This window comes from Haliotis asinina, chromosome 3, assembly GCF_037392515.1.
Source record: "Haliotis asinina isolate JCU_RB_2024 chromosome 3, JCU_Hal_asi_v2, whole genome shotgun sequence".
Classification (NCBI taxonomy): domain Eukaryota; kingdom Metazoa; phylum Mollusca; class Gastropoda; order Lepetellida; family Haliotidae; genus Haliotis; species Haliotis asinina.
In genome coordinates, this window is record NC_090282.1 from 34,376,549 (window position 1) to 34,664,906 (window position 288,358).

The following is a 288,358-nucleotide window of genomic DNA, read 5'->3' on the forward strand; positions in this document are numbered from 1 at the left end:
GATTCAGTAGAATAAAAAAAAACACGTGTTGGTATATTCTACCAGATTTACCAGACATAAATATTTGCATGTAGAGAATATGATATTGGGCCGTTTTGTCTGACTGATTTAACCAGCCATACACGACACCCTATGACCGCTCCCAACATTTAAACTTATAACCAGCTAAACCAGTCTCAACACACCTAGCAGCTGGCGCTTCAATGAAAGCTGCCAAACATGTTTATAATTGTCAAGAACATGCCACAACCTTCAGACCTCTGGATGACCCCTTAAACCGATCGCCCAAACGGAGCCTTGTCGGTTTGTAGTTAAGGCAGTTGTGAATGTCTGCTTGGCCTTGATCTCCAGCGTGTGTATGGCAGGGTCGATCAGCGACCTGCTAGCCGCTGGAGGCGGCACAATCGGCCAGCTGCCCTGGACACAACATGACTAGGCTCCGTCTAGGGAATTAAAATATCCGACAGGGTTAGAACTGAAACAGGAGAACCAGTTTGGAGGAAAGCTATTCGACTAGATCAAGGTCGCTGGCTTGGAAAGCAGGATTGAAGAGGCAAGGCCAATTTATGCTTGAGTGAAAGGTTTTTATGGAATGTGAATAGCTCCAACCCTGGGAGGGCTAAGCATCCAGATCGAAACCATGACTAATGCTCCTCCCTGTAAAGCACCCACCCCCAGCTGTACACGTACACTGGAACTGGTGATCACCTTACAGAGACCTTTATGTACGAAGAGATAAAGTAGAGTGTTTTCTGAAAAAAAGAATCCATATATCACTAAAATGACATACCGACATTCATAAAAACACACACCTTACGGATGCAATTGGTGAAGTTAACATGGTATTTGGCTAAAAGTACATGTTTGTGGTTTACGTTGGTATATATTGTACATATTAAGTTCAGACGTGTTGTAATTTCTAGAATGGCTGCTCCATTTGACACATGTATTGACACATTCCTCATTGATAAGGCAATATGAAGGTCATCTGAGATACTGACAACTCATCGCTGATAATAAACAAGGGCGTTCCTCTTTTAAGAAGGAAGCCATTTTCTAGATCAAGTTAATAACGTGACCCGTTGACGTTAATCTTGCTGATGTTGTTAGGTCCCTTCAATCAACTGACACAGTTTTGATGTTTTGAAAGGACATCAAATATGTCACAACCGTTGTAAAGAAAAGACAAGAGTAGACAAAGCTTCATGTAGGTGTTGAGTGCAATATTATATGTACGGCTGTTCTTGCAATTTTCTCCTGATGTGAGCAAGATATGCCAGGATATGATGATATGCTGAACATCTTGATTAGTTGCTTATCATATATTAAAAACATCGATCTTTCATGATGATATTCCAGTAAACTGGGTTGAGATTTTACAATGTTAAAATATATTGACACACTGTTCCCAGAAAAGCTTCAGTTTTGAAAATCACTGATAAGAGTTGGTACTAAAACACATTACCGGGCCTGTCATGCAGAACTAGGAATATGTCCAATACTAGTACCAATCAACGAAAAGATGATTAATTACATGATCCATATAGATAACACAACAAATATAATACTTAAAGATGCATTGGAAGCAAATATAAATCTTTGTGATCACAATATTGGCTGGCTTCATAAATTTGATAAAATAAGAAGTACTTTTGAACAAGACTAAATGTAATGTGTCTACCATGAATATACTCCAGTCCAAATGTGAAGACATGTTTAGGGACTGATTCAATCATTCTCCCCCATCAACTTACGAATTACGAACACATAGATTGGTCGAATCATCAATAAAATTTGAGAATTAGTTATTTCATTGTAATAACAAAGCTCATAGGTCACATTTTTCAAAACTACGGTTAAGTAATGATAAAGTAAAAATTGAAACTCGAAGATATACAAAACCTGCCACTCCTCTATGGTCTGTTTGCAGTGAAAACGTACCGATGAATTTCCCTTTAAGCAAAAAGGAATATCAAATAAAATGATATTAAGCATATATTACATACCAATAATAGCTCAATGAAACTATAATCGCCTGTTAAACTACTTTTATCCTAAGTTGAATAAATTTCTCAGATTTAAATGTTCAACTGGCAAGGTAGAATTATGAGGATTCACAATCTTAATTTCACTTTATTTGATTTACTGTTTTTGTTTAAAGCGAAATTCATTGGTACGTTTTCACTGCAAACAGACTACAGAACAACGTCTCTGTGAAATGTGCAATGTCTTAGAAGATTACAACACTAAATGCCTTTTGTATTAAGTATAGCAAGGAAAGGGAATCACTTCTACAAAGATTGCTTTTTCCTGATCAACAATTTGCTACACTCTATGAAAAAGAACACTTTTTAACAATAATTTCAAATTGAAGTCCTGAAACTATTTCTAAAATATGTCATGACATTTACAATTTTAAATGAATTTTGTGTACTACCATAGTCTCCTTATATTGTTTCCACATGATTATACTCCATGCGCTTTGTAGAATTCTTGTAATGTACATCTTTCATGTATCTGTATTTCTTTTCGTCTTTTCTTTTCTTAGTCATGTAGGATGTCTCACAGTCCTTAAACTACATTATTTCCCTAGCCCTCTCGGCAATGTTTATGTCGTAAATGAAGCAAGTCTAGATTTCCTCAAATTCCGAATCTCTGGTCTCCCTTGGTCTCCTTTTCAATTCAAATGGTTGTTTGTTATCATTAAAATTCTATATATTGGACGACTAAGCATAGTGTAATACGCCATGATGAAAGGTCATCTTGCGGGAGATTACTAGTTGTAGTTATAATTGTAGTCTCACCTGTGTGCATTTTATAATTATCAAACATATCAAGTCGATGAAAGTTTACAATAATGAGCCTATGAATGTTGGTTTCATGTCAAAAGTTACATTGATGAGATTCAGACAAATTATATTTCCACATCTTTCCTTATTATGGAAGTCAGTAGTGTATAACTGGTGGCTGTCAGATACCTCCGAGACCACGTCCATGGTGCAGCGGATAGTGCGCCTACCTGGCTAGAAGTCTGATGCCCATTCGTGTCATATCAAATTGTGTTTGACATTATACACATAGAACAAGGACTGGTCGGCTTTGGGACAGTAAAACTTTCCGTGTTAAGAGATCCGTGTTAAACTGCGGCATTTCACAACATTTACCGTCGTAAGTGGTCAGTACTAATAGAGACACGCACAAATGCACGCAAACACACACGCACTAACACACGCGAGCGACGTCACTATTTAAGTGCAATATTCTTAAACGCGACGTTAAACTTAGTTTCACCTCCTCGGCTCCACAAAACGTTCTTCATAGAACAACTGTAGTTTTATGATAGATGTTTGCTGACTAACCGTCGTATAACCCAGCGATAACCCGAAATCATCCCCCCCCCCCCCCCCCCCAACTTAAGTGGTAGTCAATTAGTGTCAATTGTACTTCCCATCGTTTCGTTCAGACAATCGGATTCTGTCGGTGAGTGCGTACACTTCTGTCATCTGGTAGGAACCGATCGCTGAGTTTTCGTAATGACAGTACACATTGCGTGTTCCTAGATATCACGTGTGACCTGTTGGAAATGTTTTGTGAGGAGTGAGTGATATTAAGTTTTACGTCGCAAAGGCAGTGTTTCATCCATAAAGCGACAACTCTCCACATACGCACATTTATTTCACAATGTTTTAACGCGTTTCTTAAAGGTCACATGCAACCAAAAAATCAAACATAATTAAAACACAATTTTCACTTATTCATGGCACATAATATACATTGCTGATTGTAAAAAAAACAAATAAACAAATTATAAAATTATTACAATCGCGATTCAAAAGTGCAATATTTTGTACTTGGGCTTACTTCCCCCGAAACGAAGCCCTCGGGAGACAACCCAGTCATAGCGGGTGGGAGTGCACTCAAGTGTAACGACGGCCTCCGACTGGCTGGTTCATTCGCTGATACGCTGAGGGCTCATTTTGTGTACCGAAAGATGATCTGTTTGATGGGCATTTTAGAAGTATGGCGAGTCACAAGAAAGTGAGATTCATTATGGATAACAACTTCTTTAATTGTACTCGTTTCAGTATGGATTCATATACAAACAAAATCAACAATATGTCAAACAAAATCATATACGCAAGAAGAAGTTGTTATCCATGAAGAATGTATATAGAGACGTTAGGTTTTGTTATTACACACTCTCTGAATTTGTGCTCGTTCCAATCGAAAATCATCTCAGTAGAGATGGTGAGCTACTGAGTGGCTAGAAGCTGTCATTCGTCCAAGTACAAAGCAGGACTTACAACTGACAGGACAGACAACAGTCTGCAACAGTTTCCGTCAGATCCCGTCATCCCAGAAAAAAAGGATCTAGTTTGTTTGCAACCCACAGACATAAAAACATGTCACGTGTACAAGTATCACACTTGCCTAATTACATAATGTGGCAGAGATAGGACTCGGGTGCACGAGTCATAAATTAATTTACTTTGTTTATGGCGTATATAGCCTAATTGGTGTTAGGTTCATATTGCATGCGGTCAATGATTGAAGCGGTCTATTGCATATTGTCTTTAGGCACAGGCACAGACAGGCAGACATATAGGTGTCAATAAACCAGACATTGAGCTTTCCCTGTTACAGACGTTGCTTACCAAAATCAACAATATTTTTTTCATGAACGAGTAGATTATTTACTTGTTGGTGTACACAACCAAGATTAGACTACTGCTCACGATCTCATACTCGGGGCGTGCGTACTGTTTCATGCTCCGCGAACCTATTCACTACGCATGCGTTTTGGCGCAGCGCACCACAGATGTTGAAACCAGTTTTTTCCCCAGCGCTTAGGGAAATTTAGTGAATCGTTTGAACTTCGATTTCGCGGGCTTTTTCATCGCGTTTTTTAACTTTATAGGTTGAATTGGCATTTTTGATGATTTGTTTCGGTAAGTGAATACCGAAAGGTATTAGAATCTGCAAAGTTGTGTTTTACGTTGCATGTGACCTTTAAATTAAGATACACAATTACACTATTATCCACAAAAAGAAAATGTCATGGCGCCGAATTTGAAAACAAGCAGTTTGTTTCTCACATTAAACAGTTACAGTGTATATGATATAGATCAATCTCTCTCAAGTAGTTCACAGCCAGGTATCTGTGAATAGAAATGGTATAGTTATCTAGCTTTTATACATATGTAATGTTACACGGGTATGTTATGAATGAGTTTGGTTTACGCCGCTTTTAGCAATATTCCAGCGATATCACGGCGGGGGACACCAGAAAATGGGCCTCACACATTGTACCCATGTGGGGAGTCGAACTCAGGTCTTCGGCGTGACGAGTGAACGCTTTAACCACTAGGCTACCCCACCGCCCCGGTATGTTATGATAATCCGGTAATGTCTGGTAATCCGGTCCAAACAACAGTCAAAACAAGGGGAGTATTTGACATCACATCTGTCACATCACCGTCAGCTGGAAATATAACTAGTTACGTACGTCTCCACGTTCTTGAATTGTGTCCAAAAGGCCAAACGATAAATGGAGCATATTAGACAACACATCTGAGGCAATTACGGGATGAAATTAAATCTAAGAGACGTGGGAAGCTGGGAAACGGTATGGACAATGGGTCGGTGGACAAATCATTGCCATGGCTACAATCAGCAAGTGCAGCTTTGAACTCTTCCAGCCCCAGATCATTCTGCTGATGAGGTTCCGCCAGACTTACAGCTGTTCCAAAGCGTCAAAAAAATAGCCAGAGCCCGTCTAATGTGACGTCATACCACATGACATTTTGGAACAACCATGGGAACGGCGTCCAAGAAGACAGGATAAAACCCATCCATCGTCCCATGACAGGGATTGTCATTTAGACGTCTTTCGGTTACGTGTTTCTGTCACCATTTATGCATGAATGTTGACAAACTGTTGACAAAATAACTCGTTGTGAAATCTTTTAGGGGAGAAAACCAATGACTATGTCGTGAAAGAGATGTATTAGGTTCGAACTATTAACGCTTTGATTATCCAGCCATTCCAGTGCTTCAGAGAAAACTGGTTAATTAGGCATATTATAGACTGGTTATTGTCATCGAACACATTACACTTACCGGTCGATATCCCCATTTTCTGAAATTGTTGCGTTACAGATACTTTACTGTTGATATTCTCAAGAGAAGAGGTACGACATTAACTGTTAACCTGAAATGAGCGTTCATGGTGTTTGTTCACAAAAGTTCAAGCTTCCAGACGAATCCTTCATAGCAGAAGAGAAATGTTTCTATTGAATTGAGCTGAGCAGATACACAAATATGATGTCCCAGAACTATCGTCTGTTCAATGATCTCATCAGTGATGTGCTTCAGGAAATGGCCTCACTAAATGGTCTCCGATACTGACCAACTGACGTAAGTGAAGTAAAGGAAACCTAGTAACGAACAACATACAAACACATAATTTTGACAGTAATAAATAGTAATAAACCCATAATAATGAACCCATTTAAACTGAAAAAGAGCCCCAGTCAGATGGGAAGTTCAGAGCCTGCACCTGCGGGAATCTAGAATTGATTCATTTAGGGCCTTAGCTTTGCATGGGGGCTGGGCAGTGGAGAAAATAATGTGGTTCCGGACAGTGAGACAGTCTAACCGGGTAACAGACAGACTTACGCATAGTCTCTGAGTACATATATTTACTTTAAGGGAAAAAATCATGTTAAATTGTAAAGGAGCCCCAGTGAGGAGGGAGATTTAAGAATAACCTAGAGCTGTTTCATATAACACCTTAGCATCGCAGGGAGACTGGCCAGAGGATAGTCTGTGTCACAGTCCCTCAACCCTATCAGTTTCCCTCCTGCCAAGATTGTCCTGCAATTTTATAGCCTTCGATGAAGCATGTTCAGGTTCAGGTTCAGGGTCTGAATCTCAGGTCTGCCGGGGCTCCTTTTCAATTTATATGGGTTAGTGTGTTACTATCGAAATTATATATCTTCAGAGACTAAGCGTCACTCCAGGCAGAGGAAAAACATAATGGGATTCAGGTACTGTGAGACTGACAATAGGGATACTGCAGACTGGATGTGAAACAAACAATGCTACTTGCTCACAAAAAGCGTCTAAGAGGGAGGATTTAATGCTATGAACTGAATGTTTTAACGACTCCATGAACAATATGCTTTATTTCATGGATAGGGACTGTGAGACTAGGTACCAGACGATGCTGTCATGGGATGTGAGGAGATAAGTGTATCCAGTAGAGACTGTATAGAGACAAGTGGGTGACAACTGAATGTATCTAATGCGTCATATGCCATACGCCATAAGACATATATAATCCGACGTAGAGACATGGTGTGAGAGAATTAATGGCTGTTAGCGTAAGGTCACCATCCTATATATGCTGGACAAAAATAGTTAGGGATATATACAGATTTTGAAATTTTGAATAATGATCTATTTATTCAGTGACACACTGATAAAATACCAATAATAAAAATATCAATATCCCTAACTTATTTTGTCCAGGATACACTGTACGTGGTACAATAGGTACTGAGGGAGGCTCATTACACGTAACCACATATCCATTGTAGCGCATCCTTTGCTTGCTGAGCAAACTATATTACCCCCGGTTACCTCATTCATCCCGCTAGCCCCACCCCGTCAATCCTGTCCCTGTCGCTACCAATAACAACCACGTGTCGGTCCCGAGAGCCCAAATCACCCAAGGTCAATATTATGTTAACTGGTCAGCTCGTGTGATATCGGTCAGTTTGGGTGGATGACCGGTCTCCGGACATGCTTGAATATCACGTCCCATTGGATGTGTTTCCTCGTGGTCTGCCATTGTTGTCACTGTGCAAACAGAAAGTCAGGGGGAAAGGTTTGATCTGAGATCCGTTTTGTGGAAATGTGAAAACTGCATCTTTATTTGTAAAAGGCAAATACCAGATATAGTGAGGGAAACGCACAAGGGAACACAATTTCATCGCAGTATTCCTTTTCACCCACAGTGCAGTACAAAAAAAGGGAAAAAAACTGGCAAATAATAGAGGAGACACTTGTACTTCCATGTGTTCTCTTATTTATTTCCTCAGTATACATACAACATATTTCAACACTTTTCAGTTGTGCTTATCCTTACTTTGCACGTAACACTGTAATCAGAGAATAACCTACCCAGACCGATTATCTGTCGAAATAGATTCAGTCAGTCGTGAAAGGCAGCAGAGTTCTTAAAATTATGAAATGTGGTGACAACTTGTCTGTCTCACATTCTCTGAACCACATTATTTCCACTACTGCCAGGCCCTCTCTGAAATGTTTAAGCCCTAAATAAAGCAAGTCTAGATGCGAAACACAGTTTGTGAAGAAAACTAGGGGAAAAAATAAAGGAACACTTGTCCTTTCATCTGATCCCTTATTTTTTCCCCCAATATATATTCACAAGAAAGGATGTTTGTAAATATATTATTTTGTACGAACGATATGACATGGTACATTCCAACTTCATTATGACATGACTTAATTAAGTATTCGTACCTTTGAGTACTTACTTGTGTAAGCATCAGATAATCAATTACTATTGATTCCATGTAAGATTGGACATGCAGATATTACAAACATTGCAAGTTTGGATTAGTCGTGCACATTTTGAGAGGTTAGCTCACTTAACCCCCAACGTGCTTTTCTAGCACTTGAGTACTAGCGGCATCCTGGAATGTTTAGCACTTGGGTACTAGCGGCATCCTTGAATGTTTGGCACTTGGGTACTAGCGGCATCCTTGAATGTTTGGCACTTGGGTACTAGCGGCATCCTTGAATGTTTGGCACTTGGGTACTAGCGGCATCCTTGAATGTTTGGCACTTGGGTACTAGCGGCATCCTTGAATGTTTGGCACTTGGGTACTAGCGGCATCCTTGAATGTTTGGCACTTGGGTACTAGCGGCATCCTTGAATGTTTGGCACTTGGGTACTAGCGGCATCCTTGAATGTTATTATTAAAGCAATAACCACCAAGAGATTCCAGGTCTCACAAAACAGCTTTTGGCAGAAGGTATCTCGGTCAAACAGATGAGTATATTATGTCCTCCATGTGTGAAACGACTCGTTGACTATTCGGGAATATGTTTGAAAATTCCGAAAATCAACTTCTAAAGATGCCAGTCAGTTTCATGGGCTTAGGTCTGCACGCCATACGGCAACCATACTAGATGGTCGAGATTGGAGAAAGTTCTTGTCTGACTTTCTCCTACAGTTAATGAAAAGGAATGCGTGGGCCTTCAGTAGGTTGAAGGCCGCTTTAAACACAACATCAGTTATGTCTCGGCAGGTTGATTTAATGTGGGGAAAAGTTACCCAGGAGTTCAGATGAGCCTGCACTGAATGATGAGCCCATAGATGTATGCTAATTCCATCCTTCAGGCACGTCTAGATATGGGAAGAGTCTATGAACCTCAGTATGTTAATTATTAGTTTTTTAGAAATGTATTTAAAGTATTAATTTTGTGTAAACTCCTATGTAAACCCTTGACTTATGTGGACAGTGTGTAAACCCTAGACACCTGTAAACCCAAGCTCCATTGGCATCTATAAAGGGACCAAGAATTTTAATGAAGTCTACATTAACAAAGAGCTAGCATAAAACTGAGGAATGCCCTTTTTTCAATGCTACTCAGAACATATTTTTCAAAGGAAAAGAGTTCTCCTCTGATGTCCTTGACCTTTACTAAGTTGTATTGTATAGATAGTGCAAGTTTATGATGATATTGCTCACTGTGTTGCATACGTCAGATTCTTAGTTATTGACAGTTTGTCTCGGGCCTTAATACTATGGACCCCATTTCACAAAGCGACCGCTACGACTGGTCCGTGGCGCCTTTGATATGATTTGAATTTATTCAAAATAAACCTTTAATGCTATCTATTAACATACAGACTTCCTAAAATATCCAGAGAAGGCCTACATGATAATATTCCCACTAATTACCATTCTAAGATCGCGCTGTTGATCACTGGATTGTCTGTCCCCGGCTCGAGCATCTACAGAGCACCGCAGTAAACATGGAAAATTGCTCAGAGTGGCTTTAAACAACAAACACACTAGAATCTACAATAAAGCATATTGTCCATGAATCCTTAAAATATTCAGTTCATGGTATTAAAACCAGCCATGTGGACCCTTTTTTCTGGGTTGGAAAATTGTTTGCAGTCTGTCTCACAGAATCACATTATCTCCCTCACTGTCAACACACACCCACACTCCACCAACACACCCAACCCCACACACCCCACCCCACACACCCACACATACATTCCCTACACACGCCCCACACACAACCTACCCCCACCCCCTGCCCCCTGCAATGCTAGATGAAGAAAGTCTAGATTTACTTGTGTTCAGGTTCTTAACCTCCAATCTCCTGTTAAATTTAAATGAGATTGTTTGTGCTATATATTCAGAGAGTAGTGTTGTTAGTCTAGAATCCCTGTTGCCGGACAAGGTACTCTAGTACTGTACTTTTGAACTGATGCTGTCGGGCACATCCATGTTCCGTTGAGTTACTCATGTGACCAAATGCTTAGTTAGTGTTCGCGACCATGACAAATATCAGCATTAATCTACGTGTACGTAAACATGACTGGGTGGAATCTTATTTCACCCTCTACCCTTTGTATATTACATGGAGCTCAACATGGTGTGGTATGCTGAACATATGCTTGCTTGTTACATGCTCAGGCAGATAGGTGTCAATTACCTCGTGAGAGTGGATAATTAATGTGAGCCATTTGATGTAAACTCTACAGGTGTTCAACAGGAGGCATGATTCGTTCAGTATAGCTTCTACAGACGGTTTGTTGACATATCGGTATACAGATAATTTAGAAAAATAACAACCACGTGTCATGCTCCAGGGAATTCCATATTTACTATCACAAGACTTTGACTGACATTGGCCAGGTAGCAGAAACTGCAGGTTTGAATCAAACACTTTCTGTTCGTCACGTAATGCCTAAAATCCGATAATGATTATAGGTATAATCGTGTTTTATAGAAATTAGACACTTTCCTACTGGGCATAAGTTACGGCATGTTACTACTCACTAAAATGTGACGAGAAAACACAGACATTACCACATGGTCAAAAATATGCTTTCTAAAACAGTTCTAGCAAGTGTAAACTCAGGCTGCTGAAAAGGTCCATGCTGAAATCCAAATATATCCTGAGGCTTGAACTACCCAACAACACAGGGGACAAGCAATGTCTTATACATGCAGAGAGCACATTTTTTTTCAAGGACTGCAAAATGATGCTTCATAACAAGCAAGGAAATGAAATCGCTTTGAACCTTGACCCTGAACGCTAACTGTCTTAATTTCAAACGTTGAAAAACCGTTAATGTTGTTATTCCAACGACGTTATGTGATGACTGTGACCTCTGCCTGTCTATACCACAGACCAAAATAAATTAAGCAGAGCTCAAAGATACTCTGTCCAACGATCGTGACGAGAGTCCATTGTGGAACAGGAACAGCAACCATTGGACCCACGTCCCTCAGACGTGTGTTAATAAATGAATGCAACGCCTCTTTTGAAGGAAGACATTCCGACAAATTATTTCCTTTGAAATTAAGGCATTACTGAACAGCATTAAAGCTATGAATAATCTATTTTAATAACAATGTGGTATCCTTATGCAATGCATCTCTGTGCAGTAGTGTACTTCTTAATGAACAAACCTGCTGAAACATTCCTGCCTGACTGCATAATAACACATTACAACTATATATAACTTGGAAAGACGTCGTTCGTTAACGAAAGCTTGAAAAGTATAAATATCAAGAATGACACGAGAGTAAATACCGGTCCAAAAACGCCCTGCTATGGAGGGAAAATCGACAGATTGAGGAAACATATACATTTGTATATCCTCAGCCACCCTGCTTGTATAGTCCCATACAGTGACCTTCAGTCATTACAAAGCGTTTCCACACCTCCCTGCTCACTGACACTTACTTTAAAGGTTAATTTGGTGATTTGGTTAACAAGGTGACATCAGACCATTGCCTACACCGTCCAGTGACCATGATAACAATCACTGTATTGTCTGATCCAGCGTGGTATGACGGGGTATTGGTGACTGTGGAATTGGGTAGCACACAAAACACTTACGTTTCTAATGTAAATTGTGTAAGTGGTGGATGTTGCCGACAAGCCAGGACACTCTTACAATTTCGATTGTCTGTGACCAAGGTCATCTCTAGATTAACGCTCTGAGTATCTATTATTTTGATAATAACGAATAAACCCATTTAAATTTAATTTGAGTCCGAGTCAGATGGGAAATTCAGAACCTGAACTGAGGGAATCTAGACATGCTTCGTTTAGGGCTTTAGCAGCGCACAGAGGGTTTGGCAGTAGGGACTGTGAGACAGACTTTAACATGCCTACATGTATGCTTTGCCGTTTACACCCGTTCAGGAAGATAATCGAATCTGAATATTTTTGTTTTGACGCTTTGATTTTGACTTTAGTCCTAAACGATCACGTATGCAGGAAATGTAAATAGACTTAAGTAAACGCACAGCCGGAAGAATATCATAACATGCATGTTAAACATATCATATCTTATTTGCCTAACACTGGCGTGAAACTCATATGCACGGATGCACACCATAACGCTAGAAATGTATTATACATGAGGATTTTCGGCTCTTTCATTTTGAGGCTTCGAGAGTACGTGTCTATACTCATCCTTCTACATTACGTATACGTTATTCCTGAGACTATTGTTAATTATAACAAATGCTATGATAATGTATTGTTGTTATAAGTGCAGCTTCAGCATATAAATGCTAATGATGACATGGAACTGGAAAATATATACTTTGGAGTCAGTTTCCTTTAACGGCACATAACATTATCAAGGTGAGACTCATTTCTGAAACAATGCAAACGTCATAAAATACAACTATATTACACTACAAGTCTGAAATGTATCGACATCGAAAATCCAGCTTGTTTCAGGTTAAGCAACATTGTTTGGTAGGTGTATGTTCTTTCGTGCAAGACAGTCTGTTGTCAGGCATAACGCTAAAATTAAATATGTATGATATGTACACTCAGAGACTGTATAATATCATATGATCTCTGGTTACCGGAATGTAACAGTTGCCATAACTGCCATTGTATCTCTTGACTAATAACTCGCTTTCAGGCGCGTGGCCCGATAGGTAGCTGAGCTTTTATAAATTATAGTTAGATGTTTTTATATTGTATTGATGGCTTGCCCAACCTTTTTATCAACAATGAATGTACAAGCGGGACTTTGTTAATTTTTAAATAATGGCAGCTACTCCCTTGACTTTCATTTTGTTCTTCAAACACTTTCTGGTTCTGAATTGTTCAGTATTGGTGTGTAATGACTTTTGTGTGGTCCTCCTTCCTACAAGGTTTCCTTATGTACCAAGCCTGTTATTGTAACACTATTATAGCATCGCTCGTACCACTTCGTCCATGTAATATGCATGTTGCACAATAACGCTGACCAGGTCGAGACGACCTTTCCCAAGGTCATATGACCGCTACACGAACTTCCCGCTGTGTCCATCAGCTTATGTTGGCTGCTGATTAGTGACCAGCTCACAATGACCTCTTAAACACAGTGGGAGGTTTGCTTTATATCCAGCGAAAATTGCTACACAGGCAGAAATAATATGCTATGAAATATATAATGATAACCCGGAATGATGAAAGACTTTCAGTGAAATATCAACAGATGATGATGATGAGAGATCTCAATGAAGCTATCAACTCTTAGTTACAGAATATATCATGATTACTGGGCAGACCTCAGGAATTACTGTGCGTACAGGTAGTGATAGAAAATCGTTCTTTGTGGGGTTTTATAGTTGTCGTTTTTTCAGTCTTGATGTCTACTTATTTCACCAACATAACATACACAGGTGCATTTGATTACTTGGAGATAACAGTCTTCATTTCAAATTGTAATCTATTTCATATATAATTCATAAGAAGCGAGAATCGTCGATAAATATAGACTGTGAAAGCAATAAAGAAATTTCAGTGTTTCAATCCACAGCAGTCTGAGAAATGACTTAAACAAATCATTTGTTTTGGATGTATGAAAAACGTAGCAGCATACTTGTATTCTTTATCACATTGAAAGGGTTGGCACATTGTAAGACACTGCACACCACAGGAACGATATTTGTCATGTGAAGCAAACAAACTTTCTAAGATGTGCCTGTATATCTACTTCAGCAAAACGTTCTTGTGGAGAAACAAAACATCATCAGTGACGAATGTATGTACAGGAAACGTACATGTTTTGTTTGGGGTTTTTTTTGCGAATACAAAAGTAAGTTCGATAATGCTTATATCATATTTTTAAGGACCACATTTAACAATAGTGATATTTACTGTGAATGCACAGTGCCTTTCAGGTACTGGTCAAAGGTTACACATATTATGTTACAGCCTTGAGGTTAATGCTGAAGGCCTAGGCTTGATTCCCATACGGGTACAATGCGTGAAGTCCATTTCTGGTGTCCCTGCCATGATATTGCTGAAATAGTGCTAACTGAGGGGGGAAAAACCCGACTCACTCACTCTCTTCTATGTCACATGACGAAGTGTTACCCCAAAAACAACATATGTTACCAAACATGTACTAGCCAAGAAAATACCAAAATGGTTCTAAAAGATTCTAGGTTCTTTTCCGAAAAGGAGATTAAACATACCAATGTTTGTGTCCTCGTGTTCTCGATATGTCGTTTGTCAGGTTGTTTCCACAAGAGTTTCACATTTTATAAGTAAGGAAAAAGGCGATAGACTTATGTCTTCACAACGATACACATTTATAAAGACATGAAGCTAATGTGTGTTGCCTTGGCAAGTATTTTGCCGTGTGTGAAGTTAGTTAGACAAACAGACGGAAGCATGCGTTCAGTAGTTAACTGACCCATGCAGGACATCTACAGAAAGATATTCAAAAAAGAAATGATGACTTTCTAACCTTTTGCACTTTTTACAAGGTGTTTTTTTTTCTGACTAGCGAATTTCTTAGTCTTTCCATCAGTTGATTAAGGAATGAGAAGTAATGTTATTTTAAGAATAAAAATAGATGTTATTATCCATAAAAAAAACTTGTCATATATTCATGTTCATCCAATTTCCGAATGCCTTTCAACAACTTCTTATCTTTATCGTGCACAGTTTGATGCAATGTGATATATGATAAAAATTCTCATTTAATAATCTATATAGTATATATCATTCTAATTAGTTCCAGTTATCTGCAAAGTGGTCACACATAAGTACTGTATACAGTTACGGAGAGGCATAGATTGCATGCAGATACAACTCGTTATAATTAGTTTCATAGGCGGTATTGTACTGTTGTAATATTACCTGAAGCCTACTGAAACCTATAGAAATGACTTCACAATGTGATGCTGATTATTCCAGCTGTTTATACTCCTCTTTAATGATGTATGTCTACACAGCTGTTCCCATAACCATGGCAACTCAATCAATACCAGCGGAGTATTCATACTGAACAGGTATCTTTGTCACAAGACAGGATGTTCATACAATGTCCAGCATCTGGTGTCATGGCGATATTTCAAATATAAACACCTTTATATGATAAAAGCACGACATCTCTGATAGCCATCATAAACTCTGGGATTTTGTTTTGATGACAAACGTGGAGAAACACCTCCAGCTTTATGTTCACGAACCGCGGCAATGTTTGCCCTCATGCCCGTATCCATGTTTCATATTTACTAATGAGTTGTATTTTACGAAAGATGCCAGAATCAAATAGTCAAAAACAACCTCAAATCTAAACCTACATAATGTTTATACCTATTATAAAACATCGATACCAAAGTGATATCAGTATTGATTATCTGCTGGAGCAGATTCCTGATTAGCACATTCCTGATTTGCACATTCCTGATTGGGTAAAGATGGCTAAATGTTGAAGAAAAGACAAAAAATTAATCACTAAAAAATGAGATATTCTTCATAATACCTGTATCTAAATATAAACATTAGGCTCACTTAGGGAAACGGTAAATTAACTGAACAAAACCATGTCAATTTTGTTACATATATTTTTATTAATCAAAAGTTTAACCGTTCATCTATTTTGTTTTATGATAAACGTATCAGAGGTCGTATTAACAAGACATTTGTTTTGTGAATTGACATTTTAGTCCATGAAGCAAATTCGTAGCAAATACATCACTTTTGATGTGATTTTATTCGAGCTGATAACTTTCCGTTTTTTCGTGACACTCCGCCAGAGTGGCTGAGCTGTAATTTTCGAAATCCATATAATCTCAACGAGGTATTAGAAATAGATTCCACCGAACATTAACCTTCAGACTGACGACAAGAAGCATAGTTTACGTTGTATATGTGATAGAAAATAAAAATCGTCGGCATATCGGGTGACCAGCGATACGAACAACCATGTTGTTGTGACTCTAAATACGATACAGCCTTGGCATTAGAAGTGAACTTGTACAGCGATTATGTCTGTCGATTGGGACAGAGATTTGCTGATCTTGCACTCAGTGGGTTGAAACACAGGTCACAGGTGAACCCACAGGTCAACAGGTAGTCAGTCGACACTATCTGCTGAGGTGTTTGTACTTCATACACACACATAATGTAGAGTGATATTTTTTCCTTAGATCATCTTCCACTAGATAACCATACCCAATAATGTGCCTGTTCGACCATGTGTTGTGAAGATTGAGAAAACAGGAATAGTGTCGAGAAAAAGAAAATTTCGTTAATGGTACGCCAAGGTAAAGGTAAATGGTTGTACATGCATTATTGCTGAAGGACAAACCGTCAGTCAGCTTGCAAAAGCACCACCGGGCAAATGAAAGTTTGCACATGGAAACAAACAATACTTTCAGCTTGTGAGGTCATATAAAACCATTCTTGTTTCTCATTACCGCCCGACCTCAAAATTCGTCAAGACCTCAAGATCGTTTAACTCAAGAGAAAACGTAACTTTCACTCTCAAATGTGAATGAATTCCTAATACGTTTGATTTGTGATTTTCTATCGGAGACAAGTTGTAATTTATACTACTCAATAGTAGTTTACAAATACGTGTTTATGAAATAGTAGGCATAGTGCAATGAACTGAGCCTCTACACCGTATATCACCATACACAGTGATGCCTGCATATACTTACAGTCCTGTTTTGAAACATGTATGAAGCTATTTGTTCGCTCTCCCGTCGTTAAAGGTTAAATAGATTGTGGAGAGAAAAGGCCCATAATCTTTACATATACTAATTTACTGAATAAACTGACTTTGAAAACTTGAACAGTACATATATGCACCACACTCACGCTCACGCGCACACGCACACGCACACGCACACGCACACGCACGCAAGCAACACCAACCGCCAGAGGTTGTTTTCGATGATGCTGGCGGTGTTGTATTGTGTACCCAGCCATCGAGGGCGATTTACTGAAATTTGTTGTGAATCACAACAACAATTCTGGCATAAACGGATTGACAGCCACCATGCCATACCCTTCATACAAGACACAAGTGAGTTCAAGCAGGAAACACCTATTTTGTAGATGCCATTCGTGTATGTCGCATACTTCTGATTATTAAACACCTTATTTCGAAAGGGCTTTTTTTTCTTTTCTGATCCAATCAGTTTTAGGTATCATTTCAAAAACATAGACAGCAGACTTTAAGCAAGCATTCGAAGTTGTTTTTGTACATTTGAAAAACTAACTAATCACAATGATTCAGATGACAACTAGATGAAAGCGATTCCATGCAAAACATTATTTGCATAACGACAGTAAGTTGGTGCTAAAGGCAGACTAGGATTTCATGAGGACGTATTCATAAAAAACTCTAAGGAATTATATTTTTAAAATCTCTAAGTTTAAAAACTCTAAATGTAGCCAATGTATTGCATTAATTTTACTATCAGTATTAGCACACTGCTTAGTATAAAATGTCGTGGTGTGTCGATGGTTGTTGGTAATCAGTCATTTATTTGAACTTGAAGTTTATAAGTCATATTATCGGTCAGCGTTCTACTTACGTTGCGGTGTTACTTAACTCGCTCGCTATTGACCACTGACGTTACATGCCCACACCATTATACTAATGACCGACCAACATTCGAGTAGTTGCCATTTCACTTTCAGGCACGATGTCTGCAGATAATATAGAATGTCAGTACAAAAGAATAACAAACTTGCTAATCACCAAAACGTAGACAGCATTTTGCGCAAAGGGTAAGGCAAACATTATATGAATGGATCTCTTAGAACGGCAACATGGCCAGGTATTCCCGAAAAGGATAAGCATGTCTTATAGTTCAATGGCATATGCCATTCATACAGTTTGCCTTAGGTGTAAATATTTATTGTCTTGTCCCAGAAGAGTACGCTGTTAATCATTTTCTTACATTACTTTACCCATATACACAGGTGGACCAGCTGCCTATGAAATAGCCACTCACAGTGAAAGGATATATTCTTTTGGTATGCAGTGTCCATTAGCCTGATGGTTCAAATCCGAGAGTCCAAACTGCTGCTTTGAATCCAGTATCCAGTAAGCTATCTCTCTCTCTCTCTCTCTCTCTCTCTGTGTGTGTGTGTGTGTGTGTGTGTGTGTGTGTGTGTGTGTGTGTGTGTGTGTGTGTGTGCCGATATAGGCATGGTTCAACAGAGACGAAAATACCCATATGGTTTCAGGAGCGTGAGCTTGTTTTGTTTCTACACTCAGAGACTCAAGTGGGCAGTATTCAGTGTAAATGTCACAGTGTCACACCACCCACAAGGTCACCATATTCATTACACATGTGTCATTACCTTACTTTAATTATATATTTTTCAGATTCGAATTACTTGATGTAAAGTGGCTAGACAGAAAGAAATATACCCAGTAATAAATAATAGAACTCACACATACATACATAGTAATATATCAGTGTCCATCCTACACGTGCCATACTCCACCTCGTTTCACCAAGCGCCACTGCTATCTCATGGTGATTTATAAATTCATGATTAGGATAAAATCGAACTGGTACAATGGACTATGCCTTTAGGAGATATTCCCTGTCAAGATGAAAAAACGTTTTGTCGCTTTTATTGATTGCCGATATTCGAATTACTTCTGTCAAATTCTGTCCGATTCTGTATGAGAGGCATGTTTGTCTACTAAAGTATCCAGTCAAGCCCACAAGAACACTGGTTGGTGTAGAAGGAGGCCTGGATTATAAAACGACTGAATCAAACAAGTACGTACACAAGAGATGTTTGGGTATCTGAGGCATATTATATATGTAAAGGAATCGTTTGTTAATATATATAGAAGTGTGTAGTGTTATTAGTATACTATGTATGTTTGTTTATTAATAGAATAACGTGAAAAAAATTCATTACGATGTAATGTTTCAGTTTACATAACGTAAATCCAGATGTAGAGCATCGCTTCTTTTCATATTGCTGCACATTTGATAGAAAACTGCCTATGAGGTTTTTGAAAAAAGGGGTCACGTCGCGTTTACGGACATTACCGAATGATGGCAAACACTTGCGTAACGTCCTTCGGGTCACAACACCGGCCGATTAAGGACATGACTAAAGGTTCAAGAGTTCATTAAGACAAAACATCTCGCTAGTTCAATACGGAGAGCGTGACCAGCGACCATTCCAGTTTGACAATTTCTTCACAAAGATACTGAGTCCGACCTCCTTGTTATCCCAGTCGTCCGTGTTTCAATAAAACCACAAAGACTGACGACCAGCCTCTTTAGTGTTCTTTTGAAACCTGTAGATATTTGTGTATACCGTTAGAATGTACAAGCCCAAATGGCGCGAGATTGAAATCCCAAGTTCAGGGTCAGCAGAGTTCACGTCTATATATATGCTGGCTCCCTGACCGGCATGACCATTTGGACAGCGGTCAGTGGTCATATGGTGTGAGACAGTCTAAAGGTTGCTCGATATACAGTGGCAGTTGCTCAATAGTCAGTGGTATCCACTGACAGATAATCCGATGACGTCATGGTGGTCAATGTCTGTCATCCAGCAGGCCAGACTGAGAAAGGCAGAGCATGAAGTTGGTCGCAGTTGGTGGTTCACAGACGCCGGAAACTGGTCAGCATCTTCTTAGTGACCACTGGACTCGGCCCGTCGGTAGGTTGACAATGACACTAGACTGAATGTGTTTGTGCTGCACAAAATGTGACACATGAATGTTGCTACTATTTTGGGTACAAATAACATTTGTTTCCTTGAACTTCTAAAAAATAATCTTACAGTTTAATGCTTTAATCAACTTTGTGTGATTTAAATCGTTGTTTAAAACAAAGTTAAATAAAGTTTGGTATGGATAATATTTAAAGTATATTTATTTCTAAAATAGATTAAATCTTTATAATCATGCGTAGGCATACGTAAATATTATAATTAAAACAACGGTGCTTCTAATGTATAATACGTTCAAAACTAGAAGACTTAGCATAAAACGTATCCTTGCCGGCATTCAAAACATTCAAAAACTACATAAATAACATCTACTTCCGTTCTTACAAACCGGTGTTATACACTAAAGTTTACCGTGTTAAAAAGACCCCCTGTTTACATATAACTGCACTCAGTACATAATGCCCACGTATCGGCTGCGTATGCTTGACGCTAGGATGACATGGAACGCGAGCGGTTTGATATGGTCGATAACTGCTGGCACTGTGGCTGGCCTTTCTGCGGTGTCAAAAGTTCACATCATGCTCAAGGTCTGTGGCTCACAACCGATCAGCACTGCACACTGGTCAGCTTGAACAGGACGGACGCAGGCCCTCTGCAGGTAGGGTTCGCTGTAGAAAGTTTGAATATGTAGATTCCATGCAAAACTTTGTTTTTGTAAATGTGGGTTTATTTACAAGATGTTACTATTATTTTCTTTGATTGTTTTTTTCTTTTGCAATGTTATCTTGTCCAAGTTGGTTTTACGTTAATGCGATTGGTAAAAGTACATTTTCTGAAGTATGCACATTTTGCTTTTTACCCAAAGCATGGCCTAAATGGATAGTAATAAGATAATTTTCCTCGCTTATAGATGCATTATGTACGTTTCAGTAAGGTTCAGAAAGAAACCTGTGAAGTAAGATTAGTCGAAAATGAACTTAAAGAAGAGCCAAGGCTTTAAAACGAACAATTAGATAAGAATGTTATGGAAAATAACTGATGCTTTTCACTTTTGGAAATTATTCATAAAACATTATTAAAAACAGAACGGCAAACATTTATCTAAGCATACAACTCATTCCATCGATTATTTTATACAGTTCAAGTAAAAACTGTTAAATGAAAGATTAATCTTCACAAAATTCATCATCACTAAACAAAGCTACCAGTGGTACTCACATACATTGTCAATGGGAAATATTCCATAATTAATTGATTGTCAGAATAGAACGCCTTAATTGGTCATGTCGACTAGCCTCGTTGTGGAGCAATGGACCTCCCCTTCGAAAGGTCGCATAAATTAGCATATGTGCACATTGGTTTTGTGTACGGCTTGCAAAAGAAACACGTATTGAAACACTTACTGAGCTTCCCAAACAAGACTGGCTACATGAAGCGATACATCCGCACCACAACCCAATAACAGGAACCAGGATGTAGGTGCATTCAGACAATGATTCTAATATTAAGTCCTATTAAATCAAATTCACTGGTTCATTCAGTTTTGTTCACCGAGGATTCTATTTTTTAAACAGGAAAATAAAATTCTAACTTAGTGGACTTAGCTATATTTTCCTGAAAATATTTCCGTAATGTACATGGATTTATTTTCAAAAAAATGTTATTTTTTATATTCGTAATTTTAACATCATACCAATGTGTTCAAATGCAGAATCAAATAACGTTATGTTAGACATAGGGTTAAAAGAATGGTCATGGAATTAGTCACATTACATATAACATTTTAACATTATTGTAAAATTTTGTCTAAAGCAGTCATTCTCATTGTGAGACCAATGTTGTCAATGAATCAACATAGCCCGATGCCTGATATCATGTTGGGAACATTCGTCCATGTAATTGACATCAAACAGAGACTGACATGAAAGGGCCACGAGGTGGAAGAAATCCTTGTTTTGTCCATTCCTGTTCAAGCAGCACTGGTCAGTAATCCGGTCATCGAGTCCGGCTTAAGACTCTCATTGTGGTCTGGCTTTCCCCCATCAGAAAATTAAACCAAACTGTTCAAATGGTCACTCAGCAATGCTTGAATTGGTATTCATTAGACTGTGAAATCAAATGCTAAGAAGTAATGGCTGGTTTCAGACATCTTTGTCCATCACTGCAACATGAAATACCCACGGGCATGATAGTACAGGAAATGAGAAGACCGTGAAGACATGATAGGTTTGAATATCAAAATGAAGAGAAGGGTCATCTCATTACAAATCTGTAATTAATTTTAAATTGTGATTAAAAATATAATAGCAGATACATGTAATGGTACATTAATACCATTTGATTAGGACATGTAATCAAATACCTACAGAAACTACAGTAGAATATCGTAATACATAAGTATGGTGTTTTGAAAATTCTTTTAAACGTGTAGGAGTTCCCTGGCTTCTGCTTTCAATATTGTGCTTCAAATAAGCTCTTCTCGACTTTGAATTTCTTATTAAAGACAAATTTCATAAGCGACTGAAATGAATCAACACAAACCGAAAGATGTGCGATTTTCAAAGTTTTGCGGAAATTACCACAAGATAAACGAGATTTAGGTTGTCAGGTGTGAAATATGTCATGTGCTGTGAATGAGCTGGCACTAGAAGCTCAAATTGTATGGTCAATATACTACCATTAAAACATCAAGTTCCCTAAGTCGCAAGCTATTCGGAATCCCGCAATCTTGTAAACACGTGGTGTGAAATCTTAAATTCGTCATTGTCATGTTTCACACATAGCTGTAAGACTCGACGCCAACTTCCTATGTAGCATTCCCCTGTAGTTCAAGGTCAACAGATATCATGTTGCAAAGGACATAGATATTTTAGCATGATAATTTGTTTTATCAGATCAGTAACATAATGACTTTGCAGTTCAATATCTGGACGAATGTCAGCGCATTTCGCTAGCTAAGAGCGGACTTTTTTCTTGAACTCTCCGTGACTCCCGTAAAAGAAAAGGGTCACCGATATTCCAGCCACATTCCATGATATTATATTCCTGTAATTGGTTTGCATGTGTAGTTATCTGATAATTATTCAAAATAGTTGTCGTTGTGGTATATTTTTATGTACATACACCTCCCCCTTACTCAGTGCGGTGTTGTTGTTTTTTTGTTTTTTTGGGTTTTTTTTGGGGGGGGGGGTTGTTGTTGTTTGTTTTTTGTTTTTGTTTTTTTTTGGGGGGGGTTATATAGTTTTATAGGTTTTTTTTCTAAATATCTCTGGAAACAGAGCCGTATTATGTGCAGATATATGAATATATCTGAGCTAATGTCGTCCAAAGTTTGTTAACCACGTGTGGTTGGTAAGCCAATGTGAACATGGGGTCAAGAGTTTACTTATCTTGTTTGTCCAGTAGTGCTTGGACATCTCCAATAGCATTGTGTGATTGTCGATAATGACGTTGTTGCCATACCAAACGTGGAGTTAATCTAAACTTGCATAACATACATCGATAATACACACCAAGATTGGTCATTTTAATCAGCAAGAACGAATGTGCCAATCTCCGTACATGTTCTTGGCGTTACTGAAGGACGGAAACAATTGTATCAAATCAATAGTGGGCAACAGTCATGCTAATTTTCTTAACGTGAGGTTATATTCTCATACATAGTCCTTGTTGAGTCATGTTTGGGGTGTCATGCCATGTAGTGAAATGAGATATCTAATTACCTAGTCTGAAACTTACATAAGCTTGGATTACAGCCTCGTTAAACGTCACAGGAATGGTTTCAGCTACTGACGTCAGTGTCCTTGCGAGCAAATTACGTCATCGCATGACCCCACCCCTCCTTCCCCCTCCCTGTCCCACTGACTGACAGACACATCTCTGTATCCACCCTCCTCCCCACCACTAACCCCCCTTTCCTCCCCCAGCTTTCACCCATCCAGGCTCGGTACGCCACCCTCCGTTGACCCCGGTTAACCCTAGGTCATGACCTCAAGACTTTAGACTTCACCCCAACCCATAGTCCTTTGCGGGGGGAAACAGTTCTAGTTGTCCCACTTCCTCTTTGTCATGGGATCTGCGTTCACGGTAAGTTTAAAACTGTAAATGTTGAAGTGAGAAGTGGCCTGTTTCGCCAAAAATTCTAAATAACCCCGATTTGTGAAAACATAGATGCACTCATAAGATTTTGCAATGTAATTATTCTGTGTAAACCTACATAAAGAATTTAAAGTCATATGGAAATTACGTTTCCTATAATCTGGTTTTAAGAATGTGAGATTTAGATTTAATACGTTGTAATGATTATAATTTAGATTTTAAATCATGACTTTTCGCGTCCGTATACCGTATTACATATTGTTCACATTCAAACATTGTAAATCTGAGCGTGCTTCCGGTTGCGACTGAACCAATATCAAAATTACATTATGAGTTGACATCTTTTTACCTCGAAAGTCACAATAGTAAGATAGAACCATGCTGCATACTTGCACGAACCCTCAAACACCGTACAGTCCTAGAATGCGTGCTACGTCTTGAACATCCAATATGATCAAAGGTCATTGTAAGCAGAGATATTGCAAGCATCAGCCAATCCGACTGCTACATTATATTCCAGCTGATCATTTCACGGCATTTGATTCTGACCATTGTCTGGAGATTCCACACTTTGCATCTTGAACCTTATCGTCATTTCTGTTCTGTATAACCATTCATATGCATGCAGACATCCATTGACCCTCAACCGTTGAAATATTCTCAAAATCCACATGTTTTCCACAAAACTGGGCAGTGCAAACGGTTTTCACCAACAGGTCATTATTCTCGGAAGTGCAGGCCTTTCTTTGTCCAGTCCAGTGACGAAATGAGACACAAAGCGACATTAACTTTAGAGGCTTAGCCAAACATCATCATTACTGTTGCTAAGGGTCATTATTGAGGATAACATTTTCATCAGCGCATCGCCATGGTAACTGCAGGTAATATTGAGGCGAATCAATCTTAGAAATAGTTTGTCAGAAACTTGTTGATAATGGAAAAGAAGAAATGAAGGTATACGGCCTGTTGACTGGCAGTATGAACGGCCATTTCATTTCGAGTGATTTTCAAATGGTTCCATGCGGCTTTTCGTAATACTTCAGCAGTATTAATGTGGAAAAATTTGCAGAAATGATGTCAGCGGTGAACAATTCATTGTGGTTTTCTTGATGCTCGTTCGTATGTGAGACATAGTGTACACCATATTGTGTCCGTATGTTTCAAGTATCACATTTCATGAGGAACAGATCACCAGTTCACCGGTATCTACCTCGCTATGACTTCCGAATGACCGGTCGCTAGAATTGTGACCTTTCTATGACCCTGGCAATTCATTCCTGCAGCGGTTGGTGGAGGCGCAACAAGTCGATGCTTGTAAAATTAGGATTGGTGTTCTCCGGTCGATAATTCAATACAAACGAACAAAGATTAAGAGCTACTGATTATTTCATTCGTTTCCACATCTCTACGAATACACTCGAGAATATTGGCTCGGTGTTTTGTAATCAGTCTCAGGCACTTTATTTTCATGTTAACCACCACACTAACATGTATCGCTATTTAAAAAATAAAATTCATTTGTTTCATTAATAATTTATATACCTATATTTTCCATCACCTTGAAGGTGAAATCAGGCTTTACGCAAAAACGGGGTTACCAAACGTTATCGTACTTTGTAGGTTTTCCTCGTAAATGATATTTTCACTGCCACGATAGGCAGTGTTAGTATTTACACAAGGACTGCCCTTAACAGTATTTACATTGTTCATGTTAAAATGATGCTGAGGTCAAATAGTATAACACATCCGTATTTCTAGTTATCCTGCTGTGAGCTTCCTCTTCCTGACAGCAACAGAGATCCTATTTGGGACTTTAAAAATGCCAATAGATATCTTATCGATTTAAGAACAAGGAAAACAGTCATATATTCACATCCAATATTTTACGATACAATTATATTAACTCGCAACCGAAAACGTTCAACCGACAATGTAGCAAAAGGTACTGTTTCTTTCAGAGACACAACAATGTTAACACGCCAGCTCTGTAATGACATAATTTCTGAACAGAATATGAAGGTAGAAAGACTAAAACAATAAAAGTTACCTTACTTTATTACTCAATGTTTACTCTGCATCCAAAAAATCATTATATTTTTTTTTATTTTGTGTTTAATTTTTTATTGTAATGATAAATCATTTTACAGGTGTATATACGTAGTCATTGCAAGCAGGAAAAATGTTTGATGCAGGAAAGGTGTTTGAAACGCGGATCTCCAATTATCATGTTATCACCGCATTGCAGAAGGAAAGTGTGGGAAATTGTCAAAGTGATTTAGCGATTTAAATGTTGTGGAAAATCACAGTTCAAAGCATACATTCGAGAGCAGCAGTCTGAAAGGTCAGTCATTTTCATACAGATGTGTATACATGGGTTTATATTGACGTAATAATCGTAATCTAATCAGGGTTTTAGTTAGAAATGCAACAGTAAAGTTGTTGCGGTTTCGAGAACTGAGCTTGTATTGTGCGAGATTCTGATAGACACATTTCCGTGATGCACGAACTATACAGATTTTGTTCAAACAATAGATTTTAAACTTCGAGTTTGACATCACATTACACAATCATATGACACTGATTTTAGTTCATTAAAAGTTGGTCATGTTAATCTTTAATTTGTGTAGTAATTCATATTCCCTTTCAAATTCCCTGTGATGAAATTTTGAAACTTAAGTGAATTATATGCAAACACAAAAACATAAACCATCCGTTTTCATATTCATCGACCAGTACATCAACTATTAACCATTAACAGAACCTTTGAGTAAAGAACGATTAGACAGTTCTGATCACAATTCTAAGTCTGCCTTGGATATGGAAACCCAAGAAATCCACCACATCGATTCCGTTTGGTGCTCCGCAAATTATATTATCGCGAAGTTTTCAAAGTTAGAGTAACCTCCCTTTTCTCGCTGGAGCGATTTTTAAATTTCAGGTTCGTTATTTTATTATCTATACGTTGTCTGTTTTGTTAACATGTGAGAATGATAGCGAAAGTTATACTGTTTCTGTTATGATGTGCTTTTAGTTATAGGCATTGCTCGTATCGAACTTCCAAGTAAACAATTTACGAAATACTTGTGACAAAAACATATCATCGCGGGTGCCAAAGTCCGCTGTTATGTTCGAGTGAGTTCCAGTCAAGTGTAAACGTGACGTATATTTCATGAAGTACCGTTACTTTAGGTTACTAAGTCATGAATCTGTGAAACGTTTATCATCAGGTTATGGGTTTACGGGTAAAAACCAGCGTCTTCATTTAACCTTGTGTTTGCTACTTTCGAAAAGTGTGATGTCGCTGACGAAAAGATAATGTCTTGTTTAGTAACGTCATATATTTCAAGGAAGGAAGTGCTAATTTTTATGATACCACGGTACCAGAGAAGGTGTTTAAAAAGAAGCATGTATGAACATCAAATCAGTATATCACACAATATCACTGTTTGAGTCCTTGGAATCCAAAAACCGTTAAAGAGGCCATTCGGTAGAATGATAGATATTTTTTATTATAACAGTGTTAAGGGGGCTCTCATGATTTATAACAAGGGGAGGTGATGATGATTATTATTTTTTCTACTAGGGGAGTGGAGGGGCGGGGGCACCCATTTGATCACATGTACAAAATAAATAACATTCAGGGCTCCAGATAAGTTTTCAGCATGTGGAGTACGTACGCCTTATTTTTCAATACAAGAGAAGTGGAAAATGTTAAGAGTACCGACATTTAGATTGCTGAATGGAATTTAATGGCATGTAAGTAATCTTGTATTTCGTTTCATACACTAGTATGCACCACAACATTTCTAGCCTTTTGTAAGCAGGTCAGTAAATAAGAAAGCATTACTTTTTCAGATAAATACGTCCGTAAATGATTCTGAGACCGTACACCATTGCTGTGCTGCGTATCTGCTGCGTTTTCTGATTTTTTTCGAACCATATCGTGCATGTCTTTTATCCGTACATACGCCGATACGGCCCATATCTAGAGCCCTGAACATAAACATATTGTACATAAACATGTTTTTAAAATTCTTCTGAAAAGGTATAGTGGGAGATTCATTGGTTTTGTACATGACATGCATGGTATGTGTGTTGGGGTGTGCGGGTGTATGGGGTAGGGTCTCACCTACCTTTATACGTACATTTTAGTGTGGGGTTTGGATGAACCGCGAACCTGGTACATACATGTTGAGGGTGGGTGGGGGTGGGAAGGGGTGGGGTGCATTCGCAGTCTACACGGTCCCTAATGTTAGTACGTAAGACTGAGATAATAAGCTAGACTGAGCTATGAGGCAAATTATGCAAAAAATGGAATAGGTTTAGTGGACACCTCCCTCTCTTATTGTTACGAAAACATGTGGATGATGCTTTAAACATAATATTTCTTTGGAAACAACAGTTTGTGGACAGTCACTTACGCATTGGTTTAGTTCGCTGTCTTTCCATTTCGTATTACATAATAAATTATTAAGTCTAAAATATTCGTTCAACTGAGCAAATTCGATGCTGTACTGGCTGTATTTGCAATTTGCCTTTGCTTAACATCAACACTGTGATGGGCAACGAAATTGCCTGATTTCGATCTTTTACGGACGCTTCATATAGTTGACATCGCGTAAAATGATGAACAGCAGGGACTACATTTCCGTATCAGTTTTGTTTTGTAACTGCACTGTGTTTCCACATTTTTAACGGGGTGGAACTGTGAAATGTCCACTCGTTTTCGATGAAAGTGTGACACCACGTAGGCGGGCCCAAAAGGGGACCCACCCCCAATCCGGCCCTTCAAAAACTTTGGTTACTATCACCACGATAATGGTATATGCACGTGTTCAAAGAAAGTCTTTCATTCAGTGTGATTTTCTTTTGGCAGAAATGTTCCAGAGCGAGATGAGAGCACCTTCCGATCTTCAGCACCCACCGTGAGAACTTATGTCGCCATGACGACTTGAAAGTGACGTAACCTTTCAATGATGAAACAGAATATCTCACAACTCTGTTGCTGTAACGACTGATGAGGTATGTATCTATGTACCATGTCGTGTGGTGACTGAAATTAAATTAAAAGCAAAGCTCATCCACTGTCGATCACGACACATCGAAAGCAAATTATGCGCTTGCACCCAACTTTAAGGTATCAGCACTTTAGTCAAAGGGAGATAACTCTGATTGGCTTCGCGGACTCGATAATCAATAGTGAATATTTGTGTAGCTGTTTCAGGACGCAAACCTCATTCTGTTATCTTCACAAATGTGTTTGTGGCACCAGTTAAATATAGACTTGCTATAGGGCAAATCCGGAAATCCTTACACAGTTCATCCTAGATAAAACGTATATGACACGCATCACATTTTGATGATGTGGAGCAGAGAACAAGGACTAATGTCAGTTGAAACCAGAAGAAAGCGTCCATGGTTTTAGCTTTCTTTTGTTTTCTTTGTTGGTTGTGCTGCAGTTTGTTTGAGTGCGTGCGTGTGTGTGTGTATTGGGAATGAAGTTTTTCTAGTTTTTCTTCTTTCTTGTTTTCTTTGTATGTTGTGTGTTTGTTTATATGATATGTTGGTTTAGGGGGATGGGGGACGTGGTGCCATATCAATTGATGGTATATATTCATCAAGTTAATTCCACTTCTTGTACAGTGGCATCGATGCACTAATGTCAAGTAGTACCTGAAACTATGTCATTTCATACAACTGCCAAACATTTGTCATCACGTTTGGTTCAGATTTGAAGTACAAGCCCACATTCTATTCTGAAACTATCAAGATTTTGTAAAAGCAAAACACGGAGACGTTTTCGCCTAAAGTCTATATAATGTGTCAACTGAGGACAGTTAGGGGAATTTTTTTATGCTGCGTGACATAATGTAAAATAATCTGTAGCACTCTGACTTCATCCGAGAGTGTTTGACGAATTTTCACTTGAGGGTTTTCTTTGAATTAGAACCTGATTGCAGATTCACTCATGTATTAAACTGCCATTAACATTCTCTGGACCTTTGAGGCGCCGATAAGATTAGCTGTTGTCCAAATTTGTGTGGAACCTGTTTGAGGTATTTATCAAAGCTGCCTGGTCTTCCACTGGACTCAAGGGGGAGGGATGGGCGAGGGAGGGATGGGGGTACTCTGTTCAACGAATACGTAGTAACATTTCGTCAACATGAGGCTTACATCTTCTATCCGGAACTACTGCATCAAAATAATTTAGAAATCTGGTCCCTTCGTTGCCAATGTGTTAAGAATGGGCTACGAACGTTTTGAGAATAGCTTGCCTGGTTTTCAGTCGGATCAGTTCACCTCTCGTCCTGTCACGTACACAGTCGATTTGACACGGTGACAAGGATCAAACACGTTTCTTAGTCTTCTGTTGGTGAACAGAAATATTCTTTTATATGCTAAATAATTGGACAAATAAACGGGCTTTTATACCACTGTTTACGGCAACGTTAAAACTGCTGACACTGCGATTTCTATGAGGGCATAACCCCTATATCGCCCAAGGAGGTAAAAGATTTGTATGCGGACGCCTGACTAATGGTGCGAAGTTACTTTGGCTCTGCCATAAAGCACTCGCCCTGAACTTCAAGTAATTGTGTTTGAAATGGATTGGCCGTATGTCTTTTATGTTGATAATAGATAGAAGTGTCAAGATATTTCTTTCAAAGCCATATAACCACTGGTCACTTTTGGTCACTAGGTCGGGTCGTAGGGTCAAGGTGTTCATGACTGAAACTTGTTTGTTTTCTGAATTGTGTGACCACGTTTTTCCCTCTTCACTGCATCACGAACTTTGAACTTCCATATGCATTTTTCGCATTCACATTCTGAATGCTCATTGTGACAGTGTTTTAACAACTGAAAAAGCATAGACAGTTGTCTAAATAACACCGACATTATTAATTGGCATTTGCATGCATGTAATAGTTTGTACGGCAAGCAGTTGTCTTAACATACATTGGTTCTGCAGTATGTGTTTGATGGTTTATTAGTAATCCTATAGTATCTGTGGGCGTGTGGTTTTGAGTAGGTTCTAAATCGTCTTAGCCGGGGTATTGCTTTGTAATGCGTCCTATTTATCCCACTTTCCGTATTTGAAACTTTTGTGATGTAATGCATTTTGACGCGATGGAAACTGGAGGGTCTCACTATCCTGTGATGCTTTTAGCTGAAATACTTCACGACACGAGGAACAAGCATATAGTCTCCATGAGGGTCTTCTTGCATTCTGTACGTCTTGCATATCATGCATACCAAAAGTCACATCATGCATATCTTCGAGATATATCAACACGCATTCGCACACACTTGTACTTGAACATATATACATACAGACTTACAACAAAAGCAGATGAAGACATCTGCACATATACGCGCTGCACAAACATGAACTCATTCATACATGCATGTTTACGAACAATACATTGAAACATTTTACTCCAAAGAAAGATACCTGTATTTTTCCATGCAGACTTATCTATGCAGCTTTCAAGAAGGCACAAAACTGTCGAAAATCAATGACATTTCAACATGCACTTTGGACCTGCGTGATATTGGTTCAAATAAACCGACACATATTTTTTTTAAAAAAACACGTTTACACACATGCACACGCGCGCACATACAGAACATATACTCCAACAACACACAAACACATACATGCTCACAATAAAATAAATATTCACACGCGACCTCAGTCACATACTGACACAGAAGCACACACAAACAGAGACATGGACACACGGAGTCGTTATATAATCACATAACAAAGTTAACAGAATCACCAGAACATGTTTTGAGTCCAGTTTTAAGTATTTCTTCAGCCACACATACTACTGACTATATACACCTTGGAGCCGCCTTCCCGACATGAATAAAGACACTGTAGTGGAATAACCTTGCCTGACCCCACAACCACCTACCCGTATTGCTGGGGTAGCATACCCTGACGCGGCGAATGCCCCACCCATGACTCGGCTCACATTACGGCATTTCGTGTGACGGTGATCGATCTTGTTCTGCCGTGGCCCTGAATACACAAAATACTATATCCCATCTCAACGCTGTGTAAACATGGAATCTTAAAATTGTTTGACTAGAATTTGTGGGTAGGAAGGTGGGATCAGATGGGTTACATCACTCCCCAAATGCACTTGCATAACTACTGAACAGTTTTAAATTTAGGCATGGTGAATTTCGTGAATTTCAGAGGTGTCACAATAAAATTTTGCTGTCAAATTACATGTAAATACGTTCTTTCTCATGTAAACGCAAGTGTATGTATAGATACATAAAAAGATCAAACGAATAAGGGGATATGAACGTTTTACCCTTTCTTTTATTAGGATTAAGGTATTCTTAAATTAACAAGAAATTCAGATAAAACATCAACAACAGTTGTTTTAAAATTTTATTCTCTTTACTCATCGATGATGTTCATTGTGCAGTTCTTAATGTGTTGTGTGCATCCTGTTGATATTGTACATATTAGTATATGTCTGACATCCAACAAAATCCTTTTGGAACTGTTGAATCTATCTGTCATATTGGCATCACTTGATATTTTTTCAAATGACCAAGTTATAAAATTGAGGTAAAGCTTTACTGAAATATATGTGATATCAGCCGATTGGCGTAGTAACGAGAGGGTATGATTACAGATTTTAAGAATCAGGGCGTATTTCTTTGCATGAAAGGAGGGTAGCCAAGCAAACAGGAATATATCGCATGGCAGTTATCTTAAGTTTAAGCAGTCAACTCGGGAAATAGCATTTGCATTCAGAGAACCCCGTAATTATCGAGCACAATTACTCGGGACCAATACTGATGAATACAAGCATCCTGGTCAACCATCTGCTCCCAACACCCGCTTTAGAACATGTGGAGGTTTTCTCAGTAGTCCGAGTCTTTGATTTGATTGGTGACTTTTTGTTTTATCTTTTTTCTGTTACTGAATTTACAAACCTACAATTTGTTTGAGAATGTACCGTGGTCCATTACGTTTCAGTGTTTTTTACACAGCCGGTTTTGTTGTTGTTGTTGTTGTTTGTTTGTACTTTGTTTTGTTTTGTTTTTTTGTTGTTGGGGGGGGGGGGGTTGCTTTGTTTTGTTGTTGGTGGTGGGGAGGCTTGTTTTGTTTTAGCGTTTTTTCTCTACCATTTATCAATCCATCGAGTATACAATTTACGTGAAGTCTATGACGTGTGGAAGCACATACGGAGATGTCTTCGTGATGCAATAAATAACGTTGTTGTGCTCAGAAAGGATTTGCAAACAATCTTGGCATATTCAGATAATGCAAGCATGGCATTTGAATATAATTATCTGTTCCTCTTTGTATAATGTACGTGTTAAAGTGACCAACGACTTGGCGAGTCGAAATCATAGAGCATCTGCATGTTTAATTTCAATACTCCGACGCTAGTCATGACCTAGCTGCGATCACAGATAAAACCACTTTCCTTTTTTTTCGAGCGGTGAGTTATCTGGAGGTATGGCTAACTATGCACTGACCTCTATAGAGATGTAAGTATTCTGGGTCTCAAGACGGCAGACGACAGTTTGAAGTGGTCATGTGACTATATCATGTGACTTGGTAAGTTTGAGTCAATAAGCTCCCGGGTCTCCATAGCGACCATTAATAACAATAGGGACGCGAGTATGTTTAAGAATGCTGAAAGTAGTGTCGGAATTTACTAGCGATTTGTGTGATCTGCTTAATGGTTTAGAGCAGATCAGACGAATCCAAATGGCAATAACAGACGTACTTTTCCAAATGAGCGGGTATTGTTACGGGTCGTACCTCGTATGGAAATCGGCTTAAAACTGAACAACTGTTTAAATTAAAACTAGCGACGGACTCTCGCAAAATGTCTCTCACAACGTTTCTCACAAGTCCAAACGAATCAGTGGCCCGTAACCAGGCAATGTATTCATGGATGTCAACAGCGGCCTTTCTGAAAGAACTCCTCCTCGGGGTTACTATCCCTGATCCATACAAACTAGTAATTCGCCAACTCAGTGTATGGAAAACTGTGGCCGGTACAACAAGGATTGTTCAAATACCCCAGCTTTTGTCCTGCTGTGAAAGGACGCCTGCACACCCCGGCTACACCAGTCTTTTGAAAACCCGTACCTGTGCTATTGTCGAGGGGAGGTATTTATAGACGGTCCTATTGTTGCTAGAAGGTCAACCGAGCAGGCCTCATCTGCCTATAAACGGCGGCGTACAGTCCAACAGGGACCTGAAACACTGGTTTTTAAACCTGCGATATGGACAGTCTACTTAAAAACTATTGAAACACAAGGAGAGAATGAGGGGAAAGTTGGGAGATTGGATACGGTGCTTTGAACAACGCTTCATACGAGAATATATCGGATTAGAAGCTTGACTGCCGATCTCGCGCATGCGCCTTAGGGCCACTCCTAATCCATACCCCATTCAAGTTCGATGAATTCGAAACCTTTTCTTCTCCACTGTAGCGGTGAGCCGGCTGTATAAAGGTAGCTAGCTACCCTCTTCAGCATAGCCAGTTGGGCACCGGGACTGTCATGGCATCCAGTGGGCCGAGCGTCCCTCCCAGGAGCAGACGACACGGCAGACGACAGCTACCCGACCCCACCTCGCGTGTTAGGACGTGTTGTGTTAGCCCTCTCTACACACCCGGTGCAGGGCGTTGGGCTCAGATGAGGTGGACAGCGGTTAGCGAGTAGCCGGCCAAGATATACTGTCCTACTTCGACAGTCACTGACAGTCAGAGGAGTTTGTTCGCAACTTCACACGTCTACCACACCTGTCTTGTACACCCGAGGGAACTTTAATCAGTGCAATCTCTCGGGACGACCGAGAAGGAACTGATAACCGGAGAAGAATACTGCCAGTCAAGTGTAATTCTGGCTGACATTGCCTTACCGACGGCGGTGGACTTGCAAATTATTCGTGGGCATTCGTTTTTCGTGAGAGACATTTCGGACGTTAACACTGCGAGACCGACAAGTTAGCTACCCGCTCGTGTGGATGGTTGTGTGTCCAGTCCATGTTACTAGACGTCATGACTAGATCCACACTCATCCACTATGGCGGGAAAATCTACCCGATCGTCTGCTATTGCCACCGTATCGCTCAGAGCGTACTTTTGACCGGATTTCTCTGACATATTTCAGTGATTTTTTTATGTTGGTATTATGATTAGTTTGTGTGGTGTTTTACATTAAGTTCTTCGTGCTAGGCACGACGAGTGTCGTCGAGGTAAGAACGCCATGTCACGTGCATGTATGTCGATTTAAATCCTTTTAACTACGGCCCACAGATTGGGTTTCTCTTTCAAAAACCTATCGTTTTCCTGCCCATTCTATGTACGTACTATAACCAACTTTGTTCTTCTTATTTGGGGGTATATTTTATGAGTATAATGTTAGTTATAAGAAGAAATGAACACTTTTAGCTAGGTGATGTATACATGTATATACAGCCCCTTAAAGGCGAACGTTTATGGTATATTACTGTACCTATATGTATTATGAAACATATTGTGGCTGTAACCATCTCGAGGTCATTAATGATTCGAAATTTAACTTTACTTTTGTCTTTATCTCATTGCGATTCGACCATGTCAGATTAATCCCTGTCTATCTCAGCGACAAGATCGCATGTATACGAGAGAAATATTTGAACAGTAGACGTGGTGATAGGATATAAAACCCAGATTTAATATATGACGTCGGTGTCGTGCAAGTAGACTCAGATGTTTGGACCAATGCTATAGGTTGCTGTCTGACAAGGAGGGGGGGGGGGGCAGGGTCAGCTCTAAATCATGAGCGTGATATGTTCAACTTAAATGTAAATATATCTACATGCAATAGCTAGTATTTTAAGTAGTGCTCTTGAGCGTGCCTCCTCGTGATCTGTGGATGTGGGATTTAACATTCAACCCTACTTGCATGTTATTTCATATCGTTTCTTTCATTTCTGTATCTACAAACTGCTGATGGAAAACGCTTGAAAACTTGACTGTAGGAGTATACTCATTATATGACTGACTTCAAATAGAAGAATCATTAGAAATGCACGTGGCACGGTAGACAGGAGTTATTATATTATAAGCATGTTTGGAGTAAACCGTTTTCCCAATGAAACATTGATGAAAAACTCACGTTGCCATTTTGGGAATTGGTAGTCCGTGTTTCTCTAAGAGGTGTTCTACAAAGATACATGCTTCATGCCCTATCTTTGTTAAAATGTCGGAGAAATATATTTGTTGTTGTTAAAACGTGTTTTACATATAATGTGTCAGGAAAAATGTTTTTGTTCTAAAAAACGTAAATGTGAAATCATGTTTGACCTCCTTTCATAACCAATCAGCAGCAAGGAAATTGTGTTTTGGCCAATCGAAGTGCTGCTTTCGTTCCATTTAAACCAGATATCTTTTCAGGGTGTACTCGTATTACCTGTTCCGTGTTAAGAACTATTCAGGCAGCAAATGCACTGAGGTTTACCCGTGTACATTGAAAAGTTTTGTACATCACAGGATTTGTTGCCGAGGGCATGAACATCGATACGCCATGTCATGTCAGCGCCATAGGCAACACTTATCTGAAAATCTAACGATAACATTTTATGTCTCTATCCTGCATTTATTTCTCCGACATTTCTAGATGAATGTGATGTAATTTATGTTCTTGTGGAATACACTTGTGGTCGAAGTTCGATTTCTCTGTTATAATTGTACTCGTATAATTGCTTCTACTATTAGAATTTAGTAGTGAACTGATGGCAGCGTCACACGTTAATGTTAACTAAGTACTTTGTCTTCCCTGCGCCTAAGTTCGCATTAAGACACCTCTGGGGCCCTGTAGCATCGCGGCAATAAAGCCTGGACTCGCTTGTGTGATCTTTCAGCATGTAATAGCCTTAGGTTTCATCCACTTGTTGTCCACAATGCCCGTCTTACTTTTGTTGGTTAACAAACACGACTGTTCAAAGTTCAACAGCTCACAAAAAACGGGTGGTTTTTTTTTCATTTCCAACTGATTTGACAATTATGTAAGCGTGATAATTATGCATAGTGATACATAATTTTGTTTTAATTTGGTAGTTGCATTTTATAGACAGGGTTCTAAATAATATACATGCATTGTCCTTAGCTAGTTTCGTTGACCGAAAAATGTAGAATTCGCTTTTCCACCAACGCTTGAACTAAACCTAAAAACCACATGAGCGTTATAACGGGGTACACTTTACGATGTATTACGTTCCCACGCGGTTGTATTAATCAGACAACTGAGCTGGCAGTGTATGGCTTGAGCATACATGGCAAATATTTACCCACGGGGCCGCAGGGTAGTAAGCTTCTACCCGCCATTTTGAGGGTGACATACCTCTAATAAATCTGCTGTAGGACTAGGGAGGGCCCATGTGTGCTCTAGTGGGCAACCAAACCTGTTTCAGGAGTAAGGCTGGCCAACGTAACAGGTGTTTTAAACGGGGGTGCGTTATTGGTGCAATATCACCATATAATAAACGCCAACACCTCAATATCTGATAAGGATTTTAAACAGACAACTACTCTGCATGTTTTATTACATACGAGCCAGTTTCATATCTTCTGTTTCATTTCACAGAGCAATACTACTGAGTTTTAAGAGGTTTGAAGTATTTAAAACAACGTTGTGTCGTCTAACAGGCAAGAACATTTTTTGTGTTTTGTGATGCTGGGGGTTTAAGTTCGAGGCAGTTAAGGCCACCCTTGGTAGGGGATCAATTTACACCGCATGACTTGACAGCCAAAACCCGTCAGACTAGTTGCAAGCCACTGTCGAGAAATCTGTACATTCAGACATCACTTCACGCCCCAAAGCTTTCATTATTATGTCTGATTTATTCTGCTTCTTACAAGCCCACAAACATGTTCAGCGACGCGTTTGCTGTAGTTTTCCTTCATGTTCTTCTCAAAGGATACGAGCATTTTGTAAATGTGAATGATAAGAGAGTTGGTCAGCTTCCCTAAAATTCATCTCATGAATATCACTAAAAATAGGAGTTCCTTCATTTTATTTAATTAAACCTATATCTGTTTCAGTCGTATTATTGCAACACATGTATATATAGCTATCTGTAATTAAAACGACAGACAGAAGCATTTCCTTGCATAACCCCTCTCCAAGTACAAACGCCACTTGCAATATTTTACTCTTTGACCTATAAAGCGTAGGTAGATCAATGGAGAATAGCCATTCCCTGGCTTCTGAAGAATGCTCTAAGATCTGATCGTTGTGCAGAGTGAATCATGCGATCGACATTGCCCAAATACCTGGGTTATCTCTTGCTCATAGAGACGGACCCGTTGTTCCACACACCTGGAAAGATCATTTAAACAACACTACAGATTACTTTACACATTGAGTACACATGAACGATATCAGTAAAATCTAATGAGACGCATGTCGATAAAAAAAATTCCTTTTAGAACAACTTTGAAATGAATGTATATTACCATGACTGCATGTGAACATATTTAGGTGGGTAATTATATGTAGAGTCCTTTTGGGCATCTTTTCTCGGTTTCATATTGCAAAAAAGAACGTGACGTTATTTAATATTCAAAACCACAGATATGAATTACTACATTTGGTATAGTTAAGAACCCGTACTTCCTTGATCATATATCGGACCCTTTTCTATGGAGAATGTCGACTATTCAAACAGGCTTCCACATAGTCAGTGTATTTTCCTGTAGAATGTGAAGTCCATTTTGTCCATTTAGAATGTGATTACAATCTTATCGTGTGTGTGCCAGCAGAATTTCGACTGGTTACCATATAGTATAAGTGAAGTCTCCACGCACTTGTAAATAGCGTGCTGTACAGGGGAGTGTCAGTGATATAACTTTCCTCTATGTTTAAGTATCATGTTCTACTACCTGACAGTTGACCTCGTTATAACGTGTAACCTTATTTCAGTATTACATATAACTCGGCTGTTATTGTTAAGCCAAGTATAGCGGATATACGGTTCCAGCTCTGTCGACATGAGCAATCTTATGTGATATGTTTTCAAAATATCAGTTATTACCTTCTCGTTAGATGATTTAAAACCTGGCCTACTCTGTGATTTTAAATATTAGGAAGTATCATACTGGCGGTCGGAGTTCAAAGGTCAGCGATACAGGAGGTTGTAAATTTTGAAGCCCCAATGGTTGTCACTGTATTTGTTCAATGTAGCATTACTTAGAAACCAGATGATCAACCAGTCGGGACGAGCAAGACTTGAGATATCTCTCCCCTAACCTAAGACTGAAATTTAGTACGGATTGTTTGGGACAGTTCGTGTTGAGGACGTATTATAAATGACAAAGGTGACAACGCAGCTTTTGTAGTTACATACCATGTGTTGGTGAAACAAAATACTCGAAATGGGCACATTTTCCTGTTGGGTGACCACACAGTGCAAGTAGATATCTTGTTTTATTATATTCTCCTCATTCGTGTATTCACTTGGCGTGAATTAAAGACGAAGCATACCTCTGGCGTATTACATTTAGGACAGAGTGGACGTGGAAGGATGCAAAGTTAATACGATATTAATTGTGGTCAACCGCCAAAATTCAATATGGCGGACGTGAATGCGTGTTGGACGTGGAGAGCCAGTACAACAGGTCCTACAGCTCGAACACATACGGGACATCTCGTAAATAAGCCTTTGAATATAGAAACCCCGGGTGGGAGATAGAGTGAGTCAGTGGAGAGGAACGGGACAAGAAAAGCTTTTAAAATCACATTTGGTGGCGGTAGGCGTCGGATATTCTTCTATGGCTTCTCGCAACAGTGGGCATGAAAGACCTGCTGTCGAAATGCGATCTGGGCTTTTCAGTCGGTTTACGTCGTGCTATTGTGTCGGCAGTGTCGTCTGCCATTGTCCGCCTTCAGTCATGAGTCACACCTGTAATGGCCAGCACTACCTGACCAACCTGTGTCGCTGCCATCTTGTCGGTCATCCTCTGACACTCTATTAGATGAAAGGTATAAAAGGTTCCAGTGAAATTACAGACTAAGTTTAAAACTGTTCTTAAGATACGTTATGCAGTTTCTGACGTTACCACAGTCACTATGGCAACCTTTTTCGATAGAGTGAAACAGATATGAAATAACTGCTTTATACGTGTGTTGGAATTATTATATTTACTTGGTTTATTATGTATTCTCCATGTTTGTCATGCCTAATGTAGACAACAGGCTACATGTTCGGTGAAACACATTTACAGGTTCACCACACCATTCATTTCAGCATGGAACGCATACACCAATTCCTATTTTAGCAATCGCTGTACATAGCTATTTTACAAGTCCTGGAGTTCATAAAAAAATCATACATGTAGGGATCATTTCGATAGTATGGATGTCCATGACTTCAAACTGACCGTCTACCAAACTACGAGGAAAACACTGTTGGTACACTCCCATATAAATGAGCATGTACATTCAAACATCGTCTCGGAATGCATAGCGTTGCATTACCTTTGTTGCATCTGGCTTGAATCATCCATGAACAAATATCTCAGAGTTATTACAAACGTATGGATTATAACGTTACATTTCCTTTTTCACGTTCCAAAGTCCCAACGAAACACATACATGCTGCTCATGTGTTTGAAAAACGTCTAGACAAGAGAACAGGTTTTCTTTGATAATCTGCACGACAAGTACAGTGGGTGTTGAATAAGAGTGGTATAAGTTATATAAATGAAAAACTGAAATTCAGTGATGACACTGAATTGTTTTCTCAATTATGTTTCGTCACCTACAAACCCCTTATAAAATGTAGACATTCCTCAGCCGTCTATCCAATATCCGACTGTCGACGTTAACGTTTAGACAGCAGTTTCAATCGTCCAGGGTATGTCAAGTGCCTGTTTTACGATATGCACCGATTTTGCACCTGTTTGATAATATCAACCTGCCCATCTAGCCAAGTGGGATAATATAGTTTACAACCTAACCCTCGGTAACCCTTCAGCAATTCCACATGTGAAAGTATTCAGCGTTTCGGAGAGGCTCCTAGAGGGTAGTTAAATGAAAGCAGCGACCCCTCACGGCGAAGTCGTCACCTACCATATCTCCATCAGAAGCCACCATGGCGTTGTCAAAACTGACCCCAAGCTATTGTTAGCTGGAATCCCCACCCCCGGGCTTTAAAGACAGCTTATCTCAACCAGGGGTCATTGTGAACGTGGTCCTATAACAAAGACAGCCTAATGACGTCTCTGCGAGGGTTGTTGCCCGTGGAGCGTTAGCACGATATTTAACACACAATGACTGGGAACAAGGGGCCACGAAGATGTCAATGACTTGTTGCGAGGGGGACCGCGTCAATAGCCCTGCTCCTGATTGATTTGTACATAATACAAATTGTACATAACACAATTCACCGGACGTCTTTATCCCATATCCATTCAATGCGTCGTCGTTTTGATAGCGTTATTGTCACCAGTTATTGCACCTGGTTATGTGACGTGTTTGGGACGCTTAGATTCGTGGATGTTGTTTACGTCCAGAAAAAAATGTCTGCGTGACAAGTAGTCGGCACTTACTGCACCAGTTTGTTGGGCCCTGTTTACAACGTTCTCGTGAGCCATTGGTACCTGAATGTTAATGTATCGGGGGACGAATGCTACGAGAAAAGTTACGAGATCTTAGGCTTACGAGAGCTTTGTGAAACGGGGCCCTGGCTGCCAAATGTGTGTATACCCCATCCGTCAAAGACCAGTCAAATCTTGATGTAGCTAGATTGCGCGAAGAAGACATTTTACCGTTGGTATCGACAGAAGCTGGTATGTTTGTTGTCCCCAACTTCTAAATGCCTCTCAAAGAAGATATAGTGGTATAGTTCTTCAGAAAAAAAAGATCCAAGATACTTACTGATTCCACAAACAAAACTATGAGACTGACTAAGGAAAATATGCATTACACACTAAATAATGATATTTACACAGTTTAAGATAAATGTCCATCAATGAGATAAAGCCTAAAAGCCTAAACAGAATGTAGATCTTCACTGCTGATCATCAACACGACAGTAAATGAGTAGGATAATATGGACCTTATATCTGGGCGATGTCTATTATCCATAAACGATCATACTTGAATGTGTTAATGTGCATACGTGTGTGTTTGTTGGGTTTTTTTTGTGTGTGTGGACGTGGTTCAAAGTTGTGCACCTGTAAGCCCTTCCAATATATAATGAAGATGTACTGGCGACAGTATATAATCAAGACGTATTGGCAGAAAAGTCCCCATTGGTGGAGAGATGTTCAAGATTTGTAAAGATGCAACAGGTACCAGGTGCCTTGAGGACCTGAAGCTACAGCTCTTCAGCTCAACTACAGCCATATAATCAGTTTGTTTATGGAATAAATACACGCTGAGAAGAGCTAATATTTGCCGTGGCAGTAGTCGTCTGCTGTGTGAAAAAGGATTATATTCGTCCTTTGCACAAGTGACCTATTGGAAATGATTCAACAAAAGATTTAAAAGCAAACATCATATGCAAGAAAAACTCAGAGAAATATGTTATAAGAAGTTTTGTCTCTGCAAATGAGTACTTGAAACATTGTGAGGAGTGTGGCCGTGAGGTACAGCATTGATAAAGAACGACACAGTGCATCCTGGTATTTTTGTATGGCCCGAGGAAACCTATCTTGAAACTTGTTCAACAAGCGGCAAAACATTTGGTGGTATTGTCGTACCTGGCAAAACCCTATGTAATGCCTCGGGTGGAAGGCTAATACATACAACAAATTGAATTAAGTACATATTGAATCGTTATTGAACGTCTACAGTGTAGCTAGCAAATTGTTAATCTCGTAAACTGCATCAGTATTTGCATTGTCTTTTTTTCTTAGTGGTGATCTCAAGCATACTTTTGGAAGGGTGAATGTATCACAGGTTTTATGTTTTTGAAATCTGTTTAAAACATAATTTTGAAATTCTTCATAAACAGTGTGTTTGACCAGTGACATTAAACTCCACCTCCATGAACTGTAATCCGAATCTAGTCTCGAATTGTTACGAGACTTTTTGGAATCTTTTCAAGTCTGTCCGACATATAGGGTTGTGTAAACAAGCTTCATAAATCTTTATCTTGTTCAGGGAGATTTCTGTACATTTGCTCGTACTGTTAAGGTCACGACCCTGTGTTTGAAGGGTATCTCTAAAATCAGTGCTACCTACATGCACACAATGGCCACTGACCACTGGACAGTTCCCGGGACGTCTTTCGTGTAATCGGATATTCAATAACTGCTTAATTTCTGGGTGACAACCATTATCCTTCGCCACGTGAAGGCAACCATAACACAACTCCATCGGTGATTATGTTTTCATGAGTAGCTGGCATTCCTTTGAGGTTTGATAGGAAGATGTGATATGGAGGTGTTAAAACGTGTCCCTCTGGCCAAACAAGCAACATAAGGCACAATAGTATCTGCACGGCATTGTTTGCACCTTCAAGGCTTGGTCTTATTTGGCCTTCATCTGTGCCTTCATGGTTTCCTAACAATATTATACTTTTCCACATTTTCTGGGCACCATTTTGAAAATATGTCCTGAAGATGTTTTGTCATTTGTTTCACACTCGAGCAACACTGTTGTGAAAGGAAAAATAAAAATCTCTACATGCCCTTGGTCTTGGCAGCTTCCGGATCTTGGCTCTCCACTGATATCTTGCAGTCTTTCTGTGTGAGATTTTGTAGGCTTCATATGAGACTACAGATCTGAATGCCATAAGTGTTTTAGTATTATAGCATATACAGTGGAAGCTGTCTTACTCGAACCCTAAGTAACTCGGTTTTCTACATAATTCGGACCGAATTGTTGGTCCCGGTAGAAGTTAACTTAGTTAAGATCCATGTTCAGGATTTGATCCTAAGCATGCATCTGTAAGAGACTTGTAACTCAGAAAAGTTTTAAACATTATCAAGGCCGTCGCTGGCCATTGAGAAGCCGAACACAGTGACATCTAACATGTACAAGGAAACAGATCTAGGCTTGAAGCTCACTAATCCTACCCGTTCCCATGGAAAATTCGTTTCAGGGTAGTCTGACATTGGATAACCACAAATAACACCAGCAGTAGGCAGTGGAGCGAAAGAGAGGTCAACCTGCTATGGGATATGGACATGTAGGGTATAGACTTACCTACTAGCCATTGTTGGCGAGCAAGGGAAGTCATGCATGCATCTACAGGAACACTTCATCTACATCTCGTCACATTTGCAGGTCCTGGGGACCATCTGAACGCATTTGAAGAGAACCTATAACGTGACGAAAGCTCTAGTATAGGTTACATAATTTTACACAACCATGTTTTTGTTTCCAAAGTTTTGAGATGACCCCCGTCCCAGCTTTTACATTCGGTAAGGAGGATGGTGTTTACGGTCCGGGGAATTCTGACAATATACGTCTGTGTCTTATGTCTATGAAACAGCTGGATGTTGAATACATATACCTGGAAATATTTTAATATCTTTTCAATGTAACTTTATCGTAGCTTTAACTGTCGTATCACAAATGTCTCCGGGACATAATCACCTTACTCTTATTTCATTCAGCTCCGTATATTATCGTTCTATGTTCATAATGTGCACTTGTTCTGTTGCCTATGCAGGGAAAACATTATATGTTCCCAGAAAAAATCAAATCATATTAAATTTACAAAAATTAAAATATTTCATCCAAACAGGTTTATAATATTTTGTGCCATGTTTTCTTAAGCAGGTTCGTAATGAAAAGTGTGTATTTCGAAAGATACGAATTTGGAACTTTAGAAGCCAAGTATATTGATAATATGAGTCGTGACGTAAACGTGTAATAATTCTTTAGTGATGTATGACTCACTGTCTTCCTCCATTCTTCGTGACCCCACGGGATCATGTAGGGTGGGGGAGTGTTAATGTATGCATCTACATGCACTACCAGGGTAACATGAGCAGACGTCTGACACAAGTGAATCCCTATGTTGTTCTGATTTGCATCGTATTAATACAATCCTGAATTACACAGCATGAAAGTGTCTGAGATCCCCTCGGTGGTCTATTGTATGAAGACTTACAGTGCTCATCCGGATCGGCCCAGCGCCATCTTCTCCCGTCGTCACATATAAAAGAGGCCACCATCACATGGATGCAATTTTGTTGTTAACAGTTTTATATGAACATCCTGGAACACATGAACACCCCGCCACATAACAAGATTCTAAACGCATGACGCTATTTTGTGCCATATGTTTAATTTAGGGGGAGATAACTTGTCCGTTTATGCTATGTGTCACGTAGAAATAACTCTGATGAAAGGCGTGAAGGTTTTTGTAGATTTTGTTTGATTTGATTTAGCAAATCATTGCACATGTATATGACAAATATGGATACATACTTGATGTGAAAATAGGGTGCGGAATGTATTAGCTCAAACAGGTAGTAACGATGCCTAAAGGACACCACATCCCATGAGAATAACGTTATGTAACACACATTAGTCATCTCACTAGTCAACGCTCTGAGAAATGCCGCGATCAGCCATTCATGCAATTATTCACCAGTCCATGAATCCATCTCCACGACTTTAGATTTGACGACGATTATTCCATTGATAAAATAAACGATAAAATGAAATGTGCATTTATGCTTTGATTTATTAAAATATAACTTTCGGTTACACATTTAACATGTGTAATAAGAAGCAGTCTGGCATTCTCAGGCAATGTTGTAAGAATAGTTCAGCTGGTCATGGCGGTAATAGGCAGGCTATTATCTGCCTACTGGACCATTAGTCTGAAGAGACTTTGACATGGGTTTGTTTGAGAAGGTACCCAGCTCAGTAGCGCTTACAGACAATGTGCTTCAGTGAATGCGTGGGCCTAAACGCCGCTTTGGGCAGTAGTTCTGTTATTCCAGTTCATTCCAACTTAATATAGGAGGAAAGCTTGAAACGGACAAATATGTTTAAGGAACAGGGGTCATTTATTTGCATTTGGGATTCGTGGATCCTGGCAATGCTCAAACCTTCACACAAACCTGCACAGACATATAACGTGAATTAGATGTCTGGCCTATAAATAAATGTCTTTAAAGGTTTGAGAGATGTTACCGGGCTTTATCTGTTAGAAGTGCGAGTGCGCATGTGCGTCTGGGTGAGTCAGCAGCGAATATGCCGAGCATGAATAATATCACATACGAGCTATTAAATTCAGATCTTTTGCGATAAATGTTAAATTGTTACATACTGTGTTCATGTAAGGAAGTATCATCCCAATAATGATTAAGTCACTAGTCATATCCTTTTTTTCAAAAGAACACAAGACACGGTAGGGTAAGGTCAGACGCAACGGACTCACATCATGTGATTTCTTAAAGTGAAACTCTGCTTTAGATGTAGAAACGAGCTGCCTTGCATTGTGGAATTCTCTTTACATTTCTCTTGGTAGATGTAGCATCTATTATTAAGTCGCAAAGTGAGCTCGCCCGACCCACTTTCTCGCAGCGTTCTCACGAAATACCCTTTTCTCCTATTTTGGCCTTTGAAATCTCAAATGAAAGATTCTGAATGTCTTTTAGAGGCTTTATTTATGAGAGTAAACCTTGATGGCCCGTCTTGTGTCCTTTACACAATGGACTTTTCTAAAAGGCGACCCTCGCGCCTTTCTTAGTCCTCTCACGTCGAGCTATGAGTGAGCTACCCCCTGAAAGTATTGAAACCCTGCACATCAAAATGAAATAGAAGTTTTACCGCTCGGTAGCTTTTCCATAGAAGTCTTTTCAAAGTACCTGGCAACAACTCAAGCGAGGCTTGTCCAAACACACACCCTTAGAAAACAGCCACTAGGAGAGGAATGTTTGAATAATGTTTGAAATATGAATAGAGAAATAAGGGGAGAGAGCGCAGCCTTGTAAGCAACCCCTTTTCAATGCTGTGATTATGCTTCCACGACTGTGGAATGTGAACATGCACGTGCGGACACGTGTCTGTCCAGGCGTGCTATAGCGTTGGATGCTACTTGTCCACAATGCAGAGGATGTCCATGAATACATATCAAGGGTACCATGGCATCCGACATTTATTGTCAAGCAGACAATAGTGAAGGTTTATGAATATCGCTGCATGCCTTGCTGCACCTTTTTGTTGTCACGCTAACATACAAGAGTGAAAATTACAATTGGAACTCTCAATCTGTATTTTAGGTTTTAGATGCCCAGCTTATTAAGTGCATCTGATTTAACAACGAAATTAATTCCATTTAGATAGTTCAAGGATCATTAAAGTTACCTCCTTCCACCAACAATTGATAACCAGCAGGTGTTTACAAACAATACTTCAACAAATAAGTATAATATATTTTTTTCTGTTTTCAGAATTGTTCTCCTTAATGCCCAAGAAGATTCACTCCAAGGAACGCGATCATCAGTCACACACCAGGTGAATGTTGAAATCCTAGACCTACAAACCCACCCAACCAGATCGATGTTTAAAAGACATTAAACAGTTTTCTCTTTACCACACAACCGAGCATGTGAACCCAATTTCAAGTAGAAAGAAAACTCAATGTTCATACTTTGTTTGTGGAACTGTGATTAACAGGTGACCCGGTGCCAACAATTATTAAACGTTAATGTCACTCCCCCAAACGCCCTTAAACGCCTAAACGCCGCAGACTAGGCTTGTTGACATTCATGAATCATGGATTTTTAAAGGTAAATCAGAGCTCCATCTAACGCCACATCTTAAGTGATATTCTGCACGCATGGTGGATTTTCAGTAAAGGAAGTAAACTAGTCCGCAAAATCAGTTTGAATATCCGAAAGACTTCATATCATTTTAGACTATGCAAACACTTCATGTGAACATGATTTAGTCCTTGGCAGAATTGCAAGAGAATTTGCTGAGTCAGCTATTAACACTTGCGTGGTTATCGCGCGTTATTGGAACGACATCAATGCTACAATGACAGTTCGGCTGTGACGCTTTAGAGGGAGGGGAAGAATGATGGAACGGTACATGGGGGGAAGGGGAAAACTCCGGGGGTTGGGACAGGGGAGCAAGGCGGAGGGGAGGGGTGATTTTGGAGGCAGATTGAAGGGGTGGGGTAAGCTGGTGGAAGGGGGTGCAGGTTTCAATGTGACTACGATTGATGGAAGTACAGCAGTAGAACTGGTTACACGAGTATGTCCGTATGCAAACCTTTGAATGTATAGTTACACACCTGAGCGTCAAATGGATCTCTTGTGCCTTACTATTCTTATGCCCGTCAAGATCGGGTTCCTTACCGCTGACTCGGTAACACAACTGCAATGTTGTACGCATAATTGATTCCATTCATGGTATCAAAGCTGTTGAATTTATAGTGCTTTAATGTGTCTTACATCGGTATTGAACTGTCCAGAGTAATGTTGAGCACTGAGATGCCTCACATTTCTCGCCAAGTGTCATCCAGGAAGAGCGGTATAGGGTAACGATCAAGCCTGAAGTATCTGTAGCAAATGCTTGAAGTAACTTATCACGCTAGTGACTAATATCGGGTGTATGATGTCTTGATACTCCAATTTAGTACAAGTGCAGGCGTACAGCTTAGTTGTCATGACAACATTTCTGGTTATGTGCCCAACTCATTCTTTGATACAGAGAAAGCCCAATACACACAACATGTTTATGATTCTAAACTCCTCTGTAACACCTTGGTCTAAGAATCTTATTACGTTATAACCTGTCCAAGCTCGGATAGACCCAGAGAAGACCCCATTTCCCTATATGCCAGAATCGTTCTGTGACTACAAGAGTCTACGACAAATACGACTGACCTCAAGAGTGGGTGGTAACTTCGTAAAGGCTATAAACGTTCTTTGAATGACCTCATGTAGCATGTAGCATGTGTAAGTGCATAAGCATGATGAAACTAAGCAATAGTGAGTGAGTGAGTTAGTTAGTTAGTTTTACGCCGAACTCAGCAGTAGAACAAAGTAAGAAGACACTTGTATTTAAGTGTTGATTTTTACACCGATTCAAGCAACACATGTCCCATAATGTATAATTAAGACGCATGTTTGAATGTTTGTGCGAGTCACCTGTTTTACGCTGCTTTTAGCAATATTCCAGCAATATGATGGCAGGGTACACCAGAAATAGGGCTGCACACTCTGTACCCATGTGTGGAATCGAAACAGATCTTCCGTGTAGCGATGAACGCTTTAACCACTAGGCTACCCCACCCCGGACATGTTTGAAATTCCTTAAGTGCAAGTGCCGTTGTGGTGAAAGAGCACTCGGGGTGTGGAAGATCGCCATCAACCTGTTTCTCATGTGTATACAGGTCACGGATATATGAACCTCCATCCATCTGAGAAGTTTAGTGTGCAGGGGAGCGGTGTAAATTGAAAAGATGCAGCTTCCTAAATGATTTCAGGTACCCGTTCTGGTGTCTGCATATGTGCACCCAGTTGTGTCATCATACATATATGGGCAGTTATCCGTACCTGAAGTGTATACGCATCAATACCTAATCTCTTAGCTGAACCCCCTACCTGAGGAGTAATCGTATCACTATTCAAACTACTTTTCTGTGACCTTTCCACTGTCTGTATGCGGAATTTCATCTGCACCCGTACCCGTAACAGTCAACGCATCTGTACCCGTATCTTACGTGGGAACGTATCTGAACCCGTACCTTTCATGCGCACGTATATGAACCAGTAGCTTACAATTGGAACGTATCTGTACAGGAAAACGCACCAGCGCTTGAATCTTTGCCAGAGTGTAATAGGGATTTTGCTTTTTTAATCTAATGTTTAAATGTCCCCCAAGAACCGGTACAGACATAGGCTGCTTCTGCTTATTATAGTTATATTTTTGATAATAAAAGAAGAAAACTGACGCCATTTGACGGCATACAAACATTTCCCATGTGTTCGAAAACAGCCCAGCCCGTTACAAGTCACTCGTTATGCTTCATTGCGTAGAATTACAAACCTGTATTCAGTGGAGGTCAGCGATCTTTTAAAGGATGACCAGCCTGTCAGTGTTCAGATCGTACAAAGCTTCATTTGCTTTCCAACAGAATGACAAATACCATTTACCCTGCTTCCAATAAAGCAGTTCTTAAGTTCATACAATTGAGCACTATATTGTTTGGAATTGTCATGCTAGTCTCACATATTATGGACCCATCCTCCGTTTGAGCAACACCTTTAAACCCTAATATGTTTGGATAGCAGTGTTGACATTAGCATTATCAGTTCTAAATAGCTACATGTGCCATATATGGTCACATACCTAGGGTTTACTGAAAATGCTCAAGTTATGTTCATTACAGTGCAGTGGTTGATATTTAAATTCCGATGTGTGGACACAACCATCAGTCTACACCATCTCAAGTAAAGGTCACAGATCAACAAACCTATATTGGAAAGCAAAAGAAACGCAATTTTACACCCCCCCAAAATGAAATCTCATGAAAGTAAATGTTCGTATTTATGTCTTCTATTTATTAAAAAAAACTTTGACAAAACAATCCAGAGTTACGTTTCTTTTGATGTCCAGTATGTTATCCAGAAAGCTTAACTTGAAATTGAAGTTCATGTAACGACGATTCAGTCTGTCAAGTAGGTATGTCATGGGTAATAAGCCCCCCGAATCACCGAGCCACCGCGTCACGGTTAAGAAACCTCGCTGTACAGAGCCCAGACGTTCTCACGACCACGGATAATACGAGCGCCCAGGTGTAGCAATGTTCAGAGTTTGATTTCAAAGAAGACATCACCCGTGTATTATGTTTTGGCTTCTTTATAGCAACTGTACTTGGGGAGGCACTACTTACCGCTTCAAAAGGACCTGTCATGCTATATACCCACAATCAGGGTCAGCTGACACCGGCATTTAGCCCAGACTTAGAATATACAATATGACATATTCACCAGCCACAGTTAATGCATTTTATTACACGCTTCGGTGGGTTTGCTACAGAGAATATCAAATGCATATTGTTGGAAAATTTACGTATGATACATTTTAAATGGGTGTCCGTTTTGTGTCTGCGAGACATGTACCTGCAAGTGAAATATAATGAATTCATGTTTTTGCACATGCGGCCTTCGAAGTTACAATCATGGAATACTTGCTTATTGGTGGGAGGGACAAAAATTTGTTAACTCAGCGTTACACTCAATTTTGATGCATTTTTTTTTTTTTTTTTTTTTAAAATGAATAAATGGTTTGTACTAAGTTACGTTTGAATAAACAGCCTTTGGACGTGGTATGACAAGATATGACTGAACTTGTATCATTTGCGATACAGGAAAATGGCATTCAAAGGGTGCGACTATCCTGTAATAGTGACCAGTTGATTGGTTGAATAGACAGTTATGAAATAGATGAAAAGAATGGATGTGGTCTTTTTGTCATTAGCTATGTTAATTCTTCATAACCCTTAAAGAACAGTTGCCTTTTTGGGCTTAACGAAAGAATGTCAACAAATTTGAACATAAAAATGTCTGCCAAAATCAAAATACGCCATGATTGAAACTAAATATCAAGTAGGAAGATATAATTTTTAAATCCGCTGCTTTTATAGTTACAGTTTATGATGATTTTTGTTTGTATGACCATTATGTGGTTTATGTGGTCTACAGTTTACTGTAAAATACAATGTCAGAGTATGAACTGGATAAAAGAGACTATAGTTTTGATGTAAATATTTGCGGTTCTGCGCTCTAGCAAATGCTTCCTAATGCAGGGGAAATAACTCTAACGATTCTGAATTAAGTGGCAGCTGCCTTCACTTTATTTCTAAAAACTATCATTATTGTAAAATATGTATGGTAAAACAACATATATAATGTTCAAAAGACATTTTTTTCAAAGGAAGTGAAAATAATCAGGTGCAAATGAAAGGTGCTCTTGACAAAAGGCGCCCATGCACGGTGAGTGTATGCTTAGGTTGGTGTAACTGAAAGCATCACCGGGTATACATTCATCCGCGCATGCGTGTCACTATCATCTGATGACGTCATAGTGCAATTTTTATCATGTGCTAAAATCGTGGTTCATAACACCAAATCATATGTCAATCATAGTATATATCAATACAACGTTCATGCCACCGCGATAGATATTTCATTACGTATTCTGTTTCAAATGATCCAGTTATATATAAATGACTCATTTGGCCAACAAAAGGGTATTGTTAAGGGTGGGAAATACACATTGTTTTTATTTATATTTTCAGACGAGGAAGGAATGTGATAGCCCGTCACCCGGATACATCAGCCTTGACCATGTAGTCGGACGGGACGATTTACACACGACATCGGGTGTCACACGACGTCGGGGTATCCTGAACATAGAAAAAATGACGTTCATAATGAAATTATCAGAAATGTGAAGTCCGCGAAAGGAATTAAAATGTTTTTATCAAATACAAATTTTCGTCACCCGGTGATTCGCCATATGCTTATACTGTGAATCACGTGCCATTGTATAATTAAATCGTTTATCATGAGATGTATTTTCTTTTCCTCTGTAAAAATGGAAATCATTTGCACATTGACATATACCCTGAATTTGTATGTGAATTATCTTGATTTGAATAAAACGTACGAATATACCAGTGTGTGTTGTGTCGTATATGATATGCACTCTCGGCGCTCCAGGATCAGCTAACCCTAACAGTTACCTCCCCTACATTGACACCGCCACCACACATTCCACGATAACCTGTCTTTGTAATTTTGTTTACTGTTATTGATAGCATTAGTAAGGCGACATATACATACATAGATGGAAAAAGACAATATCTAAGTGGTATGAATCTTATCACAGTCAAACTTTCTGGGTGGGGTTGTTTTATTATAAACATTATTTTCTATTATCGTCACAGTCATATTTGAATTGGTTTTTTTATTATTGTTAAATGTATATATTTTCTTTTCTTTTTCCCTTACTTTTTCTACAATCACATAATCTCACACTCAAATACAAAGAAAGAGCCCATTTTGATGATTTGCTGGCCAGATATAAATTCCTGCTATATCAGCTAAAAAGTATGAATATTGAGATTTTGAGTATTTATTTTTCATTTACAAAGTTGATATTTGCACTAGGCAAAAAGCGACATTTTTGCTCTGTTGATATTTATCGTCCACAAACAAGTAAAGTTTGACATAACAGAATCAGTGTGTCAAATCGTGATCGAGTTACATATTATATGAAGCGAACTGAAAATCATTGTATATATGCCGTGGGTGCTTCCGATCGCACCATTCTTAACTACTCGCCTCTTTCCGTGACAAGAAGGCATCTGACTTGCCGGAATGACACGAGCAGTTACGAATGCTATCGCACCAGACTTTGATGGGAGTGTCCAGCGTAACATCAAAATATACGTTTCCCATTTTTCAAAAATGGCGTTTATTGCTATCTGTATTTGCCAGCCATTATGAGCTTGCAAGTGTTGTATAGGATATGTATTAGTTGTAGTGTCTATATGGACTTCGTGCTTGAGCTAAGTGCTAAAAGCCCTGAATTGTACATCTTTGAATAACCTTCCATAAACCCGTATAGAACAAACCTACTAAATTAGTAGGGCTAAACCGGGCTAAATTAGTACATATATGTGAAAGAAGCAGTTTTTGTAGGAATTTTCAGCCTTTAATATGCTCTTAGACGTATTAGAACAATATTATTTGAAATATTCACACAGACGCCAATGTGCGCTGTAAGTCATGTCAGACTAATGCATTTTAAGAAACACCAAATTAAACACATTGTTTGTGAAATCTACACGCAGGAATGTGGACTATGATTAGGGTAAATCTGTTTTTGATCACGTGTGAGTGAGTGAATGACTGTGGCCTAACGCCATTACTTAGCACTATTCTAGTAGCATCAAGCGGAGGATACCAGAAATGGGCTTCACACATTGTTCTCATATGGTGAATCGAACGAACTGCCTGCGCCGTGACGAGCCATCGCTTTAACCACTTGGCTACCCCACCAAACCTTTAAATAGTCATGTCAGGGTTATACAAGTGGTTGATAGCACGAACAACGTCCATCGAGAGGTATGACGACAGGCAACCAGCCAAGTCACCTTGCTTGACCACCCACTTAATGCTGTGCCCTTTTATAACCCCCAAGGATGCCATAAAAAGGTTTAGGGAGTGAATTCAAAGAAACAAACACTTGTTTCCAGGGGCCTCGTCACGGAGAGGAGCTGACAAGAAGAGTAACAAAACATTTGGCACATATGGCCAAGTTCATGTTCCCATGCTGTTCAATTATCATAATTTTCAATAAGAACCTACTTTAGAATTTAGCGTCTGAGAAAGGGTAATAAAATTGGACAAGCCTCCGTCGAAACCGCATAAAAATGACACATATGTGGGGGAGATAACATTTATGGCGCTTTCATACATCAATAAAGTCTTCCGGACACTACCTTACTATCGTGACCATAAGACTGCTGCCTGCATGCTGAACAGTGCATGAGCACTGGTTGCTTCTTCAGGAGATACGAATACATTCCTTAAACACTCGCTTACTACCGGTTTACAGAATTCACGCACCTCGTAAGATTTATGCATGTACTTTATTATTACATTTTCATTTATGACATTTAGATGAATGAATGATATGCTGAAGATGATGAAGAGCAACGTCTTTATTGTGAGATGCTGACAAAAAAAATGGTCCGCTTCAAATTTGTAAATGATGTAATGAATATCTTTAAAAAGAATTTCTACAAAAGAAAGAAACACAATCTTTCACATAATTTAAATGGACGGTACATATCACAAACACTTAAATAATTACAGTTGTTAACGTTGTATCTTATATTCGTTAGATCACCATCTGCAGGTTTTAAACAGTCTTGACAACATGCGCCTTATATATTAAGGTACCCGTATATTCTTATTTTCAGAAAGGGTCGGTGGGGTAGCCTTGTGATTAAAAGGCCCGGATTCGATCCCCACATGGGTACAATGTGTGAAGTCCATTTCTGGAATCTTAGAAAAAGCGACATAAAACCATATTCAGTCACTCATTTACAAAAAATGCAGTTATTGTACATATAAACTGTGTGTGCTGTATTTGATATATTTGTTAGGGGGCACCGAAACAATTCTAACGTTTTCATTTTATATACTCGTATACCTTCTCGGGGTATGTGATCGGACAAGTGGAGTCGCGTGTCAAGAACCCGTATATACTGCTATTCAAATATTTTGACATCCATATTTGAGCAACAAAAGCTTGCACACTGTTACCCGTGCTGTAACGATGACGTCATGGTGCCGAGGGCCAGTGAAAGCGTTTCAGGCACGATACAGACAGTTATGTACAAGAAACACGGGTAAGTATTCGATAAAACAAGCTGAAGCATAAATCATTCCAAGTGGAAAACATAGCTCGTACACTGACACGGTAGAAATCGGCTTGAGCAGTCACCATTAGACGCTGGTTTCTAAGAGACAAACAAGGCTGTGTCGTTCTACGTACTTCCATGTAGGGTTTTGATTGGTTTCGCCATAATTACTAGAATTGTTACAAGATTCCGTACAAGATTATTATTTATTTAAAAAATGCTGTATATATTAAAATTTTTAATCCAATTAACCTTTGGTATAATATTCCAGAAAGTACTTCAGCGTTTTACGTTGTGTAATAAATTTATATCAAAGTGCATCCCAATTGTGTTCTTCCACAAACGTATTCATGATTTTTAGAACCTCAGCTAAGAATGGCATTACATTTTGAATAGGAGTCTGTCTTGCGTCTTTGATCATATGTATGTTGTCAATGGCTGGAATGACAGTTTCTTTCAAATGCACATGGTAATGCACATTTCACAGGATAAAACACACCATAGTGGGTACATGAGATGTTACATAACCTTGTCATGTATTCGTGACTCGTTTGCTTCTATCTTTTTGAATACCGATAGGCGTGTTAGCCGTCTCACTATGCTACTACGCACAAACTTAAACCTTTAATTGTTACTGTCATTTAGAGAGGATTCCGAACTTTACTTCTCGTTATATTGCTTGCATATATATTTTATGTTTGTACAGAACCCCATTTGCGTTGATTGATGCGCATGCTGTTTCTTTGATCACACAATTGTCTGGTCTAGAATGGATTATTTACAGACCGCCGTGATATTAGCTTAGAATATTGCTGAGTGCGGCGTATAAAAATAAACTCACGTAGTTATACATACATACTCACGCACTGCATACATGTATAGTGGAACAGCAAAAGAAACACAGCTCTGGCTTCTTGTCAAGGTTTTTAAATACAGAAAATACACATGAGCGCTTATTTGTGTGAGATTTCAGTTATTGAAAAAATGTGACATCTGAAAACGAAAGGTCGTGATTCGAACTCTTACTCTGTCATTATGACTGAGATGAAGACGTGACGAAAACAGTCGAACACAGGTGTAGGGATGACTCAGCTTTCAGTAACGCCCGATCCGTTCTGCTGGGGGTGTCACGTTTCCTCATAAGGGCCTATTTTCCGCGTCGTTGTCAGATGCCGTTTGAAATGGAGCCCCAAGAATGCTACGGAAGCTTCACAACGACAAGGGGTAGGGTCATTTGTTGTAACAGCAAGATGTAGCAGGGGGTATTGTTGCAAGAGCCAAACCGGGCACCTGAATGAAGCGTCTGAGAAATACCCATGGGTTTACAGAGATTTTGTTTCATTCCTGTTTTTTTCTCAGTTTCGAAAATATGTAAGAGTACATTGATTTGTTTTTTAAGTTAGCAGTTAGCCGATGACATAAATAGCATTATTTATCCGCACATGAATTTATCAATAAAGAAATGCATTTGTGAAATGAAATTATTTTTAGAAGAACATTTTTGTTGACTAAAATAGAGATATTAACGATGGTAATTATGAGAGAGAATCTGTAAGACTAATAAAACGGATTGGCTTTTTTTCCTTCTTAATCAATAATAAAACAAATAGATTGTATGAATATATTGCAAATGTATTTCCGTGTTTGGTCTCGCATAGCTGGAATACTTCTACCTTCTCGCTTGTCACGTGAATATGCTCATTTACAAATGTCACTCCCTTGTCAATCGTAGCGGAGTGACACAACTAACGGGTGTAATGTGGCTTCGTCGTCACGTGACCACGGAAGTTGAAAGTCATGACACTTTTCTCAACCAGTTCTCTGACATAAGGAGGCTTTTGAAACATTTCATAGGGAAATCCGTATTATTTTAGTTTGCTCCATACTAATGGTTTCGTTGAGTGCTGGGTGATCTTTAATGCACGAGACAGTGTTTCCGCACCAAACGATAACCTTTGCTAAAAACGATATGGAAATTACGTTAATTACCACAGAGTCAGACAATCAGAGTGTGCAAAAATATATTACACAATTAAATGCAATTTTTAAAAATATACGTATTCATAGTAGAAATAAATTTAGCTGACAAGACAATAGTTCAAAAAAAATGTATCATTGAATCACATGCAGACGTGCAGGAATAGGATTAAAATAGTGGTTGTCTTCTGAATATGGAGACTTTTTAAGAATACATGAATTAAGAATTACTTTGTGGCTGGTGTATATTTGATATATAATCCAAAATAAGCCTTTGCAATTATATATTGCATGTGAGGTACATGTACTTGCGTGAGCGAGTATGATTTTACGCCGTTTGTAAGCAATATTGCAGCAATATCACGGACGGGGACACCAGAATGGACTTCACATTTTGTACTCATATGGAGAAATGAACCCGGGTCTTCACCGCCCTTCATGCACCTGTGTAAACAAGAACGAAAATAATAATGTAATAATAATATTAGGTATAAAAAACTTAGGTGGTCGTTTGTTGTGTTTTAACAAGCCCCCAATTATACATACAAATTTCACTTATTTCGCTTTATTTCAGGAATTTTACGTGAAGAGACGAAACAGGATTTTACTTAAAGAGTGACTGTTGAAAACAACCATGTTATGTCTTAATGAAAAAAGATGAACCCTTGCCTATGATTCTCCATGCTTAACCTATACTCAACGAAAGTTGTTAAGGACTATCCCAATTTTGAATATTAAAGTATTTACAAGTGCGTTTTTGATCTATATAATGCTTAAATATTGAATTTTGGGGTGATCCTTGACTTTTTCTGTTGAGTATACATCGTTTACCCCACAGGATAATTCATCCAGGAACTTTCACACCAGGCATGAGAGATGATAGAACGTATAGTGAAGGTAAATATCAAACACTTTAGTCTGTAGGAGCACACATGACAGCAACAGTGGAGATACGCAGTTCAGTACACTTTTTTAACGTCCGGGTTCAGTTAGCATTTCGTGACGATAGTGTTAGTTTATGGGTGGTGTAGATCGTGTAAAGTCATCGGGACTCAACAGAGATAATAACCCGGATGGTGTTATAAAGGTGATTATGACTTTGATCAACCGCGTGGGTAGGACTCAAGTGATGTGTCCATACATACTCTCACGTTGCCTCTGTCATGTAAATAACCCCGTTTTACCGCTAGTGCGGGTATCATATCATGGGGATGTTATTTCACAGCTGCTTGTACCTGTCATACCAGCTGACTGAACAGACTGGGTGGGGAGATATGGGAACTTAGGTGCACGTCACTGTACCCCTGGAACAGATCACTGGCCTATCTGATACAGACAGCTTTTACTTGCCGCACTCAACATGACCGTATGCACTGATAGACATGATAAATCCAATGATTGATACGATGAATACCACCACAGAACGATGACTCTCAACGATGACTTTGCTAATATCCTGCAACCGCGCTGGAATTCCCAACGACGTCTGCCGTCACCGTTACACCATATACAAATGTTTTAGTTGGGAGTATTTATAGACTAGTGTTAGTTACCTGAGAAAGTTCTTCACAACATTTTATCAACATACATAACATCACTATAAATATGCAACATTTTCGCCCACATCCGTATCAAACGTTTCACGTCATTGTATTGTCTCCAAGTGCCATGTACAAACAAGACATTTCGATTCAACTTTTCTCCTGGTTTCAGAAACACCATATTAGAATCGGTTCTTTATATGCATCGCACTCAACCGTTAAGGTATGGATGCCATTTTCTAAAAAAAGAAAATGTAGCCTAGTATTCATGTATAATACGCTACCCGTTTTACCCCGGTATGCTTAAAGGAAGGACACAATCAGTTCACCAATTACCTTCAATATGTAACATTTCACTAATTATCGTTAACTACCATATTTGATACGGTTTGCAGCTTTGTACTTATTAACCTCATTAAACCCCTGAAGCCCCTACAGTCCGCACAATGCACATGAATCCAGTATCAGTGAAAGCATTGTTGCAGAACGAGGTCAAATATAGACTGCAGGAGAGTGTCAGGTTCTCCAGCTCTCCCTTGTGGGGATGGGGGATGGTGATGGGGAGGGGTGTTCCCCTGTAAGTATATACCTTACAGATCCTGCACTACACCAGTGATTATGTAGCTACTGTTTTTTCTGGACAGCTCTGACCGTTCCGCCTCAGTTGGTCACGTGATGCAGAGGGACATACCGCGTGATTGAGGTGTGTATCACGTTCCTGCCATGCAGTATTGTGTTTATGCGTGGTGCGTGCTTTTCTTGTACATCGTAGCTAAAACCGTCTAAGAAGCTTTCATTTAATAGAGACGTCTCATAAAACCAAAGCACCATTCATATTTTGACTGCAAAGGTCTGTAGTGTATGGTTTTCATTAAGTACCTAAATATGTTACATCAGAGACATATATCTGCTTTCGGCATTACTGATGTAAATTTCGGCATTACGTAGGCATTACTGATGTAGATTTCGGCATTACTGATGTAGATTTCGGTATTATTGAGGTAGATTTCAGCATTATTGATGTAGATTTCGAACACCTCTTGAATTAAACTACTCCTACTAGTGATTGTGTTTATCGTCCTCATCAGCATCACTGTAAGCTCAGATAACGCTATTGTGTAACAATCATTATGGATGACGTCATCATACGTTTATAGACTTTATCGCCTCCAAGGCTTGTTACATTGTTGCGTTGTCATGAAAGTCATCATGATAAAAGTGTTATCGCCTTGTACTCTGGTGAACTTATCGAACATCCGCAGCTGGAATTTTGCAACACTACATAGCAAACGAACAGCGTTGTTTTTCTTCAATGCATAAATAAACATCCTAAATGACTGGGAACCTGGAGCAGAGTGTTTGGGTACATGTATTAGTGGAACCTTTGGAACAGAGTATTAAACCTGGGAACAGGATTTGAGCTCATGTATCAATGGCCACATATAGCACTGGGAATGTGGAGATGGTTTGGGCACATCTGACAGTGGAAACCTGGGGAACAAGGTCTGGGCACACGTATTACTCGGGAACAAGGTTTGGGCACATGTATAACTGGGAACTTGGGGAACATGGTCTGGGCACATGTATCACTGGGGAGCAAGGTTTGGGCACACGTATAATGGGAACTTGGGAAACAAGGTCTGAGCACATGTATTACTCGGGAACAAGGTTTGGGCACATGTATAGCTGGGAACTTGGGGTTGGGGAGAGGGTGGGTGGGTTGGGGTCTGGGGGTTGGGGGAGAGAAGGAGTGGAAGAGACAGGCGGTAAGTTTTGAATTTAACACCTAGCTCATGGAACACAGCCATCTAAACTCTGTATGTTTTATTCCAGTTTAGGTACAGAGCAATAAATCAGCCCCCGACGTGCCCTATTCAAGATATGTGCCCTATTCATGCTATGAAGTGTCCGATCACCTGACAACGCCGGGCCTTCCTGGTGATATTTACATCTGTCACATACAATATATCAGCGCAAGATACACGTAAATGCGTGGCACAGAGCACCTATGTGTAATCCCCGCACTAGCTGAGTGCAAAATGTACAATAGGACCCGCTCTCTGTGCGTGTGCTTACGTCATCTGAGAATGTGTTACATCCACTGGTGGTTGGCATGAGCGTGACGTCATTACGACTCGTGGGCGTGCGAACAATTCCCTCAGGCCGGATTCTTTGAATACACGCGTGCTTACAAACGCCACTTGGAAGCCCTGGTTAGGTTAACAGATGTCAGTATGTGTAATATACAGAACATATCGTATATCAACATGAAATGGACACGGTTCATTCATTTGGCCGCCATGGTGATGGTCAACCATTGAACCATAAGCTTAGATATATAATGGTCCCTTTATGTTACTGTTATCCATCAGGAGTCCTATTCCTTGTTGCTTGGGGAGGTTATCGTCGGAGCGACAAAAAAGAACCACGGGGTCATTTAACATTGGTGTCCAGACTTGCTACGCATGAACTTGCCCTGATATCTCACTGAAGTCTCGTTTAATCACGCACTGCGTATGGATTTACCTTGATATCTCGCTGAACTCTCCTATTACGACGTAGCATACCTTCGTGTGGTCTGGTTGGACTGAGTATATGTTTAAGTCATCTATAAACCCAAGGAGGTATACACCAATGTCGATAGCTGTGTACAAGAAACCAGCATTCGAAGTGGATGCATTTGCTATGGTATCATGTAGTCTTTTTAACCCAAAGCTTCAGCTTCAAGACAGTAACGTCTTGATTACGTTGTAAGTGTGTCGTCGAATCCGAATTTAAATCTTTGTTTTGTCCGATTGTATATTTACTATACTAGGAGCTAGCTGCTAAACGCCCTTGACGACGCGGCTGTCTAACCCGTATCTTTCCGTTGCCAGTAAACACAGGTAATCAAGTGGTCGATAGCACGAGCAACTCAGCCAGGTCACACCATATTGTTAATTATTATGCATAGAAAGCATATATTATTCTTAAGGAGGCTTAACTCCCTTTATACTTTATATTCTAGAGTCGGGGAGACAGACTAGGCGATGGTCTTCGTAGTGAGGATGCTGCCTGGTGTGGTGGAGCTTGAAAGGCAGCGATATGTGCATTGTTCTAACAAAAGCCATGCGTCAGTCACTCCAATAAACCTCCCATAGAAACAGCCGGGATTTTATATCAAAGAACGATCAGGTTTACACCACTTATATCCTGTCCAGGGGGCCCCGGGGCTGCTATTAACTGCCTCTGTTCAGACGGATATCTTCCTCAGATCATAAGTGACCAATGTCCAGCCCACGGTCACTTTGTCATCATATTACACTAATCCTGTCAGCCATCAGATGACCTGTAGGCCTGGCGAACATCTCATTGTTATTTGTCATGGCCACGTCCTAATATTCCTTTAGGACTTAATAATTCAACCACAGATATGCAGTGGACTTGCACTACGCTAGATTATCACTTTATCTCTGAATATAAATGTATGTATATTAAATGAAGAGATATTGTGAGGAAAATCAAGTTTTTCTCCATTCAAGACTTTCTCATTATAGAATTGTTATGCTGTCCATGAGCTGAAGGACTGGCATACGGTTTTCATGTTGTCGTCCACGAGCTGACAGACATATGGCTTGAATGTTGCTGTCCATGAGCTGACAGACATATGGTTTGCATGTTGCTGTCCACGAGCTGACAGACATATAACTTGCATGTTGCTGTCCACGAGCTGACAGATATATGGTTTGCATGTTGCTGTCCACTAGCTGACAGACATATTGTTTAGAGTGCATCCTCCCATCTTTCAAATGTGTCCTACCTGTACTGTATTGCAACAATACAGTAGATTTAACCTTTGTTTAAAAAAACAACTTTTAGATTTGTCGCTTAAACGTAGACGTGTCTTTTTATAGTCTAAAGGTGTAAACTGCAAACGACGGTGTGGTGTACATTCGTCAAGTGGAGACCGCACCTCTGTGTACATGGTGAGATGTTTATTGGGAGTGAATATGCATACTACGTAAAAGAAGTCCCGGAACACCGATTTTTCTCCTTCCCATAGTTCTATGTTATACATGTGTACAGTATCATACGTATAGTACTATATCAAGGCATATATAGTGTTTGTAATATGAAACGATCATGTGTTCCCACCTTCGTTTGAGTCGCATATTTAAGCCAGCAACATCAGCATTCGCGATACCAGAAATCGGCTTCTCACATTGCACAAATGTGTGGAATCGAACCGAGGGAACGCTTTAACCAAGAAGCCACTGGTTCCTGGTTTCTCTCGTCCTCAAGGAGTGGTTACCAATATAGCATCTGTATATAACCACAAAACAAAAACTGCTTACAATAGAGCCAAACTGATTAGCCCAATGGTAATACTCTCGACGGAACCTAACTTTGTTCTCAATAATAGTGAAGTTTTAAAAACGCATATCAATTACGGTGTACAGCCCGCATCAATCGCCTATATGTCTGCTTGATCTGATCTGTATTACTACACACCTCTCAGACTCTGCCACTCACGTAGCCTGCGAGGAGGAGTATCGATCCAGCTCAGTACCTTCCTGAAGTGCACTGAAGATACCATCTGCATAGACATGACAGTCTTGAGTTGGTACAAGATCACGGCGTGATTGCGGAAGGGCCTTGCTGAAGGACAATGAGAACATGTCTCTATATAAGTAAACAACCCTTCTGAAGAGACTGGGGGTTCTTCTGTTGGTTAATTACATTGAGACCACGAAGTATCTATCTCAGCGGGCCACGGTTGAAGTAAATTGCATTGTTCGGAAACGTACCGGATCTTAAACGATCAGTTGAAAGGAATGCCGTTTTCTGACTAGACCCCGGAGGAGCGAAACTAGGGGACTGTTTGTGTATGCTACAGTTATTTAAACCTATATATCACAACGGTCAGGACAAAACAAACGTGTGTTTGGTACAGTGAGTGAGTACGGTTTTAAGCCCTTTTTAGGACTAATCCAACAATATCACAGTGGGGGGACATCGTACCAATGTTGGGAATCGAACCCGGATCTAGAAGGAGTCGAGCGAATGCTTAGACCGCTAGGCTACCCGACTGCCCCATTAAACCCTGGGATGAAAGCACGGGGGGAGGTATTACCTCCTCATCGGTATTGCATGAGTGTATGGGTTTCAAGTATACTTATTGAAAAGTGACCGTAGAATACTAGAATGTGGGAATCGAACCCATATGTTCAAGGTGTCGAGCGGACACTTAGACCTCATTAAACCCTGGGATGAACGCATGGGAGGAGTTATTACCTCCTCATCGGTATTGCATGAGTGTATGGGTTTCAAGTATTATTAGTAAAAAGTGACCGCAATCAGTGTTGAGGACGTATTTATCCAGACATCAACACACAGATATTCATGTGAAGTGCGTGAAATTTATTTTGCTCAGAACCCCAAATGTGAGCGAAGGATGGGGGACGCCTGTAACGCCCAACGGTGAGGTACCAGGAGCCTGCCTTGCTCCACCATCTCATCAAGAGGAGAAGCTCACGACATTCACGCATTCGCCACATGGACACTAGGAAAATGCCTATTCAAGTTTCGCAATGAACGTCTATGTTAAACGATGCGCTGTGGTCACCTCGAAATGACGCCTGTTGTTATCGATAGTTATACAGGCTTGTGATCATTGTCGCTACCTGTTCATTCCCATCAATGAAACCTCCGCGTTGTCTTCGCACCTGGAAATTCTAATGCTGTATTGAAAGGCGGGCGAGCAGCCTATCATTCTGTCATCCATAACATAAAGTCATGAGCGCATAGCGGGTAACACAGGGGTATGTGTTCAGAAGTACAGGTGCGCACCCGGCGTACCCTAAAGACCTGACATGTTGTTGCTCATCTTTGCGTGAGAGTGATCGAAAGATTCGTCAAGGCCTCTGTCTAAAATGAAATAGAAGGTCCCAGAGTACATATCAAAATCGCATTTGAAAAGATTTTGTGAGGCGGAACCTTGAGCAGATTGCGCATATCAACAGTGGGGATGTTGCGGGTAATTGCGTATTTCAGATCGCTTGGAATGTGTGACGCATTGGCTCTTTTACAAAGGTCAATTCTGAACAGAGAACTGCATAAGTGAGTGAGCGAGACAGAAATTTAAATTCGCATCATCATCATTTCAGTCCTACTGACGAGACCAAGTATCAGACTTTGATAAGCTAGTTAGCTAGTCAGTTTATTTTTACGTCACTTTTAGCAATATTCCAGCAATAACATTGCGGGTGACAGAAATTTGTCTTTACCAAACCCGGACCTTCGGCGTGACGAGAGGACGCTTTAACCGCTGGGCTACCCCAACGCCTGATGAGCAAGTGGCTGAGTTGGGTTACTCTCTGTACTGTGATCCAGCGTGAGTCAACAACTTATCATTAACTGGTGAATTATGTAAGATGATATGGTGTTTCATGTCGCCTAACAGCGTATTTGCACTTATACCGCAAAGAATACACATAAGTGTTCACATTACAGTGTAGACTCGGTCTGTCTCCTACTCCCCAGAGAATAAATTTAGGAAGGGTTTCTTTAGCTGTGGGACAAAATGTCAGTCTAACTGCAATGGCACAATAAGAATTATGACAACAATTTTGTTAAAAAGAAGCATTTCGTGAATAGATGTATTGTCGACGTGTTAGTAAATTTGCCAGTGTAACCAATCAAAAGCAAGCCTGAAGAACAAGGCTGTGGCGTTGTTATATTGGAACGTCCGCATGGAGGACCTGCAACGCCGTCAAGGTGACTAGCCATAGAAAATGACAGCAGTGTTAGAGGTAGTGTATGAGCGTTCTGTGTGCACCATGAAACGTAAACCAGACACAGTTTCGCAGCGGGGATCGTTGTAGTTTTTAAGAATGCTACAAAGAGTCTTTTGAAATAAGGATGTTTCAGCAGCTCAGTTCCGTGTAAGATAATAAAGTGCTCTCCTGAATGTCACCCCGGCACGCTGTGTTTATTCAGCTTATATCATGTAAATATCAAGATGCCCAACAGTAGCGGTATATGCATACAACGCGTTCCTCCCTGTCGCATCTTTATTTAGGCTGCACAAAAAGTAAATGTTTCTCGGGCACATTTTTTTCTAAAAGTTACGAAGACGGTAGGATTTTTTTAAAAACTTTTGATTGAAAAAGGGGACGGGGGGCGGACACATTTTTTTTCTCAGTTTAGAACGTGTTAATGAGTTCTAGATTTAGTCACACTCGTTCTTACAGACACTCATTCTAACAGTGGGCAAATGGATGATCTGGACGCGGAAAAGTCAAAATTATTTTTTTAAATTGCAATAAAAAAAAGTGTCAGGCGCACAACGCGCACAAATAAAAATAACACGTCGATGCCCGAGAAACAATTCACTTTTTAATTTCGCCTTAGTTATTTGTTTCGTGTATATTTTTTAAACATTTTCTGATTTGGTCCCGCTGTCCAGTTATGATCAGCATAATGGAGAGGCATGTGGGTTCTTTAACATGTCGACCCGTGAAGGTCCCGGGGTAGCATAGGCCTTCAGCAACCCATGCTTGCCATAAAAGGCGACTCAGCTTGTCGTAAGAGGCGACTAACGGGATCGGCTGGTCAGGCTCGCTGACTTGGTTGATGCATGTCATCGGTTCCCAATTGCGCAGATCGATGCTCATGTTGTTGATTACTAGATTGTCTGGTCCAGACTCGATTATTTACAGACCGCCGCCATATAGCTGTAATATTGCTGAGTGCAGCGTAAAACCAAACTCACTCACTCACTCTTTAACATGTCATTGTTTTTCCTTTATATATACATGATGTCTAATATGTGAATGCATCTTAGCATCTGAATATACCTATAACAGTCTTTTCGTGCAATATCGTTAGCGACCAGTTAAGATATTTCATGGAATGCAAGATCTGTTCATTAGTTTACTTTGTTTGTTGTTTAACGAGTATCCATTTCAGGTACAAAGGTCTTTAAATAATGGAGTCTGGGCCAGACAATACAGTGACTGATGTTGTGAGCGACGACCCCAATGCGTAGATACAATGTAATACAACCTACCAAGCACCCGAACGCGAACAGAGGATCTGTTCAGGTACGTCTTACCAGAAGCGTCGGTTGATGGAGAGGTCTTGTTGTCGTTGTTGTTGTTGTTGTTGTTGATGATGTTGATGATGATGATGTTGTTGTTGTGTTGTTTTTGGTGTCACCAACAGCAGCATATCTATATCAGTAGACAACATCGTGAGACTACAACGACGCCACTGGTGGTCAGGGTCAGAGGTCATCACAGTGATTGACGTGGTCATGTTTCCCAGTGCTTCCGGTTCGAAATGACAGTGGAGCGCCGTCAATCAATAATTATACAGCCGGCTTACTGTGTATGGGAGTTACAGATAACTTGTATTGTTCCTGGGGCACTGAACAGGACTTGCTTCAAAATATGTGTGTTTCAAAGGGCATATGTTTGAAACTGCGGTGAACTGCGGTTCGTTTTATTTGTTGTTTAACGTCGTACACGGCAGTATTCCAGTATTGCAGCGGTCTGTAAATAGTCGGGTTTGGACCAAACAATCCAGTGATCTACTGTACTTCGTTGTAGTACTAGTCGTTGTGTGTGTTTTTTCAATTACACATGTCGACTAAACAATAAAGGATGCGTCCAGGAACCCCTTAAACAGGTCGTGGTAACCGTTAGTACGTTGTATATGTATTCGTTATACACCAACTGATTGAAATGTTTATAGTGGTCACTTACGAACATAATGGAGTGAGTGAGGAGTTTGCGCCGCTTTTCGTAATAGTCTATTGGCACCAACGACGTGGACATCCGACATTGCTTCGATGGTGGAAATCGAACCTAGACTTTAGTTTGACCGCTTCTATCACTTCCCGGTCAGCGCCGACGGAGTGAGTGAGTAGGTGAATATGGTGCCATCGGTCGGAGACATTAAAATAGCAAAAGTATATCAGCTTCACATTTTGATGTGACATTGCTTGTTATACCTTTCAAAGGTGGTATGTACATAAGCATTTCGCTCAGATGACCCTTGACGTAATGAGAGAATGAGTCCAGGACTCATTCTACAAAGTTATCTCCGCTCCAAGATGCAACGGGCGGTGGGGTGGCCTAGAGGCCCGGGTTCTATTCCCCACGAGTGTGCAATGTGTGAAGCCCATGTCTGGTGTGATATCACCGCCGTGATATTGCTGGAATATTGTGTGTATAACCACTCACTCACTCACTCACTCCAAGATGTTCTCCCAGATTCAGGCATAGACGTGTATAACCACTCACTCACTCACTCACTCCAAGATGTTCTCCCCGACTCAGGCATAGACGTACGACCGCCGTAGCGTTAAGAACCAGCTTGGTTTCCACTGACGCCATTGCTGAAATGTCAGGTTCTATATTCTGCCTCGTATCTATATAAGAGAAGCAATGATGCTACATGTGATTTACATTACCTCTGCCGTCAAAGACTAAATCAATCCGGAATCAATTTGCCACCTTTTAGACACAGAGATTCAATGATCGTTGGAAGCTATACAATTGGACCTTTCATATTATCATATCCCAACCATTGCTTTGTGTACGTGAGATCCCCCAGGGGAGCCCATCTACATGTTTAGATCAAAACCGATTCAAGGTTTACTATAATATGACACTGAAGTCCATCTATGTTATAAAACCTACTTTTTATAGCCCTGCTGCCACGTGTTCTGCACGTAAGGAGGAGATGGTGAAGTGCATTATGAGTCCGTAATGGTATTTATCGGAACACAAATACTACAGATAGAACTCCCTGGATCTATGTAACCCGCGTACTCCATCATGGCTGCACGGGCACGAATCGCAAAAATACGTAGTTGTGAGCGAGAAATGAGTGAGCGAGTAAGTGTGGTTTTACGCCGCTTTTAGCAGTATTTCTGCAACATCACGGCAGGGGACACCAGAAAGGAAAGAAAATGCACACCCTGAGCCTTGTGCCTTGTTCCACGAAGTAAACGTAGTGCAAATGTGATAGTAACCCCCATGCTTTCACACAGTAAACGTAGTGCAAATGTGGCAGTAACCCCCATGCTTTCACACAGTAAACGTAGTGCAAATGTGGCAGTAACCCCCATGCTTTCACACAGTAAACGTAGTGCAAATGTGGCAGTAACCCCTATGCTTTCACACAGTAAACGTAGTGCAAATGTGGCAATAACCCCCATGCTTTCACACAGACTTACGACAGTCGTAGCCCTGAGATCGCTTTGTGAAAAAGACTTTTTACAGATGACGAACATTGTGCACGCGTTGACTAAACACCACATTGATGACCACTAAATTATAAAAAGACATGCACAAAGATTACATGAATGGAGTTTTCTGTTGCACGGAACACCTCCAGTCAGAGAAGGTTTGTTAAACAGTAAGAGTGTTCATTCATGCTTATTGTTTCAGGCTGTCAGCAACATTCCAGCTATATGGCGAGAACACGTCGTTCATTGGGATGTGTGAGTGAGTTTAGTTTTATTCTGCTTTAAGTAATATTCCAATATCACGGCAGACACCAGAAACGGGCTTCGCACGTTTCACATACAAATCTTTGCAAGTTATATTTCGGACACTTGACGTAATTTCCATAGATTAACATGTTTATTTAGTGCAGCATAAATAATTTTCATGATTTTAATTTCCGTAAGGTCAAAGTCACATTTTGCACATTTGTGAGGAATCATCTTACTTACAATCACAACAATTCTGTTTAATTTTCCTTTTCTTATTTATCGAATGGCGACATTATGATCAACTGTTTCGAGAACAATGGCGGCCTATGGGATTGTACAATGTGGATCTATACGTAAGTTGATAAATGTGATGTCATTAGTTAAATAGTGGTCGGAAAACTGACCAGAAATCGTGTGTGCAGAGCAGAGATGATGTCATGTTTGCCTGTCAAATTTTACTAAGATCACTTCATGAAAATTATGGAAATGGAAATTACGTCAAGTGCCCGAATATAACTAGCACGTGTCTGTATGTCAGAAATCGAACCCGAGTCGTCGGCGTGACGAGGGAGCGCTTTCACCACTAGGCTATCCAACCACCATAGAGAGGAAAACATATAGTTTGTGTTAACAAACGGTGATATCCTTTGGGACAAGCGTATGTATTTACCGATAGGTACAAGGTGTTATATCTCTTTATGTCGGTACAAGGTGTAATATTTCTTTGTGTCGGTACAAGGTGTTATATTTCTTTGTGTCGGTACAAGGTGTTATACTTCTTTGTGTCGGTACAAGGTGTTATACTTCTTTGTGTCGGTACAAGATGTTATATTTCTTTGTGTCGGTCAAGGTGTTATACTTCTTTGTGTCGGTACAAGGTGTTATACTTCTTTGTGTCGGTACAAGGTGTTATATTTCATTGTGTCGGTACAAGGTGTTATACTTCTTTGTGTCGGTACAAGGTGTTATATTTCTTTGTGTCAGTACAAGGTGTTATACTTCTTTGTGCATCTGTTCCATTTGTATTCTGATGCGTGGAACAATTGCCTTCACCAAACACACAGTCATACATAAGTATATAGAGTGCAGAATACCAGTACAGGCATGACATAGGAAAAGACTAAGGCGATTAAAACATATGAATACCTATGCTATTTATTTATTTATTTATTTATTTATTTATTTATTTATTTATTTATTTATTTATTTATTTATTTATTTATTTATTTATTTATTTATTTATTTATTTATTTATTTATTTATTTATTTATTTATTTATTTATTTATTTATTTATTTATCTTCGCTGGGTTAGATGCAAGGCGAAAATGTATTCACAAAACGATGATAATTATTCATCAGCGACTTACCCAGTCTTTGCCGACACGGCAAATAAACGAAGTTTTATTGTGCAAGATGTACTCATATTTCTCCCGGTCGATATTGCATTGTGCAGAGTAGAAATATATATTTCAATCATCTGTCTCCAGTCATTACATCAGTGGGGAACGCGGTGTGTGATATCAGTTTACCACAGCATGTCAGTACCAGAGTGGAGCAATAATTAAGATAAATGTCAGGATGGTTATCAGATATTGTCTTTCCATTACTCTTGCCACAAACACACCAGTCATGTGATAAAGATGGCTTTGATTTAGGGCAACGCGTTTACAACACTGCAAATTTCTGTATTAATCTGCAAGTTCCGTATGTGCAGTCCTCCCCATGGGTGGTGCTCATGTCATCAACCACTGGGTCGCCAGTCTAACACCCGATAGAAGGGCCTCCGTGGTAGAGAAGGATATTTTATTGGCACGTGTAGACTGCAGTGTTGACTTGCCCACCATTCATTAACCGCATTAATCTCACGTATGCTTCGTTGTATCGTCAATGCAAGAATGTACATGTCCAGATTTTCAGGATTCTGAATCTCCAAGCTTCTTGCGCTCATTTTTCTGTTTGAATGGTGGTATGTTTCTAGTGAAAAAGCAATTTTGTGTATCTTTCGCGAATTTAGCGTTGGGGTACAAGCAGAGGTAATTCTAAATGTACATATCCTACCAACAAAATCCGTAAATGCGTGTATATCAGCTGTTTACTTGTCACCACTGTATTGCGGATAACAAACGAACCCTTGTGCTTATTTTCCAAATAAGCATACTCACTTATGAGTAGTGTTTGGCGGACAGTATTAGTTAATGCAAACACTTTCAACAGAATATTCGTGAGATTACTCTTTGATGACAGTTATATAGATTACATATTCCAGTCACAGACGAATCTGAACATAATGATCGTACATACAGTCACAACTCACGACAAAATTATAGTGCAACTACATAGCATCAACATGTTAAATCTGCTGTTTATACAGGTTACCATGACAATGTCACTGTATACCGATACCGTATAATTCCTCCGTTGTTATTTTCAGATATTCCTGAATATTCATTAACTTATACAAGCAGGCCTTCGTCATTTACATCACAGTCTGGTAGGGAGGTGCACGCCCTGTTCAGCATGCGGCATAACGTGCAGGTCATGTTGAACCTATGTTTGAAGGTATAGGCCATGTTGAACCTACTAGTATATTGTAAGGTTCACGCGATGTTCAACACATGGGTTTAAGGCACGTGTCCTGTTGAACATGTGCTTGAAGGAAAAAGTCATGCTGAACAAATGCTAGAAGGTACAAGGCATGTTCAACATATGATGAAACGTACAGGCCATGGTGAATATATGGTGTAAGGTACACGACGTGTTTTAGATACAGGATTTAGACAGATGGTTAATGGTATATGTCGTATGGGAAACATGGTTTAAGGTAAATATCATATGGGACACATGATGTAAGGTATATGTCGTATGGGACACATGGTTTAAGGTGTATGTCATATGGAACACACGGTTTAAGGTGTATGCCATACGGGACACATGGTTTAAGGTATTTGTCAAAAGGGGCACACGGTTTAAGGTATATGTCGTGTTGGACACATGGTTTAAGGTACGTGTCATAAGGGACACATGGTTTAAGGTATATGACATATGGGACACATGGTTTAAGGTATATGTCATATGGGACACAAGATTTAAGGTATATGTCATATGGGACACATGGTTTAAGGTGTATGTCATATGGAACACACGGTTTAAGGTGTATGTCATACGGGACACATGGTTTAAGGTATATGCCATAAGGGGCACGTGGTTTAAGGTATATGTCGTGTTGGACATATGATTTAAGATACATGTCATAAGGGACACATTGTTTAAGGTATATGACATATGGGACATGATTTAAGGTATATGTCGTATGGGACACACGTTTTAAGGTATATGTCATATGGGACACATGGTTTAAGGTACGTGTCATATTGAATGCATGGTTTACGGTACGTGTCATATTGGACACACGGTTTAAGGTGTATGTCATAAGGGATACATGGTTTAAGGTTCATGTCATAAGAGGCGCGTGGTGTAAGGAATATGTCGTGTTGGACACATGGTTTAAAACACAAGCTGTGTGACACACATGGTTTTAGGTACATGCCACGTGGGACACTTGATTTAAGGTACAAGTCATGTTGCACACTTGGTTTAAGGATCAAACCATGCTGAACATTTGATTTAATGAGCGCTCAATGATGGACACCTAAGTTAAGGAACATTTTGGATGGTTTAAGGTTCACGCAGTGTTGAACACAAGGTCTTGTGAAGTCCAAATAGAACGCTAACCCAACTGTATGGATAAACAAATCATGGAGGCAGGCCCCATTGTTCTAAAACTGTTCACCATGATGCGACTTGGCTATAAGCTGTATATTTCTATGAACTATGAACTATAGAGGCCTCTCATTGACCTGTAGCGTCAGTATGCTGCATTGATTCACGTCAGCCTGGGGCGGTTTGTCACCCTAAACAACACGGTGATTATCCCGACCCCAGGCTCCGGGCGAGAGGTAGAAGTGGGAGGGGCAATATCAACATATCCAACATGCTCATGGAGAACGGACTGACGCCATAAACACGTCAAAAATTAATGTCGCCCAAAGTATCTCACAGTATGGAAATGTCACGGAGATACGTATCTGTCTGCATGACAAACTGAAATATCTCCGGAGTGCCCTCAAAGTGGCTGAAAAGGGTGACATTGGAAATTTGAACTGCCAATAATGGATACAGGAATTGGTGTTTAGCTTCCCCGATCCAATTCGTATTGATTTCTATGATAGTGGTGACGATAGCATGCATGTCGGTTACTGAAACGTTTAGGCGTCATGTGGAGGCTGTGCTAAATGATTGTTTTTGTGGCTGTATATAGAATGTTTATTGTAAGCATCATCGGTTGTTGTTTTCGTTTAGATGGCTCCTGCATGACGTCATGAGGTCTGCCGGACATAGTATTCATTTCACGCCCTGCACAGTCTCTGGGTACAAACGCTTTAAGGAGAACACCCCCGCACAACACTATGTGAATAAGTGTTGTTGAAAGATGTTTTGGAGACACGGATCACAAACCCACACTTTTCTCCCAAAATAACAGAACTAAATTTGGAAGGGGTTGTTTTTATCTCTAGGTAATTCAGAGATAGAAAGTGGGCAGAGAAATGATCAAGGCTCAAATGTTCAGTCAAACACTTGGAAGTCGAAGCTGGAACAACGTGCATTAACACCTCGAATCATCTGAGATTCGAAACAAACGCAAAATGAAGACTACGCAAGAAGTAGTTCATTTACATCCAGTGAGTATGGTTTTAGGTCACACAATATTCAAGCAAAATCACGAAACCAGAAATGGGCCTCACACATTGTACCCATGTGGGTATCGAAACCAGGGTTTCGGCGTGACGAGATATCGCTTTAACCAATAAGCTACTACGCGACCCCACCTCCCGTTACATGGAGAGAACTGTAAGTTCGATACATTAAGTTCACCATAATATGTTTAACTGTCTCACACATCTAATTACAAATCAAAAGGCGATCTCGCGTGTGTGGTGATGCATCAAAGATTAGGCTACGGACGGTGGGTTAGCCCGGAGGTTAAAACGTTCACTCGTCGAAAACCAAGGTTCGATTCCACAGTTGCCTACGTGAGGGCGATTACATGTAATACCAAGAAACATACTCTCATGTCACAATGCTATTTATGGCACTTCAGACTCCACTAAATGTACGAGCTTAAGGAGTAGGCTCATCACGTGATCAGACAAACCCTGCTGACTGGATGTAATGAATATTACATATCCATCTATCCACTTGAGCGCAAGCAACTGAGTCATTGCTTCTCCGTCTACCCGTTAGTAGTGTTGGGACAACAGGCTCAGCAGCGAGACCAGTAATCGACTTTCTCCGTCTCAGTGGGAGACATGCGGTCTGTGGTTCAGTAATAGCATACACAAGGGCTGCCTGCCATCAACACTAGCATCTCCGTCCACTGTTTTGTGCGATGCAGTAGTGCTGACATTTAATCATGCCTTATCGAATAATAGCAACATCTGTCGCTAATAGACGGATATTCGCTATATATAAAGATAAATATATTCTGTAAAGCTGTGCTGCAATATTCCTCGAATTTATAGCTGTTAATTGTGAGGTTTCCTTTGTTGATTTGACAGTTTGATACTTCTTTGCGTTTAATGTCGACACTTTAATATTAAAAATAACCCGCTACAACAGTTTGTCGTTCGATGGTGATGTTTATGATACGGATGTTTTGACCTTAGGGACCGTTTACAATTTATGGTTTAGGGGTGATGATGTTTTTTTTATGGAGAAGCACGTACAATGTGAATGACACCCCATCCGCACCCCCACCCTAAAATGTATGTATAAAGTAAGTCACGCCCTCACCCCGCCCCTGCATCATTAAGTATAATTGTCAGAATTGTACACATAATATGTCTGTGTACAAAGAAGCCCATCCTCCTAGTAGCTGTGAACAAAATTGATCACCCCTTCCCCCTACCTCCCCAGAATAAATTGGGTGCCTACCCCAAAAATCATCATTTCTTGTAGTGGGTACATGAAGTACAGAGGCCTTATTCTGACAGTCTCGTGGCCCTTTACCCATTTATACAAAGAAAACCTGGATCTGACCTTCATTTCAGTTTGATAAATAATGTAAACAAAATAGGTAATGCAATCTATCTATTCTAATGTACTTTCGAAATGCAATATAGGTTCTCGAAAATTTGAATTTTAAGCACATGCATAACCACCATTTTAAACCTTTGATCTTGCAGCCGAGTTTTGATTTCCCGGGTTGGTCTCTGTTGTTAGATCCCTTGTTAATGTCTGAACTTGCCCAGACTGTTGACCTTGACGCAACATCCCCATCCTTCTTAACATGGTCAACCCTGACACCCGTCACAAACCCTGACACTCAGTTTTACACCACATAGCTGATCACGTTTGTCTCATAGGTTAGTGAAGACCAATGCTAACCCGGAAGTAACCGTTTGATAATACACACATAATACCGTCATGTCGAGCGTACTGTTGTCTAAGTGTAAAAGCTGGACCTCGGCTTATTCCTTACTTAGTGTCATCTCAAACATCGGATAACTCGAAATACTCGCTTAGGTCCCTTCAGCTTTGATCCAGCGGTGTTTTGGTGTTTAGCAATATATGAATAGGAATATGATTTACTATGCTATAAGACAAGTCCCTCTTTTGGTAAATTGAATGCATAACTTGAAAGGTTATGGTTGCTTCATAAAGTTAGTGATAGAATACAGTTTGTAGTCAGTTTGCGTGGGCATATGGGTAGATGGAAGATTTGCAGTGGGTATGGTGGATGGATGTTACCATAATCAATGGACGAGTGGCCTATGCGTGGACTAGTGATAATGAATTGATGAGTGAATTGGATGATGACTAATGGACCACCGAGTTACCAGAGTCATGGAAGCTAGCTGACTGGCTGAACACTGATGCCAAAGGGCCTAGTGGTTGACTGATGATAATGTCCCTTGAGCACTCCGGAATATTTGGGGTCAGGAATTCAGGTTCTCCCCGATTAGACATCTAGGCCTGTCAGAACCACGAGGTTCACCAACGCCATGAACGTCACAAGCCTCCATCACTTCGGGCTTTACTCCGACCCGTCAATGTATGGTCATCAGTACCCGTGCTTGTAAGAGACGACAAACGGAATCAGGTGGTGAGGCTTACTGACCTGGTTGACACGTGTCATCGCGTCGCATGTGTAGATCGATGCTCATGATGTTGATCACGGGATTGTCTGATCCAGAGTCGATTATTTACAGACCACCGACGTATGTTGAATATTGGTTAGTGGGGTGTTAAACTTCAGACCAAACCAAACCCCCTCAATACGCCGACACGTGACATATTAACTGTTCAGCATGGCGTTAAAACCAACCCACTCACTCACTCACTCACTCACCCCCTCCTCATATTGAACTGACACACGCAATCAACTACAACGCTAAGCAAATTGGAATCAAACCCCGAACTATTTACTCACCCGAACAAGGTGATGTATAATAACCCTATAATCAGCCTTGTGCCAGATTCCACATAGCTGTTTGCTGCCAACCACCCATCACCAGTGTTAACATCGACAAAATAACACCGCATTCATCACTTGTCTCCCAGACAATGATACGCCATGAATATCCCGTCAGTCCAACAGACTCTGGGCTGCTAGACATCACTATGGACGTCAGGCTCCTCAAAATCTGGATTGCACATCATATCGTCTTTGAAGTATACGATATGATTTGCTACCTAACGCCCCTTTTCCAGGATTCCCTGTCAGCTTAATGTAAGCTGTCTCTTCCCAGGAACTCATGGAATCGCCATTCTTTTGAGTTATAAGACGGGACTCTCGTCACGGCAAGGAATATGTTGAGACGATCAGGTCAGAATCTGTTGTGATGCGGGTCCTCATCCGCTATTATTGCTATAGACATAATCTACAGCGAATGCCTCGCTATCTGTCGCCTGGACCCGATCGATGCTTCGGTTGTGAGATACACCAAGGTTTAACAGCGCTTAATACATGTGATAAATTATTATTTGACGTGAAATAAGTCCCGACGCATTGTTGAATTTATGTACTGGTTCTCCTTATTGGGGTTGACGATTTACCTCATCAGCGTGCGGGCCGGACCGTACAGTTCCAAACCGATGTTTTCAGGGCAGCGGTGGGGTGGTCCAGTGGTGCAGCGTTCGCTCGTCACACGGAACACCCGGATTTGGATTATCCGCTTGGGTATTATATGTGGTGTCCATTTCTGATTGCCAATGCCGTGATACTACTGAAGTAGATATAAGAACGGCGTAACACCATACTCACTCATTACGTCTCATGGTGTACACAGCTAGTCAGCATGAATGTCAAGGTGACTCAGTATCAATGTTTGCTTGTATATAATGGTGCACATCTTATGTTCGCGTGGGGTAGTCTAATAGCCAAAGCGTTGGCTCGTCATGGGGTTCGATGCCCCATTTTTGTGTCTCCCAGATTGATGGATGCAATCATGATATAGAATTTAAGCCCTTAGGAAATCGCCACACAAACCAACACCCAAGGAATGGCAAGCTAACACACCAAGCACTAACCTACGTACCAAAATCCAACTAGTAACTGTTTTCGTTAACTATGCACTGATTAAATATATTAAAGTGATATTTGAGCAATCGTTTGTTTTACATCAGCAGGTACTGACCATGTTATTAGTCACTAAATAATCGGGTTGAACCAACAGTTGGAAAGAGTTCAACATATGCAGGGAGATCCGACCACGTGGTCTGCGAGTTTCCAGGCAGTATATCCATGTTTTCGACATATTAGGATCGATTTTCTTGTATCACAGTGACTCTCCTCAAACCATCACAATACAGAGAACCGAGGCTTTGTGATTATGTCCGGATAGCAAACATTTGTAGCGTGTGCTTGTTAAACCTGCCTCAAGCCTCCACAGATGAAACATATATTTTATATGACTCGAGAGTGTCATGTAAATATTTGCCCAGCATTCTGTCCCGAGCTTGCGAGGTAGATCGTCTCTTACACTGGGTTTTTCTGGTCCAAATCGATTGTTTACATTCTGCAATCATATGCTTACAGTACACTGAACTGTACCGAACAAAGAAGTGCTATTACCGTGAACGCGGCCGTGGTCCCTCTTACGCTACAATATACAAACCGGTCGATTTAATGCATAAGGCTTACTGTGCAGCTTTGATGTAAGAGAACTTGAACTTGTGGAGGACATAGTGGCTGAGAACAGAGCAGAAGTTAGGTAGTTCCATGCCAGCCACCTACTATTCGTAGAAAGGAACGATTAGAATTGGTAATTGTTGTTACCCTGCCTGACCATTGGATTTAACGGAACAAAACTCTGATCGTCTTCAAGTATGTAATGTCATTGGTATGCATGTTAATTACGCTGCGTCGCTGAATCTCAGTAAGATACGTTGGCCTAGTGGTTAAAGCGTTCGCTTATCACACACAAGACCCATGTTTGATTCCCCATGTGTGAAGCCCATTTCTGGTGTCCCCGGCCGTGATATTTATAGAATATTGCTAAAAGTGGCGTCAAATCAAAGTCACTCACTCACTCTATCTCAGTGATTAATACAGGCAGTCTGACACACACATACAGTGTGGCTCACAGTCCCTGAAATACTGTGTGGCTAAAGCTCTAAATGAAGTCTGGATTTTCCCAGGTTCAGATTCTGAATTTCCCATCTCAACGTGCTCCTTAACAATTTACGTGGGATTGTTTGTTACTATCACAGTAATGTGTTATATATGCAGAGTCACATACACGTCCATGCGAGATTGATCTTCACAGTACCGGGGTGGTGTGGGTGGCTCGTACTATAGATCACTGGTTTGTCTGGTCTAGAGGATATAGTCACAGGGATAATACTCCAATATTGCAGAGAGACATAAAACGACACCAACTCTCTGCAGTCACACACATCACGAGTGCTTTAAAGTTTTTAAAATACTGCCTGCGTCTGTTGCTTTGGTGAATCACAGAACCATGTTGAACGAAATTATTTTTATAACTCAAATTCATTATTAATAATGTTAAATCGCGAGTTTGGGGAATTGGCTCGCTTGGCTTAGAGGTATGACTATACCAACCCACATACAACACAACACCTGAGTAAAACAAACAGGGAGTTTAATACCCGCAGTCACAGGATGATTTTACATGATAATTCAATAGTAATATGTTATAATTATAGCTATCAATAGTATACAAGTATACAACGTAATGTCATTGTTAAATACTCTACACATCAAGCCAGAGGGCTTTATACTATCTACATTGTATACAGTTACAAAACAGCATAGTGCTCACAATGCAATACAACAGATACAGTTTACTAGACAGCCACCCCCTGATTTGTCACTGTCATCCGTATCATATACCTATTCCAGCTACAGAAGATAAAACTTACGATAATGCTGTTATTGTGAACCTTTGATTATGTCATTTAGAAGGAACTATGGCATCGATGGCCAGTCGTGAGTACGCCACGGAGGTATACGTGATTTGACCAGCGTGAACTACAAACAGCCGTACAGACAGATACATGCATTGCACCTTGGTTCTGTTAGCTTTTAAAGAGATACTGGTCACGGATTAAGTCCGATACTCGTAATCACCGTGACCCTTGACAGGTTTAACATTGAGGAACGTGGTCAGTTGGTCTGTAAATTTCCAGTTTTCAATAACACATACCGTTATAAAATATTGGTAAAACTTTTTTTCAATTTCCCTGTGTTAATAATAAAGGTGGGGAGCGTGCGGGGGACGGGTTTACTTACGTCCACTCTTATAAGGATCCGCGATTCATCTAAACCTTCAAATCCAACCGTTATTTGGTAACTTAGAGACGTTAAGAGAAGAGTGAAAGGTGCTTTACATACACGACTGAGACAGCGGAGTGGCCTTGTGATTAAAGCGCTAGCTCGTCATGATGAAGACTGGGTTCGATTCCTCCTATGTCTACAATACGTAAAGCCCACATCTGGAGTCATCCGCTGTGACATTGCTGGAAAATTGCTAAAAGCGGCGTAAAATTGAACAATTTTGACGACAACGCACCATCATCGAATGGTGAAGAACAACATACACTGCTAATAAATACGAGTAAACGTTACGGTTTTTTACGATAATGATGTTTTTGGTTACAGCAAGACACGGAGGCTCTCTCTAATTGACAGCCCTGTGTTTCCTTCTCCAAATGAGCCTTCTGACAAAGGGTAATCCCAAAGTCTACATGTTACATGAGCCTTATTAACGATCCGGGGAGCTAACTCGTGGGGAATAATGTGTCATCTGTCAACTGATTGCCATTTGTCTATGAGTCTGATCGATTATATCCTTTTGTCATATATATATTCAGTCTGATAGGTGCTCATTGTCGCCGCTAGATGGCGCAGTGGAATTAACAAATGTGCAGGAGGCTGCTGACAACGCATTCGAGGGGGCTGTGTTCGGGCGCTCTGTTTTTAGATTTGTTTCACAATCGTAAACGCATTAAATGGCTATAACTAAATCTGTGATCGTGACCAATGTTGATATTATCATTTGATCACTTCGTTTCATATGCTGTTTGAGATTGTTGGTACTTGTCCATAAAGTCCATTGGGGTGGTTGGGTAGCCAAGAGGTTAAAGCGTTCACCCGTCAAGCCGAAGAGCCAGGTTTGATTCCCTACATTGATACAATGTGACATTCCCGGCGTGACATTTCTGGAATATTGTTACGCGCGGAGTAAAACCAAACTAACTCACTCATAATGCTCAGTGTTCATATCAATGTACTTAAAATAAGTATAATTTTACTGTTCACATACATGAGGTGTACAGGTCACACAAGTGTTTACACTTCAGCACATCAGGCAGTAGAGGTAACTTCGTGGTAAAAGCAATTGCTTGTCACGTCGATGACGCGGTTCGATTCCCTACATGTCTGGTGTGTCCCGCCGATTTGTTGGAATATAAGTAAAAGCGGCGTAAAACTCACTCACACAGCACACCTCACTACACACGTAACCAAGTACATGTCCAGTGTATGAACATAGGGTGATATAGAGAGGGTAGCAGAGATGCGCACCACCCCTACCCCAACCACTCCGCCCCATCCTTCCCTTTGGTCCTGAAATGTTTGTTGAAAAACACATTTGTTCTCCAAAAGTTGCTTACGCCTTGATGAACATGACAAGGAAGGAAGTCCATGTACAGTTTCACTCTCACAGAGGTGACAGAGCTAAGCAGTATCAAAGCTGAGAAGTTACTAACGCTTAACTGAACATCTGTTCTCCTGAAGGAAATATTTTGATCGTGAGAGGGAAAATATCAGACATCCGGAAATCCTTATCTTATCCATCCTCACACCCAGCTCACAAGAGTCACAAGATGGCCTCATTCATGCACGTCGTGTATTGCATTCAAACCTCATCTTCATCTTCATCTTCATCTTCATCACGCCACGCCACGCCACGCCACGCCACGCCACGCCACGCCACGCCACGCAGGCTAAACTACATCCGGCCACGCCACGCTTCCTGCTCCACCAGAACCTGGCCATACCTGACTACATCACACCACAGTTATCCAGGTCTGGCCATGCATTCATTCCGAAACCATCACACACAGCTTCCCAACAAACACGGATCTTTGAAATCATACCTCGAACGCAACCGCGAAATCGAGCAGACGATATGAAAGAATTTGTCGTCTGCTTGTAAAGGTCAGAAGCGTGTCTCCCTACTTGAGTGGAATGGGGCGGTCTTTGTAGTGGAGCGGGGATGGGACCGGCGTTTATGATCCCCATGATGCAGTCTGACACTCTACAGTTGACACAACGCGGGTACAACACTCATTAGACACCAGCAGCTCCTTTCACCACTTACAGAACATGCAGAAAGAATTGCTGTGCATCGAGTTGCTGATATATAACGCAGATATACATGACGACTCACTACGTGGTTTAAGTTTTATACCAAAAGACGGAAGTTCTCGTCAGGAACCATACATAGGTCAAACTGACATTTATCCACCATAGGCGAAAACAAAAAAAAACACTTGAAACTTCAAAGAATGCAACCGGAATGAAAACAACGACTGTTCCAACGCCTTTTTTGAATGTGTAAGTGGTGACATTTTGCCTAATAGCAAACCATGTAGGACTCTTAGGAAATGTTTAACATTTTCCCCGAGAAAAAGAATGCATTCTCAGGTTCATTGACTCATCGTTCGTCACTGAGCCATGTAGAACAGAACTGGTCGCTTAAACCATTAGCAGATTCGCAGCATCCTTTGGCAGAGCTTCAGGTATCTGGGATCCGAAGACTAGGCCTCCATGAAAAGGTCACTTTTCATTTCTGACCAAGAGCAAGGCACTGACACTGATTCTAACAGTAATATTAAGAAAAATAATTTTCCAATCTTGCATAGGTGCGTTAATTAAATTACCAAGTACCATGTACTCGCCCATAATGATGGTGGTTCCGGATTCAGGGGGTTCACACTATTTCACAATATCCGATACGTGATCAGTCCCTGGGGGCATTTCTATACAATCCAGTCATAACTTCAGTATTGACTAATCCATTCCTGTTATCTTTCTATGTACGTGTCACCGTTTAGCTCTGTGAACTCTAAATCAAAAGCTCCAGTTCGTAGCAGCACATGTCGCTCACGAGGAAATAATGCCAGGATATGATGAGTGCCTTGGGTCTCAACAATTAGTTTGTACGTATTTACTTTCTGTTTCGCGAATCATTGTGACATTTCTTAAGATTCAGTTTGTGACGATATTATCATAACAGTCAACATACCGATAAATGTGCAGTACATTTATTTATACTGTAGTTAAATGACTACGTTAGGAAACGTTTGTTTATCGTAAGTCACGATCTCTCCGAAGCAATACTATTTAGATATCAAACATCGCAGTCTGTCACTGAAGTATACAGGCTCACATCTCCTTGGTGCATGTCGGGACATTGCAGACAATGTCCATTAAATAATCATTCAACCTAGAGCAACACAGTCGGGCTGTTGTGGCATATGGAGCAAGGTATCCCTCGTCAACTGTTACATCAAATGAAACGATGTATACACTCCCTCTGAGAATATCACACGGGTCACTGTGACGTTTGGTTTGCTAGAAGGATCTGGCCGACGGTGGCCTCCTTCACGGACGTTCATGCCATACCAATGGCATACTACGCATGTGATGATATCTGTTCAAGTGTAAGTTAATACGTAGGTTCGACCGAAAAGTCAAAGTCAAGTTTCCAGTTTCAAATGAGGTTAAAGAGAGGAAGCGTTGTCGTGTAATCTGCGACCATGGTTTGTTACTTGGGTTTAAGATTACAGAACAAATAGGAAGGTATCTCGAGATTCTCCTATTCTAAGGTTTAGTTACATTACCCATATTATCAAATTTGGAGGTCAGACTTACAGTATTAACCAATTTATTATTGTCCTGGAGTACCCGATGAATCATTGTTCTAGGACATATACTTGCAACACACCTATATTCAAAAATATCCTGGCATGAGCTTTTCACTCAAGGAACACATTGTAGTGAAGTTTACAGCATTTGTACAGACATGACAGACGCTGATGTCTCTACTTAACAAAACAGTTTATTTAGTATACACAGAGGTACAAATGGGATATCATGTCAAGCACATAATTCATGTTATAAATTACCCACCCCTTATTAATTTCTATCAATAAAACATATACATTCATTTGAAAGCCTGGGTATCACAGCAAGGTCAGCAACACGGTTGACTGGCTGTGAGAAATGTTGCAGACGAGGACACGCCCATGTACTTGCTCTCAATGCCTGGGCTGTTTCCAGTACGTCCATGCGAACAAACGTCGTGTGATTCTCCACATCAAAGCGGATTTATTAATGTGAACGCCCACTTGTAATAAACTTACTTATGTCGAGACAACAAAGGACTCAACAAAGCGATTACTTATACTTTCTCCACCACATGCCAGGAATGCTGGTGTAGCATTGCGGTGTGTTTGCTAGAGTTGCTTAGGTTTAATTGTGTTTTGGACATGTACTCATGGTTAGCGATTTTAAAGTCATTATGTTCGCTAGTCGTTGTTTGTCAGCATGCTTTATCCTATATACATGCGTACTTGTATGACGGATCTACAACGCCCGTGTATGCTTCAGACGTGGTGACTCAGACTGTTAGACCATGACCGTACACGCATGCTTGCTTGGCATGATGGAGGTGGCATCTGGATTAGAATTGGAGTTTAATACTTTTGTAGTGCGTGTAGACCTGCCCGACATGACAGGGAGTGAGTGCGCTTATTTTTACGCGGCACTGAGCGGAGGGGGGAACACAAATGAGCTTAAATCAGTGTACCCACCGTGGGGAATCGAACCCGGGTCTTCGGCGTTACGGGCTTTAGCCACTAGACTATCCCAACGCAATTGACAGAGATCGATATCATAAGCAGTGTGGATTGTAGTGATCATCTTTAGAGTCATGTAAGTCACCAAGCGTTATTATAAGTTACTGGGGAGTAGGTCCAATTTGGAATCCCCACGTAGTTTTCCTTTAAAGTATTAACTATCAACTTGTACTTGAATTATTTCCTGTACCCTGAGTCAATATCCATAATATTAGTTCCACACGTAGTGGTAGTCACAGAAGCTGCAGTAGCAGTAGCAGCGGTAGCAGTAGTAGTGGTGATGATGAACGTTTACCGGAGCTATAGCAGCATTCATCTTTGCAGCAGCAGTGACAGTTGCACAGAGCACTATATATAGCGACAATACCAAACTCTACATATGCACAAGGTAAATGTCAGAGTAAACATCACACATTCAATACACAACACTCTACCCAGGTAGAAATACACCAAACTTAGACACCTACACTTACCATGAAAGTAACTTTATTACCCACTAAAAACTAGAGGGCAAAAGAGCGTGAACATCCTTATATTACTGATAGCATCGGAGCAAAACATACGATGTTTTATATTATAGCGCAGTTCATGAAGCCAGCATTTCGGACAATGCACAACCAGTTCTATGAGAATCTTATCGCAGATGAAGGGCACCTGTAATGTAATGGACCGAGGGGTGGGTATAGCACAGTTCACAGATACAACATGAGTCAGTCATGGGATGTCTCCGTCATTTCAAGTCTCTGGTCACGCATTCACATCCTTAGTACCGAGCGTGACCACCTCTAGCAACCGTTCTCGCCGTTCTCTCGTTCATGTCGTTCTCTCGTTCTTGTCGGTTCAATGGTGGTCGTGATCATCTTCTAACCAGGTGATCCCACCAGTGCTCTATGGGGTTCGGTGACGATGGAAGAACTTGCATATTTTGGGCGTTGAAGAAGTTCTGGACAGGGCCTGGTGTTGTCGTGCTGCAGAAGTGTTCTCTGTTGTAGCTGGCGAAGACATGGTATTGCCACGGGTTGAAGAATGTCATCTCCGTATCTCTGAGCGTACGCCTTTACACGTTTACAACCGATTTCTTGGACACATTCCATAATGGATGATGGTGAATCGACTTTCTGTAAAAAAAAACACTCATTACCAATTTCGTTCCAGCCAGCTACGTACAGACTTTGCCCGTCGTTACGACGCTGTTTCTGGGCCTGTGACATTCCTCGACGTCGACTTCTGATACCTGCTGCCCGTAGACGTCGTAGCACGGTACGTCGACTGATGTCACGTCCTAGAGCCGTTGACGTGATGACCCTTTCGCGTATCTGCCTCTCTCTCTCTCTCTCCCTCTCTCTTTCTTTCTCTCTCTCTCCCTTTCTCTCTCTCCCTTTCTCTGTCTCTCTCTGTCTCTCTCTCTGTCTCTCTCTCTTTCTCTCTCTCAGTCTCGGGGAGTGTGTAAAGAGAACAGTCTCAATGTCACTGTGCCAATGTCACGTCCTTGAGCCGTTAACGTGATGACCCTTTCGCGTATCTGCCCCCCCCTCTCTCTCTCTCTCTCTCACTCTCTCCCTCTCTCTCTCTCTCTCTCTCTCTGTCTCTCTGGTTTTCAGTCAGCTGAGATGTATGGCCACCGATACGCTGCCTTTCCATACCTATCCTCAACAAGCATTTTACAAAATCTCCGAGATGCACCTTTTGCCAGTTCTTGGGCACGTGCTTCTACACAGCCAATATGCTCATGAGTCAGTGTATGGGGGAACAGTTTCGGGATAAAAGGAGTGAACAACTTTGAAAAAAACAATTAAAAAGTGTTCACTTTATTTTGCCCATGAGTATGTACACACTTTTGAAACAGACTATTATGTACAGAAAACCTTCAAATCATATTCTCGCCAGTGTTGTCAAATAGGTCTTCCTTATACTTGTAGAGTCTTTGCTTTTACATAGTACGTACAGACAAGCAAATATGCATGTTTGACAGTTAATCTTTCAGCACAGAGGATATATTTCTCCTTTCCTTCTCTTGTAGATGTTCATGGATTATGTTATTAGCGAGTCTTCACACATTGTACATGTGAGGAATCAAACCCCGATCTTCGGCATGACGAGCGAACACTTCAACCACAAGACTCACACCGCCTTGCCAGTATTATCAAACATCATCGAAAATGTCATCAATATACTTAGTCAATGTATGTCAGACTCATTGTTTAACTTCGAAGAGTTAATTATTGCCTACATTAGTGACCCATATGTTTCACATAATATAGTCCAATTACTGCTTGAAAATCACTGTTTTGATATTATTGACATTGTTTCTAGCCTTATGAATAATAATCAACGTCAAATCTGTCTTTCTTTTAATATCTATCTATCTATCTATCTATCTATCTATCTATCTATCTATCGTTCCTATGCTGGTATTCGTGGGAATATAAATATAACTGGACAGGAGTTCAAACTACTGACAGCCGAAAAGTTGAAAACATAAACATGATGTGCTGGCAACTGTAATGATTTCCGTTACAGAATCAGAAGCGGCATCCGTGTCACGTGACAATGACGTCATCAATGACTAACGCAATCGGTCATCGTCAGTGTATTGACACAAGGTGTGACAACACACTCACGACGGCTCATTGACTGGGACGTCGCCCTACGCCGCTAGAAGTCGCCGGCAACATATAATGCTTCCTGACATCAGCATCATTATACAAGGAAGTAGTCCATCATATCATTAACTGTACTTGTCAGACATGAGAGGTTCATAGGAATAGTTCCTCTTTACCTAGCAGCAAATTGCTTGATGCATCTTCATTAGGTGGCGTTTAGAAACTAGTATGATGAAGAGGAACAAGTTTATGGACTGACTACTCCTCTATTGCAATAGACGTGTGTGTATCTGCACCGAAATGTCGCATCTGTTGAAACAGAGAAGTTGTCAGTTCATAACCTACTTTTCTTCGCGTCCATGTATGGTATCACCGATGAAAAAAAGTATCTCGATCTGTCTCTGTTTCTGTTTCGCGCATGCCCAGTCTCTCTATTCTCTCTCTCTCTCTCTCTCTCTCTCTCTCTCTCTCTCTCTCTCTCTCTCTCTCTCTCACTCTCTCTCTCTCTCTCTCTCTTCTCTCTCTCTCTCTCTCTCTCTCTCTGGCCACCGATACCCTGCCTTTTTATACCTATCCTCAACAAGCATTTTACAAAATCACGTGTATGTTTCTATTTAACACGTGTATGTTTCTATTTAACACGTGTATGTTTCTATTTAACCTGTTAACGTTACTTTCAAGTCATGAGTCACCATAAACGTCATATTTTTACATGTTCAAGTTAGTATTAACCGCAAACAGCCTTTCTCGGGGAGTGTGTAAAGAGAACAGTCTCAATGTCACTGTGCCGCCCATCTCCTTCAAGGGATGATTACCTTGGTGTACGTGGACATCTGTGTGTAATTAATGTCTATAATTTGAGTTAATTGGGCTGTGCTCAAAGTACGATAATTAGGCTGTGATCAACGCAAGAATTCTAGACAGCACTTGCTGACAGGCATCGTCTTGAGAAATGCCAACATGTTGAAATGTCATGTTGGGCCTAGGAATATCATATTAACTGTCATTTGATAAATGTGTCCAATATGTGACTGTTCATTAAAATTCAACGTGACAGCAGTTTTTAGCTGGATAATGGTATTTGTTTTACCCTTTCCGAAGATATGACTGATGCTTTTTACGCGTATACTGTTTTTCGAAACAAAATGTTCGGGTTTTTTTTTCACTTTTATCAGATGACCAAGAATCATATTAGAGTGACCATGGGGTTCGAACCTCTGAACATCATATTCTGGCACGGCAAAGGGAAGTGACTCTGCGCTTCGCTGAACATCGACTAGGCCATCACTGAAGAGTATTTTATTCGAGTGAAACAGAGAACCCTACGTATTATGATAATGAGTGTCACAAACATCAAGTTTGCAGTAAGGCTTCCGTAACCTCTTCATCGAATAACATGACTGATGAGCATCAATTTGAATTTTCTGAGACTGACACTTCATGTTAGAACTACCCTACTGTTCACACGTGTTCTTCGCAATGTAACTATCGTTTTAATGTTATAGTTTCAATGACGCAGCTAGGTTAACCTGTTGGTTATAGTGCCCGCTCGTTACGCCGAAGATCCGGGTTCGATTCCCCACATGGATACAATGTGTGAAGCTCGTTTCTGCTGTCCCTAGCCGTGATATTGCCGGAATATTGCTAAAAGCTACATCAAACCTTAATCACTCACTCACTCTCCAAGAAAATGGCATTTTTAATTTGTAACGATGCAACGATTTCCCAGCTACGTAGCAGAGTTGCATCCCTTTACAGACACTCTCAAACCATATCTCAGGTTGTTCAGTTTGACCTGAGCTACTCTATATATGCGTGACCCGGGAGGTCCTTTGGCAACACGGCAGGTCGAGCTAATGTCCGTAAAATAGGGGAGCAAAGGATGTTGTGTTCTCGAGAAGCATCCGTACATCGGAAACATCGAACTATCTGTACCTTGCTGGGATTTTTTAAAGAAAATATTAGGATATAGCTGACGATTTCTCGACACTGACATGTCAAACGGCAACCTAGTCTCGGCGTTTCTGACATGCTGACAATCGACTGAGATGGAGATGCCTCCCTTTACAATAATAGCCCCAACCAGTTGTGACAAGGCCACGCAAATGTAATAGTATTCACTTGATCAGGTCAAGCTGAACAAGATGAGAAGCGGACACTTCATCTTATATCTCATATTATATCGGGATGAACTCAGCTGGTTCCTCCAATATTTAGTTTAATGTAATGATTTCACACCTAAACGCCAGTGTATAGTCTGTCTCACAGTCCCCGAACTATATTATTTTTCCTACTGCATAGTCCTACCTGCAATGCTCAAGCTCTAAATGAAGTGGTTCTAGATTTCCCCACGTTCAAGCTCTGAATCTCTGGTCTCCTTTTCAATTTGAATGTCTTATTTGTCACAATCAATGCCAATATATATTAAGCGTTAGTCTTACGTCAGTGTCATAATTCCACAACCGTACGAAACTCCCAGCGTTCCATGCTGAGGAATTGCATTGTGCAATCAGAACTTCCCCCATTTCCTCACATCCTCATTAACAGGAAACCAGACACGTGGTGGGAAAGTATTCCTTGTGTCCCAGACTACCAGCCCCCGTTTGTTGTACTATCCAGCCTATACTACTACAGTTTTATTGATCACACAATATAAAATTTACAAGATAATTATCACCAACATCGTCACGGTGACACGCCCCTTTCTACATCTCGTCACAGGTGTTAGTGACTGAACTGTTACAAATGATGAATGACTCTTAACTTCCAGTTTGATAATTACATTATTGCAGTTATAAATACATTAGGACACAAAGTGAGTGGGTTCGATCTATAGATGCTACTTTACGTCTGGTTCGCGTTCACCAATGTTGTTCCCGGTAGCATCAGTAACGGCCTGACCCGAGATACAGCAATACGACCACACACAACAAGAAGGGTATGCCTCAGTATCGTGATCTCCCTGTACCTTGTGCAAGATGGCTCTTACAAACCCTTACTCAGGGTGTGTGAGATCGCTTTGTGGCAATAATCCAGCAATATCACTTGTGAGAACACCTGAAATGGGCATCACACATTGTACCCATGTGGGGAATCGACCTCGGGTCTCAGCGTGACGTGTCACTTTAACCACTAGACTACCCCACCGCCCCATAAACCCTGGGATGAACGCACGGAATGAGTTATTGCCTCCTCATCAGTACTGCAGTAGTGTATGGGTTTCAAGAATTTTCACTAAAGGCGAATGTATACTATCTATATTCCTCAATATCCACCCTTTGGGAAAAGGTTAAGAGAATAAAAGCTGAGGATCTGAAGAACAAAATATCATTTTTTTAACCTAAGCATGCAACTTGTATATTTGGTGTCCATATGTAGATCACGTTAACATACTTTAACTGGTACTTGTCATCATTTGTTAAAGGGGAACAGGACCAGGCATATTCTGTTACATACAAATTAATTTGTGATTTCACAACCGTGTGGTTGTAGTGGTTTCATATCGGAATATGGCACTGAAAGCTTTATGGAGATGAATACGACTGGAATACGCAGCACATACAGTACGTGTTTGTTATAAACTCACGTCAGACCCTCGCTAGCCGCTGGGTCCACTCGGCTTATAATCTCCATGGTAACCAGTTGTCGAGTGTTCTGATGTTGAAAATAGATTATGGTTTTCTTTTATAACATTCTATATCAACATAGTCATGCAGTATGGGAGAGGCAAAGCGTTGTGCTGATTTAACATTTCCATCAAGCGTTTGGGGGGCTATACTCTGCATATTTCAGACAGAATTCCAGCAATAGAGCAGTGCCAGCCCCTTGCAGTGGTATTTCGTCTCCTGGGCGACCAGGCTCTAGTAAATTGGTAGTCCACACACACTGATATTCATGTCCCTACAACACCTTTGTAACACTGACATATATTCAAAGAAATTAATCTGTGTTATTTTTAAAATATATAATTAAAAAATAAAAAGTCAAGTTCAGTTATCAATATGGGAGAAATGGTGCATCCTCAGTTAAGGTCTGAAATACAGACTACGCATGCAGTTGTTAGAGCTTGCAATTCCAATTTTATCATGGATATCACTTCATGCGATACTGTTTACTACCGAATTTACATAGGCATGGTGTATCCGTTTCACCCAGGTGATATCATTAACTGGGCTAAGAATGGACTCCAAAGATCGGAGCATAGTTCTATCTTGCATAATGACCGTACTTCCTGGTACAAGATATCGGTTATACTGAAGCTATTAAAATGACAACATAAATGACATGACATCAACATAATCGTTAATAGTTCTGACAGGGTTCAATATAGAGGTTTAATTCTATTTTATATGAAACATCTTTGGAGTGTATGGTATACAGAAAAACATTGTAAAGTGTTGTCTAGACGAATGAGGTCTGTACTAGTGAGATGCTGAGGTGTTATGCATGAGGATAGTCTGTCTCACAGTCCCTAAACCGCATTATGTCCCTTTTCCCTAGTCCTACCTGCAATGCTAATTTAAGCCCTAAATGTTGGTACATATAATGTGGATGGTATGGCTTGACAAAATGCAACAGAAAGAGCAGGGGGGATGTAAAATACGATACAGCAAAAGAAGCAATTGCGTAGACTAGCCGCTGGGACAATCAACTCTGTACACATGTAGATATCACACAAGTCCGACCCAGCGTTAGTCTCGCTTCAAAGCAGTCACATTTCGCCGCATACACACCACAGTCAGCTGTTCTTGCTTGACTGCACTCGGCTCGACAAGACGAAACCACACACACACAAACAAGCAGCAATGCTAATGATGGGATCATAAATAAACAAACAACCAACAAAGTCGATCGACCGAGACAAAATCAATGACAGACAGCTCGTTTCGACGCATGCGCACTGCAATGTGTGACAATGGGTGCAGGAGGGCGTGACGTCACGGCTGTGGAATGTGGTGATACATGCCCCCACTCCCACAGTGCTCAAGCCGGTTTGACTACTCCAGGCGGGATTCCTATTACGTTCTCTGACAAATCTTGCTACTGCGAGCCTCAATGCACGGGGCCCCGAGGGCTCGGCAGATCGCTGATACGGCTAATCCTGTCTCACTGTAGCATACTTGCCTTACCTTTTTGTGAGCGCGCCGAGGAAGGCCGTTCCTGTATCAATGCATGTTGTGTGGGGCTATCGATGCAGGAGTACCTGTATCTCCTAAGCGTTTATGCATTATCATTTCAATATGTATTTCCTGTGAGGAAGCATAGTGTTTGTCTGTGTCCTATATGCGAAGTTGGTCTATGCTGTAGGTCTGTTTGGGTCTTTTTCTGGACGACTAAACAACCGCGTAGAATGTTAAAATGAAGGATGTGCAAACAGTTATGCAGTGATTGTTCTATCAATCATTGTTTCAGAATAGCTATGAATACAAGCATAGATTTTGTATGAAACAGATTCAATGCTAGTGACAGCAAAACATAAGCTATTCCGCGAAGGCTTGGAATGGTGTCGGAATAGCGTTTCAGGTGATCATGAAAGTTTAGTTTAACACCGCTTTTAGCAATATTCCAGCAAAATAGATCGGGGGACACCGGAAATGGGCTTTACAAATTGTGACCATGTATTGAATCGAACCCGGGTCTTTGGCGTGATGAATCAAAGCTTTAACCACTAGGCTACCCCACTGCCCCTATGAAAGGAAGTCACAGTTCGGCAACAATGTCATTAGAGACAAGGCGGTGTGGCATGTTGGGAGTGTCGCGTAACCGAAATGGAGGTTACAGTCAAAGTTATGCAGTAATGTAATATTATTGGGCGACGATTCAATAATGTTATAAAAGCGAGCTGGAGATGTCACCTGTATGCCCTGTCATGAGGGCGACGATTCATTAACGCCATGAGAGCAACCTGGAGATGTCAGCTGTATGCACTAATGTCGTGAGGGCGACGATTCAATAATGCCCTGAAAGAGGGCTGTACACATCACCTGTATGCACTAATGTCGTGAAGGCGACGATTCCACTATATGTCATAAAAGCGAACTGGAGACGCACTAATGTCGTGAAGGCGACGATTCCACTATATGTCATAAAAGCGAACTGGAGACGCACTAATGTCGTGAGGGCGATGATTCAATAATGTTATGAAAGCAAGCAGGAAACCTCACATGTATTCACTAATGTCATGAGGGCGACGAATCAATTACCGCGAGAGGGTGTCACAATTTTTTCCATTGTAATATGAAAGCGAAGTGCATATGACGTCAAAGGTATGCGGTAGTGTCATGATAGTGAGGAGGCGGTGTCATGACTACACTATATTCCCAGAGGGTCATGATACTGAACAGACTATAACATACTGTGTGTCAGTATTCTTGATAATTTTTATAAGCGAGCTTAGAGAATTTCTTAATTCTGACCTACAACACAATAACCCAACTTACCATATTAAGATAAAAAATACTAAGAGAAACCCCAACATGCAACGAGGAAATGTGCATCAAAAGAACACGAACTCTGGGAATGAAACAAAAACAGGGGATGAGCCGAGGAATGCTAGAACTGCACATCAGTCAGTGCCGACAGACACAGCAAGTACCATCAGGCGAATACCATCTCTAACACCGTACAATTTCATCTATTAAACAAACACACGGACCGAACTACTCATCGTTAAACATCGGAACCATTCCGAGCCAGCAGATCCGAGCGTTGTATGCCATTATTCTGAACGACAGACAGCGTGATATGTCGGCTTTAGCTTCAGACAAAGAGTTGCATTTCTTTGTACAGCCGAAGCCATGGTATGTACATGCACAACTAAACACAGCGAATAAGAACAACTTGCTTATCGGACCTAAAGTTTGCACATGTTGCAATATAGGATACGGTCTGTTGTACAGACCCTAAACAAACAGAACAAATACATACATACCTAATACAGTCTAAACAGAAACCCTTTTTTATTTTCTATTTCAGTTGAAACATTCTATTGGAAATGTTACCATCACGACAAAATGATGGGCAGACTGGTGGCTGAACCATTCTATTGTGAGAGAGTGAGAATACTACCAAAATATGAGCAGACGGTGGCCGAACTGCCACGCAGACTGATGGCTCAAACAATCTATTGTGAGAGAATGCTACCAAATGATGAGTCGGCTTATTGTTGAACCATTCTATTGTGAATGCTACCAAAATGATGAGCAGGCTTATGGCTGAACTGCCACGCAGACTGATGACTGAACCATTCTATTGTGAGAGAATGCTACCGAAATGATGAGCAGACTGATGGCTGAACTGCCACGCTGACTGATGGCTCAAACACATCTATTGTGAGAGAATACTACCAAAATAATGAGCAGATTGATTCCTGAACTATTCTATTGTGAGAGAATATTGCAAGATATGACCTTCAGACCATTGTGAGCTGTTTATTACGTACCATTGCAGCCATTGGAGCTCCTTTTTCATAAATCGTTTGGCTTTCGCGGTGTGTACATCTTTTTACATATTGGCTCTTAAATTCATCTCGTTTGGAACCTCCTGCCGTCGTTTACATATAGAAATAGTTAGATGACAAAAACGTTCACCTGAAGAAAGAATGTATAACTTCTGCGACACGTGTGATGTTGGCGTTGAATTCCATTGCATTTTTCTCTGCCCTTTATCCAACAATAAAAATCCCAATGAATTAATATTCATCACATTGTTTAACTGTATACAAAGAAGTATTGAAAAGAAAACCTATGTATATTCTGTAACACCATCATGAAAACGGCACAATCTTCCATGTAAAAAGCATTCCGCCATCCTGTGCTATCCTATGTTATTTGTACATATTGCGCCAAGTATCCCGGCCTCAGCGTAACTAAAGTTCTGTTCTGTTCTGTTCTGTTCTGGTCTGGTCTGGTCTGTTCTGGTCTGGTCTGGTCTGGTCTGGTCTGGTCTGGTCTGGTCTGGTCTGGTCTGGTCTGGTCTGGTCTGGTCCGTATAGCTGCAATACTGCTGCATGCGGCGTTGAACATGGCCTAGCCGTGAGTCAGGGCCTAAATTTAGGGCCTAATTTTTGTGATATCCGTCTATAAACCTATGCAACGTACATGACAAAAACAGTTCATTGTTATGCGGTTTCACCAGCACCTCTATCTGCTCACACCCCTCCACCTCCATATGTTCATCCACAGCACCTCCATCTGCTCACACCCCTCAATCTCCATCTGTTCAAAAATCAGTTAGATGAGTAATTGGGTTGTTGATCACTTCTAGTTCCTTAAGTTTGCCTATTTTCCAAAGGTCACATTCTCCTGCAATAAAACTCAGCTTAATGTATGCAGTTTTACATTACAGATCGATTGATGCCCTTGTCCAGGACATTGTTTGAAGAAACAACAAGTGCATATAAAGATGCATGGGCTGTATGGAACACCAACGGATGCATGATGGAATTAATTGATATATTTTAGATGTACACCGTATGGATGAGCAAAAGATATTCGGAAGGAAAGATGGTGGGTTGAAGGAAGGACCGATGTATAAAGAGGGGGTGGGTTAATGGATGAAAGGGTTATGTTGGAATGACTCTTTGCCTGTGAGGCCTCTAAAGGATGTATTGGTAGATGGTGGGCATTAGGTATGAAATTACCCGAATGATAAATTAATAGTAAAACACAGATGGCTGCATGGAAAAAGTGCCGATATGAGAAGAGATCGGAGTGCAGAAGGATGAGCGGATGGAAGAGCATGTGGATAAGAAGCAGATGTATGCGTAAGTGGAGGTGCGGAGGGACGTGCAGATGTATGTTTAGATGGAGGTAGAGGGTGTGAGCAGAGAGAGGTGTAGATGGATGACAGATGGAGGGTGTGAGCAGAGTGAGGTGCCATTGGATAAACAGATGGAGGTAGAGGGGTGTGGGAGCAGAGAGTGGTGCTCATGGATAAACAGATGGGGTTGGAGGGGTGTGAGCAGATGGAGGTGCTGATGGATAAACAGATGGGGGTGGAGGGATGTGAGCAGAGAGTGGTGCTGATGGATGAAAAGATGGAGATGGAGGGGTGTGAGCAGATTTAGGTAGAGGGGTCTGAGCAGAGAGTGATGCTGATGGATGAACAGATGGGGGTGGAAAGGTGTGAGCAGAGAGAGGTGCTGATGGATAAACAGATGGAGGTGGAGGTTTGTGAGCAGAGAGTGGTGCTGATGGATGAACGGATGGAGGTGGAAGGGGTGTGAGCAGATGGAGGTGCTGGTGGATAAACAGATGGGGATGGAGGGATGTGAGCAGAGAGTGGTGCTGATGGATGAAAAGATGGAGATGGAGGGGTGTGAGCAGATTTAGGTAGAGGGGTCTGAGCAGAGAGTGATGCTGATGGATGAACAGATGGGGGTGGAAAGGTGTGAGCAGAGAGAGGTGCTGATGGATAAACAGATGGAGGTGGAGGCTTGTGAGCAGAGAGTGGTGCTGATGGATGAACGGGTGGAGGTGGAAGGGGTGTGAGCAGATGGAGGTGCTGGTGGATAAATAGATGGAGGTGGAGGGGTGTGAGCAGAGAGTGGTGCACTATTGAATGGATGAATGTATGTGCAAAAGGCAACATGACTGATGTTCAGCTGGAACAACCAACAGCACTGGTGGTTAGAATGGCTGGCACAGATGTAGGCATTATCAGAGAGTCAGATGTCCACATATGGTATCAGAGACCCTATAATAGATTATATGCTCTCTGATGGCATCAAGAGGAAGGAAGTTTGTGTTTTCACCAAGATGATAACAGCCTTCCAATTTGTTTCACACTGATTCCTGGCTTGCCACATCATTCAATGGGAACCATGTGTTCAGAATGAAAAGAGCAGTCATTTGGATATTCAGAATCTTATTAAAACGGTATGCTTTTACCAGAATTACGGATGTCTTGCTTTCAATACTTTAATTCTCTATTTTCATTCCTTCAACAGAAGGTGCATAACAACGGTAATTATGTTGCCTAGTAACCAGGTTGGTATTGACGTCAAGAATAGTGTGAATTACGTCAGGAACATATCGTTGCTTAGCACCCACTACAGTCCTTAGCAACACAGCAAATTATTTAAATCCAGTGTCTACTCAATAATGAGTTAAAATGTCCACCACCGGAGTTCAGTAAAGAAATGCAGGGACGTTCGTCAGCATAAATCTTTAACGCCAAAGAAATCTATTAGGAATGAGCTTTCAGTGAAATATTATACTTTTCCGCATTCCCAAGGAACAGAACATGCACAGTGTCACATATGCAGTTCTAATCCAATGTGTCTGGATTTTCACCAAAACAGCCCACAAGAGCAGCAACATTTACACATATTGTCCATTTCCTATGTGTGTCTGCAGAAAATGATGACCTTATTGACTTGTGATAAACAGCAGCTCATTTGCAATCGATGACAATTAAATTGTGGGATACATAAAGAACAGAAAGCAGGTCAAAGTGATGCCATTATGAAAAGCTGGTTCAATATTTAGACACGGTGCGGAGTTACACAACAGGGCCATGTTGCAGATGAAATGAGCGTTATTTGAAATCTTAATGTAAAAGCGTTTGTTCACATACTTAAGTCCTCATGTTTTTGTCGGATACATCAGAGTTACAAGGAATTCATTTACGTGATAGACAAGTTACATTACCTAACAGACCCATGAAGATCCGGGTTAGAATTGATATTCAGTAGCCCAAAGGCGACTAACGGGATCGGGTGGACAAGGTCGCTGACTTGGTTGACATATTTCACCATAACCCATTTTCAGAGATCGATGCGTATGATGTTGATCACTGGATTGTCTGGTCCAGACTCGATTATTTAGAGACCGCTGCCATATAGCTGGCATATTGCTGAGTGCGTTGTAGACAGACACACAGACAGAATACAAATTGTAAGGAAGGTGACCATTTCTGGGGATTTACCATATTTCCTAACTCTCTCTACACTATACGCTGAAGTGCTGATGAAATTACAATTCAACATTCTTCAATTTTGTTTCGGTATCAGCAAGATGTCAGGTTTAGAAAACTCATGCCGCGTCTTTTCGATATCATAATGTAAAATGCAGAGGGTTGGGCGTCTCTTGTACACTTGCTCCAAACATCTGTCGCAAAGCAGTATCGCCAAAGTTTGTTGGATATGCAATTACTTTTGACAGTGCCGACTATTAAAACTCGGTTGTGTCCCGTTGGTTTGTAAGGATGCGATAATCGGTTCCAATCCGAAATTCACCCTGATTATACTTCATGATTTAAAGCACAATTTATGGTAAGCTGCAGTAAAACGGAAGTCAGCTTTAAAACGGCATAAAACACAACTCACACAGTCACTCATACAAATCATCAGTATACTCATAAATAAGTCCCATGACAAGCAAATCGTTTAAATCATACACGATTTTCTCAACAAACAGAAAAGAAAATGCAAAACAAAATTTAATTAAGAATACTCAAAGAGGATAAAACGTTAATGGCTGGTGATGAATTCTTGCTTCTTTCGTTACAACGGTGACTTTATAACGGGGCAGGGAGTAGATAGGCCAGTATAGTGGTAAATCTATCAAGCGTGCTGTGGAGACATACAGCAGGGATACATTGCGCTAATAACTCAGCCTCTTTGCTCATTACCGACTCCATGGAGCACCTGCGGACGGACAGGTCAGCCATGTGGCCCTGATGGTAGCTTTCAACCGGCGGAAATCAATACACGGCTTCAACAGTGTACATACGGACTGCCTACCGCGACGAGGTCGTATACAGTCTGAAAGTCGGTGGTGTTGATGATGCGTAGATTGCTGCAGGAGCCACAGAACGCTTCAGTCCAAATGGTGTGTTGACAGTGGGAGGGAGTGACCGTATTCCTCATGGCATGTTTCATGAGCTGTTCGAGAAGGACAAGGACCCTGGGGCAACCCGTGATATGCTTTGTCCGCGGTTTGTTTGTTTTGTTCATTGTTTAACATTGCACTCAGCAATATCCCGGCTATACGCGGCGATCTGTAAATAATCGACTGACAATCCAATGATCAACAGCAGGAGCATCGGTCTCTGCAAATGGGGTGCAACGTCATGCGTCAACCAAATCAGCAAGCCTGACCACCCGATCCAGGTATTCGCCTCTTATCACACGCATTGGTCACTGAAGACCAATTCTAACCTGGATCTTCACGGCAGTCTACTCATCGGCAAATCATAAACTAGTTTTAAAACTCTTGCTTAACTAATTACCTCCAAATAGAGTATGCCTTACTTGATTGGATATTGCGATAACCCTACGTCGCCTATACCGCGAACACAAGTATGCAAATGAGGTCAAAGAGCAGGAACTTCTGTTTTTTCCTATTTTGATTATTCCACTTGGTAAATGTTTTGGGTTGTTTTTTTTTCAAAATAAACATTGAATAAATAGTCTAATTAAAATGCAAAATGGCGTCGGTTTTCGCCCTGTTGTCCCCCGAGACCGCTGTGATGATGTGGGACCATGATATCTATAGATAGCACTTGAGTAAGTACGTGTGATCAGTTCTCTGCATCTAACGACTCAGTGAACGTTGTAGGACGATGTCTGCAACACCATGTTGATGTGGATGTTGTCTGTTAATACCTGATCCCGGATCAGACAGGTTGAGACCGACGACACAAGTCGTGATGTAGTCAGACACACAACAACCCGGCACATATTACTATTATTTGTTCTGCAGTTAAGACGCCGCGCTGTAGAGGAAGTAGACTCATAGTTTGATCTTGAGTCCCACAAGTCGTTACCCGTGGGACCATGCATAAGATGCGGATTTGATTAACAAAATGTAAATCAGCATAAATTGCCGAACATATTTCTCTAGAGTACTGGGTAAGAATCCATCTGTACCCCTTGCGGTACCAAGTTGTCCGTACGGCAAGAGGCACCATGGCACGGAGCGTTATGTCAGTCACTGGATTGCCTGGTCGGTACTATCGTTATGTTGCTTGAATATTGTTCAGTGTGGCATTAAACATGAAGTCGACAGATATCCTTTTTGACAATAAACACTTCAGAAGCTCGTTAATGCGGACAGTTATACCGAAAGAACCCTTAAGGAAAGGTATGCGGAGTACTGTCCCGGTTTATGGCAAGTTCGACGAGTTCTCTATACCTTCTTCGCCACCAGGCACAGCTCCCATGAATCGATGAGTCTGCAGTCTGGGTATGACCAAAACCAACGTGAAGTCATCTGAGAAAATATAAGTGTCACGGTGCTGTCAAGAGTAAGGGTCATTGGCTCAAGCACACGTGGTCTTCTAAAAGTGCCATATTGATCGCACCAATGAACTTCGATTAAATTAATATATATAAAGAGAGCACAACCCAATAATACCTTTTGTTAGGTCTATACACATGAAGATATGAATCACCAAAATCAGATAAGTAATATGGAAAAACAATGAACTAGTATTTGAGGACTTTACCACATTAATCCTCAACTAAAATGAAGATAATGAAACTCTGTCATAGCCTTTGTTCTAGGAAACATTTCATCCATCCAAAAATATCAATACCAACATGTCCCTGTCAAGACTAACAATCTAAAACTTACAACTGGAACGCCAGACTGAAGGTAAGAATACAAGGAACTTATCAGCATATCCCTGTGTCCAGTGTCCCAAGGGATTCTAGGTGGTGTGAGTCCACCGTGGGAACTGCCACCAACTAGAATGGTTCCTGAATTTATAGGTGTTTGGCGGACGTCGGAGGGGACAACCTCTGACTTGACCTAGAAATATTCAAACTGATACTTGGAACATAGTAATTGTGTTGCTCAAGCATCAGGTTTTAATACATAGCAAACTATCAATTGATCTTATGATTTGCTAAATGAACATGTGATAGCAGACGCTACTGGCTACCTTCACCTATAATTTTAACTGTCCTGGAGTAACTAATAATGAAGATATAGTTGAAATAAAGAGGATAACAATGATCTTCCACTGAGTTTATGGGAGGCCATAAAGCCTGAAAACTAGTTATAATGGGCTCAATTACATGAAGAAAAAGTTTCAGTAAAATTCAAATGTTGACATTTAATCTTGACATGAATTGTCCGTGACAAGCACAGAGACCATAATACAGGTCTTCGTCACAATAAGTCAATTGTAAATCATTCACCCAAACTGACAACTTCTAATCTAACTATTAATTCACTATACATAAATTCTTCCTTAATCTGTATAAACCTTTCAAACAGAACGTCATTCTCAGATGTCTCATGTGAAATCTTGTTCAGTATGCAAAAGATCTTCGTTTTCTGAAAACTCCAAACATAGAAAAAGTTTTACTGTTTGTAAACGACGCTGTTTCATACGCAGGTTGTTCTGCAGGTTGACCGCATTCATCTGGTGTAGCACAATCGCTGAACTGAGACTACTGATGTATCAACACCGGAAATCCAACACCCGGTAAACACTTATCACTGGGAGTTTAAGCCTCCGACCTGAGGATCCAGGAACGGCCAAGGGACGCAACTCCGTATATAAGGTACCATCATGATGCTAATAAATAGGATCCACTGAAGGTTATACCGAGAGTAGAGACAGCAGTCATCCCTTATAGGCAGTACAGCGTCTCACAGTCTAGCTGTATTCATGTCACATACGGAATGTCAAGATTAATCAATTAATAACACCACAGATGTCTCTAATTGGGAGGCACTAGTAGATGCTCACAGTGGTCAGACTGAATCAAATGACTCCGTCCTCCACTGACAGCTAATTACCAGTAATTGACCAGTACAACCGACATGTGGGCCAACAGTCGGGACATTGAAAAAATACATTAGTCCCACCAGAGTCCGTAATCATACAGGCATTGCTAAAAGAGGTATCTGAAAATCGATATAAATCTTATCTGTAGATGCTGATTACGCTATAAAGGTTTACATTTGTTAAGTAACGGTGTGTAGTTAATGTATTGGTTGTTCCAATGGAACCCAGATTTACACATATTGTTGTGTAAGCACATCTCGCATAATGTCTTAACTCAAAACACATAAGACGTTACTAGGCATAATTATGTAATCAATTTGCAAATGGACATACAATGTACATTGAACGCGCTTCTCCGTGCTCTCTGACGGCAAATCAATTGTATCTATCGGCTGCAATTACCTAGCTAATTCTCTCTCATTTATTCCAATTTGCAGAAGAGAACGTCGACTGAATTCAGATTGTTCAAGGCTTAGGTCTGCTTTCGGTCAAAATTAATGAATTCCTGCATAACGTTTGAATTCATTTTTATTGACAACATCTTGAACGGAGATCCTGAATCAGACTGATGGTAACCCTGTTTATCATGATGTGATCAGTTGCTGTGAGAATGGCCAGATTAACGAGGTTTGATAAGTACTCTTAGTGAGTTAGTTAAATATCATTCAAAAATAGTAGGAGGTATTCCGTTACGCGAGCATACCACTAGTCAACGCCAGTACATGTGAGAGAAGGTAATATATATCTATACAGATGAAACATTTCCAAAGGAATGGAATAAATTGTCACATTTTCCCTATATTTCTCTTCATCGTCTCTTTCCTCCTTGGCTTCATCATTTCCAATTTATCAATCCCGTAAATCCAATGCTAGCATCCCCTACTTCTTTAATGGTATGTTCTTTTGTCATTTTGGTACAAAATGCATCCTTTTTGCACTTACAGCTTCTGAAACGTGGTATGATTTGGTTCGTTAGTGAAAATGATTTCAACTTCTGTTGGAAAAGTTACCGTGGGCAAATCCGCGACGTTAGAATGCCTGTATGCCTGTGCTGCATCATCTATATCCAGAAAATAAATCACATTACAGTAACCCCTAAATTAGCCACCTACACGTACAGGTTCCATCATCTACACCTACTGGCGCCATCATCCACACATACTGGCTCCATCATCCACACATACAGGTTCCATCACCCACACATACTGACTCTATTGTCCACACATACTGCCTCCATCATCCACACATACTGGCTCCATCATCCACACATACTGGCTCTATTGTCCACACATACTGGCTCTATCATCCACACATACTGGCTCCATCATCCACATATACTGGCTCTATTGTCCACACATACTGGCTCTATCATCTACACCTACTGGCTCCATCATCCACACATACTGGCTCCATCATCCACACATACAGGTTCCATCACCCACACATACTGACTCTATTGTCCACACATACTGGCTCCATTGTCCAGACATACAGCCTCCATCATCCACACATACTGGCTCTATTGTCCACACATACTGGCTCTATCATCCACACATACTGGCTCCATCATCCACATATACTGGCTCTATTGTCCACACAGACTAGCTCTATCATCGACAGATACTTGGTCCATCACCCACATATACTGGCTCTATCATCCATGCATACTGGCTCCATCACCCTCACATACTGGCTCCATCACCCACACATTCTGGCTCCATCATCCACACATACTGGCTCTATCATCTATCATACTGCCTCCAACAATACATTACACACTGACTCCTTAATCCACACCTACAGGCTCAGTCAGGGCACACGTACTGGCTTCATCATCAATACGTATTAGCTCGATTATCGATTCGCACTGGCTCCATTCGTAAATACTTACTGCATTACATGTATCTATACAACTGGGTCCATCTTTCATACTCACACGTTCAATAAGTCGTACCTGATAGATGCATCTTGCGTACGGTGATTCATTGCAAGATGATGCGTAAGCGAAAAGTATATAATCCACATCGACATTAACAAGATTAGACAAGACCTGAACCAATCACCGGCCTGTTGTAAATGCATACCCATGTACATCACGCATCAGAGGTTAAAGTAATCAATATTCAATACTCTCGTATATTTGTTCCGTATGGTTGAGTGAGGAAGGAGAAAACAACCGATAATGGCATTTTTAAATTGTTTTTTAATTGTTTGACATATTTAAACAAACCAGAGTCCGTGGTTATCAAACAGCCAATAAATAGGTGATCAGGTACCCAACATGATACGTGTTATGTAAAAATGATCTGAAAAATATCAAGAAATTGTAATGTAAAATGACTGAGGATGAATATATGATGAAGATCAGTTTTTTAAGTGAAGGCGAGAAAACACTCAGACTTGTAGCACTTGAAGACACGTCCTATGTTTTGTTGGACATCACTTTCAGTTTCTTGCTCACACTATGCGGTTGTCCCATCTATTCAGACGTCCAGGACTGAAATGAGATTCAATAAAGGATATTGTTTTGTCCTAGTAGGCATGGTATAGATGCTCTGTAGTGAGCAAATCAATGTGGTTTTAAGCCGCTTTTAGCAATATTCCAGCAATATCACGGCTTAACATTTTTCTTCAACAAACATGTACATTACATTACACGTTACATTAACACCAACGTAAAATTGGCAAAGGCGAGTTGCGATGATGAAATAGGTCGAACCGATCTTGTCACTAGACATCAAACGCTACAATCTAAGTGGGAATTTAATTTAGCGTGCTGACCAACCCAAGTTCCAAATAACCTTCAAGGATTTAAACCGACTGCTTAAACCAATGATAATAGAAAACTTGCATGCCTTGGTGACGCAACGCTGTTCAGCGACTTACAGCACCATCAACAACCAGGTGACCCACGCCCGCCATTATCTACAAAGGTACTAGTGGCAGTATATGTACCTGTATAAGCATTAGTCATATCTACAAACTTCACTGATGCTGACGGACCCATAAGCAGGAACCCACGCATGTCGTAAAAGGCGACTAACGGCATCGCTTGCTTCGCTGACATGGTTCACAAATGTCACATCCAAGTTGTGAATATTGATGTTTTTGTTGTTGATCACTGGATTGTGAGGTCTAGACATGATTATTTACAGACCGCCGACACATAGCCCGAATATTGCTCAGTGCGGCGTCAAACAACAACCAGACAAACGATTGATGCTGACCAACCTTAACATTGTTCTTGATAACTTGTATGATGCGTAAGCTCTCTTCCCATGTCTCCTTGTCCGCGATGTCGCTGTTCTCCTCCGCCAGTTCCACTCCCTGGTCAGCAAATCATAGGATTGTAAAGTTTAGCGTGTATTTTACATAAACTGAACAACACACTGAACTTGTATTTGCGGAGCACTCTTATTCTGATATCCTTGATATCAATAGAGACAGTTATCTCAAAGCCGGCCCTCGCTCTAGTGGTGGCAACGATGAGTCTGAAAATATCGATTTCCTTAACAGCGCTGTAACTTAAATTTCAGTTTATTCAACGAATGGTACACCATTTACTGTTGTTTAGGTGCAGGGGTTGTTGCACGGCCTCAGTCACTGTAATGGGTAGACAAACGAAACACATGAGACTCATATTAAGTGAGTGAGTATTGCACTCAGCAATATTCCAGCTATATGGCGGCGGTCTGTAAATAATCGAACCTGGACCAGACAATCCAGTGATCACCAAGATTTGCGCAATTGGGAACCGATGACATGTGTCAACCAACTCAGTCCCGTTATTCACCTCTTACAAGCATAGTCACACATGTAAGTCATAAAGGTCACCGTGTCCAGTGAACGACTGTGTTATATCGTTTATTATATAGTTTTACAGATGCTAGAGACTTTTCCATACTGACAAGAATAGATTACAGACTTAGATATACCCTGTTCCCGATGTTGCAGGCCTTCTCTCTACTGTCCAGAATAGTGTAGTAGAACAGAGATATGTTGAGAACGAGACCTAGTCTGTTGGGATGGCTAGGCAGCAGTTCCTTCATGGCGAGCTCCATAGCCTGCTGGTACGCGGTGGTGGCGGCAGTCACAGACACTGAAGGGGGAAGGGTCAAGGGTTCCTATAATGGACTGTATTAGTATACTAATCAGTAAATCGCCTGTACATGAAACAACGATTTGCTTTGTAACAACGCTGAGGCAGGATGTTCAGTATTCGCGAACACTTTGTGTCATGATTTTGTGATGATATATCGAGTCATGGCCATGATTTGGTCGGATCTGCATGATCAACTCTGCTTGTGACAGGGATGTCTGTTAATCACGGAAAGGGTTAAAGTTTGCTGCTGTTTATTCACAGAAACAACCAAATTTCGGAAACGGAAAACACGTTTTAAAATTGCATAAATGTGATCAGATTTGTTCCGAAAACCAAAGCTCGTGCTTCATAATGAACGAGAGATCAAAAAGTATTATTTAGCCATACTTTTCGGTCTTTAGAAGGGTTTTGTTTGAACGCGAATAACTGTTTGACGGAATCTGATTTTATAACAAGAAGTGAGTACAGAAAATGAATTACTACTTCAAAATGCTTCTCTGACACTTTTGACCTGCTTAACCTGAAAAGGACATTAAGGAATAAATAAAATCTAAAACAAAATATTTCATCCTACTCAATGAAAGATAGTTAACCGTTTCAGTATTATTTATATGTACCATTTCCCGAGGACCAAAATATTACACCGTCCACTCCTTTCAAGATCATATCTTGAACAATAAAAATCTGAAAGTTACTTCAATGGGAAATGCGTGTGTTGTAATGAATGTATGAACATTATAACGAGCGTAACCTGTCCTCTTCTCTCCAGTCGTTATTTCAGCGATATACCGAGGGTAGTCTCCCTTTAATTTGAGAAGTAGGACTCTGGTATCGGGAGAGGTAGCTGTTTCCAGGAGGTACTTATCCAGCAGTGTCTGAAAGATATCATTGTTAGTATAGCATAGTTTCTGATTCATAGACTCAGCCAGTGTTTGTGACAGGTGTTTGTAAGGATATGCTATGCTTAAAGAACACTCAGTCAATACATGCATTTAGATAATCAGCTGAACCTAATCACCGTAATATTGTTCATGTACGACATGACAAGTGATTACTTTTTTTAAACCAAAGTGCGTATTTTCCTCAGTATATAATGAGTAAATCACCAGAAGGTCTTCGCAAATGTTTGTGATCTCCTTTTCTAGTACATCCATGTATTCCTGGGCGAGTTCTCTCTTGACACCAGTTCCTGTGTTGTCTCTATCCTTCTTGGCTTCAGCACTCTGGCCTCGTGTGCCCGCTTTCACCTCTGTGCCCTGGTTTACTATGTCGTTCATCACCCGCCACGATGACCTTCGTTCCCCCACGGCGTTCTTAAAGGCCACCGACAGCAGGTCCAGGGCACCTTGTTCAATAGGTCATTTCACTTAAATTAGGATTGGGATGGGTTGATGGTTTTATTGACATCCCCTTCCCATAATTTTGCAACATAATTTCAAATATAATTACATGTAAAACATTGTTCACCATCGCCCCTTGTATATGAGCATATGAGTGCACAACTGATGACCCCCCACCTCCCAAGAACAAAATGTATGACCCCTAGCCATAAATTATGGACGGTCCCCTATAATTTTATGGTACAGGAAATAATCATCCACCCTAAAATTACAGGCGTGTTTATTTTAAAGACGGATTTGTTTTTATTCTTTTTCCATCGCTTGGATAATGCACTAAAACGGCGTTAGATTGAACTGACATACCATATGATAGGTCAATAACTACTTGCATCTAAGCCATGAAGCATACAAGTCCGACCTGCAACAGGTGTCGGTTGTCGTGTGGTTTGATCACATGGTGAGTGAATCATTCTTTAGAGCATCACATGTCTGTAGCAAATCAATAGCTCGCAGTTTCTGCATGCGATGATTTCTCGGTTCATATGCACTAAGTTAGAGGACTTGAGATTGAAATGTCAATGAAACCCAAAGGTCACTTTGCTCTGGCTAGTAGTGGAAGCTACCGTCTCAAGGGACGAATAGATGGAAATTGCACGGTCGAACAATCCGGCATGTTATTACACTCTGCGGTCGGCAATTTTTGTATCAAAGATCCAATGCAGTTGCTTCTCTTAACTGACGCTGTACTATCTACTTGCGCGTTAATCGGTACCCCATGGACTCACGTGACCTCTGAACATATATATTATGTGGAACTATAGCCTGGCTAAGTGAGTGTTACAAGAAGGGCAGAGTGTGAGTTGGGCGTCCTCACACATACCAACTAAACAGCAAAATGAGGACTCAGTCGAGCTGAGTTTCTCATCGTTTTGAAGACTATTGTTAGACTAGTGTAGAATTTGTATACTGCCCCCCCCCCCCCCCCCCATCAGAATGAATGTGTGTGTCCGTGCGCGCGTGCGTGTATGCGTGCTAGGGTAGGTGTGTGCGTGTGCGGACATGTGTAGGCTGGTGGACGGATATGTTTACGTACCTTCCAGTGGTACTCATTATACAGGATGCGTGAGTGAGTGAGTGAGTGAGTGAGTGAGTGAGTGAGTCTAGCTTTACGCCGCTTGTAGCTATATTCCAGCAATATCACTTGGGAGCATCGGAAATAGGCTTGACTGTACCCACTGACTAAACCCAATGAATTCTCACTTTCAAATGCATATTTATGATACTTTGTACGGATCAGTCTGCAACCAAACAAGTTATACACATTGCGTTGCAAATATGTATCTATGTGCTGCCAACATGTGTTGTGAGAATATACGGTAACCATGCATAATGAATACATTATCATGAAGATATGCCCAGCAGTAGATGTACAGAAACACATGGCACAAAATCACGTTCGCGTTAAGGTGAACTATAGAAAAGTTTCAGACACACGCAGAAGAGCCACTAAATCCTGCTATGATTTGCCCACCCTTGTTTTGTACAGAGCAGATATAAACACATAAACAACGCAAACGGTAAAACCAACTCGTCTGGCCACAAGAAGCAGTTACCTCAGACAACTACTCTGGCACTTTCAGCGCCTGATTAAACACTAAGAGTAAGTGTTATCGACTTACAAGTAATACAGAAAGAGACTTACCATGTTTTTCAAGATAATCGGGATAGTTTTGCACTAAGCATTTCACATATTCCATCATCTCATCAAACCTCTCCCCTTGTTCTGCTAACTGAATCCGCGCCAACATCCTTTCCGGACTTTCAGCCATGATGTGTGATTTTGTCCCAACTACTCTATAATTTATAATTGTCGTGAGCTTTCATCTAATAAATGTTGTATGAACCCTTCCTTGTGAGATACCACCCGCGCCTAGACAGACATATGGTCAGGCTGGAACCTGAAAGGTTACTTATGTTGTTGTACCAAACATCCTTTAGAACACCAACTGCTCATGGCGGGAACACGGTCGTTCATGCATGCAGTTCCTCCTTGTATTTCCTGAGTCTTCTTTTCCAATCGATAGTTTACTTGCTGTTTTACAGGTATCGATAACTGATTAATAAATTAATAGGTTGACGGGTACATTGTTCTTACCTTTCTATTCAAACAATTTCAAAATATCGATCTCGTGTGTCAGAAGGAGGGATGGATGATATGGTGTTCTTTCAGCTACGTCAACAGAGTTTGTTTTGTTACAGTGAGTCTTCCTCTCTGTAACACCACAAGGAGACCTGTGACGATCCGAGGTGGAATAGGTCTTCAGCAAGATATGCTTGCCATGAAAGGCTAACCTGATCGGGTGGTCAGACTCGCTGACGTGGTTGACACATGTCATCGGTTTCCAATTGCGCAGATCGATGCTCATGCTGTTGGTCACTAGATTGTATGGTCCAGCCTCGATTATTTACAGACCGCCGCCATATAGCTGAAAAAATAAACTCACCCACTCAGTGGGAGGAGAACAAGTAGATTAATGATCCTAGGCACCTCGCGCCGCTTCCTAGTAGGACTACTTGTTCGAAGAGTCTCACAGAAACGTTCTCATTTGCAAACTACATCATGTTTCTTTGTTGGGCTGTTTCTAGCTCAGAATAAGCTGGATTTAAAGACGTTTTGAAAAAAATGTCCTTTAAACCCCATCGTTCTGGCATAATCTGAGAGAAGAGCCAAAAGTCATACGTCTTTGACTATTAAACCATGAAGCAAGCTTATTGTTCTAACATAAGATTTGCAATGAAGTAGATCTGGGATTCGAACTGACAATAACCATTTCCTGCCAAAACCAAGACATGTACAGTTCATTTCACCGACCATCAGATAATAAATAACTGATCGGTTTAAAGAACATTCAAGAACCTCTCTAATTTGTAGCACAAACCACATTATGATAGAGATACACTTGCACGCTGTGGTCGACTCAACCTAGTTCATGTACTATTACTGCCGTATCGATCTTGTAATATTAAAATATGCGTCTGTCTCCTTGGGAGATAGTTGACAGAAACTGGTAGTCCGGTAAACGCGTCCGTGGATAAATGACCCATTTGCACAAATTGATGTAGACGACACGCGGCTGATGGATAGCGCCAAACGGAACTGCTCGGAAAGACAACTGACACATGCCGGAACGGGGCGGCATTCCAGCAGAAACAACACTAAAAGAGCGTTAAGATTACTTCGTACATAACATCAACTTTAGGACACTTCCGCTTCACTCTTCTTTTGACTTAGCATTCACTCATCTGCTCACTCTGAACAGTTCTCCAACATCATGTCAGATTCAGCAAATCGGAGATACCTCTGGCTTTGCGGATATCCTGACACATGTATGTTCCTATCTTGTCATTTGGCAGTGTCAGATGCCCGATCTGTCTCTGAGTAACCCGATATTTGAAACGCAAGCGTATCTCAACTTTTGTCACGTTTGTCTACCTCACTCGACAACGGACACGTGTGTCCGCCTCACCTGGCACTTGAAACATGTATCTCTGTCACCCACTACTTGAAACATGTGTCTATCTCACCCGACACTTGACACGAGTGTCTACCTCACCTGACACTTGGCACATGTGTCTCTAGCCACTACTTGAAACATGTGTCCACCTCACCCGACATTTGACATGTGTGTCTATCTCACCCACTACCTGGAACATATGTCTCTCTCACCCACTACTTGAAACATGTGTCTACCTCATCCTACTGTTATGCCCTGTTATCTCTCTCTAATATATGCGATTTCTAACTGGTGTATGTGTCTATGTAACCTGTTAGGGACAATTTGAGGGCATTAGTCACTATAAAGATAATACTTTATATTTGTTTGAAAGCTTGACGGAGCTATAAAAAATAGTTCGTAGGATGGTCGAGGTCACTGTCTAGGTCGTGACTGAGCTGGGCTAACTAGTAGATAGGTAAATACAAAGAAATGTAAATAGGGTGTTTCCTTTTTGCGTCTTCAGATGATATCATCCAGTAGTTACAAAGCTTTAGTTTTGCAAAGAAGTGAAGCAAGAGGGGAAAACGTGACATGGACAAATCAACTCCATGTATACATAGTACCTATTAAGTGCCGCTTACGTATTACATGTGTTCTGCTTGCAAATACTATTATTACGTCTTGCTATATAACCCCCCAACACACACACACACACACACACATACCTCCCCCCGCCGTCAAATTGCTAGAGTATTGTTAAAAGTGGCGTAAACCATATTCACTCACTCACTCACTCTTGAGTTTGGTGACTGGCTATTCCTTCTCTAAACATCTTCGACACAATGGTATATGAATGTCTCTAAACCCAGCTCTACGCCATGAAGGGAAAAAGCGTTACGTTAACTGCAATCTGGCGTCCGATTTGGAGGTGACCACTGGATGCGGATAGGTATTCAAATAGCTAATTCGTTCACTCCTGACGCCAAAGTGTCAAGGTTGATTCCCACAAGAGGTGCTCATACCGTGATACTCCTGAAATGCTGCTAAAAACACTATACTCATCTACCCACTATAACGTTCCACGTTTGCAGTTTCCCAGTGCCCGAGGTAGAATATATATCTCTCTTGTGTCAGTCTGAAACAAGACGAGTTGTGACAAATGAAACAGTCAAGACATTATTTAGAGTATCCACTTTTATTTCTTCATACTCAGCAGTAAATATTGGATTGATCTTACCACATACTCCCGCATACAGTTCTTTTGAAGCGAATATTTATAACTTAATGCATAATAAGTAAATGTGTTGTGAAATCAATAAAAAGAATTTAAAATAAAAAGTTTGTGGTGAGCTTACGAAACTCTTTGTCATCGTTCTAACACAACTGTGTGTATAAAAGTATGTATTGCCTTAAATTATTATTACATGACTACGTGTTGTGTAAATGATTCAGTAGACTTGAAAACTTCATATAATAGACAAATAAAATAGGCCAACACGGTAATAATATCTCAAAGGTCAGAGGTCACATACAAACTACAAGTAGAAGAAAGCTATTCATGGATTGTGGAATGGGAAGTTGTGATAGTTCACATTCTCCTTAAGTTCGGTGAGCATAAACATTATAGATTTATACCATTGTTAACAAATAATACTAAAGGTGATCAATTGAAACTTTCAGCTAACATAATAAGTGTATTGATGTTAGCAAATGCTTTCAACAATGACTCTCTGGTGATCAATTTTATGACATAAAGGGTTTGCTCAGAGCGCTTCCAAACATCAATAAGTTCAGTATATGAAAGTAAACTGATGGTGCACATCCAGTGTTTGAAGTAACGGACTCTGCATCAATCTGTACTGTCATCTGGGTCCTCCGAAGTCCATAACTAGAAAATAGAACAGAAAAAGCTCTCTCAACCAATTAAATTACAATTTATTTGTATCAGTTCATATTCAGACTAAGGACTAATTACAACATTGAATGCGTATGATAGCGATCGTACTGTCCCCAAGTGAAATAAGATTTTGATTACTAGCACCTGTTAGAAGTAACATGCTGTAACATCACCATTGTTACGATCACAACATGGCCAAAGACTGAAGCGTTTGTCAAACTCAGGTATTAGATAAATAAATGACATCGATAGTGATAGCATATAGATTATTAACAGGTCATTTGGGAAGTGGATCCAGATCATGATGAAGTTATTCAGGGTATCTCAGAACTCCCTGTTCTTATCAATATGTCATCACAGAAAGTTATATTGGGTCATCAAGTTAATATCGTGACTTAAAGAGGTATTTCGAGTCTCCAGTTCGAGATGTTGTGATGTGTGAACAGCGTGACGTGGCGAAACCTACCGTTAGGTTATCTCTGATGAGCTGGAGTATCTGGGTGCTGCTCTTGTAGTTGGTTTCATCAAGGTTGTCCAGATCTGCAATGGCCGCGTCGAACGCCTGAAAGATTAAGAAGGCTAGGGTCTGTGATGAATGTTATGTGGCGCGTGAGTCCACGGGTATAGTGACTGAGTGAGTTTACTGTTACCCTGCTTTAAGCTATATTCTAGCAATGTCAAGGCACCGGGCACCTATAATGGGCTTCACATATTGAATACATGTGAGGAATCGAACCCGGGTTTCGAACGAACCCACTAGGTTACCCCATCGCTCTAACACCAGTGAAGTTCCGGATCGAAACTTTAACAACCATCGTTTCTCCAGATCGGGTGATCAGACTCCTAACTATGCTTAATACATATCCAAATTGTGTGGATAGAATTTCTAATAACCAACCGATCAAAACGGAAGAATAGTAGCAACGACCAGCATTGCTAAGACCTACTAAGACTTTATCAATAGTTCCTTCACTTTAAGCCTTTTTGATCTGGTAAAAGACTTCATGGGGTAACAACTTGGAGCAAATGAACATAGGATTTCAGAGGTGACCTCTGTGTATTTTGGGGTCTCGATATATCTTTCACGCTATCTTCAACTTTCATGCACATTATAACTAACCTGTCTTTCAAAACGTCTAACATACCCCCATATCGTGGATGTACTGACCGATTTGGCTATTTTACAAGCATGGTGGCGATTCTCTGCAATCTCATAGTAGAACACAGACATGTTGAGAGCCAGACCAAGCTTCTCTGGATGGGTCGGTGGCATTGATTCCACCTCAGTCGCGGCTCCTTTATAAAACTCCTCTGCATTTTTCACTGACGCTGAAATATTAACACATATCAGTTTATATCGCGTGCCTTTAAAACTCAGTATCATCAAACGGCATTAAAGAGACTAAAACTCGATATTACCTGCTTTTTTGTCGCCTGTTTGAATTTCCGCCATATATCGAGAGTAATCTCCCTTGGTTTTGAGAAGACTGACCTTCGCATCCATCGTAGTTGCAACTTTGATTAAATGTGTGTCGATAATGTCCTAGTCAGGATCAAAAAAAGAGAATTAGGATATAACAGTTCATGTAAAACTATTTCAGTAAAAATATTAGGTTCACATATTTACACCATTAAAGGACAGATGTATTACAAGTACAGAGAAAGGTCAAAACCACTTGCAACTCGCGGTTATAAAGCAGGGATGTTGATGATTGCTGGATAACATATAATTCATCCCAAAACATGGTAAATATGTAATAAACATATGATACCACTATCTCTGTGCAGTACTTTGTGAGCTCGTCTTCGATCTTTGCCAAAAACCGTTTCGTGATGTCTTTCTTCCTCTCGTTGGTGACCTGAGGTAGACTGTTGATGATTCTCCACGAACAGCGTCGGTGCCCGACACAGTTCTTGTAGGCGATCGACAGGAACTTCAGCTGACCTGGAACACGAACATTTTTTATAGACGAAAAGAGTCTAAACAGTACAGATTCTATTGGCCATGGTGCTGTTCCTTTAGTTAACTACAGGTCATGCCAGTTTGAGTTCCTGAAGACAACTGTCCTTGAACTTTGAACTAGCCCAGAACGAAAGAACCTATGGGTTACAAACTGTACCTTCACCTGTCCTAGACAACAGAGATCATCTAAGTTATAAACCGTGACTTCACCTGTCCTAGACAACAGAGATCATCTAAGTTATAAACCGTGACTTCACCTGTCCTAGACAACAGAGATAGTCTAAGTTATAAACCGTGACTTCACCTGTCCTAGACAACAGAGATCATCTAAGTTATAAACCGTGCCTTCAATGGGCCGAGAACTAAACTACCAGCATATTATAATCTGTACCTTCACCTGTCCTAGACAACAGAAATCATCTAAGTTATAAACCGTGCCTTCAATGGGCCGAGAACTAAACTACCAGCATATTATAAACTGTACCTTCACCTGTCCTAGACAACAGAGATCATGTTGGCTACAGGTGCAATTTCCGCTGATCTTGTACAAAAGTTTGGGCTACGTTAAAACTGGACGTATTGTTGCTCTGAAACCGGAATTTTACAAACTGGTACTTCAGCTGGTCTACAAAACAGATCCTGCAGAATATATAAAGCATCTACAATTAGTTTGGGGTCAGATATCCTGTATGTTATACACTGTAGCGTCAGTGGACCTGGGACAAGGAAACAGTAACTTCAGTTGACCTGGAACACGTGGTCCTGTGTGTTAACGTATGACGGGAGATCTCGCAGAATAAAGACAAGCGACTACGCCGTTGCCAACTACTGCTTGGTCCAGTACAACATTAACACCACTTTATATAGCAAACATCGTTTCGGTGTGTTGGTTCGAAGCTATGATGTTGGAGATAGATGGTTTCTTTACAACAGTGCCAGTGCGACAAATTAGTTAGCAAGTTGTCGCATGATCTCTCTCTCTCTCTAAAATACATGAATACAATATTCACAAACGTGTTTACGACAATAATATTGATGTTAACGATTGAGTAAACAAAAACATTCCTCCCTATAATCACATCAGAGTTACAACATGTGATCCACGACATGTTACGGCGTAATGGGTGCATTCTATTTAATGCTTATCTGGGGCCCAGATGAGTTCAGGTCATACGGTGTGTTCTCTGTGGCAGACCTTAGGACAACAGAGATAATGCCAGCTCACCTTCTTTAATGAAATAATCCGGGTAATCTCGGACCAAACGCTTCACAACTTCCAGCATGTCTGTGTATCGTTCGGCACACTCAGCCATCTTCATTTTATGAAGCAGCTTCTCCCGTTCACTCAAAGGCATATTTGTAGAATTAACGCCTGTGTTCTTGACTGATAGTACTGTAGGTACGCCACTTAACTCCCTCTGCATGTATCCCACACAACTCCAACTTTACAATAGATACCATTACGTTATACTGAGTAAGGGCCATTCTGTTTACTACTTTGGCCCTGATAGACTATATATCCCGTTGTAGTACAATAGCATTATTGATGAAGTGTATATTCATTGATTAGGCGGAGAGTCATTCACCCGTGCAAGCATCTCGATCGTGTCGAAAACTACTAGACTGCTGCTTATTAATATAAAAACACCAATAACTACGATTTATAGGGTTGATGTTAATAACCTATTACAGGCTGTTAATACATACATATAGGAATGTGAGCTGTTGCATCATCGAGCTGACGGCCACGTGGTGAGGTATTGATTCTTGGAAGCGAGCTTTGGACGAAGTGTTGTTGGAGAATGTAAATATATGTGAAAAGGTTCTGTGATCTAGACAAATATAGCGTGGAAATACATAGTGCTGGTTGGCTGCTGTTTAAAGCCGCACTCAGTAATATTCCAGCTGTATGGCGGAGGTCTGTAAAGTATCGAGTCTGGACGACACCGTTCAGTGATCAGCAGCATGGGCACCGATCTACGACACTGGGATGCGATAATATTTGTCAACCAAGTCAGCGGGTCTGACCACCCGATTCCGTTGGTCATCTCTAACGACAAGCATGGGTTGACCTTGGTCTAATGGTTAGCTGAAGGTACCCATGGTGATCACTGAGCTTTACATGAGTAAGGTGTTGAACGTAGCATTCAGGATTATTTCGTGCACATCAGTGAGTGTGGTTTTAAGCTGACATGTACGGTAACAGCTTAAGGAACTTAACACATTGTACTGAAGGGAATCGATCCCGGATCCTTTGGTGGGAAGAGCGAACGCCTTAACCACTAGGAAACATTCAGCATTATTCCAGGTATGTTACCTAGTGAGTGAGGTTTGATGGCGTGATATCTCAATAATGTCACGGTTGGGGACACCAGGAATGAACTTCACTCAATGTTCCCATTTTACCTATACAGGGCCCACCCATCTGTTTTGGTGTGTGTGCGTGCGTACGTCGAGTGGCGCGGTGTGTGTGGTATGTTTGAGGCGTGTGATTTGTTGCGGGGGGGTGGGGAGGGGGGCAGGGGAGGTGTGTGTGTCTGTCTGTCTCTCTCTCTCACTGTGTGCGTGCGTGCGTGCGTGCGTGTGTGTTTTGGGTAGGTTTGGATTACGAACGGTGGCATGGTGGGAACCAGAACCAGCGACTTTGGACCAGATAATGTTGGACGTAATAAACATCGATGTACATCCATCAGTTCTGTTTGGATTCCTTTTGTCGCCTCTTACGACAAGCATATGCAGGTCACCGCTTTTCAGACACTGCGTGGAGGGTAGAACTACAATCTTCAATAAAATCTCTGTCATAAAGAGATAACTTCACTGACACTGACATTGCATCCTTTTTATTGCACAAAACAAAACCAGATAAAATGGGTTTTATATATTACAAACCCTTTACGTCGCTTGAGACAACGGTTAACCCATATTTAAGATTGATATGCAAGTAAACATCTACGAAAAAAGGAGTCAGCTCCAGCTACTAGGCTAGAATCGATGTCAATAACGCCCAACACATCTCCTACACCATCAGACCTCGACCCACAACAGTCTGCCTCCGACATATGGTGGCGATACCACCCACTCCGGAACGATTCCAGTTTAGAATAATACAGGTGTTGGTGTGACATGTAGTTAGAATCCTGTCGAATCACAAATTGGACAAACGCGACAAACGTTCCCCTGTCAACGTCCGTCAGACTGGCGATATGCCTTCCCTCTCACTTCCGGTCTGTCAACAGTGTCCATTGCTGAAAGAATAAAGTACTACAATTAAACTCACAGTTTGACTGTATCTGACAGGGATGAGTTCAGTGAAACTTCAGTCTAACTTGCGGAGGTTAGCTGCGTAATTGTGCAAATATTGCGCACAAGTAGGCTAGAACTTGTTTAAATACTCAACATATGTGATCGTACACGCAAACAAACCTGTCATATCTTAGCTTGCGTACAGGTGGATAGATAAAATAACTTACGCACGTTGAGATGTTCTATTTCAGGACATGAACTTGCAGTCTATCTTATCGTTTCTCATATTTAGAATGGAATATAAAAAGCAAACAATAGCATTTAAACTTAGTTTGTGTGAGGCCAGTACAAATTACTTGGTTACTCAAAGGCGATTTGGATACCCAACTGAGACGTAAACAAGCGAGTAATTAACTCAATGAGCCAAAAACGATTTCTGTAGCTCTGAACATTTGAAAATCAATTGCTTGCTGATAGTAACTTTCACGGCACTACAGAGCAGGAGTGTATGGGTGAGTTTAGATTGAGGCTAGTGTATACAGTATTCCAGTCATACGACAGCTGTAGTGTGCCGGGTCGCGATTTCGAACGGGTGTGGACACTGAGGACAAACCTGGAAAAAAATGGTTGTGAACCTGGATTCGAACCCATAACCAGAGATTGCAATTGCGCAGTACATTTCAGCGCCTTCGACGTGTGCCAGCCACATTGTAGCAAAAAGTAAGTATAAAGTGAGTATCCGTCTAGTTTGTCATTCTTAACCTCGAACTACCAACCATATGACAGTGGTAAATAATCACTTTTGGATCGGTACCCTGCTCACAATGTAGTTCCTGGTAGTTCGTCTGTATCATAGCAACCACGTAGCTTACTCACAGCAGTAATTCAGTAACCTTCAAACATTTACTTACCCTAAGCAAATTTACTGCTCGTTGATAACATGGTTTTCACATTCAGAGACAGAAAATACTCGCCCCAAAGACTTTTACTGACATCTTGTAGAACCTTTGCACCTAGTACTGGCTAGGTGTAAATTACATATGAGTGTAAAATGGCTCATAAATGTATCTATACATATATGTCAAGTATGGGAGCAAACGCTGTCGTATGAATGGGGTCTTGGTGGCCCGATCACTTCCTTTTATTGAAGTGACTCGGCAACGTACTTTCTAGCATTTAGTAACACAGAAATCGCTCACATTTGCACTGGATAACGTACATCTTGGCAACAATCTAACTCCGTCACATCTCAGTAAGCTGTAAGTTTCCTCCAATCTCAACCCCTTGACTCTGTATACTCACGGAGAGCGTCATGGTAAGTGGCACTTTATCTCCAGGTCAACAAGATGAATTGCAGTAATACCAGGACGATACACCCTGTTACACCGACACTAACACAATTTATGGAAACAGCCTCCGGGGACTACCGACCATGCAGGAACTATCTTGCTGGATCTGGGCATGTCTACTTGATCTATACTTGATGCTATCAGCCCGCTGCCTGGAGTGCACGGCTCGTTCTCATCCTAAATATCTTCATGGTGTCAGTTACCAGATATACTTGTGGTTTAGTCATTAATATAACCCCCTGGATGTTTTCACTGTGCAGTTGAATATCATGAAATGAGCTTGATAAGTTGGCTTGTTGTTTATCGCCGCAATAATCCAGCTATATGACGGGGGTCGGTAAATAGTCGAGGATGGATCACACAATCCAGTGATCTACAGCATGAGCATCGATCTACGCAATTGGGATATGATGACGTGTCAGCCATAACTGAGCCAGTGAGCCTGACCACCCGATCTCTGTAGTCGCCTCTTACGACAAGTATGGGTTACTGAAGATCCAGTCTAACCCGGATCTTGCACTTAAAAAGTACCATAGCCTAATGTAGAAAACGGGTTTTGTGTTGTTGTTGTTGCTGCTGCTGCTGTTGTTGTTTTACGCTGTCCTTATTCCAACCATGCTGTGAAGGTAATCAGGTAAATGAGACTGGCCATCCAGTCCATAATGTTTCCCCGCACACCAGTATAGGCTGCTCTGGGACTGCTCTAACCCCGTGTCTCCAGGAAATCCCATCTTTGATGGGAAAACAAAGGAAGAAACACATTTACCACCTACTGGGTGAAACAAAACATCTTCCTCCGAGCAGATGGAGTAGCGTAAAGGATTGAGTGCCTGCCATGCCCAGTAGTTGCCCAGGTTCGATAGTTACACGCGGTCAAAGAAAGAAACCACATAGTCATGCTATTTTTGTTGTTTGTTATTGTTTGTTTGTTTGGGGGTTTGGGGGTTTTTTTTCTTCGTTGTTTTTTATGTTTTGTTTGTTTCTTTCTTTTTTAAGGGTTTTTTTGTTTGTTTTTGTTTTTTGTTTTCTGGGTTTTTTTGCGGGGAGGGATGGTTGGTGGGGGAGAGGTCTTTTGGGTTTTTAGTTTTTGTGGGGTTTTGGGGGGATTTCGGAGGGGGGGGGGTTGTTTGTTTGTTCTTGTTTTGTATTTTTCATCAGCACCAGACACTCAGCCCACCCCCAGGGCTCAAAAGTACGATTTTAGCACTACGTTTGTGCAACACCAAGCTCATAGCGTAATATTTACTCGTAGCACAGTGAAGGGGATGTGAAACCGGGTGTGTCGTGCCCAGACTTGATTTGAGATTTCGCTTCTTATACCACCGTGTACCGGTTGACAGCAGAAAGACTTACAACAAGATTGTCTCTCAGTATCTGCATGGTGCTGGTGCTGTTCACGTAGTCCTCCCCGTCTACTTTATGCACGGTATCCATGGCGTCTTCAAATGCCTGCAACATGGTTAGACGGTGTACCGTAGTCAAAAGCGTCCAAATAATGTTTAGATTACTATTGGAATGTGTGTGATGTATCAGGACATCGAGTGGTCCAATTATGAAATGCACTGGTTGTGTGTTACAACGCAGTGAGATGTCTATATTGCTCAGTAAATATACCTGGGTACCAGTAAGTTGCCATGTGCAGCGGCTGATGTTTAAACACGCACGTGTTATTTAGGAATCATAAAACAATGTGTTTCAAATGGAAATAATCTGCGACTGGAATACTGCTCTACCTTTCCTGCTAACAATAGAACACGCAATTTGAATGTATGAATATATCTATATGGAACAGTGTTGCATTATGATATATCGCAACGAGATGTGGGTATCTGAGGTATAGCGGTGGATGTTAGAGTATCGTCAGACTGTTTTTCGTTGGATTTACGGGACAGTGGGGTAGCTTAGTGGTTAAAACGTTCGCTTGCTATGCCGAAGGCCCAGGTTCCGTTCCCCACATGGGTACAATGTGTGAAGCCCATTTCTGGTGTCCCCCGCCGTGATATTTGTGGAATATTGCTAGAGCGGCGTAAAACAATACTCGCCCAACTCATTCATTGGACTGAATCCCAGGTTAACACAGGCTGTCACTGCTATGAAATCCTGCACAGGTTATGTTTAAGTGTTTACCAGCTTAGCTATCCTGCACGCCTCCTCCTGTTCGTGCATCTCAAACTTGAGGACTGAGTAGTTGAGAGCCAGTTCTAGCCTCACTGGATGACACGGCCGCAGCACTCCTATCACCCTCCTCATGGCCTCCGTGTACGTGGCATCGGCGTTCTCTAGGGAATCTTAAAAGCAAAGCATTGACTATGGTCTGAAAATCTTCAAACAGAGCAAAACGTCATAATGCTGACTAATTCCAGGTCAGTACTCAATGATAATTGCAACAATTTATTTATTGTTTATAAAAATATAATTAATCTAATTTTTACTTCAGGGTAATACCTCTTGTCGAGTCTGAGTGAAAGATCTGAATTTAATATAGTCAGTTTGATTATATCATATGGATATGATCATCCGTAGCCATTTCACACATACTGCATATGGTGATGACAAGGAAGCATTTCAGCAAGAATGTAATAGTGTTTAAGGTCGTGTCTGGTTAAATATGGGGGGCGACTGGGGGGTGGCTGAACAATAAACCCATCCAGTTGTTAACAAAGACATACAAAATAAAAATCAATGTGTTTCTTTGTGAGATGCCGGATTATGTACTTGTTTGTTGTCTAACGTAATGCTCAGTGATATTTCGCCAACAAACAGCTGCTTAAAACAATCTCGGCCATGCAATCCTGTGATAGTGGTATAATGAGCATGGATCAACACTATAGGGATACGATGACACGCAGTCATCTGAAGCAACCAGCCTTGCTATTGTTGACCGTATATTGTTAACCCAGCATATGCTGGATGACGTCTACAGAAAGTGCTTGAGATTGGTGCAGCGTCGATCTGAATATTACTCCAGCATTAACATGTCGTGTCAGATGGAGAAAGCCTTGTGTGTATTTCAAGATATAAAAGTGATCTATTACTACCATACATAAAATCGCATTTGAAACTCAAAGATTATTTCAGTCATGGTGTGTCTGGTAGCATATGATCAATCATCAGTCGCACTATGTAATCCTGCATATCCGTATCTCAAATATATAGTGAACATCTATTCATTCTGTTAGCCGGGTAACATAGGTTTATTGTTTAGAATCCTTACTGGCCAATACTAAATGGTGATGAACAACTCAGCTTTACCTAACTTATTTAACAAACCTTGCTTAGCTTCATCTGTCTGCACTTCCGCTTTGTACCGGAAGTAGTCACCTTTAAGCTTCAGAAGGAGAATTTCATTGGCATGGTCTTTCGTCTTGGGAAGAAGATGCTTGTTTATCAATTCCTGGACCAAATAGATAATACTGAAATAGACTGATGACAAAGTTCACCTACAAGGTTGCGGACTGCACTGGTCTTGTTTACCTATTTAAGGACCTCGAGTCTGTGTTCATGTAAAGTTCAGCATCTGATAGGTTTTTGTTCGGCTAGCATTTGTCATTTCATTTCGTTTCACGTTTTGTTTCTTTTTCCTTGGTAACCATCGGGTGGCATTTGCTTTCATCTGTAAATAATCCTAACCTTTTGAACATCGAGACAACTGTATCTATAGTCACCACGTTAAATGACAATGACGTCCAATGATAAAGGAAAGATAAAATGTTTGAACACGTGTGAAGCGTATAACAAGTCGCATGAATGGTCTTGGCTATAGTTACTATTCCAAATGCATCGCGTGCTATGATAGTGCATCTAATTAGATAATTTGCTATTTATAATCCTCAGACAACAGCATGACACCTAAGCCAGTTGAACTGTGTCACAGTGGCACAGCTCAAAGGTAGTCCCCGTTTCCTTATACCTCATGAACTAGCTGGATCCATTGTTTCTTTGTTCTAGTTTAAAAGCTCTGTGTTCAAGACCAACCAAAATCAATAGGTTCCAATATGTAGCCATAACCGGAGGATTCCTATATTTACCCATCAAAGAGTTAAAGAAATGTTAATCTCGTAATTATGTGTCTCTTTATACCGGGGTTTTCACCTCATGTATACATCAGTTTGACGTCGTTGTTTGTTGAGATGAGTTCATTGATAATCATTAAAGGTATTTGGATGAAAATACAAATGCGGTTCAACTCGATGTTAGAGGGAATGGGCACAATTAATATTGCTGAGGGCCATAGAGTCAAAACTGGACCGTAGGTATCCCTACGTTTTGTTCACACGAGTCTAGACTGGACCTAGGTAATATATTATTGAGTGGGTTGTGACTCGTTTCCCCACTGGTAAATTTATAATTGTACGAACATCACTTCGAACAAATGATTTTCTTAAAATGCTTACCAACATCTGTGTGCAGATGTCCAACAGTTCTGTTGCTATGGTGTTCTGGTAGTCATGCATGACAGCCGCCTCCTCTCTCGAACCACTGCCCTCCCATTCGTTCACACTCCTCCACGATGCCCGACGTTCCCCTACAGCGTTCTTGTAGGCCACAGAGATGTGGTGAAGGAGTAAGGGGTCAATGAAGCTTCCGGAATGGTTCTCCACAAGGTCATTTATGAACCTGACCATGTCGTCGTACCTCTCTGCTCGGTCGGCTAGTCGGACCTTAAGAAGCAACTGCATTCCTTCTTCAGACATTTTCATGTATTGGATTCGACAAGTTAGAAGTCCGATCAAGTGTCTCGTATTGATTACTGAAGATGTCGAGTAAGTGTGGTTCGTCTCAAAGCCTCATTGTAGAAGAAACTAGGGGAATACTTTCAGAAAAGCGTTCAGTTACAAGTAAAGACTAGATGTGGATGGGAGTGACAAGTGTTTGTGGATGATCAGCTTCTTTGATGTGCAGTTCGTTTCGGTATAGCCACCTACTTGCAGTTGTTCGAAATACCGCCTGTCGGGCGCCCAGCGCCGCTTGGTATTGTATCGGGTCGGCAGTTATAAATATTTGCAGGCCCTTGTGAACTTCGGTAAATTATTTGTCTTTTTACAACTGGAATCTTTTCCTTTTTTTATGCGTTACTAACGTTCAGGAATCATCCATGATCCTTCATGTTACGATAACTTCCTTCGCTTCCTGGTTTTTCAGCACTAAGCACGAGTCTTTAATAAATAGAAACGTCTCTCTGCATCATAGGATTAATTAATAAATTTTATTTGAGCCTAACAAAATAGGTCTGCAGATTTCATTCAGGGCCTGTAGACTTCCGTGTAATATAACATTATGTTATGTTTGACAATTTTCTAAATGGCAAGTGTGTAAAAATGTAATCAAATGTTTACTTACTGACCACTGTGACCAACATATGCCAATTCATGTAGCGTAGACCAACAACCAGAACTTGTATCGTATGTGTAATAAGTAGTAGCTCAAGGTCTGAACTGCCAAAATTGGTTGGTTGCTTTTGGGTTCTGTTGTTTTGTTGTTGCTGTTTGTTTTTGCTTGTTGTAGGTTACTTTTTCGGTGTTTTTTATCATAGATATCATAGATATGTTTGGTCTCTGGTATACACCTACATTAAATGGTTGTCATTTTTGCTGTGAAAATAAACACTCACTCACTAACCCTAAACATTTTTCTTGCAGCTCTGGGGCCCGTTTCACAAAGCTCTCGTAAGTTTCCTCGTAGCATCCCTACCTCTTAAACTGTTACATAGGCGGTATCAGTGTTACGACAAAAGTGAAACGGGTCCAAGAGTTGCAAGAAAAATGGTTATTACGTCTCGAAAACCCTCAAGAGACTTAACGCATCTGGAAGTCAGGTCCAGTGACTACTCGATTCTCGTGATATTCCAGTTGTAGCGTTCATAATATAAATCACTTATTTGTCTGGTCGAGATTCGATTATCTACAGGTCGTCCTCATATAAATATAGTATTAATAAGCAAGTAACTTTCAAACAATTTAGCACCGTTTTCGGGGATGAATAAATTCCAGAAATTAACTCGTTTCTTGAGACGACCCCCTTGTCTACATCGCTACACATCGTTGTGTGCATGCATTAGGTTGTATGAACTATCGATCTGTTTCTTAATGTTTAAGTATAACAAGAACCAATATCATTAGTGGCCTTCGCAAAGCTGTCGGTTGTTCCTTTGAAATATAAAAACGAAAGTTTTCTGAGACAGTTTCTGTTTATCACGCTGTCTTATGTTGCTGACCAACAGTTCTCAAGGTAGACTAATTTCGGGCTGCAGAGACTGCAAAAGGGGAAAATGCATTCCGTATATAAGCCTTCCCATCTAGCTGGGGTTGACAACGCTCGATCGATAACGTTACAGCATGAACCTTGACGCGCCTAGCATGCAGTTTATGTATTATACCTGTAGGCAAAATCTGTGGATCTGCATTACCTCAAAAAACGACCAGTATAACCACAAAAGCATACTGTTTTTTCACGCTTTGGATCTACAGCACCATGTTAAACTTGCCACTCGCCTTTGTCCGTCACAATGCCAAAATTGATCAAGTCAATTTGAGTGGGTGTTCGAACACATCAAGCAGTTGTCTTGCTACTCAGTTAGCTCTGTAAATTGTCAGACCTGAACCAACAACCGACTAATATGGGCATCACGGATTCACAAGAAGTGTAGTTTTTCGGGTTCAAATTCTTCCACCGGAGATTACTTTCACAAACAATGCTCATGTGGGTTATTATACCAGGCACTTATTCTTAACGTGTTAAGAATGGGCTTCATGTGTTCGTAGATGGTCAGGTCTTTAATGTGAGGATATTAATCTATATTCATCCACAACGGTACGGCTAAAACACGGCTTGAAGTGTTTTTCTGGCCATATATTTTTTACTGATACGGGATCAACTGATAATATCAAGCTGATCAACCCTTTCCGTGTGATTACGCCAGATGGGCCTCACCACATAAATGTACTTTGCATGCTGTTTGGAAGTTCACTCCAGGCCAGTCAGTGATCTAAACAATGGCAGCTAAGCAAGTATGTTGAATGTTTGCATTATCTCAACTCCATTCTCGGGAGACATGTTTGTACTTACAGGGGACTAACGCAATCGGATGACCAGGCTCCCTGACGTGGTGGACATGTCATATAATTGTGTGGATTGATGCTCATGACGTTTATCACTGGATTGTCTGGTAAAGGTTTATTATTAACAGACAGCCCACACATAGCTGGAACGTCGACGAGTGTAACCGTTAACAAAAGAAAAACTTTGCCGGTGTAAATTGTATAACCATTCAGGAAATGTCCATAGTTTAAGAGAGGTGTAAGCGAGAAGAAAAAGGGATTTCTATTAATACTATTTCACATGGCAAAGAGAATTTAGCTTTGGTGAGCAAACATGTCAGCATGCATGGTAGTTCAACTAATATCAACCTGTACCACTTTGAACAAATCTGCTCAGCAAAGACGTTTCCGGACATGCCAAATGATCAATTTCTTTGTATCTTTGCTCCAAGAGAACTAAAATCCAGCTCTCAGTACGAAGAGATAAAGTTGACAATGGAGTTACCATTACCCTCGTGTAAGGCGTGCGACTCTTCCAGATTCCTTCCGGGGGCATTTGATCAGTGTTTCATGTTAAAATATCCTGACAAGCTTGGGGCTTTTGAGTAATATATAAGCATGCTGTGTTGTGTATGTGCTCGTTTCCATTAGCGTATTCTCCGAATCAGTATTCCCGCAATTAGCATAATTGACTATTTTGCGCATAGAGGCTTAACCTAAATGTTTAATTTGATTTTAGGGGTTCAAAAATCCAATCGCCCGACGCCCGGGACAAGTCAGTTTTTTTTTCTTTAGCGCTACTACATAATTTCTGCTTACGGTTTTTAACTACAAATACCCTTGGGTTACATCTCATGTCTGCTCAAAGTGTAGTCATTACATTTCGAAAGATAATAGAGTAACTGGTTTTTGTTTTTTGTCACTTCTCAATGAGCACTAAATATTAACATCAAATACCATGTTGATTTATTCTTTCATAATTACAAGATCATTATTGTCATAAAAATCAGGGCAAGTGGAAAATTAGTCAGGACAAGTTTCTAAAAGTCACTTGCCATGTGGAGAGCGGCTTTTAAAAAACTTTTTGAACCCCTGTTTTTCAGTAAATTAAAAATGGGCAACGCTCATACCTTTAGAGATTTAACCATTTGCATTTTTAACGTTATGTAGAAAAACAAATGCCTCAGTCATGAATAATGAATTACTATTGATGGGCAATGTGTAAGTACTTATCAGTTCCTATTCCATTGCCGTTGTAAACCTATCACAGAATTGTTCATAATATGAATTACAAAACTTCCATCAAGATCATTTATCTATGGATTCACTTGCATGCTCTTACCTAATTTCTGGCAGAAACCTTGAGATGACATGTTCAGGGATGGCAATGGGTGAAAGTGATTTCTGCTGAATGTCAGCCTGGGGTCTGCAGGCCACAAGCCCCCAATTGATTTGCATTTAAATGTGCAGATTTCCGCAGATTTGCAGAAAATTGCCATCCCTGAATGTATTTGTAGAAATGTTAACCTGTGATATTACAGTGTCTAATCAGAAAACAATGTCCACTTGAACTGTTCAGCATAAACAATGTTGGAAAGTATAATTCCTTCATTTGGATGAATCAGTCAAAATGTATTGAACTATGCACTCTTCATGCAAACAGCTTAAATTAGTTATAACTGTAATCCCACCATTTATCCATCAATAGCAGAAAGTTATCACAATCTTCACATGTTTACTTAAATCCACATTTCAAAGGCAACAAAATACAAATCTTAGTTCTCAGGCAATGCCAAATTATTCAAACACTCACACACAGTATCACAATTCTGTTTAGAATTCCAGTTATGAATGAACAAAGATATGCATATGAAATCAACACATTTTACTACACCAATATTTCCAGTGGCCGTGGACATGTTCAAACAGTGATTAGACACTGTAGACTGAACTGTGGCGTACAGGTTGTCAGAGCTGCACCATCATGTTATCACTACGGTAATACCTGGATCAACAATTGAGCTGCTTGGGCACAAAGTCATATCTCAGGAACCTAAGATTTATTCAGTTTATTTGATGTGAATATTACTCAAACTTAACTGACAGCCATGCACAACACTGATGTACGGCAATTATTACAACTTTTGTTTTGCAAGGGGAAAAAAAACAAGACAAATGAAACTTTATGGTGAGGTGAAACAGTATTATGCATCTTTATCAAGCAAAGGATAGATGAAACATTAATACTCGCAAAAAATAAAAATAAAAAAAAAAATATTGGGTACATGCCAATGCTTTATCCAAACAGTATAACCCGTATCAGCATTATTGAGTACCCCTCTCTCAAAACTTCACTACTCCAGCATACAGCATCTTAATAAAGTCTTAAATTGATCTGCTAGTCACTTTCCAGTTATGACAAAGCTTCTGATTTGACAACAGTTATCCACATAAAGTCAACAATGGGCAACAGCAATGACACACTGACTACACAGGATAATAACAATCCAAGCAAAGCCATTTTAGCTGTGATGTCATGAAAATATCTTTGGTTGTACCCAAGACGATAGTTCCCCAGCAGATGACAGGCTTTAGCGTTAGCTGAATTTCAGTCCTACATTTGGGTGGCAACACAAGCATTCATTCATCTCATGGCTAGGACATAGTAACAAGTGAAGTGCACACAGCAACATCAAGGCCTGGTTTGTTGGACATTGTTATCGAGGATCTGGCCACAAACTAGAAAAGGGAATTAAAAATGTTTGGTCCTTACTAACTTGTTTCTGTGCAACAAAGAAAAATTTAGAGTTTTCATGACAACCTTGACTGAAAACTGATGAACAGCGGTCTTGTCTGATCTCACCAGAAGGGGCATACTGTGTGGATCCAAACACATATTGCTTTATATGCCAGCAGTCATAGATTGGAGGGTACAAAATAACAGAGATGTCAAAGCACATGTAGCAAACACATTTACCACACAATCAAAATTCACAAGGCAACAGCTTCACCTGCCTTTCCTGGCATTAAAATGAAACGAGACGGGGAAAAGTATAAAAAATTCTGATCACTACACTTCTGTGACATCTCTGACAGATCGAAACAAAATGACTTCATCAGAAAAGAACAGTTGGTAAACAACTTCACTGATTGGTAGATCATAATACCCAACCACTAAAGAAAATAAGTAGATTCTGCCAATAATGTTCACAAAAGAAGGCGCTGCAGTCTGCATAATAACTGACATCATACTTGTAAGTATTACATACATACATGCAATGAATATGTATATCTATGTTATGTACGGCTAATAGTGTACTTTTGGTAAAGCATGCTTCTGTTTAGACAAGTATTTTGAATTTCTATCTAATTTCCAAACTGACCCTATGTTCAAAAATGTTTAACACATGTTTGTCCGATTTCCAATTTATTATTATTTAAGTGCCACAATAATATCAATAATGATAGATTAACAAGAGCAGCTTGCATACTTGGAAAGATAGACGATGCATCAACACCACAAGAAGATCTGAGATTACAGGGGAAACTACTATGTACTTACGCCAGTAGTGGATAACTACGATAGACTAGAATCAGTAAAGGATTACAAACATACACAATAACATATAAAAACACTTTTTCTGTTAGTTCCAATCCAAAACTCAGGTGACCATTTTATCAACAGCTCTAGCAACACAAAGGAAAATAAGGAGAAAGTGAACAAGTTGCCCAGTTCAAACTTGGAAATACAGATTACATACATTAATGAATAATTTCTGGGCTATCTTCATCATCTCTATCATCATCATCAATGCAATCTGACCATGTTCTACCTGTCAGCTGCAATGTTGTACTAATTATTGTAGATAAGTATGTATGTAAGTATGTATGCAAGGCTGAGTGAAGACTGTAGGATCAGTAATGACTGATGACGATGGATTCACATCAAGAATAGACACATGAGATGTAGCGCTGCAGAGATATATAAAAAAAAAAATTAAAAAAAAAAAAAAAATCCACATCAGATACAACTTTCGTTTCCATTTTCTGTTTCACAAAGCCTGGGCACAGTAAATCATTTCACCTCAAGTTTATCTCAATTGAACCATGACATATTCTTAGTTATCAGCGTACATGGAAATAAATGACATTGAGCTTGACTGTCTGCTGTATAAAAGTGACCAACGCAATGATCAACGAATCAATCCTAAATGGCGATGGATCCTGCAGTGCCTGAGATGGCAAACCAACGACTGTCTATCTGTCTGCATGTCTTGTCTCAATGTCCATCAGAGTATGTGCGCTGCAGTCACCACTACCTCCCCCTCCCAGCCACCTTCCCTCCCTCTTGCCACTGGCAGCAGCAGCTGCAGACGGCCAACAAAGCTAGGCTGGATCTGTCTCACTACTGATCGTGCTGTTCACCCATTTCTCCATCGTCTCCTTGTGCATCAGAGGTCCAAAGCTGAAACAGTCATCATTACTCAGTATACATTCTTCCAAAAGTACAAACACAGGCTATTTCATTGGCATAAGACCCATGAAGGTCCCGGGGTAGAACAGGCCTTCAGCAACCCATGCTTGCCATAAAAGGTGACAGTGCTTGTCCTAAGAGGTGACTAACGGGATCAGGTTGTCAAACTCGCTGACGCTGCCGTATAGATGGAATATTGCTGAGTTTGGCATAAAACGAAACTCACTCACTAATTGACATAAACTTTTCAATCATTAAGACCCTATACCACAAAGACCAATACAAGAAAATGAACAAGATATAGGTCTTGGTTTACTAATTTTATAATTGCACAAAGTAACACTTTTGCAAAAATATACTTGGTGGCTATGATACTGGATTCTGACATTAATAATGATGTGAGTATACAAGGAATAGGAAACAGTGTAAGTGACTGACAAAATACAGAATCAAACTAATGTAAACTGACCTGTTCAGATTTTGTTATCTCATCCATCACTACATACATTTTTCAGAGTGAAAACTGATTTGACCACCCTTCACTGGAATAGTTAGAAACCTACTGACTTCTTAAGAAATCCATGGAAGATAAAGCCAATTGAACCATCAGCTCTTCATGTAAATAACTGTCACAAAGCACCAAGTCATTCATTTCAAAGTCTAATAAATGTTAGCAGTTGAAATGAAGTGGAAAAACAATATTAACTCTCAGCACCTGTCGGGTCGTCAAAGAGTTATCATGAACTCAACATGAAACATGAGCTGTCAGGACTTGGGAGTAAGCAAGCCTGCAAATTCAATGGTCCTTGTGTATCGATATTATTTACTCAAAATTAAGAATGCTCAATTTTCTTTGTGCTCACTACTCCTTTTCACACCTGTTATTATTGAAAATATAGGATATTTACTGTAATATATTGGTAGTCAATTAAAAACACATTGGAACTTTGAGTGCCTTCAAACTTTAGGCACCTACAGGATTACTGGAAATGAATATAAGCCCTGATAAAAACTTGTGAATGAGGTTAGTATTACGTTTAATCCCGAAACATTCCAGCAGTCCGTAAACAACTGAGTCTGGAATAGGCAATCAAGTGACAGATCTACTTAACTGGGATTTGACTCCGTTAGTCACCTCTTATGACAAGCAAGGGTTACTGAAAATCAATTCTAACCCGGATCTTCACGGTCACTAGAACAAAGAAATACATGCAGGTTACAAGGCATAACACTACTCACCGTAAGGTTATCTCTGAGAAGCTGCATTATCAATGTGCTATCCTTATAAGACTCTTCTGAAAGTGTATCTAACATGGCAATGGCTTCATCAAACGCCTGAAACAAAGGAGAAAGACTACAGCAAGCAGAAGAAATGTAAAAAGACAATAAAATCTTTGAAAGTAATTATATCAAATCCCCTAAAACACTAATTAAAAATTTCAGGTAAAAGCTTAAATGAAAACTGAACTAGAAAATCTGTTATGTAGGAAAAAGCTTGATCACAGACCTCTAGCAAGCAATGTCTATCATCAAAGATGTCAGAAACCAACATACAGTGAGACTGTTCAGATACAACCCTAGGTAATCCCTAATAATTTAATAAATTTCCTGTGTACTTTTTCATAAATAGTGAGTGAGTAAGTGAGTTGAGTTTTACACCGCACTCAGCAATAATCCAGCTATATGGCGGCAGTCTGTAAATAATCAAGTCTGGACCAGACAATCCAGTGATCAACAACATGAGCGTCGATCTGCGATGCGATTGAGAACCGATGACATGTGTGAACCAAGTCAGCGAGCCTGACCACCCGATCCCGTTAGTCGCCTCTTATGACAAATATGGGTTGCTGAAGGCCTACTCTACCCCGGGACCTTCACGGGTCTCATAAATAGAGAGCACTTCCTACATAGATTAATATTTAATATAATGTATGTGGACTGAAGGTTACACCAAAATACATGTAAAGTCAATCTTTAATAGACATGGGAGGCAACTCATATACGGCAAAGATCATTCTCACTCAGGAGACATTAACTTGAAAGTATTTATTCAGTATCTACTTAATGTGCAGAGGACGAACGTTTATGACCTAGCCACCTAACTATTGGGGGTCAAGTTTCTCTAACACAGTTATGCTCATATCAGACTTTCAAAGCCAGTGAAAAAGAAACTTAGTGTTCTACTAACTTCTAGATGTTCCCAGAGACTATGATGATAGATGAATTATACTGATCAATGAAAATATCATCTAGTAAAATATCACAGCTACTACATGCCATACACACTTTGTGAGGCCCAATCCTTATAGTTAATAAAAAGTTATTTTTATCATAGCATTAAATAATAGCATAACATGGTTTCTAATGACACTTTTCATGAAGTAATCTGCAATAATTCATTCATATAAAGAACTGTAGAAAATATTGTAATCTTGCTCACTGACCTTTTTTATGTGGACTCACCGCCTAAGTAATGAGGATTTTTTTTTTTTTAAATTCACTGCAGAAAATAGGTACTAATTTTACATCAGCACAAGTGACAGGCATGTTACCAAAAATACATACTGTACAAAAAATGCTAGGGATATTGGTACTTTTATGACTGAGTTTTCTATCAATGTCAATAAATACATAAATATATATATCACTATTAATGATTCAGAAATTTACACATATCCGTAACTACTTGTGTACATAAATCCCTTTTGATATGGCTAGGGTCTGGCTGGTACATCAGCTTATAGTTTCTGGGTACAAGTGACGTGATTTTAACAACAATGATTAAATGTTATGGCAATAATAAGTTGACTTTGAATTCATTAACCCAACATTTTCAAGTTTATCTAGCAGAGATGTTTTGCTGCTAAATGCTGCACTCGTTAATGCTGTGGCTATATGGTATTTGGTATGTAAATAATCAAGCCTGGACGAGACAACCCAGCGATCCACAGCATGCGCATCCATGAACACAACAGGGATAGAATGACATATGTCAACTAAATCAGCTAGTCTGTTAGCTGCTGCTTCTGGCAAACATGGGTTGAAGACCTTCATAGGTTATATCTAGCAGTGAATCAGCTGGACAGAAATATTATGTGCAAGACACAAAACTTGTCATATATGTTAACACAATTCCATGATATTACTAATATGGACCCCTTCCCGACCACGTGCTGTCTTGAATCAGACCTTTGTTAGACATTTCTTGAGTCTAGAGATGAACAGTTTCATTTTAAACTTTAACCACACACAAGTTTGAATTCTGTCAAAATACAGAGTAGACAGATAATGTTATGCACAGGAAATATAAGGTATGCTAAATTGATTACAGAGACTGCCTAATCACAAGACTTTCCCATTATTATATTGATTCTGCCATATGTCATAAATCCATTGTATCCCCCAAAACAACCTGTTTTCCTTATTCAGGTCTTAAATGATCAAGCAAGTGGCTTTTATGTCAGAATCAGTATACTTACACTTTTCGCTAACTGACAAGCCTTTTCTGGATTGTTGGCAATTTCATAGTAAAATACAGAGAAGTTTAGAGCCAGTCCTAATCTGATGGGATGAGTTGGCTCCATTTTTGCTGCAGCCGTCTCATTTGCTTCCTTGTAAGCTGTTTCAGACTTTTCTACAATGGCTGCAACAAAGTAAATATAGAATTAGCATTAACCAAACCACACAAATGTTAGTTTGACCACATCTCAATAGTTTTGTGAAGAAAATTACGATGTATCTGTACCATATTTTCTTGAATATGATAGGCATCCAAGCACAACAAATTACCCTCTATTTCAAGGGGATGCAGTAAATTCAAAGGGAAACAAGAAAGAATTGTGTCCATGGACCCTGCTGAGGGAAGAGTTCCCTACAACAAGTGTGCTCTGGTGGATAGACTTCATTCTCTGTAACACTATATTCAGACCAAAATTCAACAAAATTTATGCAAGTTCAAACTGCATTAAAATTGAAAAAATGAATAAAATACAAACTCAATATATGAGATGCACTCCTTTAGAGTCCATATAACAAGAATGTGTAATCTAAATGAATTCCATAAAGTAGTTTGAGGAGAAGTGGATAATGTACACGCCACCATCCCCAATCCCTCGTCCCCTATTACACTATCATCATAGCAAATTTTTTTGCAAAGTGTACTTAAGTTCAAACTTACAAAAAAACAACAAAAAAAACCAATAAAATAACAAACAAAATGGGAGATGCATATCATTAGTGTGCCAAGAAAGCCCATCAGGACAGACACAGAGGGTAACCCTATATGCACCCAGCCAAATTATAGCAGGGCATAAAATATCACTATAAGTGAAGAACTATGGTAGGACTGCTATTAATTGTCCTTTAAGGTGTTTGTAGGGAACAATTTAATGAACTGCTGTTAAGGTACACTCAGTATCAAACTACAGCAAATAGGTCTTTTGACAAGTCAAAGTATAGCTAATTCAAATAACTTCACACTTGATTTTTCCAAAATTAAATCATAATGTAGGCAATGAATGAAATTCAGAATAAAAAAATGAAAAGTTCAGGCATATGATGAACAGTTGTTTTCAGAGTGTAAAAATATGGCTAAGATGTGTACTTGAGAACTCTTTTTGTTAACACAGTATTTCCAGTGTTATGTGCTTAGAAGAACGTTGGTGTAATGTTAAAAGAACTGTCACTAATGTGGTCAGGTCTGTTAACAGCTGGGTGGTTCAGGTTTATCTTATATGTGTGCCAGTTAGAAAGATACTGTTACATCACTGTCAACAGTATCAATACAACAGGGCTTGTAAGAAGGTCAAGATACTTCATGAGACCTTACTTCTACCAATGACATTTCATACCTTTTGAAATGATTTCATGGTTGCCAGTTGACAATAAGGAGCCTATAATCATTGGAGGAATAATAAATTTCCAATCTAACAGACTGTCAACAACCTGACTGTCAACAACCTGACAGTCAACAATGTCTGTACACATGGTCTGATCATGTCAATTCATATTTGGCTGTATCGCAATTTGGAATCAGAACTGGTTCATGAATATACACAAATCTTACAGGCCCTGTATCAAACTGAAATAAAATAGTAAAACATACCAAAGCACCACAAGTGGTTGATAGTTGTACAGCACATTATGGTATGTTGTACTCATTTTCCCTGCTGGAATTTATTTGTGCAACTCGATTCATTTATTAAAAATGCCCATGATTTGGCATCATCAAAGTGTTACAACAAAAGATTTTCTTTTTTTAAAAAAAAACTTACTAGATGACAAGGAAACCATTATGGTATATATGTTAACACACCTGCCCTGTCTTCCCCTGACCTGACTTCGGCCAAGTACCGGTAGTAATCCCCCTTCATTTTCATATAGAAGACTCGACTATCATTCTTGTTGTCTTTAGCATTGCCAGCCTTTGTGTCAGAGGAATCTTCTTTTGTCTGTGGAATTAAGTGTTTATCCAGCAATTCCTGAAATGAACACAGAAGAATCAATAGTTACTAAGAGAAAAATGAAGAAGACATTTTAGCTTGCAAATTTTCTCAAAATTTCCTTTAAACACTGGAGTCACCAACAGACTTTGGATTATGTTTGCAGTAATCTGATTTAGTGAAAGTAAGTGACAATAAAAAGTAGGAAATACCTCTTCAAAGCTGAAAACAAATTATCTACAATGAGAAGAGCCAACCTTCATTAGTTCCTAGTGATGACAAAGGACATATAGAATGATTCAAAGAACAAACTCTTTTCTGTAATAAAGCTACTTACATATTTTCAGTAATGCATTTTGGTTTCACAAGACAGTCTTATTTAATGATCTTGTTGAGTATGTTTACATTAAAGCTACATTGGACAAATAATTAAACTTTGCCTGAATCCAAACAAAAGCTTCTTTTGCGCAGATGAAGTATAAAGGTGATAGAGTAAATCTTGCTTTATGGTAAATCCCTATGATTAACTAGCACACCAAGAGTTGCTGGGTCCTCATACACTAATTAATGTGTTGCATATATAATTAAATCAGACTTTCTCTAGTTGAAATAAGTAAACACAAAAAAGTGTTCATTTTAGTATGTGGCACCACTGTATATTTCCTATCAGCTTGCAGCAGTTGGGCAGGTTTTGAAATCAAATCTAGCATGCAACATAATAAACCTTTGCAAGTGTGCAAACAGTAGAAATTACAAACACGAAAGTAACAAGCTACAGAGCATTTCCCCTTATATAGTGACACTCATGTTACCATGGTTAGCCTGCAGATGTTAGTGCAATAAGAGGCATTGACCAGCATCAGATTGTCGGTAAGTGTTCAACCACCTGACTTGATAACACTTTCAGTATCAGATTAATCACTCACTAACAATTACACTAACATGAAGGGATGTTTGTAACTTAAGACCCCAAAACTTTGGAGTTTTCAGAAGCCATCATAAAATGCAATGAGCCAGGGATAATATAAGGAGCCAGCAGTCAGTATTGTAGAGTGTTCACAAAAAGCATCTAACTCTCTGACAAATCCAGCATATTCCCCAACGGTCAGATAGAAGTTACCAACCCACCAGCTCCAGTGTCTTGTCTGAATATTTCACAATGACTTTGTCTGAAGTTCTTATTGATGGAAAATAACACTTGTGTTTCTGTTTATAAATCTCAAGTTTGTTAATAATTTTAAGGCCTACTATAAGAAATGTTAAATCAGAAATGTGTTTATTTCTGATTTTGTGGGTCCAGTCAATTTTCAGACACCTTAAACTTACAGGACTTGGCAGGACACAAAGTCCTGTTACTTTGAAACACCATTCATGAACAGAGAATGTAGCAAGACTAGTTCATCGACACCTTCACTCAGTTATGGCAAGTCTGACATTACCAGCAAGTCATGGTCATTTTCTTAAATTGCTATTCAATAGTAATTGACACTAGAATTCATTATGCATGATTTTTCAAAAATAGAAACCAGCACTCTCATACAAAGGATTTGGCAGTTATGTGGCCTGTGCTATAAATTATGTGCAATGAGCGACTTCAGTTACATGCTGCTTTCAGCAATACTGCTACAGCATCACTGCCGGAGACACCAGAACATGTGTAAGGATTCTGTCACTGTTTCACTAAACATACTCAGTGCATCAATCGCTCGCTTAATACTGTAATCATTTACAGTATTAAGTGTATTAGTTAGCCGTTACTCATGCTATTTTTTTGTCTCAAAGTGGATTTGTTACAGTCCTGATATTACATACCTATGCCCCTTAAAAGTTCAGGAAATTTAAATCTAATAGCTAATGTCACTGCCATATTGCAATGAAATTTTAAAACTGTAACTTACTGCCTATAAGCACTGTCAGACGCATACACTAAGAAGTGAACAGAACTGTAGACTTTGCAAACAAATATTAGTTTCTTTACTGGGTTGGAGCAAATAGAAATTATATGCACTCATTTCCTTCCGACAACAGGCAATTCTTATAACACATATCAGCTTGATCAGCTGAACATCAAAATAACTATTTTAGCTTGTCTTATTCTTTACATCAGTTGCACATTTGTATGTATATTTCTGTACTACTGCAAAGGTTGTAACAGCAAAGAATTCACATGCTACACAAGATCATCATGATAGCTTATTTTCAGTGGTGGTATACCTAGCTTTAATAACCTAGAAAATGTCACACTCTTAAGTATTAATTATAGTTTCATGTTGTGGCTGTGATTAAAGACACAAGGGGGGCAACTCTACGCCATGGGAGTATCCTATTTTGGTAAGAGTTCCATCCGTAATCCCTGACTGAAATGTATTCCAATTATTATGATTTCTGGGGGTTAGGGTTTAGGTATGAGATTTAGATTTAATATTATGTCAGGTTTAGGGTTAGGGTTTGGGATTGGCTTTCTATAAAATCTACTCTTAGGCATAGAATGATTTTTACATATGGGTGTTACAGACGGCAATGTTTCCTACGCAAGACTACCACCCCTATCCCCCTTAAGTTAAAATGATGAAAAAGTTTCCCTTTCAGTGGCATTTTTAGAAGCTGGATATGCCTTTGAGTTTGTTCAGATACAACGAAAGAAACATTTTAAAACTAATCGTTATCAGATGAGGAATACATATTCAGGTGATATATGATTTGGCAGGAATGAAGTCTAAGGGAGGATATGGGTGGATGTCTTTCCAATCTTCCTACCCATTCCTTGTTTGGTATGTGTGGAATATGTCCTTTTTACGTACCTTTTGCTATGAATTATATACAATCATTTCACATACATCTGCAGTAATAATGACACTACACAGAAAAGGGTTTGTGGTAAAGCCCCCAATGAAACACTGAACATTAAAAGTGGAAGTAGAATTCAAGACTCAATGATACAATGATAACAGCCTGATTATTACACAAGGTTTAGTTGAAACAGCAACACGATATGCACTATTTCATTCCAACTGGTTTTCTTATCGTTAGTGGCAATATCATTCAAAGCAGTACAGGTATAGGGACAACGAACAGTTTGAAAGCATATAGAAAGTCAGTCTCGATTCCCCGGAGGAAATGGGAACATCACTACGTCCAAGTATGACATTCCTACAGACGTACTCATTGTGGATTGAAATAGGAGCAGTATATACATAGTGATTCGCGTACAGAAACATTTGTGTAATCCAACAAACACAAGGATACACATGCCATTTTAACATTAATAAAGCAACAATGACAATTTCATACCGATTTACTAGGAAACATCCGCCCAAAAAGGCGTTGCCATAGAGCACCTACCAACACTTCCTCACAGATTTTTTTCAGCTCTTCTTCCACTTTCGTTCGGTAGGTTCTTGCCATCGATTGCTTTTTCTCTGCACCTTCTCCTCCTGCCATATCACCTTTCTGTTCGATACTACTAATGACCCTCCATGCAGAACGACGTGCACCAACGACATTTTTGTATGCCACGGATAGCAAGTTTCTTTCCTCGTTGGTAAGAATGTCAGATGTCTTGCCTGAGCAGCACTCCACGCACTGTTTCATCGCTGCTGCCATGTCATCATACCTTTCAGCTTGTTCAGCTATTTTGGCCTTTTCAACAAACTTCTGTTTTTCCGAACTCATTTTGACACTCTTTGGCAATGTTAAGTTTCAACTTCTGCAGACAGAAATTATCAAAACTGCTTCAAAATGGCGGATGGCGGGCCCTACTTTCGGCTGTCAATGACATAATGTATCACATCGCTCGGATTATAACTTTCGAACGAAAAAAATGATTAAATAGCCATATTTATGCCACAGTGTTACAACAGGATATCAAAATACGTAATACTAATCAACTGATCAACATTCTGACCAGAATCATATCTACAAAATCTGGAACTATATTCCGTATTTACATCACTGGTTTACAAGAGTTATCTACCCTTAGATTCCTGCGCCATTATGGGGAGTACAGTCGCTTTCCCAGGGTCGCCTTGACGTCATTGTCTCCATGCCAACCAAGGGGGCAGGAATATCTTATCCCCCTCAATATGATTTAGTTTTTCTTAATTATGGAAATATCCATTACTATATACGTTGGACGCATGTCACTACATGAAGTTAAAAATTGTAATAGTGGTGTCATAAAAGTTCCCATAACCTCAAGCAAGCGTTGTCAACTTCCGGTTGATTTGACCACATGGTTGCACTGCGAAAATGCCGAAATCGAAACGTGATCGGAAAGGTAGATTTACCAAGTTATCAATGAGACAACGAAAGTATCATCATGAGTAATGTTAAGCTCCGATCTTTAGAGAGCGCTAATTAATTTTTAAAATTACTCGCGACACTTGATTTCATTATCGTTGTGACATCTGGCATTCATTTCTCTGGGTAGGGGTTGGGGCTGTGTGTTAATATGTATGTAAAAAGAAAAAGGAACATTCAAGAACCTCAGATTCATCATGAAATTAACTATATTTTGCTTAAGTCAGCAAAGGTTAATAATACATGCGCCGTACGTTTCATCGTTGTCCCAGTTCATACAATAAAGTCTATGCCCGATCACTCTAGGTGACAGGGTCTAACCAAAAGCTTGAAGAATGCATTGTTAGAAACTAAGATAGAAAGTCTCGAGTTACCTTTCGTTACCTTACTGTTGGAAAAGATTCAAATGCTGTAGTATGAAACCTGAGGACTCTAAACAAAACAAACAATGTATGGCTTCTTCAGTCATCTGAATATGAAGTGTTCATTGTACGATAGCAACATGTGTACACAGCAACGTTTCTGTTTATGGAATGAACCCAAAACATTTCAAAGTACAAAAATGTGCCCACTAATCTAAACGACAGATGAGTACATGTTCTACAACCAAAAACCAAAACCATATGTATGTATTCATGTTCAAATGACTGCAAGTGGTACTGTGCATAGCAAAATATTTGCTCGTTCATATATAATGCAGTCAGATGTATCTCATACAGCAGTATGACAATTGTGATTTAAAAAAAACTGGTATAAAGCGGGATGGATCCGTCCAGGGGTACGTTTCTGTTTTCAGATTTTGGCTACTACCTGGGGTAGGCATCTGTAGTTCATATGCAGAAAACAACCCTACATAGCATTGTCCCAAGGCCACATTGTGATAAAACTTACAATCCTGTCACATCATCCAGTGAATTTTAAATATTGCTTCTTCTGACGCCATTACATAAATACAAAAACTAGGAGCCTTATTCAACATCATCAAGTCAGCTTTGCACTTTGGGAGCCAAGAAGTGTTTGGTCTTCTGAAGTACAAAAAATTTGCTGTGCAAAAAGTGTTACTGCTGGTTTGAATTTCTTTTTATCCTAAAGTTTTTAAATGTCCGAGTCCTGCCTTACTTCCAGCTTTCTTTCCCCTGGAAGCGAACCGATCATGATATAATTGGTATACAGTTATGCCCATCTCACTTGTTTACGGTCATAATATTTCAATAAATCTATGGTAAATAAAGACCGAAAGCTTGTCTTGTGACATTTGTCAGTGCATACAGGCAATTTTTATTTTGCAGTTTCTTTGACTCAGACAAGGAAAAAAGGATTAGAACTAAAACAGAAACTCGTTGAAGAGGTATGTATTTTGTTGAATATGCTGTCTGTCATAGTTATGAGCTGAAATGTATTCCAACTTATTCCCAATTTATTCCAACTCCATTTTCCCTTTTGTCATACTTGCCACATAAAGCTGTATCCTTGTGGTTAATGCATTAGGTCATTCTGTCAAAGATCCCCAGATGGGTGCTAAATGTGGCTGAAAACTCACTCACTCTCTCTCACACTCACTCACTCACTCACTCACTCACTCACTCACTCTGTGAAACAGGAAAATGCCCAAGACTGACACTGATAGAGTAGAGCTTTGATCTACAGCATTTATTTTTGCTTCATGTGATCAAATGTTCTTCAGTGCAACTCTTCATCCCAACTCTTCACTGTGATGATTAGGAATTTCAGCCAGTGTGAACTTCACCAGAAAGACATTGGTTAAAGTTGATGATAAACTGGTGGGAACTTCCACCTTTTCTGAATCAAATAACCACTGACTTTCACTTTTGGTTTATTCACCCAAATTTTCCTCTATTATTTTTCAGATTCGTGACACCATTGACCGATATGCTAGAATATTCACATTTTCCGTTCAAAATATGAGGAATGTTCAGTTGAAAGACGTGCGACAGGAATGGAAACACAGTCGGTCAGTACTTGAATTATAATTAAACAATTGCATTTTGCAGCATGCGAAAAGTGAATGATGTAAACAGTAAACAGTATTTCTTCAATGCCTGTCTTTATGCTTGTATACAGTGCTTTCCACAAATTATTCTGTTTTGTTTTTCAGAAACTAAGACTTGACCTGCAGTTTGAATTTAATTCATGCAACACTTTTGTCTCTCAGAAATGTTTATGGTCAACTACCTGCCGTTGTTGGTAGTCTATAGCCCATTTTTATGTTGTATTGTCCTCTATAGTTAAACTGTTTTAGATTTAATTACTAGTTTTAAATGGATATGGATATCTGTGATATGCTAGTGGTGTTACTGTTCTTTGTCAGCAGACCTTTAGTTTCTAATTTTCTTGATATACAATGTAATTCATACTTGCCGATGTTATGATAAATATGAACTCTCACTCTCTGAAATTTTCATTACACAAGCTATATATCACATAATTTTATGCTTTGTTATCCAACCCCACATGTAATGTAGGGGATATAGTTGATGCGGCGTCCATCCATAGTAATCATTTTCTTTCAGGAGTGTAACTCAAACACTGTTCAATATTTTTCAACAAAAATGGGTAGATGTGTCAGACAGAATCTAAAGAGGCCCATCTTGCTATTTATAGCTTTTTGTCATTTTTAATTTTCTTGGTTTCCATGGAAACGATTCTGTCTTGGTCTCAAAATGAAGGGGTTGGCCATTCAATATATTTTAAACTTACCTTACCTCATGGTTATGTGCATATTTTCTTTATTTATCCAATACAAAGATTGGAAAGCATGATAGAAAAGTATTCTAGTGGAACCTTACCATGAAACTACTGACGCAGAAGCACCCCCCCAATCCTGTCATGTGACAAGGAGGACACATCACTTTATCCTTTATCACACTGCGAGTACCATGATATATTACACAAAAAATTGTACACACTGTTGGCTTTTTTTCTTTTTTCACCCTGTGCAGTATTTGTGGTTTTGTCTCGCATAGTTTTTCCAGCTTCGCTTCGGCAGTATGAGGTACTTTCTTCGTTAGCTTGGGGTGTTTTGGATCTTGCTTGATTAGTTTGAGACTTTTTTTTGTGGTTTCTCTTTGTGAGGTTTTTCATGTGTTTAGCAGTATGGCAGGTGTAACTAGGCAGAGCTGTTAGTGTGGGCTCTTTGTTGTCCGTTGGTTTCATACAGTGTTTTTCCACCATTTTTGCTTCACTGTCACATTAACTTGGTGGCGTGTAATTTTTGTTTTGTAATTTTCTTGTCTTGGTACAAGACGGTTACCACAGTTATGTGGTTTTCCTCATGGCAGCTCGTGGTGGTTAGTTCATGCCATGTGTCTACTTTAATCTGTGCAAGTCTCAGAAGTCGGCTAGAGATCCCCGTCCTGATTTCCCAGTATGTACATGGTCTTCCCGGTTCGCATTTTGCCCAGACCTACCTGGCATCAATTTTATAATAAATGTTTTACTCAGTGCAAGCTCCTCATGGCTTCTGATGACATTGCTGTGTCAGCCCATCTCTACGCCTTCAGAAAATGGCTGTTCTATGACTTTGCCTCCCTGACAATCTTCATTCACAGAACATTACTGAACAAGTCGCCTTACTCAGGCTTAGATCGACAATGCAGTGAATCGAGGCACTCCGTCAATTCTGCAGGATCCCTGGCTTATGAATCTTCTGGTGGGTCTCCTTGAAAGGGAGGATCATGATCAATCTAAGAAATGCCAGTGCTTGTCTGACAGGCGTTCCCCCACTGGAGAAGATCAGCGTTCATGTAGGAATCAGCATCCCCTGAACTTTCTCAAAGGCGTTTCCCTGCACGAAAAGTTTGGTGCTCTTCTCCTAGACCTTCGCGTTGGCGTTCTCCTTGGCATTCCTGTTCTCCAAGGCGCTCTCCTGTACAAGACAGTTGGCGCTCACCTATGTGTTCACCCAGCATTCATGTTCCAGATTTCCTTTGTTTAGATTGCAGGATTCTTCATCTATTTTGTCAGAAGTCATAGTTTGTTCTGGACTATAAGAAAGACGATAGCCAGGGTCTGACACACTTGGGTGTTAATGCTTGGATAGCTGATAGGCTTATTAGTTGCCCATCTTCACGGTCGGATATCCCTCATGCTACCTCTATTTGGTATGATCCGGAGCGGCTTTTTGCCACAGCAACCTATAGTGAATGTTGCTATTGCCTCCCTGGTTGAGTATTTCCAACAGTTGTCTGTCAGGCCCTCCATTAAATCTGCCAAAGTTCGCCATCAGGACTCCAAGGTGCAGGCTAGGGTTCTGTCTGGATCATGTTGATTTGGCCATAGTAACCACCACGATTACTAGGAGGACTGGGTTACTTGTTCTAGTCAGGAGGAATTCAAAGAAAGACTGATGCGTGCCCTGTTTGTGGCTCCCACTTTATTCGCGGATGTTTTTCTCAAAGCATGCCTCTTCAACCCAAACAGATAGCACTCCAATCCTTTTGTCACTTTGCCACCATGTCAGTGCCAGCTACCAAGACCATGGATTTATACTGGTCCAGAGGGCTGTTGTTCTGTAGGGCCTTTGGAGGGTGTGGCAGGGTACATTCCAACAACTTCTAACATCGCCCCGCTGGTAATTACTTGGTAAGGACGTGGTTCAAACCAGCAAGCCCAAGTGCAAGCATTGCTGATGTTTTGGACAGCCACGACTGAGACCACCCATGATCAGTGATATATCTGTAGGCAGGAGGCTTAGGGTCTTGTGGCCCAATTGGACAATTCTAGGTGACCCGTTAGGCTATCAGTTACCAATAGCCAAATTCGCCCGGGTCTCACAAATATTCCATCATTCAACACCAGCACCTCAACATGAGCAACATCCAGTCTTGGCTGGACAAGAAAGCTATAGAACAAGTACAAGTGTCTAGTCACTCCCCTGAGTTTTACTCTCCCATCTTCCTGCTGCCTAGAAAGAATTCACATAAGATAAGGATGATTCACAACATAGTGGTGTTCAACAAACTACCTTCCGTAGCCGCCACATTTTCGTTGGGATCTCAACATGGTTTTACAATACCTTCATGGGCATCTGTCTGAGCCTTTGTCTGTTTCGATGACTTGTCTCGGAAAACAGTTTTTCCGTTGGTGCTGACTACTCGCTTTAGATGTCACCAGGATTAGATTTTAACAAGTTCGTCACGGTTCCGTCTATTTGGGTCTTCTTTGGGATTTCATGGCCAAGAACCAGTTGCCTAGCCAATCGGATTGTTTGTTTGTCATTCCCATTCACTTTAGTGCTTGTTTTAAGGTAAATCCATGTTCTTTTGTGTTGTGTCTCTTTATTAGGAGCTGTGTGGGTGATATACTGTTTTTGTTTTGTCGATTCCAATGCTACATCAAGACAGTTTCCATGTCCCCTGCTGTGCTGGCTAGTCCTCACTGGTGTCCGACCCTCTAGCCTTTCTTTCGAATCAACATGCACATAACCATAAGGTAAGATAAGTTAAAAAGTTATTAAAATCTAATTATTTTAGGTGTTTAATACTTGCCTTACCTCATGGCGTCTTACACTCTCCCTACGATGGATCTCCTCCCCTTCAAATGCAGGGGGATATAGTCAACGCCTTGTCTGTCAGTCAGTCCAATTGTTCTTAATCATTTTGTTTCAGGTGCATAACTCCAAATCCGTTCAATATTTTACGACAGCAATTGGCACATATATAAAAAATAACCTAACATGGTGCGTTTTGCCATTTCCAGATTTTTGTCATTTATATATTTTCTTGGTTTCTATGGAAATGATTTCATCTTTGCCTCAAAGGGAGAGGTGACCTTTGTTTCCAGAACACAACTGAAGAACCATTTGATATCATCCAACAAAACATGGTAGATGTATCAAACATAAGCTAAAGTTGTGCCTTTTGCAGTTTACAGAAGTTTGGCATTTTAGTCTTTTTGGTTTCCATGGAAACGATTCGTACTTTGTCTCAAAAAAGGGAAGGGTAACCTTCGTATCTGGAGCAGAACTCGAAAAGGTCATAATATCTTTCAACAAAACCTGGCAGATATATGAGACAGATCTTGATGTATTGGCTTTTACTGATTTTTGTCACCTTTATTTTTCGTGGTTTCTGGAGTGCAACTGGAAAACTTCGTAATATCTTTCTGCAAAACTAGGTAGATATGTGAGGTAGAACCCAAAGTGGTGTGTTTTGATATTTACAGAATTTTTGCGTTTTCATTTTTTTATTTTCCACACAAATGATTTGGTCTCAAACGGGAGGGATGGGCTTTGTTTCTCGAAAACACAACTCAAAAACTATTTGATATCTTTCAACAAATCTTGGTAAATATGTGAGGCAGTACGTGAAGTGGTGCCTTTTGCTGTTTACTGATTTTTGTGAGATATCATTTTCCATGTAAAATTTTGGACTTTATCTGTAAAGGAAGGGATAGACTTCATTTCTGGAGCACAAGTCGAAAAATTCTTAAAGGTCACATGCAACCAAAAAATCAAACATAATTAAAACACATTTATCACTTATTCATGACATATAATATACATTGCTGCTTTTAAAAAAACAAATAAACACAATTATAAGCGTACAATCGCGATTCAAAAGTGCAATATTTTGTACTTGGGCTTACTTCCCCCGAAACGAAGCCCTCGGGAGACCGAACCCAGTCATAGCGGGTGGATATGCACTCAAGTGTAACGACGGCTTCCGATTGGCTGTTTCATTTGCTGATATGCTGAGGGCTGATTGTGTGTACAGAAAGATGATCTGTTTGATGGGCATTTTAGAAGTATAGCCAGTCACTTAAGATTCTTTATGGATAGCAACTTCTTTTTGTGTACTTGATGCGTCGTTTCAGTATGGATTCATATACTGTTGTCAAACAAAATCATATACACGAAAAGAAGTAGTTATGCATGAAGAGTGTATATAGAGATGTTGGCTTTGGAAAATACATGTTCTCTGAATTTGCGCTCGATCCAATCAAAAATCATGTCAGTAGAGATGATAAACTACTGCGTGGCTGGAATCTGTCATAGGTCCAAGTACGAAGCAGGACTTGAAACTGACAAGAGTTTGCACCAGCTTCCATCAGATCCAGTCATCCGAAAAAAATGAATGTAGTTTGTTTGCAACCCACACACATAAAAACATGTCATGTGTATCACACGTGCCTAATTACATAATGTAGCAGACACGGGACTCGGGTGCGCGAGTCATAAATCAACTTATTTTCTTTATGTCGTATAGTCTGATAGGTGTTAAGTTCAAATTGCACGTGGTCAGTGACTGAAGCTGTGTATTGCATGTTGTCTTTAGCAGACAGGCAGACAGACATATTGGTGTGAATAAACCATACACTGAGCTTTCTCTGTGACAGAGACTGTTTACCACAATCAGCAAGCTGTTTTACGTAACGAGCAGATTATTTACTTTTTTGTGTACACAACCAAGATTAGACTACTGCTCACGACCTCAGACGCTAGGCATGCACACTGTTCCAAGCTCCGCGAACCTATTCACTGCACATGCGTTATGGACGCAGCGCAGCACAGCTGTTGAAACCAGTTTTCCCCCAGCGCTGGGGGGAATTTAGTGAAACGTTTGAACTCCGATTTCGCGGGCTTTTTTTCATCACGTTTTTTTTTCAACTTTATAGGTTGAATTGGCATTTTTTATGATTTGTTTTGGTAAGTGCAAACCGAAAGGTACCAGAATCTGCAAAGTTGTGTTTTACGTTGCATGTGACCTTTAATAATTTTCAGCAAAATTTGGCCGATACGTGAGGCAGATCTGTTAGTGGTGCCTTTTGCTGTTTACACATTTCTGTGAAATATCATTATCAGGGTTTCCATTGGAAACAATTTGGACTTAATTTTAAAAGGGAGGGATGGGCTTCATTTTTGGAGCAAACTTCGAAAACTTCTTAATATCTTTAACCAAAGTTTGGCAGATATATGAAGCAGACCCCTAAGTGGTGCCTTTTGCTGCTTATACATTTCTGTTATTTTTCATTGTCTGGGTTTCCATGGAAACAATGTGGACTTAATTTCAAAAGGGAGGGATATGCTTCATGTCCAGAGCACAACTCGAAAACCATTTGATATCTTTCAACATGTCATGGCAGAAAAATGAGACAGAGCTTGAAGTGGTGCCTTTTGCTGTTTACAGATATATGGCATTTATATTGTATATGATTTACATAGAAACAATTCAACCTTAATCAGAAAAAACTTCAAGCACCTGTCAAATGATTTGTCCTTTCAAATATTTGGGTGACAAGGGGGGATATGTTGTCTTCTGATGACTCTTGTTAATTTTTCTGGTATCTATGGAAACGATTCTGACTTAGTCTCAAAAGGGAGTGTTTGGCTTCATTTCAGGTGCATAACTCAAAAACTGTTCAAAATTTTCCTACAAAACTGTAAAGATATATCCAGCAGGTCCTAAAGTGTTGCCTTTTACTATTTAAAGATGTTGGTCATTTTTACCTTCCTGGGTTTCCATGGAAATGATTTGGACATTGTCTCGATAAGGAGGGTATGCCTTGTTTCTCGAGTACTCGAAAACTCCATTCAATATTTTTCAAATGAACTTGGCAGATATATGTGACAGATCTTGAACTGGTGACTTATTGTGTGTCATTTATATATGTCATGATTTCCTTGGAAAGGATTTGGATTTACTCTATTAAAACATCAAGGTCGACCTAAAGTAACTGTCAGATGATTTGTTCTTTGAAATATGTAGGGGCTGGGGCCGGGCTGGGGGATATGTCATCTACTGGTGACTCTTGCTTGGATTTTGTCTTTGTACTGTAGGATGTTGTTCATAAGATCAATCAGTGCTTCTGTTGTCATGCCATGGCATAATTCTAACCCTATGCTATTGTTATGGCTTAATTCTAACACTGTGTCATAGTGTTGTTCATACCTTGTGCTGTTGTCATTACTGTTCTAACCCTATGTCGTTGTCATGGCATTATTCTTACCCTGTGCTGTTGTCATGGCATTACTCTAACCCTGTGTTGTCATGGCTTTATTCTTACCCTGTGCTGTTGGATTCTAACCTTGCACTGTTGTCATGGTACTATGCTAACCTTGTGTTGTTGTCGTGGTACTTTACTAACTTTGTGCTGTAGTCATGGCACAATCGTTACTTTCGACTGCAATCATGGTGCTATTGTAAACCGATCTGGCAGTCATGGCACAATTGTTACCTTTAGCTGTAGTCATTGTACTGTACATGCCTTAATCTTTTCACTAGCCTAGCATGTTTTTGGTAAGGATATGACACCATTCTAATCTACTCCTGTTCTTGCACAGGTTTTTCTTCGGCAAGAACAAGGTAATGTCTCTAGCTGTTGGCCAGAGCAGTGAGAATGAATATCGAGACAATCTTCACAAGCTCAGTCTTCAGCTCCGAGGCCAGACAGGATTGATGTTCACCAACAAGACAAAGAAACAGGTTTTGAAGTGAGAAACATCTCCAGTACTTTCAGTCAGTTTTATTGAAACTCTGATGTTGCAAATATGCCAAAGGTCACAAAGAAATATAAACAAGAATACATTAAATGCAAACCCTAATTTGGTGAATGTCATTTTAGACATAGTTAGACAGTGTTAGACGCCTTCATTTTCAGTAGGATTTTATTTGATTTTAATGCTGCCCTCAGCGGTAATCCAGCTATGGCTACAGTCTGTAAGTAATAACAAGTATTGTCTGGATCAGATGATTCAGTGATCAACAGTTTGAGCATATGTCTACGCAATTTGACTGGTGTTTCAGTCTCTTTCAATGGTAATAAGTAGTTTCTCTGTCTGCAGGCATCTCTTATCATCATCATAGGATAAGTATATATATTGCAGTGTCTATTCTAGAACTGAAAATCTAGGGGATTTGTCGCCCCCTTACAGAAAAAGGATTGGGGGGATTTAGAAAATGTAGGGGGAATACCTGTATTACCATCTTTCAAAATAGTGTGGATGTACGAAAGTTATTGCAACCACCACCAGTGAAACCATTGCTCATTTTATTTTGGCGACAATAGTCACATATCCTCGCACCAAGCTCATTTTGAGAGAGCCACGGCCATTCTTGCAACCATTTTTTCTGAAAAATACTTGATTTGGGTTTTTTGGAGTCAGAGGGACCAGGGTCAGTCTCGGGGTCTTGCTTGCCTTTCGATTCACAGGTCTGCTTAACAGACATATCAGTCTGGGGAGACATGGCGGACACTGTTGCTTTCTCAGTGGTGTTTTTGTGCTAAAAAGTCAGTTATTTTCATTCTTTTGCGTGGCATTATTCACGCCAAATTTCCACAAACCGTTGTAAATAAGAATTTCATATTCATTTGTCTGCTGCAACTTTGAGTGATAATATTGTCTGATATCAAAAAGGAAGTTAAAACGAACTCATGTCCTGAAAAAGGTTGACGAAACTATGTTTGCAAGTGCTGTACACAAGCACTATGTTTAGGGTTCATAGTCTAATGTTGTTAGTTAATTAATCAAATCATAACTTCATGGAAAAATGTTATCTATTTTCGTACTGATATGAATGGAATTTTGTTTCCCCAGTGCCGATAGTGATTTTAGCCAAGGGAGGTTACTCTGTTATGTTTACATGTTGTCACTCAAACTTGACTCTGTGGCCGACTTCGATTTGAAAAGTCATTCCTTGTCAATATAAAACTTTTTTCATATGTTTTTAAAAGGTAGTTAGGGAGCAAATTACTATGCGCGACAGTTCACGCTCTGTTGTTTTTATGAGGCGTGATTTGATCATTATTAGCGCGAACCACGCAATCGTCCTAGAATAGACACTGTATTGCACATAACTACACAACTAGTATGTGTTCAAGGTGCTGGTATATTTTCCCTGTATTATTGGATGCCATTCGAAACTGCACATCAAATTATCAATCCCAACCCCCTCGGGATCATACATCTCTTGTAGTCACAAAGTGCACCGAGTTAGTGTGGGTTTCCCATCCAAATGATGTACCCATTCACAACTGGATGGACTGGGACACATTATTAAATGTTGATTTGTTCCATGCATAATTGACCCGTGAAGGTCCCGGGGTAGAATAGGCCTTTAGCAACCCATGCTTGCCATAAAAGGCGACTCAGCTTGTCGTAAGAGGCGACTAACGGGATCGGCTGGTCAGGCTCACTGACTTGGTTGACACATGTCATCAGTTCCCAATTGTGCTGATTGATGCTCATGTTGTTGATCACTGGATTATCTGGTCCAGACTCGATTATTTACAGACTACTGCCATATAGCTGGAATATTGCTGAGTGTGGCATAAAACTAAACTCACTCACTCACTCCATACATAATTGTCCAATGCATATACCAGTGTACACAATTGCAGGGTATGTGTTTTATGAAAAGTGATTAGTTTTTCAAAGCAACATAAGCATTAGCAGTAACAAGATATGTATTTCCAAGCATGATAGCTTCGCTTCCCTATCAGCCACCAAGAACAGTGTCATGATATTAACCCTGCCAGTGACATTCTAGCAGAGAGATTTCAAACTGTGTGGAATATACAAGGGACATCTTTGTTTTTTCAGACCTTTGAAGATCCAGGTTAGAGTTGTGTAAAATGGGGTATCCCAGTTATTGGGTGGTCAGGCTTGCTGATTTGGTTGACAAATGCCCAGGTATCCCAGTTACATAGATCAATGCTAATGCTGTTGATCACTGGATTGTCTGGTCCAGACTCAGTTGTTTACAGACTTTGGCCATATAGCTGGAAAACTTGCAAGTGCTGAGTTTGCAAACAAACAAATTATCACTTTCAATGTTTATCAAGTTTAGTGTATCTTATGTTGAAGGTATGTAATTGCTGTTTATGAGTTGATCTCAACGAACATCCAACAAGACAGAAAGAGTAGAAAGTGTGGCAACCATACCTGGTGTACCGCACCGTGATATTGCTTGAATTGTAAAACAGCAGGGCCTAGATTTTTTAAGCTCTCTTAGTGTTAAGATAGTCGTAAGTTAAAGGTCACATGCAACCAAAAAATCAAACACAATTAAAATACATTTATCACTTGTTCTTGATATATAAAATGCATTGGTGCTTGTGAAAAAACAAATAAACAAAATTATAAGCGTATAATCTCAAATGAAAAGTGTAAAATTTTGTACTTGGGTTTACCTCCCTCGAAACGAAGCATCCGCGATACCAAACCCAGTGAGGGCTGGTGGATGTGTACTCACGTGTAACGACGTCTTGTCATTGGCCACTGGTTCATTTGCCGATACGCTTAGGCGGCTCTTTGTTTATGGCTTATATGCCCAATATGTGTTAATTTCAAATTGCAAATGGTCAGTAATTGAAGTTGTGCATTGTATATTGTCATTAGCAGAGAGATAGGCATACATATAGGTGTAAAAAAAACAGATGTTGAGTTTTCTTTGTGACAGAGTCTGCTCATCACAATTGACATGTTGGGTCTTTTTATGTAACGAGTAGATTATTTACATGTGTATGTAAACAACCAAGATTAGGCTACTGCTCACGACTCTATAATAAGGGGCAGACATACTGTTCAAAATATACTGCAAACCTGCAGACTGCGCATGTATTATGAGCACAGCGCAGCGCAGCGTAGCATAGCTTTTGAAACCGCTTTTTTCCCCAGCACTGGGAGAAATTTAGTGAATCGTATGAACTTTGATTTCACGGACTTTTTTTTCAAAGCATTTTCTTTCAACTTTATAAGTTGAATTGGCATTTTTTGATGATTTGTTTCAGTAAGTGCATACCGAAAGGTACCTGAATCTCCAAAGTTGTGTTTTACGTTGCATGTGACCTTTAATGTTAATGTATGGCACTTTCGACTATCTTAGTGTTAAGAGAGCCTCGAAAATCTGGGCCAAGGGTAAAAACATACTCACTGTCTGAAATATTGAATATGAAGGGATATGTAGTTTTACTTTTCAGTCAGTATTTGACTAGTAAAATTATGCTCATGATTTTAGATTTTGTCCTCACCATGCTAATCTCTTTCATGGTAAACACCAGGTAGTTTATTTTCAGTACAGATCTTCAAGGGAATAGTTCCCTATGAGAATATGCATACATCATGCCTGCTTCTGTTAGCTCTCTGCCCTGAGAACAGAAGGATGAGGGTTTGATCCCCGACTGTGTGGTGGCAAAAGAGGTTAAAATATGGTACTTGTTGATCCCTGCATGATGCTCAGCGTTAATGGGTACAACAAGGACTGGTCGGCTCGGAGTCAGCAATGTCTCTGAGAAGGGAATACAGGCTTGATTGCGCTATAGAACCAGCTTAAGTATGAACTAGTACAAGCAGCTACGTGTGAATGGGGTCATATCAGCAAAATATTCTAATGTATGTTAATCCCTCACCTCATGTGTTTCATTAGCATACCTGTTTGTCACTGATGTTGTTTTCTGTTCATAGGTACTTTGACAATCTTCGTGTACCAGACTATGCTCGGTCGGGAACAACAGCCACACAGACAGTTGAGATAGAAGAGGGGCCTATCCCACAGTTTGCTCACTCGTTGGAGCCACAGCTTCGCCAGCTTGGACTGCCGACGGCTCTCAAAAGAGGTGAGCGATGGGACTGTGATGTAGTGGCTTCACCAACAGGTTGTTGAAACATTGGTTTATAGATTATCCACTGAAGTACTGTCGGAAATAGAAAGAAAATGTTCTTTCTCATTCATTCATATCTACAATTTATGTACTTAATATGTGAATTTGTGAAATATACAGTCTCAGTGGTAGGGAAATAGGAAAGTCCCAAGCGACTTATTTTGAACAGACCATGGCAAATTAGTGTGCAATGATATTCTACTTTTTAAATGTCCCTTTTCAAATGAAACTTGCCAAATGAAAAAAACTTTCACACTAAAACTATTAAGGATGTAGCTACAGTGGAGTCTCACTATCACATTATCTTATCTGAATGTGAACTGTACGAAAGAAAGGCATGGAAGATGTAGCTGAGACATATTTGCACGCATGAAAATGCATTAAATATCTTTGAGATGAACCCTTGTGCCTGTAGACAGCACATGCATTTCAGACCAGCTGGTTCAGTGTCTGATCTGTTGTTTTTAGCAGACAATTGTACTTTTTCAAGTTTTGCCTGAGTTTATGAGTAAATATACTTTTCTGGATATCCTATTATGTATGCATCCCACTCAGTGCCTGGTTTGGCCAATATGGGTTATTTCAACATGTCCAGTTTGCAGTTGTGTAAGTTTTTGGGGTAGGTAGTAACTGCCTGAAAACATATTTTAGCATATTACAAACAGTTCCAACAGTTAACACTGCATTTTTACCTCTGAATATTGACTGTAGCTTCAGGTAGCTTACAAGATCAAATTTCCGGTATGGGGTTGTCGTATTTGTCTGTCCAGCAAGAGAATAACTTTGGATTGTCAGAGGATTGTAGAACTATTGTTTACTGTGTTGTATTTGTCCCAGTGAGACTAGAAGCAAATTATGTTCCTGTCATTAGACTGATTATTGATTTGAAGTTCTGGGTGTTTCTCCTTTATTGGTTTTGATTGGAATTCATAAAGTTTGCTGGTTACAAAGATCCCTGAAAGGAGAAAAAAAGTATCAAATATCTCAAACACTGAATTGATGAAATCATAAAGGGGTTACTTCTCTTGATACTTTGGTTCACCCACAGAATTCCATGTTGTCTCCCAAACTCTACTGTAGACAGCCTAGAAACTAAGGCGCCTCACAACATGTCTGAAAAATTGCCGATGTGACGTTAAATATTAACTCATTAGCTGTGTTTCTGGGACTAAATGTCATGTCATTCAGCATAGAATGCTGACTTTGGCAAAGCAGTCTTTCCCAAACTGAAAAACTGCTACATTAAAGTAATGTTTGTAGAACAGTCATCAATGTATTCTTGGAATGATTCATTGTAGTCATGTACGTGGTATATGGAGGAACTGTACTGAGGACTGGACTCACTTGTTACACTTAGTCCCATATGAGTTGTCTCCCTTTGCCTATGCACTTTATTCCCTCAAACAAAATTTTCTTTCACTGCTGTATCATTCAGAGTGAGATACACATTGGTCTTTGACTGTTGAAAAACTACATTATTCTTCCTCAAGTTGATGTAGAGAGATGTATGACTTCATAGCCTCGTCATCATGGAATTTCCGATATTAGTCCTTTGGCGTTCCTTGGTCAGAATAGGCCTGAGAAATGTAGCGTGAATATTTGGTGATTAGCTCCCTTGGATGGGCTGCAGCAATATCGATGGGTATTTATCAACTGGATGTGGTTTTTTTTCTAGGGGTGATAACTCTACTACACAGCCACACTATATGTCAGGCAGGTGATGTGTTGACACCTGAACAAGCCCGGCTATTGGTGAGTCGAAGGGGATTCATCATTGATCGTTATTGAAGAAAAAGAAACCATTCATTAGAGGCATTTGGTTTCAGTTTGGTATTTATGGAATATGATTTCATAATTGTCCAATTACACACATTTACTTCTCAAAAGAGTTTATAGAAAACCACATTTTTTCCATATACAATACATTACTTAATCTTTCTTGCCGTTGTGTATGATTGCATTAGTGTTAGCATTTGATATCTCCTCAAAATCTTCAGGGATCCCCTGCCAATGTTTCAAATTTTATGTCTTCATTGACAATGTCATTTTTTTTTTCTTAAATATTTGTGTCAGTTGATAAAATACTGCATAATTTATGCATTATGTTGGGCAAAATGAATCCCTGCCTCGTTGTTTCCTAATTGGTGGCAGAGAGATGAATGTAAACTTGTTGTCATAGTGAAATGGAATTATCTTAGTAGAGTGAATTCAAATGTGTACCTAGTTGTTTAGAAAGATAGTCACAACTACAGGAAATTAATCCTGAAGTTATGATCTCTGTCTGCTCTGCTATCTTCCTGAATGAACTGTAACAATATTAAACTCTGTAGATATGTTTCAGAAACTGTTTGGCCACCAGATGGCGCAGTTCCACATCACAATAGAGGGGATGTGGAGTAATGACGGCAAGTGGGAAGTGTTTGATGCCAGGCCAGATCCCATCGTGCCCACAAAAGTTACAGTCAAACGTAAGGATTTGTGCCTTAGTAGTTGATGTTACACAATGTCACATATGTTCAACAATATTTTGGCCCATATTATATACATATTCACTCACTTCAGCTTCCTGTTGATACAATAAAAGACTTACCATTCCCATACAACTTGCCTGAAATTGATATACAGAGAACTCAGTCATACTGTAGGATATTCATAAAGAGCGCTCAAAGGGACATAACAGTTAGTAATACAATGTTGCATTAATTCATTCAAACTTTTTGATTTCATTTTGTAATTTAAATACATGTAAATAATCTTTTGGGGAATGGATTACATGGTAGCGTCCATGAGGGCTGAAAGAAAGTATTATTGAGAGAAATGCTTTATTCATTCAGAATATCAGAATGATATAATGCCTTTAAATACTAGTACTTGCCCGAGGTAGATTCTCCAAATATGTACAATATGTGAAGCCCATGCTGGTATTACTTGATAATTGCTGAACATAGCATGAAACATATTGTACAACCAGTCAGCCTTAGGAAATTAGTCTTTTTACATCTCAAGAAGTCCTAGTTACATTAAACCTAAGATACTAAGATTGGTTTGTCACTACTACAAATAGTATTGCTTGGATCACAGTGGGTTAAATGAGATGATAAACAACAATATGTTAAACTGTCCTGGGTGCAGTGTATCTTACAGGTTGATATATTCTATGTGCTTGACCAAGTCCAAACACCACTGAAATATGTTTTCATTCAGAAAATAAAGAAGGTATTGTTTACTTTCAGACTGTATTATTGTATTGAAGTTACAACCAAAAAGATTTACTCTAACTCTGTGTCTTATAAACATTGTTAAGTCCCAGACTCAGGGCAGGAACTGGTTACTTCAGGAATAATTAGGATTAAACAATCATACTTCAGGAAATTCAGATGAGCTTCAAGATGACTAAGACAGTACAAGACCCAAGCCACAATTGTTGGGTCCACTGAGGTTCGAACCTGGGCCTTTTGTGTGAGAGTCCTGCATCCTAACCACTACACCACAGTGCTCCACATACTTGGTACATCATACCCCTCACATTTTTCATATGGCCTTTAGCTACAAGGGATCTCAGATGAAACATGCATAGGAATGAATTTATTTCATAGATTTCTGGTTTTTATGATAAACTTAGCAATCTGTTGATTTGATTGCTGTGTCAAGTTTGTGAGGCATTTCTCCTGATAAGATTTTACAACTGCTTCTACACTTTATGAAGAGTTATCTCCCTTTGACTTGTCTTGCATTTTGTTGCAGCTCCCGAAAAGTCAGAAGAAGAGCTTGATGTAGATGAAGACGGTGACATTACTGATGATGGTGATAATGATGATAATAATAATGATGATGAGGAAGAGGATGATGACAGTGATGATGATGAGGGAGAGGGCTAAAGATGATAAAATTCTGGTTCAAATTCCTATCTTTGTGTGTTTTGTTAATTGTTAGGATTTATATAGGAACTACCAAGTCTTTCTCTGACAAACTCAGATATAAAATGTTGCATGGTAATAACAGACAAAGTTAATTTACATATGAAAAGTTGTATGAGCACTCATTCCAAATCAGACGGATTATTAACTTACAGTGGAAGCTGTCTAAAGTCTAAACCGACACTCATCCGGGACAGAAGAAATAATCCAGCTTAAACAGTGTGCCGGATTGTAGATCTGATGATAAATGTTGAAGCCACAGATGGGACTGAGATTTTATGCAGGTGTTGACAGCTTGCCGGATTGGACAGATGCCAGTTTTGACAGCTACCACTGTATTTGTGCAGAACAAGTATTTGGGTCAGAGTGTTTCCTCATCCAATATAGGAATGGGTTCAATGGTTCGGGGCCACAATGTATCGGGTCCATTTCAGGTGTCCTTTGTTATGATGGTGTTGGAGCATTGCTAAAAGCTATGTAAATCATACTCTATCACTCTTAACTTAAACTGTCCTTCTGCAACTCGTGTTTGTTGTAGGAGGCAGCCAGCACGATCACATAGTCTCACTGATTTGGTTGACACAAGTCATCACATCCCAGGTGTATAGATGCTACTGCTGGCAATCACTGCATTATCTGGTCCAGACTTGACTAGTTTTAGACAACTGCCATATTGCCCTAGTATTGCTGAGTGCAGCATGACACTAAACTCACTCACTCACTCTCTATTCTCAACATAAAGGGAATCCAAAATGGACAGTTATAGTTTTCTAAAGCTGAGAAAGGGATGAAGATGGCTATTTAAATGTTTTCCCTTGTTCTAGAAGTGTTGCCTGAATCAACCAACCAACCAACCAAACGCCCAGCCACTGGTAATAGTGGTATGCAGAAAGTGAATTCCACAATCATATAGGTCATGTGTTGCTTAAATCTTCCAATCTGGCCTTCCTGAGGTAAACATTTTGAACTCTCCAAATGATTTGTCTTCTTAAGGCAAGCCATTTTTCAGTTAATGAGATAAATGGTATGGCAATATTCATCAGCATGGTCTGTCTACAAGGGAGTTGTGTCCCTCATGAACAGGAACCAATGACCACATATTTGAATCTCCAGTTTTCCTGTAAGTGTTGGTTACATACGTGATCTTATCGGGGCACAATGTACGAACACCATTTCTCGTGTCCCCACGTCCATGATGTTGCTGGAATATTACTAGAAGTGACATACAAGCGTATTCACTCACTCAAATATCAAATTTGTGTTGACTTAGTGTGTTTGTTGATACTTGAAGTTACATAAAGATACTGTGTAGGTTCTTACATGGGCATAACATATGAAGTATCCTTTTCCAAAGTACTATATCTTCCCCGAAGTGGTGTGCTCATTGAATAGAGCTGGGATGATGTATCATAGTATCGATAATTGTGATACTTTATTGGATGATACATTTATCAATACTTTTTTTCACATCATGTTACGTATTGTTGACCTTAAAATTGTTAATTTTCATTAGAAATCAACCATTATGTCAAAATTTACAGTTACTTGTTATCAAAATATACATTTTTAAAGAAAATGACTAAGGACAGCATATCATGATGTGTATCGAATCGTATCTTATCATTTCAAGATATCGCGATATGTATGGTATGGTGAATTTTCTGTATCTCCACACCTCTATCATTGAATATATCAGATTTATTTGTCAGATTTATTTAGTGCCTTGTTAACCTGACAATTTGCTTTGCAACAGATAGTGTCAGATTAATGAGACTTGATATGTTTTTAGCCTGTTTGTTTACAGCACATTCAATTTGCTGAAAGATATTTTCACTTCGGGGATGCACTCGGTGCTGTGTGTATTCATGAGGTTGTAGAGGCAGTTGAGAAGCATATTGGTACGATGTGTGAAGCACATTTCTGGTATGTCCCATGGATTAGCTGGAAGATTACAGGTGTAAAACCTTGTGGATGTAAAACAGTAGGTTTGGTTGTCTCTCTAGCTTTAGTGGTAAGTGAATGCTTAAATTTATGCTGTGAAGTGACCTACAGGGGAGGACCTTGAGCTTAATGGTGATCTTAGGGCAGCGTACAGTTTTATGTAATGCAGCATTCAGCAGTAAACCAGATACATGACTATAAATAATCAGTATGGACCACACTAACCAGTTATTAATATAATTACCCATGACCATGTCTGGGGGTTTATTAGTTGTGTGATCAGGAACAAGTCAGAACTTACAACTGTACAGATTGGCTGACTGATCCAACAGCAGTGGCATATAGAGTTACCCATGCTATCGACCATTCTTCCTTCTGTCACTGTCTATGTGAAAAAGTCCCCATACTGAAGATGGAATATTTTTAAAAAATCAGATCACCTGCATGATGTGAATAGAGCATTTGCCACGAGAGTGGAATCTGAGTGTTGTAGCTCTGGCTGCTCCATAGAAAGACTACAATGAATACTTTGTCTGAGCGGGATATCGATGTTAAATTGTTTAAGTTTAGTTTTCGTTGCACTCTGCAGTATTCCAGCTCTATGGGAATGGTCTGTAAATAAAGCCTGGACCAGAGAATCCAGTGATCAACAGCATGAGCATCGATTTGTGCAACCGATGACGTGTCCAGCAAGTCAGCGAGCCTGACCACGCAATCCCAATAGTCGCCTCTTACAACATTATAATCACCTTAGGTGACAAGCATTGGTTGGTGACGACCTTTGCTAGAATGAGTGAGCAAGTTCCATTTCATGCCGCACTCAGCAATATTCCAGCTTTATGGCAGTGATCTATGAATAATTACATATGGACCAAACAATCCAGTGATGATCCGCATGAGCATTGATCTTCACAATTGGGATATGATGACGTGTCAACCAAATTACTTCCATTTCACACAAATTTCCACAGCACGATGGAGATAAAAGGACCGAGAAAAATGACAATACACCAGACTTTATTCCTCACGAACACATGACATTCATGAAATGATCCGATGCTACAGACAGGAAGTAATCTGTACATCTACAACGGGGACTACAAAATAAGAAGGATCAATGGCTGCTGTAGGTAAAACAGAAACGTGGCCCTCCGTGCCACTCCCCACAACAGGAGGCGGGGAATGGAGATTGGGACAGCTTGTCCTGTCAGGTAAGTTCACTTAATATCATTGGAGCAAGAACATATGTACTGTCATTACAATCAAAACTGCAGATATGATGAATGTAGCAATAACACTATGTGAGAGGCTCACCTAGGGCGACTACTAATGGTCCTTTTGGTAAATGCTGGTGGAGCAAGACTGCAACATGGTTTCGTCCTGAACCCAACCAGCACCAACACAAAGATCCAGGAGTACAGATGTAGTCAAGTCATTCTCCAATCGCACACAATTAACACATAATCCAAGTACAGTAATCATATGAGATCAACAGCCCATTCCAGCCAACAAGCCTCGTATTATCACCATGTACAAGAATAAGATACCCGTTTAGTTTCCAAGATGGCGTCCAGGGTGGTTCAAGATAATCCCATACCCAGCTGATGCTATCAATGTCCACAACAGATAGCTGGTCCCTCATTTAGTTACAGACAGCTGTAGAAATGCATGACTCCAAATCAATTTAAGGTGTGAAAATAAGATACAAAACTAATGAAAAGAATGATGAGATAGAATAAAGCAGTATCTTTGTAATCTGTTGAAGCAAATCACCGGTGTCAACTTGATCACAACATGCTACTGAATGTATTACTGATAACAGTTTGGAATGATTTGTTGTCGTCGACATGAACAGTATTTTCTCCAGATGAATTCAGGAATGTTTGATCTTTTAACTGTAAGATGAAGCAGGATATACTGATTGATATGCTGAGATCTAACTTTCAAGATGGCACTTTCATGACTTGACTGTGGGTAGTTCTCCACCATCTTAACCATTTGGCACTCTGAGAAATTGTGTTACTTTCCTTACATTTGTTTTCTTATTTTGTGTTTGGTCATCTTGAAAGTAACTAGAGCATCCTCTCCTGGGCCTAGATTTTCAAAGCTCTCTAGCGCTAAGATTGTCACAAGCTGCTGTAAATGTACGACACTTGCCACTATCATAGTGGTAAGAGTACTTCAAAAATCTAGGCCCTGGAACCTACACCTGGCTCACCCTCTAACACATCTCTGGTGTGTACAAAGGGTAAGGGGCATAGAACCGGCCTTGTTACTAAGGCTGGTTTTAACTAAAAACTGTTTCATGATCATTACTGGCAACCCTGGACCCCATCTCTGAAGCTTGTTGGGAGGAAATAAGCTCAAATATTATCAGAATACTGTTATTTATGAACTTGAAACATACAATATGTGAAAACAATGGCAATTGTATATATAATATGTATATATATTTATACGTATATATGGGATGTAAATTTTTACATATAGTCTTTGAGGCAAGGTTGAAATCCACTGTTAGAATGTTGCATATGATGAGAGAGGAAATATGCCTTTGAAAGTTTCACAAAGTTCTTGCAGCCAGTAAAGCATTATCTGATATGCCAATGTTCCCAAATGGTCTGGATTTCTTCTCAAAGGAGACTTAACTTGTTCAATGCCCAATACAAAAATCTTCAAAAGTCGCAGAAAAATACATGAATAAAAAGAAGGGAGGACTCAGTCATGAGGCAATGAACAGGGTATAAACATCCCACACAGCTCACTGAGAGAGTTATCTCCCTTTAGAAATAAAACAGGGCAGGCAGGTGGAGTGAAAGCTGATTAAGGGTTCAAAGACAGATTGGTGCATTGCATATATTTTATCACCCAAATGCACTTGCAACAACAAGGACAAAACTGGCTTGATAATTGCTTTAAAATACATACAGTGAAATGTCTAAGCATACTGAGAAAGTAATTCATAAATTAATTAAGCTACAAATATACAATAATTAATCAACAGAAATCAGCAATAATCATAAGCTATAGTTATAAGATTGTGTCTGAGTGCTAACAGTATGATACATTTACAACAAACAGCACACTGTGCTGTACTGGCCTTTGGTAAACAATGGACGAACTGTCCACAAATATTTCATAATCCCCCAATAATATCCACAAACAGATACAGATTGAACCACCTTTAAGTAAAATGTGTTCACATTATTTTCCTCCAAGCAAATTAACATGTTCATCTGAGCATGTCTATGACAAAATTGTCTGTTTAAGCAAAACAATAGTCTCTGGTCTTTGATATACCTGGAAAGGACATAAACAGTTTGGTTGAATATGGAATATTACCACAGGCTTGAAAGCCCCAATCTGTGAGAACATACACAAAACACAGAATGCTATAATACTTGTCAGGGTTCCCGAACTCATCGGTACAGGGGAACTGTATGTTTCTCTGCTCCCAGATTTGAACAGATATTGAGCTATTAGAGGAAACAGCATAAGAGTAATACTGCAGGGAAACTGTAGTTGTCTCCCTTTGAATGAGTAACATGCGTGAGACATATGGCAACAGTGAGAAAAATACCATAAGATATCAACAGGGGTGAAGGGTATTTATGCAAAACAGACTGTTGGTGAACCAACATGAGGTAGACGCTTAGTCAAACACTTGGAGAGAAAGGTGTATACAAGTATACTCTTGCAGAATATAACCAGTCTGGCTGATCTCCGTAACAACAAAATAAATAGGATATATGTGTAGATATAATACATTCGATGAGGAAATCTGAGTGTTTCTAAATGATGCAAACCAAACTACCTTCTCATCATGTTAACCAATATGGGAAATGATACTTGGACCCCAAATTTATTAGGAACGAGAACATGAGCATATTTCAAAGTCTTTGAGAGTGGTAGGGTTGCTATGGTAATGGGCTCTTGATGAAGTTATGTTTAATATCCCCTGAGTAGAAAATCGTAACAAGATGACAGGTGACAAAGATGGTTTTGGAGTGTTTCATAAACAATCAAATTCCTTCTATGAATGTACGCCAATTACAGAGCTATGTTTCATGACAGGCTGAATGGAACAGAAAGCCAAATCAGTATTTTGTACTATTCTGAATCAATATTAAATCAAACAGTTAATAGCTGATGATAATATAATTCTGTCAGTGTATCTCATTCTATTCAGCCTGTGACACAAACATCCTCCTTCCACCTGGTTGTTGTTCCACGTACATGCATTAGAATTCTACTGCTAAAAGGGCAAACAAGCTGCTGTGTGAGGAAAAGCTGCGTAGGAGGAGACATCCAGTACAATACAACAGAAAAGATTAAAGCTTGAGAAATAAACAAATAATTGTAAGTCAATTGAGACGTGCACAAAGTGCTGAATCATTGCATATTATTATTTTGGATTTGAACACAATTTCAAATCTGGTAGACAGTGGCTATATAGTAAGCATCTACAAGTGATGACAAATTAATTAATTAATAATGAATTATGAGCACCGAGGAGAAGAATCATAAATTATAGTAACACTAGTTATACCTATTTGGTATAAAGTCATAACAATTAGCTGACCAGGCTAAAAATCAACATAAATTAAATGGCTAATCTAAGACTACACATGCTGAAAGCAAAGTTATATGCAGCAGATAGGATAACAAATGGCTCTCATCACTGTGTGTTGAGCTGTTCACTTCATGCATTGGTCTGTACACCTTGCAAAATGGTAAGGCTGGGTATCCTATCTCCCAACTAAGTCCCATGACTGGTTAGATTTCTTTGGTCAGGTTGCGTACTCCGTGCCCAAATCATGCCTCTCCCATTTCACAGGGTAAACAAGGACAGCCATGCAGCACTAATTGGTGTAGTTCATCTCCAAAACAATACTGATGTTGAAATGAAAGTCATGTTTTTTCAACCTGAGCTTTAACAATAAAAATCATGATTCCTTATGCATCAACCTATGCATACAACACAAAGAACTATGGGACTCCCATCAATAGTTTAGTATTCAGTGCAGCTAATGCTTGACTCTCCAATAATGATACAGAGACTGGACAACAAGGTATGTGTTCTCCCACGATACAAAGCTAGTTGACAAGGTCTGAACCACAGGTTCCTGCAGCCAGAAAGGACTAGGAGCACCTCAATATTATAGTCCATGGACGCCAACTTTGTATATCTGTCCGAAGTGCCGGCCAACATGGGAAGATCATGAGGTAGATAGATGACCTGTCAAGGTCACATCAGGGAGTCAACACGTGCTGAGCCAAGCAGAAGAAAACATCCATCCAATGAGGCACATGATATTGTAAATACATGACTGTTTTTCTTCAAGCCTCTTGACCACAGGGAATGCTGCTTTCTTGCACACTATATGTTGTGTCTGTTATGGCTCTGCTAGTTTTTGTAACGAGTTATGTCATTAATGACACAGTGAATGATAAGTGTGATAAACTAATGACTGGAAAAAACAACTTCTTCAACAACAGTGAACCTAAGATACCAACATCTGTAATTTGGTTCAGATGGTCTTGGTGGACTAGTTTCATGGTGTTCTTTCCACATAGCGCCCATATTTACATATATATTATATCTAACATAATCTTTATACATGATTAAATAACCTAGAATCTTAACAGATACAATCAAAACATGAATTAATGCTTAAAATGTGGAGTAACTGCAAGAATCTAAATCACATGATGAATGGTGCATACCAAATCTACATCAACTACCAAGACATTCTTGGCAAGCTTATCACTGTTACAAGTCCGTTGCAGAATCACAGGATGAACATGGTGTGTAAAGCATATTATGATAGACATACTAAAAGCAAGCCATAACAGACAGTGCTTAACAGTTTAATTGTGTGCAGCCCGTGCAATGTGGAGGAAGAACTCCACCTTGTCCTTACTGCAGTGGCCGCACATGTTGCACTTGTAAGGATCTTGGTAACCATGGTAACCCATGTGCATGGTGTACATGACACAGTCCCGGAATGCTATCTCACAGTAGTGACACTCAAAACTGTCAGCACCCCGGAAGGGCTTTGTCTTGCTGTGGTTGAGAGCATTTAGAGACAGTTCACTTGGAAGAGTGAGTGACTTTTCTGTGTCCAGTGGATGCAGTCCATTGCGAGGGTTTTCTAACACAATTTCCCCATTCTGCACAGGGGCACCATCTGGGCCAGAGTCTTGTAGGATCTTCCATGCCAGTTCTGCTCCACGTCTCAATGCAGATGTCATTGGTGGTTTCTGATGATTCATGTAGTCAGAAACCATGTGGGGCTTGCCTTCATGATCATCGGCGTTGCTTGTGTCATTGGTCGGGCTCAGGGCATCCCTTTGTTCATTATTCTCAAAATTACTGTGGCTGTCTCCATTCGGACTATGGGGCTCTGGCTTTATGCCACTGTTAAGTATTTTCAAATTTTCATGGATTTGTTCAAAGTCATTTTTATGTGTAATAGGGCTAGATGTAAGACCGTTTGCCATGTCATCATCAGCTTTGTGTGGTGGTGAATATTTTCCTCTTTCACCCTTCAGTGAGCCTGGACTTTCTCCTCTTCCATTTGGGCTACCATCAACTGATTGTGTTCTGGTTTCAGTAACATATTCTTGTGGAGGAACTTCGCTGCTAGATTCTTCACTTTCACTATCATAGGGAGAACCAGACTGCTTCTCTTGGAGTTTGAGACACAAAGTGTCTAATTTGTATGCTTTGCCCTTACGAGACCTCTTCCTTGGACTAGGTACTGCATTCTCTGTGGAGTCATTACTTGAAGGAACATCAACTTCTTGGAATGGTCTCTTGACTGGCATCATAGGCATGTCATGGGGCACAACAGGATGCATGCCACTCAAAGGTGAGTAGGCTGGTGGGGAGACTGATTTTGGTTTTGTGAGATCGAGTGGGGACTCTTTGCGTATCCTTGGAGTTACAGTGTTACCACCGCTACCACCACCACCACCAAACTTCAAGGTCATCTGTTTAAGAATGTCAGCACCTTCTACAGGCTCTTGAGGAGATGTTGAGTCCTGCTGATTTCTGGAGGAATATGACAGCTCTGGAAGGCTGTGGCTGGTGTTTCGATGATGTGGTTGACCACCAATTTGGTTAGCAGGCCACGAATGAGGACTGGTTTTGCTAGGAGTACTGCCTTGGTCAGTGTGGACATGGAGCATCGTATTGTGCCTTGATGTAGGTGGGACTTCTCCATCTGGTTTTGTCAAAGACCGTTGGCGAGCAAGGTGAGCTTTGAGATTTTGTTCATCCAACAGAGCTTCTGAAGAAATTCCAAACATGCTGAAGAGGTCTTGGTTTTCTCCAGCAGCATGTACCTTCAACACATGAGCATGGAGACCTTCTGGTGACTCTGCCTTGAAACTGCACAAATTGCACTTTGTCGAGCCAGGCTCACCTTTGCCAAGTTTTCCTGGGGATGATGACTGTGGTTGTGGAGGCCTCATCTGCCCAGGCATGTTGTTGACAGGTATGAGAGGTGGGGGTGGTTGCATACCATTCAGCAGCGGCCAGTATGGAGCCATGAGGCTACTGTTCAACCCTGGATGCATGCCTGGCACAGAGGACTGAGGTAGGTGGAATAATGGGCTCATGAACTGGTCCATTTTGTCCTTTCTAGGTCCTCGTGGTCCTCTTGGTGGACCTCTCTTTGCAAGAAGTGATAAACCAGAGGTTTCCGGCTCCAGTCCTTGAGGCAAGCTCCCATCTGCATTTAATACTGCTGCAGGCTTGTGGTTATACTTCTTCAGGTGGAGTTTGAGACTATGGCAATACTTGGTGGCATAGGTGCAGTCTGCACAACGGTACTGATACACATTCGTGTGGGATTTCATGTGGCTGTTGAGCATGGATTTGTTGACACATGAATAATTGCATTTGTTGCATTTGAATGGCTTGGACCCAAAATGATTACGAAGATGATATTCCAAATGATGCTTGTACTCTGTGACAAAGGGACATCGTGGGCACTGCAGTAGCTTCTCCTCCTTGATGTGGCTGCGGGAGTGTTGCCAGAAGTCCACCTGAAATCACAATGAAACATTCCTTACAACACAGACACAGTGTCTCTTTCCATTGAGTAATTGTAAGGCATTATAAAATAACACTATATCCTTACAGTGAAAACAGTATCATTATCAGTATCTAAAACACTGGTATCTTTATCAAACTAACTGATTACTGATAATACCGAACGGATCATGATGAAACTATTCACTTGTTTCCGCAGAGAATGGAAGCAGTTTGCTCATCACCCTAAAGACCTGATGGATAGATGGGTACAATGTGTAAGACTGTATTATTATTTATTTATTATTATAGGATATTTATATAGCGCACATGTCCATGCAACAGTGCGCTTGACTGTATCTGGAGTTCCCAGCATAATATTGCCTGAAAATTGCTAAAGAGAGTGAGTGTAGTTTTAAACCGCACTCAGCAACATTCAAGCTATGTCGTGACGGTCTGTAAATAATCAAGTCTGGACCAGGCAATCCAGTGATCAATGGCATGAACATCAATCTGCACAGATGGGAACCAATAACATGTGTAAACCAACTCTGACCATCCGATTCTGTTAGAAAATTGCCAAAAGTGATGCAAACCCATAATCCACGTTATATATGTAATGGTTTGATGATCAAACCAAATAGGTAAAGGAAAAGCATTGACTTTGTAATGTCTAGGTTAAGGGTTTTGTTCACTTTCTGCTTGTCAAACCCCATAATATTTCTTAAATTTTTTAAAACCATCAACAATTCTGTCACCTTTGATAATCCTCAAAATCCATACTAAGAATTCTGTTACATTTATCTGTCCCTCTGAGGTAGTTCAAGAAGTGTTTTTAAAGAAACATCAATTTTCCTTGCTGAAATACATTTTGACATTCTAAATGACATTGATCCAGGGGTAGAAAACTGGGCATACCTTAGTAGTAGAGGCGAAGCTGCACTGCTTGCACCGATACACTTTAGGTCGGCCAGGCTGCATCCTCTGCATCTTAGCAGTCCCAAAGCCGTCTGAATCACTGGAGTGGAAGTCTTTGATATGTCGTTTGAGTCTACCCTCAGTACGAGAAGTGTAGTCACAGTGTGGGCAACTGTACTCAAAGTGAATGCTCATATGCGCATCAAAGTCATCCTTGCATTTTGCTGGAAGAAGAAGACGAGAAAATGAAGGGGTTTTCACAAGTATGTTTTTCACGCAATGCAAGAAGATAAATTCCCATTATAATTAAGTCATCTGACACTAAGTTTCATGTCAAGACCAGTTGTGAGGAGTGGAATCTCACTTAACATGCCAGCAGACCAGCTGCCGCAACTGTGCTGTACATGAAAAGACAAACATATATTGAGTAATGCTGTAAATGACACCTAGACAATCATGGATGTAATCTTCTCTGCAGACTTAATGCAAGGAACTGTTCTATGGGAACTAGAAGACACCCTATTGATTGATGTGTGCAGCTTATTCTTACAAATGACATCAAGGACATTCTTCTAACACTACACAGTCACATTACAAGCTTACAACCATCATATTTTCATAGCTTAATATGAAACTGGATATACAGTCTGTCTAAATCGAAGAAAAAGGAAGATCAGTTTTATAAGGAAAAGTCATGACATTATCCTTCTCTGACATGAATCAATGACGGACAGTTATACTTAACACAATATTTACCCATTAAGTTGTGATTTTAAAAAGACTTGTTACAACCTCAAAAGATTTCAAAGAAATTTTATTACCTGTTGTCATGACATTTTCAGTAGGAGTGTGTAATTTATGAAGGACTCTCAGTTGTACAAAGTGACTACCTATACGCACAGGGAAAAACATTGCCAGTGTAAAATTGTTCCTTAATGCCTCATAATTCAAATAAAAAAGGAAATGACCTACTGACCAAACATTCTGCATTTAAAGCTTTAAAAATAGTTGACATGCAACTAATGAATCTCAAACCTAGCTGTGACATGAAAAATAGATCGATGAAGTGTATTCTCCTCACCTGAGAAACTGCAGAGATGACAGAAGTAGAGTCCTGTTTGTTTAGAGTATGAGTTGAATGTTGGTGAGGAGGGGTCTATAGACCTGGGTGTGGATGGCAGTGAGAATCGTCGGTTTCCAAGGTAACCAGGGGAAGCTACAGGGGTGGAGGTAATTCCCTGGAAGGAATAGTTCTTGTAGTCTTCTGGTAGGAGATGATCAGAGTTGGACTCATTCAAGCCTGACCTGAGACCTTCAGTAGAACTGTCTTCATCTGAATGGTAAGAGTCATTAAAGGAGCTGTTCAGTTGAGACGTGTTCTGGGGGCCATCATCCTGTTCCTGGAAGAATGACCCATTGAGCACCGATTCTCCCTCTCTGCCGTCAGCGTCCCTTGTCAGTGAAGGTCCATCTGGGTTAGTTTCAGAATGTTTCTTGTACACAGGGCTTCCTGACTCGTCCTTCCTCGGGTATGGTGGATCCTCAGTCACTTGGTTCTCCTCTGAAGGAAGAGCATTGCCATAGAATGAGGTTGGAGCAGGGTGCTCAATGTCTGCCGCCTTGTACTTGTTGGCTTGGAATGAGAGGTGGTCTGGTTTTCTGCCTTGCTCCTCCTCGTCCTTGTGAAACTTGGAGTCTGGGTTAGGCAGGTTGGAACTGTCAGTCTCTTCTCTGCGATAGTTGAACTTCTCACTGGGAGTCAGTTGGTGACTGTACTGGGGGCTGGAGTCTGACTGTTCCGAATCTCTCCTGGAATAAGTGGAATCTGGGTAGGAGCAGAAGCTGTTCTGTCGGTACAAGTTACTCAGCAGGGGCAGACCAGCATTTGCTTCATCTTTGTCCTGACTATGGTTGGAGTAAGCAGCAGACTGGTTATGTGCAGTGTAGTGTGGACTTGTCTCCTCGTGGTTCACTAGACCGGACTCGGCTGACATCACCTTCTCAAGAACATCCGCCACTTTGGGTGAAATAGCATCACTCCTGGAACACAAGAAAACCTTATGAGTTGTGGTGAAAAAAGGTATAATGCTATGATTTCTGTACTTATCTACATCATGCATGCAGTCATAGCAGATGGGGAGGTGGGGGGCTGCTTTTACCAATTTTTACCAATGCTGGTGTTACAGTGCCAGTGCCAGTACCAGTACCATGTCATACTTCAACGTGAAACCCTTCAGTGAATATGCTGGTTCCAAGATAACCTGTCGATGTCTTATCCAATTCACTTATCAGAAAGTGTGCACACACCTGCATTTAGACCATTAAAATAAATTAGGGGATATTTCATTTTGCGAGCATACCACTAGCAAATGGCAGTGCATATAAGAAAGATATAAATATATTCAGATGTAACATTTCCAAAGGAATGGAATAAGTTGTCACATTTTCCCTTAATTTTTCTTCATCATCTGTTTCCTCCTAGACTTCATCATTTGCATTTTATCAATGTCATAAATTTAAAAAAAACCACTTTTTTTTAAATGGCATATCAATAAGAATCTCTTAATTGCATTACCTACTAACAAATGAACCGAACAGTGGTCTTTCAATAATGAAAAATAACTGAAGTTTTTTTCTGTCTGGTTGTCATGACTTCACAATACTGTACAAAAACACTAACATATTTATAAAAATTATTAATGCAAATAAGCATACCTTAAGGGAAACTACTTAAATCTCAATGAATAAATTATGTTTCCTTCAGTGATTGTTTAAGCTAATTTTGTATTTTTGCATTACTAAAGTAACATGAATTAATAATGAAAGAATGATTTAAAACAGAAAAACTCAGTTTGCCAAAGATTTGCATTTAGAGATCATGATTAGAGAAAATAGGTACTATGGCCTCATAATTTCTTGCCTTTAGTTACTGATGGTGAAAGAGTAAAGTAAGAAATTTCATTCTACTATTAATCAAACAAAGCATCTTCTGTCAAACAAATTAATAACAAATTGAAATAGATATTGTGTTTTCAAGCTGCTATAAAACATCCACATTTTCTCCACTCCAAAAGGTCAGGGATTTGGACAATCAAGACTAAAATATTGCTTTCTTCAGCTGGAAAGAAACAATCCCATTTAAACTGAAGAAAATAACACAATACCTGATGAATAAAATATTATCCTGGATTCTTACAAAAGTTTGCACTTCAAACATGATAATATAAATTGAATGTTGTTTAGAAAATGACATTAAAATTTGATCTTGCGACAATAACCAGAAGCATAATTTGTGTAAACCTAGAAGCACAAGTTATTTTCCCCTGCATAAAACAATATTTCATCCCTGATAAAGTTTCTGAAGTTATTGCTGGAAACATAATCCCAACGAAATGGTATTAAGTAGAATGTTCTTGAAGGCTGTACCTGTCATGACACACTGTTTACAGGAATATCAATAAAGAGAGATATGACAGATACATCAAGAAAGTTTCAGTTTTTAATCAATATCATGTTTCCTTTGAATTTTCACAAGGTTTGAAATATCACTATACTAATATATGAAGTTACTTTGCACAAGAAACACATCTTAAGATTCTGTTGTTCTGTTAGTATTAGAGGAATGTAGACACTTAGCCTCGGGCAAAATATGTATCATTTTCTTCATAATTTTATTGATTGAAATACAATATCCACAGACGAAATCAGACAAACATAAAAAAACATAAAACTATTTTTTCCACTTTCAATTACTTGCCAAGCATTCTAAAAGGTTAACTACTTTCTAACATATCTGGATGTTACATGGAAAATATAAGAAATCACCCGTGGGCAAAATTTAATGGTATCTTAACTTAACATAAGACATTTCATTACTCTTAGATGATACATCTACTCTTGGTTTCATGTAACTGAATCAGTTTGGAAAGAACAAGTGTTTTAATCATTTTTACATTTTTTTCATGTTTCTGAAAAACAGAATGCTTTCCTATTCGAACATGCTGTGTGTTAAATCTTAAAAACAGAAACGCTTATGCACACCTTAGAGGGGCAAGTAAGATATCTTAAAATTCTTTGCAGAAACTGATGTTTGAAATATTAAATTTAAAATCAAGCTAAAAGTTGAATTTTAAAAGTCTTCAAAGTACAGAATGGCTTGATACTGTACTTTGCATACTTCATGCCGGTCCGTGATTAAGAGACACTCATGTCATCACAGCACTGGAACATGCAAGCAGACAAATCTAGCTGTATGCTCTATCCCTACACTTCCATAAGACAACATTCTTATGAAAACAGACATCAAACGTCAGAAGCTCATAACTGCCCTGTGTCATTCTACATAAGCTGAGGAAAGTTGCATGTCTCATTCTCTCCTACATGCAACAAACAAAAGACAGAGTTACACACTGACACAGTCGAAACCTGTAATCCAGCCGAAGACAGAAAGCTCCCAGGATCTAACAAATGTATTTTGCAGTTATTATTCTTTTCCTCATGCAATAAAAGAACCGAATCACCTTGTTCCTGCATTATTCCTATGTGTAGTCACATGTTCAACATGTAATGAATTAGAGGAAAACATATCTTGTAAATTTTCATAAGGTAACAGGATTTCTGTTGAAATGTTTCATGTTGATGATAAACAGATTATGCTCTTTCAAACCCTGTCAATGACCATGCGAATATTATTACTGAATTTCAACATAAAGGCAAGTTGTTTTGATAAAATTAAGGCTTAAAGTTCCAAACATTTCAAAAATATTTACTCACTCCACCATATACGTCCTCAACAGCAGGAGAAGCCATGTTACTATGTTTGTGAGACTGTATGGTCCATTAGGTGTGTCAACTTTAGCTGGATGAAAAAACTCTCCTTAAACCCAGATATAATATAGATTGGTCTATGACTTTTGTAACTTAAAGGATTGTATATGACCTTTACCACGGTACATGAAATGACTGACAGAGCCATAAAGGTTTATCTATTCAGCTCGACCTAAGTTTTCCTTACTAAACGAAGAATCTATTCAAAAGACATTTCAGATCCATAAAAAAGAGCTGACCCTAGTGGAAAAAAGTACCTTTGGTTTGAACTGAATTATAGTTAGGCTTGACTGAGCATTCGTGACTGTCATTTTATCATTCACAACAGAGTAAGATAGTCAAAAAACATGTTTACAGGAACAGCAAAGTCGTAAAGAATGCTTTCTTTGTCTGTCTAGCAACCACCATAGATGAATAGCTTGAAACATTTCCATAAGCAAAACAGATGTTGATATGACTGCACAGGTCACAGCATATTTGGGCAATCCTTTTACCAGTGGGAATAAAAAGTATGAAATTAATATCTCATTTAAAGTGCCTGCTGTTGATAGGTGAGATTTAAAGGATACAGGTCTTATCTGAAAGCATTAAACGTTCAATAACCTCATTCAGAATTCAAAAATGATTATGATTGTGATTTAGTGGTAACCCTTGATGGTGTGTTTCTCCCACATACAAGCTCATATGTTAAATATCTTCATGGATAGGTGAGTGAGTAGGTGAGTGAGTGAGTGAGTAGGTGAGTGAGTGAGTGAGTGAGTGAGTGAGCAAGCACTTTTATGCCACTTTTAGCAATATTACAGAAACATCAAGGTAGGGAACACAAATGGGCTTCACACATTGTACCCATTTGGAGAATCTAGTCCAGGTCTTTGATGTTTAACCACTAGCCTACCCCATCGTCCTGCATGGCAGATTGAACTGTCTTTGAAAATGCATCATGAAACAAATGTGTTGCTTTATGAAATGCAACACAGTTTTCTTTTCAGACTAGTTTATTACACGCACTTGTTTTGTATGACGAAGTAAACACTTCTCAAAATCTGGTAAAGACCATACTTTTGACTATAAAACAGGGCTCCAGATAAGGGTTGGATCAGTGTATGTATGGATGAAAAATATGCACGATAAGGTAAGAAAAAAATCAGAAAACGCATGACAGCAATGTGTACGGTCTTAGAATCAGAATCAGTACTCTTGTATTCAGTACTCTTGTATTAAAAAAATAAGGCATACATACTACTCATGTTGAAAAATGATCTGGAGCCCTGATAAAAGATGACTATGTTGTTCCTTAACAAATGTTGAATAGCATATATAATGGTCATTGTATTCTAGACTACATTTAGATATCCATCCAAGTGCCAACATGGTTAATATTCCTCAGTAACAATATAAACAGGTTTAGACCAAAGAATCACCCTTAGAGACTTCAGTCCTAAATTTTCCCACATTCGACTGTGCAACCTCTATCCCCATATATCAGATCACCTTGTATATAGCAAAAGGATAGCCGTATTGATCAATGATAATGTTTTTTATGCTATGCTCAAAGAATATTTGACTTGAATCCTTGGAGTGGTACACCAGCCAGTTACCGTTCAGTGGTTTCCACAACAATACAATGGAAGACATGATTTGATTCATTCCTTGCCTTTTACAAATGGGACTTGCACAAAACCTACTGTGAATGTGTTCTTGAAAGGTCTTTCAATAACGGCCCGTTAAACTTGTATGTTTTTTCTTAAGTTATAAAAACACTTTTGTGTGAGTTAAGGGACTGAGGGAGTGTGGTTTTCTCCACCCTGTCTCTTTCAATGTAAGTTGAAATTATTCCGACATATCACTGGTTGCCATAACACCATTAGACTTTTTTGTTTACCAAGTGTATAAGATATTTGATCAAAGTGGTTGTTGTGAGAAATAGGATAAGAAAGGTCACTGAGATAAGCTAGAACAGGTCACCCTCAAGGGCTACAGGAAACTTGTATAGTGGACAGAGTACTCTAAGTGGCAAAAAGCTTGTTCAAACACTCCCACCCTGCCCTCTCCATAAAACAATCTTGTGTGAACTTCAAACATGGCCTGCTCACCTGTCTTCATGTTAACACATGAGATGTCAACAAGTAATAAAGACATCAAACTCCACATACTGCATGGTATTCATGTGTGTTTCAAAATAAACAAGGAAAAATGTTTAAGTGTGAGATCATATTGCAAATATTCGAAACAAATGCACGTCATTCAGGAGAGCTCTTAAGGGTCATATAGCAGATATTTCATGTGACCAATGTACACAGATTTCAGAAACACCTGTTTTATCTGGAAGTCAATTTCCTCCAATAAATTACCTAATTTGCCTGTGTAACATTTTTCCTGTAAAAGATTAAATAACGTGATAAGAATTCAAATTTATGTGCATCTTGTTATCATTCATTTCTGCCAATCTTGGAAACAGGTAAACAAATGCATTAGACAGTTGTTATTTCTGCATTCCAATTCCTTTCCGATACTAACATGTCCAGTAATTCTAGAAGACATTTCTTGATATTGAGACAAATATACTCAAAAGATTTTGTACTTGTAAATTTATGTTCATTCACAATAGTTTTGAGAAATCATTTCTTAAGTCTGTTCAGAGAGACAATCAATGAGATTTGAATTTTTCAGAAGGAAGGGCTTTACCACCAGAATTAAGTACCACCAACAAATACACCATGGACGACTATGGATGTGTAATTATTGTACTAATTATGATGTTATTAAAGCTGAGATATAAACAAACAAATGTTAATTTTCTTTCCTTAGTCTACAGTGATACAATGTCTACAGATGTTCAAACTGTTTATTGTCAGAGAAATTTATTGCTTACATACTTTTTTCATAAAGTAGAAATATATTCATAACGCAAGACTCCTGGTGTAACAACTAAAACAGCTCATCCACAACATGTTACATATATACAGCACACTAATTGTCAATGCTATGAATGATCAAGTCTTTTCCCGTACAGGTTTAGAAAGTAAGGATGAGATAAGAAGACACTGAAATTTTGCCAAAGATGTTGCTAATCACTACGAGCTCAAAACACATGAAATGGTGAAAAGAAATGAAATCAGTCACTGACCGTTTTGTCTTCCATGTCATCAGTGGGAGTATTGTTTTAGCTGCAGTGGTATTTTCAAACACACCTTAGCGTTAATGAAGCCACACGGACTGTCATCAATCGAAGCTCTCCAGTCATACAGCCACCTTGGTGCACAAGTCAAGCAATATCATATCCATGACCCAACGGTATTTTTTACCTGCCCAACGGTGACACAGGACACGCCACTTGTGACCCACGTAATGCTAGCTTGGGAAGTAAGAACCTCCCATTCAACCTTGCACAAGTGATATTGAACACACTGACTCCTTCAGTCCAACCCAATACATTTATCACCTCTGTCAGCAAGGTAGTTTTTTACAAATCTGTCACTCGATATCAATATGACTGAGAATCAATTGTGTAAAACTACACACTTGAGAAGGCATGGGTTTGTGATTCTGTTCACATGTGCCTTTTGGCAGAAAAGTTATTGTTTTACCTGTGCCGTCGAGAAACGGAGACCAGAGCTCACATTGGACATGTTGTAACGGGCTTTTTTTGTAATGTGATAAGTGGATAATGTATGTCAGTTGAAGTCAGGTGGGCATTTGAACCCGTCTGACCATGGGCCGGGTGAATGTGTGGGTTCAGACATACGATAAGCTCAACAAGATATCAGCATTCGCGATATTGTTCATCATGCTTAATCACATACACTCAGCCTAGATAAAAAGCTGGAGGAAAGGTTTTACGAAACACTTCCTCCTGAAACTAAACTTCCACTTCTCCAAACACCTGGAATACATTGACTACAGTCAAGAACGATCACTTAAATCATGTTTTCATGTAAAGAAACATATTTCATCACCAAAGATAAGTCTACATGTTACAGTATTTTTAAGCTTCAGACTGCATATTTCAAATATCACAGAGAATATTTAATCATGTTGATATCCCTTGGTTACCTGATGATTTTTCTGTACTTCATGACTTAATCATGTACAGACTGAATATATAATGGAAAAAAACATCTGATTACTTCAAAATCCCTAACTCATACAAGAAACCTATGAGCCTAAAATATTTTAATCATTACAAAGCCTGGGTGTTCTCTTTATTATCAAGTCATAACAGTAAATACATATGATTTATGCATAAGCCCAGTGTAAATTTTTAGCAAGTGTTTAAACAATTTCTGACCAATTCGTTCAAACATTTAACACAACTATATGTTCCTCAAATTTCGCATATGGTCATATCATATCAAAATTAATGAACATAAACAATTCAACACACACACATACCAATTATTATACCAAGAACATGAGACAGTGAACATGATATTTTGTTTAATGTAATTTTCAAGACTGACATTTTGATTGGTTCATTGTTCTGGGAGAAATGCTGTTTCAATTAAATTTCCTTAATCCTTTTCCACATTTCCTAACGAGAAGAAGAAGCCGATCCACAGATGAAACACCCAAGAGCCTAGACAACTGTACAATTTGTAGAGAACTGCCAGAAGTATATAATATTGTTCACAAAGCTTGTAACAGAATTACAGCAGATCATCATTTGTCATGCTATACCTGATAAACACACTGTTTTCACTACTCATGAACAATATTTACAGTAATTAAATAAACATTATCTTTCTCTTCCATATAATTTAGAAGTATTTAATCTGATTTTACAGACCTGAGAATAATAGCTGTAAGCTTTAATTTAATTTCAACAAAATTTCGCATTCATGGATAACTGATAAAGGATCTTGAATTCATGTCCCAAAGAATTGTGTACCATTGATATAAGAGTAAGAAATGTTATAAAAGATTGATTAACTTGAATTGTGAATAACTGTCATCAAGAGGATCTCTCGTATGCTAAGCAGGAGTTCTCTCCCTTGCACTAGGGATTCCTTTCATACACAACCAGCCTCCCTTACAGAAAAACAGTTAAAAAAATATAAGAAAGCATGAAGCAAACAACGTTGATAAAAATGTGAGTGATGACAATGCTGACTTAGGTACTATGAATTTGATTATTTAATGATAGAATCATTATGACTGAATCATTAGCTACAAAATAGTCACCAACCATTTTCTAACATTTTATAACCAATCACTAACAAATCAAATAATTATTTCTGTTTGCAATAGGTGTTTATTTACTGCTAAAACTAATACCACTTGATCAAAATATATTTTCCTTAAATTTGTGTTATTTTCACTAAAATAAATGTTCCTTGACACATATCTTAGAAGAAATAATGCACCTTACCTGTCATTCTCTTGTGTTGTCTTTTCAACACCCATTTTGGATTCATTTAATCCAAAAAGAATTTATCATGCCAAGAAATGAAAATTCATCTCCATCCACATTGACATGTGGCACAAATGTACAGAGAAGTCTTATGACCGAGCAGCTTATACCAACCGTCATTCAAAGCATGCATTCAACTGAACATAGAAAACCCATAAACACCTACATCTGCTGCACTAACAAGAAAATTTAAATATTGCAACAAAATATGTCAGACACTTCATTGACAATAACACAGAAGCCATCAAATAACAATCGGTGGAGATCATGAAAATAGATATATTTGACTTGGCTTGGAATGTCATAAAGCTAATCATTTCAAGCATCTTATTTGAATTTCATTTAAGTTTGGTCTGAGAGTCAGTGTTAAGGTGTAGACATATCTATAATACATTTTCTCCTCTAACTGAAACATTTTAGGCTTGAGATAAAATATCCAAATCAAAACAAACACATGCACAATAATTCTTTAACCACAAAATTACTATTCAGAATTTAAAGAATTTAAACAAATTGATTAAATCCTATTAAAGGAATATTTCAAATGTATCAGAACATCAGAAACTCAAAAACTGTAGTAATCACAAATTTTCACCCTTTTTAGAAAAAAATTTCTTAACATCAACAAATCCCCCACAATTTTGCAGTTTATTCCTACAGGTTTGCCAGATGGTGAAGCAATCAAGAAAATGCCAGTGGTGAAAGGATGCATGGTTTACATAACATTAAGGGCCCACTCCTTAGGCTAGCAACTGGTCAGGAGATAAACAGGCCATAAAAGGGCAGTGGTGGTGATGTTTTACTAGATAAGACACATAACACTGCAAGCCCAGGCACTGAAATGACCAGTGTTAGGTAACAGGACCATAAAAACTCTCCCCAGTTTAACCTGAGGGCAAGGTAGCTAAGTGCATACAAATCATTTCTGACATCTAAGTTTCTGTGATTAAAGGCATGTCTAAGATAAAATTTACTGTTTAAAGACATCCTTAAATATCCTGAGTGGTTAGTTTTCAATTATAGGTGTTGAGTTGATAGAGTTTGTGAAAGAAATAATCCTTGTAATTATTCTTATTGACAGCTAACACTGAGAGGTACCTGCAGAAACTTACATAGAATTCAAACCATTCAATGTATCAATGCTACCTCAGTATTTATTGTATCTTTGTCCTCATGAAGTTATTAATCAATATCACTGAAGACACACAAAGATCCTTGAAAAATAATTTTATCCTGTTTTGAATGATAAATATATGTTCAAAAACATGCTCCAGTGATAATTTGAAACATCAAAACAGAAGGCAACAGCACAAAATGTCTGCATTGGTAAGAGTAGAAATGTTTGATGACGATTTATACCGAGAGTACAGCTCATGTACAGAGGTGGAACATCCAATTGATCCAACCATATGATGTCTAACTTAGATCAGTGGAATATTTAACTCTAATGATTAATTTATCATGTCCAAATTGAAGCCAGTGCTGCAGCCTGTCTTGACCAATGGTTCAGTGGGATACTTTATACTCACTGCGACACTATAGCTGCCACTAGTTTCAGCAGAGGGCACTCACACACAATGAAGATATAAAATGGAATATGCATTTAAATTCAAATTTGATTTGGTGCAAGATAGTAAGAAAGCTGGCAAGTTATTTAAGCATGGCAATTTTTGTAGCTTTATCACAGGAAGCACTGCTGCTTATTTGAAGGAAGTGGCTGTGATGCCATGAACAAAATACAGAGAATATTTCCTGATCAAGATGAGTATTTTCCTGATATTTTCCTTGTCTGCCAGGACACAGTGTAGCCTTCTTGATACCATACAGGCTTGTTGCATAAACAATCTATCACAAACAGCAGCATGCACTCTCATCAAGTTCTTAATTGGAAACATATTGTATAATTTACTTATCTTCAGGATCTTTTAATAAAGGGTTATTATGTAGTTTAGAAAATGACCATCAATTGCAACAGTTTTCTTTACTACTTTTTACATATGATGTTAATCCTAATTCATCACAAAAAATATCTTTTTCTTCAGAGATTATTTTTTAAATCAAAATCACAATGGTTATATCTTGGGTAAATAAATGTGAAAAATAGTATACATGCATACATGCTACTCACTGGGTCCTTATTTGTACTTGATGAATCATCAATCGTTCATGAAACATGTTATGAACATTTGGGATGTTTTCAAATAAATGGAACCACACAGAATGTCAACAGCAATGATTTTCCCCAGTGGATTGTCAATCAGAATAATATGTACTCCTGCTGAATAATTCATGTAGCTCTTCCTACCAATACATTTTTGTGACAATATACACAGTGAATAAGTAATATTACCAGCAATATCTTAACAAATGACTGGAATGCTGGTGTTGGGAGGATGGCAATGGAGAAAAGGTCCATACACAAGCAAGGCTGATCATTTATGAAGTCGAGGAATAATTTATCTGGGCTATTGATGGTGTTGTTTTAGGTGTCACCGACACCCAGACTCTTGCAACCTCAGTTCAGGAATGGAATGACTGCCAGAGAAGTCAAACAGCTCATTCTCAACAGAAATGTTGGGTCTTTCTTGTATGGAAGTGTTTGGAAAATGATATACACAATGTATTAAATTCTAAACACACACTGACATTCTCAGACTGAAATATGCTCAGCTAGTCAATCAAAGGATGTAGTATAAGCTTATACATCATTAAAGAAGTAAATTTTTAAAGACAGTAAATTTGTGTTATTTCCTATAACAGTTCATATTATACATTTTTGGCAAATAGAAATATGAACTAAATGATTAAAAACAGTTCTTAACCATTTTTTTCTAAATCAAATACATACTCCTGTAAATAAAAGCAATGTATCATTGTAGTGATGAGAAGGAATATATCAATATCAAAACTATTTCATTTTTATCCAATGATATAGATCAAGATCAACTAAATCCATTGTTATCCCATGGATCTCAGTTTTCCCGCCCTTTCACACTCATCTGTATCTTTTTCATCCATACTTCATCCTCAGAGATCCCTTATAGCAAGTTACCTTCTCAAGTTTCAATCTCCTTTCATAAAGGCATATGCTGCAACATTGAAACACTATCCCTTGTAAATATCACATCATACTTAAAGCTCTTCGGAGCAAAGTCTTTTGTCTTGAAAATCACCAAGTCCCTCCCTTCTTCTTTATTCCAGCATAATAGGGCATATGATCACTTAGAAGCTTCGCCTGTAGGATTTACCTATCTCACAATAAACTGCTTGAATAAAGCCACGGGCCTGTGGCGGAACAAGTGATTGTTGTAGAAGAACATGACAAGGAAGCGTAAAGTGTCTACAAAGCAGCTACAATTTTTCTTTAGAAAGCTGGAGAAAAATATTACCAGGGAATTTATTTTGAAAGCAACCTGCTGAGATATAAAAGATAAATGTACTGTGCTTTTTTTACATTAATGACAGGTGGATGTTTAACTGATATTATTATGACTGCACTGTTGTTTAGTTGAAAGGAATATGAAAGCAAAACTGATTTGATTGGAAACAGTTGAAATTCTTTCCTTGGGTATTGCAAGTAAATTAAAAGATCTTTTCTTGGGTATTGCAAGTAATTTAAAAGAAGTTAGCAAAAGATGAAAAAAAAAACTTGACCTTGATAAAAGTTCTCTCTCTCTGGCCTTCTTTTTCTTCCTCTCCCTCACTCCCCCTCTACTTAACTCATCCGACATCATCCATCACCCTCCCTATACTAGCCCTGGTAATTTCGCCATAAGTAACAGCACCCATTTGGACTCTGTATATCTCCATTTCCAAGCTCTGGTGCTTCATTACCATTAATACTGTTTTACATAGGTCAAAGTTAGCGGTCAGCTTTGAAATCTGATCCTATGTTACAACACTGCGGACTGACTGTGCATGTGGAAAGTAGATATACTGGGACAGAGTGGGGTCTTCATTCACCGGGCTGTCATTAGTGCCTCTAGACGATGATTAGTTCAAGATTTATTTCATATTTCCCTACTTAAATACATTAATAATCATTAAACTTGACTGGCCATCATAAAGAATATGATTTCACCCCTAACTACAATAAATCATTGGATATATTCAATATTAATCATCCTGACTGAGATTGCATATTCCTATCAAAATAACCATGTTATTTGAAAGTACCAGAAGTTCAATGGAAGTATTTATTAACCTATATACTGATATAACAATTTTTTTATCGATGATTTTTATATTTTGTTCCCTTTCCAAGTATTTGCACAGAACTTCATGAGAAACAGGATCTACTTGAAATTTGTATTTCACGAACTGCACTTTCATATTAAACATCCTGTTTTGTTTTCATGATGACTATCCACATTTAACAATTATAAACATAACAGCCAGCCTATGACTTGTTGCTTTCTTGTCACGCCTTAACAATCCCTTTTCCTATACGCTATCAGGAAAGGCATTGACAGAAATGTAACAGGACTTAACATTGAACACAATTCTTTTACATTATTAGGATATATTATGTTCCATGTAATATATCCTGTCATCTTTTTCTGTATTTACATGTCCTGCATATCAGAACGATAAATATAAATGGTATGTGATATAAATGTAAAACTTTGGACGCAACATTATAAAAAGAAGAAATATGTGAGATTGTCAAAAAAACTATGGGGTAAAATCCACCGATAAAAATGTTTTAGTGTTCTTAATGACTCATGCTATTTTGGTCGCGAAACAAGGGCAACTCGCAAGAACAGTGACCACTGGCGAGAAAGCTCTGATACTCATTGTTCATGACATTTATGGTAATAACAGCAAAATAATATTAGAGCTGTGATATTGTGAGCATGTCTTGACTAAAACATAGGGCCTACGTGACCAAACCAACCTTATTTTGTTTGAACTTTTCAAATGATAATTTTCTCATATTTAACATGCATAACTACATGCTGGCACATCTGCGGAATAACATGGTGCTTTGAAAGAATATGTACAGTTAGTGGAATGAATAAACTCGTACAATTGTGACTAGAATATCATTTTTAACCTCTTTAAAGAAGAAAAAGGTCAGCTATATTCATTTAACAAAAATGTTCCCTTTGCTGACTCTATCACCCATTAACAAAACATGAACAAAACAGTTGCACAAACTCATACATACATGACTAACTCTCTGGCACATCTCTGCACTTGAAGTTGCATTAAAATGTACAAATCAACAAATGCACCTGTCCGAGTAGAAGCAGTCCCTCCACAACCTGACCTATTGGGTAAAAGTATTGTGGAGTACTCATATCTTATTTAGGAGTAACATGACATATGGCCTGGTCATCTTTATGCATTTACAACTATTGTGATGTAACTGTGGCCAAACAATGACCTAACACAATCACTGTCCCCACTCTGGCCTTATCACTGAGAGCTTTACAACAGGGGACAGATGGTTACACACAATAAATCTTGGGCACCCATTCAAAATCAAAGATGTAAGAGTTGTATATGGATAATTGGCAGAAGATGGAATTAAAAAAGATAAAAAAAATGATTGTTTATTAATGAAAGATGTTTTAATTGTACAAAACTGTTGAGGAAAATGTATTCAGAAATTATTTCTATAACCTGGTTAACAATGTCAAGATTTGTCTTAAGACATTAATTGATAAGAGAAAGATATGTTTGATATGTGAATTATATATACTGTTTGAAGTCTGTAACTGTCGCGTATGTCTGATAAAGATAGAGTATGTTTCTGTATATGGCTCCATATATTAGATTTCATAATTAGTCATACTTCAACATTTCAAAACAAAGGTTTTATATTCCAGTTCGTCAGACCAAATGCTCTTTCCCTAACTCCAAAACAAACTTAGCTATTCTGTCACCTGAAATATTTCACAACTTTTTCACAACATCACCTATTCTCTCTCTGGCCAAGTTGTCACTATCTGTAAACTAACACTGAACATGACATCACCGACAGATGGCAGCTATAGACAAGGTTTTTACCTCCAAACAAAGCCCAGGGAGAGGTAGAGAGCCCCAGGGACTGTGATGTAACCCAGAAGGGGGAGCACCCCTATTATCTCTGTGTCCCTCCCCCTATTATCAGGCCATCCATCAAGCCAGTGCACTGACCATCTGCAACTGGCATCAACTGCATCTCTCATTACTGTTGTTTGGACAAAGCAGGACCACTGACAGAAATTCATTTACTTAATACACGCAATGGGGTCGACTTACACAAATAAACAAGGGGCTGACATGCCTCATCTCCATGACCCTGTATTGGCAGTGTTATACACGTATACAGTGACAAGCCACAGCCTTAGTCCTTAAATCACTATTACCACTGTTTGTTGTTCTAAATCATTCCAGCACAAAATCTATCAATTTTCTCCACATTTTCAGGTGATTATCATGTCTATATAAAAGTGAGGACAATTTCCATAATGTTTAGAAAGCTCTGCTAAAAGCTCAATTCATTCTAAACACACTATTTATCAATAAAACACAAATTTGATATTTAATCTTGTACCCAAACTTTTCTGATCATTTTATGTGATGAAACCAGTTTTAAACAACATATATCTTTGATTCAAACAGAAAAGTTGGAATACTCTAAAGGATAATAATTTCAAGACCTATCACTTTGAAGAAGAAAGTGATTCTTAATTTGTACACAATAGATTCCTTATTATCCAACAAAATGAAAGCAGTTACTAATCGCCAGCACCGATGACATAACCTGTTAAGCATGTCAAGATCAACAGTGATGTACATGTCAGAAGATTCACTTGTCCACATGGGAAATTAATGACATATCATCCCGCTGTTCATTTTCAAGCTGTACTCACTTTATCAAAGCAGGACCAGCAATAAACAACATTGACATGAACATAGATATACTTGTACGTGTCAAGGTCTCCACTGGTGGTGCTTTTCTCTGATTAATGGCTCTACATATCACTGTCTTAATTGAATGCATTTGCATGTCAAGAAATATGGACATCTTTAATCCTCTTGTGTGTTAAGTTATGCAATGTCTTGTTCTGAACTTTTAGCACATGTTTCATTCACAAAGGAATATTACTGAGTCAATGATATGATTTCAAAAGTGATAACCATTTTAAAAGAGAGATTTGAGATTTTTTTTAAGTGGTACTTTCACAGCCTGGGCTTTGAAGATGTTTTCAGTTAAAGCAATATATGTTTCTGAGAGAAAAATATTAACTTTGACTTTGAAGATGTTTTCCATGATGGCAATATATGTTTCTAGGAAAAATATTAAATATCAAAACGAGATGTTATCAGAACTCTTTTCTCTGACTGTACAAACAGTTTTATGGGGCATGTTTCTATCCGGTATTTACATTTTTAAGAAGCATCAATGATAAACTCAGACATACTATGTCTGCATTAATGAAGCAAATATAGATGAGAAAGATTCCATTCTCCTTAAAGTTCCATAAATGAAACATTCCATCAAGACAGCCTTGGAGCCTGGAGTTTCTGTATAATGAGGTGCTTGTCAGCAAACAAAATGTTATAAAGAGGAGTGGTCAGTTATTACATGGCTGGACATGCAGGCCCCTCATGAAATATTCAGTTTTCACCCTCCCCCTTCTCTGCCCCATGTAATCCAACCAGCCCTATCTCCCCTAGCAATGGCTATCACAGCTGACAGCACATTTTTCTCTCTGACAGATTATGTAATACTACAGAGCCAGTTAACCCTGGACCTGCTAACAACAGCCAGACAACTTGCTGAGAATGTTTACATTGTTTATGGAAAGAATTCTTAGAATTTGGAATATGGGTTTATTGTATCACTGGTATTTCTGAGACAGAACAATTAATACATTATAAAACTTGGTGTCTATAAAATTGTTTATTGATCTTATAACTTTTCATTCATTTGCAAGTTCATGCAAAATATGACAGCAGAATAATGCTCTTTTGTGAATGTTTTGTTGATTGAATGAAATAAACAATTACTTTTCCTACTTCAGCAAACAGTTCTGACATGTATACAAGCCAATATGCCATGAGGTTAGCTTTTCATCAAATCTTACATCAGCTGAACTTATCACAAGCTTGCAGAATTTAGTGTTTACTCAGCTTAATCTAGTGTGGTTTCTTCATTCAGATATTATGCAACATTATTTCACAGCATTAACACTTTCCCCTTGCTGATTTAATTCATTTTCTTCAAAGCCCTGTACACATGTTCCCTACATGTTTATGCTGTGCTACACTTCAAAGACAGCACTGGGCACTTCATGCAATAACATCAAAATAATGGAGAATGAAGTTTATGAATTTAGCAGGTTGATAAATTATGTATAACCATCATACAAATGTCTGGTGGCAGCAAAGGGTTAAAGTGCACTTTTGTTGCCAGGGTACTTGAGGGAATCCCTTTATGAATATTTCCCAAGTTAATCTGAGAGAGCATGCAATTACAAACACTCACAGAACCTGATTACATCACTACACAGAGCGGACACAGCATTCAACAGCTCAGATAATTGGCCAGATGTTAATTAACCCCTAAAAAGTGATTATATTCTTTCTGGATGACATGACTGCAGTTATATACCATCTGTCAGTGGAGGGGAAATGTGTTTAGCTCCCTATGGGTTAATCCTCTGATGTAAGGGCTTGAGCATGATCACTTTAACACACTGAGCTCACACAATATTCTTCAGCCTTTTCACAAACATGACATAATGTGGCAACATCCATAGAAATTGATGTTAAATATTTGGACAGTGTATTTTTGTGTTGGCTTTTGAAAGGATGATTGAAAGGATCAAATTTAGTTGATGTAAAATGATATTTAGCGGTTAAGGAAAAATCACAAAAATAAAGTCGATTAAATTTGTTGTCCATTGTGATAATAATCTTAAAATATGTGCAAAAACATCAAATGCATGTTTGTTTCCTTGTGATTATGTTAGATCATGCAATAACTACATTGCCTTTCAATTATTACTGGATTGACAGTTGCATTGTAACATATCACTCCTTTGTTGATAAGCAATTTAGATTAAATTATCACAACATGCTTTTTGTTAACTTTTTCACCATCACACAGATTAATAGGGAGACATTTGATATTTCCACATAATTAAAAACCAATTACACATCTGATTTTTGCTGATAGTTTGTGATATTTTTTTCCCAAACACAAGTGAGTTCCTGATTCTCATTTTTCATTTTTATCATGCAATATTGTGTTTCTTTATTTTCTAATGAAACAAGTGAATTTAACAGCTGACCTTACTACAAAAAATAATTATCAATACAATCATTTTTAGTCTTCCCCTTTAATAAAATTCATGAAGAATTTGTCATCAAGATAGCATGTAAATGTCATCTTAATTTTCCTTTCTCGGAATATCCAATCTGTCATGTAAACCTCTCGTATCTTTTACTAAATAAAACATATCAAATAGTGTTATCATCCATGACATAAATCCTAATTTAATACTGTGTACAAATTCATATTCATATGTACTTTCATAGTTATATAAAAATTCATGATTTATTTTCTACAATTTTCATGCTTTGACTGGAACAATTCAGCATATTCAAACTGTTCAACAGGCTTTATCTGACCTGCACTTAAACATACAATACAATATACATCTGTAGGGTTATTCCAGATGACATGTAAATATTCAACAATTAAAATATGTGCAAATATATTATTTTGCACATGTTTTAGTTGGAAATTCTTTACAATTCTTACATTTTAAGATTACACTACAGATATGTTTTTCCACATAATATTTTTTTAAAATATTAGCCTATTCTTTATCTACAGCTGCTGGAGCACTATTTAACATTTATAACAATCTAGTAAATACAAAACATACACATTACTAGCAATACAGAAATATTAACTGTTTGAACATTTTCATTTACAGCAGTTATAAAACTAATGCATGCATTTTAATTCTCTTATGTATTTTATATCAGTAGAAAAAACATATTCATATACACTAATTTACGTGTATGATTTTCATAGCTATGATATTCTGTGGAACAAAATAGCAGTAATTTGAAGTGTGATAACAGATGCCAATACTGCCACATTTTACTAGACCGTTTGCAGTAATGTCAACAATAGCAAATACATTTAATATCATTCAAATCCCCTTGAAACATTTAGTTGAGTCTTGAAAAGACTTCATGTTCAAGCATGCCAATGAATCCAAACAACTGCTAAAAACACTGACTCAAATAAAATCTCAAATAAACTCATATGAACATTAACATTAAAGTGAAGCATCCATTCACCGGACAACAAGAGTACTCTTCTGCAATGTCTTGCAAAGTAACATGATGATCCTTACCCATGCCATGATGTGTCTTTGCTGCTGTAGTCACTAAAAATGTCCTTCATTTTGACAGTGGTCAGTGTTTTTCTGCAACTTCCTAGGTCAATGACGGAACTGTCCAAGCTGTTTACATGGCACAATCTAGCCACTGGTCATCCACTAGATTTGCCTCTCTGACCATCCTTCCATCATCAGCAAGAACAAAAAAATATGTTTGAGTAATGTCCAGTGTTCCTGTCCAGAGACTGTAATCAGCTGTCCAGGCTAGTGGTCAGTCTTGTGTCCATCTATCTATCTCCCTCAGTCAGCCAGCTCAGCCCAGCCGGCCAACAGCCATAAATAATGAGCAATAGCTGACCACTGGCTAGTGACTATAGCATCGTATTCACCAGTGGTGTTATTGCAGCATATACCACACTGACTGACCACTGGCCTCCTGCCTGCTTGGCTATCTCTGCTGGTGTTCTTGTGTGGTGCAAGGCCAACACTTGTAGTAGTGGAATACGTGTTTTATTCCCTTACTGACCACTCGGTACTGACCACTGTTTTTAACGGAAACAGCTCTGTTGACTCTCTTTGGCCAACTGACCAGTGGTCACTTTGGTGTGCAAGGAGATAACAGGACCTTTCCAAACACAACTGAAGAATGTTTAACAAACGAAGCATATGACACCTTCTTTGCCTGATTAAGAATGAAATCAAAAGCCGATTGCGATATATCTACATCTATCTGCCGGAAAAGACGTCAGTTGACAGGATGCAATAGCTACTGCTGTACGATGCTACTCTTAACCGAATCACTCCACAAAAGGAAATATTTTTAACATCACTGCACTGACCAGTCACATGACTTCAAGCTGATAACAATATGACATAACCTTCTCTCTTATCAGTGGTCACTGCTCAAGTCAGTTCTACATTGTGACCACTACATTGCTCCAACCAAAAAACACCCCAGGACATGCCACTTGACCAGAACAAGCCTGATTTATTGCACCTTTATATTTACTGAAAGCAAACATTAACTCCACTAGGAAAAATCCCCAAATTACAGCACTCACAGTTAATCTATCACACCTACCCAGTTATTGTGGAGCCCGAGGCACGAATCACCCCTTGTATTGTTAGAGCTGGCTTCCAAAGGACCTATCATTGAGCTCAATGTAAATCTCATCTAGTGGAAAAATTGAAATGAAAAACTTTATAATGATGATCCACCCCATAGGGTGAAAATCTGCTGTCATGTAGACAGATGGTGTGGTGTATAATTATCTTACATACTGGCCCGTTTCCAAACCTATAGCAAGTTCAGATGGGAAAGTTTAACAGAAATATCTCATGTGCAGCAAAAAAAAATCACACATTCGAATTCCAAATCATACATGAAGAGAAATAAGTGAATTATATTTTAATGCTCTTTCCAGCTTCCTTTTTCCCTTTGAGAACACCAGCGGGTTCGTCAAATGCAATAACTTTAACAATACAAGAAACAATTTAAAAAGCTTCCACAAATGTTGACAAGAATTAATTCCAAAACCTCATTCATTTTTTACAGCGTGTAATACTCAACAGCTCTGTTAATTAATCAAGACAAAATATGATCAATAGCTGATACATAACGCAATGGCAGTACCCAGTAAACAAACACAAGTTACCATCAGTGCCGAACTTTCTTCTACTCACCATGCAAGTCCACTCCGCATTATGTCCATTTAGACGAATGTTCGTTAATGTTGTACCTATTGTCTATATGACTTGCTTGTGAATCAAAGATGAATTGATGATGAGAAGCTGAGCAAGTCGACTCATATTCAATACAGGCTCTTCTGTTATCCTCCCCCCACATAAAAATGCCTTTATATGTTGCAAATGTCACTCACTCCAGCAGACTGGAAGGCTTTCTTTGAAATATATGACATGATTCTATCCTACAAAATGTGAAATGGCCATTTATTTCCCTTCCATCAATTAGATGTGGAAACCAATATACTTTGAAGGTGAGACACCATGTCTTTCTCTTAGCAGATGGATTTCACAATTTCTATATTTTTTGACACTATTGTAAAAATGTTTATTAGGCCTGAAATTCTAGAAAGAGGGTACAGTGTCATCATGGTGAGTGGTCGTTAGAAGGACTTATAGTTACTGAGGCTAAAAATAAACAGAATCACAGTGGGCTAAATATTCATTTAATAAGGACTGGGCAGAGCAATGTCATTCCTAATAGAATATGTCAGACATATTCAAAGTCATGAAAACTCTAGAAATGAAACCTAAAACAATGCAATATATTGGTTTAGAGCAAATGTCGGTGAAAATGTAATTTTGCAAATTATTTCGTGTGGACATTTTCATTTTCCTTGTGTTAATAGACTAATAAGATATATCTAATGGCCAATACCCTACACGAGACATCTCAGGGTGTTTAGTCCACTAATTATACATTTTAGATGAAAAATATCAATGATAACATGTCAGTTATTGTTCCACCAGTATGATAAACTAGATAAATTAAATTAAAAATAGTACTGATTCAGTCAATGGAAATTCAAGTCTACACACATGAGGGTGTCATGAAGTTTATTACATAAAAGTTGCCTTGCATCAAATACTGACTTACTTCATAATCAATACTCTCTAATTCTGTTCAAACAAAACTGGTTTTAGCATTAAGACAACAGACTCTGGCTATTTCCAGGATGTCATATTAAATGAATTATATTTGATTTTTATGAAGACAGCACAAGACCTTATACTTATTAAAATGCATAAAGCATTGCATGTTTATATTAGGCACTGACAAAATGGCTTTACATCCAGTTTAACATGGAACTACATATAACTATGATCCATGCTTAATGCCGCTTCTGTGGCATTTGAAGGTTTGACAGAAGAAAATGCCATTTATTTCCTCAGAACAATGACTGTAAAAACATCAAATCCAACATATTCCTTCTTCTGTTGTTTTGTGTATGTCGTGCATATTCACATATTGGTTTTTCTGAAAATATCCTGAAATTTGATGAGAAACATATAAAATGTTCATATCAATATGAGAGTAATGTGTCAGCAAAGTATGGACCATTACTCGAGTTGGTTGTTATCCATCTCAATTTTGACTTGATTATTACAATGAATAATGTAATAAATACACATACAAATAATACTGTACACTGTTTCTGGCATATTATTATTTTATTTTCAATATATCCTTGGGACACTGACAACAGTGGTAATAACACAGCACCTGTTACAGTTTCACCATCAGAACACATACTTTTTTATTACTCCAAAGACATTTATTTTTCATAACATCAGTCAAATATGTTTCTCTACATTTTATATTTTCATCATTAGTAAATGTAAAATGTCAGTTCCAGGGCATAACTAGTCTTTGTTTGCCAATACAGATTTGAGTACAAGGCAAAATACCTGAGGTAAATATATGAATGGATCATTGAGCATCACTAATGACACCAGGTGTTCATATAAAGGACCACCTTTGTTTTCAGGACATATTCCCTCAATGATATTATCAATGCTGCTAAGAAACAACATCATAATAATACTTAACCAAAATATAATGTACCGTTGTGTGACTGAGTCATTGAAAACTTATAGAAAAAAAACCTCCTGAAGACATGAAATTCACACTAAAATCTAGTAAAAGCATGTATGGAGGAATATGTACTAACATATAGAGTTGTGTTTGGAAAGTTTAGAAAGAAATGATACAAACAAGTGATTATTATCAATCAAGCCATCACTGTACCTCATTGTTACTCATGTAGATATTTCAAACTGATGAAAAGAAGGCCTCACTTTCTCCATTTGTTGTGTAGAATGTAGACGCAACGCAGTCTGATATGACAAATAAGTTTATGACGGAAGATAAAAGTCCTTGAACACCACTCCCCTTACTTCTCCACTGTCCGAGGAACAAAACATATCACAGCTGATTGAAGCATTTTTGAGGCCCTGTTAGGGTTGCACCACTGAGGGAAACACCTGAATGGCCCAACCTTCATTCTCCAAATATTATTTGCATGTGAAAGAAGATCTTGATGTTTGTGTTCAGATAACGCACTGTATTTATGCATAACTATAGGAAATATAATGGTAAATTGTTTCATCAAGTGTTGGATGATTGATGAAAAGAGATTATCACAGTTGTTTTAGGAGTCTTGTGGTAATAAGAATGTTTTTAGCTTCAAACTATTGTATATTGCTCAAGTGAATTACAAGACACAATATTTAAACCACTGTGTTTCTGAAACATATAGATTCCTTAGAAAAATAACAATTTGTCAATATTCATAATATCTTAACTCAAAAAGAAAAGGAAGAATGTATATCACTGTAAGAACAATAGGTACATATCCACAGTTACTTTCTACCATTTTACCTGAGTATCATTACTTTATAGCATTATCTTTCTAATGAAAACGTAATACAAACGGTGTAACATAAAAAGGTTTTATAAACAGTTGCTATTACATTTAATCTAAAACAGACTCATGAATGAGCAACGTTATCGCTGAAAGTGGGTCTCCTTAAAGTCTAATTTTGAAGTATTTATGTTTTTAGTGTCAGATGAATGGTGTTCCTAGTTTCAGAAATTAATTATCACATAACAATCTCCTAGGCATCATTAGAAATAACACTGACATTTCAATTTTTATGGCTTTGCAACAATATCAGTGTGTCATCATATCAATTCTTTTTACATTTTGATATTCCCCTGGAGCTTTTCAAACATTGTTATTGATATCTCAAATACAAATATCAAATAATCTTCAGTGTAATGGCTGTAGGATGACAAAATTCTCTGGTTCAACTATGATTGTTATCCAAGTTTTATCCTCGTAACTGTGGTGGTTCATATAATCCCTCCCATAAATCTGATTAGTTTCATTAAGAAACAAATACATACAGTTATTAAAATCCCACAAAATATTTTTTTACAGCTGAAATAGGTTTTGTTTTCCTAATTCTGTCATACTAATGTTATTACATTGTTTGGGGTAATACACTTGGTTTCGTAATCACTAAGTTACATGCCATTTTAGAATTTGAGATTAAAGTTACTTTCAACATTCTTAGCTAGAACTTGACAAGACAACTCCCTCAAATCACTGTCTTCTGACTATAATGGAAGATGAAATTCAATCCAAAAATATCAGTTTCGGCAAATACAGGTATGAAGTATTCACAGATTAACCTGCAAACTTTAACCCTTACACAAAACAATGTCAAAGTACAGAGTGTGCAGCTTAATCAATAACCGCCGAGACTTCTATTAACTGTAACATTTCCAAACCCACACAGGCCTCAAGTGACATCATAGACCGAAGGAACCTTGGACTCAATCAGCACGGACAGGCTTACACAAAATAGGATATACACCTCTTAACAATGGGATATAGACCCTTATCCCTGTTTTTAAATGCGTTATCATCAGACTACCATATTTGTAAGGAGATGGAGGGCAGTACGAAATCAACATGGGTCAAAGGTTGTCAGAAGATGCAACAGGGAGCGACATCCCTTGTGAACTGTATTTGTTTCCGAATGCTATCACTTGTTTTCACCTCTTAAGTGTTTATTTCTCTTTGGGACATGCACTGTCATGTTCTTTATTGTACTGCCAAGTGTTTTGTTCCAATAACACGAACCGGATTTAAAACTTAGTTAAGTGAACTAATCATCAAAGTCAGCTGTTTATGTCTCATACTGTTGCATAAGCATTGCCATGTCTGCTGTAGCCTCACCTTCCCACACAACAGATGGGAGTGCATAGTAATCTCGTTAGTTGTCAGTTCACTTTACATTTATTATAAACACAGTTAAGCATAACAATATCAAACTTACATCTGTTGAATATTTTAATTTCTTTAACTGATCCATGAATGTTCCTTTAATGTGTACATATATTTATAATTTCAATTGTAGTTGAAGTAACTCATGTGTTGGCTGTCTCTAACACTAAATAATGCGAATAATATTCCAGGTGGCCATAAGTTTGTTACAGCATGGTTTGACTGTATATTAAATGTCAATAGTTAATTACGTACTTTTCAAAATGATTTGATTACACTTTACATGTTACAGATCAGTCAGAAATATCTATAAATATGCATTTGAAAAAACAAAACATTCAGCTATTTAACTCCTACACAACCATATGGAAATAATTAGGCTCTGTTTATCAAAAGAACAATGAAAAAAAAATCAAATGAATAAACCGTACCTTTATCCAGCGAAACCAGTTGAGTGAGAGATAGAGCACTGATTGTGAAACACATGTGATATCAGTTGTAAGTATATCAGTATCAACATCAGGATACTCGGTTTGGTCACGTTTTTTTCACCCTGTGACACGTCAAAGGTCAGTGAGATAATGTACCTGAATCTTTCCCTATGATGGGAAGTAATTATTTGTATTGCTGACCTGTACTGAATCACATTTGCATTTTACATGGGTGTTGGGATTAAGAACATCAATAACATGCAACATGCCAGTCAGATTAACCTGAAACTTTCCTCGTGGTTATATAACAAATTTAAATATCTAATTCAATGATTTACATTTAATCTTTTTTAGTTCTGTACCCTTCACTGCCAAAAACATACATTCCCACATTCACTTCAGATTTTTATTTTGAACTTGTAAATCTGTACGAACATGTACATTTCAGAATAATAAAAACATCAACGAAATTACTATTTATCATTATCAAAAGAAATTATTTGCTCTCACAATCGACTGAAACAACAAAAAGCATGAACACATTTTCAAACTGTTCAAAACATTGTTTACAGGATAATACCAGCTTGTAAGCTGTATATATAAATATACCCTAAGCAAAACAACGCACATGCTGGGGCAAGATAGCTGGTTTATAATCAAGATTTCAGGTTTATAATCAATTTACAAGTCACTCTATACTGACCTGCGATTGACCAGGCTAAAAATATGTCAAGAGGTGACTGAAATCCTATAAAACAGAAAAACAGGAAACAGAGAGAATTCGCTAGTGATTATAATTCTGGGGTGTGTGTACATATTTAAACAAATTGTGACACTTGCCAGAGAGAAGTTACCAGAAAAAATTTGCCTGGCATGTGATATACTGATGATATAGCTCAACTTGGCTAATAGCTGGAGTTTATTGATCTCTTCCCTGACTCATTCCCCTCTCTCGGACCAAACACTCCTCCCAAAACATAATTTATTAGCATATGTCAGATGACCACACCGGTGGAGGGAATGTGCCAGATATGGGGTTACATTTTTAGGCAGCATTAAAGCTAGACTGGCTTGTCTGAACTCATTTTTGTAAATGAGTAAAGGTAGTTCCAGCTAATGGCTCACTGAATAGAAAATACGCACTTACATGTACAAAACAGTGCTCATTTAGAAATAGTTATTCTATGAACTTAATATACAACAAATCTTTATCAAACGCGCTTGAAACAATTTACACAGTCTGTCGTACAGACCCTGAACTATATATATCCAAGAAAGCCCACGCTAGTCTAGAAAATGTGGCAAGTCTAGCTTTCCATAGCTTCAATGAAAATGAAGAAAGTCTCAGGGCTCCATTTCATTATATTATTTTTTTTCACTATGAAAAGTAAAATATGTTCGTTCATTTCAGAGATTAGCTGTTAGTCTACAATTTACACAAAATTATCAAATTATTAGCATTTGTTAATCAAACTTATTGATAAAAATATCTTTTCTAATAATCCCTTTTCAAAACTAACTGAAAATGTATAAATGTATGTTTCAGTGCTGATAAGGTTTATGGCAGACACCATAATCTATCACACATTCAAGCACTATAATCTCCCACCTTCCAAACATTCCAGCATGTTGATGTGTAGATTTGAAGTATAGACAATCATTAACTCACATCATGCACAATTATTATTTCCATAGTCATACAAACAATACAATCACAACAGAGCTGCTCTCATTACATTCACAATCCAGAATAAATCTCTATCTACCAATTCAAGCTTCACATTAAAGGACACTAGAAAGTTAAGATTAAACATAATCACCATAATAGTCCCTGAAAAGGTAGTTCAAAAGGCCTCTTCAATACTAATACTCAATAAGTACCTCCTTGTCTGTTTCATCCAAATAAACCACTCAAACATCACTATGTCATGTTTTCATAACACATCATATCCTGTAACAGCAACAATCAACAGGTTTTTAGCAGGTCCGTTTTTAATGGCAGGAAGTCTAAGGTCCTCTCCACTCGGCCAACACTATTTTTTCATCTCTTTGTTATTAATTCATAATTCATACTTCATCTGTACTTGAAAGGGTAAAGGGTTTTCAAGTGCTCCTGTGCAGCAAAATATCAAAATCATTCAGTGCTAGCACCCACTATAGAATTCTTTCATAATAGGGTTCACAGCAATCGTGCCATGGGAAAATTACCAAGTAATGTCTGAAGGAAAATTGTTGGTGTAAACTGATGTGTGCTTTGTGAACTATGGCAAAATGTTAAATACCAACAATGTATTTTGAGATGCTACTGGCCTGTCATCAAAGTGAGTCTCCTGGCCACAGAAATTAAGAACTAAATGATCATAGGTAACATTGTACATGCACCAACACTCACAACAATCTCGCCAGACATTTTTTTTCCACTTCTGTTCATTGTAATGACTTTAGATGGGCTGCCCCTTTACAACATACTGGATTCTACTGTTCTCATCACGGGGGCACTATGGCATAGTTATTTTTAATTATACTAGACTTATTTGTTTTAGTTTTGTTTTGTTTGTTGTTTTTTCTTCATTTTATTTAAATAACATGCAAAAAAATGAATAATGAATGAAACTTTGCAGCATTATAAAAATCAGAAAAGCTCATAACTCACGCAGACTTGAAACTTCAGACAATGAAATTTAGATCTTCAATAGTGATATTCTTTAATATATGCTTCCTAACAATAGAAAATGATACAACCGATGTAGCCTAACGGGAGACAATTATCTTACAACATTCTGTTATGTATAGCTGTGTAGCTCATGGTACATTGGCCTGTGTTAACAATAGCAAGTTGTAGGGCAGCCAGCTGACTTTATCAGGGAGAAATCCATACAACTGATAAACAACTACTCCACAACAAGTTATTTCCACAGTGTGGGCAGGTTCTGGCCTGTTGGGGTTGGCCCCCCCTACCCCCAGGCCCGGCCCTGTCAATAACCATAGTCATGTGACTGTTAAAGAAACATTGCTGGCTTCAGTAAAAATGTCAGAAATACCTCAATTGTGTATCATTTACATGTAAAGTAGGAAAATGGTTTGGAAAACAAGTACAGTCATGAACATGTTTTCCACTGTCATAGAGCATTCACATGATCATTGATCAAATCTCTCATACTGCACTGAACTAAAGTATTTTCTGAACATATACATCTGAATCTGTACTGACTGGACTTTTGAAACTACATGTAAAAAATTAAAATGACAGGCACAGTTAATTTCTGGTTTCACTTTAGTTGCCACACACCTGAGTTTCACATAAAGGTGGATACGTATTTGTTTAGACAGTCATACATGAGTCACACACTGATCCTCATCTGTACCTGGGGTGGTGGGGTAGCCTAGCGGCATAAAACTCACTCACTCACTCACTCGCTCACTCACTCACTCATCTGTACCCTACTCTCAAAACTTGTATGGTATTGTGATGAAACATTTAAATAACATTATGCCTGCTTACGTTCATATGCATGACACCCACCAATATTTCAGTATCACAATACTCAGTACCAGGTTTCAGTAATACACTTATCTGAGAAGAAAAGACTCACGAAGAATAAAATAGTTCCTTAGGCGATATCTACAAAACCCTGTCACCTTATCCTTATCCATTACTCAGCACAAAATTGCAGGGATGTACTGCATATTGAAACAAAGACCCAATCATCTTAATTCAGTTAGAGTGATTTTCCAGCATGTATCAGCTATAGGTATGTGATCTGGAAGAGGGGATAGAAGGGAGGGGGTAGCTGGGGGAGGGGTAAATGGGGGAGGGGAGGAGATGTGTACCAACAGACAGATGTAAGGGAGGAGGAGGAAAGTGTAGAGGAAACCCAGCAAATTCCAGCTGATTCAACATGCATGTGGTGAGATGGATCACCACCCCTACAACAACAGACAAATAGATACAGGGAGGTTTAAACTACATCATAGAAACATTACCTTCAGTCAATAATTTAAGCATGTTTTTTATGGTTCTCAGTACAACTGTATCCTTATAAGCATTATTATGTTTAATCCTACACACAAATTCAGGTGTCAGCCATCAACCCTTTTGGAAATTATGACAAAATATCCATACAAAAAACAAATTACAACTTTTATGATCTTTAGCAGACAGAACTAAATCGATAAGACACACACAAAAAAGGTAAAAATACCTAAACTTTAAGCAACAATTTGTCTTCCAGTTCTTTGTTGTCTGACATTTATGGAATCCATTTATCTTTCCAAATTCAAACAAATGCCTATTTTGAGCATGATCAATCGTGTAACAGTACATTAGAAAAGGTCATCTTCATCAACAATGAGAAAAAACCACAATTATAACTGACACCAGAACCCTGCATTTTATGTCTTCAAATAGATTATCTGCCCATAGATGCCAACATATTTTCAAAACAGCAGGACAGATAAGAAACCATTCATGATGTCAATAAAAATCTAAAAGACTTCAGAATTTATTTGTTAGCATTATTCAGAGCATGTAATATTCAGTGAAAACTGAGAGGATAAGCATTTTCAAATTGAGGATTGTGGGATAATCCAAATTTCCCAATTATCTATACCTGTTTTCTTAAATAATGGTGTGAATGATCTTTGAAATACATTGCTCAACAAACAGTGGGAGAGTGAGTGAGTTGAGTTTACGCCACACTCAGCAACATTCCAGCTATATCGTGGCAGTCTGTAAATAATAAAGTCTGGACCAGACAATCCAGTGATCAACAGCATGAGCATCAATCATTGGGATATGTTGACGTGGCAACCAATTCAGCAAGTCTGACCATATGATCCCTTTAGTCGCCCCTTATGACAAGCATAGTTACCTTGGGGTGCTGAAGATTATTCTACTCTGAATCTTCACCGGTCGCAACAAATAACTGAAAGCTACAATTACTTATCATTTCAGTTTTGAGCGTATGTATCAAAGGATTGATATGTCATCAGTATTTATGATAGCTGTGTTGTATGTTAACATTACCACATGTTTCTTTTAATTTTGACAAAATATTTGATATAAATGACAGTAAGCATATTGGGTATAAGTCTATTTTTTATGTTTAGACATGTTCATACAAAATTAATGCCATGGATAGGAATAAGCTGAGAATTCTTTTGTCTGAATGTAAAATTTAAATGTAGTTATATGGAACATCAGATGAATCTATGATATGATAACTGAAAGTAAAAACATCACAATAGCTTAAAATTACACAAAGATTCACATACCAACATGACTAAACATTAAAGTAACAAAACCTTGCAACTTAGCACTCCTCCACTGAGGCCAAAGAAACTGTTCTTTGATATAAAAGTCACCATATCCTATCAAAATGTCAAAATGTACCATTACCATACAGCAGAAATCATAAAAACATCATGCTATGTAACCAGTGGAAAACACCTTACACTTCAACACTAAACACTGACATGAAAACAGAAACACATTTAAGAGTCAAATTCATCTTTGGATCATATTTCAAGTGATGCCGTAGTAATACAGCTTTATGACATTCCACTATCTACTGCAATACAGTGCACATCCTACCTTTATGTTTCAAAGAACCATGTAAAACACATGTCCATTTCAAGACCAGGCTGGTGACCCAAAGTTGGTCAAGATCTAACGTGGGCAAGTTATAAGCACCATATCCTGTAAGCCCTGACCCACCAGAAAAAAAACACTCGAGCCAATAATAAAACGCTTAGCCCTTGTCATAAAAGCTATTATTTTCCACTTGAAAAAATATTACAGCAATTAAAACAGCTGACCTCCATAGGTCAGTCTACCCTGTGGCGACATTCTGGGCACAATGGAAGTAGGTTGGGGCTTGTTCCAGTAAATTATACCATGTGGAGAGGTAGCATTACACAGAAATCTATGAATTTATTCATCAAGATCAATAACCTGACACGGAGGGTAAGTGAATGAAATGGCCCAGCCTGTTCCTGTGGACAAAAAAAGATGACAAAACACCTGACCTGGAGTTTTAGGGCTGAGTAGGGACCTCAGTGAGTAAATACACATAGACAGCGCAAGCCTGGTTTCAACAGCTGATAAACAGGCTTGCTGTGACTTCATGCTAATACAGGTTTTTTACCGCAGTTCGTGCAGTGCAAACAGCATTAGGAGTCATGAATGGATTGTAATGTTTTACAACTTTTCTCACAAAGAAGTGCTGAATCACATGGCTTGCCTTCTAGGGGACATCAGTTACAGGAAAACAACAGCTAATAACAGTGCAGCTCCCACCAAGAAAACAGAGACCAGTTCCTAAAAATCTTGTCTTGTTATCGGATCACACAGATGCCCCTCATACTTGAAATAATATCATAATCTGTTCTTACACTGAAATTCCTTTACTGTAAAATCAGTGTAAACTCTCATGCTTAATATGGACCTGCGGAAAGTAATTAAAACATTATCATCCAACATGAATTCATATTTCAAACTCACATAGATTCAACTTTTGTATCTTTTCAAGCCCACCTAAAACCTTTTCATAATTAAATCCCAATCCTTTCTTGCTGTCTACCCTGATATGGGATGCCTACTGTTTCTTGGCATTGATACCCAATTACACCTAATCACATGGGTTAAGGGTTTCATTCAATGCAACCCACCCCTTCGCTATGACACAAAAACACAATATCCAGCCACCTGATCTGAAAGTGCGATGTTAAAGGGTACTTGTATTGAAAGGGACTGTGGTGGGGAGAGCCATATTTCCCCTTCTCTGTCTCCCTGTGCTTACCTGTGGAAGGTTAACGAGGCTGTTCACCACTACGCCTGTCAGATGGGCAAGGTGTGGCTCCCTCTCATGTCAGAAGGAGCTTTTTATTAAGGGTTGTCAGTGAGAAAAGGTATTTCCCAACATAGGATATTTTGTGTGAAGGGGTTGAACATTTATTAGAGGGAGTGGTCTGATGAGACTGAAATGGGATCATGAAAAAACAACACAGATAAAAGGAGAAGGGCAAAAAAAATCTTACATGCATTAAGGGATGCATGAAACAAGAAACATGATCACATGTATTTTAGGGGGCACCGTAAAACTGTAAAGTGGGTGTGTCATTACAGCCCTAAAACCAATATCACCCACACCAAGCAGATGCCTTATAAAAAACAGTTACATGTCCTTCCAAGAAAACCTAATGCCTAGAAAAGTATAATTTGTAATTGTCTTTCCATTCCACCAGGATGTGACTCCTTGCCAATGCCACACACAACGTCCATCTTATGTATGCACAATACAATCAAGTTTTCCAAGGATTTATTTTCAGCCAAAGAAATCAGATTGAAAACAGCCTTCCTTTACACAGAAAGAAACAAATGAAAGCTATTATCTAAAGAGACAGGTTAATGGGTGCTCAGGAAAACTAGTTTTAATCATTGATGTTTCAATCTCTGCCTGCAATTCAGCCAACCAAACAAGAATTCTTTTCAAAAAAGTTTTATGTGTACGCACTTAATGACCTGAAGTAAATAGATTCCAAAGCAGTTAATCTTCCCAGAGGTGGCTACAGACAGACACTGTTTTGATGAGTGAATGCCACTGTGTACACAACTGCACCCTCAAGTCACAGTAGAGCTGACAACAAACTCAATCAAATTGTATCGGACAAAAGGAAATGGTCATAAAAATGGGCAAGCTTCTGCTTTGTATGCCATGTTATCAATTCACATGAAAATGAATCACACTTCTTTTTTATACTTGAGATCATAAAGCTGTACACTGTGTTCAGTTAGGTTTACTGAAACATTCAGAGTGTTATTCATTGTGTGGATGTGAAGACAACAGGATAGTACAGTATGTATGGTTTAATAGTTTAGAACTTCAGTGTTTCAGGCTGTAATTTTATTTGTTCATGACTGGACCACAGTACAAGTGGTAACAAGAGGGATAGACTCAACCTCATTCCACATGTCCACCAGTTTGTAGTTCAATACTGCTTCGACAAGACAGAAATGACAGACACTTATCAACTTCCATTCTTCAGTAAGAGAGTCAGAGAGTATTTGGGTGAGAAATGGGTTTCATTCATTGAACCCATGTGGGAACTTGAACCCAGGCCCTGAGTGTGACCAGCCAATAGTTCAACTTCTAGACTAACCCACAGCCCTCCAGTTTATAGTAAATGTGACGCTTTGAGAACCAGTATAGTATTATAGTCCTCAAATGCAATTAATCAAGGAGAAGGATCATTACTGGATATATTTTTTTGTTAGCATGAATTAATTATCTTGTTCCGTAACGTTAGCAAGAATTTTGAAGAGTGAGTTTGTATAATAGTTGACATGCTTACCCTTTAAGTTGTAGAATCATGGTGGACTGTTACGGTGCACTTACCTGCAAAACAAACAAAAAATAATTAGGCAATTTTCAACATAAAAACAAAAAAGGAACAAACACATAGAATAGTGTTTGTCTGAGCGAGTACGTTTTTACATAACTTCCAGCAATATCACAGCAGGCACTTCACACATTATATTCATACATGAAATAGAACCCTGTTCTTTGGCATAAGAAGCACAACCTTAGCTACAAGGCCACCTCATCACCTCTGTCAGCATATTTTCCTCCCTCAAACATGGAATAACTACCAGATAGGATCACCCCTGTATGGATGTGATCCTTTGCCTAAGCAGAGAAATTACACTGTTTGTAGTCTACCTAATGGCAGCCACAAAGTACCAGTGCCATTGCATCCGAACGCCATTAACATTCTATATCTTAATTATGATTGTCAATTCCTTGGACAGTCATGATGCATGTGGGTTCCTTCAACGATAAGTGGGTCATCCTGCAATCCCTGGCTGCAGCAGTTCACCTGTTACCCTACATGCACCAGGAACTGCTACGTCACTGAGGCACGTGTTGTACACATTGGATGAGAGGTTACCTGAAGCTCTGGATGAGGTGTGACATAGAAAACTAATAACTGTACCTATGGATCAGCTTACAGAGTCAATGTCATGATGGACAAAACAACACATGAGTTTGTACTAACTGATCGTGATTCAGATCTTTTTTAACATTTTAGTAGATCTTAAATGGCTGATTAAGTATTTATGATCAAAGTTAATAACATTCAAACTGTTTGGATTTTTTTCTGCCTGTTTTTGCCTTCCAAATGTCATTTTCAAGGTATTTTATTTTGGCTATTAGTTCCAGTCTGTCAATATATTCTGAAAATAGATATTCTGTATATTTGTCATATATCTGGCGAGATGTATTTCAAGAGCTGGCAAATAAAGCAGATATTTTTAATGTTAATAGTTTTATTGACAACTACATACTAATTTGTCCAAATCAAGGCTTTACAAGCTTCTTCAATGTTTGGACTAAAAATCAAGGCTTTTCAATCCTGTATGAACCTTGAAAATAGAGACAGAAAGTTTTGTAATGCTAGGTTAAGTTGCACTCTAGATAATTATTCAGAGGACATTTCAAAATTTAAATGGGGCGGTGGGGTAGCCTAGTGGTTAAAGCGTTCGCTCGTCACGCCGAAGACCCGAGTTCGATTCCCCACGTGGGTACAATGTGTAAGGCCCATTTTCTGGTGTCCCCCGCCGTGATATAGCTGGAATATTGCTAAAAGCGGCGTAAAACCAAACTCACTCCCTCCCTCAAAATTTAAATACAGTTATGACAAATATATCCACATCAACTCCCTATTTTGTGTTCCGATGTGTTTACAGATGGAAAATTGACCTGCCTCTGCCTGTGTTTGTGATGGCTATCACCCTACAAGCAGGATATGCTTACCTTTTCACCAACAACTCATATCATTACTATTTTAAAATGGGCACATGCATGACATAGTCAGAATATACTCAGCCTTTGGCAGAGGTTTCTAAAGAATAAAGAATGGTTTTGTTACATTTATTGACATAAAAAAATCATTTTAATGACACCACTCCCATCACATCGGAAACAATTAAAAGTACACATGTACAGTGGTGGAATAGTAAGAATTGCCATATTCTGTACACCTTATCAAGTGGCAAATATAACAACTGTATTAAATTGATTACAAGGTTTCGGTGACATATGTAATTTGAACAAACAGTGACTCTGTGTAGTTCTGTCTTGCTATAAAGGTTATAATGACACAGCAAGCAGCTGGCACTTGTAAAAAGTCACTACTTCCCAGAAAATCTACTATAATCAATATATACTCACCACCATGTACTTTTTTATTGTAATATAGCGATCATATGTCTTATCACCTCCTCTCCAAAACATCAGCTGTGATGGATCCATAAACTTCTGTTACAACCACACTGCATATTATAATGAGATCTCTTAACTGGTTAGATATACATTATGACATTAACAGAGAACCAAGGCCCACTGATCTCAAACATACCAAGTACCAAGCGTTTCAGTCTTAGTCAATAAAAGGTTGTATCAAGACTTACTTAAATTCTGTGCCAAGTGTTAAATTCTCACTGTTTACCCACATGCCTTTCTTTTTCTTTCCACAGAGTAAAGAAAACATATTTGTATCTTTTTCACTTTAAGGAAGTCTTAATATGTCACTCATTCTGCCAGCTCAATGGTTGTACACTTTACAAGCGATAGAAATAAGTCATTGTGATCAATATGTTGCCAAGGACAGTACAGGCCTCAGTAGTGATAACAATGTTTGTCAGCAACCTCCAGTCCCAAAACCCTGCCATCTGTGACGGCCTGTTTCTCTTGTATTGAGTTTTCATCATGTTAAAAGACAAGTAAGTTCAGCAAATGTTTGCATTGCTTTTCTTCATCTCTTCTCTTGTTTATGGAGAAATGGGGGTTGGAAATCTTTGTTGCTGTATTAATCAGGGATTTTCAGAATTGTTCTGATCACAAATACAAAAGTGATTTTAACTAAAACTAAATGATCATCCCATGTAGAAATGCACTTTTGCACGAACATATCAAAAATAGTTCATCAAAGTGGTATACTCCTGACCAATCAAAATCTCTAGCTTTACTCAACAGGCACCAAGTTGCTATGGAAACATGCTCCATCTTTTATTTCCCCCATATTAATCATTTATAGTGGGGGAAATGGTAGGATGAGGATTGGGGGGATTCCACCAATAAATGTCATATGTGGGTATTTTAGGAGACATTCCCAGGTCAAAGTGAAAAGAAACATTATCACCCTTTACCCAGCAATTGGCCAGGGCAGGACTCAGGATAAGGCCAAAGTGATTTTTGTGTTAATTGCCACTGTAATTACACATGCAGGCATGGTCAAGTGGCATTTGCAGAATTATTTTTCTCATGTACTTGACCGACAAATAAACTCTGGACTGACCACTCTGAATCCGGAAACAGTGATAGGTCATTAATATTGATTCAATCAAATTTTTGCTTCATGTCATTTTCATATTCTTTCTTGTGAACTTATTCAGCTTTCGACAAAGTTGTGGTGTCTATCATCCGATTAGCTCACTATAAACCAGAAAACAGTATGATCTACAATGTACTTATGAATTTGTTTCTTTACATAATCTTTTATTTGGCATACATTAAGTATCCATTAATCCATATAATAAGTAGAAGGCATCAATAAAGATACATGAATTAAATTTCTTGGGGGTCTCTTCAATGTTTCAAATTAAACAGATTAATCTTAAAGTTTCAGAATATAATATCACTGCCTCAAGAATTTATGTATTTTTAATGAGATGTGTAATTTCTCATAACGAAGACATATTTCAAAGGTATTTCAATAGTTCTTTTATTTTCTTCAGTATTAAAGTATAACTATTAACTAATATTTTGTCTCAAATTATCCTTAAATGAAGCCTGTTCCTCCATAAACACCTGATTGAACACTTGTGTTTATAACTTATTAGTACTAATTCATTTCTGAATGGCTCCTACTCTTGACATGATTAAGCTACATTTATATGAATGTTACAGCGATGAATCTATCATTGATGAACAGCAGGCTTTTATTTAATAAATCACCAAAATATGACCAGGCAGCTCAGCACCAACAGGTTGTGCAAAACAACTTCCTTCACTACATTTAGAGTATAATCAGCTATACAGATCTACAATCACCAGATTTACATTGTGTGTGAGTTAATGTTTTATTTAATGAGGCATACTTACAAATAATAAACATCTGTTCAGCCAGTTTTGATAGAAATGGTTCACTGGCTGGAACTGTCATTATGGCATACAAATCTCATTACATTCTGTACTGCTCCTCTTTCTGCTGATAGACTTATTATTTGGAACCTGTAATTTTTCGCTGTAATGTTTGTGAAATCTGTTACAGGTGTAAATATATCACTGCATTGTTTCCTCCTTTCATCTGTTCCATATGTTCAAGCTATAGTCCCTGGTTTTCATTACCAGGCTTTCTCGTACTTAATGAAGAGAATTTAGATAACCGAAATAGATAATTCTATAATTCTCCTCACACGTTTTACAGATTAATGTAGAATCCATATAGGATATATCTGTTGGGAAATATATGTCCCAGGTAACTTTTTATACTTCGATATGATCAGTTTACTCTGAAAATGTTCGATCTCGATCAGTGTTCTCTCAGTTTTACATTCACAGTTTTACAATGAGCTGAACATTTGTTGTATTTTTGCTTTTGTTGTTTAATGCAATTCAGCAAAATTCTTTAAATGCATCTCACTGGTCCTGTATACACTATATATTTTGTTTTGTAAATCACATTGTCGTAAAAACGACACTTAAGGTAGACATATTGTCACTCATGTGATGAAGAGGAAAGAAGTCACTCAGAAATGTCATATTGTTAATAATAAAAAAGTTGTAAATCCATGCAGTATGTTGTTGTGCAATTCAGCAATATTCCAGGTATCTGGCATGTACTGCATTTAACGTTTTGAACATGACATATTATTCATCCATTAACAGCAAATACCTTCAGTTAATGTGTCATTTACAAAAAAGCTCAAATGGAGACAATTTTTTAGAAAATGATAGCAAAGATTTACAATGCAAGTCTCAAGAATTAAGTTCTCTTAAAACAGGAGTTCACATTGTCAATCATAGAATTTCACTGCTACAAGAGGTGTAACAACCAAGAATACAAGTACAGCTTTAGCTTGTCAAATACAACAAGCCCTTTCCCTGTGGGTGACTACCCTCATATATACCATTCAGAAAAGGTAAGGGATATTGGATTTACAAGGCAGTTCAAATACAAACGATGAAGCCAAGGAGGAAACAGATGATGAAGAGAAATTAAGGAAAAATGTGACACTTTATTCCATTCCTTTGGACATGTTTCATCTGTATGGATATATATTACTTTTTATCATATGCACTGGCACTGACCAGTGGCATGCTTGCAAAAATGAATACTAGTATCCCCTATTTTTTTGAACGGTATAATAGTTAACACTGTTTGTTTCACAGACAATTGATGGTGATCAATTTCAGGCGCTGATATTACATGTTCATATTGAACTATAACATGCTCTATAATTAGTCCAAAGTACATAGTTTTATAAAGATATTTTTTTAAACATGCTCTCTTATTTGATCTGTAGTCAAGTTAACAGTCATCTATACACCCTCCAGAAAGAGTCATGTTGGCTTTTAGAAAACACTGACATCTGTACATGTCAATAGCTCTTGGCATCCAGCATGCTGACACAGAGAACATTTATCAGTTTTTCTTAACTACCGGTACTCGAGTTTAAAAGGACATATTAATAGGTTTCTTGGGCATAGGTTAGTTAGAAGAATGTAATCTTAAAGCTAGTATTCATGTTACAATTTCATAATTGGACTTTTGAACCAGCTATGCATGTCATTAATATTCCACTACTTAACAGATGGTATATATTATTACTTTAGTTATTTAACTGTAGATGCAAACATCTACGAAGGACACAATAAATTATTGGATGTTCATCACATCCAGCCTTTCCATCAGACATACCCCACCTTGCATGATATTACTGACCTAAGTACAGATGAAGAAAAGTCTCTATGTTCCGTGCTCTCAATACTGAGGAAATACAATCATATATATAGTCCAACAGAACATGCATGTTTTATGTGAATCACATCTGTTAAAATGTAAACTGATGCCTTGATAAGTTTGATATACATAAACAAATTTTAAAATTCTTCCAGTTTCTCATTTTTTATCATTTGTTGTGATGAAAACCTAATCACAGTTTCAGTGTGTAAAAAAGCAAGAGTTCAATATGAAGAGAAGCAATGTACAGTTTTCCTAAAAACCCAACACTGTATTCATTCAAAAACATAGCATACGTTTCTGTGAGTTTTTATTTATTTATTGTAGATGTCCTTTCATCCCTGTGTTCCCTTTGTCCTTGCAAACAGATAACATATGGATGGTATACACCATCATAGCACATTAAGCCATCTTCTGGGTTCAATACATCCATATTGATAAACACACCAAATACAAAAATGGGGGTATCAATGAAGAATTTTACTTATTCATTTTCTTCCCAAAACATATGTCCTCTGAGTGAATCCTGTAGGGTCTACTGCTAAACAACTGGTCATTATGTCTGCAGTGGACAAAATACTTCATTAATTATTTACTGGCATAACAGATCAGGGCACCACTGAGCTCAGCTCCTGTGAGGGTGGTATTTGACATCTGCTGTGACCCGCTCTGTGCTAAAACACTCGCAGCATGATGGACATGGCTCGTGATTAGTGCCCATTATCTAATTGCAAGTGAGCTTTTTTCTCATTAATTTCCATTATCACTTGTTGTTTGTCAACCACAGAGGCACTTCCCACTCACTATTCATTAAGGTTAACACTTGTTATTTTCCCATTTACACAAAAAGAGATTCAGCATGACATTTTGTTTGGCATTTGAATGCATGCTATCATATTTTAACCGATTCTGTCAAAATCCCCAATGTCAATTCCATAATGTTATTTCCATGGACAAAAAATTGAAGTATCTTTGAGTTGTTATTAAGTTCGTCGTTGAAAGGCATAAATTGTTCTGCATAACAAACTTGTATTAAAAATATACTGAGGAAAAGAAATACATGAGCACTGTTTTCATGGAAGTGTTCCTTCATTTATTTTCAGATTACCTCCCACAGTGCTATTCTCAGCTAGTGATGAAAACTGGAAAATATTAAATGAATGTTTGAATTTTCCTGTGTTCCCTTAATAGTTTCTTTCAGTATATCTTTAAAAACATCACAACTAACAGCAGTAAAGCTGTATGCTCAAAAGTGATCTTTACCATATTCAGCATCTCCGTGATCACAATTTCAATAATCCTTTCACATAGTAAATCAAATTGGCACAATTATCTCATTGATCCAAAGGGCACCTGCAAGCTAATATTCTGCATGGTGTTACCCATTTTTCCATAAAGCATGATGCTTTCCCAGAAATTCAGTAATCTGCATAAAATAACCAAATTAACACAATAACACAAATGATCTAAGAGGCATCCACAGGGCAACTGCTCTGCAAGGTGTTTCCTAGTCACAGATTGGGCGAAGATGCCAAGCTTGAGACACCTCAGGGTCAGGGGTCATCTGGAAGAATTTGCTACGCGTGACACAAGTGTGCTAGCATCCCTCCATCAACATCTGCCTAAGCAGCCAACAGAAGAATGTGATGAAAGAAGCCGTAGGCTGACAGAGAATGGTCCCACTGTCCACAAAAAGCATCTCAAAATATTACTTGCATAACAAGAAGATTGCCTTGCAGTTATGGCTGGCTTTTGTTGGTTTCTGATTGGCCTGGAATTTGTTGATTATTTTCTTTATATCAAATACTGTTTGGCTTGTTTGGTCCCACACAGGCAGTGGGCTGGAGTAGCCAATTCAGGGTCAGATCAGGGCTGCCATATAGAATTTGTTTATGCTTGGATCAGAGATGGGCACACAGAACTGGAACTTAAAACAGGAATTTGAAGGGTTATTTTAATGGACACTTGAAAATAATGATCCAATTAAAATTCATGCTTCAAACACGAAAGAGACCACTAGTCAACAATGGATGGCACCCAACAGAGATGAAAACATGCCAAATCCTTACTGACCATACAAGAACTCTCTGCCTTGTTATTTAACGTTATCTGGACACAAATTGCATGTCTTCCTGTTCAGTTTCACATGAGCAAGTTGCACTAGAGGGTATTACACTCTGAGAGCACAATTCAAATATTTTTGTTCCAATGAAGTAAACTGTTTTTTTTCCAACAACATAAATGAGCATGTTTACTAAGATTAGCAGGTCAACGATAGCAGTCAATCACTGTTTCAGCTGACATGATTTTTTACAGGCATGAGAGAAGCTAAACATCTGCACACTTGAAAGAAATATATTGGGACATAAATGACCACCAATGTAGTCTACAGCAACTTTATCACCAGAGACGGTGGAAAAAATCCTGTGTCAGTATTTTGGAGTATCATCAGTGTCTAGACCATGCCATGGTCAGAATCAATACTTATAATTGGTGGAACACCTCACAACTAAATATAATTTGAGGTGATCCATCTTTGCATCATGAAACTTCAACACATGATAGAGGATCAAAAAGTCTACCCACATTCATCAAAATTGGAAAAGAATATGGACCGGTCAAATGTATAGAGTCCAGACGAATTCTGTCGAGAATCAATAACATTGTTGGCTTTATTGAGAGCTTGCACACTTCTTTTCCATGGTGCAAAATAAGTTGTGAGCAGACGCGAGGTTGTAGCACCTTGCGCAAAGAAACCATTTAGAAACATCGGGAGGGCCATCAAAATGCAATGATTAACTTACAGCAGGCTCAAAACATGTTACATTTCAATATAATAAATCCCTGTGGTGGTCACACAGCACAATTCACCTCCATCAATCTTAGTGTGTGTCCCTATCCTAACATATGATTGGTGGACTATTGGCAAACCCTACTCTAGAGACTCTCACATGACGGCTACAAGGCTGATTTCGCCCCTCGCCGACAGACATACCCAAACCTCCTCATTTCCAACCATTAAAACTTTCTTGATATTAAATTATAAGAACTTTTAGGACCTCTGACTATAAATCATTATCAGGCTAATCAGTGCTACGAAAGGTCTGCTTCGGCAATGTGAGAAAAGATAATGACAACACTCTACCACATGCAAACATTCTTTTTCCAAAATTTTACAGAAATCATTATATTTACAACTTCCAAACAGAATTTACACAGTATAAAAGAAATGACAGCAAATAGCATTATCTAACACATAGTTTCATTACTCATTCAGGAACTTTTAACAAGAAATGAAAACATATCACATTAAATATTGATGCCTGCAGCACAAACATATCTTAAAACACTGATATTAATTTCATTAATTCCTGAATATCAAACCATGCTCAACAAAATAATATTAATATCATTGAGACTGGTATCTGTCAAAATGAACTTCAAACTGTGGAATTGATTTTCAGTTTGCCAATATAGTGAAAATACAGACCAGGAGACCGACCAGCTGATGCCTATGAAACTTGAAAATCCATACCTCAAAGGAATCACACAGAGTAAAGTTAAGCATCCTAAGATAATCGAGGCTCAATGCACACATCTATAGGCAACATCTTTCTGACCAGCTAGTCAGTACATCTATTTCTGACCACATTGTGAACTGCACAACCTTGTAATGTTATTTTGAACATATCTACAAAAACACCATATGTTGCTGGTGAATACTGATGTATTCATGTATGCTTTGGATCTTCGTTGACAGACACAAGAAGTATTGACCATGGAGTACCAACTGCCTTTCATATTCCTTTCCTTGTAACTGGGCGGTATAACACATTGTTATACCATGCATTACTCTAAGTTCCTCTTACGATTTTTAAAGTATCTTATTAGAGATAGTGTAGTTCTTTAGTAGAAATTCCTCAAGGATACAGAATGGGTTTTGTAGTGTGTATTTATTTGAGGTTTAGGTCAGGGATGAGAGAAAATAGTTTTTATTTTGTACTGTGGTTAAGCATGATAGCATGTACACTTTGACTATGTTATTGATTGTTTAACCAAGACATGAAATGTGATATCGATAAAGACAAATGGTGTGCAGTTGACATTCGTTCTACATATTGAATTGATTCTCTATGATCAAATGACAAATATATGCATAAATCATATTTCTCATAGTTTAATGACTGAAAAAACTTCAGGTTGTTAAAACTCAACATTTCTGTGCAATTTTGGTTTCTAAAGTATTTTGATTTCTAAAATGATGCTAAACAGTTGGGAGAAAGATTTGAAAACAATGATAAATAGCCTTCTATTAAAAGTATAAAGTAACCATGCCATATAACATTTCTTCTCAACAATGATTGTAGTTTATGGCAGACGGTCAATTCAGATTTTTTATTATATATTTCATAATTCATCATATAGGAACTTCATCATCCTACAGTTGTAGCATAATAGTTTCTCCTCATTTTTTGATATTCTAACTGTAAAAGAAAACTAGTAAGCAAGGATCAACAACTATCAAAGAAAGGTATACCTAAGTAAACAGAGTCAACACATCAGATAGCTCATCAATCATGAGTCTCTCATGGCCAACACATAGCAAGAATCACATTCACTATCAACAGGATTAGCCAGATAAAAACTGTCCTGAATCTCTCTGCTACGATATCATTGAACAAGTAATGTTTACCGAGCCAACCAAAACTCACAAGCACAGTTATGTCTTCTTTTTTTAACCTCACTGTCTTAAGTATTTCATTACATTTGCGTCTTCAAGGCTATTACTGAAATTAATTGGGCAAACTGTCTCACATCCAGACGGACACTGTCTCTTACTGACCACAAAGTGATCGAAAATGTGTCGTAAAAATAATTGCTTTTTTCCTACGACCCACCGATCATTCTGATTTTAGATCTTATTTTCAGTCTGGCCGGCCTATCAATCGATGAGCACTCTGACGGGTAAGGACACTGGGTTAAAGAGACACGTCTTTCTTCTGTTACACTTAACTCTTTCCCTCTTCCACACACAATGGGATCTGCTGTCACTGTGATTGCATCAGTCCATTTTTTATGCCTGAGGTTCAGGGGTTAACACAAAGTGATTTTGTGTGAGATAACAGAAATATAGCTGTCAATTAATTTGAAAAATATTTTTGTATGTGATTTCTCAAATTTGAAGAAATATTACATCACATGAGACGGGTATCATAATAGGCAGGTCTTCTTCAATCCCCAAATAACTGGGGGATTAATTATTACTTTTGAGATTTGAAAAAGGCAGCAAGTACATTTGTCGCCATCGCAGACATTAGAAGAAAACTAATGACATTATCAGTATTATTACTTTTATTATTAATGTTTCCTTGACTCATAGCCACACTAACTGTGATTTTGTTCCAAAAGGTCAAAGTCATGAAGATGAATAACGATTCTGGATAATTTTCTAAATTTTGCTTTCCCTGTCACCACTGTTACACACTGTGACATTTAACTGACTCAAGAAAGTTGTGAACACCACACCGACACCATTAGCCAAATATAATTTTGCTGTACACACCCTCATAGTGAATGGAAGCCATTACTGTATGAACACTCACATAATAAAGACAACTGATAAATGAAAATTTCATTGCAGATAAATGACATACATTTAAACATTTCAAGTTTACAGATTTTTGTTTTACCTGTGGGTTAAAACAAAGTTTTATAGCCCATGTTTCTAGGGCAACTCTGCATCTAACAACGGCAAAGCCTTCTACAATGTATTTCCATTACCACAGTATAGCACTCTAACTACAGGTCAAAATGAAATCCCACAAAAGTAAACAGATCTCACTTTGATTAGTGCAGCCAAAAACACATTATACTGTCTAAGCCGCCCTTTTTTTTGTGCACTAACAAGCTGGTCACTCCTTTCCTCAGACAGTCGAAATGCTAGCAACATAGTCATAGAACACACTGATTAACAATGCCATCAGACAGCTGTGCTAATTTGGCAAAAAAAACCTCATAAGCTGTAGACAATGATTAGACAAGCCACTACACACATAAGGAGCTGTCTCAAAACATTTTACATCATTTTTTCCCTCGATCGCGACCTTAGGAGAAGTAATGATGGCTTAGATCGTCACAGAAATGACAACTACTGTTCATGAAACCATCAGCCGGCATTCCTGTAAATAACAATTATTTGTATGAATTTTTTTTAAACGAAAGATAAGTAATCTTGGAATGGTCCCCAAGAACCAGATCTAACATCAAAGACAGACAACTAGAAATAGCCTTATGCTTTTATTGAGATGCAAACACGGAACTCTAATAGGTGATTAGTGTGTAGAATATCAAAAGAGACAGACTTCATTTATCAGTAGAGGATATTTTTATGTCCAATTCTGCAATTCTGACATGATATAGACAAGTGATTACCAACACTTCCTGAAAAAATAAGGAAGGCAAAGTGCTAAATCATGTCAGAGCACAGGCAAACCGACACTCAACATCAGTTACACTGACAAAAAGGAGTTTCTCTTTCTCAGGAAATGCTCGGTGTAATATGTATGGCAGATTTCAAGCATATGATTAACGACATGAGCCATGAAGAAATGGATACCTTAGATTCATGTACACATTATGATTTATACTTTGTTAAGAGTCACTGGTTCTACAAATTTTATTTCTTGAAAGCAAAAATAATACCGAAAGTACCTAACAAGTACAGCTATGACATCAGTGTTTGAGTCCAAATTATACTAACCATAAACTCAAATCTTCAGTACATCTTGTCGCAGTAATATGTATGCTCGTTCGCCCATCAACATGGATTCAAACAAAAGCATGCATTACATTTTTGGTCCAAGTGTTGGATGTTAAAGTGACACGCTGGTACATTAAGATTCTCAAACAGTTTTGGGAAAATCTTCACGTGGTGCCACATGAGTGTATACCCGTCCTTGATACAGTATCGACACCAGACATTACCTACGTCTGTCCACTCTCCATCATGGTCAGCCAATCAGAAAGGTGCAAGGGAGACGCTGCTAATTAAATCTTGCCAATGAGAGTGACTAAGATAAAGCTAGAGTAAGAAAACCCAGCCAAAGATAAATTGATTCGTCCCCCTTGGTCATGTAATTGTACTTTCATCACACTTCTGCTGATCATCACATTAACAAACCATTTTTCCATTTTTGCATAAACAAACCTTCTGTCACTTTTGGCTGGAAGGGCTTAATGGGTGTTTGAGGGCCCACTCGTCGATTGTCTTATAGATCTATAATAGGTCTAGACGTTGTCGCATCGCATGATATTTCTGCCTAATGCCCAACCGTCATCACCCCGACATCGCTAACAATAATTACCAAAAACGGCTCTCACGCCTCGTCCTGTTTCTGGGTTCATCTTGTCTTTAGTTCTATGTATTAATATAAAGCCTCACATATACTCTCCCCCTATGACACAGACAGTCATTACAACTGCTATTTCAAAATGTCCATGTCATTACATATGACTTCATTCCGTTCTACATAAAAATAAATAAATGCATTGAATTTTGCAACATAAATTCCTAAATGTAGAGCATTTTGAAACTACTTATGTTTCAGCGCTTTGATGAACTACCAGAAGAACTTTGTATTTGCAGACGGCCATCATGTCGGATGTTGATGAACAAGGGATTCTATTACTGACAAAGTTAAGACACCTAATCTCTAGACAAAGCCTTAGAGTAACGCATATATCAAACTTTGATTCAGAACTTTTCAAACACAAAGAAACTTGTGAAACAAATCTTCTTTGTGTAAAGTTAGCCAGTATTGTCTACTGCTGTCACCGCACTGTCCTCATCAACAGCTATAGACGGTGTGTCAAAAATATCTTCATATCAATATTAACACCCCTGACAACATGATGTAGTAATAGGTAACACAATACAGGAAAACACTATATGGAAATCTAAAACAAGGCATTGTTAGGGGTGAGATCTCCAGCCAGGAATAGTAGACAAAATGTCACAGAGCTCCAATACCGGTCATTGTCTGTACTGCAAGTAATGATGACAGTGACACCTAGTGACCAGGTGGAAATGGGACCTGCTAAACAAGACATGAAATCAAGAAATAAAATAGTTTGGGTGGTAAGTAAGTGTTATTTCATCCTGAGAAATAAAAATGCATTGATTTGATGCTGCCATGATTGAAGTAATGGTAGTGGAGTGATCACCATAACAGTCAGTGCTATCATGTGTTCCAGATGAATAGGTCACCATACCTAGGATATCTATCTGAGGACTCTACATACAGTCTTCTAAGTTTACTTGCAGTTACAGACAAGAAAACGTGACTGACAAGTCTTCCAAAGTGAACATGAGCACATCATCCCTTGGGCACAGGTTTCCAACTTTAAGGTCTGTGTCCTATTACAGAAGGACAAGCTTGAATGTTGTTGTCTTTGACATGGTCATATAAACCAATAGTGGCAATAATAAACTGATCCTAAGCACAAAGACCTTTGAGTGCTTTCTTAACTTATGAAACACACACACATACATCCAAACCCGATGGAGTACTAAAACTTATAAATACCTTAAACAATGGAAAATTAACATGCCATGAGAACCAAAACACTTTCACAGCAAAAAAGACAGATAAAAGGTTTGTTACATATTATATATAGAAAAGAATTGATTTCTCTTTAAGAAATTCACAAGGGAAAATTTTATCAGATATACAGAAATTTACCAAATTAAGTTTTGAGGCATGGCTGACTCAGCCATACGTATTGCTGGGGACTGGTGCCACTTGTTCTAGGTCTACCAACCTTATGACAGGAAACAGAAATAAATGCTATCTATATTGTAACATAACTTCCTTTATCTAATAAACTTGTGTCAAATTAACTGCTGCTCCGACTTTTTCCATTTTAGTTATTGAAATTCAATAACTGGACTCAGGAAAGCAAGCGATTTAATCAATATGCATTATTTTTCTGTCTCTTATTTGCAACTGACTTCAATTGGAATTGGTTTTCTAATCCAAACAATTTAACAGAAAATCAGATTACAACTGTTGAATGCTAACCAGAAAAATTTTAATATAGTATTTAATAACAAGGTTTCATTTGAAATAGTAAAGTTTAAGGCATCTTAAGAAATCCAAGTGATATACACATGTATGACTTTCAAAAACACTTAATTTTAACAACAATCACAAAGATAGCAGCGTAAATTGCCTGAAACCAAAAGAAACTGCAATGGAATACAAATATGTGTCATACCTCCTTGAAACTGAAATTCCCATAGATTACATAGAAAGCATCATAGATGAGAAAAGAATCAAACCAAAATAAACAAACTGTTACCATTTTGACTTCTTTTTAACAATAAAATCAACACTAGACCAAGGAGTGAACATGACTATTTTACAGGCCTGAACTTGTGGCCATGTTATGTAAGATTCTGAACCTCTGACCATCAACACCTGTCTGACTTCTTTATAACCCAACACAATCTACTTTAGCAAACATGACCATCAAAGAAGGTAATTATACTGTTGCGCTGGGTTCTTCCACAAACATTGCATGAAGGAAAAAGGCAAAGCCATGCTCAAAGGACCTTCATTTTCTTTTCCTTTCCAGAGGGGAATGCATTTAAAAACATTTTTATATGAGATCTTTTTTCCCCTGTTGACCAGAAGAATTTAGTTAACATCTCTCCTATTACACACCACCAGCTTTGCCTGACGAGTTTCGGCCTGCTGTGACTCAATTGAAATGTCCAAGTCATGCTCCATGACAGCTCCTTTGTAAAAAGGCAAGAAAGTTGTTATGACTTCGATTTCTCAGCGTCAGTTCACAGAACAAAACCTTGTGAAGAACTGCTGTCGGCTTGCTAACAACACAGTCAATAGTTTAGGAATGAATGAACTGGCAAAAATATGCTCTCAAGCACACAAAAACCTTGTTGAAAGATGAAAAGCATAACCGCAGAAAGAAATTGACAACAAATATTGGCACACAAGGATTAAGGTCAATTAGATACACTAGTAACAATGCCAGAATGATGGGTGAAATCTAGTTACCTGTTTTTTTCCCTTGGAAAACAACTAGTTAAATTTCCCAGTTTGCACTAAATTATTTAAAGTGACAAAGACTTTTTTCTTCCATTCTAAAACAGTCTAATCTTATAAATTTCTCCTTTTTTACCCATCCAGCAGTAAATGAATTATTCACCTTTACGTGTTTACAGAAGATTGTATTTTCAAAGGTATTTGAGATGTTTTATGTCAATATCAAAACTTGACATAAGTCAAAGCAGTTGTACAGAAAAATCTTTAATCAACAGGAAAGAATATTTGTACTAATTCCTAATTATCCAAAATGGTGAAAAAGAATAAATAATATATAACCAGGATACATCCAAGACAATTCATTCTCTATCCAACAGACAGACAGACTGACAGACAGATATATTAGAATACACATCCTTGCAACAAGATAACTGATAATAAGCGAAAATTAAACTTTCTGGTTCAGTGATCTGACACAAGAAGAAGGTAGCAGTAATGTGTCTACTATATTATAGTCATTAGCCACAAAGGTCCAGGTAAGGGATGCCTAGCATAGAACTATTAACATATCCCTCGCAGTTTTATGTTGGTAGACATAAATTATTCACTCTAACAATATTGTGGAAATGTGTGTGAAGTGTTAACATGATCGGAGTATTTCAAGCCTGAGCACCCTTATCTTCTACTTTGCCAAATATATTCCCAAGGAAGTCATTACCAGAATCAGATAAGGAGGAAATCAAAACATATACAGACACTACAGTCTTCCAATAGTGACATTTGTCATGAAATATGTAGGAGGGTAACTTAGGAGCATGCGAAAGTTATTTATCTATGTTGTCATGTCCTGACATTGGAATCATCTTCTGTGGTTCTAATGAAAGGATATGTGATTTATGATACAAACTATCGAGTGGAACATGTTTTGGGGATTTGGAATGAAATAGTTTATGTTTTCGATAAATGATCGATGTATATTGGAGAATATCATGAGGAATGCAAATAATAATAAAAAAAATAAATGTTTCTTCATAATGTTGAACAGACATAACAAATTATCAAATATTTTTGAAAATCTTTCAGCCAGTAAATATCACTGTCTACTGATAAGATATACTGTCTGACTAACAACATATGCAAAACAACAATGCTGAATTAATTATGAACACATAACTATTCTCTAAGACATAAAATCAAGCAATGTATTTGATTCCATGCAACTAATAAAACAACATACATTTTTTTAAATGTTTAAAAAATATATAACATCTGAATAACTAAAAACAGAACATTAAAAAACAAACAAATATAAATGCATGAAACTCACACTGATAGAATGTACAAGTTAAAATGGCACAACATAAAACTAAAGCAAAACCAAATCATGAAAGCTGGAAAGTAAGACCACATTAAAAAGATGAACATAAAACATCAGAAATAATACATACCACAAGTGCAACAGACAAATCCTCATGCAAATGCTTGAGCCAAAAAGCTACCTTGTAGGGAGAGATCCAAGCAAACTGGGAGGTAGCTGGACGTTCATCAATAAAACATGAGGATCAATTGATTTGGTGGGCACACTCTGGCCACGAGGCACCTGTCCTTGTAAGTTAGTGGACAGTGCAGTGGACAATGGTCAGAGGATACGTGGAATGACAATGGCTAAAAATGGACTCATCTGCCCAAAAATCTCTAAGGACTCAAAATACTCTCCGGACAATGAGTGACCACTTGACCACTCGTTTGGTAACCATGGTTTCTGCAACACCAGCAATGATTGATTTTAGACTACAAATCAATTTTTAATCAATGATATTTTGTTCCCTGCTAAAACAAACTCCTCCAAGTAGATTCTAGTTCTATATTGCGAACCTCTTAACAAGATGCCCAAAACATGAAAACAAGGGATGGGCAGCTGACCAATCAAATTACTTTTGTGGTGGTCAGTTGTGGCTGAAGCAAGACCACTGGGCAGCTGGGCTTTGAATAAAACAATGCCACAAAATACAAAGGAAATTAGAAGCTTAAAAGGAGTATTTAAACCATCAAAACCATCCTCTTGTGTGGATGACAATCGGAAGAATGGAGGTGTGTAGATTTATTGACATTGGCTGGAGAGGTCATCCTTCTATTAAGATGATGCTATAATCTATCAGCTCGATCCAGCTCATGCCAAAACACCAAAAACATTAACACTGCGTACTTCTGCTTTCACGCCATTTTGAATTAATTTTAATTTAAAAGGGTTGAGGCTGAATGGATTGAATTTGAGTATTTTCAGTACAATAGGACAAGGGGGGACAATAAAAGACAGTCAGATGCACGTCTGGTATCTTTGCCGTCTGCCCCGGGACCGTCCAGAAGGCACAATACCAGAAAATTGCCAAGGGGATCCTATTTTTGTGGCGCGCTTCTTTATGTCAGAGGTCAGTGGACAGATGACCATCTCTCCGGACAATACTGACCAATGGTCATTCAGCCACACGCAAAATGTTCGATGTACAAAAACCTGTGCCATGATTGACAAAAGGCATTTTCTATAAATAGAATTCATTAATTTTCATTTCAAAGGGATGGGCAGTGGTCATCCTCCAACTGATGAATCTAACTGTCAGATGTCCGTGCGCTTGACCATTCATTATCTCATTTCAGGACTTGCTTTGTTCAAAAGGCTTTGTTACCTCTGAAATTTTACAGCAATTAAAACTGATGCATCATCTTCACACTGCAAACTTTTCACCCTAAGCAAATTTAAATGTGAATGTTTTACAGCCACTTTGACGTTATGAACCCTCTCAAACAGAAAATGTGTATTTAGTCAAGAATGCTTTCATCTTAATTCAGAAGAGCAATAATGATATTCATCATGCATTATTAACAACCATCATTGGCTAAATCCCACTAGCCAAGAAAGATTGAGGACTCTGACATAAAATTTCCTAAAATAGTTTTAGATGACAGATTTGATAAACACTGATTTCAATTGGACCCTCATCCTAGCAAAGGAGAAATTGTCATAAACCCACCAAACCCCTAGTAATGTTAAACCATGAAAGTTTATTTGAAACAAGAAAACCGAGAACATCTTGCTTTATGCAGGCTATATTGCTTTCACTGATGGTGCTGGGTTTATTGCCACACTTGTTAATTTTCCAAAACAGCAAACTGAGTATGACATCTTTTTTGTTTTCTCAAATTACAGCAACCACATAACTAACTGTGTGTCTAACCAGTAAGTATGTATTAATAACAGTTACCCAATTTACACACTAAATTATGCGTAAATAATTTCATAAATATCTAATACACTCCCCTTTATTTTCTACAGCAATCATGTTCTGAGCTTATCTTCTCTCCTTATCCAGGATTCAAATGTGCTAAGTGTCAAATGAGTTTGGTGTCGGTTTTGCAAAAGAAAGCACCATTTGCACCAAATAAATCAGTATTTAAATATTTCAGAATTAGGTGTACATTCAGAAACGTTCATCATATCACACAAATTAATGTGGATGTGATTAAAAATACATATACCCACGTGCATACTGACTAATTAACCTTATCAGGGCCCTAACTCCTGTAGAAAGTGTTGCTAAATTTGTCAAATTAAAACAGTTTCATCTGCGCTTTTAGTTTTAGAACGTAATGTAAAATTACATGAAAAAAAACCAACAGTTCCCTATACAGGGCATCAGTAGAGTCAGGACATGAATATATCCTACAAATTAACCAGACTAAGAATTCTGGATTCTTAGTTATCACATTTTACAAGCATTGCTTTACAATGTGAAAAACAACAAAATCTCAACAAAAAGCCTGCATCTCACTTGGACTGGAACACAGAGCCTATAAAGATCCATGTATCTTTAGATACATGGATGCAAGCTGATGAAAGTTCAACATCCAGTGGCTTTCCAATGGGTTTTATACTTTCATCAATCAGTTATTTGAGGTTTTGCAAAAGAAACTTAGTTGAGATTCTATTTATTATCTAAAATAGTATTTATTCAGTTTCTAAATAGTAACAAGCAGTGACTTGAACAGTATAGCAAATCAGGTTCAGTGGAAGAGAGACTAATAGCGATTGCGGCGTTGTACCAAGTACAGTACTGCAATCTTAACTGTTCTGACATCTCCTAAGAAATAATGCTTCAGATGTCATAGTATCTCCTGTGATAGTTTTAGATGATTTATTACTTAAACATAAATTCTGTTGTTTCAGCAGATTCACAAAATATTGCACGCTCAAACTTGCAATCGGAGAAAATCCATTAATTAGCCAGTTTTACATACTAATGATCTGTGTTCCACGTAACAGCTGCTAATATTCAAATTATCTCAAAACAAAAATACAGAAAAAAGACTGTTGCACCCCTAAGGGAAATTAATCAAATCAAAATATGGCATGGTCACTATTAGTAAATATTACTTGTACATTTTGCGACTGTGATACAAACCGAACATACTACCTTCAGAGCTGTTCATAAGCTAGAGAAGCATTTCTCTTCACTAATGGGATCAAACCTCTTTACATTAGATGCTTTTGTTTGGCGGGGAGAGTCCAAAGCATATTGCTTGGACTCTTACAGCAAACATGTCTTGGGATATGGACAGATTTATCTATCACTGATGTGTACTGCTGTGCCGTTTTCCTCCCTGGCTGTGCTGTTTATCACTCTCAACTGAGCAAAAATGTCTCTCAAGTGGGACAGTCTCAAATAATTACACTCACAAGGGAAAGGTTCTAATTTGATTGCTACAATATCATTAGACCTCAGTCTTCTGGGGAAATTGAACAGAAGACCAAATATTACTCACTTTTATTTCAGGAACCGAGAAAACAGCACAGAAAATCTTTATTAACATCTAAATAGGGTTCACTTGATCATGTGAAAATCCTTGAAGTATGCAATACATTGATAGGAGATAAATGTGTGTTAACACAAGATATATATACACATCAATTAAGACATGCAGTAACAGCAGCAATAGCAAATGTCAGGGTGTTGCTAGGTATGCAATACACTGACAGGAGATAAACGTGTGTTATCACGATACATGTGTGTTAACAAAAGATACATACACCCAATCGTGATGTTCAGAAGCAGCAGCAATAGAAAATGTCAGGGTGTTGCTAGGTATGCAATACACTGACAGGAGATAGATGTGTGTTAACGCGAGACATATGTGTGTTAACACAAGATACATACACCCGATGACATTCAGCAGCAGCAGCAGTAGCAACTGTCAGGGTGTTGCTAGGTATGTATTACACTGACAGTAGACAGTATTACCAGGATGGAAATGAGTGGTACCAGGAGATAAATGTGTGTTAAAGGAAATCTTTACACATCATTCAAAACAATATACAGTAACAACAGTCAAGATGCTTATGATAATATACCCATATACACTATTATACAGATAAGTACTGCTTTTCTGATGTGTTATACATATATATATATAACCTCACCTTAGTGGTAGAAAGTCACTTCTCTAAAAATGTTCAGTGTCAGGGATAGAGTCTAGAGTTCCAACTGTACTGAGAGTTACAGAACATTAAACAGTTTCTCCACATCTGCTTAAATCATGCCTTTGTTGTCTAAGTGAAGAAATGTTGAAAGATTTATCAGAGAATATTGGCTGAAGTTAAAGTTTTCTCCACAACTTCTAAGGGTGATGAAAGTGTAAAGAAATATATGCAACCACTGTCATGACAATCAGACATGACAATTCCACTGATAACTTATTCATACCCCCAGATTCACTGACAATGACAGTGTGAATGACAGAAGTAAATTGCTCTGACTTGACTTGTATTCCTCCCTTGAGATTTCCCATCTACAATGAACATTTACCAAAGAGCAATCTACAATACAAAAAACAAAACCACCATCCACATAAAAGAATAGATATTTTCCATTGATTCCTACAAACAAACAACACCATACATTATTCATCCTTGTCCTTAACTATAAGCTTTCCTGGAGTCTGATTCCAAAGACATGCACTGGACCGTGAATTAATGAACATGATGACTGAATCTAGTCTAAAAGCATTTCTACGCATCTTCTATTATTAAACACTAATACTTTCAAGTCCTTGAACTGACTTATGAAAAAAACATGACAGACATATGTAAATTGATGTTACTGTACCACGATCAATCACAACTGCTCCAAATTTAAGAATCAATATTTACTGCAATTGGACAAATTGTGTACATCATGAGAGCATATCATGACAGTCAGTTCATGGTGAAATGTGTTACACATGAACCACAGAATTCCTAGTGAACACTAGCATCAGGCAAAATGTAACAGATTTAATATGATAATATATGTTCAAAACATTCACCTCATGGTGCAAAGATGTCTCTGATCTTATCCTACTTCAAGCACCTGGTGACAGATTGACTGTCTTTACGTATGTAAACACTTGTTTAATTAGCAACTTATGCTGTGAAGTGACCACCGTTTTCAGGCCAATTAAATCCTCTGTCACTGATACTTGCTTACATATGAAGCTGGCATCATAACTGTTTGAGAATGATTCATACATATCTGCTCACAAAATAGGCAGAATCATTCCAACTGTTTTTTTTCCAGAATTTCTTACTAGTTTTAGGAGGTTTTTTTCCCACTTTTATAGATAATACAATCTAGCAACAGCAGTGAGAGAGTTGATTTGCAGTAAAACAGTGGCAGATCATCAACAGTTAATTCTCATGTACACCTACAGATTCAGATGCTAGTGGGACTGTAGGAGTCATACTACTAAATAGTTCTCTATATGTCTTAGTGTGTGAGGAAGAATTATACACTGAGTACATCTATCACATGAAGTTATTAAGGGCAACTGATTTCTGTTTGTTGTTTAATGTTTCTTTCAGCAATATTCCAGCAGCAGTCTGTACATACTCTAGTCTGAACCAGTCAATCCAGTGATTAAAGTCATGATTATTGTGCAGTTGGTATGTGAGTCTCACAACCCAGTCCACAGCAGTTTTAGGTACTATTCTTACCCAGATACAGTGAAAAGTGTAAAACTGACTCTATTAGCAGAGTGAGTGAGTGAGTAATTTTACATTACCACTTCCGCTACCATTATTATGTAACAACATCTCAACAAGATCTACAAACATTTAGACAGTTCTTTCTAAGCTCTCATACTTTTCACAACTATTGTAGGCTAAATCTGATTCACAAAACATCAGGAACATTCCATACTGTGATGGAACATTTATGTCATAACTAACTGGGATTAATATCTTGTTTAACTGGGAAGTCAGCGCTAATATGTATAACCAAATATAATCAATTACAACTTTGAAGTAGCTCACCAAAATAAGCAAAGCAAAACTTTTCCTAAATATATCGATTAACTATCAATTCTATTTCTAAACACAACAACATGCCTTAATTGACACTTGGATAATCCAATCACATTATCTAAGTCAATTTCTTTGTCTGACAAGGCTGAAATCTGTTTTCACTTTCTCTCCTTCGTCCCTGTTCTTTGATATAGTCTTAGGGTATGATAAAGTACATAAACATGACATCCCTCTGGCCCCTGGGGAGCTCCAGCTAGTCCAGGTCCTGGGGGCCTGATATGGGTTAGGGGGTGATGTAACAGAGGAGATAGCATCTAACCAGGGCCTGAAAAGTGAAACTGGCCAAATACATTCCTCACTCAACATGTATTTGCTGGCCCATCAAAGACACAACTGATAAACATGTGGATCTAAGCAGAGAGTGGATGCCAGGGTTCACTACATATGTTCCAGCATTGCTGCAGTTAAAGGCAACACTGATAAGCCTGCAACTGTTGTCACTCTTGTTGGAAGTGAATGAAAGACATATTTTCCATTTTTCATACATCAGCATTTTTTAACAGCTTTTTAAAACTGAATAAAATGCTGAAAATGAGTTTTTTACATCTTAAGATCTTCTTTACCAGGTTTATGGCCCAACAATTCAATAAAATCACAGAAATGTTTTTATTGTCTTGAGATCTTTTAGCATTGAACAATTTACTATCAATCTCTTATCAGCTTTTCAAATTCATAAGGTTTTAGCAAATACGATAAAAGACAATCCAGGTGCCTTGAAGTTCACTTGCAATCATATCTTGACATTTCCCAAAATTTTGCTATTACAACTCCGGCAATTGGAAACCATAAATCATACAGAGCAATTAAATGCATGACTTGACTCTTTGATAGCCTGACAGCAGTAACTCTGAAAGTCAAAATGGTAGCTTACAAACCCTCAGCTTCAAGGATACTACTGGTAAGGGCCATGTAAGGTTCATCAACTGCCCTTATCAAGTGTATGTCATGAAACAGTGATTATACTATATACGAAGAAGGCTGCATGATCAATAGATTCAGTCAGGGCTGGGTTACAGGGTTATGTCATCACCATGTGAATCTTTTATCCTGAGCCAGATGGTGACTTCATTAAACCATGGCCTTGCTTTGTTGTCAGCTCTATGCCTCATACTTACCATAAACTCAAATTAATCTTGGATTTAATTGTTTACCAATATGTTTATAATGTAAAATTGCTCTCCACGTCTGCTGGATATAATTTCTCATACATAATTACATGCATGTTAGTGAAGGAACAGAACAACACTGGCAATGTATGCAGATTGAATTACAGACCAAATAAGGGGCCAGACATGGTTTGCCGAAAGTGTCTGCCTTGGATGTAGTAAAGTATGCTCCAAAAAGGATTTCTAGTCAGTCTTGTCACATCACTGATGTATGGGCTGCTTAATTTGGTATTATCTGGTGTAACAAATCCATTAAAACAACCGCAAGAACTACAACAGAAACTACAAATACAAACAGTCAGCATTTCATGAAGTCAGACTCACAGTCCCTGAACCACATTATTTCCCCTTCTACCTAGCCCTCTAAATGAAGCAAGTACAGATTTCCTCTGGTTCAGGAATCTGGTCTTCCTTGGGTTCTGTTTCAGTTTAAATGGGTTTGTTTGTTACAGTCAAAATTATATATATTCAGAGACAAGGCACTGCTCTAAAGTCAGGTTACAACAACTCAGTCCATCAGCCAGGCATTCAGAATTACAAATGTATGTACAAAATCTTTTCATGAAAACTAATCACACAAGATGTAATCCTCTACCCCAGCAGGTTGTGACTTGTATCGTGTTTTAAGCTGAATTAGGGAAGATCCAAAGGTGAACCCTCATACTCTACTTATGTCTGACCACTCACTGACCACAATACTATCATCTCATGAATATTCATGTCAACTCTCTGCACACATGCGTTACTAATGTTTGTCAATTTGGTTGTCCAGTTCATAACTTAGAGACATCACAGTCATGATTTGGCATATACATATAATTGCATTGTTAAAACATATTGCAATCTGTGAGCAGTACAATACACATACTAGAATTGTACAAACCATCTTACTTATTATTTTATGTGCATTTCAAGCATACCTTACATTTTCTGAAAAAATGTTTTGTAACTGTGTCACAATCTCTGTCAACAAGATCATGACAAAAAGTGGAAATAATCTGCAAATGGTGCTGAAAACAATATCTTGACCAAAATGAAGTAATTTTTGTTGCATCTAACCCACATGTTGTGAAAGAGTCATTTTATCACCTGAAATGAAGCAGGTTGAATGTGAGAAGAATCTACTTTCACTTTCAAATTAGTATGTACAGTTGGATTGTTCAATATAATGGTAACCCTTACTGTAAAACCTCAACACAACACAACATCATAGAGTTTACACACCAAGGAACAATACCCTGGATAGTTTGGAGGAGGACAACAAAGTTAGCAATCTTCTGCAACTACTTCTAGTTTATTAACAAGGTAAATAAATTGATTCCATCTTAACAGCTCATTAGTCTCATTACAAAGGGTTCAATCAGGTTGTTACCTGAATAAAATGTCATCTCCATCCCATTGATGTAGATTTCCATCAAAACATTTCAATTTTCATTTCTACTGGATTAAATTCTTTTACCTCAAGTCCAATAACAGTGTTGATGTTTAGGTCAGAAGATCACTTTAAACAAGTATGAAGAGGCCATTTCACATTACTGAGGCAGCTTGACACCATCATATAAAAGACTGTAAGTGTTAACAGGCCACAAATCTTCCACATAATTAGGATACTTTGACAAGTCTAATGTTACTGGATATCAGTACTAAATAGGATATTGTAGAATAAAGCCAAGACGAAACACATTCTCCAGTTTCACCTATGTTACATGTAATCGTATACCATGGTGTTGGAAGAAATTGCATTTTATAGTGAAGCTGTTGGCCATAACTACAATACATAGTGTTAAAAAGAGGACCCTCCCCCCTCATTAGGGATCAAAGGACCAAGGCATCCATCCTTCCCCACCACTTTCTCCTACCTCCCAACTTACCATAAAACAGATAATATATTTTACTCTTTCATACACACTGACCCTTGCATTAGATTTAATACCAGCTGAGTTTCTATTAACTGACCACTGGACGCTGGTAGTCTTGGAAACAGGTTGTTAATTTCAAATAAAATTTTATTATTTTCCCAGCTTTTGTGTCCATGAGTTAGGTAATTAACCCCTGTCCAGTGCTGTTACCAGACTTATGTAATTAGTTTGTGATATGGGATTGCTTTAATTTCATGCCAGGTGAGGATTCTGAGCTTTGTGTTTGTAATTTAATCCTTGGTCATCACATGGGGATCTTCAGCCAGATTAACTTAATCAGTCAAACATGCAATTTCAAACCCTTTTAGCCACTAACAAAAATTAGAAACAGAAATGGGTGATATCAACTAGATCTTAACAGAGTTAATATTAAAATGAAGATAATATTCAAACAAGTGTCTTTGGGAGCACATTTTGATAATATACACCTAAACAAATGCAACAAATTCTTAAACAGTAAATTTAAAGAAAAACAGTGTATAATCGAGCTTACTCTGTGTGTTTGTTTGCACGCATGCACACATCTCTGTGTGTGTTTTACAAGCCAGGTAAACTAAAAGGTTTGAAAGCTGAAGTAAAACTAACGTCTAATGTTGAAAACAAAATGCATTAATTGCATTAAAGCAATCTGAACTGCCATATGCAGCCACAGTACATGGTGTAATTAAATGTTGTATAAATGATTATGCTATGTACCAACCTAATCTTATGCTGGTTGGATGGGGCTGTCTCCACATACATGATGCAATAGGTTGTTCAACAGTGACAGGCAATGGCAGAGAAAGTACCTCGTTGAGAGGGCAGCTTGGCTCGTGCCTGCCTTCTACAGCTCAGCATCAACAAGAACCTTGCTATCATTCACTACAAGGCATGCTAGAGTAACGCCACAGTATTGCAGCAATGTTGTAGTAGCCATGGGTCATTTGATTCACACAGGTCATGGGTCAGGGGGTCAAACAAAGCGTGCCAGAAGTGTGCGGCTTTAAAACATCACTGTCTGATACTATGCATGATAGTGTTGGATTTCTCCCCCCTCCTGTGCCCCTATCTCTCCGATTTAATTCTAGGACAATTACAGACACCCCTCTCAGACAATGCAACCCCTCACAACCCTTCCCCTCCCCCCAATCTCTAGTACTGGACAGCCTCTGTCCAACCATCAACCCAAAATCTGCAACTAAGCTGACCACTGTCCAAGCTGACCAGTGACAAAAGAAGTAATTAATAGCGACCCCTAACACGGGTGCTTGCTTTTCTATTGTCAACCCACTTGTCAGCACATCTGCCCTCTGACCCCTGATGAATGAAAGTAATGCCCAATCGCTAACCTTGTCACCTCGCCACGCGCCTGCGGCCCACATATGTCCTACTTCATTCATCAGAAAAAAATCAAGACCACACTAGCGGCTCTTTTTTGTTGTGAGTGACCCCAGGTCAAAAAGTAGCTGCTCAGGTGTCATTAATCTGCTCCCCTTCCAGGTCCTGTTAGGAGGCTCATCTGCCTCCTCCGTCTCTTCCTCAGTACCTGGGAGGGACCTGCCAGCCCACAACAATGGACAGCCCAGTTTTTCTTTCTCAGTCCTCAGCAGCTATCTTCCTCTACCACATAATCGTACAGGATATCATTATCAATAATATCTTTGTGGAAAATTGGTGAAGAAATATGAAATTACAACTTACTGAAAAAATATTTATGGAAAATTGTGAACAAATTTAAATCGACACCTTACTGAATGGTTTGAATAAAAGTAGATTTCCTTCATCTTTTGTTGTGTCCATTCACCTTCCCTCATGCTATAATCATGTCCACCTTAGTCATGATGTACACAAGAATCCCATTATTATCTGTTTTTGCATCTTAAAATCTGAAATACAGTTCATGGTATGATAGTTGTTATCTTCGCTACTTTTCTTCAAACAAAGAAGGTGATATGGATAATAAAGGTTAAAATTGCAAAGGATGTTGTGCTGTGTTTGCAACCAATGCACAAAATATATAATCAAACTCGTTCTATGGTCAAGACACACACAAAAATAGCATTTTAATAATATACACCTAAACAAATTACACAAGAATTAATTATGGAACTTGCATGGCAGCAGTATCTTTGAGTTGAATTTAACCACCACACTTCTGTGGTTCCATTAGCGATATCAGGAATATTAAATTATTCAGACAAATATGAATCCTTCAGAATCAGAAAATGTCTCACCCATCGCCTATAGTCTTCACTGTCTAGTCATACTCTATGGACTCTCCTACACAACACTAACATGAGAAATACATCATGGTAGATGTCCATAGTCACATAACACCTCTTTTGTGATTTGACACCAGAAAACCTCACATCAAACAGAATAAAACCGCCTTCAAACATTGATATGCTCCTTTTCACTAGGTGTGGTCAAAGGTATTGCAGTCCATGCCAACCTAACATTATTTTCATATCCATTGAAAAAACACCACATGTGTCTTTTTCCAGGTGGGACTTCAGGTCAGAATATGAGGTATACACTGACAACATACACATGTTTTATGTGATGAACAAGACCACCTATTGTACACCATGCTAAGGCAGCACGCTGCGGGATGCTCATCACAGCTTTTTGTTGTCAGCGTTGACACGCTGTATGGAAGTACATACAAGAACACTCACTGACTCTTAACAGCTCTTTATGGCATATGCATGCATAGCTTTCTCCACATCTCATGTCAGGCTTTATGAAAGAGGTGTGTGTAGTTTCCATCTGACTGCTTCTTGTATCTCATTAGTATGCTTATAAAAGGCAGCATTCTTTTGTTGCTCTTTTTCCTACATACTAGACTACACAAGCTATTTTTCATGTTTCAGAATCTCTTTACATCTTACCCATACTGTTACTCTTTCTTACAATGATTGTAGCAGTTTACACAATTTAATTTCCTTTACACTTTTACGTTCCCCATCCACTGTCATGAAAGCAATATCCATTTTAACTAAGGTAAAGTATCACCTTATCACATATCAACCTATGCTATATAAATGTATTTGGGACTAAAGGAACTAACTGTCAGAGAAACAAGTCATAAGGCTTACCATAGCACTAGTCTAAAGAACATCTGTGGCATCATCTGTTTTTCAAAGAATTCTTTCTTAATCCTTCTTGATGCTGTATTTCCATAAATACAATCAAGCCAAAGAAAAAGCACTACTTGTCTACAGCTGCTTCACAATCACTAATCCACACCTTGCCAGCATGGCCATGGTGCATGTGAAACAGGTCTATATAATACCTCCAAAACGGAAGTTTGTGTTGAGTATTGCCAAAGTAATGAAACTGCATGACCTTACTTCCACCTACCTTTCGATGTTGAGATGCTCCTATCCAAGTACAAACTGGCCAGTTTACCAATATTACGTAACAAGATGGCTTTTGGCATCATTATAAGAACTATGCAGAAGATAAAGAACATGTATTGTCGTATTGCCCACAACTATGACCTGTGAGAATGCCTTTTCAACCACTGTTTCAAAGTAATCATAATAATTTTAATCATAAAGTCTCTCCAAATTCAAATTAAGTGCCAAAATCTGAAAATGGATCTCAAACAAATGATGCAGTGTTTTCGACATAAATCAATTTGTGCCTGTTTAATTATGATTGGTGTTGCATTTTTTAGATAAAGAGTCTCTCATAATTCTCTTTGGAACAGTTCAGTGCCAGGTATATATGTATTGCTTGTGTCTGCATAAGCTTGATATTCAGGCCTGAGATGAAACTTAACGTAAACTGTCTGTCTATTCGAACAAAAGATGAAGAAAACCTACCGATATCAACATTTAACTTACACCACTACAAGACATTATTGGTGTACATACTACGCAAAATGATCAAAGCATGTTTGTTTGATTTCATGAAAGATAAGGACTCTTTGTCATTTAGACTTACTTTAGGGTTTTAAAAGACACCATTAGGACATAAATGAAACACCTCACAAAGTCTTTAATGATTAAGGCTTTACATAAAGAATTCATTAAAGGCTACAGAGCAATGATTTTGAGTACACTTTTACACTTTCCGTATACCTAATGAATATTTTAACATGAATAACATGACCATGATTTCAAAACATTCTTGTTCACACTTTCAAACACCTTTCTCACTTCAAATCTACCTCAAATCATTTACAAAATATGAACACTGTTCATTTTAAAGTAGGTCAGCAGGTGAGTTATGTACAACATCTCTCAGTGACAAGTGTTGAAAACAATTTAACAACTGGATGTTGGTTCAATTTAAGTCATATTGATTTCTGACAAACGCAATTTCCTGAAGTTGAAAAGAGTAAGAGGTAATATAACCAATCATTTTCTCAGGTCGGAGATCATGTTCTTTTCATTATTTTAAAATTGATTCAGTATTGAAATGGTAATGACAGCACTGCTAATTTAATCCAAAATGTCTGTTATTTGACGATGAAGAGCAGTTTCGGTTTAATGAAAATATCCCTAATACACAGAATGGACAGAAAACAAAGTTTTTCCTGTGTCAAAATTCAACACTTTAGGTCTACTGGTCATTAAATTTACAATGGAATGTGGCCTCATTCACAATTAAGTGTCATTCTTAATGTTGCTGCCACAAATCACACAGCACCTGACTCTAAACTGAATTACAGGCATATGACTGTCGTATGTACACAGAGTTTCTGAAAACTGACTGACACATTCAACAGTTTTATATTACTTCTTCTAATTATTTTATACATACTAAAAGCTATCCTTTACATAGATAACCTTACAAATTAAAATACATTAACCTCAAGAAAAATGATCTTATCTGATGAACAGGTACTTGAGGCCAATGCAGATGGTGAGACTCCTAATAACGAGATAGAGAAACATATAGCCAAACTACAAGGAAAGCACGAGCATGTTACATACAGATCACACATCAGTATGTGAGCTAGACTAACATATAGTCTCTGAAATGAACAAATTTTACAGAACAAAACAGTACCCAAATTATAATCATAAAATATAATAAAAAGGGAACCAAGAAGCTTTCTTCATTTTCAGAAACCATGGGAATCCAGACTTGCCAAATAATCTAGACATGCATGGGCTTTCCTGGATACTAGTATATTCTTCAGGGTCTTTAACGACAGACTACATGTGGGCATACATAATTTCTAAGGTGGTAGATCAAAATAATATTTAAGTGGTACGAGATTAGATTCATATATAGTAAAGTACAATTATAACAAAAACAAAGGGAACGCGAAATGTACAGTAAGTGGGTAGTGGTAGAAATAGACCTCATAGGTGACTGGTGACTGGTGGGTGGGACAAATACACCACATGCAATCTACAAAGTTCCCCAAGTTATGATGACCCAATTAGTCCTTTTCAGTTACTATTTAAACACAACCCAAAACAAAAACTCCATAAGTAATATTCTCAACTGTGTCACTGAATGTAGGAGATGTCATGAAATAGAGATGCATTGAAAGTATAGTGGAATGTGAAAGTGATCTTAAAGTGTTGGCATCTGAACTATTCCACTGCAATAAGCTAGACACACAAATATTCAACAGGATATCTGCCACACAGATTGTTTGTCAAATTTTCAAGGAACTTAATTTCCTATGTGTTCTTCTCATCTTATCCTTCTAAATATTTACACATCAAAAGTTCTTGCAAAGTTCACAGCTAAATATATCAGTAGATTTGTTGTAGACTGGGTGAGGGAAGTAGGACCGTTCTTGCTGTGCGTAAACTCCACACTCACATAAATAAGCTGCATTATCTGACAGTTTACAAATTTCACAAACATACAAAAAACAATCATTATAATTCAACAGGTATTTTAAATCCATTACACAAATCTCTTATAAAACATTTTAAAAGTGAATAAAAAGCTTTGGACCCAACACTGCACTTGCACAAATGTCATAAATTTCATATTCAAAAGAGAATACAGCTGTGTATATCAACAGTTACAGGATAGAACCGTTGATATACAAAAAAAGTTAGAGAATACAGCAGTTTATATCAAAAGAGTTAGAGAATACAGCAGTTTATGTCAAAAGAGTTAGAGAATACAGCAGTTTACATAAAAAGAGTTAGCTAACAAAGCCATTTATATCAAAGAGTTAGAGAAAACAGCAGTTTATATCAAAAGTTAGAGAATACAATAGTTTATATCAAAAGAGTTACAGAATAAAGCAGTTTATATCAAAAGAGTTAGAGAATAGAGCAGTTCATATCAAGAGTAAGAGAATACAGCAGTTCATATCAAGAGTAAGAGAATACAGCAGTTCATATCAAGAGTTAGAGGATACAGCAGTTTATATCAAGAGTGAAGGATACAGCAGTTTATATCAAACAGCTAGAGGATACAGGAGTTTATATTAAAAACATTTGCTGTAAACTATATCTAGAAAGGAATTCACATTTTTATTAATAATCAACTACTACCTCTTGCAAGGAATATGTCTGATACTGTTCCCGCAATACAGGGCATGAAGATATGCTGGCATCCTCTAGTATGCTATTTTCCATTGATTACACAGGCCCGGGTCAAAAGGTGGTGCGGCCAAATTGATTTTTGCGTTGAGATTGAAACCGGACTGTCCATGTGATACAGGCGATTTGTTTAATTCCAACTGATTTGTTTAATTAGCTGACCCGTGTCAGCTGTTATAACCGTCACGGCCATTGGATAAAAGCCAGGTGTCATCAGACTAGCAGACTGAGCTTCATTCTGGAGATATTTTACAAAGACAAAAACAAAGCTTAAGCATGCAGTATTGAAAAAGAACTTTTACAAATTATTACTTGATTGCAGACGTTTTATTCTTACCTCAAATATATTAATCAACAATATATAAATATAATTGATTTAATTTTTGTCAAAAACCATTGAAACTCAACAGCTTTTATCAATTGTTTGATCAACATTCCAGAAGTTGTTGAGTCAATAACAAAGACTAAAACCCTATAGATAACAATAAACAGTAAGTGGAACCATATAAAGTCATCATTTTTATTATTGTTCTTCTATGAATCAAATAAGGTTAAATATAAAGAGTAATAAGCATGAAAACTACTTACTAGCATACAAGAGGGTAATGTTAGTTAAAAAACCTAAATTAAACTGAAAAGTTTTTCGTCTGTCTGTATGATGTACTTTTCCACATGAAAGGCAGATTCTTTCAACAGTAATCCATCTTTCATTTTGTTGAAATAAGGCAGTTCCAGATTCAAACATATGCAGAAAGATGATATTGCCGCATGTACCTATAGGTTTCTTCTGCAAGCTTTAAGCAAGAATATATTTTGGCTATGGAAAGTTCTTTGTGTGAGTGGTAATATAGGACATGCATATGCCTTTCATGAACACCTAGTTTAATCACTGATATTTAGTTTTTTATAAAATCCAAATATTTATTGATATTTAAAGATTGTTCATATGATTTTCACCTTATTGCCTTGTATGCCCCTTTTCAGCAGCCGGTCAAGACTGGTTGCTCTAATCACTTTAATCTGTCTTCACTTTTTCAGACAAACATGTTTATGTTTTGTGAGAAACACTGACTATTCCTCCAGGACATTTGGAAATGACCCACAGCCATATGAACATCCTCCTTGAACATTGTAAACAAGATGTCTTCCATCCAATTCTACCTCCAAATATTTGGATGTCCAATGTGGCCTTGTGATAAAATATTTATGCATCTCTTTTTATGATGTTCCTAATTATCCCCAGAAGTAATTCAATTTCTGCATTATACCTTTTTTATTTCCATCACTTAGCCCTCTGTGACATTTGAATTGGTTGGTTTATTTCTCTGACAATGTTTTGGCAGCTTGGACTGCGACTGTTCGATAACAGACTGTTCACTTTCCCTATGATGAATTCTTCATTAGGCCTATTGTGGAGGCCATGTTAAAGCAGCCATCCCCTATCACAAACTCTGTTATGTTGAGCTCACAACAAGGTCTTGTCAATGGCTAACAATGTTTCAGAGTTTATGAAAAGCCTTCCTAGCCTTCTCTAGTCTGGATTACGAGGTAGAAGAAGATATTCCAAACTGATGACCAGAATAGGCATAAATATCACAAATCTCTCATGTTTTTCATACCAATTCAAAGACTTCTAAACCAATCATTAAGAATCTTATAGTACTACCTTTCTTCAATAGGAACATATGACTTAGAAAAATTAACTTCATGGTGATAATGAAATGATCCGCCTGAGTTTTCAGGTGATTTCAATTCAACTCCATCTAATAACTGCACCATTGTTCAGTCTGATTAATCTGCAGAATGCACTTCAAAATAGCCACAGGTAATATCTACATTCTTTTCTAATGTTCACTTAATATATACATATACACTTACACCTATACTTGGGAAAGGACATATGAGTCGTTTACTACACACTTCTGTGATCAAAAGGTTTATGAATACTTGCAGAACAAATTGCAGGAATTGTGAAAATACAAAAATGTGAAAACAAATCACATTAAACAGAATGATTTTCTATGGTTTTATCTAACTTTAGAAATCATAAAATAGACTTAATACACTTTGATGTCTTGATTGCACAAACACTCATTAACAATTATCGGCAGGATCATCAAAAGACATTAGCTAAATGGTGCACTCTCAGCAGCTTGGTTTGTGCTAGTCCAGGCATAGAGATCACAAAATCATAAGACCATACATACAAAATACCATCACATTGGAAGCACTACTTTCACATTCCCATGTCATCAATACAGGTTTTGAAATGAGAGGACACCAAACACCAGACTTAAAAACACAAAAAAGGTTTCAAAGGTTTTCTTGTGTTTTTAATATTTAAGAAAAGAACAACTTGTAGTATAGATGCACATTTGAAAGCATCTTTACACTATGAACTTCACATACATTTTAAGAACAAATACATGGTTAGATGATGGCTTCACTGAACTTCTATAATTTCATGGCTAAGAAAGGAACGGCATTGTTGATATTAATAGAAGTCAAACTGACACAATAAAGAGAACTTTTTTCTTTTCTTGATAAAAACATCAACATAATTACCCTTTAAAGAAGAAACTACTGGTACTGTTTTCATGCTTTTGAACCATTCATTTTTTTTCAAAAGTGGAATTCAAACTTTATTTTTCAAATGGTTCACAGTTCAATGATCAACATTATTGTAATTTGATATGTGTTTTTAAGAATGGACTGGAAGAACAGTTGAAAAGTGATTATGTCTGGTTGAGGTCTCTAGACTTGCCTCTTATACTCTGATGATGGGATTGGTTCCTTGTCTTCTTCCTCTACGCCATGACTGCTTTCTGCACCCTCTTGAACTTTGACACACAAAAAACTGTCTTCAGCTGATTGGTTGGTCTGCCCTTCTTGGTCACTCTGACCTGCCTCTTCTGAAAAGAAGGAACAAAAATGTTTAGCACAGGTTGGGCTTTCCTTGAAATGGGAAAGGCAGGGTCTTATCAAAATTCAACCCAGGTTGTTCAGGTTGTCTGGTGTTGAGGTATTGTTTGTCTGAAACAGCAAACACTGAGACACATGTTTTTATATTTACATTAACGTAACTACTGCGCTCTTAGCATCTCTTGACCTGAGGTCAGTGCGGCCAACAAAAACATGGTGCGTCTTGATCCTTGAAAAATAAATTTTGTCCACATGGGCTCTTCACCAGGCAGCTTTTTTCATTTGATGGATTTTTCTAAAAGTTCAGACATATGGCATTTAGCAGACAGGAAATGTTGGCTTTTGAGTTTTTAACAACTGGTTTAGATCAGCCATCTTCAGTTGGACTCATCAATAGTGAATTCGTATAATCCCCACTGACATGTATTTTGTTGAGAAATTGGAAATAATTCTGTACAAGTGATTCAGTATTCAACATTGTGCATAAACATGTAAATTAATAAATTCATATCCTTAACACATGTCTTAACACCCACAAAGGTGACAATGAATTATGGAATAGAAAATTCCCCCAGGTCACAAAAGGATGACATGTCAAGCACCAAACCAAAAGTTTCATAGCTACCCATCATCAACAAACTGTTCCAAATGTCTGTACATGAACTGTGGACTGGTATGATTCACATACAACAGGAGCTCATGCCAAAAATAAACGCAGAAAGTGTACTTCATGAAATACAAAAGTAAGTTACACACATATACATTTCCTTTGTCTGTTGGTACTTATATGAAAGGTTAAGCGTCTGGAAGTGTAGCTGCCAAGAATGACAATCGAGTAATTACTTCATAAAAGACTAGCAGGTATGCTAGCATCAAGGAACCAGAATCAAGGCAGCATTGAACATGTTTGTTGTTAACAGTTTAGCCCAGGTAACAATCAGAGCAATTACGGACGACTGTTTGACATGTTCGCTTCCCATGACTTTGGACAAACACTTTTCATTCCAGTTACAAAAATCGCAACAAAATCAGTAGGTGTGAAAAGCATCATCACAAATATATCCCTGCCCTGAACAGTAACCTGAAGAAGCATCATGTGCTAGTGTGATGTCTTACGAATACTGATCATCTGTTATAATGACCACAAAACAAACCATGATAGCTGAACACAATCCTTTATCATGTATGGAGTTTACTACCTGAATATAAATATACTGTGTCAGATGAAAAATGTCTTTCTATCTTCCCATCCTATCACACTGAAATGCAAAGGTCTTGACCAAAATATGGTCACCAAGAGCTGTATATCGTAAAATGAGGTAAATATGAGAAGCATAAACATCAGAGACTTGCATGGAATACGAGAATGCAGCATTAAGAGTGGACAAGTTTTTGGTCAGAAGATGAAGGCTGACCTCATATCCCAAGTTAGAGAGATGAATTATCTACTTGGTCTTCAGGAAAGGGAGAGAGTATACCACTGGAGCCTTCAGACATATAATTGAATTAATTCCTGTCTGTGTCGAGATATTAAGAAAGTATGTCTGATGTTTTAGATGTTATTTCAGACATGGATTAATTATGGCACTCTCATATTTTCATTTAACAATGAGGAACTTAATGGGATTGTACCTTCCCAATCTCTAATGAAAGTACTTGGCTTTTTATTATATTTTTGGAGTGCCAAATTTTATGAAATACATCAAAGGAATGTTTTAACTATTTCCTTTCAAGCCTTCAAAAATCTAATTTATATATATATATATATATATATATAAACCAATTTAGTTACTTTAATCTGAACTTTGATTTATATTAAAATCAAAACAACTCATAAGACATTTTCAATTGTTATTTTCTGCATTTTAGATTTAAAATACTAATCTCAAAACATTAACAGTGCCATTGACATTTTACCTTTTAAATACCAAGCTCAACAATGATAAAAGAGCATCTCTAGTAAAATATATATATTTAAACCAAAATTGTCATGTGTCAAACAATGTTCATATTGAAAATATTTCTTCCACTAACTGCACTGAGTCAGAGCATGGCCGATTGCACACACATCACTAGCAACTGAAGTGCACAAGCAGTATCTGACCCAAGCAATGGCTAGCATGACATAATAGTACAAAACCTGAAGAAAACAATTCCTCTTACCTTTCCAACACGCCATCACTGTATCAGATCAGCATATAACCTTTCACTGACAATAATCCTGTCCAAAAATTACCTTGCCTCAACAGAAAAGTGCCCTTTTCCAATCTGTCATGCCAGTAAATATTTGCTGTACCCAGTTATAACTCTGTGATGTAATGGCCCACATCTAATAAAGCCAGGCCTTTGTCCACCACTGGACATCTAATGTCCACTGCCAGCTGTATAATGAGGGATGTTTACACTGACCACTAGTAACCTCACTATAAAGCTGATAATAGCTTTTGTCCACATTGCATATCTTTCCTTGGTATTGCATAACTAAACAGTTGGTTTCAAGTGCTTGTGCCTGGAGGGGATGTATACAGGTCTTTTGAAAAGTTTTTAATATATAGGGCTTCAATCTGCTGTAGGCAGGCAGTTAATTATTTAAAATTTCATCTGCTTGAGTGGCACTGAGTTATGTTCTTGAGTTTTGGTGATTCTGATCCATTTGCTGACGTGCTTATTTCGCAATATGACAGATGAAGCTGTCAATACAAAAGCCCTCAAAATCATGTTTAGTATGCAACATTTATCTACCTAAAGAATATTTGCATTTACATCATTTTAGGTTTTGAAGGGGTGATTATTAACACATTTTATCAGGGTTTTTATAACCTGTTGGTTTCATATTTAGTTTGACTTAACTACATTCAGTTTGACTTATCTACTCATTAATTATTATTGTAATTAATCCTTAGGGGATTTTTTTTAATTTTTGTAAATAATTTCAGACAAATAGCTTCATGAAACACATGCGATTGTTATAGGTAGAACTGCACATAAGATGCGATAATCCTCATCTATTTACTCTGATTTTTTTATACCAGAAAACAGTGTGTAGAAGAAAACTGAAGACTATCCGCCAACTAAATACTTTTTGGTCAGGATTTGTTCTTAGCCCTTCAAGCCAGCCTGACAGCCACTGAGGGTAAGTCTGTTGAGACCCTAGACAAGGTGACCAGACACTTCCTTAAATAATGGCTGCCGATCTATATACAATTTGACAATCTTGTCTGCGCCAGTACTATCTGGGATGACCACACACTTTGACTGACACCTAAGAATTTGTGTCTTACTGTGCATTTTTGGTGTCTATCACAGCAAGGTGTCTGTCGTATCTACTGCTAGGGGTAGCAGTGCATGTAGGTTCTGTCATTCATGCAGTCTGGGTTTCCATGCATACAACCATTATTTGGAATTTGTCTCAGTAATGGTGACCATTACTAGCTTGTTTCTGCCGAGGCTGGGAAAGGTTGCAGTAAAACAGTGCCAGATCATCAACAGTTTCTTCTCATGTACACCTATAGATTCACATGCTAGCGTGACTGTAAGAGTCACAGTATTAAATAGTTCTCTATGTGTCTTAGTGTGTGAGGAAGAATCTATCACATGAAGTTATTAAGGGCCACTGATTTCTGTTTGTTGTTTAATGTTTCTTTCAGCAACATTCCAGCAGCAGTCTATACATACTCAAGTCTGAACCAGTCAATCCAGTGATTAAAGTCATGATTATTGTGCAGTTGGTATGTGAGTCTCACAAACCAGCCCACAGCAGTTTTAGGTATTATTCTTACCCAGAATGCCCACTGGTCATGATACAGTGAGAAATGTACAATCAACTCCGAGTGAGTGAGTGAGTGAGTGAGTGAGTGAGTGAGTGAGTGAGTGAGTGAGTGAGTGAGTGAGTGAGTGAGTGAGTGAGTGAGTGAGTCATGTGACTAAGCTAATTTCCACAACTGTGACCCATTGACTGACAAATGAGCAGTGGTCATTTAAAACACTATTCAGCATTCCTATCTCTTGCAGAAATTTTGATAAAATATTCAAACTGAGATGAAGAATGTTGGAAAATCTGACTGTGCTTTTAGCCAAATTCCAGCAATATCACACCAGGCAACATCAGGAATGGGCTTGTATCCATGTAGGGAATTGAACCCAGTCCTTTGGAGTGACAAGCTAACACTTTACCACTCGAATACCTGACCACCATCCCAATACACAGAAGGTTCAGCAAGCAAAATGGGCATGGGATTTATCATTATGGAAAGGTTTCAAGGAAACTGTAAAAACATTACACCAAATTGCCCTTGTACTCACTCCAGCACTGATATTGAATTCACGCACAAAATTATTATTTATTAGCCTGACTCAACTCAAGATTGTGAAGCCATCTCCAAAATGATCCATTTTCATTTCTTAACAAACAGATTTGTTTGGCAGGAATTTGCTGATTAAAAACCAAGGAAAATTTACATGTCCTATCAAGGATCTGAACTCATGGCTAGTTTATAAGAGTACCTAGACTAACAACTAGTATTTCTGAAATGAACATAATGTACTATCAAGGATCTGAACTCATGAAAAAAGTTCATACTGAAAGAAATTAAAGTGAAATGAATAGGAGCCCTGAGACTTTCTTCATTTTTAAAAACTGAGAAAATCTAGACTTGCCACATTTTCTAGACACGTGTGGGCATTCTTGATTATATTTGCTTCAGGGTCTGTACGAGAGACTAAAGAGAACCTATCTCTCCAAAGCCTTGGCCTACTGAGGATCTAAACTCATGACCAGCTTATAAGAACACCTATCACTCCAAAGCCTTACACCAAAGCTCCTCTTTCTGAAGATGACTAATATGTGACATGACAGTGGATGTTATCATGTTCTGATTCTATACTGAATGTCAAAGTTTCTGTTTTAACTTCAAAATAGAATGTGAGAAATAGTTCATAACCTATTGAACTTGGATAAATTTGACGTCCTATGGATAAGGGCATGTTTAAACCTGTTCATTAGGCTTAAGAACTACTTAAAATGATACTGGCACTAAAAAAGCAGAATGTCTGCACAAAACATCAGCTTTTGATCACATATATATTCTTAAGAAAAGAAATGACAGTTGTTATTACATACTTCAAAGCATTCTGCTACCATACTTTGATCTTGTAATTGGCCAATATTGAGAGATTACTCAATTGAAGAGCATTTCAGTTACATCAACATAATGGTGCAGACAAATCAAGGATCATTGTCAGGAATCAAGTGCAAACTCTGTCTTGACATAACTGAGAGAGAAACACAGTGAGCTACAGTGCCTAAGGGGCTAAGCCACTAATACAAACACAATACATCACGCTATAGAACTTCTTGACTTCAAAATTAAAATCACTACACATGTCTATAGAAAATGAAACTTGAAAACTTTCTGTTGAATGATTCATCTTAACATTTAGCTGAGCCCTCTAAAAGCTCAAGAATATAGAAATCACCAGCTACATCAACTAATAAAACTGCCTCATGTTTCAAAAGTCAGACATAAATTGTACATTCTGTTCAGTTTGTACAATATATAAGTCCTCCAGGTAAGGAATGCAGTGCTTATTACATTATTGTTATCCCTGTATTAACTGTATCTTTTATTTCATAAATGAAACTGTTTGTGATCCTTTGGCATATCCACTGATCATATCACTACGCTATGTTTCGTCACCATGGGCAAGGGATCTTCCTTCTATAAATATTCTTTGACTGGTCTTGAACTGAAGACTACACGAAGACTAATCAAATGTAGTGAAGCCCTCCAAGGCCTGAGGAGTCACATTAAAGCTGATATCATTTTAGTAGCAAAATGTAGCTGAAGCCCCAACTGACCATACACAATGTAACCCTCTTTGTGGAAGGAAACACAACTACAGTGGGACTGACATCAGATAGTTTTATCCTGCATCTGGGCCCATGTTCACTGCATCAAGGCCCTTTTCATTACTTACACATCAACACATTCCAATTGCACTGTAAAAGGAACTATACATTTCTTATCAGAATTCCTCCCAGTTAAGAGTGGAGATATATAACAGTTATGGATTTGTAAATGGCTCATGGATCAGTCTTCTGCATCTCAACAGATAGAGCTTCGTTGTTTTTAAGTTTGGCTTGTTACTAAAATAAGATTATTTAGAAGTATAATCTCCTTTTAGATAATGCACTATTTCATATATGGATAGAAATAACATATTTATGGTACTTGTATCTAACTACAGCACGTTCAACTACTTTGAATGATAAAATAAATGTTTTATATTTCCTCAACTGCTAGTCAGCATTTTTAATATGAAATGTGAAAATTGCAATTCAGTGATTATATTCTGGCACTGAAAACAACAGTGATTCTTTTGTGCAAAGATTTCCCTTCTTTAATTGATCAATCTTTGGCAAAGCCAAATCAACAGAATAAACAATGTATGTAGAATTGAGAAATACATGACAAAACCATGGTCTAACTCTGATGTAGGAAATCATTCCAAATTAATTTGAAATTTTCCATTCTAACATGACAGCAATGTGCTGAAGCCATGCAAACATGTCTGATAGAGGCATCTAACGAAGTGAAGATCGCTCGTCATCCGCCGTTGTGGCCAAGCGTTAGAGGAAATGACCACCGGTCAGTTGGGTTTTTTCCTTCCTCGTGTAGAGTTGCTCCTGATGACCAGTCTTTTCTGGGAGCGAAGGAAATGAATTTAGCTATTGTGGCCACCGGAGAGAACGAATGGATTATATGTGGTCATTACTGCTCCGGCCAGCCCTTCAGGATGATGAGACGTTTTGATTTTTACGAGTCAGCCTGTCTGATAGAAAATTTGTAATTCTGGCAAATGTTAAAACAGGGAGGTTATGTAGGGTTCATCTTGTCCATGATGTACCATGCCGTTCACTCCTGTCACATCATGCATTTATAGGAACTGTTGGATGTTTTGACTGTATTAAGTTACAGCAATAAGTTTCCACTTATCCAAACATATTTTTGTGCAAAATTAATACAACAAAATAAACCAAACTAAGACATTCATCCAAAAGTATTTTTAATAAACCAAATTAAAACATTCATCAAGAGTAATTTGTAAAAATGAATAATCCACTGAATTTGTAAATAAGTGTAGAAGTGAGCACAAGTCACATATCCCTGCTTCCCATTTTGAGACATGGAAATGACTGATATTGATATATGATGTGACAAGGATCAGCAGCTCAAAACATTTTCTCCCTGACTCTACTAGACTTTATATACATATTAGACCATAATTTTGCCAAGGACACCTTTATTTTAAAATGAATAAATTAACTCTGTAGAATCAATCAGAACTATATCTGTACTTATGACATGAACAATCTAATCTAGATTCAGAGAATAAACGACATATTGGTACATAAGGCACAAAGAAAGACCATGAAAAGTGAAAAGTTAACATCACTCTTTGAATAATCACATTTTGCAAATTAATAGGACATGGCATATCCGTGGGTCATGATTAGCTTGTGCATTAAGTTTGGTGAACCTAGTTTGTATGGTTATGCTATGGCCAGGTAACCATCAAACATGTTGCACATTTCCTTGCAAACAACAAAACAAATTCTGAAAAAAATTTGAAATAGCAAAAGGCACATCAATGGGTAATGATTAATGTGTGTGAAGTTTGGTGAACCTAGCATGTAAACTTTAAGAGATATGCTCCAGACAAAACACATTTGGCACTAAATTGTGTTTCCATGGAAACAGCAAAAAACATCAAATTCTGAAAAACTTCAAAACAGCAAAAAGCACATCTGTGGGTAATGATCAACATGTAAATAACGTTTGGTGAACCAGCATGTATGCTTTAAGAGATATGCTGCGGACAACGCTTCATGACAGAAGGACGGAATGAACACTATACACCAACCACCGTTACCACATAGTAGGGGTATAAAAATACTAGTGTCTACAATTTGTTCCAAAATTTTTGTAGACACAAAAACACGATCAACTTAAATGAAAAAGAATTAATGTCATTTTGTTAAAAACCCTTTTCACATTTTCCTGAAGGTAATAAATCAAGCATTCACAATCAACCGAGATGTTATCTCTTGCCATTTACACCTGTGTCATTGTAGATATCCCAGAAGCAAAGCCAGTTCAGCCAGTGAAATAGTTCCAGTAATCAGCCTTTTATGACCAAGTCTGTCCCCATCACTAATTATCCCCTACAGAGAAGAAGTCCACATGAAGTTAATTTTTGTCACACGATCAAATCTGATTGAGTTAGTTGAGCACAGAGTTATCTAGGCTGACCGAAACACTTTCTTCCAGTGTCCACCAATATATGATGGCAGGAAGAGGACAATCTTGCTGATGTATCAAATGTGTGGACATATTCAACAGTACCTTTACTGAGCTACATGACTTGCCCAAACAGTTTATTAGGTTGGGAAATCACTGACGTGTCACAAAAGAATAACTGCTCTTCAACAAGTTATTTGGATCACTCATTTTATTGGGAAACAAATTTAAGAAAACAATTTTTTACCAAACTTGGAAATCAATTGTATTGAAGATAAGTTGTCCAACAAATAACCTGTTCACAATGGCATCTTGAATCACAAATTCAAGCTGTCAAAGTACAGGGACATATATGATGACTACATACAGTATGACCTCTATTTACTGAATCTTTATCTGCTTTTAACACATTGTAAGAATACAAGCAAATTCTGATAAATCTTCTTCAATTCTGTATCACTCCCAAGATTCACCATTAGAAAAATTGAAAAGCACAACTACTTTCTTTACATACGCAAAACCTATCAATATTACCCTGCATTCAGGAATGTGCATTTGCAGAATGTGTCATGAATGTGTAAAGAAATTAAATTAGAACTTAAAGAATGAAGCAAAACAATTTCAATGTGAATTAGCTGCACATACACACATTAAGGTCACTTAATATAAACAGGACCTCCTGTACTTAACAACAGCTACGGAGTTAGGTCTTAAATACAATATACACAATAGCTATATGACTTTGAAAATGTATTAACAGTTATTGAAGCTTTTATACATGTCTAACGTGAGTCTGCGACTCCAGATGATGTCTGGTGTGGCTGATGGCCCTGCTCTGGGTACTGCAAATTGGCAATAATGAAACACATTGACATCTATTACTAACATAGATGTGCATCTTGTAGAAATGATATCAACATATTTCCATCTGTATGAAACTTTGAAAACATATTTAAACAAATATCATTAAACTACAGATCAAATTGTATGTATGTCAGAGTTTTTTATTAAAGTATTATTTATTCACTTTACTTGGTTACGGATTAACAACACATATGGATAGGGTAAAATGTTACAAATAACATATGAAAAAGCAGACAGTATAATATATAATGTAGTATGTCACAATATTGGTCTCCCAACAGATACATAAGGTTTATCCACTCCAAAGCAGAATTGAGAATTCAAAATTCAAAGACATATTCAGTATATTGCCTCTTCCATAAACTATTTACTGCAACATATCTAAACGTATTCATTCTCATCTTTCTCAGTGTATAATTAAGAATGGTTATTCTCCATCAGTGATGTTTTTCATTTACAATTATTTCTGCTTTTATCCCAGTCCCAGTGAATGCAGCATTAACACATGCACCAAAGTGAACTACCTCCTTACATAATGATTAAAGGAGCATTAGAGTCCCCTGGACAAAACCTCAACCCTTAAGTAGGATCCTTGTTAACTGACACTTGCACAATAATAACCTCTTGAATCAGGGATCACTCCAGCATGCATCAAACATAGATATTACTTAAAATGTCATATAAGGGAAATACCTTTATTTCACAGATTAATCCCTTTAGAGCTTTCCAAAGCTGCAATTTGGGAAAAAGACTAGACTATTACCTATCGGAATTGGCCCATAAGACATATTATCATTCATACAGCCTCTAATTGCAACTTAAGACTAGTCGGCACTAATTTGTTCCGTGTGCACAAGGCTGACAGGATTTCAGTGTGAACAAAAGAACTGATGTCAATAAAGGCAGTTTATGTGGTAACAAGTGCACAATAACCCAGGCAGTAAACCCCAGTGTTCGAAACATACAAGTTTCCATGCTGACAAATAAAATACAAAATTTGGGACTCGGCGTCTGAAGATCTTGAACCGTGATGTAACTACATGCCAGTTTTTCCTCATTATTTCCTTAAAATGGAAACATAAAAAAGTCACTGACGCCACACGTTATTTGATTTGGATTCAACTGAGTGTCACTAGAGATGTTAATGTGATTTTCAACCAGCCTTTGAACTTGCTGATCAACCAAGCTTCAAAGATGGCTGTAGCTTTGTTTAAGCTTACACAGACATACATGGATAGGAATGTGTGACACACTGAGGCCCAGCCACACCTTTAACATGAAAGTGAATGTGATGACACCGATTATCCTCCAATATATTCTCCTTTTCACACCAAGAGAAAACTTCACTATGTCATTAGTGTTATATCAAGCATGTTTAAAATCATTGATATATAAATGAAAGCATTATTTCTGTTTTGTTGGATTACTAATAAAGTCTAGCAGTTTGGGGATTTGACTCTTGGAATGACATAAACAAATTTAATTTCAAGTCAAGAACTGTATAGTAATATGTGTCAAGTCATGAATTGGGTCTTCAGGAACAAAATATTTGTTCGTTGGACTGTTTCCTGCAGGATAATTGTCTGGAGTAAGCAACTGTTGAATTTGTATTGATGTTGATCGAGTGACTACACGAGTATAGTTCTATGCCAATTTTAACAATATTCCTGCAACATAATCGTGGAAGACTCCAGAAATAAGCTTCTCACACTGTACTTTGGTTTTCAGAATTGAACTATGGTTTTCAGTGTGGCGAACAAAAGCTTTATCCACTAGACTACCCCAGAGACCCATATTAATATGGAGAAACTCCATACCATACAGAACTGGAGCCCCTGTCACAAAACTCTCATCAGCCTAAGATCTCGTAACTTTTCTCGTAACATTCCTACTTTCCATGTTACATTATAAGAGGTACGAATGGTACAAGAAATGTCATGAGATCTTAGGCTTATGAGAGTTTTGTGAAACAGACCCAGAATCTGTATAGGTACATGCATGAAACATATTTCTCACATTTAATTTTAAGAATGAACAAAAACCAATGATTTCTGGAACTACAGGCAGGCATGTTATAAGCTCAGTTGATTTGTTTGGAACTTGTGTTAGATATATAGTCAGATTGACAGTTTGTTTGACAGAAGCGAGTGAGTGAGTTTAGTTTTACCCTGTTTTTAGCAATATTCCACTAATATCATGACAAGGAACAGTAAAAATGGGCTTAACACTTTGTACCCATGTGGGAATAAAGCCTGGATCTACAGCGTAACAAACAAACGTTTTAACCACCAGACTCCCCACACTGCTCCATTTCTTGAAAGAACGCCATCTTTGATGAAGGCCTATGTAAAGGGAATGTGAATATTTCAAAATAATACTTAGACTAATGTTTCCTTCATAGAACACATGCCCTCTGAAACACTATGTGGAGGGAATCTCAATGAAAAATGTCCAAAATTACACGCAGACTTTAGGCTCCTGGACAGTGTCTGCTTCCAAGTCTGCCCTGTACTAACATACACTAATCTGCTCAAATAGAGAAAGATGACTATTGGTTGACCACCTGCTTCTACCAGATCTGAAGACAGATACAAACATAGTGAAATTATGAATTCCTACCTTCAAGGTTATTTTTGACACCAGTTAAATGAAATAATTAGACCTTGATGCATTGACGAAACTATCTGTCATAACTATGCAGTATGAGAGTTTCATGGGTTTTCACATGTAGACTGGTACCCTCTACAGTATATGAAGTATAATGCTGCCAGTTGTCATATACAGTGTATGAAGCAGACTGTCACTGGCCATTTCCCTAATCTGTCCTGATACTAATCACATAGTCTAGCCTCATAATTTGCCCGCCTAACTGTGCTGTTTGATGTGAATTAAATAAACACATAATCCGAGAGTGACCTACACCTGTGACCAAAAACGTTGTCCAATATTTGCCAATTTCCCCTGAACAATATCTAAAAGTACAATAGACATTAATTGGATGGCTAGAAGTATAGTGTTAGTTAGTGCACTGACAGACTGGACTCTTTAGCAAACCTGGATGTCTTTGAAATTTTAATTTTGAAATGTATGGTTCCTGTTAGTAAATGATAATGTAAATGATTTTTTTTATATCGCTAAGCACTATGACGTCTTCACATGGATGTTCTTTAATGTATTTTGTTGAATACTACAAATAGCAATAAGCCAAAACTAACACTCACTCTGGATAAGGTTAAACATCAAGTAACACTTCAAATCAGCAAGGATATGTCCATGTTGTTAAGAAAAGAATAGAAGTGAAAGTAGACAATGCAATACAATGAAATTATCTTGATTTTCTGGTATGTGTTGCTAATTAGTTCATTGAACAACAAGAAGTCTTTTAATAAGTCAGCGGCTTTACTTTCACTTGAGTATTAAAATACGAGCACCAATATGTTTAGAAAATCATACAAATTGTTTGCTTTAGCAAAGAGTTCATTGTACAATTCTAACTTTATCATTAGCATGTGTTTATGAATCGCCATCAATGAGTGATGATACCAGGAGTTTGTGGTACTGAGTGGTACCCTTGTGGTTCACTTGTCACACTAAACACCCTGGTACAATTCCACACACGGGTATAACGTGTGAAGCCCATTTCTGGTGTAAACCATCGTGATACTGCTGGTGCATGCTGAATCGGCATAAAACTCACTCACTCACTCACCAGGGCTCACTTGCACAAGGCCATTTTGGCACTATGCCAACCTGAAGCCAATGTTGGAGAATGGGAGTTACAATCATTGTAGAGGTAAGATCACTTTGTGCAAGTGAGCCCTGGTGTTTATAAACAGTTGTGCAGCATCAAGCAGAAGTACCTACATTTCTAGGCAGATTCTGTGAATGGCAGGTGCTACCAGTGGAGCAAGACATGCTTATCCTTTTGCAAACACCTGGTGTCATGACTGATTTTAAGCAATCCTTTCCTATTACTTTGATATCCACATTTTTCTTTAAACCAAACAGAATTTGTTTCTGAGCATTCTGTTGGGTATTCTTTTGCACTGACATTCTCTAGTGGACTAGATAGAGAAAGGTAATGTAGCTCACCTTCAACTTTCTAAACTGGTTGATTATATCACAGACATGACTTCTTAATCAGATTTCTTAATGTCAATAGACTCTACAATAGTGGCCATAAACCATTGTGATTGATTGCTTCATTATGCCAATATTCCAGCTATATGGTGGCGGTCTTTAAATAATCTAGTTTGGACCTGACAATTCAGTGATCAACAGCATGACCATTGCTCTACGAAACTGGGATATGATGACATGTGACAATCAATTCAACAACCGATCCCATTAGACACCTCTTATGACAAACATGGGTTAATGAGGCCTAATTCTAACCCATATCTTCACGGGTCTAAACCATTGTGAATATAGTACAATATCCCCAGAATCCCGATTACTGATTGCTCAGTTTCCTGACTTATTTCCTGGAATGAACTCTCATCACGAACATGATTCCTTCATTGCTTAAAGACAAGCACTTTTTGTTCATTAATGCAGAAATTAATATAGAAATTCATTGAATTTAATCTCTGATGAAATTGTTCCGTATTCACAATCTACTCCAACTTATTTAATTAAATTGCCAACTTTAATTTGAACAATTTAATCATTCTCAAACATCAGTTATCCCTATATATCAAAATACTTGTAAAATCAAATGACCACATTTCTCATATTACAATGCTAAATAATACAGATGACGTAAAGCAAAGCTGATTGAATGGACAGTATACTTTAAGGGGATGAAAGTATCTTCCTCCTCAATGTTATAAATCATTTTAATAAGTGTTAAATACCAGTTAGAAAGACTAATGGAGATTATTAGCCATATCTTTCCATACCACCCTTATCATATATTATGAATAAACACTGTATTATGCAAGTCGTGAGGAAGAATAATACCTATTTTGTTTATGTTATTAATACAATGGAACATGGGGACATAACTCGGTGAGGTCACTTACAATGAACAATTTTGTATCAAAGACTTGGTGTGGTATCTTATAACAAACCATGTATCATAGACTTGCAGAGGTCACTTAGAACAAACCATGCATCATAGTGTGCCGGAGCTTCAAAGTAGTTTCTGATGGCCTGGAGAGACACCATTTGCATATTTATCACATGGATAGAACTTACCCACTATAAAGAAAATCCAATTCAAAATGACTGTATTAGAAATGACACAATGAGACAAGCGACAACAAATGGTTTATGGTTTCTTTTTCTTTCTCTCTCTCTGATCCAGTTTGCAAGTTGAAAAGGCTATAGTTGTCCTATTAATGTGGTTTTGAACAATTTCATACCTATGTTCATCCTGTTCACATATTTTTCATGTCTTTTCTACCTTTAATAAGTAGGAGAATCTGTTTTAAGTGAATACCAGCTGATCATTCACTGGTGTTAGCATTATATATCCATACAAGGTAAAGCAATAAAACCCTTTCAAAGTTCATGACCAATCTCAATTTTCAATTGTACAAGAAGCTGGAAGCAACAACCCACATCCAGAAGAAATCAATTGTAATCATGAGAATATCATACAACTTGGACCATATGATGAACATGTGTCCAGATAACACCAACAAACAATGACGACACCGGGTGTTTGCAAAAGGTGAGCATATCCTGCTCCATCTGTGGAACCAGTCATAAACACGTACATTGCAAAAATATCATAGAAACATATGGTACAAGTCATAAACAGGGGGTTGCTTTAGATATCATTTCAGATGTCAGTTTGGAAATGTCATCCCCATGTGTACCATAAAACGTTTGGAATGATATACTGTGGCCTTGATTGTTTGGACTTTGGTCAAGCAATTTTTGAGTGAGTGAATTTGGTTTTGCTCCACACTCAGCAATTTTCCAGGTGTATGTCAGTAGTCCGGACTAGAAAATCCAGCGATCAACAGCATGAGCATGGAACTACAGAATTGGGATACGATGACTCAAGAGAACAGCCTGCTCACCTGATCTGCTTAGTCACCTCTTATGACAAGCATGTGTCTGATACAATATGGGACAGTGAGGTAGCCCAGTGGTTAAAGCATTCATTCATCACACGAAAGACCCAGGTTTAATTCCCAACATGTGTTCAATGTGTGAAGAAGATTTCAGATGACCCCCGTCATGATATTGCTGGAATATTGCTAAAGAGGTGGTGTAAAACTCAACTTACTCACTCCCTAACTGAGAAAATAGACTGGAAGTATCTTAGGTAACAAGAAAACCAGGACACTTCATGATCTCTTTCAAAATGAAAACACCTGATCCTTGAAATCACAGACAGATTTTGGTTCTTTGGAACAATACATACAGTACTATACCTGATATCAAGATTAAACTATGTCAAGGGTAAAATCAAGACATATTGTTACATACAACATAAGAACATGAATCCAGTGCTATCAAATTCTGATAACACAGCACTATAAATGTGACAACATCCATAACAAGGTCAATGGCAGATCCAAGCTTTCACCTTTTTTACAACCTAAGTATGGCACACATGCTTATCCCAACCTGATAACACCAACTCCCTCTGACCTGTTGACCAGACAACATTACCCCTCTCAACACCACTCCCAACATTTTTTATGGGGTAATGAAATTCCCAGGCCAAGTGTTGACATATCTGACCAAACAGTCCGAAGCAAACAAAGCTGACAGATCTAAGTGAAGTCAAGAAGCAGAAAAATTATACTGGGCATTGACAATTGCATAACTGTAGGGACACATGTTTGCGTTGTCCAGCAGAGTTGAGAGGCAGGGCGTTGGGGTGGTGGGAAATTAACTTGGGGCAGAAGGTCAGCTGTATTGGGACAAATCTGAACATGTTTTAGGTGACACTAGGTTGCTAGGATCAACACAGTTTTTCACAATCATCAAATGCAAAAGACTTTAATACAATTCATATTGGTGTATAACAAGAAAGTGGCTGCATACAAAGCCGTGAATACTGCTGAACTGTGTCAAACCTCAACTGGGTTTATGTGAGAGGATCTACAGGAAAGGTTTATAGGCATGTACAATTTCCTGATCCTAAGCTGGCCAAAAAGTACCCCATAACAATATGTAAACTTCTGGCTTGTACCTGCTTCACTCAGGTGTTATAGTTCACTGAAAACGTATGACAATATTGCCACACAGATTGCTTTGCAAAATGAATCTCCACTTCAGCATGCCATATTTCACCTCATACCTTCTAAAGAGTACAGTTACAGTCCACCTGTGTTTGTACTTTAGCATGCATTGTTATAGTCCAACTGTGTATGCACTTCAGCATGTCATATTTAACCTCATATCTACCCAAGAGTTTGTTAAAGTTCAACAGGGTCTGCACATCAGCATGCCATATAATATCTTATTTCTACCCTGGATGATTGTTCAGCATGTCATATTTCACTCATATCTACCTGGGAGTTTGTTGAAGTTCAACATCACCTATACTTTGGCATGCCATATAACACCTCTTTTCTACCAAGGAGTTTGTTAAAGTCTAACATGGCCTGTACTTCAGCTTGCCGTATTTCAAATGATATCTACCATGGAGTTTGTTGAAGTCCAACATGGCCTGTACATCAGCTTGCTGTATTTCAAATGATATCTACCACGGAGTTTGTTGAAGTCCAACATGGCCTGTACATCAGCTTGCCGTATTTCAAATGATATCTACCCCAAGTTTGTTGAAGTCCAACATGGCCTGTACATCAGCTTGCCGTATTTCAAATGATATCTACCACGGAGTTTGTTGAAGTCCAACATGGCCTGTACATCAGCATGCAATGTAACAACTCATATGTACCAAGGGGATTGTTAAGTCCAACATGGCCTGTACTTCAGCAAACCATATTTCAAATGATATCTGCCAAGGGGTTTATTAAGTTCAACATCACCTATACTTCAGTATGCCATATAACACCTCATATCTACCAAGGGGAATGTTTAAGTCTAACATGGTCTTAACTTGTAGAAATCTATGACAGCTACATCAGAACTGTACCAAATCTGTTCACAGAAGGGACATCAGAATGTGCATCACATGTCTCTATCATCCTTCCTTTCTCTGGTCATGCCAGAAGGTTGAATGTATTTACTACATCTACTAGAAGTTGATGAAGAGAATATTATTGTGTCTGGAATCAATAAATGAGGGCATGATGACATGCAGAGCACTTCATGCCAGGTCACATAGACAGGTATGTATTCAAGGTGAGGTAGTCACCTCTACACGCCAACAACATGATATGTACAAGGTTAAAAGGGATATTGAATGCTTATCAATGACAGCATTTTATAGACTGGTCAGGTGATGTAACAACGACATGCACATGTTTATTCAGTGCTAATGTCAAAATGGAAGTAGTATGAGATAAATACTTATAACACTTTTAACTCGTAACTTTTATCACCTGTAGAAGTACACAATGTCATGTTAATACAGTATAGTGATTCCTGTAGTGAGACTGCTAAGCAGGGAATAGGTTTAAAATGACAAGATTCTTTCTCTAAAGCTGGTAGGTAGTGAATTGGATTTTACAACAACTTCACCTTTACTCCAGGGTTTCTGGGGAGGGTTGTGACAGTTTATCCTATAGAGACCCTTCATCTGATGTAAGTAGGCAGGTAAAGTAAATAGAGTAGCATCTGTTTTACTGCTGGGAAAGGTAATTTGTCATAATCCAACTGAATAACTGTATCACTGAAAATTGTAAACCTTGTTTCTTTGTTACCAATCCCCATGGTTTACACATTTTTCATACTTTTCATTGTACATACTGACACTTATATATGACATTAAAAGCAAGAAAACATTATGTTAGAGTGATCAGATCTTACACAGAACCAAATCACTTTTGAAGCTATATACCTATGTACATAAAAGAGTAAAATCGAATTTAGAAATAGGTCATGTTTACAACATTTAACGCAGATTTTAAAGAACTTTCCTGATTAAATTAACATTGGGCATGTGTTTCGCTTATCACAAGTTTATTGCTCTTATGGAGTAATAGAAAGTTACTTGACTTATTTTCTTTCACATCTGTTGACATATGTCATCCACTGTTCCATGGTATTAAGCATCGCTAAGATATTCATTTTAAACTGCCCTTAACACCGTGTCAATTTTCACACAAGCTGAATCGTTTGTCTCAAAGCTTATTCATCATATTACTGGGCATGGTATCAGTGTTCTAACTTTTCCGAAATAGAAACTTAAATTTGATTTTGACATATCAGATTGTCATATTTTAGCACCTCAAAACAGTTCAGACATACTTGCACATTCTCCAGAGACAAGGCAATAACTTCACAGTGTTTTCCTTACCATCACCTTGAGTATCTGCAATATTTTATTTATATGTTTGAGGTTATATTCACAGATTCTATTAGCACCACTGAAAAATTATATTCTTAGTGAAAATTAAGCCTTATATAAATTGATGGTTTACATTTCTGAAAAGACTAAAAGCTAATTTTTCAGACAATAGCTTGAAATATTAGACAAGAACATTAATATATGTCAAGATCAAATGTATAATGCAATGTGTGAGTTATTTCTTCAGCTGTAAAACTGTCAGTATTTGACATACAACAAATACATGGCTTTTTATTTTAAAAATTCATTTAATGAATATGCCATAATGTGTTAAGAGGTGTTGCATATACACTCCCAGTGTCAATCATCTTAATTGTGTGCATGCAAATTGATTAAATTTATTAAACTGGAGTCTGAAGAATAATGGCATAACAATACTGTGATACTGTCATACTATAAAGGCAGATATTATTTCTAGTACCGGCTAGTAACACTTTCCCTGACAACAGCTCACTAGTCTGGCTGGCTAGTTCAGTCTTGTCCAACAAAAGTACCATCTCACTGTCATGTTGCTATACTAAATAATCATCACACATACGATGACAAATTTCTAAATCATCAGCTCCATACAAGTCACCAGGTGGATCAGTACTCACCACACAATAACTAAGGCATAAATTATCATGTTTGATGAAGCCATATTTGGCAAAATGATTTTAAAAGGATGACAGCCTTTATGGACTGTGATACTGCCAGTGACACTGCATTGATGGATGTGGGCTGTTCTGATTTTGTCACTTCATGCAGACGAGGGCAGAGAAACCGTTTCAATTTCTCTAATGCACTGAAGATAATAATCATACAAAGACTCATTACATGACACCATTAATGTATGCACAACAGTTCCCATCAAAGTGCCATTCTAACAAATTAAGTTCAATCAATATGGGACAAGACAAAACATATTCATATTTCCCTTCAATGCAGCAAGCATGGTGTGACAGATCTGTATCTTTTCTGAACGGATGAATTAAAAAAGCAAGGCATTCAGAACAGTTTAACTTCTAGTTGATCTTTGGCTTGAATTATGAGAAGCATGCCATTATGATGAAACTATTTAGCAAATGAGCCTGTCATATTACCTCTGACTGAACAAACTGATTTCAAGGTCACAGCATCATGACATCACAAGGTTTATCAGTGGGCAGAGTCACTTAATCATATGTGCAATTCTCCACATGGGTACAATATGTGAAGCCCATTTCTGGTGTCCCCTGCAGTGATATTGCTGGAATATTGCTAAAAAGTGGTGGAAAGATAAACTCACACACCATTTCATATGGTTGAATGGTGCTGAAAAAAAAACTACAGTAAAACAGTATTGCATCAAAGAGGAAGGGACCTATGACAATATATAACTCACTGTTTAATAATTTTACAAAGTTATTAAACATTGTGTAATAGCATCATGTGATGCTGTATGTTTGGCATATTCAATAATGAATCTAGAAGAAATGGATGAAACTATTAAAATAAGTTCAATACATCAATATTTGACATAACACAGTTAACTGTATGCTTTCAATGCATAATCAGTTCACAATTTAGTTTCAGATTCAACCCTTCAGTTTCAGAGAATAAACTATTTAAAACCATGGCTGAAACAAAAAACTGTCACAAAAGTACTTGTGATGAACATTTAATGTACAGGTCAGCGAAAATCAAATATAACATTCACATGCCTAAATCAGGTATTCATGGCATACCTGTATGACATACTTGCCACAGACGAAAAGTTTATCTGGACCTCTCTAAACCAAAGTTTCAACATATACTTTTTCTCCTCTGTCACATGTTTATCTTGGAACATGTCCATGCATTCATAACATTTGTGAACTTAAACACATGGTGATAGAATCAGTGCCCACAAAAATATCAGTGGGACAGCTCATCAATAGGCACTGCTTACACATAGAAAACAATAACTATTTATAAGCAGTGAGTGAAACAGAACATCAGACAGGTTTACCGTGTGCAGCATTAAGCAACAAATACTCTTGTGAATAGATAGTATTTCTGCTAAAGCATGACATGGTCACCCATTTTACCAACACCTGGTGTCTAGTAATTCATTTATATATTTGTCACAGCCATTTCCATACCCAATGGAATTTGTCCTTGTTAATCTCTGGCAATGACATTTCATATTCATTGCATCCAATAAGAATCTCTAAAAATACCATAATTTGTCCAGTCTGCTTACATGATATAGCCAGTAGTATTTACATCCCTAAACATTAAGAAGAGGTTCAATATTTATCAGCATGTTTTAAGAAATGTTTATCTATAGAAAGTATTCTTTTAAATCATAAGTGTCCACAATGTCCAGTCTAAAAGCTGCTGAATATATTGCAGACACTGTATTAGAGAAACAAGCCTTACCTATAATGAAGGGCACCTGCTCCATGCCTCCTAGATACTGTTACACAGAGGAGTATCACGTCAACGTAGGGTCACTGCCTCAGTAGGGCTGCCACACCAACTGTTTCAGCATCATCACACGATCCAACATCAAATATTACTCAATACCTATATTGCAAAGTGCAAAAACACGACAAGCGTGGTTCAAACCAACATGTTGCCTACATTGCTACTCAGAAATGTTTGCTGTATTTTTGATGAATAATTCAATAATTTCACACCTCTCATCCATCTGAGTTAACAGCTAGCCTCATACAATTCCAGATGAGTCAAATGGAGTACATCAAAATTACAAATGATAGTAACAGACTATTTTTTCATTCATTTTTCATTATAAAACAAAAATTAATTACTTCTACTATTTCTGTGTTCAGTTACGGTAGCTCATCTACCTCACAAATACTTGAAATGAATCGCATTATACCAGTGCATCACTCTATACTGTAGCTGAGCCACTACTGATAAGTGACAGCGTCACTCGATACAGCCTCTACAGACTGGTGTGTCACTCCATACAGCCTCTACAGACTGGTAACTGGCAGTGTCACTCAGTACAGCCTCTACAGACTGGTGTGTCACTCCATACAGTCTCTACAGACTGGTGTGTCACTCCATACAGCCTCTACAGACTACTGTGTCACTCCATACAACCTTTACAGACTGGTGGCAGTGTCACTCAATACAGCACCTACAGACTAGTGTGTCACTCCATAGAGCCTCTACACAGTGGTGGCAGTGTCACTCCACACAGCCTCTACAGACTGGTGTGTCACTCCATACAGTGAGTGAGTGAGTTTAGTTTTACGCCGCACTCAGCAATATTCCAGCTATATGGCGGCGGTCTGTAAATAATTGAGTCTGGACCAGACAATCCAGTGATCAACAACATGAGCATCAATCTGCGCAATTGGGAACCGATGACATGTGTCAACCAAGTCAGCGAGCCTGACCACCCGATCCCGTTAGTCGCCTCTTACGACAAGCTGAATCGCCTTTTATGGCAAGCATGGGTTGCTGAAGGCCTATTCTACCCCGGGACCTTCACAGGTCTCACTCCATACAGCCTCTACAGACTGGTGTGTCACTCCATACAGCCTCTACAGACTGGTGTGATGCTCCATACAGCCTCTACAGACTGGTGGCAGTGTCACTCCATACAGCCTCTACAGACTACAGTGTCACTCCATACAGCCTCTACAGACTACAGTGTCACTCAATACAGCCTCTACAGACTAGTGTGTCACTCCATCCAACCTCTACAGACTACAGTGTCACTCCATACAGCCTCTACAGACTGGTGTGTCACTCCATACAACCTCTACAGACTGGTGTGTCACTCCATACAGCCTCTACAGACTGGTGTGTCACTCCATACAACCTCTACAGACTGGTGTGTCACTCCATACAGCCTCTACAGACTACTGTGTCACTCCATACAGCCTCTACAAACTGGTGTGTCACTCCATATAACCTCTACAGACTGGTGTGTCACTCCATACAGCCTCTACAGACTAGTGTGTCACTCCATACAGCCTCTACAGACTGGTGGCAGTATCACTCAATACAGCCTCTACAGACTGGTGGCAGTGTCACTCAATACAGCCTCTACAGACTGGTAACTGGCAGTGTCACTTCATACAGCCTCTACAGACTAGAGTGTCACTCCATACAGCCTCTACAGACTGATGTGTCACTCCATACAGCCTCTACAGACTGGTGGCAGTGTCACTCAATACAGCCTCTGCAGACTGGTGGCAGTGTCACACCATACAGCCTCTACAGACTGGTGGCAGTATCACTCAATACAGCCTCTACAGACTGGTGGCAGTGTCACTCCATACAGCCTCTACAGACTGGTAACTGGCAGTGTCACTCCATACAGCCTCTACAGACTGGTGGCAGTGTCACTCAATACAGCCTCTACAGACTGGTAACTGGCAGTGTCACTCCATACAGCCTCTACAGACTAGAGTGTCACTCCATACAGCCTCTACAGACTGGTGTGTCACTCCATACAGCCTCTACAGACTGGTGTATCACTCCATATAGACTCTGTTGATCAGTGAATAGCATCAACTCTATCTGCACCATTAATTGCATTTCAGAATAAAATATTCATCACTATTCTATGATGAAGCTATTATGTCTCATTTATATCATCACAATAACACATATTGTACATATTTTAAATTTACTCTTCACATACACAAAAATGTCAGTCCATTATCATAATGTATGCCTTTATTCATTCATTCATAATCGTTTAGTCATCCACACAGTAGTCTTTCAAGACATTTTCCTAATAAACTCTGAACTCAAATACTGTTGTTAGATGCCATCAAACATCATTACTGAACAACAAAGTAAATATGGTTAATGGTACGGATAACCATCATTATTTTTTCAAGCATTTTATCTGAATTAAAGGCCTTTTCAAGCAAATTCGAACTGAATGAATTGACTGACTAAACTGAGGACTTGCCAAACTACAATGGGCAGTTATAATGAAGTTTCTGACATATAACATTTTCCTAACATAACTTTTTTTAAGCAATCTAGGAAAACTATGAAAGTACTAACAATATGCTTCAATTACCATCATCTCTGAATCTGTGCTGTTTTGATTCACTATGTGGTTATAAGAAGATAATAAATTAACTTCAAAATCTAAAGCTTCAATTTTTACAGAGTTCAAAAGGTTATCAGACAAATTCTGCTGTCAAGTTTCAATGAAGCAATATAAGTTATATATCACAGGCCCTGTTAACTAATGGTTTTCAAGTGGGCACTATCACCTTGTGCCGGCCATGCGTGTATTAGCCGTATTGACCGCCTAGCAATCAGCTATATTGGATGAAGTACGGTTTTTGCCAAAGCAGCTCAGGCTGGCCAGTGGTCAGTTAGTGGACAGAGGAAAAAATCAATATTACGCTGATGCATGGCAAAAAGTTTATCGCTTCATGAAATTCTCCACTGGGGCTGGAACAAGTGTACTTTTGAACCCACCATTGACTGAGTCCCAGGAGAGCCGAAGGTCAGAACCAATATGCTGGCCATGATTTGGAAAAATTAATTTTTGCCGGACTTTATGAGAAAATGAAGGAACACAGTCATGCTCTTTTCATTGCAGTCCCTGTGGTGACCACTGTTTGAACACACTCCAGTGGTATCCTTTGCTTATGTTTGTTTAGGCGAATATGTATGAAAACAGTTAATCCTTTTTCCTTGTGTAGCATACTGCGAGATTTATCAGGTGTTGGCCGACGGTACAATTAAATTAATTGCTTGTGCTCGTCAGATATGATTGTCGATATAGTATATACATAGGCCACCTATAGATGTTATTGTATTCATGAGATGCTTTAACGGATAGAGGATAAGTGATCAGCAAATATGACTCTCTTTTGGAGAGTGTTAGTCTAAATACAAGCATGTCTGAATACTAGGCTGTTGCCACTAAAACAAATATTTATAATTTTTCATTGAAATACAACAGACTAATGTACACTTGGTATGATTTAGACATGTTAGACGGTGATAAACAGACTAGTAAGGATTAAGTTGTCACTGATAGAAATTATGTACTTTATTAATTTCTGATAATTTAATAACAACCATTTCAAACCTGACCATGAAAGCGTGTATCTTCTCAATGATAACAGACGCATGTGTTGAGAGTGTTAGATCTAGGACAACTCACTGGCTTGTCACATCCATGCATCTTTACTCTCATGGTCAATGTATCAGTAATCAAGTTCACGTCTTGTCTCTCTTCAAAACTTCTCACATAAATCCTTCACGGAGAAACAGACAATTTCATAACCAGGATGGATTTATTTTCAAAAATAATTTTGACAAAGCCCACTTGATTTACTGGAGATAATATAGTTGGACACTGGATGTCCAAAAGGGTTGTGTTTGATTTGCATGAATTTATATTAAATTGTTTGTCTCAGTTCAAAAAACAAAATTTGTTTTGAAGATGCAATGAACCATATGTCCAGCTTCAGAATCTCAGGCTCTCATTATATGATAGCTGTCTAATTGCTGAATCATGTCCACATCTGTTGTTTGTTTCCTAATGACTCTAATTTCTTTCATTGAGATTGTAGCTGATTTCATGACAAGGCATGTAAACAACTTGGTATTTACATCAAACAGTAAGTGGCACATTCTTCCTAAAGAGGCTAAATGGTCTACATTGTTTAATGGTACATATAAAATCTCTGTCAAACACTTATGTGTTAAATGTACAGTTGTACAGTAAAGAAAGGATCCCTGCATATTCTGATTTTGTCATCCTTTTGCAGGTGTATCAAACCTAAGATATCTTGAAGTATATTTATTGATCCTTTCAACTTCCACACAATATTTGTCATACATATATCACAAAAAAATAAGAACACATTCCAATTCTTTCCCAAAATCATATTTCAGAGCCAAACCTTTCTCATCTCCATCAAATATATTTTCACAAAAATAAACATGAAAGCCAATGTCATTTTAATCAGGATAAGTATTTCATTCAACAAAATGTGTCACACCTTTGATTATCAGTAAATCAAGTCAACAATTAAAATTTGACACAGATTTCAAAGTCAAACACGATTTTCTATTCTGATATTGCCCAAATTATCAGACTTCACCTCAACAATAATTATTGTTTACTCAAGTGATGACTAACAAGCTGCAGGATGGACGAAGGATGCACCGTTTGACACTTTTAAATACCAATTCCTACTTGTGACTAGATTGTAGTTTCTGGTGGCTGACCTCTATCCCTTATCTCCACACAGACATAAGCTGTCTTTGTCGTAAACAATACATTCCTTTGAAATTTCAAGGGCTGTCAAAGTGGCCAGTAAGCAGTATACAAGAGTGCAATGTGATGGGATGGGACTTAGTGCACAATCGTGATATCAAATCTCATACAATTAAATTATTTAGATGAATTATTCTTGATAATGAATTCATTTTCACATCAGAACTATGAGATATAAAAACATTAAATAAGGTGATAGATTTAACAGTTGTTAGATTGCTTAAGTAGATCAGTAGTTAAGTTGCTCAGTCGGAATATTTGTAAATTTACAATATAATTAGATAGTCACATAAATTATTCTTGTCAATAAATTTATTTAAACATCCTAACAACAATGAGATAAGAACATTAAATAAGGTGTGTCAACTCTATGTTAGATTGCTTAACTTTTGTAGAGTCTATATGTGTAAATATACATTATACTACTTATGAAAAATGTTGAGCTGATTCTACAACTTGTGAGGATTAATTAGCATCTCACCAATGTAGAAAAAAATGCTGATATAGAAATGGAAGCAACCAAATTCCATAATTACACAAGGCACTGACATTCTTCTTACTTGAATTGAATACACAAATGAAAGGTTTCCTCCAAATTAATCAGACACCCTAAAGCTTCAAAATCACAGGAAAACATTCACAGAAGTATGAAGTGAACAGCCATTCATTGTATTCAAAGAGGAAATACAGGATTGAGAGATGTTTCCTTAGAGCTTTATAAGGTTCATGGGAATGGTTATAAAACTGATACATTTAGAGGGAGTATCAAAATAGACAACCTTTTCACTGATAAAATAACCTTGATAAATGATAAAATAATAATGTCAATTTTTTAAACCAACTAACACAACATAAATGAAAGTAAATCACTTGATCCATATAGTAACAAAAAAATATTCTTGTTCATACAGTATGATAATGACGGCAGAATTGAGTGAATGAGTGAGTTGGTTTTTGCCACTTTAAGCAATATTCCAGCAATAATATCACAGCAGTTGACACCAGAAAATGGCCTTCACATGGTACCCATGCAAGCAAGAGAGCTTAGGTCTTTGGAATGAAAAGCGAACACTTTAACTATAAGGTTACCCACCACCCAACATAATAATGACACCCAAGCACCAGATATAATATGTAATAGTCACAACAGTGTGTATGGAAATGAATGTCTTACCCCTTTCATAGGTCAGTGTTGTAATCAACATTATGTTATGTAATCTACTCATATAAACATATAAATACATCTCCAATCATTGTTATATTGCAGTTTCTAATAGAGATTTTTAAAAATATTTTTTAACTTACTCAATTCCTTCTTATTGCATTTGAATACTTTCAGGAGGGACATGACGATCAATAAATGTTTAATGACTATTAACATACACTCAGATGCAAATGTAGCTCTAACCAACTAAATCTATTGATGCCTGAAGCTTAATTATTATGATGCAGGCTACAGATAACGATCAGCCTATGAAACTACCCAAACATTTCACTCATCATGCATAGAGGATACTGTTTTCATTTCTGTCAGATTCAACATCTTTTGACATGTATTAGATTCCTCTTCACCTTGAATATTTGTATGCAAAAAGCTAATACACATAAATTGTAAGAGCAAATACATATAAAATGTCAATGCCTAAGAAAAATCATTGTCGAGTATCTGACAAAATGGAAATATGTGTAATTTTATCCAAAATTGTATCCATTGTGAGGAAAACATTTGTCTCACAATGTTTTTCTTACTTCTACCATATGCACAAAAGAATATATTTTTCAAAATAATATTCATTAATATATAATAAAAGTACCCTTGGTATCCCATTCAAAATAATGTACATTACTGCAGTGAAACGTCCAATCTGATAACAAAATCCAGTTTTTGTGGAATCAGTGGAATATTATTAATCATTAGTCTATACCAAATCTCTAACGGTCGGGGTGGATGGATTTTAGAATTTGGTCGTATGTTGAAATAACACTAGTTGGATGGCGGTCATGAAAACTATACATAAAAGAATCAATACAATGCTGAAAGCAATCTTTAAGGTATATAATTAAACTGGACACATGCTTAAGCAAAAATAGCATTATCAATCTATCCATTATTTTGAAAGCTACCAGATATTTCAATGACTTTGGAAACTGAGTGATGTGTAATTATTGCTGATTAAAAAACTCTGAGAAAATGGAGCCGTATCAACTCCAATTTATCAAAAGCCAAGCACTGATTCCAATACTGGCACTTCTTGTAGAAGAAAACAAATTAATTTCTTTTCCAATAATACTGCTGAACTGAAAAGCATGGCAAATTATAATTTTCATTGAAAGGATTAAATAAGATCAAATGTCTCCCAAACTAAAGAACTTTTCTCTTCTATATGAAGCTTGATATTCAAGTTTCATTCATTTATCAAAAGTTCTATGTTTGGTGAAGAAATTAAGCTTTGGATACCTACTAATATTACAAAAACTATAATGAATTTGAATTCAATGTACGATGACATTATCAAGGAATGGAATATCTTTGGACACATCCTCCTCATATCAAACTATTTGAATCTAGACAAAATATTGGAATGTTCCTCTTGATCATTTGCAAATATAACTGAAATTTTATACTTTACTCAAGAGATTTATTTTTTAAACTCTCATGTTATCAAACTAATCCATGTCCATTTTCATCTTAATAAGTTACAATATTTCTGACAGTTTTAACTTTCATAGACCAAAGGTTAGAGGACACATCCCTATTACTGTCATACAAAGTGTTTTAGTGTAAGACTTTGGCATGACATTTATCCCCTAAAGACATGTTTTCTCAAAATTATTTCCTAAAGTCATTAAAATTTCTGAAATGTTGACTGATCTTATTGCCCTTTGAGGTACAGACAAGGCTATATACATCTAGGTAAATCAGACGTTTAATTTCATAAACACTTAATTAGATAATGATCCAATTAGACAAGTCAAAAACGGGTCTCGGAGACAATGCCATGTCTGCAAAGCTGAAAAATGTGGATTTAAAATGTCACTGAGTCTTGACTTTTGACAACGGAACATAAATAACTTAATGAAAAAAGTCGTGAAATCTCCCGATAATGTGTTTTGTATATACGGACGACTAAATTGAAGTTTATATGTCAAACTGATATGGCATATAGCGACATGATGACTCCATGGAGGTGACTTTAAAATACCACTTGTGAGACATGCCGATCTCCAAGAGAATGAACAAGAACTTACGTGCCACATAGATGAATCCACTGCATATACAATGACAAATAATTGAAATCACTGTCTCAGACCTTTACACCACTATTTGAGATTTTCGCCATCAGAGCCTTCATGGTCAAGAAAGTTTGACAGTTTCGGTGGAAAGCCAAAATATGCATCTCTCTCTCACACATAAGCCAATTTTTCCAAATCAGTGTCACATCAGGAGAACGATGAAGAAAATTTATAGTTTTTAATCAATTCACTGTGAAGACAGCTTTGCTCTGGGCGGCCATTGAAAAACCATTTCTGTCAGTGACCAGTGTCCACTCTATGAGTTGAGACCGCTGGCCCCACAGAGTCAGTCCCTTGTCTGCGATTAAATTACTGAGTCCAGGCACAATCATCAGTTTTAAGGAAATGCAATATAGAGACCTACCAAAACTCTGATGAAAAACATCAATCAAATCTTTATTTCAAAATGATGAGACGGCATCTAACAGCCTGTGGACGCTATTTGGATTACTCGTTTGGCAGACTTGAACTACTCAGAATGAGACTCAAGCTTTGCTACGTTATTATCACTCAGCTTCAGGTATCACATGGAAGATAATTGTAACATCAGTTTAAAAAAACTTTATTATCGATAGTGTCAAGATTGTTTGCCTTTTTGCAAGAAGTGTCTGTTTTCTACCAATGATTATGTGGCGATGAACTTTTCACGGCTTTTTGAGCAATAAATGTCAAGACTGATCTCATCTGTCTTCTTCCAGCGTCTCCAGCACAAATAAAGTCATTCAATTCACGGCATAGAAATGGTACTTTATAAGTAGTATCTCGACCATCGAAGGAGACAAGCACTATTTATTTCATTCAAGTCTTATATAATTGGGTTTTTTTGCATCTGAAAAAAATAGGGCCTCATATCATATTTTTTCATTCATATCCAATTTCAAGTCAATAAATTTCTTTTTTTGATTTATGTAAATAGAACTTAGCAAATCAACACGCATCCACAAAACCTTAATTTGACAAAGCAAAATATGTCTAATATGAACTCGGAATGACCCAAGAATGACAAACACAGGAAAACTATCTTGTACATTCATTTATCTCCAGTAACACAAAGTCAAATGAAACAGCCTACGTTTGCCTGAAGTGTATCAGTTCTAACATGCTCCTACAGGTAAACTCTGTCACTCCTTACTGCCCGTGTCCGTGCTAACATGATACGGTCAGGACTACGACCGGATAGACTACTATTGCCATATATTTAATATCGTATACAGTATAGTTTTAGATGCATAGTTATTGTATAATAAACATTTAATCACCCATTTAGTGACTTCATTGCCACTGGTCTAATGTGTCTGATCAGACACTGTACATCTACTGGTCCAATGTGTCTGATCAGACGCTGTACATCTACCAGTGTAATATGTGTGCTCAGACACTGTACATCTACTGGTCCAATGTGTCCGATGAAAAACTGTACGTCTACTGGTCCACTATGTCTGATAAGACACTGTACATCTACTGGTCCAGTGTGACTGATCAGACAATATACATCTACAGTCTAATGTGTCTCATTAAACACAGTGCTTCCACCAGTCACCTGTGTCCAACTACGAGATGTAAATCTAACAGTAACCTGTCTTGTTGAGCTATATGCACCTACAACATCTGGGAACAAACTACAAGCATTTGTAGTATTTCAGTTTACATCTACTGTAACACATCTCATATCATTAAGCAACAAAAGGTTACAGTGAACAATAATGTAAGTAAAATATTGCTTAATTAGAGTACCATAAATATTTGCATATGACAAGAATATAACAGCACTCCACATAATTTTTCAACATCATGAGTTTGTACTATTTATGTTTTCGATAAAGGCCTACTGGAAAACTATGTTTCTCGGGCACATATTTGTAGAAAGCAATGAGAGTGGTAGAACTTGTTTTAATTTATGATACAAAAAAGTGATGAGGGAGAAACACATTTTTGTTTTTTTCTCTCAGAAATATGGTTTGAAAAGTTTAGCAAGTGTTAATGAGTTGTAGATTCAGTCACACTCGTTCCTACAGACTACCGTTCTTATAGTGGATAAATGTATGATCTGCACATAAATAAAAGCCACATGCCCGAGAAACATTCCTTTTTTTTTTATTTAGCCTTGGTTAAAGAAACATTCATTCCTCAATGGTCCAATTTCACTTACTGTATTGTTTTGCTGCATTTAAAATATTTGCCATACGATAGCAAAAGAAGCATTCATTCTACCACAAATGTCATTCAGTTGTTAACAATTTATGACAAAAATAAAGTCGCACAAAATACTGTTTGATAACTCAATAAGTCAAATATCACACATATCCTGCAAAACGCTAAACCTCAACACTACTTCTTGCAACTTCAGGTGTGAAAAGTTTCAGTCTCTCAGTGACCGAAATACCAGTATTGTATTATAGATTTTGCAATAAACAACATCGAAGGAGCTTTATAATACTGGTTATAATTTCATATAATAGTCCGCATGATCTTTACAACACTTAACCATTCATACAAACACTGACCGCAACAAAAGACAGCACCTTTTCATATACCAAGTCTGCTACCTCAATAACTGTCAACTCATAAAATATGAAATTAAACTGTTCGCCAATTCCTTCAAGTTAAACAAACACATGAAATTGGCCTGGCATTATTTTGAAACCATTGTGCGAGTATTTTAGTATTTTTAGTTGTATTGTTGCCTTGAAGTATAGAGCAAGACGTTGGGCATTGCAGCAGTTCCACACAAAAGAGCAGGAGCCATTTGTGACAGCTGTTGTGGAAGTGAAGAAAATATCTTATTTATATATGAGAAAATCAATTGCATCATTGCTGGCTACAGGTTTTTATTTGTTTTCTTTCACAAAATCTTTAGAGTAGGCCAGGACTGAAATGCCAACAGGCAGTAGAATTTGTGGAAAACACAAACAGGTTCATGAAGGCTCGCTGCAACATCTGTCTTGAACATGTTTCCATACAATATATTTGTTGTCACTCAATACCAATACTGTAACATGTGCATTCTTAGACTTTCTTATCAAAACTTTAATTAATTCTATTCCATCACTATTGGATTTCATTGATGTGTACAGGAAAATAAAATACAATATGTGCATGTTCTGCAATTGATTATAGAGTATCTCACAGAAAAGACCTTGTCATGTAAAGAAATAAATTCCGTGCATGGAATTTTACAACTTTGTCTAACATGGCATTTCATGCCATACTTGTGGATGATTCTGCAGCTTGCATTTGACGGAAGTTTTCTATAGAGAATGTCACACTGAAGTCTACATGCAACTGAACATAACTTCATGTACAAATCATCCATAAACAGACTCTTTCCTGAATTCTCTTCATGATTATATAATCATATATAATAAGGCCACATGCATGCACTGTGTATGGGTTGGAGTTGGGTGTGTGGATGAGTTAATATTGTGTCTATGTGCATATATATGTGTGTGTGTTGCTTGTACTCTCTCTCTCTCTCTTTCTCTCTCTCATACATGTGTGCGTGTGTGTGTACATGAGTGCATGCATGCAAAAATGGCTCACTGAAATACCCAGATCCTGAGGAAACCAGTCCTTCACATGTTATTGATGTCATTGTATTCCAATCCACCGGTGGACGTCTATCACTGGACTGTCTGATCCAGACATGAATATTCAAAGACCAATTCCATATAGCTGGAATAATGCTGAGTGCGGCATTAAACAATAAATTATTCCTTTAAGAGAGGTGGAGTAGCCTAATGGTAACAACATTCGTACACTTCACTATTATATAGTGATATTATGCAATATGTGAAGATCATTTCTGGTGTCCTCCACCATGATATTGTTGGAATATTGCTAAAAACGGTGTAAAACCATTCTCACTCACTCATTCATCCCTTTACAGCAAGTGCAAGTTACAACAACTACCACAATTTGTGATCTTTGGGCATTCAGCAGCCATGCTACAAAACACTGACCATATGAGCAGGTAGTTCCATGATGTATACATGCAATTAGTTCATTACCACAGACAAAGTGGTTGATAAACAATTACATTCAGAAACAGTTACACAACACCCTGTATCTTCTTAGCATGAGTAGGCATAAATGTCAAACCATAATAAATTTCATAAATTCATGACATCACACATCTATGCGAGAGTAAACAGGAGTCCAACACTAATTAAAAATAATCTGTCATAAAAAAAATGGATTAAGCATTTTAATGATTATCAAAAACTGACAGGTTTCCAAGAAACAGGTACAGATGTTTTATTTTGGCACAATTCCCCAACATTTGTCTTTAAACATCATCAAATGTAACATAAAGAATATTTCCATAGAGACATGTGGCATTATGAAAATAACACCTTCCCTTTGTAACTATGACATTAAGGTAACGAGGTATTTGCTATCTGACTGAAACCCAGTCCCACCACCATTTTACTGTAGTCTCAAGCCATACATTACTAAATTCATCTTCAAAATTAAAACTGAACATGAAATGAAAGCTGCCTTCTTCATCACCATAACAAGGCAATTAATAGTCTAGTACAATGACAGGGGGTATTTTTCTGGGCAAGAATTCACCCTGAAGTACAGGCTTGGTTGCCTCATCTTTAACAGATATTCTACCTCCTAGGTCATGCCGACCTCACACAGACAAACACAAAATTAAAACCTTACTGCTGCAGTCCATGCTGGGCAGTTAATGTCCTAGACTTTATCCAGGCCCTTGTTAAACATTTATGTGTCCATCATCAGTCAACATTGGTCTCACATATAATTTCAGTATTGTTCATATTCTATATTGTGATAAACCTGAAAGATTTATATTCCTGCATGAGTGGACATCTCACTTATAACTACATGAGGGAAGTTGACTTGTACCATAAATTGTCACTGTAAAGCAAATGACCTATTTGTGTTTGTTTGGGTTTTTTTTAATATATGGGTTCTGTGATATTCATAAATAAAAACACATTGAACAAATATGCTTTTTTAAAAACTCAAATCATTTGAACTTTGTACTTGAAATATATAAGGGAATAAAGACTTGGTCTCATCAGTACATGGCTGAAAGAATGCCAGTGCAATGTAAAACTCAGCTCAACTATATTGCCAGTGAATGTTCACAAATGCATATGATATAATCTGATCGTCAGCGTAAGTGGTATGGGGGACTCTGCTAAAGAACACAAAAAGAATACAGTGCAATAAAATGAAGATAAGCTAACATGACAGTAATATTAGCAAACGTGAAAGTCTAAATAAAAACAGTGAAAAGTTTCTCAGGTATTGGCGCGTCACTTTTACTTGTGCAAGTAACAATCTTTTTGTTGCCATTTAAAATGATGATTTTGCCTTTGCTGTGTCCAGATCATCTATTTATCCACTGTAAGAATGAATGTTGTTAGAATGAGTGTGATTGAATCTACAACTTATTATCACATGCTAAACTTTCCAAACTGTATTTCTGAGAGAAAAAATATAGAAAAATGCTTTTCTCCCTCATCACTCTTTTTTTTCTATAGAAAAGTTAAAGAAAAGTCCTTCCATCCTCATCACTTTTAAAAAAAATGTGCCCGAGAAACATTTAATTCTTTTTAATGCAGTCTAAGTTACTCATCAACAGACACAGTTATAGGAAATGAATTGATATTTATAAAGGGTGAAATTATTTAGTTTCATTATTTAACAAAGCAAGTAATTTCTACAGGATGAAAGAATGATATGATATGGAAATATCTTACTTAAACAAGAACAGGAGTGTTCAGTGAAGTTTGGTATGAAATACAGCATTTGCAGAGCTCAGAGTGAGAGAGAACTACAGCAAGTCTAGTACTGGATGTCTGTGATAAGAATCATGCATTTCTAAATTGGAAATGGTTTGTTTCAGAGCTTGACCAGTGCTGACCGATTGAATAACACACATCTCTGGGTTCTATCACTGGTTGCCTGGCCAGTCCTGGGCTAATTAAACAAGCTCAAGCCCTCATTGATGAGCGATTCACTGCACATGTCAGCTTCGTTTAGATTACAAATCTGTTTGATAAGAGGAAGGAAATTATCTTCATTTGGGTTCTATATGCATATAAACATACATTTCCAACACCATCTGCTGAACTAATTTGAAAAAAAGCTATTCTTAAGGTTATCAATGTCTATATTTTGTGAATAATAAGGACTAAACACCTGCATTTACTAAAATTTAATGTGAATCTGCTTTGTTTGATATATGTCAGCAATAAAACGAATCATGTTCACTGACGAAATTGTTTTGTTTATTTCTTTTTCAGGTTACTTTCCTCCAACATGGGAGAACAGTTCAAATTATCCAACAGTTCTTGTTACTTTGGTCTAACTCATCTCTTTGAGAGCTTCTGATAGGCTAGACCTGTAAAGGTCCTGGGTAGAATTCGCCTTCAGCAACCCATACTTGCCATAAAAAGCGACTAACGAAATTAGGTGGTCAGGCTCACTGACTTGGTTGAGACATGTCATCAGTTCTCAATTGCGCATATCAATGCTCAGGCTGTTGATCACTGGATTGTCTGGTTGAGACTCGATTATTTACAGACTGCCGTCATAATAGCTAGAATATTGCTGAGTGTGGCATAAAACTAAATTCACTCACTCTGAGAGGCTATACTACAAGTATAACTACATTGTACTGTATACAGTCATTGTTATTTCTTCCTTATCATTAGATAAAGTAACTGCACTCAAACATTACAAATCTAACCAGTGCTTTCATCCTGGCCAATATTCCTTCAGAGAAATGGACGTTTGCAGCTAAATATCATCCTATTTGAAAGGAACAAGATGTTTTGAATTGATTAGATTTATTAACCCAACCGGAACTCTTCCTCCGTACGAAGTCATTTGACTGGACAACGATTACACGAATAAATTTAGTGTAAATCAATATAGTGAGAAAACAGTTCTCAAGGATATAATTCAACCTTTTAACTACAGTTCTGCTGAAAATGTTATAAAGTTATAAAAAAATGAATAAAAAACTTTTAGTTTGATAAGGGTGCAATGAATCTACATTGAAATGTGGCTCTATGCAGTAAAACAAGAACTGGAAATTTGTAAAGTTGTACGTTAAATTCTCCACTAACCAACATCTAGAATGTCAATCAAAAAATTAAATTATCATACAAAAAAAGAATTATTCAAAAGGCATGAGTGTAGAAAAAGAAACACTCAAATCACATTTCTACAATGCAATCCTTAAAGAAAGTTAACCCACATTTATCTTCATTTGTCACAATTAATCATGAAGCTGCATACAAGTTCATTAGCAGTTGTTTTCATATGATTTTCGGATGAAATTAATACACTGGAATCACTGAACAATTTGTCTACATCAACACATTGGAATAACACAGGTAGAATACGACATGATTCCATTCCTGAAACGTAAGTAGGAGCGTGGCAAGAGAAGCAATATCACTTCCAAACAAAGGGAACTCCAACTCATAAATCTCACAACATATGTATGGCACAACATTAAACTCTCTATGCTAGTCCCACTGCTAGTAGTTATGCAACACCCAACAAACACTCCTAGCATTTTATGACAAGGGTTTGGAATAATTAATGCAGGGGTTAAGTGGTATGGAGGCCTTGACATGAACATAAACAATGACCAGTCTCTGCCTCTTATCAAAAACAGATGCTTTATACACTAAGGCCACTCAGCTTATCTGGTATGTCCACAACCTGATCATAAACTTCAGTTATGCAATGTATTTAACCTTTCACCTTGGCAAAATTTAACCTCCCTAAATATGAATAATTTAATATGATAAACTTTAGATGTCTTGGAATTAATTAGTGAAAGTTGTTTTTGATTAAAAGATTTGAATGTAAAACTTTGAATGCTAAATAAGATTGTTTAGAATGGCTGTGGTTCTGTTTTCTAATTTTGAATATGAAACCAACTGTCCATATAGTCATTACTGGGCTAATCAATGTTATAATATTTTTACATCTTGAAAGAAAATAACATGACAAATACTTAACTTAACATCAGATTTTCTTTGTTTGTTTTTTTTTCAGTTATATCACAGCTTGTATGGAGAAGGGTTGAAATAAATCCAAACTGTAAATTACACTTTTGTTTCAACCATGAATCAAACAAATTATCATGCATCCAAACCAAACATTCCCGAACTAAGATGGTCTTTCTTAATACTTTTCAAAACTACAATGTACTTTAAACACAAATCACACTGAAGGGCACAAACGCATGCAGAGACAACAGCAAAGACATAATCTCCACTGCAGCCAATGTCAGCATAACCGGAAAAAATCTGTCCATTTGACCATTGTCCACTAGTGGTCAGTGCATAATTTTCCTGTTGCTAGGCAACAAGCTTAATCTGGTTGGATAGAATGACACTTTGATATTGGCTGGATGGAAGCAGATTCAATTGGAACTCTCCCTTAACATAAAGAAATGGTGAAAACACTTGAATGACCCCTGTGTGACCCTTGGCTCTGATAAGGTCTGGCGAAGCATACCATGACATAATCAGAATGGAGGGGAGTGCTACACTCATAACAAGCCCTCGTTACCAGGCAATGAAATAAAATGTAAACATTCAAAAAATGTTGAAACAAAACATTCCTGTCTTTACAGCTAGTTGTCTGAGAAGCCACTTAATGTGTCTTGCATAATGAAATTGTCTCAGTCTCAGATCTTAAAAACTGGATCATTCAATGAATTTCACAAAATATCCTTTGATGTGTAAATGTGTTAAATGTTTCCGTCTGATTTTTGCTTTCTTCCATTTGGAAATAAGTGGACACATTACAGGCTGCATTTTTCAGTGAACAAATATTTTTACCACAAACAGAAAAGTATGTGACACTGTTAACACTTGATTAAAATTGTGCACCATTTTTAACAGATAAATATTAATTTGTAATAAATTTAGACAACAGAATGTCACAATTAATTACAAACATTTCTCAGAAAAGTTTTAAAACCATTTCCATTTCTAAATATTTAAAATATCTTTTTCAATACTTCCAAATACACACAAGGGAAGGTATCCGTATTGGTTATGTAATGCATAGCATTGTTTCCTTAATATTTCACCATGCAATACATTCAGGTTGAAGATGACAGCGTCCATTCTCAGTGACCAACCCTGAGCACCACATAGGTGCAAGAGTGAAGAAAAACATTTTAATTACACTACAGTCTGAAAATAAGTCTTTGTAATGGTAAAACAATGGACAGTAAACCTTCACAATCAATACACATTTGACAAAAATCTCTTTTCAATTATCTTCCTATTCACCTGAAGAAATATATTCTTTGAAGTGCAAAAATTGAAGAAAATTGAAGAAAATGCAAAATATTCCAGTAATTGGAAATGTCGCTCAATCAACACACAAGCATACCAGGCCAACATTTCTTTCCTAAACAGATATCCTTAAAAATGGATTACCACATGTGTTTCACACGATTTCAATTAATTATGGCAGAGACAGGTCTTGTATGTTGATGTGTGTTTGGTGTCCAGTCATACGTCATGTATCACAAGGGACTGGTCATCTACTGGACATATTATCCTTTATAGCCTATGTGAGATACGGTGGACTGTCAGGCCACCATCAGCTGATTGGGCACAGACTTCTACAGTGGAGAGTGATACAATGTTATATATCACCCAGGGAAATACCACAACTATTCCCACAGTTTAGACATTTACACATTCTTAATTAGGAATGAGGTTATTTTCTTCCTACTAATCTTTGAAGATATGTATCCTTTCTTACAACCTAGTCATGCAGCTGGAAGAAGTAAAACATCTTGCAGATCTTATGATTACTAAACTGTGATTTTGCATTTTCAGATCATGTATATCCCTGTTCTCAAATACTAGAGCTGGAATATACTTTGCTATAGGCAACATTATTCGTATAAAGAATAATAAGCCATTACCAGTTTTCAGACTTGACTAAACACATTATTCTATGTCTAAATGTAACAAGTTAACACTGCCTATAACTACATATAATTTAGAGAATTATCTAAGAAATGCAAGCTGTGGTTTGTGACTGATGATTGTAGAGTATTCAAAAAAACAAAAACAACAAAAAAAAAACAACAAAAAAAATACCTCATCACAGATCATGGCTCATGCCTTTACAGGAGTGTACTGACAACTACACACAGACAGTTGACCATTGGTTTCTTGTGATTCAATAATTTCACTTCTTTCAATCAGGAGCACATTAATGCAAGGGAGATAACTCCAGACAAACTTCTTGTCATATCACTTGGTTTGATTTGAGAGCAGCCCTGCATGTATTCTTGCCTTGTAAGAAGCAAGCACCTGATGTGGTCACACTGCGCCACAACAGAAATACTATATAAGTTTATATGACTAAGGTGATTTTAATTATCAGTTAACTGACATAATAACAACAGTTAAGTTGAGACTATTGTCTGTTTGAGCTGGCAACAGAAAGTAGAAACTGAAGTATCTGACAGTATTATTGATAATTTATAAAGACATGCTAGAACAAGTTTGTGAAATTACAATCTCCAGTACTATTAAATACAATGAAATAGCAAACCCTTGAAATTTCTGTAAAGTTAGACCCAAAACATGAACCTCCCAGGAACATTTGATCAATAAGATATCAGCATTATGAGAATACATCTCCGACTAAGGAATTCCAATGTAAAGATCAGCACGCTGAAGTGATGGAAACTCATTTTACTTGAAAGGATCATTCTTCATAAGGTAGTTTCAGGTACAGTGAAATTTGCTGTTATAATAAGAAAGAGGTACAAATTGCAGTCTGCTTAGTATGAATTGTGAATACCCTGATAACATGCATGACAGGTTTGTCATCACATATGCCTGGGTACAGATGCATATATACCAGTCATTCCCTACAGATATGTCAAGACAAATCCATATTTACTAGTAATTCTTTACAGATCCATCTATACCCATCCATAGGGACCTATACATACAAGTCCATCTAACATACAAGTCCATCTATACAGGTAATTCTTCAAAGATCATCTACACAGGTTCATTCATATAACTCCATATTTTCTAGTCATTCTTTACAAGTCCATCTAAACCCATATTTTTAGATCCATCCTTACAGACCCATCTGTACAGGTCCATCTATAAAGGTAATTCTTTATAGACTCATTTGTACAGGTCCAACTATAAAGGTAATTCTTTATAGACCCATCTGTACAGGTCCATCTATAAAGGTAATTCTTTAGAGACCCATCTGTACAGGTCCATCTATAAAGGTAATTCTTTATAGATCCACCTCTGTGAGTCCATCTCTAAAAATTCAATTCCATACATCCATACAGATCCATTTTTACAGGTCCATCCATACATATTCATCCATCCAGAGCCACCTATACAAGTCTGTCAATACAGATCCATCAATACAGGTCCATCCATACAGATCCATCGTTACAGGTCCATCCATACATATTCATCCATCCAGATCCACCTATACAAGTCTATCAATACAGATCCATCGTTACAGGTCCATCCATACAGATCCATCTCAACAGGTACATCCATCCTGGGCCATCAATATTGATTCATAGTCACTGATTCATGGTCACAGGTATGTTCATACATAATTTATCTTTACAGGTCTAATGTTTTACATCTGTTTTGGCCATTTGTATGAATCCATTCAAAACAAGTCTAGTTATACAGATTCATCTATTCTGGTCCATCTGGATTGAACATCTTCACATTTCCAACAATTATTGATGGATACTGGCCAGACGTTCACATTGAAATCTGTCGCAGCAACAATTCATGTATTGCAAAACATGTCAGAACATATTGTATGTCTTTTTTCTTGTATTTAATAAAATGAACATTACTGGCACAACTCTTTAATGTTTCAACATTTAGTGAGGTGTTCCCCCGGTCATACCTGTGAAGAGCTTCTTCCATCACAAGGATCAGCTTCTAAAATCTGTTTATCGTAACTTTGATTTGACTTTGCCAACAAAATATAAATACGCTATTATTTTCTAAATTTATTATTGTACAGATTCATTGGTAGTTTCAATATTGGTATACTGGTAATACACAGCATATCTACCACCAGTACTAATCATTATTCCATCTCTACTGGTCCATGTATCCAGATCTATCCACATATTCCCAGTCCAGTTGTACAGCCCCAGGTATACCTGCAGGTGAAAGTCTGGCACTGGAACACTGGATAGCCTGGTTAAAGGCATGGAAACAATGGTAGTTAATCAGAAGGGACAAACAGATGTTTTACCTTAATTCCCCTAATCAATCATTTGTGATTGAATCAATATTGTAGCCAAACACTGGTTAGTGAGTACCAGATTACGACTTTTTGGGTCACGATAATGCAAAGTGTTTTCACATCCTTGTTTCCAATCCTACTGAGGACTTTGTGAAGCGTCGGAGGCCAGTACAAGGAGCCGTTGTACAAAGACCTTAGCCCTAGACTGATGGTAATGCCCACACCTCAATGTCAACCCAAAACAGACACAGTACTAAGGTTATTTTGTACATGGATATCCTCTACAACATTCTGAATCTGAGAGCTGTTGTACAATACATTTGTAATTGGGGATAAGAATGTCAAACATCTATGTTTAGATATAGGAGTAGTCGGTCATGCAGACACTGAAACAAACATATCCATGAAAGCCCATGCATAGTCTAGATAACATGGCAAGTCTAGATTTCAGCAGGTGCTGAAAATGAAGAAAGTCTCTGGCTCCTCTTTATTATATTTTATGATTATAATTTAGGAACTGTTTGGTTTTTTTCTGCAAAATATCTTCGTTTCACAGACAATGTTAGTCTTACATGGACATTATGATCATCTCAGCTGCAAGTCTGCTCAGTACAAAAGTGACTTGGAGTCTACCTGGAAAAATGAACCCATAACCAGGGGTTCAAATTTCCTTTTTGTCCTCACTATTGTGAGGACTTGCCCTGATTTTATGACATATTCATAATGATGTAATTGTAAAAGAATACATCAACATGGTACTTGATGTATTTATACTTGATACTATTTATTGAGAAGTGACGAAGAGCGAAAGAAAGATAACTCAACTTTATTATCATTGTGAAATTTAATAGGTACGGTTTCACATGCAATGAAATCCAAATTTATTTGCAGTTTGAAACTATAAGCAGAAATTATCTAGTAGCCCATGGACAAGTAATATACTATTATTTGATTGCCCGAAAATGAAAACTGACTTGTCCCTGGCATCAGGTGATGGAGCTAAAATTTGTAACCCCTGGCAGAACACACAGCAATCTAACCAAATTCTTTTAGTACACAGACATAAATGGTTCCTCACATCATTGTGCCAAACAAAATTAACTTATGATTTAAGGTATTTGTAATTCTGAAAAAAATGTCACCAAAGTACCAAAGCATTTTGTGTTTTCGGTAAATGAAAAGCAGCTGTGCCTCTCAGGGCCGAGTATTAGCACTGCCAAGTGACAAAAAGAGGTTCAAGGGAGGTGCATGTGGCTGTATCCATTACAGGAATATTGACAGGCACTTTAGCTCTGTCAAAACAATATGTGCAAAGAACCCAAGAATCAATATGTTGTTAATAGCTTTTTAAGCATCTCAAAGAAACAAATGTCCCCAAAAAATCAATTGATCAATTATCATAATTACAACACTTCAAGATGTGGCAGTATTGCCTGCAAAAAATGATCAATGACGATAAGAGATCAACTTGCACATAAAAGAGACAAGGAATTCTTTTGATCAATACCTTAAAAAAATTGCTTGCTCACTCACGGCAATAAATGGTTGTTGAGCGCTCCTGATCAATTGGAGAAGCTGGTTGATTTGAATTTAATGAGATAAATTCTCAGACAAGTAATTACATTGCAAACAATCTCTACTTTTCCCCACAGATTTTATGTAATTTTTTAACAGCATGATGTGATTGACCCTACTACAAATCCTTTATTCAGTGAGTTTGCTTCACATATTTGCGTCATGTTTCCTTTCCAGATTTCTAGAACACAGGTATGTGCAACAAGTCATGAACCTAAAGCTCAGGACTAAACAATTATTTCATGTAACAGCAACCATTGATAAACTGGGAAAATGACTTGGCAAGTAGGTAAAGGTGGAATAAATGGGAAAGTAGAGTGGTGTATTAGTTCAAATTTTATGGCAATAAAGTAGTTGCAAATGCTGGGGTTAAACAATGTTTTAAAAAACCCCAGATCTTTTGCCATATACTACACTTGGTCTAGGACTGTTGAAAGATATTGCATCTGATGCCATATATGGCACTCGGTCTAGGACTGTAGAAAGATATTGCATGTGATGCCATATATTGTACTCGGTCTAGGACTGTTGAAGGATATTGCATGTGATGTCATATATTGTACTCTGTCTGGAACTGCAGCAGGATATTGTATCTGATGCCATATATTGCACTGTCTGGAACTGCAGCAGGATATTGTATATGATGTCATATATTGCACTCTGTCTGGAACTGCAGCAGGATATTGTATCTGATGCCATATATTGCACTGTCTGGAACTGCAGCAGGATATTGTATATGATGTCATATATTGCACTCTGTCTGGAACTGCAGCAGGATATTGTATATGATGTCATATATTGCACTCAGTTTAGGACAGTAGAAGGATATTATATCTGATTCTATGTTTTATACTCGGTCTAGAACTGCATTTGACACAATATATTGGATCCTATGAAGAATCACCTTACTAACTAAATACACATACCAACCTCATACTAAATATGCAAACTTTAGTACATTAAGAACACAACTGACAGAACAATGGTCACAAACAGATTTTTCAACATCACTACAAGACAGGCATATTGAATATCAGGTTTCACCTTTACTGGCCCTATGTTTCCTCAGAAGATGTATAAAACATGCGACTCATGATTTTAAAAATCCATAATGTTCTAAATGAAAATGAATACACAGTTGTTATATGGATATTTTGAATTTGATGCCTTTAACAAATTACACAATTTAACTTTTGGTCAAATACACTAATGTCAATATGTCACATACTTTATGTTTCACTGGAAACCTACTTATGGAGCACCAAGTTTAATGATGTGCCTCTTGACTTTTGCTATCAACAAGGAACTGATAATCATATCTAGCACTATTCTACTATGACACCTATAGGATACAAGGAATGGTGTAAATATCTTCATATTAATGACTTGATGTTACCCGTGATCAAGGTTCTGACAGAGCAAGGATGATGACTTGTGAAAATCTGGTATTCAATCAGTTGACAACCCGACCACTCCCACTAACATGTTTCGTTCAAAGGATGCTGATGTACCTGTCGATAATTTTAAAAAAAGGTGCTTTTCACTAATATAGCTAAAGACAACCAAATCTGAAATGATCATTGATTAAATTTGACTTAATCCAGTGTTTTGTTTTTCCACAAACGAATCAAATTTACACCAACAGCTCTAAAAACAGAAGTAAAAGCAAAAATGTATAATGGCAGACACGATATATCATAATATAAATTGAGTTCAAACAAGGATCAGTTGGTGAACAATTATTCATTTTGGACAAAAAAAACCCTACAACACTGGATCTGATAATTCAATTTGAATCAAATCTAGAGGGAGTTTAAGTTTGATTATCTTGAGGCATGCCAACCTCTGCTTGAAAAATTATCATCCTCCGCACTGACAGATAGTCCAGTGTGAGTGAAATAACATTTGAAAAATGACCAATCAAATCAAAGATGTTCCCACTTTTTGTCAAAAAAAAAAACAATACACAGCAGTACATCATTTTAAGGGGAATTTCAAGCTGAATGCAGCAAATCAGCTCACTACAACACCATGCGGTAATTTTTTGGAAAATATTTTCACAGCCATGAGAGAATAGTTAGACTAACTAAACGTGTGACGGCTGGTGAGTGTGATTGATCCTGGGTGTTATTTAGGGAATAAACTCTGTCTCGCTTGGAACAGTCACACATCACCTTTGGCAGCTAATGAGACCAAAATTAGACAAATTTCACAGTCAGGGACAAACCACCTCTACAGGGGCTGAACTGTAGGAGGTACATTTAAGAGACAAAACCTTCAGTGCAGTAGGAACAGAAAGATCTGTCTATTATGAGAGGTATACCTAACAATAGGTCACACCAGATATCTGGACAAGTGCAAACATTCATTCATCATCACACATGAAGGTTCTTCTATTGCATTCATTGCCTCAAATCAGTTACAGTACCTTGGAAGCGTGATTTCCTCAATGAGAAATGCCTAAAATGCTCCAGTCTCTGATGAAATTCAGACATAGACAAGGTGCTACTTATTGAATTGCACTAGAAAGCCAAAATAAACATACGATAACCAAAAATAACATCCCAAAAGTGTACTAAATAAAAACTAGATGGAATGGTCATGTGAAACTAGAGATCCAGAATACCAATGACATATTGATGTGTTGTAGTACAAATTATCACTGACACAAGAATTATCTGCTTTGAGAATCATGGTAAGTTCCTATAGTCCTGCATGAAACTGTAATTATACCTATATATCTACTCTTCCAAAAAGGTATGTTTTGTTTTGAGTTTTATTGGGTGATTTTTATTTCAAGCAAAAATAACTATATAATCAAAGTGAAAATTTCAGCTGCCATAAACCACTGTGTCAATTTTATTTAAAACAGAATGTTCTACTTATTACTTTTTCACAAAACATTATACCCATGCAGATATATATGTCACCATGACTATTAAACATTCTTAAATTTCTTTTTCTAATGGTTAAAAGGGCAGTTACTTGTATCAGTACTGATTTATAATTAAATCATCATTTACTTTGAAAATGAAATTGGATATTAACGGCCTGTATAGGTTATTTACAGCGACAATCAAATTAAAAAAGAAAACAAAATGTCTTGAAACTATTTATCACCATTGTACTGTACCAATGATTAAATTAAAAAAAAAAAAGAACTACCATGTCATATTTTCTTCATTCCAACTGCCAAAGTCATACTTAAGAGACATTACTGTTTTGAGATGGTGTCAATTTACCATATACAGAGTAGCAGTGTAATGATTCATTGAAGAGCATCAATCCACGGGCCGCTGACACAGTGAATTGATACAAAGTATTACTTCAAATGGGCCATGAGACATCGATATTTACCTTGGAACATTGCCATATTCTGATATTTATCAAGATATACTGTTTATGCATCCAGCAACATGCCAATGTTATTTATTTTTTACTTGCTTTTTTTAAAAAATATGATGTGATATTTCAAGTTTCTTTCATTAAAACATTGCTTTTGTTTTCATGTTAAGGTGTTTAAAGAGTTGTGTTAGAATGAAAGATCTGAGCACTGTGTTCTGTATTGTATCGCCACCCTTATATAGGGGTTCATATCATATCACAGCTTCAGTGCACAATACTTTGGGAATATGTGGTCATGACTAAGTTTTTAGTATCGCAATGTATTATATTACAGGTTGTATGCCAATACCCGCACTAATTCAGAGTAGTGCATGTAGAGATATAAATGACTGATGAGGTTTCACAAAAGATGAAGTTTGTTGTGAGGTTTCGAAAGAAAACAATCTTCAATGAAATGTCAAACAAGATGTCCATTCTGACTGCAACAGTACCTTGAGAAAGAGTGCTGGTTCATATATTTTTATTTCATGCTTTGGCACGAACGTTTCCATTGAAAACATGATTCTCATGATATAATTCTAACTAAAATGACTATATTGTGTCAATCATACAAGAAGTTGTGTAACCAGTTACCCTTATTTTACTACAGGAAGAAATATCAATTTTAACAGCAAAATAATAATTTATGACTTTGTGTAAACTTCACTTTTCACTTCAGAATTTAGGGCATTTTCAAGATGCAAGTTGGATAGCAGTTGCCATGTTCATGCATGAGAGATGGCCACGTAGACACATCAGTCTTCTAGTCATGGTAATACTGCAAAGCTGACTACACTGACCACCTTGTAGATGAGGAATTGGAGAGACTCCATCAGCGACTGGCAGAGAGTCACATGACCTTATGTTACATCAATCACAACAATTACTTTTCTGAACGGACAGCAAAAAACTCAATAGCATTTTCTTATGATTTTTCTCACATCTGACATTTCGGGTGATGATGAGACAAAAATAAATTTGAAATGTTGCGAGCAGAACAGTGCAGGATATTGCAGGGTGTGATCATCAGTCAATAATCTTGTCTTTAATTGTCTCTACGCCAGACGTTTCCCAGACAGCTTTCTTGGAACTGTCCTTCCTCAGAGCGCCATCTGCAGGTAGAAATTACTCTTGCTGCGATTCACACACCATTTCTCTCACTCTGGGTATTGGCAACACTCCTGCTATTTCCTTCAAAAAGACAGTGCTTGGCAGTAAGATGACTTGTACAGTGTGATATGTTTAATTCACTTTGTCTAATAGTAACATCAAGATGGACCTTAGAGTTGCAGAAATTGTTTGGTTATTTAACTTTCACAGGGCTTCAAATGTGTGATTACCTCCTATGAAGAATGTGAAATTCAAATCAATTCTCACTAAACTCCCTGAAATACCTACATCATTTTGCATAGAAAAGGATTTTGTCATCACCTAGCAAATTACAATTCAGTCACCATCCTCCACACCTGCATGTGAACTGATGGAAATAG

General features: G+C 38.3%; 6 protein-coding genes across 9 annotated transcripts; 2 read left to right on the forward strand and 4 right to left on the reverse strand.

Annotated features, from left to right (window-relative positions):
- Positions 1 to 104,739: 104,739 nt before the first annotated feature.
- On the reverse strand, positions 104,740 to 110,012 carry LOC137277870 (14-3-3 protein beta/alpha-like). 2 transcript variants are annotated; one of them, XM_067809843.1, is made up of 6 exons: positions 109,701 to 110,012; positions 107,765 to 108,003; positions 107,410 to 107,533; positions 106,492 to 106,655; positions 105,788 to 105,883; positions 104,740 to 105,053 (listed from the first exon to the last, which is right to left on the reverse strand). In XM_067809843.1, exons 1-6 carry the CDS (start codon positions 109,825 to 109,827, stop codon positions 105,036 to 105,038), a joined length of 768 nt encoding a protein of 255 aa, XP_067665944.1. In that variant the 5' UTR covers positions 109,828 to 110,012; the 3' UTR covers positions 104,740 to 105,035. The 2 variants fall into 2 exon arrangements, with proteins under 2 accessions (XP_067665944.1, XP_067665945.1); XM_067809844.1 differs by lacking the exon at positions 105,788 to 105,883 and having other exon boundaries at positions 104,971 to 105,053; positions 109,701 to 109,891.
- A 2,662-nt stretch (positions 110,013 to 112,674) lies between these two features.
- LOC137278839 (uncharacterized) lies at positions 112,675 to 140,671 on the reverse strand. The gene is made up of 11 exons (XM_067811347.1): positions 140,242 to 140,671; positions 136,773 to 136,938; positions 134,938 to 135,101; positions 132,698 to 132,793; positions 131,391 to 131,449; positions 116,581 to 116,798; positions 115,165 to 115,337; positions 114,812 to 114,935; positions 114,561 to 114,721; positions 113,859 to 113,954; positions 112,675 to 113,383 (listed from the first exon to the last, which is right to left on the reverse strand). The coding sequence occupies exons 1-11, from the start codon at positions 140,569 to 140,571 to the stop codon at positions 113,345 to 113,347; spliced, it is 1,626 nt and encodes a 541-aa protein (XP_067667448.1). The 5' UTR covers positions 140,572 to 140,671; the 3' UTR covers positions 112,675 to 113,344.
- On the reverse strand, positions 118,180 to 124,670 carry LOC137277871 (14-3-3 protein zeta-like). The gene is made up of 5 exons (XM_067809845.1): positions 124,342 to 124,670; positions 123,218 to 123,341; positions 122,075 to 122,235; positions 121,301 to 121,396; positions 118,180 to 118,600 (listed from the first exon to the last, which is right to left on the reverse strand). The coding sequence occupies exons 1-5, from the start codon at positions 124,645 to 124,647 to the stop codon at positions 118,571 to 118,573; spliced, it is 717 nt and encodes a 238-aa protein (XP_067665946.1). The 5' UTR covers positions 124,648 to 124,670; the 3' UTR covers positions 118,180 to 118,570.
- A 418-nt stretch (positions 140,672 to 141,089) lies between the features above and the next one.
- On the forward strand, positions 141,090 to 158,719 carry LOC137277868 (mRNA turnover protein 4 homolog). The gene is made up of 8 exons (XM_067809841.1): positions 141,090 to 141,175; positions 142,488 to 142,546; positions 143,067 to 143,170; positions 150,500 to 150,649; positions 154,622 to 154,773; positions 156,494 to 156,570; positions 157,160 to 157,286; positions 158,563 to 158,719. The coding sequence occupies exons 1-8, from the start codon at positions 141,148 to 141,150 to the stop codon at positions 158,694 to 158,696; spliced, it is 831 nt and encodes a 276-aa protein (XP_067665942.1). The 5' UTR covers positions 141,090 to 141,147; the 3' UTR covers positions 158,697 to 158,719.
- A 4,805-nt stretch (positions 158,720 to 163,524) lies between these two features.
- On the reverse strand, positions 163,525 to 231,853 carry LOC137277864 (protein hunchback-like). Of its 3 annotated transcripts, none has more exons than XM_067809833.1 (4): positions 231,748 to 231,853; positions 170,717 to 171,675; positions 169,636 to 169,859; positions 163,525 to 168,731 (listed from the first exon to the last, which is right to left on the reverse strand). In XM_067809833.1, the coding sequence occupies exons 1-4, from the start codon at positions 231,786 to 231,788 to the stop codon at positions 166,548 to 166,550; spliced, it is 3,408 nt and encodes a 1,135-aa protein (XP_067665934.1). In that variant the 5' UTR covers positions 231,789 to 231,853; the 3' UTR covers positions 163,525 to 166,547. The 3 variants fall into 3 exon arrangements, with proteins under 3 accessions (XP_067665934.1, XP_067665936.1, XP_067665933.1); XM_067809835.1 differs by lacking the exon at positions 231,748 to 231,853 and adding an exon at positions 191,911 to 191,945; XM_067809832.1 differs by lacking the exon at positions 231,748 to 231,853 and adding an exon at positions 190,243 to 190,377.
- Positions 231,854 to 261,769: 29,916 nt separating this feature from the next.
- On the forward strand, positions 261,770 to 263,564 carry LOC137278840 (dynein heavy chain-like). Its single transcript, XM_067811348.1, has 2 exons — positions 261,770 to 261,806; positions 262,600 to 263,564. Exons 1-2 carry the CDS (start codon positions 261,770 to 261,772, stop codon positions 263,562 to 263,564), a joined length of 1,002 nt encoding a protein of 333 aa, XP_067667449.1.
- The last annotated feature ends 24,794 nt before the right edge of the window (positions 263,565 to 288,358 follow it).

Excerpts from the sequence above, each read along its gene's own strand:
- LOC137278840 (XM_067811348.1), top strand. The coding sequence starts at position 261,770 with ATGAGTCAAATGGAGTACATCAAAATTACAAATGATA. Across the intron at positions 261,807-262,599 it reads CATCAAAATTACAAATGATA|CCTCTACAGACTGGTGTGAT; the intron begins GTAACAGACTAT and ends CACTCCATACAG.
- LOC137277868 (XM_067809841.1), top strand. The coding sequence starts at position 141,148 with ATGCCGAAATCGAAACGTGATCGGAAAG. Across the intron at positions 141,176-142,487 it reads ATCGAAACGTGATCGGAAAG|TTTCTTTGACTCAGACAAGG; the intron begins GTAGATTTACCA and ends TTTATTTTGCAG. Across the intron at positions 156,571-157,159 it reads CTGAACAAGCCCGGCTATTG|AAACTGTTTGGCCACCAGAT; the intron begins GTGAGTCGAAGG and ends GATATGTTTCAG.
- LOC137277864 (XM_067809832.1), bottom strand. The coding sequence starts at position 190,292 with ATGAAGGACATTTTTAGTGACTACAGCAGCAAAGACACATCATGGCAT. Across the intron at positions 169,860-170,716 it reads TCATCTCTGCAGTTTCTCAG|CAAAATGCAAGGATGACTTT; the intron begins GTGAGGAGAATA and ends TTCTTCTTCCAG. Across the intron at positions 168,732-169,635 it reads GCTTCGCCTCTACTACTAAG|GTGGACTTCTGGCAACACTC; the intron begins GTATGCCCAGTT and ends TTGTGATTTCAG.
- LOC137278839 (XM_067811347.1), bottom strand. The coding sequence starts at position 140,571 with ATGAGTTCGGAAAAACAGAAGTTTGTTGAAAAGGCCAAAATAGCTGAA. Across the intron at positions 135,102-136,772 it reads GTCAGGGGAAGACAGGGCAG|CCATTGTAGAAAAGTCTGAA; the intron begins GTGTGTTAACAT and ends ACTTTGTTGCAG. Across the intron at positions 132,794-134,937 it reads CTTGTCAGTTAGCGAAAAGT|GCGTTTGATGAAGCCATTGC; the intron begins GTAAGTATACTG and ends CCTTTGTTTCAG.
- LOC137277871 (XM_067809845.1), bottom strand. The coding sequence starts at position 124,647 with ATGAAAATGTCTGAAGAAGGAATGCAGTTGCTTCTTAAGGTCCGACTA. Across the intron at positions 122,236-123,217 it reads GACAGATGAAGCTAAGCAAG|ATTCCCTAGAGAACGCCGAT; the intron begins GTTTGTTAAATA and ends TTTGCTTTTAAG. Across the intron at positions 121,397-122,074 it reads CGTGCAGGATAGCTAAGCTG|GCATTTGAAGACGCCATGGA; the intron begins GTAAACACTTAA and ends ACCATGTTGCAG.
- LOC137277870 (XM_067809843.1), bottom strand. The coding sequence starts at position 109,827 with ATGGCTGAAAGTCCGGAAAGGATGTTGGCGCGGATTCAGTTAGCAGAA. Across the intron at positions 108,004-109,700 it reads CGATTATCTTGAAAAACATG|GTGCCCTGGACCTGCTGTCG; the intron begins GTAAGTCTCTTT and ends CTATTGAACAAG. Across the intron at positions 106,656-107,409 it reads GACTGGAGAGAAGAGGACAG|TGTCTGTGACTGCCGCCACC; the intron begins GTTACGCTCGTT and ends TTCCCCCTTCAG.